Source organism: Anser cygnoides, chromosome 2, assembly GCF_040182565.1.
Source record: "Anser cygnoides isolate HZ-2024a breed goose chromosome 2, Taihu_goose_T2T_genome, whole genome shotgun sequence".
Classification (NCBI taxonomy): domain Eukaryota; kingdom Metazoa; phylum Chordata; class Aves; order Anseriformes; family Anatidae; genus Anser; species Anser cygnoides.
The window spans coordinates 33737960-33981752 of record NC_089874.1 but is presented as its reverse complement, the minus strand read 5'-3'; the positions used below and the strand labels follow the sequence as shown (position 1 = coordinate 33981752).

Genomic DNA, 243793 nt, shown 5'->3' with positions numbered 1-243793 from the left:
AAAACCTCATTTCTAAAAGAGCAACGTAAAGAGCAACAGCTGGCACAAAGGGCTTGAAAATGCTGGGAAGGAGAATGGTTGTGAAAGTATAAAATGAAGCGGAAAGTTAACAGAAAAAGAGAAACAAAGCACCAAATTGCATAAAATAGCACACGATATTACCAGGTGGTTCATAATGTATTTGTAACAGCATAATGGCTGCACATCTCTATTGTAATGGAATGCAATTTTATTCACTCTAGTTTAGCGTGGGACAGTCAACGCAATCATTTCAAACCTGTTGTTCACAACCCAAGATAGCATCTTGACAGCTTTTAACAAATGAAGTGCTTCATAATGTAGACTGCTGAGGACAAGCAAAAGAACCAAACCCAGGGTCAGCAATCAAATACATAAACCACACATCTTTCAGGAATGTGTGAGCTCCACATTGCACAAGAGATTTTTATTCTTTCATAATTTAAAAAGTCTTCATTTTGGTTTTGCTGATATTATACATAATTCCCACATTTCGTCTGCTACTAACTCCCTCCTCCCCACCTTATCCACAAAGCTTCTTATTTCTGCAGTCTGAGTGACAACTGCAGGTGCCTCTATAGTGGATATTGCAATGCAAACCAGTATTTAAATGGCCTGCTTTGGCTAAACGGTTCTTTGTTTGCATGTAACTACTTTCCTCACATTCATTTCTAACAAATACTCTCCACATGGCCTGAATATAAAGGCTTGGAAGAACTTCAGTGGGTAGTCCACCTTGGGAATCCATTAGTGGGTGTTATACCGAGGATCAGATATTATATTGCACAGAGGCAAATGTGGCAGCTCTTCCTTCACACTTTAGAGTGGTTTACAGAGAACGGCAGAAAAAGATCATTTCTCATCTGTCCTTCGCTTTCCCACAAGACAATTACTTTTCTGTGACTTTTATTGTAAGTCAATATTTACAGAACAGTATTTAAAATACATAGTCAGGACCGGGAACCCATGATAGTAGGCAAACTGCACAATGCATTTTGAAGCTCTCCCCTAAATTAAAATGTTATATATAAAACATATAATTCTATGATATTCAGAAAATATTAAAATAGTCAAAACAACTGAATTTATTTTTAGTGTGGTAATCCACCACTGGGTTTGAAGGCAAGCCATGGAGGAACACAGTCAGTTCATATGATTTGTTTTTATCAATGCAAAACCTCTAAGATAGAAGTAAGCGTAATCATAGGCTAATCATAGGCTTACTTCAGCTAGATTAGAGGGCAGATGAATGCCTCACTTTCCTAGTCCAAATATCCAGACCCGTGGCCTTGTGGAAGCACACCCCCATGCTGCTAGACAGAAACTTGTGTGTGGAACATGCCCCCAGACCTTATCCTGACATCCCCTGGTTTACACATAGCCATTGAGTCTTCTTCTATCTTCTCAAATCTCAGGGAGAGAACAGTTAAGACATGCATTTCATGGCACTGCAGACACTGAAGGTACTTCCCTGCTGACCCTGAGAGGGCTCTTTACCTATCAGCCGCCTGCGGACGCCATCTTGGTGAGATGGTTGAGGAGCAGCTGGCTTCAGCCCCAGCAGAGGAGGTGTGTGTGCCTGCAATACTGTCAAGATGAACTACACTCCTCAGGGTCACCACGGGAGAAACGTTCAGATGCAAGAATGGGAAAAGTGAGGGGGACATTCAAAAGCGTGCCCTAAATATAAGAACAAAGTTAGTTACAGCCACACTGGAAATTGCACCATCAGAAATTGCAGGATAAAGATAAAGGATTTGGGGATGCTGACTGATGCTCCCCTGAACATGAGCTGGCAGTGTGCCCAGGTGAAAAAGAAGGCCAATGGCACCCTGGTTTGTGTCAGGAATAGCGTAGCCAGGAGGACCAGGGAGGTGATCGTCCCCTGTACTCAGCTCTCGTGAGGCCGCACCTTGAGTACTGTGTTCAGTTTTGGGACCCTCAGTACAAGGACATTGAGGCCCTGGAGCATGTCCAGGGAAGGGCTATGAAAGGGTGAAGGGCCTGGAACACAAGTCCTGTGAGGAGCAGCTGAGGGAACTGGGGTTGTTTAGTCTGGGGAAGAGGCTCAGGGGAGACCTTATTGTTCTCTACAACTACCTGAAAGGAAGGTGTGGGGAGCTGGGGGTCGGCCTCTTCTCACAGGTAACTAGTGATAGGACTAGAGGGAATGGCCTCAAGTTGTGCTAGGGGAGGTTCAGGTTGGAAATGAGGAGACATTTCTTCTCAGAAAGAGCAGTCAGGCACTGGAACGGGTTGCCCAGGGAGGTGGTGGAGTCACCGTCCCTGGGGGTGTTCAAGGAAAGGTTGGACCTGGCTCTTAGGGACACGGTTTAGTGGGTAACATTGGTGGTAGGGGGATGGTTAGACCAGATGATCTTGGAGGTCTTTTCCAACCTTAATGATTCTATGATCTATGATCTCAGCAGGCTTCCTCTGGGCCTGTTTCACACTGCCTTGAGCACCCCAAGACTCACAGCATCCATGGGACAGCGTGAAGGGGTGCACTGACCTCCACCCCACTGCCCAGGGCATGCAGCTGGGACCAGCAAAGGGCTGTTTCTCTTACTGAATTACTGGGCAACCATCGGATAAAGTGCCTAACCTAGTAGCAACCCTTTGGATTAATACACGTATACGTGAAATACTCCAAGTTTCTATAAAAACCGAACCGCTTAGCTGAGGAGTAGAGAAGGTTATTCAAAGAAAAGTAGTTTCCACGTCTTTGTGTTCATTTTTCTTCCTGCTAGATGAACACCAGAAGAATACAGTAAAATGGGAAAATGCTTGGAGAAAAGATGTTTTAAAAATTAGCGTGTTCCCATTCCATTTTTAATAATTTGATTTCCATCCCACCATTTGTGGCATTATGGAATCTGAACTCTTGACTTGCTGCTGAAGAACAGCGCTGCCTCACATTGGTTTCATCTTCACATTTCACTGGCATGATAACTGTAAGTTAAAGGACTTGGGAGGTTTGGGAACGCTCAACATTTGGAAGTGACATCTCCTTTTATAGCGCTTTCCAAAGGCTAACACCTCACGCGTGTAGCACAGAAATAAACATTTTAAATTAAGGGAGGCCCCGAGCCAGGCAAGACCGCAGCTTTGGCCTCACGGGGCGCGTACGAGCCAAAGGAAGGGGCTGAGGGGCTGCGCCCCGAGCCCATCCCTCCCCACACCACGGGAGCCCCCTGACGGGCTGCGGACCGCCCCGGACCCCGCTCCCCGCCGCCTCCCCGGTCCCTCCCCGCAGCCCCTCAGCGGCCGCCCCTCAGCGCCGGGCCCACCCCCGCCTTTCCCGCCGCCGCCGGCCGGCTCCTCCCCGCCGCCGCCTCGCCCGCCTCCCGCTGCCCGCGCAGCCGGCGGCGGCGGCGCCCCCCGCGCTCCTCCCTTCCCTCTCCTTCCCTCCCTCCTTCCTCCGGCGGCTCCCGGCGCGATGGGGCGGCGGCGGCGGCGGCGGCGGGGGCCGGCCGGCCGGGGGGCGGCGGCGGCGGCGGCGGCGGCGGGCCCGGTGAGGCTGGCGGCGGCGGGCCGCGGCAAGGTGAGGCGGCCTTTGTCCGCCGGGGCGGCCGCGAGGGGCCCGGGGCGCCACGACCCGCCCGGGCCCTCCACGTGGCGCGGCCCCGGCCCCGGTGCAAGGGGAGCTCGGGCGCCGCGGTGCTGTGGGGTTGCCCAAAAACCCGCGCTGCGGGCCGGGGAGGGGCTTCCTGGGGGCTGGGAGCGGGAGTTTCAGGAATAATGGGTGTTGGGTTGGTGGTGCCCTCGCGTGTTGTCCGCGGGGGGTGGTGTCGTGGTGCCGCAGGGCTGCATCGCGGGGTGCGGGCGGGTGGTTGGGGGGGCCCCCAGCGTGCCCCCAAGTGGGGTTTGGCCTCAGCGTGGATGCGCCAGGCTGCTTGTATGGCCCGGGTCTCGGGAGGCAACAAGCATCAGGGCTCGCCGAGGCGGTGGGAGGCAGGCAGGATAACCAGATTTAATTATCAGCACGCTAATCGGCTTTTGCTGAAACAGCAGGTAAGGGGGCTGCGTGCCTGGCTGCGCAGCAGAAGGATACGGGAGTGTTGTGGAGATGCCTGTCGGTACCTCTGTGGTACCTCTGACCTCCCAGGGACTCGGTGACCCTCCCAGCTGTGCACAGCCCCACGTTCTCCAGTGCAGAGCGGGCGCAACAGCATCGCATGCCAGTCTGGGGAGCTCTTAGGGAGCCCTGATCGATGGCACACTGGATGCATCTGGCACTTCTCACCTCCGATCCTATAGCGATCCTTCCTGCTATACTTAAAAGCTGTTGCATCACGCTTCCTTAAGGCCCAGCAAAGGGAAGAGAAGTGCAATCTGTTGTCAGTGCTCTCACGTTTCTTGTGGGGGCTTGTTTTGGGCTGTGGTCTTCTGCTGGCTCTCGCTGTTCCTTGCAGCTCACTGGTAAGCAAGCGGTGGGTGTCACTCGGGCTTGAGCCAGAAGGACTTGGCAGCCAAGGCTTCCTTGTCTCTCTGAAGCGATGTGGCATCTGCTGACTAGTAAATTAGTAAGTAAATTTGTAAGTAAACACATGTCCCTGTTGCAAAGAACTGCCAAGTCAGTGGTACAGAATTGGTTTGAATCGCGAGACCTGCGGCTGGATCTGGTCCCTGTCCCAGGGGCTGATTTGAAAGGTTCTGGCACCACCGCTTCAGTTCTTGGGGTTTGTTTAAGGGGCACTGATGGACTAAGCCTTGGCACCCAAAGGGCCTGGGCACTGGCTGCCTGGACACAAAGAGGGGATGCATTGCATGCTTGAATTCCCATGAAGCGGCATGGTTTTACAGACTCTCTTGAACCACTGTGCCTGCTTCTGCGTGTGCTGTCAAAATGTGGGTGGTGGCCAAGTCTTTGTGGCAGTGGCGTCATACAAAAGTGCTTTGCTTGGAACACCAGGACCTGGAAAACAATTAGACACCACAGATAAAAAGGAATGATCTTGAATTATGCAAAATTAATTTAGAAATAATTGTTGCTATGGTTTGGTTCGGCGAGTTTCTCCCTTTCTCTGAACACGTGCTTGCCTTTCATCATGCTACCTTGTGCCAGGTATACGTCACTGTCCAGGTTCCAGGCTTTTGTGCCCTGATGCTTTTGAGAAATTGCTGTGATCGTCTGGTATCATCTTTGTCTTCCGATATTTCGTTGGGGTGAGCGTTGTTCCTCTCTCTGTCTCAGGCTGGTCAGATGGTGGTCACAGTCCTTTTGACCATGTGTGTAGTTGGGTGATCCTTCTGCACAGCAATACGTGACCTGGCTTCCCTCCGCCTTCCGTTTCTTTGTCATGTTTGTAGGATGTTTAAAATTAAGCATTCATACAATGCTGTTCACCATTATGGTTCCAGTGGAAAGACTGGGATCTTGACTTGTGAATAGTTCTGGGGTTTTGGTTTGGCACCTATCAGCGTTCTGGCTGGGGCCCTCTATTCTTGCAATGCTGGTGATAATTGTCAGCCTGGGAGCACTTCTCCGCTCAATTGTTTTTGGGGATGCGCGCCAAGTGCAGCGCCTGTAGCCCTGGGTGGCGTTCCTTGGGCTCGCCTGCCTGCTGAGCCTGGAACAAGTCGAGAGGTTTTCCAGCACGAGATGGAGGTGCAGGTTTGCACAAGTTTAGGTTGTGTGAATATTCATTTGATATTAAACTGGGATTACTTCGGTTGGACTAAAATGAATAAACAAAGTTTGAACATTGCTGAAATTACCCGTCCTCTGCTTCACAGAGGATTGTCAATGCATTGTATACATTTCAATGAGGGGAAGACACCTGAAATATTTCTTTTTTTAGTGGTAGAAGCAAAAATAGTGGGTTACATCATTCTGTGCTCTCTCACCCATGACATTCTCCTGATATGTTGTTACAGAAGAAAGTGCTGGTGTGGGTCAATTGTCAACAAAACCAATATTTTAAACTGTTAAGGGGTATTTGTGCATACAGCTGACAGTGGCGTTCAAACAATGTTGAAGACTCCTACCAGAAGCCAGGGTGTGTACACAGGCAGCCCTCTTCTTGGCTTAGCAGGGCACTGGCTTGCAGGAGGGGAAGTTGCTTGGCTTTGGTGTCAGTAAAGCTGAGTTTTAAATTGAGACGCCAGAATTCTTCCTGTTGATGCGGAAAGTAAAATGTCTGACCTCGGGCTCTTCTTTTTCTCCTTGCCTAACGAGACAGGTGGAATTTGTGGGGACGGCGGTGAGAGAAGTCGTGTTGTGACTGGTGGAGACCTCAGGTGCATTACTTTCTGTCAGTCATGTGCTGAGTGCCAGAGCATCGTGGAAACAGGTCTGACATCCCTCTCAGCCTTGTTTTCCCTCTCCGTCATGCTTTGCCTCTGCTGACAGGTCTGTCAGCCTGCATGGACACAAATGAGCTTAAATGCTCCCAGTTCCCAGTAATTCTCACTGCAGGCTGCCAGATTTGAGGGCAGCCTTGATTGTACTGGCAATATTTCTTCAGAGAGAAGAAATGACAACGGGAATATAATGAACTTTGATCTTCTGCTGAAGAAACATACTTAGGTGTGGTTATTCTGGAAGTTGTTGGATTGTGTGCTGTTTGTAGAAGGGAGTGTTTTCTTCTGCTTTTGAAAAGTGCCTTCTGGGTGTTATAACCAAGTAACTGTAACTTTATTTGCAAAAATAACTGAACTTGATAGGCATACGATTTCTTACCGGGAATGATATTTAGACTTTCTCTGCAGCTGTGAATTATTTCCAGTTTTCACTAGACTTTCAGTGCTTTTTGTAGCTGTTATCTTCAAAAGACAACATTTCTCAAATTGCAACATTACAGCAGACTTGCATTTTCTCTGAACCCGTGGGTTTTCTCATGTTGAAATATTTTCCCTGTGCAAGCTTGAAATGTTCATCACCTCTCTGCCTTTCTGTCACATTTTTTAGAGGCTTAGCAGCAAAAAGACCCTGTCTTGAAGTGCCTGCATCTTTCAAGTGCTTAGAACAGATTAATATTTTAACATCTCTCTTCAAGCATGTGTGTATTTTATTCCTTGGTGTATGCTACTTTGTTGACAGAGTTGCAATGATGGGCTTGGTTGCTGATTATAAATCAGTTTCTGAATGTGCTTTAATTGAAAATTAACAATGAAAAAGCCTGGGGCTTCCAGGACTGCACTGTGAGTAATGGAGGATCCATTGTGGCAGAGGTTTCCAGTGCAAGTCGCTGTTTGAGATCTGGCTGCTGATGGCAGTGGGCTGATGTTGGGAATGACCTCGATTTGTGATTTCAGATGCAAGATATTGTTAATGAGCTTGGTCATGAGGAAGATGCAGAGGTGTGTGTGATGAGTTGGTGTGTGTGCCGTGCTGGTGTGGGTGAGCAAACCCGCAGTCTAGAGTTTCAGGATCAGCAAAGTCCTGTTTAGAAGATCAGAGGCACAGCTTTTTTACAGCAAATAAGAACTGTCTAAAGCCTTCACCCCTGTATAAGAGCAGAATAGTTCAGTAACTCACATCCTGTTACCTTCTGAGAGCTGTTTGAAATAAGACTTGTGTTAAGCACGTTTCTGACGTTGCAGACAGACATGGTGCTGTAGGAATACAAGTCTTAATTAATCTTATGTAAATTAGCGGTTGGCACCTTCAAGAGTTCTGCTTTAAAACTACCAATATTTGTAGAGATAACTGAGATTTTGGTCAAGCACTCTAATTTGGTATCACCCTTTTGTCCATATTCTAAGCTCTCATTTTCCTATGTTTATTTAAAAAAAATGAATAAAAACTTGCTATTTCTTTGGTTTTTAGATACTATAAGGTCAAACTGGAAGACTAACTGCACAGCTAAGCATTGTATCTGTTCTTCACGGTAGTCAGTAAATCATGAATAAACTGAATAAACAGGTCAAAATATTTTAAAGCGTATATTCTAAAGCAGGCAAAGAAGAAAATGACAGCTCTTGGTGCTAAGAACACAGTTTTTAATGTGGGTTGCCAGGGTACTCTTTTCAAACTCTTGCAGTATGTCCACCTTATGTGTGTTGGTGTGTGTTCCTTGCTATTAAATTGAGCCATTTCGGTGAAATGAGGGCTCGCCAATGATTTAATGGGATTCTTGTAGTCAGAGTGTGGGGATTAAGTCGCAACCTAAAACTCTTCGAAGTTCTGCAGTAAGTTACTTAAATCAGTACCTTAGTATTTGAGAATGCATAAAGATCAAAAAAGGTCTAATACTGGGAAAGCATTTTTTTTCTTTGTTCAAAATCAGTAATTACACCCCCATAATGGCTCCTCTGGTGCAGATGCAGAAGTAATAGACGAAGAAGAAGGAGTTAGTTAGGCATACAGTAATCACAGCAGTGGCTAACTCGCTGTACAATAGCGCGAGAGCTAATGCAGTGGCTCCTGGAAGCAATTTATTCATAGCAAGGAGGCTCACAGCTCCTTGTGTGTTTTGCCATTAAAATGCATAATGCTTCGTTTTTCAGGCTGCTCTGTATTGAGAGAATTCCATCACAGCAATGGGGCTGGACTCTGGCTGTTCATTTTAAGAGACGGGGATAAGGAAATATCCAAAAGCTTTCGAACACAGACAGCAGGACTTCTGCAGCAGAGCACTGTGTCGTGCCGTTACATGCCTGCAAGGGTCAGTTGCATAGAGGTGGATTCTGCTCTTGCTCAAGGAGTGGTAAATCAGTTTTGAATCAGACTACATTGGTTTTGTAAAAGCAAAGCAAGACTAAAATTAGCTGTAGCTTATTTGAGGGAGCAAAGTCTTGGTCGAGATGTTGCTTGATCTTCTAACAGAAGTGGTATCTCATAAGCAGTGTTACTTTTGGAGAATGATCTGCCTTTGGGCAGTTACCTTGGCACAAAACAATGCCTTCTGCCTCTTTTTCTTTCTCTCTCTCTCTCGCTCATCCTATCCTTCCACACACCAAATCCTAAAATGGCCTAGGTGAGACCTGGCTGAAGGCTCCTTACTAGCCTGTTACATAGAGAGGCCTGCCAGAAGTGGCTGATGGAGTACCTGACAGTGGGAAATGTTCAGCTCTGGTGACATGGGTCTCCTTTGGAGCTGGGGCTGAACTTGGCGAACTCTTACGTGGTGAACTTGGTCACCTCCAAAAGTGCCACAGCCTGCCTTTGGCAGTGCCTCCTGATGGCTCGATCTGGAGCTTCTGGCAAACAAGAGATGTTCTCGATCAGTGTGGGTTTTCACTTTCTTACTGAGTATCTCAGAAAGAACCCCGGATAAGCACTGATGAAAGAGGAGTTGCATTGGTTTTATTTTTGGAATTAGCTAAGTGTTTGCTAAAATAAGTAACGGTACTGTTACCAGATGCAATGGTAAGATTTCTCTGTACTTGTTCATCATTTCGTTGTGTCTGAATGCGTGATCCTCAGTTCTGAGCCGTCATGGCTCAGTGAGATGAGGAGTAGTGATAGTGAGATGGGTTTCGCTGCAGAGAAAGCTGCCGTGATCATGCACTTGCAAGGGTGCACACACGTTTTTGTGCCTGAGAAGTGCTGTTGTGTGGAGTTAACAGCCTGCATATTGCATCCCCTCCCTGGTCCCAAGTCTGGCATCTGCGTTAAGGGATTAAAACAGTCTGCACCAAATATCCTGGAGTTTAGCTAAATGAGACGCAGTTCTGCTAAGCGTGACGTGTTTTATAATACATACTTGCGCTTGAATAGGAGCATAAAAATAAAAGTTGTGCTGTTGCCAGTTTGTTTTCCTGTGAAGTTGGTGTCTCTGACTTGTGTCTTCTGTCTTGATTTGAATCGGAGACAGATACCCAAAGAAGTGGCTGACGTTTTTAATGCCTCAGGCGACAAGGAAGATTTTCTGGGGTTCCAAGAGGATGCTTCCAGACAGAGGTTGTTGTCAGAGGACAGCTATGGTAGTTTTGATACCCAAGAGTCAGGAATAATTCCAGGAAGGGATTGCCATAGCCTGGCTGTGCTCTCCTGGTGCAGTTGTACTCTGAGCCTGCGTCCAGGCTGCACAAGCCATAAATTCACAGCAAAACCAGGAATCTGCAGTCCTCATATTAAAAAATACATTTATACAAACTGTCTGTTCTTTCTTATATCGATGATTGCTTTTTAAAACTGTTTCATAATATGAAAAGGAAAATGGGTTTCAGTGGAAGGGAAGCCTAGGTGGAATAGGTAGGTGTCACAAATAGGAGAGAGAAAATGGCCATCCTGGGGTAGCGTGCACTGGATAAACAGGACAGCGGAAAGGCATGAAAATAGATGGGTTTTGTGAGTATCCCAGCAAACTTCAAAGTATTTCTTTCAGAAATTAATATCCCTCTGTTGCTGTTTCTTCACTGAAATTGCTGTTTTAGCGGTGGTGGCCCCAGAGGCCGTCTCTGTGAGATTTGCTGGTTCTCTGGTGTCTTAGTGGTGAGATAGCGTGGATTATCATAAAAAAATGATATTTTGCAATCTTTTTCATTTGTTAACTGGAAGTATCAGCTGAATCCCCAAGCAAGGAGAACTGATGTGCTGTGTTGGCTGCCAGGAAGTTCTGTTTTCAGCCTTTTAGGAGCTTATAATTACATACTTAATGTGGTCCAGTGTGCTAAAAGATACCTTTGTTGGCTACGTCATAGCCAAGGTCCTTCCATTGCCGTAATAACAAAACTGAGAATGTCTGTGTTATGTTTTTAGCCCATCAGGTTAAAAGTTGCTGAAGTCAATGGCTAGCATTAGCAAAGGGAACAAGCAGAACGAGGCTTGTTCAAGGACGTCCTACTTCTGAGCCTTCAGAAGGGAACGCTGTCAGGAGAGGTTTGTACAAAGCGTGGAAGTGGATTCGGAGTAGAGCTGCAGCCTGTGCTATAGGGATAGACGGTGACTAAACCCAAGTGAAATATACCGGGCTCTAAGTCACTTTGCGACCTTGTTGCTCAGTGGCAGTGCCAGGGAACTGGGGACAACCCGGAGGTGGCTTGCTCGTGTGCAAGAGCCTTGTGCGGCAGCCTGCGCTTCTGCTGCCTGCTTGGTGACTGCAGGCGCCTTGCATTGCTTCTCTCTGCCTTGGTTTCCTAACGTGTAAAAAGGAGATTATGGTAACGATCTGAGCCGTGAAGCGTTTTAAAATCCTCTGATGGAAAATGTTGTGCAGGAACTAGGTACTATTAACGTGTGTTGCTGCGAATCCTATAATATTCCTTGCCCCAAGTGAGACTTGTTCAGGATTTACGGCTGGCGGTGTAGCCTCTCTCACCATTTCTTTTTGCCTTGGGCTAATGATTATTTTAAATCACTGAGAGCTTAATTCCTTTGCTACTAAATGTTACTCTAAAAAAAAATCTTCATTTTTTTTTCCCTCCTGGGTTCCATCCATTTATGATGCCAGACAGCACTGTTTCTGTGAAGGACCACGGGTACTTTATCTGCAAGAAACAATAAGGTTTTGGTGTAAAGAGCAAAATGATGAGAAGTTCAGAAAAAGCGGTGATGGTTAGGAGGAGGCGAGGCAGCTGCCTTGCAGGGGTGATGAGTGGGATGTTTGTGTGTTGGGTGTTCCCTTGGGCGTCGATGCACAAATACATTCATAAGTATTGACCTGTGTGTGTCTGTTTTTTCTCCTCCAGGCTTTCTGCAGTCCTACTGCAGAAATCTCTGTGCTTTGCTGAGTTTCAGCAGTTTCTGCTATAGGTATCCCTGATGCTTATTTCACCATGCATAGGCCATTATTCATAGGTGTAACACAGCTTAGCTCTAGGTGTGCTATTTTCAGTCACTTTAGCGAACAAACAGGTTAAGATTTTCCCCACCCCCCACCCCTTAACCTTCATTGTGGAATTTCAGGAAAACAGAACACATACAAACTTCAGTTTCCCTCCGAGAAATGCAATTTAACTTTAAAGTAACTTCCCTATTGTGTTTGTTCCTTTCTCAAGCAGCTGCACTGCAGCTATCAACAAAGGAATAAAGTAATTTTGCTCAGAGAAAACTCATTCCAATTACCCCTAATAATTTCTAGATGTTTAAGCGTAAAGAAACAACACATGCAGTAGCTCCCCCTCCCATTCTCCTGTAAGTTTTTCCACTCAATGTATTGTATCTGTTTTTCGCCAGATATTATCTTAATGTAAAGAAGTGTGTAATTAAAGTCGGGGAAGGGAGGGAATTGAAAGGAAGAATAAAGATATTTAGCAGTTGAATCATATGAAAGGTCATTTTTGTATCTTGCGTGGGAGGAAGAAATAGCAGAGGAAAATTGGGGAAACAAACTGAAGTGAATGTTGCAGGCTCTCAAAAAGCAGGTGTGGTGTGAACATGCCTACTATGAACACTTCTTTCAGGGGACTTACAGGGACGAGTTGTCAGATGGCCTTCTGCTGATATTGATTAGAAGTGTGGAAATATATTTCCGATTTAGTAAATGTGTTCAGAGATGTCAAAACCAAACACTGGATTTATCCCTTATTTGGCATGTGTGTGTATATCGTGGGAAGTGTTCTAGTAAGACTTACTTTTTTTCATGGACTGACGTTTCACTTCCTAGTCTGTAGACAGAAGTTTGGGATCTGTCTAGGCTGGAACACGTCTGAATGATAAAATAGAAAGTTGAGAAGTGGGAAGGTGGAGGGATAGTAGTGAGACTGTTGAAGGCTTTTTGCTTTTGTGTTGGTATCTGCTGCTTCAGTAATGATGTTAGTAGTGTGAGAAGGAGCAGCAAACGCTCCAGCAGCAAACCCAAAGGAGATTTTATTTCTACTGTTAAGTGAAAAGGGAGGGTTCTTTCTTACTATGTTTGTGTCTTGTTGTAGTTTTCTTTTTTTTTTCTTTAAGGCCTGCTGCTTTTTTTTTTTTTTAAATCCAGAAGAAACAAGCACAACAACCTGGCAATTCAAAAATAAGAGAAAAGAATAATTTATTTTTATTGAGTAGTAGTGAAGAGGAGGAGGAGGAAGAAGTGAAGAAGAAAGTTTCTACCATGAGATGCAGCTCAATTTGTCCTGTGCTCAAAATGAAGGAAAAAAAATCCTAAAAAGTTAAAATAACTCAGTGCTGAAACTCTGAATGTTGTCTTCTGCTTTTTTTTTTTTTCTTATTTTGACGAGTGTTGTCTGCAAAGTGTTCTCACAGTACATGCAATCTAGCTGGTACCTCCTTAAGCCTTAGAACCTGTTGATTTTGACTGGGTGACTACTTTGTGTATGACTGTTTCTCATACCTGCTGGCTGGTATTTTTACAGGGTGTTCAATATCAGCCCAGATACCTTACAGAAGAACTGCAGAAGATTTTCACTGAAGACACTGACTCTGAAACTGAAGCGTTTGAAGGCTTTGCTTCAAGTGAAGTGGATGTGAAGAAAAAAGGAGTTTTGGTAAAGGCAGTATGTACATATTATTATTTTTTTTCTGTTTCTTCCATGTAAACTTCATGTTCCAGTAAGCAGGTTTCTGATAGACTGTGATGTTCATTATTCATACCGAAGAAAAATATATATTACATTGAAAAAGTAAAAAGACCTTTATTTAATGCAATATAACATCAGAAATGAGAACTTCTCCCCCTGCTTGCAGACTGACTGTGATAGGCAATGCTGTTCCTCTGAAGACAGCCTTGTTGGTATACCAAACAACATTGACGTGAAGATTTTGTGTTGGGAGAGCTTGCATACTAGTAGCTCTTTAAAATCTGTTGATTTAGGTGAATTTATAACAGCGTTTTAGGTGGAGAGGCTGCTGCTTAAAATTAGTGATTAAAAAATGCCCTTTTGTGCGTCACAGCAGCAAAATGTAACATAGATTCATTCTTGCTTCCTGTAGGAGATGGAGTCAGATGTGAGCGATGAAGAACGTGATAATTTATTGGGTACTGAGGAAGAAGAGGAGGAAGAGTCAAAGAAGAAAGTTTCCCCCAAGAGAAGAAGCTTTGGTCTTCGTGTTGCTTTTCAGTTTCCAACCAGAAAGTCTTCTGAGAAAAAAGTGCCTGAACAGGATTTTTCTAAGTTACCTATAAAGGACAGTAAATCCCCCACTGCTCTTTCAAAAGAAAGAAATTGCAAGCGATGGGACAAACTAGACGGCTCTGCTTCAGAATCTGAAGAAGACATTAAAGAAACACAGGAAGAAAGTTCCAGTGCTCTGCTTAAAAGAGCTATGAATATTAAAGAAAATAAAGCCATGGTAAGACTTGTGAACAGTTCTTTGTTCTCAGACATCGGCAACTGAGCACTTGAATTTGGCACACTTGAATTTTAGGGTCCTTTCTGGTGATGTGTGGGGACTCTGGGAAAATCTCATGGTGGTTTGAGGTAGATTTTTTTTTTTTTTTTTAAATCAGGGAGGACTCTGGAGAACCATCAGCACTCAGACATTTCCTGCTAGAATAGTCTCAAGTAAGACTAGTCAACTCAAGTTTAAAAGCAATGTCGAACCAAACATTTTGTATGTGGATGTGAACACAGTTAGATATCCAGGTCACAGCCATATTCAGAACCTGTCAGAAAACCAGCTGGTCCTTTCAGGTGGTTCGGTGTTGTTTGTGCAATAGAGTTTCTACTTTCCATTTGTGTCTGAGAGATCTTCTGCAGTTACTGATTGGAAAGCCAACCCAAAACCACTGAGGATTATGAACGTTTCAGTTGTGTGGGATGTGATGCTTACAGTTATACTTTGCTATATAACTACTGAAAGTGTGTGTTTATGTGCATACAGATAAGGGAGAAGTGAGACTCTGATCACTCCTGAACATTTTTTTGTTCTGTTGTCTAAAATTCTACTAGGCCTCTTAATTATTACAATATTGTGCAAATCTGTATTCATTTTGTGTCCTCTGTGACTCCTTCAGTGTTACTGTACTCCAGGCTATGTTGCAGCCTCCAGGCAGTCTTCTGTACACCTCTTGGGTGTGTGGGCCTGCAGCTCCCAACTAAAACTTTGATTTAATTTGTATCTGTTTCTAATCTTACCTTCTTTCTTCACTGCTGTTGTGTTCTTGCTGCTGTTCCTTCTTACCTCCCAGCCTTCCTTCTCGTTTCAATTCAACCACTGTAAAATTCAGTAGTGTCCTAGCTGAGGACACTCATAATAAACACCACAGTGAAGCATTTATTGAGAAGTGCTGCTAATCTCGTGATTGCTCTGGCTGTGTCAGAGACAACTAGTAGCATGGCTAAACCAGGAGCTAGTGGCTAGTAGCCTGGCTAACCCTTTCTGTTGCTGGCTTTTTGGTAAGTAGCCTCATTCTGGCCTTCCAGAACAAGGCCGAATTGTTTTGGACCTGTCAGCCACCACTTCTGTTGAAGTGCACATCTGGGACATCTCCCACATGGTGCAGCAAGCTCTTCCTGCTGAAGTACTTCTGATACTGCACACACCATGGTTAGGGAAAGGACTAGAGGGCCTAGTTGCTTTATAGCTTTGCAAATGAATGTGCACGCCTGTTGCTGGGTGTGTGCAAAGCGATTGGTATTTAACGTTACTGTCTGGAGCTCTGAATTTAGTTTTGTATGCAAAATTTTTTTCACTTGGGGATAAATGAGCTCCACCTGCATTCACTGCACAAAACCATACTGTAGGCACTTCAACTTACTGTGTTCAGATGTAATTCAGAGTGTATACAAAAAGAGGGGATGATGTGTCAAATATGTGCAAGTTCAGAATGACTTCAATATGGTATCACTGTTGCTTTCAGCTTGCCCAGTTATTAGCAGAACTGAATTCTGTACCTGACCTGTTCCCAGTGAAGACACCTGCCTCGACTCCTTCGGTAAGTCTTCGTGCACTGGCTAGAGATGAAAGACATTTGTGCTAGACTTGTGATTAATGCTTTTCTTCATGAAACGCTTTCACCAAGGTGTAGCAATACTTTGTCTGTATTTGCTGTTGGTCGGTATGCAAGTGCCGAAGGTTATGTGAGGAAATGGACTTTGAAAAGATAATGTGTGAACAAATAAAAAGACTAAGACAAGGTTCTATTTTGTCATTTTTTGCCCTGTAAGTTCTTTTGGGATGCTAGACAAATGCCTGTGTATGTGCTGATTAGAAAGAGTAGTTGCTGTCCTTTTTGTTTAGATCCTTTACATGCTTAGATCCTTAGGTATGTTTAGATTGTGGGAAAATCCGAACCTTTAGCGCTGAAGAATAGCGAGAACTAGCTTCTATCTTAATATGCCGTCTATAGATTTTTTTTTTTCTTTTTCTAGAAACAGAGGAAAATCCCAAGGAGGGCGTTTTCCGAAGGCCAGATAACACGTCGCATGAACCCAACCAGAAATGCTCGTCCACCAGAGAAATTTGCCTTGGAAAAATTTACTGTGTCGGCCATCAGATTTGCAGAACAGTTCCATAGTTACAAACAACAAAACCTCTTAAAGAAAAGACTGAGCATGGTATTTGGCAGACTTTGATATTTCTGCTAGTCAGGGATTAGGAAACATTCATATAGATTATTGGCCAGCACTTAGAGTAGACATCATATCCTACAGCAAGTTAGTTGATGAGAACCTTTCGTTTGGAATTAGCAAGAGGAAGTTGCCTTCAGGCCTTCCTGCCCCGTCTTTCATCCATTAGTGGGGCTCTGCTTGTGACTTGTCTTGTCCAAGCATAACAAGGCAGTTTACTTATTCTAGTGTTTATTATCTGAAAATAGTGGGAGTAGAAATAACAAGGATAGAATGATGGGAAAGAAGAACATAGAATAAATAGTATATGGAGTAGAGAGAGGATTAGGGAGGAGAGGGAGAGAAGAGAGTTGGGGGGGTGGGTTGGATGGAAACCCAGCTCTATTCCCTGTTCTTCCAGTGGTCCACAAACATGTAGTCTACCCCCTTTAGGCTGCATATGCATTATAAATGAAAGAATTTGTCACCAAGTGTGGTGACAGAGTCTTCATGCCACAGAGGTGTTGAGATGAGTTTGTTTAGCAGGGGAATTGTGGCGTGCGCAAACGGAGGAGATCATCAAAGTATTCATCTTACCGTCCAGTAGAGGATATTACTGATGAGGACTTGGACAACATTGCAATCACTGTTAAAGACAAAATCTATGACAAAGTTCTAGTAAGTAGCTGCTGTTTTTTTTCTGGGATCTATTGTCTTCTAATAGTTCATCTGGCGCTTGCTAAAAGGTGTACTTTCCGGAAGTTTTGGAGAGGGCAGCTACGAGCACAAGCACAGCTTGAAAGCTTTGCCAGACTTCTGTGGGCTTGCCTATGCTGGTTAATACACCTCAACAATTTTTGCCTCTGGAAAGTGCTTCCTTGCCATAGAATTAAGTGGAAGTTGTTACAGCTATGACTCATCAGTGATAAGAGTTGAAATCCCACTTATCTTTTATTCTTGCTTAATTTATTTTTTGCTGTTGTGGTGGCTGTACACTTAAATGTTAGTGATCTCTACTCCTTATACCCCCTAGAAACTACGTTTCTGCGGGGGTTGGCTAGTTTTCAAAGCATTTGTTGGAGCTCCTCTTCCATTCTTTCACCTTATTTTGCTATTATTAATGGTCATCAAGAGCTAGATGATCATCTTACTATGTTTTATGCATCACTGTATTTGCAGAGCTGAGTCACAAGGTCATTATCTGCGTATACCATAAGCATACATAAGCTTTTTGCCAGATTGGGGAAGGAGGAGTGATCAGAACTGCAGCAATAAGGTTCAGATAGTCTGAGACTCCAAAGCAAGTGAGGACAGGCACTGTCACTGTAAAATCTGTATTGTTTTATGAAATACTATATAATTGATTATAATGACAGAACTTACAGTTCTTACTAAGATTCTCATTGCTGGACTTGACTTTGGTTTGAAGTCTGTGCTTTGCTCATAGCAGACGTATTAGGAAAGTTTGGCAACAGGCATTTAAGGTCCTTCAAGCATACTTATTTCTCCTCTCCAACTTCTTTAGGGTAGTACTTGCCACCAGTGTCGTCAAAAGACAATTGATACAAAGACCATCTGCCGCAGCCAGGGCTGTGGAGGTGTAAGGGGGCAGTTTTGTGGACCGTGTCTTCGAAATAGATATGGGGAAGATGTGAAATCAGCACTGCTTGATCCAGTAAGTATCATTTCTTGGATTTGGAAAGAAAATATTATGAATACGGATTTGCTAGTTGTGATGAGTGTATGCTTATGGTAACATGGTGTTTGAAGCTTTTTGGCATAAGAAGGTCTGTAGTACCATCATGACTGACATGGATCTTGTTGGAATGCAACTTTTCTCCCCGCAAGGTGCTGAACAAGGAGCATGCGCAGTGTGTTCTCATACGGTCTTTCCCTCACATCTGCTTTAGAGACAGTCTTACGATCCATTCTGAAAGACTAAGAACTAAGGTCTCCAGTGTGCTGGCACAGATGCGCTGTAATGCAGGCTGTTAGCACCTGAACCTCCGTGTTCGGTTGTTGAGCAGCTGCGAGATGCCTGACTTTGTGTACGTTCTGGTTAGTTTGGTCTCAAGAATCATGCTGTGCAGCAGGCAGATCTAATGGAACTTTTAACAGTGGGTACCCATCTCTTTCTGGGAAGCTCACTAGGGTCAGCCTGGCACAGGATGATTATCATTAGGCAGTATTACAGCTGCTTTTAGTCTATTTTGAATAAATATTGAGAAATTCATCCAGGGACTCCGAGTCTTAAGAGTAAAATGTATTCAAGCAAAGAGAGTAGTACTTGATGGTATCTTTAATTCTGCAGAATTTGGAAACTGTAACAAGTGTGGTTGGCTTCTGATTCAGACTTCTAAAATCTCACCCTGAATAATTATGTGATAAGGAAGCCATATTCTTGTCTGGTAGAGCAATGCAAAGGAGAATATAACCTTACTTTTTGCTTGCCTTTAACTCCCCCCACTCCTCCTTGCAGGACTGGATCTGCCCTCCTTGTCGTGGGGTGTGTAACTGCAGTTACTGCCGCAGGCGCGATGGTCGCTGTGCCACAGGGATGCTCATCCACCTGGCAAAGTTCTATGGCTACAACAATGTGAAAGAATACCTGGAAAGGTGAGGGTTGTGCCCAGTGGGCATCCTGTGAGCTCAGGTATTACTCCAAGACTGCTGCCTAGGCTTGAGCTGAGCTCTTTTGAAACGTGTCTTCATTACAGACATAGTTGGTTACAAGTGTCTCTGACTCTGTCACTCCAAAATAGCTTTACATGTCCTTATTACTATCTGACCTTACACTTAGCTTGAGGATTAGTCTCTGGGAGAACAAGTAAGTGTACAGAGTATTTCTTTATTTTGGAGTCTTACTGGAAACTTAATCGTGGGTGGTTTTGCTTTAATAACAATTTTTTACTTTCTAGGCTTTAAACCAAGATGAAAGTCATATTAGTTCCTTTTTTAAAATGTTGAAGCCCTTTAACACTTGACTTCTGTGGCCTGGGGCAGATCCTGTACCTTTACAAAAAAAGTCTCTTCAGATTTCTCCTAGGCTGAAATCAGCTTTGTTGGAGTGGGTCATATCCCTGTGCAAACAACTAACTTGCTATAGAAATTGAAATGCTTTTCCCTATTTTGAAATCAGTATAGGCTGCTTCTAGTATATAGCAATGTTGTTGCGGAAATTGTCATTTTCAAAAGTGGAAAACGCCTGTTCATGGGGAATCTGAGTTTCCTAAAAACTACTAACACTGTTTTCTCATATGTATTCTAGTTTACAAAAACAACTGGCGGATGGCAATTGAGAACACTGAACTCAAGCTGTGCCTGCAAAATATCTTCACAAGTTTTTACTTCAAAAGGTTGTTACTATGTTTTATATAAGATAGAATTTTAGAGTATAGTATATACATTTCTATGTGTGGAACTTTTTGATTAATGTGGTCTTATGCAAAAGATCTCTCAGGAAAATGTTTGGTAGAGAAATCTACGTGCACAGACCTATACGTTAAGTGGAATGGCACTCTTGAACCTTGGAGTGGTTAATTTCTAATAGGGCTACTGCACAACTACATGATGGAAAACTTTGGTGATTTGAGCAATATTTTTATTTATGTAATTGTGTGAATTTGCAAAAAGGGTGTTTAACAACTACTTATAAAGCCTACCTTGTTTAAAAAACAAAAACAAAACAACACAACACCCCAAAACTCCTTCTGTTCCAATTTGACCACAAAGACTCGATTTTCCAATCCTTGCTTTCTGAACCTATTCTTCCACTTGTAATATTTAGAACTTATCTCTGCAAAGAGAAGGGTACTTTTCATCTGATTGCCATTATATTCCAGCCAAAGCTGATGTAACCTACCAGTGGGAGGATGAATTTTTTTTTAACCCAAAGTGCAATTAACCACTGAAACATGAAAGTGGAAGTGTTTTGTAAAAAAATAAAAAAATAAAGAAAAATTTTAAAAAAAATCTTATGATATACCTGCTGCCTGAACCAGCACAGCAATCATAACTAGTTAATTGGTTTAAACCACAATGTTCACAATGTTTTTTTTGAAATACAATTCATAGTTAGATCTTTTTTTCATTTGTGCAACTAAGCTTTCAAACAAGTTTAAGCAATATGTTTGTATTGCAGTATGATTATGTTAAAATTTATGTAAGATACATATTTCATTTTATGTAGAGACAATAAAGAATAATCAAGAGGAACATTTTATAAGTGAAACTGCACTCAGCTGATACAATGTTTTGCATTTGCTTTCCCATAACTGGTGTAATGAAGGAATGTTTGTAGATCAATAATAATTATATAGAAAAGCATAGAAACACAACACTTGAAGGATTAGGAAATATAGCACCTAACTGTCATACTGAGGAAGGTTTTTTTGTGAGGCAAATGTGCTCTAGCTGACTGTGAAAAATGTTTTTCTCCTTTTGCTTTAACTACAAGGCAGATTGAGAAAGCAGCATGTACTAAGCGTGGACTAAGCAGGACTAAGCATGAAAGCTTAGTCCTAAAAAGCCAAGAGTAAAGCTACACCCGTCAGAACCTATTTAGCTGGCTTCTCTTTGCTTCTCAGTTTAAAAGTCCAAATGTTTTTGCTTTTATAAATTGGACGTTCATAAACATCCTTAGTTTCCCTTTGATCCAGGGGCATAGTTCTTACAAAAATGACTGGCATTGCTGGATTCGATTCCCTGAGCAGGATTTCAGCTACGGTCTCCAGTTGGATGTCCCACCTGGCACCTGCAGTAAACATAGGCACAGAGATTACCAGAAACATTTAAATCTAAACAGTTGCTTATTGCTAAATATTTAAAACTACACTTGAACATACAAATTTAATGTGGAATGTTGTAACATGGCCTCTTGCTTCATCTGTTGTATGAACGTGAAGATGAATATGAGGTTTGGACTGGACTTCTGTTTTTATCTGTGCCCTTTTGTTGAAAGCAGAAACTGAAAAATGCCTACAGTTGGGACTTCGATGCACATACTGGGTCACAGGCATACACAGCCGAATGCTCAGATTTTCTCCTAGCTCTTCACTAGTATGTGGTCAAGTATTCCCAAAATTGGAGAACTACACTGAAGTGTAACTAGAATGTTTGATAGTGAGACATTAACTGTGCTTCAGCGTAATTATGACAGATCAGTGCTGTACTGCTGAAGGGCTATGCACTTTCTGAATGGTACTAGGTTTTACTGTTTGTTCTAATATAAACCTGCATAGAAAGTGTTGCTTGTAGGGGATTTTAGGAGTTTAGGTAGGAAAGATTATGTTTGCAAATACCAACACAAGCACAGAGACTGCAGCCTCACACAGTGCCTCATAGCTGGAGGCGGAATTAATAGTATTGCCCTTTGAGTAACCATGTTACCTTTTCAAATCACTAGTTGAATTACATGCTCATCATCACCACAATCCCCCACCCTGGGTTTCCCCTTGTGTTTTATCTCCTGAAGAAGCAACTCCCTTTCAGAAGAGTTGCTTTCCTTTGATTACATTCAGGCCCAGTGAAGAGGGTGAGTAATAGTTATGTTTCTCTAATTGCCTCTTGGAGTCATGCGCCTTTCTTCTAATTAGCTGTAACTTAGTTGACAGCCTTTCTACGTTAAAATTAAAACCACGTTTTGACTGCTGGCCTTACTTGTCATTCCTAAACTAGATACTTCAGTATCACGAAGAATAAAGTTCCAAAAGTGCAAGCTACAGTGTTTATCCTCTGCAAGTTGTTAAAACATGGCTCTACAGCTGAACATGGTTTCCAAAAGTTCAGGGACATCCTCAAACTATGTTCTAGCTCCTGCACTAATTGACTCCTTAGAAACCCAGGTGAAAGCGCTATGCTTGTTGTACATACGCATCACCCGTCTGGGTGTGTCATACCTCATGCTAATACAGGATTCTCAATTATTTCCTTGTTTCCTGGTATGTTTCCCCAACAACCTGTAAGTACTATAATCTGGCAAATGAAAAGGGTTAGATCAGCTTTGTTGAGTGATAACTTTGTGCCCAGGGGGAAGAAAAAAAGAGGATCTTGTGAATAGTTTAAAAAAAAAAGGCGGGGCTGTGCAGGTGGTTTGATCCGGGTTACCAACATCTGGTAAGACTAAGAGCTGCAGAAAATAGGTCACCAGTATCAGAGACTGAAGTTTAAAATCTCTGGACTTTAGGCTTCTAATCCTCAATTAGATCAGAGCTGCTGCTTTTCTACAGTGCAGACTATGTTTAGTCTCAGTTAACAGTAATTTAAGTGCATGAACTCCGGACAGTGACAAGGACACCAAGCTGGTATGAAATTTAAAGTCACAATGGACCAATGCTGACAATCCACCATCATTCCTAAACATCATCAGTGCTGTTCATAGGATCACAGCACTTGAGTCCAGCTCCTGATGAACTTACTTGAAGGGAGCTGCAGTCCCTGTAATAGCGTACTGAGATCAAGAAATTGAAATTTATTTCTTACTTTCTATGAAAAGCTGGCAAATACAGGCTTCTTCCCTGTGGCCTTAATCTTCTTTGGTCTTTTTGGTAACATCTCCCGTCAAGCAGACCTTATCCAAAGTCAAGTTGTTCTTGGATGCCATGCTCTGCTAAACAGCTTTAAAAATAATAATCACAATAATTCAGTATCTGGACAATAATATTGATGCCAGAACTGTAAACATGTCCTTCTCAGGCCTGTTGTGCACAAGAATGAGAATGACTGTTTTTGTCTTTTTTTGTGTGTGTGTGTGTGTGTGCTTTTTTTTTTTTTTCCCCTTTGGCCATTAATTGAAATAAGGCAAAAAAGCAGTATGAATGCAATTATTTTGAAACAAGTTCTGCACAGTATAGAACAAACCAACCTCCCAGCTTGCTGGCAAGAGAGCAAGATTGCTTTGCGATCCACAATCAGGCTTCTCTCTAGCTGTGTCCCTGTTCAGAACAAGCCATTGTTAAAATATATTGTAGCCTTCTTATTGTCCTTACATCCCCCCATCCCTTAACAGGAAAAAGAGCCCTGAACAGAAAGTTTGGAGACAGATGGTAAGAGGAATGAAAAATACCCTGGGGTTTCTTTATGCCTGTGGCACTAAGTGAGCACTATTTGGGGACCTCAGCACAGAGCAGCAGCTGCTGTCAGCCCTCAAGCTCCTTCCCTCTTCTGCCTCCATGTACAGGGGGAGATGTTTCAGTAGCTGGGCTGCAAATGTGGCCTGGACCCCCACTGCCCATCTTCTTCAGGGAACCACGGCAGCCTGGACAAAGTGTCCTGTAAGCTCCTGGACCCCTTTTGGCTAGGCTAGCAAAGGATTATCTAAGTATACATGGAATAATACGTGGCCACATGGGATTTGATATGTGCTGTTATCAGTACACTGCTGGAAATTTTTCATTCCCTACTGTAGCAACAACTGCACAAAGAGGATGTGCAGACTGCTTGGCTTTCCCTACTTAGTCTGGTAACTGTCAGTTAATACTAACAAATAAAACAGAATGGTACTATAGCATGCACACTGAAGTGGTTAAATGATTCTGGCAGGAAAACTTGCACTGAACCTTTTTAAACTATGAAATTGAGCATTTATTTCCTTAGCAGCTTTGTCTTCTCGCTTCTATGCAGGACTGAAGGATAGTTCGAATGGGTACCCCCTGCTTTTAAGAGATTATTATTCTGATAACAAAGTCTACAGGAGAAGAACTTGGACTATAGGATTTTAAAAATGGGACAACTCTCTGCTAGGGGTCCCTGATAAAAAGGAGTCTCTCTTTAAAGAGAGACTTACTAAAGAAGAAAAAAAAAGCTGTTAATTTATAGCACATGATTACAACCAAGGCATTTCAGTCTTAGTTTTCCTGCCATTTTTGTCATTTCTTAACTTTTCTATTCAGCTTAAATATTTGGCTCATTTTTAATATATATATTTTTTTCATTTAAACTGCACTTAACTCTCCAAACAGCAGCACAAACACAGCTAACACCAAAGGTAAAAAAAAAAAAATAAAAAATCAGTGTCTGGCAGTGAAACAACATACCTGGTTCCTTATAAACATCACTGCTTACCTGTCAGAAAGGACCGAGGATTGAACAAGCCAGAAAGCCACACCACTGCTGGCAGCACAAGGTCCTGTGTCCAGACATCAAGTTTTCCATACCACAGAAGATCAGTCACCCTAACAGAGAAGCAGCAAAAGCTTCTGCCTTAAACTGTTTGTACTGTGATTTTTTTTTTAGACAAAATAAATTACAAACTTCCAGTGCAAGAGTCATTATTCCTTTGTCTATGGAGAAGATACATGGCTGAAGTAAGCAGAAGGTATATGCTTACATAAGCATAAGGTCACAGTTTTAGCTATTTCCCTGTTGTCTTCATGTCTGAAAGTCTGAAATCAATTGTAGAAGGTGATCAGCATGAGTAAAGTTGCTGACTGTAGCATATGTGAGCGTGCTCAGTTGTGTAATGTTTGTCTCGGGGAGAAACCTGAGCATCACCATTAGTCACATTAGCACACGCTCAGAAACTGCCTGAAATTGGTAACAACAGTTGATAGATTCTTAAATGCAAATTGTCTGGTACCATCTTCAGTGGTGCACTTAAAACCTCAAGATAAGCCAGGACAAATACAAATCAAGAGCACGAGAGGGTCTGACAGACGGCATAACAGCTTAGTGCAGCACACATTGCTGAGAGATGTCAAAGGAATTTCCAAAAACAGAGTAAAAACACTGCCTGTTTTTCTCCATGTCATTCTGCCTGCAAGTAAATACTGCTGCTGGCAAGGGGAAAAGGAATTTTGCAAGATGCTGAACAACCCTACCACTACTGACAACAGGAGGTGACAAAGCCTTGCTTTAGCAAAGTGCTTAGCGCTTCTGCAAAACTCACTTCAAAGTAAAACTGATTCCATTAAGACAAGTGTTAGACAAAAATGAAACAAACAGCACTTCCCTGGAATAACTGCGTACTAGCTAGCTAAACACAGTTTGCTGTTGGCAGATAGGGCAGTGTACTTACCAGTGGGCAAGGCTGTATGCAGATGGGTGCTAGCTTAGTCCATGTGTCTGGCACAGCATCATAGAAGAGTGCAGACTGCAGCTCTTCCATGTGAGGAGAAAACAACAGCTCTCCCTTTGTCTGGAGAACAATAACAAGCATACTGGCATCATAAAGAACAGCTATTCTTTCACTTCAAAACCAAGCAACAAAAAGTCCCAAAACTCATACAAGAGCAACAATACCGTTAATAATAAAGTCACTTGCCTTGAGTCCAGCTCTTAAGAGACTTTCAGATGTCTGACGGGGGGAGGTTCATCCTTTCACACTCCTGAAGGCAAACAAGGGTACAGGGGCTCCTGGCAGTACTGTTCTGCATGATTTCTGCTACGTTAAACTCCTCAGGAAGCATCTCCAGAATATCACCCAGCACATTTCCTAACATTTCCAGGCCAATACAAAGAGACCCATTAGCAATCACTGCTGTGAGGAACTCTTCAACTCCTTTTTGAAAGTCTCATTTATTCTACAGGAGTGAGCAAACATCCCACTTTCCTAAGCAGATAAAAAACAGAAGTGCTCTCCCACCTTTGCTGACTCTTCAGCAACCAATTGACACTTAACCTCGATTTACCTCTTAAGTTTCCAAGTAATGTTACTACCAAGTCCTGCCAATGTGTCCCTGGCCTTGGGATGACCATTGCTATAGTGATGTACCCTGAGATCATGTTGCAAGCATGATGATTTGTATTTCTGTAGTGCCTAGTAGCTTCCATCGCTTCCCACCTTCCCCCCGGTCCTTGGTATCTCAGGCATTAGGCAGAATACAGCGCAGGCACGCACACGCACGTCTCAACCCAAAAAGAGCCTCTCTCCCCTGCAGGCTTGCTCTGGAATCGAGTCAGAACACAAATGAAAAACAATTCCTAACAGCACTAATGACCAAGAACTGAAACCAAAACAGTAATGCAGCTCCATTTCAGCCCTTGGCTTTAGCAGAATTAATGATGAATGCCATAAATAATTTTCCACGCTCTGAACAGGAACCAAAAAATGCACAGTGCAAGCTCCCCTGGAAAATGTGAGACTGAAGCACGTTTTTGCTGCTTGTATCCAGAGCTGTTGCATTCGCAGCTGCAAAACCTCTGTGACCTAATGGTGAAAATAGGTGCCCAGAGGAATATGAGGGAGGAAGGCAAGGGTTGGAGAATTACAGAGCAAGAATGGCAGTCACAGCGGAACTGCATTAACTGGTGAGGATGAGGAAAACGAGGAGCTGAAGGCTGTCTCATGTCACGCCAGCTTTTGGGGTATCTGAGCATTGTGTCTCTGTGCTACATTCAGAAAGGAAGGTACAGAAGACAGCAGGGCCTGAGAACAGAGCTAGCAGAGATTGCTAACTACAATTTCTTTTCCTGCTCATCCATTTTCATTTAATCTATTAAGTGCAGTAGTAGCGCTGTTCCACGCTTAAAACCCAGTCTTTCACATGTTTCCACAGTCATTTTGGCTGCAGTAGGGTATCTGGGTATGTGAGATATCAGTACCCATACCCTTCAACACAGCATCCAACGGCTTGCAGGTATTGATGGTACTGTTCTGCTAAACTCCACGTGTTATAAGGGAGGCACTGAGGCTGAGAAGTAATCAAACAGCCTCCTTGCTCAGATTTCTCCCCTTCAGACTATCAGAAAACTACAAATCCCAGAAAGCTTCCTCCTTCTCTACCACAGCTTTCCAGGGAAGCCCCCCCCCCCCCCCCCCCAAGGCTCAGAGCAAGGGCCAAGGCTGGGACTGGTGGGAGCGTGCTCTGCCCTGGCTGCTCCTCCCAGCATGGAGGCCTGACTCGTCCTGGCCAGGCCGGGCGTTGGATCATAGAATCATTAAGGTTGAAAAAGACCTCCAAGATCATCCGGTCCAACCATCCCCCTACCACCACTGTCACCCACTAAACCAAGTCCCTAAGCACCACGTCCAACCTTTCCTTGAACACCCCCAGGGTTGGTGACTCCACCACCTCCTGGGGCAACCCTTTCCAATGCCTGACTGCTCCTTCTGCGAAGAAATGTCTCCTCATTTCCAGCCTGAACCTCCCCTGGTGCAACTTGAGGCCATTCCCTCTAGTCCTATCACTAGTTACCTGTGAGAAGAGAAGTGGATGTGGAGACAATGCAGGAGTACAGGCTGGGCTCAGCACAGGAGGGTTTGTCATGCAGCAGTGGGAACATAGCACTGGGGTGAAGGCTAGGCTCACCAGCTCAGCCACCCTTAACATATTTTTACCGAGTTACTATTGCCACGTTTGTTTTTAAAAACACACAAAAATGCAAGATAGATACATCTTTTGTTTCACACCCCATGTTAAATTCAAAGCTAAAAAGAAACAGTCTCCATAATGAGCTAAGTGTTCCTCTGATCCAAACTCCTCTGGTCCAAATTCCTCCCTAGTGCAGTCCATCACACAGGTTGGCACGTTGTCACCACTACTGTTAATATTCAACTCATCTTTGCCATTCTTTTTTCATTCTTCTTCATCTAAAAAGTTTCAGAAATATGTCTGGAGTCTATTATGGCACCTATACATTCCGCCAGAGTGGAATAGGGTTATCAAACTATTTTAAGATGGTTGCTATTTGCACACTTTTATGACATTCCCATTTTCTGTAGTATTGAAGGACTGATACCGCTTCCTCTTCCTTTATGAGGATGCTCTGAGTTTATTTTAAGGACTGCCCCTACTGAGGCGAGTGTTATTTTTAGTACTGAATTTCTGCATCCCCTCAGAAGATGAGCAAGGATTATTATGCCATTTTTGCAGATGAGGGCCTGAGACGCACCGGTAAAAGCCACACGGGACACCTGTGGGAGAGGCAGGACAAGAGCCTCAATCCACCTGAACCCAATACATGAGTCACAGCTTTAATTCTGCTCAGTGTGCAGCTAATTAGGGGTGTTGCACAAACACACACTGTGCTCACAACTACCCTCCAACTGATGACAGAGCAGAATAAGAGCTGTAGCAGTCATATTTGTTTTCTAGTCTCCCAGCTCTTATGCGGTAAGGACTTCACTGGATTCAAAATGTTTCTCTGAACTAGCCTAGTCTAGCCCAGACTAGACCAGTCTGGGATTTAGGCTGGACTTGCAAGTTGTTTTTGCTGCAACCTATTTCTGGCTATAAGTGGTGCTTTTCACAGGAGCTATTTCTTCCTAATGCAGGGTCCACTCCACAAAATCACAATAAAATTTAAAGGCTTTTGGCATTTAGAACAGTCAACAACAAGCTGCTGCTCCCACTAATACCAGTAAGCACTTATTTCTGAAGTCATTTTGGTTCTGCAACCAGCTATTTACCTGCACCGGAGCCGCTAACCTCACCCACAATAAGCTGTGCCTTAAGACCCCACTTTGAAGCAGTGCCTGGGTGTTGAAAAAAGCCCTGCTAATCACCTCGAGTGAAAGATCAATTCCATCAGACAGTCAGTCGGCACTTACTGCTCTCTGTGCTGGCATTTAGGATGTGCTGTGCTGTATTCCTGGGAGCCACACCTGCAATGGGAGGCTGGGGGCTACTGAAGCTCCTACCAGGAACTCGCCACCCTTGTGTCCCTACGACGGATCCCACGTGAGGTACTGTGTGGTTTATTCTAACATACCTTCTGGTTGGGTTCGCAGCTAAAAGAATTGCTCAGCAACACAAGTAGGTAAAACAGGCAATCTGTCCAGCCAACGCACAACACCAGCACTGATGAGATGCACGTCCAACCTGTTTGCATTCATTTGGCCACCAGTCAATGCACGGGTTTCTGTTTTTGCCAGTAATTTGGTGCTGTAACAATTCCAATTAAGGCAAAACGCTTGGAAAGATATCATCTCGCTGTTTGAAATACCAGCAGATCCCCGCTCGGGGTTGGGTCCCTAAACTTTCCAAAGGCCATACAAATAGCAGTGATTCTCCTCAGGTTTCACCACCTATACTTATTTTACAATTATTTGAATGAAAGTTCAGGCTTGTGAAGGTTAATGGACTGCCTAAACTGGAAGCAGTAATTCTTTACTCATCCACGGGCTAGATGCAGAGAAGGGACCGCCAGAACGAGCTTCCCAGCGCGCCCCCGCAACCCCAGCTGTCATTTGGAGAAATCAGCCTCGGCGGAGGTCACAAGTACAGTGGAGGTCTGCCTCCCCATCTCCATGGCAACTCTTGCTTGGGCCTCTTCTTCGGAGCAGTTACTTCCAATTGCGTTAATCTGCACGTGGCTCTTTGACATCGGAAAACCCACTCGGTACAGGTGGGGGAGACACGAACAAACTCATCTCGCCCGGAGCCTTAAGGCAGGCTTCAGCAGCGTGGCTGAGGGTGAAAAGCGCGCTTTGCCTAAGCTAGCAAGCCGCAACAAATGGCCTGCTCAAACATAACGTGCTTTTTTTTTCCCCCTTTCTTTTTTTTTTTTTCTTTATTTTTTTATTTTTCTTACAAATAAGCCTTTTACCTATGGACAAAGAAAAATAACAAGTCTGGAAAGCTCTTGAGAAAGCTCTCGGCTGATTTTAGCAAATTGTGCAGTAAATTCTCTGAAGTGACTAGTTAGCAGCTTAGGAGAATCAGCCAGGTTTGTTTTGTTTTGTTTTCCTTTTATACATATATCTATATATATGATATAAATCTATCTATATGTATGTACACATGAAAACAGATTAAAGTATTTACCATGCGAAGCTTCTAGAACAAAAAGTAACATTTTCTTTTGGTACCCTTCAAAGTTCTGACACTTCTTTCCGGCTAGGAGCAGCTTTGGCAGTCTTGCACCTTAGACTCACGGATGCTCCACATGCACTGCTGTCCAGGACCAAATCTCAAAGACGAAATTCAAGTCATGCAGTATGCGTCAGCTGGCGATGATCTGACAAAACTGCAGCTACAGAAACAGATGTGTGAGAGGGAAATGAAAAATGATGTGTAGTCTTACAAGCTGTTTTTCCTATTTTGGGAACAGGAAAACACCCAAGGAAATGCATAATGTATTCAGAGAAGATGGCATGCAAACAGTTAAAGGCAAGTTTTGAGGATTGTGCCATTCTGGACTGCTGTAACTGGTGAATCTATCAATTCCATTGGTTAAAGCACAGTTTTATAAAAGACACCTCCTTATGCCTGCCCAGACATTTCTAAACAGCAACTCCTTTAAGTAATTATATTAATTTATTAATAAAGAGAGTAATTAAACTAGGAAAATGAAAACCTAAATGCACTGAACCCTAATGTCATAAGGCTGGCTATACAAGCCGTGTTACAAAACACTGAGCTGAAGGTGCCAAGTAAGCGCCTGCAGAAGTGTTTAAACAAGCCATGTGCCAAGTCACAAACCCTTGCAGACAAAATCTGCACATGAAGAGTCATGGTACTCATTACAAGTTGGGTCATTTATTCCACGACAGCTAGACAAGACCTTGGTATGGGTGGGACCGCAAAGACAAGAAAGCTCGCGTGCTTCCCAAAAGGCTCCATTTCTGAAAGATGAATTTCTCTCAGGGATAACAAAGTATATACTCATTCAAGAGCTCTAGCTATATATATGAAAGATATTATCACAGATGAGGCCTTGACTTCTTGCAGATATATACAGCAGAGACTGCGGTCCCAGGCATCAGTGATGTGGCCACCATACAAAATTTCACCAAAGAGAAAACACAAGTCTATGACCCATGGTAACAACATTAAATAAAACAACAGAAGCTTTGAAAAGAACAAACCTAAGCTGCTCAGAATAAACACCGTTATGAGAAACAAAGAAAATCAAATCCTTCCACAAAGCTTCATGGCTATGTATTCTTGTTGCTGTTTTTTATTGCTGTTGTTTAGAAAATAACTACTTTGAAACAGTATTATTTCTTCCTTCCCCTCCCCCCTTTTTTTATTTTTATTTTTTATTTTTTTTTCCAATTCAGTGAGAGGTATCTATAAATACCTGAGTAAAAATATCAAGTTTATGACTAAAATTGTCTAATGGCATAAAGCAGTATCATCGGAGCCTTATGTTGTTATTTTCTACCTTATCCCTTATAAAAAGATTTTAAGAGAATAGTACATTTTCAAAACACTGCATGATATACGAGAACATAACTCATTAACAAGTGCATGTATTTTCCTATACAGATCTTTAAAAACATAATCCTCATGAGTGACAGGAAGGTAACCTACTGTGCCTTTCTTAGAGGAGAAATAAAAAACTTGTATCTGATTGCAGCCTTTTATATCTCCTCACTAGGAAACACCAAGTAACTGAAATTCTACATTATTTGAATTTGGGATGTATTCAAAAAGTTCAGTAAAAATTGAATTAATATTAATCCCATTACTACCACATCATGTAAGCACTATGTTTATTGTAGAGCTGTAGCCATAATGCTGCTTTTATAGCTTGTGATTAGCAGTGGTAACACATTTTATTCCACGAACTACTGTCTTTCTGTTTTATTTGGCTTCACAGAGTTTGAAGCTTCTTTTTGCTACCCTTTGGTTTGCAAAATATGCCAGTTTGTGATGAAGCCTTTCCAGACGGGAACCTTTACGCCCTTGGGGGCAGCATTTGCCTCCCAACAGTTCAAGTAAAAACTTAATTACAGGCTTTAAATATTGCATGATGTGACAGAACAGAACATGTAAAATAGCTGCAGCTATTCCGGTGTGTTTGTTACAAGTTTATTTCAGTTTGAATATGTGAAACTCTAATCCATCTTTCTTTTAAATAGGGTTGAAGACAATGGAGAAAAAAAAAAGGAAGAAGAAAAAAAAAAAAAGGCCACCAGGATATAATGGACAATGCTGCAAGCTGGTGATGAGAAGCCCAGACAGAGAATCCCTGTAAAAAATGTCAACTTCGGTTTAAAATAATATGTTCGTTCAGTAAGAAGAAACTTGCTTCTCTATTTGTTGGCAATAGAAACACATTTAATATTTTTCTCATTTCATATATATTTATCTCTATAAATGGTTGTTTGCCTTCGTCTTTTAGAAGACAATATTCTATTATTACAAGCTCATTCAGCTGCATACCTTTGGGGACATTGATAACACAAGAATAATCAAAGCTTGCAATAGAAGTGGGACATTTTTACTAATGTGAGAAAACTGAGGGTTTTGCATTAGAAATCTTTTAGGCTGTCAGGTTTGCATAACTGCTGTTATTGTAATCCAGGGGAAAATGGTCTGTTTGAACTCAAAAAACCCTTGACACGTAGCTTGTTGGATGGACACAGAGAGGCCGGAGTCCACATTCCCCTCAACACTGAACAACGACTCCATGAACATGCGTATGGGGACAAGAAAGTGGAGGGAAAGAGTGGGACAATGAGGTAGGATCATGCATCCTGCACTTCACCTGAAAAGACCTTAGCTATCAGAGGTGACAACAGTGGAGTTCATCTTAGCAATAGGAAAATAGGTTAAATCAAACTGAGGTGCAAGGAGGTTAAATATTCACAAGGAAAGAGCAAAACTGGTACCAATGATGATGGAGTTAAGACACTCCACTAGCTGATGGGCTAGCTAAAGTTTTCCAGTTTATGTTTTCTGGTCATTCCCTACCTGTATTAAATGAATTTGTCCACAAAAGGTACCAAATGAGAGCTATAGCTGTAGCAATATATGTATGTGTGTGTGTGTTTTATACACATATGCACATGTGTATATACATACAAAGTTGCATCTTGAAAATCTGTTCTCTCTCTTCTCTCTACAATATCTATGTTTAAAATGCTTATAAAGCCACAATGTAATGAATCGCTAACCAATACAATGAGAAGGGCCAATAAGCAGTATTACCAACAGGAGAGCTGAAGTGTTTCTTGCTCTTACAGACCTTTCTAGCCCTTCCTGCCATCAGAACCCTCCCTCTCATTAATTAGCAGAATTAATTATCAAGCTTATGAATTGTGGTTTGAAAAGAACCAAGCTTAAAGAGCAGCAAGATTTATTAGCAAAGAAAACTAAGGGTTGGAATAAGCTGATTTTATAGACTTGTTTTCTAAATGGGAAGCATTATTAAATCATCACTATAAAATTAAGCAATTATTTCAATGTGACACGAAGTACCACAGAAAGGAAAACCAGTTTCAAGTTCTATTAGCTTAAAAAAAAAAAAAAAAGAAAAAAAGAAAAAGAAAAAAAAGGTCAGTAGGGGAAAAAGAAAAAAGGAAAATTAATTTCTAAGACTAATTACAAGTTGGAAGATACAGAGAAAAGCATATCACCAAGGGGTAACATTTCTCTCTCTCTCTTTTTTTTTTTTTCCCTTTAAAGCTATAAATATCTTTTAGATTTTTTTAAATTATGAACATAGGAGGACTTATTCAGTACTACCTACATTATTCAGTAATAAATAACTATTGTAATTATTTAGACATTGCATTTGCAGAACTTACATAAATGACCTCAACCGAGTATTTAAACTATACAAGTGTAAAACATGCTGTAGCTCAGAAATAAAATCACTCATCTACCCTTAACTTCGACTCAAGGGGAACATTACTGAGAAAGTCACAACAAGGTGGCATCCTTAATACATAATAATGACACATGCAGGAAATGCACCATTATTTATACATGTGACGTGCTGTAAATTGCTTCCATCATCAGAACTAATTGTAGTGATTATTAATGCAGTGTTATGAACTGTCAAAATTGCTGTATGTAATTACATTTGTGCAAATGCTTCATTACCTGCCTAATGAATTTGGCATATATGCACATGTAAACCACTGTTTTTGTTAACATAATGAAGGGCATTTTTTTCCCCCCTTAGCTACTGATGTGGAACTGGTTTGACCTATATTATAAAGTTCAAACATCCCCCACCAGGAAAATAAAGAAAAAAATAATAATAAAAAAACCCCACCTTTGATCTGGTTTATTTTCATACTCAGCAACAGAATCACATAATGCCAGATATTTAAATAACAGCTTCAGAGAAAAATTGTGTCCCCCTTATTCAGTATAAACAGTTGAGTTGAAATAACTTTGGTGTGTGGGTTACTTGACCACATCTTACCTCTGTATGAGTCTCCAAATAATTGCAGAGGACGTTGAGGCAAACAGTGAGGTCTCTAGTACTGAACAGGTATCTTTGATTCCAGCCTGGAGGGCCAAACCTGAGTCTACTAGCAATGCAAGTGTGAAAATAGCAAAGAGAGAAAAGGATGCTTTTAAATTCCTGTTCTCTGCTACGCAGTTTAAGGGTATCCTGCCAAAATAAAAAAGGAATACATTTATCCACTTAACAACTGGCAATGTAATTGATAGCTGTTCCCACCTCAGCTGCTGAAATGGAGCACTCACAAGCCTGAGGTCTGAAGAAGAGTGAGATACTGTGATAAGCGACTATTAGGCAGTATTTTTGGCAGTATTTCCCAGAAACAAAATTGTTGATTTTTATTTACCTTTTTATTTACAAACGTCCCTTAGGAAAGAGACCTGTTGTGCGACTGAAACTAACGAAAGTAGAGCTCTATAAATATCACTCAGATAAGCACTATAGTTTCTTAGCAGAAAACTCCATAGGCTTTATTTATTCCAAGTAGAATATTTACCAGTTTAACATTTATTGAAAAGCACACTGTTCCTTCAGATTTTACGCTGTTTCCCAAAAAGTCATGTTTGAAAGTTAAGTTTAATCACTTTTCTTTTGCTTTTGTAGTGTTGGCAAAAAGTCTTGAGGGTCTTGAGACCCTCAAGAGTCTTGAATCCAAGAGCATTGTCCAAACCCTCCTTGAACTCCAGCAGGCTTTGTGTTGTGAGGACTTCCCTGGGGAGCCTGAATATATTACTAAATGGCTAAAGTAAAAAATTCTGCTTACCTTTACCATGGTATGCTTTGCTGGCATGAGTAAGCTTGCTACTGCAGCACCTCCACAGCCGACCTGCACCAGATTTGGAGATCTCTCTACAAGTTCCTCAGAGCAGGGATAACCAGGGACTAGGAGGGATGCAGGCTGAGCCCATCCAGGGACACTCCTGTTTTCCCCATTTTTACCTCTTCCTTCACCTGCTTCTTCCTCTCACCAAGCAACTATTGCACAGAAAAAGAGCAATAGACAACAACAAACAGTGCATAACCCTTGCTCATAATTTTCCTTCTTTATGCCTAACCACAGGAATTCATACATAGGGTAGTGAGGCATTGCTTGAACATCTGGATGCATAAATCTACACTGTGGGAGAATGGATGTGGTTTAACCTACCAAAAATTAAGAGCTTCACAAAGTTAGCAAGTACCATTGAATAAAATAACTTTTTTTTTTTTTTTTTTTTTCATAAGACTGCACCACTGGGTAAAGCTCATGTAATAAATGCACCTTTTTCTATCTTTCTAAACATAGTTATTCATGTCTATACCAAGATATTTAATAATATGCATGCAGGTACTATTGTCACACCTTTCTTCCCAACATTGACAGAAAACATGGAGGCAGCACAGGACACAGGCAACACCCTGTAGCTGCCATTTAGTTTGGAAACACAAAAATCCCAAAGTTCTGGCCTGCTACACAACAGTCATGAACACCATCAATTCTCCCCACAGAGGAAGGAATATTTAAAACAATCTAATGAAAAAAAAGTCCATCTTGCTTTTACCTGGTCAAAACTGTGGAGTGTAATGTGTAGATTAGCTAGCATCCCCATAGGAGGTTCACTAGTTATTTTAACAGAGTTTTCTAGTATTCCATGAGGAATGATGTGCTCTTCTGGGGTTGGAGCTGGTTCAGCACTAATGCAGATGTGGAAGTCAGAGTGACTTTCTTCACTGTATTGCTCAAGGAGTTTTTCCAAGGTTACTAGCCACTTGGCTACAGATGAATATTCTGTTGGAAAACAGACACTGTTTATGGTAAGATAACAGATACATTTGTTATCTTAAGACATAATTATTGTGGGTTTATAATGAAAAACAGTTATTTAATTCAAAGCATCATTTTATTATTAAATAAATTGATAATGTAAAGAACAGCCTTAAATAAGAGCTTGACCTCGTGGAGGTAATAAATTTCCTACCTGCTTCAAGGGCATATGCCTGAAGCCAACACAATTTTATTTATTCATTTATTTTTAAAGTATTTCCCAGAAGTGATGCCAGGTTAGTCAGAAAAGCAAAAAGTTTTTTTGTGTATAATTATACAACACAATCCATAGTAAAAAGCTTCACCTTTTTGCTCATGTAGTTCTCTTTAACATAAAGGTGGAGGCTATAGGTATTTGAATCAAAACCCAGAAGACTAAAGCTTGAGAATTACTTTGTACATCCAAATCCCATTGGCTGCAGTTGGCCTACCACCACTCGGGATTTAGTTCAAAATCTTTATTTAGTCTTCTTTTGGACTTTCCCCAACCTTTCACTACCAAAAATCTTCACAGCAGAATTGTCACCTCCTTCCTCCCTTAGGAGCACGGCTTATGTAACAGACTAGAAAATGGAGAAGTTCTGCAATACCAGAAGCCTCTTGCTTGTTCCCCTTTATTCCTGTGACCTCACACATGCCATGAAGCTGATTTAAGGTCCCTGCCATCTTCCATTTTCTCATTCAGTCCCCAGAGCAGCTAGGAACTCTGAAATACATCTGAAAACCATCTCTCTTCTTTCCTTTACAGCAACACTTCTATGCTCACTACAGGAAAAGCCAGGCTATTTTCAGATCAGTGCAACTAGCTTACTCCTGTGAAACCTGGTTAAAGATTTCTTTCAGCTGAAATGTGGATGAAGCGGTCAGTTTGCATGTCTGCACAGTGCTTGGCATGTTAAGACCCCTCAGTGACATTATTTCAGTCGGCAGACAACCCTAAGTCCAGCCTGTCTCCTCATTTGTTGTGGGCAACCTGGTTGACAGCCAAATGTGTGTTGCTGAGGTTAAAACCAGAGGAGGCGGCGATCACCGGCAATAACCTCCTAAATATCAAGATCTGGAACATGCATTTTTCCTAGGTTTCTGGACAAAGGGATTGTTACAAATATCTCCTAGCTATTTAGCATGAAAGAGTGGGAGGGAAGCACCTTCTTTCAGTAGCACTGACAGTTGTAGTGTCTCTGTCAACACCATCATTAAGGCAGGAGTCAGGGTTTGCTAGGGCATTGCACAGGTCTTTTTGTCTGCTGCAGAGTGGGTTCTCAATCCATACAATGCTGGCCAAAGGTGTTGCTCCTATCTCGGGAGAGCAGCACTCCAGCGGTAATTATACAGTTTCCAAGAGCAAGTCAGGCCCGTTTTATTAAAGTCTCCATCATGGCCCACTGAACGGACCAGGAGTTCTTAATTATGCGGGGGAAATGTATTCCTGGAGATGGTTCTCCCTAGGCACATGTGTGTAATCTTTCCTGCTCCTCCTGGGAGGATGAGGATAGTGTTAAGCAAAATCTGACAACATATAAATATAATGTTTATCCTTTTACAAATTCAAGCTAAAAAGAAGAAGATTATTAGCCATTTAACACTTCTTCTGTAACCCGCTGTATATTTTGTGTGTAATCTGGGAACATCCCTCCAACTGAGCAGACACCCACCATCAGAGAGGCCATTGAACACTCACTTGGAGAAGAACCCAGTGGCCATGTGTGGCATTGATTGCCTCCTCTGCAACTATCTCCTGCTCTTGTCTTAAAGAGATGTTACGAAATCTTCCAGAGTCTATAGTGAAACCAAGCTTTTCGCCTGTAAAAGAAGTAATTGGGGGAGAGTGAGTGACAGAGGGGGAGGAGATAGGAAAATTAGCAGAGCAGAAAGGAAAAAGAATGATAATGCCCCCATTAATTTCACTATCACTTGTGCAATACATATTACTTCTTCTGAAGCACTTCACTAAACCCTTACAATTTCAACAAGCAAAATTGCGAGCTCTCAACAGTGGCCTTATTGCTGGTATTAGAAAAAGCCTGCAGAAATCTGTTCCCTTGGTTTTAAGATAATGAACCTTTTGACATTTTGATAGATGCTCGGCATTGTTACTGAGCTTTAGAAACTCTTACAGGGGGTACAGAGCAATTCCGTTATGAAAAAGGGAGCAACATGTGGTAGATACCACATCAGTTTTTTAACTGATTGGTTCAGTGGGTAAATGCACAAGCCTCTCACCTTGTGAGGCCTGAGTTTAAATTGAGCACAGTGAGGTCACAGCTGTATTAACCTGGTATTCTCACCATTGTCTGCAGGGAATAGCAATCCTAAGTATAAAGCGACAGAGCCCTATACAATTGAATATAGTTTGTATAATGACCATTATTTAGTCACAGGGGGCACAAGATTACATGAGCATGGAGAAAATTGCCCTCTGGCCCTCATCTAGTCAAAAGGTAGAAAACAGTACAAAGGAAACCTGCATTATGCCAAGCACAGGAATGCTCAGTCTAAGAATTTCTTACTGTAACACTTATGGCCTTACACTTTTCATCCACCCAATTTACCGTGAATATGGTGGGGGTGGAAGAAACTTTAGAAATCGAATCTTCTGCTGAAAATAAACCCTGCCCAACTTTCCCATATTAACGTGTACTCCATTTTAATGAGAGATGATTCCAGAAGGCTTTGTTCTGTTTAGTAAAAATACACTCATACACACACGTGCTTATAGGCACATACATACAAACATATACATAGATATCATATATTGATATATCTACATATATGACACTGTATGCTCCATTTCAATTGGGAGCTGAATTTTTCTTATTTAGTTGGAGCACAGCTGAGTGATCCTTGCACCAGAAGCAAATAAGAAGCTTACCTAGTGTCTCCATGTCTTCAAGTGGATTCACTCCTGGAGACAAGAAAAAACTCAGGAGTGGTTGGACTGCTCTCTTCGTATGATTTTGCTAAGTCCATCCTCATGCCTTCCACATATTTTGAGCCAAGCTTTTCCTCCACAAAGTTCTTACATGTATAGAAAACGTGCTAAAGATCAGAAATGATTTCTGCTACAGGTTTCTAGCCTGCACTATTCTTAGACCGGAGCTGCTGACAGCGATGGTCTAAGTGGTTTCATTAAAGACGGCGTCAGGGAATTGAACTGAAGGCAAAAAGGGGAGCCAGATGGTGAAGTGAGACAGAGGACAATCAGTTTGTTTTTTCTATGGGATAGAGACCACATGACAGAAACTAGCTACTTTTGAATGAGAAAGGACCTTTTCATTAACTGAATCCAAAAAGTCGTTATATGCAGGCAATGCTGCCATGTAAAGCTATGGTAGCTGGGCAAAAAAAACACCCAGAACAAAGAAACTGCTTTTGCAGAAGGCATCTAAATAGGTAAGAACAGTAATGGCGTGGTGTGGAGGATCAGGTCTATGAGACCATCACTTGGGATCAAAAGATTAAAACAGCGCTACAGAACAACTGAGATGAGATCATGTAAGTATCCACAACTGAATCTTTGTTGTAGAACAGAATTTTAAAAATGGGAGACCCCCAAAATTTCATCCCATGGGGTTAGTTAACAGTCCTGATATGATAATGAAAACTAACACTTTCAGCTATTAATGACATAACTTACTCTATTTTTGTTTATTAATGAGCACTCTCCTCAGGGTACTATATGCAATCTAAAAGAAATCACAAACACAGCTCTCCAAATATGCCACAACTTGTGTCTCACTACACCATCTCTACATAAATTCATCACGAGCAAAACATTGTCTGGGAATGGCCACAGTCACTGATTCCAAATTCCGGTTGACCACTCAGTTTTAGAAGTTATTTGCCTGCTTCTTAAGATCTCTGTCTTCTCCACACTGATAACACAGAAGCCACCCTCTCACATACTCACCCTGGCAGATGTACTGTCAGGTTTCTTACCTGAGAGCATACGTCATTCTGTCCGGATGGAGCACCCTCAGTATGATTAGTTTCTCTAGAAAGCCTTTGTTTTTCCGTATCTGGACATTCTGAGTCCACCTACTTCTTCTTCTACCTCTTGGTGGATAATTCAATATCTTTATCTACCTCCTTGAGCACATCCATCACTGCCATAGCCTGGAAACATACCAAAGATATAAATGCAGAGGACGTACCTTCTCTGTGAAGGCTGAAAGAGGAAGATAAATATTGTTACTATTGGGATATGTCAAAAAGTCTCATTTAACCAATTACAGGGGACTCAGGACTTACTTTGAAATACTAAATTACATATATATGGTATTTATAACTATATAATACTATTTTACTATATAATAGTATTTATAAGAGTTTATTTTGGTCAGTATTACCATACTGTCTGCTTACTGTTAAATAACAAGATATGACAAACTGGAAACCTTGTAAGGGACATTTACTATAGTAAGAAACAGTATGAAGATCAATATTATATTTCTAGGCAACTGGACAAATTATAGTATAACAGGATTTCCTCATAAACCACAACACACAATGCCTAAGGAAAAATATATTCAAAATCAAAGACAACTCTTTGAAAGCATCACTATTTCTACTACAAATTCCTGTGGAATGTATTACTTTATCTGAGATTGTCTAGTTGTAGCTTGCCTCCAGAAATAACATCAAAAAGGATTTAGAACTAAAAAGCAATTTTCACAACCTGCCCTAATGGCACTCCATGACTGAGTAGTTAAGAAGTCAACAGGACTCTTGTAAGTGCATTCAACTCTGAATCGAAGAAGGAAATCCAATTCAAGTGCTTCTATCTCTTTACTTCTTAGAAGAATCTTGACAATGTACAAAATTGAAAAAGGTCATCAGACTTGGTTCAGAGGCACTTCTGCCTTGAAGTATTCACCACTCAAAGTCTCATCGAGTAGGGAGCTCAAAGCCACAAGAATTCCTATTGCTGCATTTTCTGAATCTCTGATATAAGAATTAACATCTTGTTTTAAGATTGCTTTAAAACACTGATTTGAAATCTATTGCAAATAGAGTAATCTTATATATCTGCCTTTAAAGGTTGTGACAGATTTTCCCAAAACCATTCCTTCACACACACACAGCTGAATTTATCTTTACTGTTAAAGACACCTTGAAAATCAAATTCAATGTGACAGTCAAAGCTTTTTGCAGAAAATGTAATTACTGTAAAAATGTAATTTCATTTATGTACTGAATGCCAAATTCACACAAGTTTTAAAATAAGCTAAACAATATCAGCATTTTTTTCCTTTAGCTTGTGGGAACATAAACAAACAAAAACATAAGTCTTGCACACTGAAGTTAACCTTACGCAAACTTAGCTACAAATTATTTTACTACTGAAAAAGTAAATACTTCTGAATTCCATCTAATTATCTCCATGTGTCCTTTTTATGGCTCAAAAGATGGAGAGAAGGGCAAATAGTGCACTCCTGTCTCCATCTTCATTCTAGGCCCTCTGTATACTGCAAGCACTCACAAAGCTTTGGGAAAATTGCAAATCTTGAGTTGATTTTTTTGATGATGATTGTGGTAGTTTTTTTTTTTTTTTTTTTTTTTTTAAATATTGTTGGAGGGATAGATCCAGTATTCTTTTGATGGCAATTTAGACTTTGTAGAAGTAGGCTGCAGAACTATAGCAACTGAATGAATCAGTTCTGGTACATGAACTGAATGCATACCAAAAAAAGGATCCTCAGTTTCTAGTAGGGTTTCTTCTAGCTGTTTTATCTCTTTAATCACATATATTGAAGAAAGAAGTGACACCTTTGCCATGGCACTCTATAATCTCTCTGCTTCCTGACATAAATACATCTTTTTCCCTTTGTTAATAGCCCCTTCTCTTTCCATCTAAAAATGTATTTAAAAAATCAGAAATTTATTGTGCCCCATATTCTGGCTTCTGTCTACACTATAATTATGGCAGAGCTTATTTTTCAGTTCTTGTATAGATTTCCAGTGTTCTTGATCCATCCCAGTACCACGGCTATAAAAAAGTCAGAGTTAAGCATCACAGTGCTACAAGCCTGGGTGATACAAAGAAATCCATCTGTACTATGATGCAGAGAAATCACCAGTTTTCTCTCCCCTTGCCCTTCTCTCTTCTTTCTCTTCCAAATATTTGTCTGCTTGTTACTTCCATTTATATACTCTGTAGAGTGATTCCCTTTTTCCTATCACCCTCCCCCCCCAAAGTGGATTCCCCAATTTATAACTTTTTACTTCCTTCATGAATGGTTATCTTCTAATTTAATCCCCACCTTTGTTACTGATCAGCTCTGTGATACAACATCTTTGGAGCAAGCTCTTCAGGGCAAAATCTACCACAAAGAAAAGTAATCCCTGATCTTTTTCCAGGATTTACAGATTATAAAATTAAAAGGAAAAATAGCAGCCTGAATGTGATATGTGTATTATTAAGAGAATTCTTATTTTACTATACCACATCAATTCCAATATTAACTATATAACCACAAGCAGTTAAATCATGTCATCTATCCTCAATGTAGCTTCATAAAGTCACTGCAGTATTTTAAATAAATAGAGTTGGATAAAAGCGTCTTTGGAATTTCTGCAATTCTGATTTATATTGAAGCAGAAATCACACTGTGTGAGAAACTGCACAGCCATCATGCAAAAAGATAACTTGCTTAGGCAGAGGCATCACCTTCTACAGTAAGAAACAGAAACCAATAATATCAGCAACATCAATCAGAAAAATTTTCCTCACCTGAGAAGCAGTTTGGGCCAGGAGATGAGCTTATCCTTTTCAAAAAGTCCTTGGCTCATAAAAACAAATGTTGAGTATGTGACAGCTTCTGTCAGACTGGAGATACACTACTGAATGTCTTCAGCCTGCTTAATTGCTTTGTGGAAGACTGCTTTGAAGGCCTGTAAATAAAGAAAATTATTTTAATTTATTTAATTCCAGAATTCTGTTTGTTTTCCTGCATGCAAGATAACCAATCAGTTTCTGACTGTAGGCTTCTAGAAAGAGATGTCCTTAGCAGTCTAAAATGCAAGGCACTAGGGGTTGAACCATTTCTGACAAGAAGCTTTGAGGAAACTCAGCAATCCAGGAATGAAGGCTGCAAACTGCAATACTCTTCTTCTTCCTTATTTAACTCGGCAGGAATATCCCTCTCACTCAAGAAAGATGATAATTTTGCAGCGGGTTATCTTCCTTCCTTATAGCATCAAATAATTTGGATGATTTGCCACAGCAGGTTGTTTATAGAGAACCCCTGACAACTCTTGCTACCTGACCCCACAGGACAGCTGCACAAAAGGCAGGCAAACTTCAGAAGCACGGTCAGAAAACACCATCAGAACAGAGGCAGCCAACAACGAGAGACCAGTGGGGAGGTACTGTGCTAGGAATCAGCAGGAAATCACAGTACTCTCCTTTCTCAGACATGCAGCCTTGCTACCGTAATGTCGTACCACCTCTGCTACAAATAATAACCAACACATTGGGCATCACTGCTGGGGGTAGGATTTTGCTCCTTGCACTGCAAAACTAAATCAACAAGATAACTGTTTACCTTCAGTGAGTACCAGTAGACAGGGTTGATGCTGCCCAGGCTATTACTAACGAATTAAAGAGACGCTCTTATGGCTGTTGGTCTGTAAAGCTGTCTCATCACATTACTTTGAACTTCATTTTCTTTGGCTTCAGCTATCTATAGGATGACAGTTGCCTCACTTATTTTTTAATCCATCATGATTATACCACACAATTACCAAAACATTCCTATCAGTACAAGAAAAAAATATGGATACACTCTACCAAACTGACTATTTCAGACAGCAGCAAATATTTAAGGTAAGCAAGCTTCTGCTTGGACAAACATTAGGGAATAACTTCTCCACAGCAATGTGCCTGTTCACTAGTAAAAACATGGAGATCACATATAAATATATTTATTCACATTTCATGCTGGTATTTCTCTTACAAGTACTAACTCAAGCACATAAATCAAAAGGAAAATAAAATAATTGTGCGGCAGCTACATACCATAAATACGAAACTGTGAATACGTGGGTGGACAGCACTTGCTGGACAGACAGGAGTTTGACAGTTTCTAGTTCATAGACCTATTTCACTAAAAATAATTAATAATACACATTTTACAAGTGACTTCAAGCTGTTAAAACCAGTTCAAACATTATTATGTTGCACTGTATTTCTGTTGCAGCTGACTTTGCTGATTAGAGTTTTTCTACAAGTTTACTGTCATCTAAGAAACTTTCCTGGCAGCTGACAGACTGAGCAGCATGTCCTTCTCCAGCTGCTTGAGCTCAATCTTGAAGCAGTTCTACTGCTTGACCAGCACTGACTAGCAGAGAGAATGAAAACTCTGTACTCAAACAAAAAAAAATAGCAGTAAAAATGCTGGTTTTTAGCGTTTGTGAGCTATTTTTATGTAATCGCACCAGATGATTTAATTTAATTTCTGAAGGAGGTAGTTCATCTTCTGTCCCAGTACATTAGAATTAAAGTTCCGGGACACCCAAAGCAAGAATGTCAAGATCACGGTCAAGGAGGAGACCACACTCACCATGGACTAGAACTTCAGTTCTCTCCTAACTTCCTTCCTCCTCAGACTACACAAAAGGATTGGGATCTTGCCAGAGAAGGTGAGTGGTAATCTACGTGGCAGTTGAGAAACCAAGAATAGCATGAAGCTGGAGAACGCCACTAGGGGAGCAAGCAGGGTGGGGAAGTATGGTCAGTCTGCTCTGCTGGACTGGCCCTCTGACACTGCAAGAGTTTAACCAGTCTTGTTGGGAGTTCTCCATCAGAATCTGACCCTTACACTAAAAAAACCTACATGATGTAGGTGTTGGAAGTGTACAACCACATGTGGAGCAATGTGCAGATGCAGAAGAAAATGGAAAGTTGTTTTCACACGGTGTTCCCAAGTATACTGCTTTCATTCTTCAAGGGGTAATTAAGCTCTCTGACCCAGCCTGCCCTTGCATAAAGCAGAAGTACCTCAAAGAGACGCAGCTAATCTTTGCCGATGAAGTTTGTGAAGTGTAAGAGCTAACTGGACAGAGAAATAGGAAGAATTCTTACTACTCATTTCATACCCTTAAGATACCCTTAAGCACTTTTTCCATTTTTTAGACTAGTCTGCTCAAGGTCCTCTTTATAATCATATATAAAAGTATTTCTGTTTATAAAGTACCATACATTGGCTATGACTGCAAGAACCACAGAACTGCACCTCTGTAGGAATAAATTATAGTTCATTAACCAAGTACCCCAGGTCCTAACCAAATGCCATCATATCCTCTTATGGACTGGCATGAAGTTTTATTTGCACTTATTGGCTGAATATCACTAAAGCACAAAGCACTGTACAAGGCTTTAATACTGTACTGTAAAATAATTGCAATGCACAGAGCAAACTGAGCAGTAGAAAGAAGTGTGGGAACAAGATCACAATACATTTAATTTCTAGGAAAGCTTTAGGTCTAGCACAGCCCTCTTGGAGCACCAATTTGAGCAAATCTATAGAAACACTTTCTACACTTTGCGGTATCTGACCCTTAAAATCTTTCTAATATGTGGGTTACTAGCAATTACTGTACAGCAGATTCAAACAGGCATATTAAAGTTAGCCTTACAATCTCAAAAGGAGCAACGGACAGATCAAAAGATAGTCTTTACCTTACGATTTTCCAAGTCTGGCCTTTCAGCACCAAGCAACACAGCCAGCTACTGTTCTTCCAGCCCATCCCTGGTGATAGTGAGATTAATGAGAGTGGTCTGAGCCTGCAGTTCTGGCTTGTATGAGAGTTAGCCAACTTAGTGTGAAAGATGAGACAGAAATTCCTGTAGAATTCACATTCTTTTTCTTCAATTTGGTTATATCTGAGAAAGAATAAAATGCACAAGAATGGGAAAAAATCACAAATATCCTAATTACAAAAAGATGAGCATTGTGTGATCTTGACAGCACAAGAAGTGGATACAAACCAAACTTTATGTGCCTGAACCTTAAGGAACAAAATGATGATGACTGAGCACACCAAAACTATATGAAAAATACATACAGCGTTTCCTAGTTGGCATAGCTTCCTTTCCACATACAGTAGACACTGGTAGATTATTCACTGCTGTGCTGAAGAGTCTGTGGCTTAGGGGTAAACTTCTATCTTTATTGCTTATGACAAGCTTAAGAGAGTTTTCAAACAATTCTTCATCAAATAGCTGTTAGTTCTTACAGTTGTTTCTTTAAATACAGTTTTATTTATTTATTTATTTATTCTGTACAGCGATGGCTGCTTTGAATATTTTCTTCCAAGAAAGGAGTTCCAAATATCTTTTTTTTTTTTTTATAGAAGTCTGTAGAGCGTTTATGCAATAGAATGCAAGTAGATGGAAACTAATTTCATAAAACTCAAGTTCACATTAAGCCCAATCAATTTTTAAAGTGATTGCAGTACTACAGATACTTAATATTAAAACACAACTCATGAAAGTCACATCAGTACATGAATAAAGCAATTCTCTGTTCAAACTTACACATTGCTTACTTTTTAGGATATCACAGTGCACTGCCAGAGTCAGGGGCATATATTTCAACTGTCAACATTCTTGCCTGCCTCTGACATCCCCTTAGCCAGAAGACATAGGCTAAATAAAATGGTGTGCTGAAAGCACTTCTGCATTTCACCAAGGACCAGGATGGAAAGGCAGTCACTTATGATACACTGCAAGTGAATTCCTAAGAATAACTTAATGCGACTGGTCCTAGGAAACCCATGACTCTACAAGACAACATTGGATGTGTGCACACTGTATACTAATTCAATGCAAACTACTGGAGATGAGCATTCCTGTCTTGTGCTTGCATAGTAGCCACATTCAGCTAGATACATTCAGCCAAATGGTTTTGTCCTTCAGGTAATTCAGCCTTCCTTAGATAGAGCTGAATTCACCGTTCAGTTCTGCAACTTGGATTTCAATTCCAACACTGTGGTCCCTTCATACCGTTGTAAATTGGCTACAGCTGTAGAGAATGATGCACTAGAGCTTGACACAGAGCAATTTTGCTGTACCTTCAACACACACATACACAAAGGCAAAAGACAGAAGCAGAGATCTGACAAAAGGTGACTTTCAGTTTGCTTTGCTAGTGGAAACACTTTACTAAGACAGTCACATTACATTCCAGAAGGTCTATGTAGTGATATAATAAGCTTTCAAGTTCTGGATTCGAGTACTTACTTTATGGGTTCTCAGTTCACAGGACCAATAAATTACCAAGTTCTTTGATTATCATCTATGAAAGGCAAAAACTACATAATGACTCAGTTGGTTTTATTACTGCTGCTATTCTAGGTTTTCTGTTAATTACAGATCTGGGAAAAATAAATGTTTTGTTATTGTTCTCACACGGTTCAAGGAGTATAAGCAACAACTATTTAGACAACTGCTTCATTTTTTTAAATGAAATGCACCCATTTAAAGGTTGACTCTGGTTTCTGAAGAAATGCAGCAGGTATAGGCACTATTTATGGAAGCCCTTGATAGAAGACATAGCAAAAAATTTACTCCAAAGAAATAACCCAAAGTAGATTTTGTCTTTAGTAAATTTTTCTTCTTAATCTCCTATTCCACCAGCAGAGGCTGCTAGAATGGACTGAATTAATGTACCATTCTAGTTAGGAAAAAAAAAAAGTATCTCTCTGTTATTTAAGAACATGCAAAGTAAATTAAAGAGAAATTCTTATCTGCTAGTGTTTTCCTGCCAAAATACTCATAGATCTTGAAAAAATGGATTAAGAGATTTGAAAGGGGTTTCCAAAGCACTTTTAAAATCCTGTGTAAATTTTAAGGAATAACTGAGTTTTAGCAAAAGCAAATATTTAGAATGAATATATTGCAGAAGCTTACACATGCAGCAAACTCTCATCTGTGAGAAGTCTAGGAATGAGTCTGCCAAAATCTGAGTTACCAGCACAAAGAACTGCTTTTCCCTTGTCACATACTGCCTAAGGAAACAATGCCTAGGACTTTCAAAAAGAGCATCTGATGAAGATGAAAAAAATCTTCAGCATTCAAACATGACCTCTTATCATGAAATGGCTTGAGTTTATGCAAACACTTTTCTGAGCAAACATTTTCATGCACTCAAAATTAAAAAGAGTACCTTTCAGGGTGGATGTTCTCCAAAACATGCTGTGACTCTAAATGGCAAAAACTAGGATAGCTTCCTATAAATAAATGTTTTGTATCAGCTCAGCGAGAATGAAAAGAAGTGATAAATTCTTGGACAGAAAAGGAAAGGGAAACAATATTTTTCTGTTTGAAGAAAGAGGGATAAACACATTTTCCAAAGGAGCCTTCTTTCACTTCCTGCTGCTTAAAATTAAAAGCTTCTGGAAAAGACTTTCAAACTCCAACAAGTAACGTAGAGAAAGCAGTTGAATAAATCAGGTGAAAACAAGTGCAGAATGGAGCTGTTACTAGGCAATCTCAGTAGGCAAACTGTGTAAGTTGGTCAAACTAGTTCAGTTGGAAAATGCTGCCTTAAAGTTGCACAGCTGGCGAGACGTTCAAGGCAAGGAAAGCTATCCCTGTGGAGAAACCAAAGGAATTGTCTTGCTGTGTGTGTGCATGAATAATAGTCATGCCTCATAAGAATGGAAACTTGTTAATACAAGCTACATTTGCACACAAATCAAATTTCAATACATCTTAAATAACCCTGAATAACCTAATCTTTCAACTGAAGAAACATGACTACCACTTTGTGAAGGTGCAGAGTAGATGAGTGGGTATAACAGTTCATATGGTGCATGCAGGGTCTTATGAACAACAAATTTATTCCTCTACCATCTCCCATATGAGTCAAAATGATATTGATCTGTACAGTTAAATGCCTACATCCAGTTATCTCCAAAACAGTGGTTCTGGGGAGATGGCATAGGAATTGCAGAGATAAATTACAGTGATAAAACTCTTTGGTCTGTCCAGACCAAACCTATTCAATGGCACCACTTCTCTTTCTGAACTAGCAGGTTAGTGCCAAAAAATCTGTACAGAATTGGCACCTGTTTACTTCCATGCCTTGATTTATCTGCTCCACTAGATCTCAGTACGTGCATTCTGAATCACTTTTGGATACCTTGCTATTAAGACCTAATTTCTCCCCCCTCCTGCCCCCGGTTATGCCTTTCATGGTTACATACAAACATGTACCACAACAGATAGTTTTTGAAATTATTTTATTCACTTTTGTCCTTTCTCCATCCTCTCAGAAAATATACTAAATTATTTTAATAATCATCTTAGCAATTTTTAGCCATTGTCAACATCAGGTCACAGCCTAATATATATTAAGACCCACTGAGCAGGTTTGCAGGTCCAGAAACCTGAACTAAACTAAAATACTCAAGCTTCAACACCTAAAGCTTCTTAGGCTTCTAACTCTTAACTAAAGCACTCAAGTAAAAAGTCTGATTTGCAGAGATAACAAGTAACTGTAGTTCACACTATAATCACCCAACTTTTGAGAAAAATGTAAATTCATACATATATCTGAAGTTCTCTGAAGCTCAGAATCTCTTTTGCAGGTTTCATTCAAAAACAATACCAGAAGCTGATGTTACAGAACATCAAGGAGTCTGACACAAGAACGATCTTGGTAAACAATGTGGGGAGGAATATAATTTTATGAAGTTGCTTCACAGATCAGCAAGTTCTCTAATATGCAGGCTAGTAAATTTGCTTTGGAAGGAGTACAAGTTGATAAATCTCCCTAGCTATGCTTTCTGTCGATTAATATGATAAGATATATTTTACTTAAAATTAGGATTGTCTGAAGCTCAGTGGATTTAATTATTTGTAATTATCCAGTTGTTGTCAGTATGTGGCCATTTTATGACAGTGGTATCTACTGTGTGGGTCAGGTTCAACTGTATATCTTTTCAAACACAGAATTAATGTACTATTGATGAAACCATTACTAGAACCAAATTAAAGTCTGGGCTGATGTATTGGTCCACGGGGTGCTGTCAGACATGAAAGGAGTAATTAGTATTCATTACTTCATACTCTGCAACATTCCAATTATTAATGAACTTCAACTGCTGGACTGCACCATATCTATCACAAATACCTTTCTAGTCTTTCTTTATTAGGAAGAAAAAAAAAAATCCAAAGTGCCTGACACAACTACTAAGATAAACAAATAACAGAAATTAATCCAGAATGAGGAAAACTCTGTTTATTTGGTAATAAAGGGGTGTATATATTACTATTGCCCCACAGAGGAGACCTGCTACATCTTCAGTGAGCAATGGAACATTAGGTCACGTAATGTTGCTAAAATATTCACACAAAGAACTTATATTTGTATCACAATAGCTTCATGCTTGTGTGAGTGTGTACTGGTCTGCTGTGCTACATGGAAACCTCTGCTGAGTAAATGCAGATTTCTATTGCTGGGCCCCCCGTCCTCTTCAGTCCAACTTTTTTTCTACTGTTTTACATCCCTCTGTCTTGTGCCTTAAGCCTTGTTATACCTTGCAATCTGACTCTCATCTCTCTTTTAGACCAGTATAATTCTAATTTTCAGTAGAATGTCTTCACTGGAGATTCTGAAAATGAACCTATATGGTCTTACATTGAAGTACTTCAAATACTATTGCCATTACATAGAAAGGCAACAATAAAGAATCATTTCAAGAGGACATACTGCAGGGTAAGAGTGTATCGTCGAGGAGCTTCAAGTATTCACAGAGATGTGAGCTGTTACTTAAATTTACTGTGTGAACATCAAAGCCTCAAATTCTGGAGGGAGGAGGAAGGAGAAAATCTTGAGTAATCTCTCCAAAACTAGAAATCAGTTTTTATTTAATATATCTTTCATATTTTCTCTTTGAAAAATCACAGTCTGTGCAAGTAGTCTAAATGCTCTTCGAGTAACATTTGAGAATGATCCAGGAGTGCTTCAGGGGTACCTCTGATTTTTTATTAGAATAAGCATCATATTCTCAAACTTGAAAGATCTAGTTCATGAATATGTTATTTGAAAACAGGAATAGAGCAGAAGAATACTTTAAGTCTTAAAAATAAATCCACATTTGAGTGGAGAAAATAACACAGCATTTCAGTTCACCGGATGAGGTATTTAATGAGGTTTATCAGGTTTACTCTCACGCTACCAAAAATCAACATTATTCTTTAGGCTGACAGCTGCATTGGAGACTCAACACTGGAAGCTTTCACGAAAAGTGATGGAAGAGAGTACAGACTAAAATGCTCTTGCACCAAGTGCTTGAGTACAAACTCAATTACTTCTCCTATTATCATCCCTGAAAATGTATCTAGAGGTACCTTAACTAGATCACAGGAAATATTTTTGATGATGTGTTCTAAACATTTTGACAACAGATGGGATTTGCAGCCAGCCCCTGAAAAGGACAGAATACTATGTCTGACTGCTTATCTGGTACCATCTACACTCCTGCCATAGCAATTTCAGAGAGGGAAGACGCAATAAACTCAGTTGTGTGTTACCTGGTTCGAACATGTATCTTCCACTTGAATACCCACCTCCAGACCTCTGGGCTGGAGCTCACAGGGCTGTGTTGCTGCCATCAGGAGTGAGAGTTTGGGACAGGCTCTGTCCTCAGACACTGCATAAGAAATGGGGCATGTGACTTTTGTTGACAACAGACTAGGTTTCTAGGTAAAGCTGAAGAGACATTAACACCACCACTATGTCTGCCTCAAAGGATTTGAGGACACTGTCAACTGGATTGGTTTGACACTCAGGGCACTGGCAATCATAGCAACCAAAAACTGGCTGCTCATCTCTGCCCCATGTTGTAGCACATCAGTTTTGCCTCATCAGCCTTTTATTTTATTTATTTATTTTTAAACCAGTTCCTTGATTTATTTCATGGGTTGGCCCAAAAAACAGCTATGGCAACACACTGCAAAGTGGAGGTATGGTTTCCTTAAGCCGATATTCCAGCTTGAAAATCCTATATATTGTTAAATCCAAATCTAGCCTGTCATTTCCAATACTTTCCCATTTTCTATAGATGCCTAAAATGGAAGTCAAGAAACATTTATTATATTTTGGCTTGGAAGAAACGAAAATACCTTTATACTCAAAAAAAAAAAAAGTTAACATTTTCAATGTGGTTTGAGAAAACTCTTATGCATGTCTATATTGTATTTCGAGTCCAATTTGAGAATTGAGAAAATAATTTTGTTATCTAATCAGATGCAGATACTAACATTTTAATATTTACTTATCAACAGTTTTAAAGCATAGCATTTTAAAAAGGAATAAATAACTTCATGAAGTGTTATGAAACAGTAAGCAAAAAGTAGAAAATCAAAGCATTGTAGATCCAGTCATCATGGAAAAATTCTGATTACTCAAGCTATACTTACCTTCCCTTTTTAACTGTATGCCTTCCAATCAGGAGATCAGGCATGGGATCAATAAAATCACCATGGTTTTGATTAGTATAATCTCTCCACAAGACAAAGGTCTTCAGAAAACTTACCATGAAAAAAAATATATCAAATATTAGATAAATGATCCTTATAGAAAGACAACTATAATAGAATTGAAGAAGCTTTTCTGAAAGAGCTTGGTTAAACCATACAAAACTGTTTGGACTTTCTCAGTTGTTAAGAGTTCTATATCTTTGAGTTCGATACATTTATGTCATTTCAAATGAAAAATGTACTGTTTCAAATAGAAAATGGTATTATGGATAAATAAGCTGCAGTGCTGTAATATCTCAAGTCTTCAAGTAAACACATTCCAAGACGCATCAATCCCTTACAAAACTTAGAGGAACTTCAGGGTAGTGAATGCAAAAGACGATCCTTCAGCACGCACATACCCTTTCTGTCCTACATGTATGACTTTAAGGTCAGCTCTGTATTTAGTCTTTATCTATTTAATTCCCTGTTGCTGGGGATCTATCATAAAAAAACAGCACTTGCAGTGTGTTAGAATGGTGGCATTTTCTGCTGACATCCGATCAGCAGGCAGTCCCTTGTTACTCCATGTTGTAGTCGTAGCATCATCCGTCAATGTGGCAATTGGGTCCAGGCCCTCCATCATAGGAACAGGAACCTTTGAAGCTGAGTGAAATATAATAAACCAGTCAGGTTACCAAGCAGCAAGGCATGACTCAGTGCAACACACAAGATAGAGCTAGGCTGATATAAATTAATATTTTCTAGGCAGGAAAGTAAGGAGGACCTCCGTAAACTATCAGATGCAAAATAACATACTAGGAAATGTGATGAGAATCAGTTTATTTTATTTATCTTGGGTTTTAAAAGATGTGTTTTCATTTAAGACATTTAATTCATAAAATATATTTGATAAAGTAAACCCATACATTATAAATTTCAGTGTATCTAGATTCTGATATTGCAAATTTCATGCTCAAGTATGCTCTTGAGCAGGTATTTCTGGTATATAAATATGTATTTAATAGCACAAAAATTACAAAGAGGATTCCCCTGGGATCTTATTAATACAGCTCAGCTATGTGTTAACGAGGTCACCTTCAAAACTTATAAGAGAGGGCAGAGGCAGCCCTGTGTAGCACCAGCAGCAGCCCTCATGTGAGTGCCTGCTCACTGAGAAGGAAGCTGTGAGCTCCATGCACACTAAAGCAGTCATCAGACAGCCCCCCTTGCTGGATACCAACATATTACTGGTTTTTACTGGTAGCCCCTAATTTTTCCATACTGAGATAAAGGAAAAACTCTCACCAATTCCTTCACCACATTATCCCAGGCTTCCCTATTTCTCATTTCTGGATTGAATTCTAAAAACATAAATTAAAGGAAATAATAGCGTAATCCATATTTGTCTATCTTCAGCACCATTCAGAGGTGTTTTAAATACTCCTGTAAAAAATTTCCTCCTCATTACACATGTATAGTCCTTAGTACTGGCTTGTAGATTTGAGATTATCTTAAAAGTGCACCCTAAAATCAAAAAACATGCAAATGTGATGGTTATTTAATAAAGAAAATTATTTCTTCTATTTAAATTGAGCCAAATTTTCACATTAGCATTAATAATAATAGAACAATATATCCAGTGCAGTTTCTGTGGCACAAACGTCATAGTTAGCATACTAGGAAAACAATTGGCTAAACCCTGATTCTAATCACAGAGTCCAAAATAAACTTAACGTTTGATGAACTTGCTGAAAATCCAAGCACAAAAGCACTAGACAGACATCCCTGCAAATATTTGACATATTAATTCCCTGCATATAATAATTTATTTATATGTACCAAAAGACTGACAATGTTCTTTCTTTTATTCCTGCACTGCAAGGAAAGCACTACGTTCAGCTCCATGAGCTGAAATACTTCCTTGTGGAAAAACCTAGCATCGGAGTGTTATTAGAATTTCTAATACACATTTTGACACAATGCAAGAAATGTATTTTAGTATACTGATACATCTACTGTCCTTACATATGCACAAAATGGATACTTTGTGACACAGAACTAGTTGGTATTCTTTCTAAAAATTACTATTAATGATCATCTATTTTTAACATCACTTCCTACATGCTTTTCTCTCTTCCTTTACCACTCTTCTCCACCTTTAGGAAAACAATCAAATCTGAAAGGAATTACTTTATTTCAATACTTTTCAGTGAAAGCATCTTAAAAAATACGAAGAGTATGAACTATTTTTATTTATAAAGGTGTTCCATCCATGTGAGGAGATTCTTAAGAGAGTAAAGAATGATGTTTGTTTCCAAGGCCCCACTAGTGAAAACAAATAAAGAGAGGACATTTTTCCTCACACAAATTGTTAAACTCTTGCAAAACAAACAAACAAAAAACAAACAAAAAAAAAAAACTGCAAAGAGATGTCATTGACTGCTGAACTTGTGAAGCTTGGATTTGGCTTTAAATATGTATTTCTAGAGCGTCCTCAGGCAGATCAACTCATTTGTGTGCCTTAACTTTGCGATTTGAAATAGGGGAAAGCATTCCACCCTTTACATGTTTGAGAGAATCCACTGCATTGATTGTGATACAATACTGTGATTTGTGGCACATGTAAAATATGAAGCAAGCCAGTCAGGAGCACTTAGAGTAGTGAGGAGGAAAGGAACATGTCCAGAGCTTCATGAAGAAGGATTAGCGAGGAAGACACAGTGACAGAGCTGTGAAGATGGTGACATGAGGACATCCTAGTACAGAGTGTACAGAAACAGAAGCATTTGAAGAAATTTCAGGCTACTCATACCACATTATGCTATAGCCATACTATATGAGCAACGTTAAGAGAGATGAAGCAGCAGCAGCTGGTGAAATAAGGTACAAGGCATATATTTAAGAGGCCAAGGAGTGAGAAAGATGTGCAGAGACAACTCTAAGAGTTAGAGCCGGTCTGTATTTATTGAATACTGTCATGGTTTCCTCCACGTATGGAGAAAGGAGCATTATGCAATACATGCACTGCTTGGAGCTGAAAAGCTAAACAGAATAGGTATCTCTACATTGCTATCAGTATTCACAGCATTTGCTATTACGCAGGTGTCACAAAGAGCAGAATTTCACATGGAGAATTGGAAAGGGAAGGAACTTACTTTTTCTTACCCCTCTCTCTTCCATTCCCTTCAAAATAACGAGCAAAATATATATGTACTAGAAAACAAACAGACTGCAATAGGTATTTTATAGACACTTTTAAATATGGTCAATAATCAATAAAAATATTTCACATTTGTGAAAAACAGTGACTTTAGGAAACCAGACCCTTCACTGGAGACTTACATTTTGTACATTTATTTATTTATTTATTTATTTACCACTTGTGGCTTTAGAAAGGGAATTCAGAAATGTTCCATCAATTCCTGGAGAGATGGTTTTGTGAAGGGTCCAAAGTAAGACACACATGCTGCTGCTAACATGACACCACCACATAAAGTTTTCTTTTGTGCTTTGAGGTTTTCAACAAATTGGCTCCAATGCACATTTTCAAACTGCAAAGCCAAATTAGAAAATGACAGCTCCTGAACAACTTAGAAGTGACAGAACATTTAATCTCCATGTTACACAAACAAAAGCACCATAGGAAATGTACTTTGCCAGTGAGGGATAAACTTCCTAAGGCCATAAGGCTGAAAACAATCTGTGCTTTCTGGTGGCAATTTGAACCCTTTGAATCTGAAAAATTAGAATGGAGCTCTTCATCAAAAGCATTTTATGTCATTTCCCCCCCCCCCCCCCCCCCCCCAGCTAATTGGTGCTTTTGTTTAGGGCAGGTACAGTACAGCAGACATACTGCAATATTGGCAGCATCTGGTATGCTGCTGGCAGCTACAGCATGGCAGTGGGGCTTTGTGCAATGTGCAATCATTTCCAGCCAGATTCAGAAGTCAGCATAAGGAAAGAAGACTACTAGGAAAAAAAAAAATAATGATTAAAAAAAAAAGTTTAAAGCTGTTTCAACATCAACAAAGATGTGGCTTATACTTTTATTTATTTATTTTTTATTTTTTATTTATTTATTTCCCAAGAATGGGGCAGAGAAAAAGAGTTTCTATATTTTTTCCTCTTATTTGTCTCGCTTGTTTTACCTATGAGTTCCAGAAACTTTACTGAGCTAAGAGCTGTAATGATCTGGAATTCACAAACTTTACCTTCTTTCTGATACTTGCACCTATACCAATTATACTTGTGAGAGAAAAAATGAATGATTGTCAAATACTTAAAAGAAATACATAGGAAGAACAGGCCACCTTTAAGCATAAATGAGACTGACTCTTATTTCATGGAACATTCATTTTTCAGAGTGATGACTAATCAAAATGTATTTTTCCAGTCCTTTATATGATCTAATCAAAATCAGTGAAAACCATGGAATAGAAAGCATCCCCCATAGTTTCTTTCATTAAAAAAAATAAATTTCTATGTGTACAACAACAGAACAACTGTTAAACTTGATATTTATTCCATCTATGTTTTTCAGAAAATCAGAAATATTTACTAAAATGGTTAACCAGAAGATTCAAGCTCTTCTAGTATAAAGTGGGAATATAAAATATCCACTAAAGAAATTGAATTATCTTTAAAATTCAGTGCTTAAGAGTTAGCATTTAAACTTTTCACAGTAAAAATGCAGGAACTCAGTATGTGAAGGCTTCCTAAACCCCAGTTATGTCCAAAAGAGATACCCAGCAAATGACAAGTAAAGGGCTACTCCTATTGAAAGCTCTAACAACAATCTTTGTAAGGTAGCGGTTTTGTTTTAAAGTATTTTAGACATCCATTTTTCCTACAGAAGTCATTGGATTCTTCTTTAAATCATTAAATGAATGCAACAAGACAATAAATCCATTAATTTACAAGAAGGCTTTTGATTTATCCATTCTCTCTTCTTGTTGTCACTGACTGGTAAGTCATAAACAATAAAGAGCACCCACCTCATTCTCCAAAATAGCTTTGAAATTTGAAGATTTACTAAACATAGAATGATCGTCTATTTAAATCTTCAGTAATTTTACCATACCGTCCAAGCACCATAAATCACTAGTGACATTGGCTAACAAGGGTTTAAGAGTTGGAACATGCAGTGTAATAAATTTCCAGACAGTTAAAAATCACTGTAATTTTATTCTAATGCATTATAGATTGCCTGTAATGTCATCCTGGCCGGGGTGACCCATTTCTAATTTTGAACAGCTGTTCAGCTCGGGAGTTAGTTAATGATTAAATATAAATTGCCTGATTTATTAGTCTGAATGGTTGAGCTTCCAGGTCAATGCTATATAGACAAAATCATCAGTCTTGATGCTTTTCAGAAGTTAACTGTCTCCTGTTCTAGTCAAAAAGAATTTATTCTCAGCAGAAAAGATGTGACATTCTCAATTAATCCTTTTAAATATTTTCCCCTTAACTTACACAATAAGATTGCTAATAAAACCTCATCTTGGAGAAAAACTTTTAACCACGCATAAACATTCAAAACCCAAGACTCAGAGACTACCTATAGGCAAGAGCCATTGGCTTCCACAGGGTGTCCAAAGGCTTTGAGGGTCTGCAGGGTCAGGCCAACAGTGACTGATTAAGGCATCTTGAGACAAACAGAAATTCTCATATGCACAAAACAACACTACACATCACTGACTTCACTGCTGTTTCTATCAAAACAAAGATTATTCACATGCTTTAAATTTCTAACTATACTTATTTTAGAATCACGTATAAAAAATGGATGTCTTTTTATATTATTATTATTATTATTAGTTCTATATTCCTACAATGCTTTTCTTCTAAACTGATTTAATCTTTTTAATTGCTAAATTCTGCTGAGAGATTTGCAGAAACAAAAATGTGCTTTCTAAGATCACAGAATGAAAAGTCACAGGAATCTTATGAAATCCAAGTTAAAACATTTAAGAAAAAATTATTCAGACTGCTGTGGAAACTCATGTAGTAGTGTAGTTATTCTTTGTAATTTTAATTTAGTGTTATTTATATTTATCCATCAAAAAAGGATTGTTAAAATTCTAGATGATGAATCAAGACAGCACGATTTCTGTAAAGACTTTGGAGAGGATGCACAGCAATGCTGTGGCTGACTTGAATGGTTAGTGACCATTAAATAGGCACGTGTTAGCTTTAATGATGTTTGTCTACAAATAAAGGTAATAACCACATTGAAATATGTATAATTTTAACACAAATGCATTTCATTCTTATTTAAAAATGAATAGTTTCTGCAAAAGGAAAAAAAAAAAAAAGCAAACAGCAAGTATTTGATTGGTGCCTTCTACTTATTTACAATCTAAAGTGCAGTTGGGGGCAGACGCAGGGCAACTCCATCCTGACCTAGAGGATTATTCAGTCTTTCTGCTCGTTAACTAGAGGCTGCCCAGACTGTCACAATGTGTTCTCAGTTGTATATAAATGTGGTGACTTAGTTATCGAGATTTCTCCTTAGCAATCTCGCCAATATCAGCCATTCAGTAATACCTGTGGGTTTTTGTTTTTAACAGGAAATGCAGAGTAGTATTTCTCAGGTGTGGTGCAGCACATTTTATTCCTCAGAATTTTATTTTTATTATTTTTTTATTTTTCCTTCCATTTAAATTATTTCTAAGGAGGGTCATCTTGTTGCCTGTCACCCCAGATTTTTTTCCATGCTCTATCCTCAAAATTTAACTTCATGTTTAACAAAACACTTCAGATATTTCAAAACTCACACTACGTAGAACATTCAGAAAATCTTCTTACCTCAAGGCCCTTGACCAACACTTCAGCCAGCTCAATAGTTTTGGTTGGTTGGTTGACATCATCTTGACATTGGACTTTCTCTGCAACTGCTTTCTCAAATGATGAAGCTGTGAGTTTACACAGATTGCCACCCAGGATCTATTTTGAAAAAGGATGGGTAAAGTATTATAGCTTAAGGTTGCTTTTTGTTTTTGTTGTTTTGTTTTTGTTTCAAATAACATATGAATGACAATACTAGTAGATAGCACCTTTAAGTCTGAAGGATACAAACTTCTGAGGAAAGGTTTATTGCACTTTGTTCTTTCTACAACTCCTGGCACAAGATAAATAAAAACAATGGAGAACAAAACCATAATTAAAATCCCTTAAGAAATATTTATTTAAATGATGTAGATTAGGTGTTTGGAGATGATTTTAAGAAGGGAAATATTTCTGCTAGATGACAATGATCTGTATTATTGCAGAATCTGGAGATCCCAGACAGAACTGCAAGTTTATTGTGCTAGATACAGTACAAGTGTCCTAGGACATTGTAACTATGCTCTGTGCATTCTGTGTCATTTAAAATTGTACCAGTGAGAAAAAAAAATGCAAGAAGACACATTATTATTATTATTATTATTATTATTATTATTATTATTATTTTATGGAGCCTGATGGCATAAGGAGATCCAGCAGTTTGCTAGTGGGCAGACAGGATGGCTTTACTAGTGGTAGGAAAGAAGGCAGATGTCCTGGATGACGATCCACACTTGAACCACGGCCTTATGCACTCTGCTCAAAAGACAGCAACGTGCCATCCCTCTGCTTTCAGAGATTTCCTACCAAATGCACCTGAACTCAGTATCAGCCACAGCTGCCATATAACAAGGCTGCAGAATTTAACTAGATTTGCTTAACTGAGCACATAGGATGACATGGTATTGTTAGATAAAACATCTAATATAAATATATTTTTCTGTTAGCACCTCTATAACTATGTCAAAAGACACTTAGAACAGGAGCTATCTTTTTATTGTTGCTGAAGTTTCAAGAACCTGTCCACCTGAAGAAGTCTAAGAAATATGGTAATAATCAGTCAAGAGTAGTCAACAGGAGAGGGAAAAAGAAAAAAAAAGCAGAAGTTTCTTCTGGTTGTAAAAAATAAAAACGACAAACTGTTGCTTTTGTTCATAAAAAGAATAAACAAGAGGAAAAGCATGGCCACTGTATTTATTTGTTTTTCTGTCATCAGAAGGTAAACATTTCCATTGTTTCCTACTCAGAATTAAAAAGAGACTCCTTTCCAGCTCAGCAAACTGCTTTGTTTCTCTAGAGGAACTACAGAACTAAGGATGGTAATTTCCACTTTAGAAGAAAAAAATTGCATCTCAGGTTTAATGGAAGAATAGCAGCCAGAGCAAGGAGCGCATAGCTCCATGAAGCTTTCCCACAGCTTTCTATTTTATTTTATTTTTTTTTTAAACACAGGTACTATTACTTACAGCATTCCAAGTTTGCCTGCACAACAACACAGACCTGACCATAGTTAAGATGCACTCATCCAAAGACTCCAGGCTCAGGTGGTAAATAGCAGGATAGATGGCAAGAACCTCCTACAGTGAGCAAAACAGCAAGGTCTGTTGCAATTTTTTTGGGCCATAATATTCTCCTATATCAGAGCACTTTCTATATCACGACCTCTGGATGGGCAAGGTGTTACAACAAAACACACCAATCCTGTTTGTCACTCTTTCATAGGATGTAACATAAATAAAATTTAAGGGTGTCCTGGTTCCAGTTAGGACAGAGTTAATTCTCCTCCTAGTAGCTGGTAGGGTGCTATGTTTTGGATTAGGATGAGAAGAGCGCTGATAACATGCTGATGTTTTAATTGTTGCAGAGCAGTGCTTACACCAGGCCAAGGACTTTTCGGCTTCTCGCTCTGTCCTGCCAGCGAGCAGGCTAGGGGTGCAGCAGGAGCTGGGAGGGGACAGACCCAGGACAGCTGACCCAAACTGGCCAAAGGGGTATTCCATACCATCTGACGTCATGCTAAACAATATATAGGGGTGGCTGGCCGGGGTGGGGGGCCGGCTGCTCGCAGATAGGCTGGGCATCGGTCAGCGGGTGGTGAGTAATTGCATTGTGCATCACTTGTTTTCATACACACTATTAGTAATAATACTATTATCATTATCACTATTATTATTATTATTGTTATTATTATATTCCTGTCTTAATAAACTGTCTTTATCTCAACTCACCGGCTTCACTTTCCCGTTTCTCTCCCCCATCCCAGAGAGGGAGGGGGGAGGGTGAGCGAACGGCTGTGTGGTGTTTAGCTGCCGGCCGGGTTAAACCACAACAAAGGGTAACAACAGCAGAATTACATACTGCATTTTATATCCCAGTAATCTTTGGGATAATTCACATTTTAAAATCAGTTGTTACTGAGAAAGTTATTGCTGGGATCTATGCTCTCCATCTCAGAGCAGAGAGCCATTCCTCTCCATACTGATCCTGCTTGGATTGTGCCCTTGCACAATTCTTTTCAGGCACAGAATATTTCACAGTATTCACGTGTCCACATGTAAAAATAGCGGTGGTAAAGTACAAATTACACAATCTTTCTGCAAAAGGGTTAACTTGGCCAAATGTTTTTTAGCCTTAACTCTAATAAGCATACTACTTCATCTTCTCTTTTATTTTTGCATGCAAGTCGTACTTCTTATATGTGAATGCAAAATCATAGTTTTCACAAATATTTTTAGTAGAAAACTACAGTCTCTAAAGATGGAAATCTGATTTCATTTCACTCAATATGCTTACAAACTAATTGTTCATGAAAAAAACTTTTTTTCTTTTCTATTTCCTAACCTGTTTTTCTTTCCATTTAGTGTAAATACATAGCAATTGTTCAACGGGATGGACAAATGTATGTGTTAGCATGTTTAAGTTTTAATATAAAATAAAGGATGTGTAGGCATCACCATCATCCTCAGAGTTATTTTCAGTCATCTTTAACACATTCTAAATATTTAAAAAACATACTGTATTAATATTAGTACTAGTTTGTGTATGTTTGACATTAAAAAAATGCTGTGACAATATTTATTACAATATTGCCCAAGTTTGATAAGAATTTAATTTGTCATTTAAAGATATATTCTGGAAGCCATGCAAAGTGAAAGGAGGTTAGTTTACTGTGCTGTCTAGGCTGAAGATGTATTATTGATTACTAACAGCTGCACCAATCATCATTACTGAAAATTGCTGCCCACAAAAACTTCCATATGAAAAATATGTATAACTCTCCTCTCTCTCCCTGCTAGAAGAAAGAAGCTGAGTTATGAGTCAGGGAGCACAGCACATCCGTGAATGCAGGAACAGACACTAACATCACTAACAACTGATACTCTGCCTTCAAAGTCTATTCTTTAGAAAATCAGAGAGAGGAAGGTGGGAAAGAGACAGCTAAATAAATGACCAGAAGGAAAAGGGCAGGGAATGAATTGAAGGATAGGGGGCAACTGAATGTATGGATTGATGTCTGGATACTGATAAGAAAAACTTTAATGCCACTTTAATGTGATGAATTGAAAGAGACAAGATAGAGGAGTAACTGGTTCATCACTCTTACTGAATTTGTTTAGCTCGAGAATGGAGAGGACTACTGGAAGGCTAGCATCAATAAACGACAAACAAAATCTCTATCTTTGCCGTACTGCTTGATTTGATGCAGATGCAAATGGATTTACACTGGTGGAGTACCTTCTTCCTGTGAGCTCTGCATACTGGCCTTGTACAAGCTTAAAAGAAATTTGGCTCCTCAGTGGACGGCTGATAGGTCAGCACAGCATGTCTGCTTCTGAAGAAGTAGCGTTGAGATGTAAACTTCCTGCAGATCAGATCCAGCCAGCAGGCAGCTCAGATAGAGAGAAATATATAAGAATGCCTGCACAGCACTTGTGACCTTCCTTCAGCATTAGAGGACTTTTTGTTTTTACAGGCTATGGACGCATACAACTGAAGTAAGGAACAGGAGCTTTCTACAGGCTAATGGTGCACATAGGGTTATCAGCAGCTAAGGTAAACAAAATCTAGGCACTGAGAAATGCCTGCATTGTACATTGTTTTTCAGAATAAATACAAGTTTGCCTTCTCTGTATGCTCATTTCACAGACTCTCTTATATAGTGAGTTAAGATGCCTGATATGAGCCACTTGGAACTGTTTGCACAGGACAGAGGTGCATATTACAAAATACTGAATCAAAATATTAAATGAAAAAGATCAAGAAGTTACCATGGTTGGAAAAATGGAGCTGATGAAAGTTTGCTAGATGTAAGTCCCTCTGAGAAAGAGGAAGACATTGGTGAATATTTATACAGCATGCTAACTCTAAAAATGGAAACCAGCAGAAAGTCAAAGTTTCATTCTGAACTTGTATCTTTTCATCAGCTAATCAAGGTTAATGCTGCTGCTGTACATAACAGACCTCACCTTGGGAAATTGTATTGAACATCATGTCCTTTAGCTTTGGGATTAATACAAGTTTCCAGCTGAGGAACTCAAGCTGATTTTAAATGTAAGGCTGGACACTACAGTTCCTCAATCACATATAGGATATTTAGTAGGAATGAAAAACTGCAGACTAAATTATTCCTTGTTGACCATGTTTTCTGTATGTTTAGATGGAGAAAAAAACTAAACCCTGAAAGCTACATGGAGGCTCTATGAAATGCCAGCTGTAACTATGGTTAAAACTAAACCAAGACTATTGTTGGATTTCATGGAATTAATGAATGTGAATTCTGTTAAAAAGCAGAACTGCAAAGGCAGGAAAGGACCCTGCTCTGTACCTACCAATCTGCAGGGTTCAATCCACCTACTGAACTTTATTAATGTTTCAGCCTGTCATTATCCTCAATCCTCTAGGTAGAAAACTGGGCACTAAAGACCGGATGTCAGTGGAAATGCATCTGTCAGCCATACAATTTTATTTTTTTTATATTTGAAACTTATTGGATTAACATTTTGTAAAGCGGGTGACACAGCCCCAGCTTCTTATAATTCCAGATGCTTAAACTTCCTGTTAAGATTTCTAGTTTTTTTTTTTTTTTAAAAAAAGCTCTGTTGCATGCTAATTTACAACTTTGTTTTCATGTTTTCATCTACTTGCCAGTCCTGGGGAGAAAAAAAAAAAAAAAAAGGCTTTTATACACATCTTCATGATACGTACTATGCTTTTATAGCCACGTTGCTCATTTCCAGTCTGGCACACAGCTATCAGATAGGGCATAATTTAAACATGTAATTAAAACTAAGTTACTGCAATCACTTTCAAGTCTTTTCTTTAAATGACATTTTAAAATCTCTCAACGAACAAGAAATTACACTCTTTCTATCAGTACAATAGATATATAAATCATCATTAGTCCAAGTACGCATAAGATTATGCACGGTATGCCCTATTTGGATACAGACTATGTATAGGTAAGTAGTTTGTAACTAATAAGCAACTTCAGTCACTACTTCAATCAGTACAGAAAGCAGCATGACAAACAAGTTGAGAACCCTATTGCCAGCTGGACTATTTGCAATACATTTGAATGATCATTTTGCATTGGTCTGTGCAAAGAATTGTGCTGTAATTGAAGCTTTTGAAGTAAAATATTTGGAGATTACACGGCAAAATATTACAAAATGAAGGACGTACATTTTTCTTGAGAGATGAGATATAACATGTGGACTGTGAGAAGCAAACAGACTTTTCTGGATAGGAATAATATACCTTCAAACCAAGATTTTACCAATATCCTCAGTAGTTAGATGGTAGATTAAAATCTGAATTATGGAAGTATATATATATATTTTTAAGTTCCTTCACGTATAAAAATTGAATCCTATTTTGCTATCTTCAGATTTCTGGACTCAGTCACAAAGCAAGTTTCTCTGAGTAAAATGTGTGCAGCGTTTTTTCACTATACCAAAACACCATTCTCTTACCTTTCTCTCTTGTTACAAATACATTTTAGCATACATTATTTACAAACTGCATAGACAAATATTTCTTTTTTATTCTTTTACTGAAACTCATCTTTTTTTTTTTTTTTTATTTTTACAAAATATTATCAGATGAACCCCTGGAGGTTAGTGAACCAAAGTTCCAGCTCAAACCAAGCCTTCAAACTTGCATCTGGTTGAACTTGACTTTTCAACCTCATTGACTGATGAGGTTAAAAATGACGAAGAATAATGAATGAACAATAATCAAGACGTATTCACAAACAGCTCATTTTTTTTTTCCTTCCAATATACACTATTTTACATTTATCAACAGTGAATTTCACCAGCTCGGGCAGATAATGGTAGGACAAGGGGGAAAGCTTTTAAACGAAAAGAGGAGTAATTTAGATTAGATGTTAGGAGCAAATTCTTCACTCAGAGGGGGGTGAGGCACAGGAACAGGTTGCCCAGAGAAGCTGTGGATGCCCCATCCCTGTAGGTGTTCAATGTCAGCTTGGATAGGGCACTAGGCAACCCAGTCTAGAGTGTGGCATGCCAGGGGGGTTAGAACTAGATGGTTTTCAAGGCCCCTTCCAACCCAAACCATTCTATGATTCTATAGTACTCTCCATTCAATAGACTTGTGAGCTCAGGAGTTCATACTGTTATGAGTAATAGCTATTGGAGAATCACAAGTTATAGCTACTGCTCCCTAAAAATGTTCATCAAGTTGATCAGCTATTGTATGAATCAGTTATAAAAATAATACTTTTAACTGGAACCTCCCACCTTGTAAAAGGAAGCCTGTCTGAACTTGCACTATGGGTTGTATAAAGTAGTTAGGAAAAATACTCATATTAAATGACAATGTGTCAACTGCTAGCCTAACACAGGAAACAGATAACTGCAGAGGGAACTGCAGCTTTGTCTGTGGTGCAGAATTCTTCCCAGTAGGAACTCAGCACAGCTAAAAAAAAAACTGCTGCTAACCATCTCCAGCAAAATTTATGAAGAGATGAAAGGAGAAGTAAATAAATATGAAAAGACAGGACTAGACTCTAAGTTGGAAGCTTACTGAACAGCAAGATTCCTTAAAAAAGAGAAGGTGCTTTGAGATACGGCCAGGCAAGGAAAAAAATAAGACTCCATGAGTTTTAGCGGTGACTGATGTGTATTAAAATTAACAATAAAAAAAATATAAGAAAACATTAATGGCATTTTTGTCCAAAAACTATTTGCACTTAATAGACATACATTGCTATAGATGTGTGAAATAATAAAAATGATTTTTCAGTCAAGCTATTTTTTAGTGTAGATACAAGCTTCATTAGTGCGGATGCGCTTTGAACTGAATAGGCAACTTCAAGGTTACAAGGCTGTATAACATGTTGTACAAAATACATGTTGTACCAGAAGAGGAAAAGAAATGAATGCTATCTTTGCTTAACCATTCAATCTGAATCTCCTTCCGAACAAGAAAAACTGGGTACTATGATAGCAGGAGAAATAACAGGGAATTGTTGAAAGAAAGAATGAAACTTTCAGATAGGATTGCCCAAAGATTTCTAAGTCTTTCAGTAAAAGAAAATCTCACTCATTCTCTTAAATTGATACTTTAAGAGAAAACAGTGAGAATAATCCCCTCATTACAAAATTTTTCAGCCTTCATTTATTGCTTGGTAGCTAAAACTGTAGGATTTCATATCTAAATATTACAAAAAAAAAAAAGTCTTCAGGCAAGTCAAAGTCTTCTAAAGCCTATTAATGCCATGTCTTTTGAACAATTTAAAGCCTTGTTTGCTAAGTCAGGGTAATTATCTGCAGTAGAGGAACTCCTTCCACCTACCATCTCTCAAGATACCACAACATGTCTTTGTCTGTTTCAAGAGTGCTTTGTGTTGCAGCTACTCCATTAAATGAATAATTAATAAACAACAAATTATCCCTCTGAAAAATTCAATGTATACTTGGCAATAAACCTAGTCTGTTCAGATAACAGCTAAAACTTTCATCAGTAGAAGTCTATAGTCAAAGTTTCCACTTCTTATGAGTGTGGAGATGTGTGTATGTGTATGGAGGTCGTTCAAAAAATCAGAGGAGATTTGATGACATTTTTATGACATGATTAGTGACAAGCATAAACACAGACAAACATGAGGTACCAAACCCTTTCTGGAAGTTATTCCTATAGTTCAATAGGTCCTAACTCATATATAACACTTGGCTTATATACCTAGTAAAAATCATAGCCAACTAGTTATATCAATTCTCATTTTGGTTTATTAATGTATTGGGTATAATGTGCCTATATGGCTTTGAGGAAATTCAGTGAATTTCTTATGAACAATTTTGTGTACTACTGCCAAAACCATTGCAAATTTTTCAGTAGGTTTGCAGGAAAAAATAGTGACAATGCTTAATGTGAAGGTATCCTTAATACTTGAAACTAGGAAGTAATAAAATCAATAAAAAACAACTAAATTAAACAACAACAACAAATCAATAAAATTAAATGGTCTCAAGATATTAGAGAAGAATGCTTATTAATAAAGCAGTACTTAAAAGAAGCTTTTTCCCAATCATTTCTAGTTTTTCTGTAGCTACTGCAAACTGAGCATTTGCCTGGACCAATGCACAGCGCTTCAACTCTACCTCGCCATACAGCTTGAGAAGGCATGCAATATAAGTACATTAGACAAAAATTTGGTCTCACATTCATTATTGAAATTGCAAATAACTCCTGATGAAAGTCTTTCATATAATCCTGCTAGTCTCTTATTATATATACTTGCTTTAGAGTCATCCTTCTACACATTAGTGAAGCATGCAGAGATTTCTTTCAATATTTACCTAAAGACTACAGGAGGTTTAATTATAGTTTATGTAAGTATATCTTAAGCAGAACTGAGTACATCCCTAAGGTGGGTCTACTCTCAAGCTAAAATAAATTTATATGCAACACTTTCATGGTTTTAGAATACAGGTGGAATTCAGGCATTAAGTTTAAGTAGATATCTAAATTGAGTAGCTGCTTACTATTTTGTAATTGCATATCATGATGTATAATACATGCTATCATATGAGGTATGTGTATGCTATCAAACTAGGATGAATGGAGGAATCCTGCTACCACATGCTCAGGGGAATCACTGCTGATGAACTCCATGTCTTACATTCTAGACAGCCAGACTCAGATGGACATTATCAAGTGAAACGTACATCTGGAGATGAATATTTCCCAACTGTTGTGTCATAATGACAATTGAAAAGACTGGGACAGCCACACATCTTTTACAGCCTTCTACAAGAAATAAACACATGCGTACATGTTGTTAAGCACTGAATACCTCCCTCTCTATCTGTGGTTGCTGTTGCATTCCCCCCAGAACACTAAGCTTACTAAGATAATAAAGACCTTTAAAAAGAGAAATTCTCCCATCAATGTTAGTAAAGAAAGGAACTGACAATACATATACCTCATTGAATTTTACTACATTGATAACCCAGGCACAGAGAGCAGCTGCTGCAAAGGATTTTGTATGAAAATAATTTGGGTTGAAATCTGGATCTTTCAAGAAATGTTCCTTGATGACTTTCAGACAATTCTCAGGAATGCCTCCTTATCATGGCTGATTAAAGTTTGCAAGAAGTCATCAGCCTGAGAGAAGTTCCAGTACATTAACCCTTTTCCATTTCAGATAACCAGACGCTTTCTCCTACTTTCACCACAAACGCAAAACTGGAATCCTGCACTAGGTTATTGTTTTGGAAATGTTGTGCAAAACAAAAATATAATTTCCCCAAAAAGCTGGACATATTAACCCTCACAAACATATTTTGTGATTTTTGACTCACTTAAGAAAATTTTAGAGATCAGATAAATATCATGAAATTCTCTCCCTTTGACTTTTCTTCTATTTTTCCTGTTAATAAATTGCAATGGAGCCCAGGCTGGCTTAAGATTGTCACCAAGCCCACATAAAAGAGGACAATGCAGTGTCAGATCTTATCCCCATAGACTCAAACTGTGAGAAAACAAAGATGTGATTTAGTCTATCCATCTCTGGCTCAGATTTTTAACTATTTTTTTCCCCTCTCTCATCTCAGATACTATGATGTCTCACTGATCGTTACCTTTCCTATAAAGACTTCTGCAGCGTTCCTGCTTTGGTCTTTGAGCACATCCCTTTATGTGCCAGTAAAATCATTACTGCAGCAATAACATTGGTGGGTTGATGAAGGCTTTCAATACTGTAAAATTAACCTGAAAAAAGAAGATCTGAGAAACAGTTGTAGGAGTGTGCAACAGCAATGTTGTTCTGCAGAAGCTTTCTGATTACCAGCAATTTGAAGACTACCATTAATTATATTTTGAGGTGAAAATACTCATGATCACAGCCCTTTCCTTGCTCTATAATCCTATGTGCAACTTGACAAAGTAGGCTGACGCAAAGTGTAAAGCCAGGTCAGGTACCTGTTGCTGCCCAGAGATGATGGAAGTTTGATCATGCTGGGCAACTTGACACTGGAATGACCTTTTAGCTTTGAACAGCGAACAAATTGTTTTCGGACATCAAACTGTGAAATCTTTACCTTATTAAGCATGTCTAAGGCTGCTGTAGCACCAATAAGAAGCAGCTCGGCTTGCATCTGGTCATCCTCACATTTTTTCTGTTTCTGATGTACTTCTCCTTGGATTGCTCTCACCTATTAAAACAATGAATCTTAAGATTTATATTGAAAACTAAGACAGTAAATCAAATTAGAGCTGCTGAAGCACTCACAGTTGCATTGCAATGTCTGTATATGCAAAGAGATTTTAGAACAGATTATTTTATTTTATATGAAACAAACCAGACAAAGAACAACAACAACAAAACAAAAGACATCTACAACTGACAGTTATGCAGGTTTGTGCCTGGCTCTAGACTCCATATGTTCTGCATTGTGAGAATGAACATCTCCTGTTTGTGCCATCATATGACAGAAGAGCTGGGGGAATAGAGCCTCAATTACAGCTGAGTTCTGTAGTACCAGAAGTTCCATCAGGCACTGCTTGTGTCAGTAAATCTCTAAGTTAGTTGACCCATGCAGCTGCTCAGGAGGGAAGCCTTCTGGGGATAAGGTAATGAAGAGCTGGAGATAGTGTCATGTGCTCGCAAATCAGCCATCTACAATCGCTAGAAGTCAACAGGTTTCTGAACTACTTATCACATTGTATTGTATCTGCTATTTCTACCAAAACAGTATTTTAACCTCTGGGTAGCTAGATCACATTTATTCTCATTGAGCCAGAGAGAAAATTTGGTATATGAAGTTCCTTTCCTCCCTGCTGCTTTGAATCATGAAGCATCTCTGCATGTTGCTCTGCCCTTGAGGACAACAGCATGAGATGGAAACCTGCTGACTCCCCCTTTTTTTGGAGAAAATACAGACTGAGTATGAAAGAGATGAATACATAAACTAAGGAGGTAGGAAACAAATAGCTTTAGATAGGTATACCTGAAATAACTTTTGTTTGTATTTATGGACAACTGCCTGTATCATCAAAGACTCTTTATCTGGGTTCTTATAATAACAGAGTATTCACCATCATCCTTCACAGCTCAGTTTTGCAAATAGAAAATCAAGAAACTTTAGCTGCTTTACCTGCTAAAAATGGTCTATATCTGAAATACTTATTTTTCAAATTCTCTTTTTCATAGGATGCTCTGATTCCAGCCTCTGAACTTTGTCTTATTCTTACTCTTATATTAGATGTACGTGTAGTTAACCTGATGAATGTTTCACCATTGTTGTACTCAAGAAAATACAGCACTTCAGCACAATTCTGGTAGCACTCTCTAGATCAAAGCAGAAAGGAAGACAGCTGTCTCAAAGTCCTGTTTGGTGTTTGTAAGACTAAGCCTCCCGGTTTGGTTAACCAACTGCTGCTTAGCGTAGCCTTCAGGATAAGGAAGTACAACATGCTATCATACCATTGTCATGGGAGGACTAAGCGTCAGCTTTCTATAATTTCTATTCATTTCAGTGAGACCATAATAAACTGTATACGTTTTTCAAATGGGTACTGAATTAACAGATTATGTGTGATGCCCAGTTTCGTTCTTGCTTAGAAAGTTATGACTCAAAATATCGCCAGTAATGCATTATTTGCCATCTTGATATCTAAGGACATAAAAAAGGTACAGCTGTGAGAAAGGTAATATATATTTACAAGACCAATTGACATATCCTGTTCCCCTCCCTACCCCAGATAAGCCTTTAACAGCTCTTGCTGAAAAATAAATAGTATGAAGACTGTCCTTCTGGTAGATGTAGCTGTAAACCTCACTTTTCAATATGGAAGTTGATCACTGAAGGCTGAAATGAGAAGACCAAGCATGTCCATATGGATGTGGAATACCACCTATTTATATAGATTACTTGGAAAAAGGACCCTGAAAACTTCTGAAGACACATCAGATAGTGAATGGTCCAGGTTTACAACAGGAACCTGGAGATCACTGTGTGAGATACAAAAATTGAGAAGTACTCCTGGTCAGGACTCTATACAACAGTGTAGGATGCAAAGGTATCAAAGGATTGCAAAGGATGCAAAGGACTTAGTAATGAAGAACTAGAGACCAGATAAGGTATGTGAAATACAAAGTTGGAGAATATTAGGGCAGCATGTTACTTTTGAGGAGATACCAAACACATAGGAGAACTCGCCAGCTTACGCCATTTCAACAGGTAAGCTGAAAGCATTTAAAGGTATATGTTGAAATGCAGCAGCTGGAGATAAACAAGAAATGGGAAGGTGAAGTGAAGACTTTTCAACAGATTATGAGATTTTGAGATCCATCACATTTTTTCCCCTCACTCCCCCATTTTTCATCTCTAAAAGGGTTTTCCTTTTAGAAAATCTGAGAAAATACCATGGATCCAACAGTAAATTCAGGTGATGCAATGTGGTTTTCCCTAACCAATAGAACACTGACTGCATTTTTTAGGTCTAGGTAAATGTATCGGATTCATCAAAAACAGCCTCCATCTTTTGGTAAATTTGACTTTTTCTTTTAATTCTTCAGTGCTCTATCTGAAACCATAGGCCTCAAAGAAGGAATGGAACAGAAGAAAAGGAAATATCCCGTATGAAAACAGTATTTGCTTAATTTCAGGTTTGGAAATTAAGCAGATACCAATCTAAGCATATTTGTCAAAACTCTTATTTTGGCTTAGCAGTGGCTTAGATCAGTGACTTTACATCAGTTAGCATCAGTTTTAAGTGAAATCTGAGTGCTTCCACAACTTTGTGCACTGATTTAATTATCTGTTTAAAAGCTGATTATGATTTCATTGGTGCAAATCTATCTGGTAGAGTAACCCTGGAGGGCATTCTGTATAATCTGCAGTTGCATATTTGGGAGATTACCGTGCACACTTCTAAGGATACATTGCCTAAGGCTGAAGTTCATCTTTATCCTTCTACTTCATGCTCATCTCACAGGCACATTTCCTGTTAGGTCTTGCTTAAATAAAGTCTAATTATAGAGAAAAAAGATATTACAATGATCACTATGTTAACATTTGGATCAAGCATTATGCATTGGTAGTAACAAGCCCCTGTAAGACTTTGATATCCTTACAAAACTTGGCCGTACAATTATCAGGGGAACTTTCCATGTATACATTTATTACAAGGGACACACACAGACATTATAGCCGCGGAAACAATAAAAAATTAAAATTAATATTACATTACAAATGTTAGTAATAACGTTGAATCCTTTTCCTGTCTCTTATGAAAGAAAAGTGATGAACAGAACTGGTGTACTTTTTAGGATGAAATTCCCTATGTTTATTGGTTTGCATCTTATCCAAAACATATTTTCAAAATTAAATAGTGCATATACAGTTACAGCTTTGGATCTGTTTATATGGTTTCTAACATGGTTTGACACCCATGTAATTGAAATTAATTTAAAGGAAGAAGTTTAAAACTTAGCTAAGATGCTCGTTTGGTCAAGCTCATTAAAGATCTAGCCAGATGAACAAGTACTACACTTATTTTTCTTAGAGGAGGAAAAAGTAAACAGGGTAGGTTGCAGTTAAGGCTTAGAAAAGTATTTCTCAAATCTACTTCCCCTCACAAAGAGATGAAGGAGTTTTTCATTATTTCTCAAGAAGTTTAGTCCCCTTCACATCAATAATTTCAGCAGTATAGAGCTCTTAAATGACAGCTAAACTGTTAGAAAAGCTGGAAGCAGTGTGCCCCTTGTGTGTGCCCTTAGCAATCAGACCATGAGTAGAGTGGCTCAAACACACCATGTAAATAAAGAGTGTACTTCAGCTGAGGGAGTTAAATCAAAAATGCTGGTCAGTCTGGATTGATCTTTATTCCTAATCCTCTGCTAATGTCACTGTCCCCCATCCTAACTACACTGTGCTCTGCTTGTTTTTTTTCTCTGAAGGGGTAGGGCCCATTTTAAAAAGTAATGGCACATGCATCATCATCTGTAAATGTCTCTGGCTGGCATCATTCACAGCGCATAAACAGTCTGAAAAGTGACAGCAGCATTACTGCTCACTATTTTAAACCTCAGCAGCATGACGTTCATAATCAGACCCTTGTTGATTACTGTATGGATATGTAGCCCTACCATGTTTATGAGGTATCCAGAGTGACCCCACTTTTCCTGATTAGTCTGATCTAAAGTGACTTCCATTCTTCATCTTTTCTTAGGTAATGCTTAACTCTAAGACACTATCTCTAGGACATTTAGTGGCTTAAATGCTGTAAAACTCAACAAACAAACAAGCAAAAAAAACAAACACAAAACAAAACAAAAACAAACCACCACCTTAATAAGCTTCAGTTTGAAACCTACAGAAAAGATAAACCAAGATAATTTTTAAAAGGGTGGCAGATTTAATCAATTATGAATATTATTCACATATTACTTACCCAGAAGATGAATTTTCATTTGCTGATACACTTTTTTTTTGGTAACAAAAATTATAGGAGAAGATTAATATTTAGAAACCATCATCAACCTTATAAAATAGTTTTAGATTAATGTAGCACAAAATGACGCTTCTGTTCCAATGGAAACATTTCAGAAATGCAATAAAGCAATGAACAGAGGAGTACAGTAATCATTTGTGTCATGTGCTGAACCTCGTCCCTGAAACAAAGTTGCCCAAAGGTGTGATTTTCCCACAATAATCACTCTGTGTTTCATCTAGTTGCTTAATGAAGTAATTTGAATTGTTAAGGGTGTTTTTTTGATCATTCTAAATGCATCAGCAGCATATGGAACCAATACGGGAAAAGCATCACTGAAAAGTGGTTGGTAGGACATTGAGCTTTCTGATTCAGTTTGTGCAAGCTTAATTAATTGCACTATTTTGACTTTAAATTTCATTGCAATTTTTTAAACCCTATAGAAGACACGGACCAGTGAAAGGCTGAAGTCCGTAATCAACATAAACCCAAGAAACGTAAAGGTCCTGACCTAGTCTTCACTTATATCAGTGGCAAAAATCACTTTTCTTTCAATAAAATTAAGATGAGACATAAGGTCATTACTGAAAGCACTAAATAACACCTAACAACAAATTTTAAGGAAGCAAAACAGAAGAGAATGAAAGACGGTTTTAATTGCTTCCAAACAGTATAGTTTTCCCTGTTCACCAGCATCTGAAGACTGTTTACAAAGGTTTTGGCAACTTGAAGCTTCCATAGCTCAAAATCAGGTGTTAAGTGCTATTGTGAGTTGTTTAAAATTTCCTCTTTGCAGTATTGATAAATGGCACAATGGACATTAGGTTTTGTAGCAAAGTGACAGAGTTGAGTGAGCCCTTCAGATTTTAACATAGAGGAACTTCAGTTCATAGCATTCAATACCACGACTTTTTTTTTTTCAAAAATGGTGCCTTTAAAATTAGATTAAAATTTTAGAATTGCGATGGGACATTTCTATCTATTTTGTGGTGAGTGCTAATAGACATAAACCTCTCTGTTTCCAATATGGAAGTTGATAACTAATGTTAGTAGGCTTAACTGAGAGGAAAAGGAGGAAGATTCAACACTGAAGACACATACTATTAGAAATGCTATTATAAGCTTAAAATTCAAGGTTTGCACCTTGCAACATTGCAATGTACTGGAATGGACTTTTGTATCAATTGAGTTGTTCAATTCACCTAGAGCCTTAAAGCCTTTAGAAATCTGAAGTGCTCAGAGATGACTCTCTGACCTTTACTGTATTACAAATAGGTCTGATTCTCAAGATCCACATCCATTAAATGCTTGAATGAGCTCAGTATTTATTGTTCTTTCATCTCATTAAAACAGCTAAAAGGTTGGGAAAAGGCATAATGTAAAGAAAGGTCAAGTGGTAATCATGGTGTGAAATGCTGTTACATGTGTAAGTATAATAATTCTTTAGACTTTATGCTCCCTGGAGAGGAAGTTGTTCAAAACTGTTCACCTAAAAAGGTTTATTTTGTGCTAAATATAGCTCAACAGCACTAAATGGGGGAATTAGGCTGACCTTTTGCTCCTCTTCATCAGCAATGGCCTTTTCTTGGCTCACTTTCTCAGCCTGAAACCCTATCTTAGCAATCAAAACTTCAGCATCTTGATTTCTCAGTTGCAGTTCTGCGTCTTCAGAAGCAAGTTTGGATTTTAGACCTTCTACCTACAGGGCAAAAGGTAATGCATTATTTGGGAGTGAGGGCCATTAGGTATCACTCTTGAGAGATTCTACCACATATGCCCCAAAAAGCTGAAAATGAAAATAAGATTCACATACGTTTCATGGGTCTTAGTACGGAAAGTGTCACCTTTTCCTCTTTTATTTCCATACGACAGCTCCACATTTTAGCTCACACAGGATTTTGATGACTTGGAGAACTGAATAAGAACAGTCTAACTGCACCCACCAGGGACTCCACAGCTCCCTCAGGGTGCTCAAATGTCTGTCCAGTTGCTGGTTTTGTAACCAGGTGTCTCAGCAGTGCAACCAGACTCTGCTGCAGGACTGAGCAAAGGTACAAATGAAAAAGCAAGAGGACATTCTGGAAAATGCTTAGTAATCACTCTGAGCAGACAATTCAAGCAGAGGTTTGCTGAAAGGTTAAGACAGACTCAGAGATTGATTAACAAAGACTACTTGTTAGTTTGATGAAAGAACAACTTACCTTACAGCCTGCCAGGCTAGAAACCTGTATAAATATATCCAAGCGACACAATCTTTCCACATGTAATGCAAATGTTTTAAATACCTGCTTTTTAGTTTTTCCATGTCTCTCCAAGCATTTTATCTTACAGCTCTTCGTGATAAAAAGCTAAATCTTAATCAGAAGGGACTCTCGTTGACCTGATCTGGATAGAGGTGATAAAGACGACAAATATTAGAGGCCTTAAACTTTTGTCACACTGAAATTCTTGAGCATTGTTCATCTTTGGTGGACTCCTGAATTCTATTACAAAACCTAAAAAATTCATATTTCCAAAATTTGTCCATCTTGAAGTGAGCAGACAAAGCTGTAAAAGTGAATTTGTCAAAACAGATGACTGTAGAGATCCCAAACCTCTCCACTCACTTTATTTTTTTAATGATTTAACTTTATGTGTAGTTCTTTCTGAAAATCTAAACAGTGCTGCATTTGATATTCTCCTCTAGAGCTCCAGAGTACAGGGACAGAAATGCTTTAGTGTTCAGGTAGCTGGCTAGATAGGAGCATTCTGCACTTGAAGTTGTCAAATTACCATTCAGTCATCATCACATTAGAATTCAGAGGAAAAAATGTTTTAATCATTTACTTAAAATATCTTATTAAAAATAGACTATAAAAGAGCAGTCATCCTTTTCCACTGACCATTTATTTTTGCGGAGCTCCAGCTTGAAACGTGGGAATAAGCCAGTCAGCTCCCATTGTTAACCGCACTGCAGCAGCGCAAAGCTACAATGCCATGCAAGGATGTAACCAAGCATTTCATTTGCAATCTTCACGTAAAACACAGACTTTCTACTTGGAATAAAGAAATTCCATGACTATGGCTTGTCACGAGCAGCTGCACAAAAGACTAAGGAACAGGTTGTGTGGTGGGGAAAGGCTTCAAAAGCAGTCTCCACCCCTTCTGTCTTTTGGACCAACTAGCTACAAATGAGCCACAGGCAGAACCACCACCACCACACCCTCTACTCCCCCCCAGCCCTCCCACCCCCCAACCCCCCACGTCTGTCCAGACTTTGTCCTTGCTCAAATGGATAAACCCCTCCTTCTACAGCCAGCTACAAAGCTGAAACAGCTTCCATGTGAAGAAAAAAGTTTCCAAAATCATGTAATTTCAATGAAACACAAAGGTGCCATCCTGCAACTAATTGGTCTAATTAAAAGGTACAGTCTCAACTATGTTTTATTAGCAATAAAATCCAGATTATTTATAAAGAATGAAAGAAAAAGTTGTGACTTTCACAAGATTACCTGAGAAGCTGTTGCCTTCAACTTTTGTATACCATTCACCAAGTGCTCCATGTGCTCTGACATCCTCTCATGTTTTTTCCCCAGTAGGCTCTAAAACAGTCCGATTTACTCCAGGAAACTCATCAGAGTGGTGCAATTGTATCGCCTCTTATTCTGATTGTATTTGGCAATCGGCGTCTTCACACTGGTGTGGGCATAAGCCATGAAATCGCAGATGGAGTCCTGGACGAGTGGCTGCACATACCCAAGGAACAAGAACAAATGAAAAACAGAAGCAAAGAAATGTTTCAAAAATGTCAGAAAAGGTTATGTTAAAGATGGCTCATTCACAAAAACATTCATCAGAGTCTACCCAAAACATAATTCTGTCAGCATGTAAAAACTATTAAAACCTAAGTGACTCTCCCCACAACTTTTTTGCATACAAGTTAGTTAATTCTGTGGTGGCATTCGTAAAGTCTTCAGATCCATAGGAGCTAAGTGCTTCACCACGCTTACATTTTCTGAATAAATACCCCTAAAAGCTAAAACCAGAGATGATGTCAGTCTCTATGCTGCCATATGCAGAGTTAAAACTATATTGATTTTCCATTTCACCTCTGGAAATCCTGCCTAAAAAAAATAATAAAAAAATCCTGTATAGGTTAAAAAAAATAAATGCAGTTGTTACTGTAATCACACTGATCTCTACATTCCTTGTATATCATCAAATTCCTATTCAGAGGGAAATGGATTTTTTATGCCATTAACTTTGGATTGAACAGCACTGGAGTTGGTATTTTTCCCTTCCCCAGATGCTACCCATGCATCAGCCCAAGAAGCACGCCTCCAGCTCAGAGCAGAAGCTGGCAGCACCTTGCAGAAGGGCCCCAGGGCAACCCTGTGGGAGTGGAGGAGGGCGCAGGTCGGAAGCTCAGTCAGCTGCAGGGGCTGTACTGGATACCGCACAGAATCATGTGAGCTTTCCTTTTCATCGCAGGAAGGAAAATGCAGCAGTGGGACTGGAAAACTCTTTTCATAGACTATATGGTAATCAAAACGGGCTATGTGTATTTAAAATGGCTCCAGGTGGTCATTTAGCTGCATGGTCCTGAGCAGAGGTAAAATCCCTGTCTTTAGAAGGGGAAGGCATGGCTGAGAGCTGAAGCTCAATGGTTCTTTTCCTAAATTTTTGGAAAACTAAACTAGCAAATACAAGATGCTACTACATTGCTTTGAATTACAGTATACTTTCCTTGGATAAAGGCGTAGTAAGAAACACCCAAAATTAATTTTTGTTTGTTTTAAAGGATTCTATCTACCTGTACTATTAGAATATATCCATTTACATGTCTAAACAGGAATACTGTATGCGAAATTAACAGAGAAATATTAAGAAAGCCTATTTAACTCCATCATTGTAACTAAATTTCATTTTGTCCTCTATGACTTCTAGCATACTTAACTTTATAATTTGTGGAGTCACATCTCCCTCATTTTAATGATTATTTATTGCATTCTGTTCAAGATGAACCCAGTTCAATTAATCAAGGGAAGCCTAAAAATCAATTAATATGAATTAAATGAGCTACACCAACTCTTAGGAAAGTCACACATAATTTACCAAAGCATTGTCAATAATGCTTAGAGAACTTTGGGAAAATTGCTCATGAGTAGTTGTTGATGCAGTTAAATGTTTTAAGCCTACATCATTAATATTACAATCAGGCTGGTGCAGAAAGGCTTGCCCTTTTTCTCAGTAAGAAACCTCACTATTTTCTTTTGACTTTAAAAGGCTAGTTTGAAAGAATACGTATTTCACCTGTGATTACTACAACAGAAATTAAAGCAAGGACTAAACAAAGAATGATCTGCATTTGGGGAAAGCAGAAATAAATTGCTTTACAAGTTAAAAAAAATAGTTGAAGCAAAACCAGCATAAATTCATCTAATACACACACTTCCAAAAAAAGCTGTTTCTAAATGCAAGAGTGGTCAGTAGGATTGGACATTTTATGCAGATTTGACCAGCACTTGGCTTCACACTTAAATCTCTTACAGCCTTTCTCTCCTTTCCCCATTGTTTATGATATGCATACCCTGCCATACAGATCTTCCTAAGAGAGACAACCTTCTCACACATGATCCTTATGAGAGGTCTCTACTCAGCAACCCTGAAAAGCCCTCAAACAACAGTTTCATTTGTAAATCAGCGAGGGAAGAAGTGGGTTTTGGTAGAGCTGGAAGTGGCCCGAGACAACTTGTCTCAATGGGGCAAAATAACTATTGTTATCGAGCTTAACAAAATGGCACAGCATGGGAGACATGCCGAGCCAGAGAGCAGCTGGTTGTAATTCACACTGTTTTTCAGAAAACACTAATCGTTCCCGAACAGACCTCTTTGATGATTGGTCTTTCCTGCATTTCCAATTTGTCACTTTCTCTTATGATAAGGTCAGCAGTGACAGCACTTCCTGACATTAACAGCTGTGGCTTTTAAAAGGGTCATTGTGGAACTACTAATTGCAGTAATTTCATTAGCATAAATTATTTATTCTGCCATTCATTTATCTCTCTCTTTTTTTTTTTTTTCCCCTAATACTACATTGTATTTTTCAATATATGCCCATTCAGGGTTGTAGGCAAAGGAAATTATTATTGCTAATTTAGCCTTATTACAAAAAATCAAACAAAAAAAGAATTGATACAGTAACAAAATCTGATTTAACTGCAGTTCACTAGAAATTATACCGTAGCTTGAAGCCAATAATGAAGAATAGAGTTCTGAATCAAATTCGATAGTTCCCCAAACTACTGAGCAATAAAGCTATATAAAATCTGAAAGAAACTATAAGGGTGATGCCTGTTCATTCATATACAATCTCTCTATTCTAGGCCTTGCCTGACTGACAGGTGCAAAAGTGAAAATTTGAAGTTTCTAAGAGAGCTTAGACAGGAGTTTTGCCTGCATCCTCCTCCATTTTTTCCTAAAGATGTAAATCTGTCCTTACCAAATCAAATCATGATAAATCAAGAAAGAGCAGCGTCCCTGAACTTGAATGCATCCTGCAGGCCATTATCAAGCCTGGGAGTAACACCAATGCAGCTTCAAAAAGATGAGAAAACTGGGAAGTATATGTGTGTATGGGGAAAAGTATACAAGGGGAGAAGGGAAAAAGTTGTTTTAGACTTCTTTCCCATATCACATGTTGTAAAACACTTTGGAGTATGTTACACTAAGAACATAATTAATTTATCCTTGGTATGCTTAATAGTATGTGATGTTTAGTGCTGAAACACGAAGAAGCAGCACGCAAGACAGCAGCAGCAAAATATATATTCAGAGCATATAGCAGAGATGTACACCAAATTTATTTTAAAAGGGATTGATTAAATAATTCTGGTTCTTTTATTCTGTACTCAGTGCTGATATGTGAAAGTAGCTGAATAAGGAAGACTATGTCACGTTGAATACAGAGATGAAATATTTATGTTAAAATACATTAGATCATGTTTTATACCAAATGAGGTATGTAAGTTCATTAAGCTCAGTATATGTATTTCAGTATTGCTGCAGTGTTCTTTGCTTGTGCTCTTTTTACATGTAAGTTCAGCAATTTGAGTACTGAAACAGAAGAGGGCTCTTTTCCTTTATTTTCTCTGAAGGAAACTGAAGACATCCAAATCAATTAAATTTTTGATACTCTCCATTTCCCTCCGACCATCTCTGAACTGACTACCTCTTAACCCACAATTTGGCCAGTGTCCTGAGTGAAAAGGAGAGCACGGGACCTATGTTCTGGGAAGCTTCAGCTGGCACCAGAACTAGGTAGGATCACCATTCTTTCTGTCCAGATACTTTCATGCAAGGCAGACAGGACTTTCACACCATCCTTCAGAGCAGCTCACCATCTCCCTGCTAAGCTCAGTCTGCAGCCTCCTTCCCCAGATAGTCTGTATCTTCCAGAAAAGTACCTGGACTTGATTTGAAAATACAGAGATGGAGAATCCAAGACTTCCTTCCCAATTCTCACAATCACCTTGATTTTTTCCCGGTTTTCCCTTAGCGTTTAAACCCAGATATTTCCCACACCCTCATCAGGTAGTGACATATCTGTACAGAACATTTAGGAGGAAAAAAAATCATTAGCTTAACATCAAGATACCTTAATTAAAAATAATATGAAATATAATTATACAGTAAAAAAAAAAAATCTAACAATTACTATTTTTTTTTTTTTAATACTGAAACAGGATAATTAAGAGCTAAGTGTCAATTATGCCAAGATAATTACTGATCTTGCACTGCTCTTCATGACAGGCAGCACAGTTATAGTATGTTTCAGGCACACATGAGTTGTTGCTAACAATTTTTATACTAGGAACAAACAAAATTCCTGAGATATCTGAAATGGAGCAAGAGAAACTGTATCAACACAGCAGCACCAGGCCCCAGAAAAGGAGGCCGCCTGCTATAAATCTCTGACAGACCAGGGATGGCAGTCTGCAGCCAATATTCCCTGTACTTTGGGGTGGTCCTTTGCCATCCTGCTCCTCTTACTCTGATAGCCTAATACCTCTGCAATGCTCCTGAACCTGCTCCCTTTACTACCTACCTTTCTGTGACCATTCTCCCTTCACTTCCCATTTATTCATCTGCTGTACACCTCTCTCACCTTCCTAGTTCAGTTTTGATCCTCTTCTCCTCCAGTTGAGCCCCCTTCCTCTTCTCTTATAGCACTGTCATAGTGTCTCTTATTTCCACACCTCCTTATGACCTCTGTGCTCTGGGTTCACTTTTTCCATCACTTTCCAATTCTTCCTGTCTCCTCCTAATACTTTTTTACATTCTGCTCTCTTTGTTGCTTTTCTGTTTGGCTGCACACGCAGGCATGACTCAGGCACCACGTACTGCACCACGTATGTTGACGACACAGATATCTTCACTCACGAGCAATACAGCATCATGTTGTTTCATTACCTGCCATTTATTTCACTTGCTGGGAACTGAACAGGAAAGATATCTACTGGGAACAATTAGCACCTATGTGCAAAAGAGGCTCACAAATGGTTGCTGACATCAATGAATTCTTTCCTAAAGAACTGGAATTATATAGAAATATAGTCCTTAACTATTAAAAAAAAAAGTTTCAGTATTAAAGGCCTAAATTCTGATCACCAGATGTATTTTCAAAGGAGCAAAATATAATTAGTTAAGGATCAGAAAATAAAATTAAAAAAAAGCAAATTTCTATTTTCTTTTTTTTTTTTTTTCCATATTGTCTTTGCAGTTTCTTTAAAAATAAATGGGAAGATGCAGATTGGTATCATATTAAAAAAAAAAAAAAAGACAAAAACCCCACATAGCGCACCGGACAGCAAATAGCTCTTCTACTCACACTTCAAATTTTCTGTAAGCTGCTAAAATAAAGCAGGAGGTGCTGGTGGAAAACACAAGCGAGGAGGCTTAGCACAGCCCTCTGCTTCCCTTGCAGTCCTATAGGAGGCACCAGCACGCCGCGGAGCAGCCTCTGCCCCTGGCCCGCAGCACTTGCGTGCCCAGACACCTGCAGGCTTTTTATTATTATCATTATTTTAATCCGCCCCCCCCCCCCCCCCCACAAAAAGTCACACTCCAGACTGATCAGGAGCAACGAGGGAGTAAGTACCCAGATATTAAAGCTCTAAATGCATTTGTCGTGTGGTTCCAGGGGAAATTTTCACCTGCTTGGTTGCTGAACTGAAGGAAAACTTGCAGCTTTGCTTTAGGTAGCCTGGACTGTGCATTGCAAAATTGGAGCCTCATTGGTACAGCACTAGTATATATATTTTACTATGTTGGGAAGGGTTAAATATATTCTCAACCTATGAAGATCCTAAACATTCTAGAACTAAAGGATTCTGCAAAGACGAGTGTGCTATAAATTACAATGCCCTTTTCTTTTTCCACTCACTTTTTTGCCTGTGAGACCTCTCTAAATTCCTCTGAAGGACCGGGGCAGTGACATGCCCCAAAAATGCAGCTTCCAGCAGGGTGAGCTTGGACAAAATTGAGGACAACAAGTATGCAAGAAGGGGTGAAAAAAAAGCATTGTGGTTTTTTTTTCCTTCCAGCGTATTCAGTTATCGATCTTTCAGTGATCTCTGTTGCTTTCTTACAAGGCTGACAAGCTGGAGGCTCTGTACCTTGACCCCTCAGTTCCTCAATGAGCCTCCTGCGGATAGAGCGGAGGGCCTCCTGCAGCCACGGCCGAAGCCAGTCAATAGCCAGGCAGCTCACGATGGCTGGGAACTTCCGAGCTGGAGCTCTCAGCATGCATCCGCCGGGGAGAAACACAGAATGATCTGCAGGGAGGAGGGAGGAAGAGAGGGAGAAAGGAATTACACGGCGAGTGGAGGCCTTCAAAGAAAGGCATGCAGTGAACCGTAGCCCCGCGCCCGTGCAAGCCAGCTCGCAGCTGAGGCTCCGAACAAATTTGGCAGCTAATAAATTCAGTCAGCTAGCATTTTACCTTGGGCAAATAGGTATTTACTCCTTTTCCACTGTACGTACACTGCATACTTACCGTTTCTGCCCCGTCTCTCCACCTGGGGATAGTGGCTCACTTTGATGTCTGTCAGTAGGAATGCAGTCACACGCTTGCACTGGCACGCAGACAGCCAGAAGGCACGCATTCAGATAGTCCCTCTGACGCAAAGCCAGCTCTTGGGTTCCTAAACCTATTCAAGCCACTTCCAGCCATTCTAACACACACTGCAACTCCATTAAAAGAATGTAAAGGAAATGAGATTAGGATCTTGGTTTCTATGTGCATGTTTAGGAGCCATTTTTTTTACAAAAGGGGAAAGGGATGCCCAAATGAGGCTAAAATAGTCAGAGAAGACTAAATCTGTATTCGGCTTACCCAAGGCAATTCACATTTAAGAAGGATTATTCCAGTCTCTTAGTTGTTATCTGTGGATCTACTTACTGCAGTTAGCACATGTTTTGGCCACTGTGTTTGTTTTTGGTTAATTAGCAAAATGACAGACATCAAGCTGTTAAGATGGGTCTGGACTGTTCTGTCTTAACACTGAAGTGTATAGGACTAATGTCTTATACACTGAATACCATGAAATGAGTTCTTTTTTTTTGTTCTTTCTGTACAGGACTTCTCAAATCAAATCATACAGCATTGATATTGTTCATTTCAACACAAAATATCCAAATGGTATCAGAACAGATTATCACTACCCCAACAACCACAAGAGGCAGGACAGTCTTGTTGGGCACACTAAGGAAGTGTTTGTTGTTTTTTTTTTCCACCTCTGGAGTAATCTGTAAGTGACATTACGTGTTAAGAGAAAACTATCTGGAAGAAAGCTAAGCCAGATGAAAAAGACAGAAGTGCAGAGAGTTGAAAGAAAAGAAGGAAAAAAGGAGGAGGTTGACCTGAGACAATATCTCAACGGGTTTTAAAGCAGTCAGAGAGAAAAAGTGGTGAGTATAGAGTAACAGTGGAAAAAGCTTCTATGCATTCTTGAAAGAAAATGGAAAAGATTTGCTACTATCTTGTAGTTTTTAAAATGCATCTCTGCACTAGAAGACACCAGATAATTTCTGCAATTAAGTTTTAGCTATGAGCAAAGATGATTAAGTTTCAGTAGAGCTGAGTCAAAACAAGAAAATCTTTTACCATTGTTCAGAAACCCCCTCAGACAGAAAAATGTTTCCTAGGGTATGTATAACTTTGCAAGGCTTGGATTTTATGCTGTACCATAGGCAATATGCATTTTTATTTCCACTTGTTTTAGAAAAATCAATTAAGAAGTGGCCTTTGGTCACAAGCACTGGTCAGTATGTATCTCAGAGAAACTTTCTTTCTCATAGCAGCATAAAATGAGTGGGATTTTGAGATTATTGGAAGCTTCAGATCAATGGCACCATTTTCAGAAGCATAACAGCAAGAAAAACAGAAATGGTCCATTTCTGTTGGGAATCACAGTGGAAGCAGGAAAGGCAGAAGCGAGAAACAATCATAAGAGAAAGAAGAGATAGAAAGCTGAAAAAGGGTATGAGGAAGAAGCAAGAAAGGCAAAGAGAAGTAATGATGGACTTCCATGTTGTGGCAGACTGGAAGAGAAATGATACAGATGAAAATTATATGTGGCATAAAATAAAGAATTCACTGAAATCTTTACTGATGGGTGAACCATAAGCATTAAATAAGTTATAGCCCCACTGCACTGTGAGCTAACTGCATGTTCCACTTTTTAAATCCATTTAATTCTTTATGTTTCTAAATGGAGGGTATTCACTAGTCTATTTTCAACATGCTTACCAGCTTCCCATAGCTACATCATTTCACAGTACATTTTTAATCTGTCTCATAAAACCGGATGTGGAAGAATATTTCAAGTTAAAACAGACTTTTGAATCCCCCTACTGATCTAGTTTATTGTCAGAGAAAAAATACCTCTCTCAGGTGAGCCTAAAATTCTAACCACAGGTGATTTGCCTAGAACATATTTAAGAGTGTGTCAGCAAGAGAAACCAATGGTTTAAAATCAATTGTGGCCTTTGACAAGAATTACAAGCATCAATGCACATTCTCACATTTGAAAGAAGAATGTCCAATGCTGTCTCCTAGAGTCTTGGCAGAAATATAACCATTGGTCTATGCTCATGCAAAAAGAAAATGGAGTCTGGGTTGTCCAGGGACAATACAAAGACCAGCCACCCGATCAGTAAAGTGGTCAGAGGTACAGAGAAGATTTCATCTACTTTGAATGTATTCAAGAGAAGCAAATGGCAGAAATATCCACACAGAAGTCCATTCTAGCAGAGTAATGAAATCTGTGATAGAATTTTAGAAAGACCACAGAAAGATCTTGGAACTTACAGCAAGATCTTATCATGCTGATCAGAGAGAGGAACAAACAAGGAAGAAGTAATCAAAAAGATGCAAGAATAAATTGTCTCCACCCCAAAACTCTGAGTTAGAGAAGTAATATAGATGAAGAATCTTCTAGGTCTGTTTCAGGATTCTCAAATACACTAGAAGTATCTTTGAACTTTCTGGATTTTCTTCTTTGTTACACCATAAACCCTTTGATTAGACATTCTCATTCATGTCACCTCAATTTCTGATAAAATTCTAAATTCAGTTATGTTATCAGAAACACAGTGAAAAATGTTCCTGTTTGGGGCACCTCGTTTTCTCCTCTCATTCCTCTAGCAGCCACCTTCTCAGATCTGCATACCACCCTTGATACAGTAGCAACAGTAGTGGAGAGCCTAGAGATATCTGTCCACCCTTTAATGTTCTTCTTACAAGTGCCCTTGCTGTAGCAGCGGTGCCAAACAATCTATCACACCTTCAAAGCTGCAAAACACACACAGACATGCTGGAAGTTATCTTTTCCACCCTCCTACACTGCTCACATTGCTCATATTTGGACTTAACCCTCTGAGTATTGGGCTGCAAGAAGAGTCCAAATCAAAGTTTGGGGCTGTTTGCCAAACAGCAATCAGTATTTAGCATTTTCCTTAATTTTGTGCTTTATGTAACATTTTATGCTTCCTAAATATTAAACACAATTGTTTGTATGAATGATTATTATTCCTGGTCTATTTACATCAGTCTTACGTTGAGCTTTAGGGAAGAAGGTACTTTCTCTAATGTCATTTGATGGGAATGATTTAAAAGATCTAGTATCTATAAGGAGCTGCATTAAGTTATATACACTGCAGATCCTTGAGAAGATAATAGTGGCATTTCAGGATTGCTTACTAACTTTCTGCTAGTCTCTAAATGTCAGATTTAGTAAATCATACCCAGAATCCATCTGTTTGCTCCTTGATCTTGTCCACCCCACCAAAAAAAAATCTGAGTTTTAGAGTACATTATAGTAGTATGTTCTAATCTTTATTCTAATCTCATGCTTATCTAGCACTAGAGCTCATGTGGATTACCACAGGCTCTCAACACTTCCATAACAAACAAGTAAGGAACAGGGTGTAAACAGACTGATGAGTGAAGGCAGACAGGAGAAAAATGGATGAAGTATCTAGCAAAAGCTGGTAAACATAACAAGTGAATCATTTTCATGCAGGCGACCAAGATATAAAAATTACAGTGAGAGTATCTCATACAGTAATAGAAAGGCTTATGAAGTTCTCCAAGGTAAATCCATTCCTTTCTTTGAAAGAAACATGGATTGAAAGGTACAACACAAGTCTTTCATATGACATTTTTAAGATTTAAATTGGCACAATTGTATAACAAAGACAATCAGTGTGGATGGAGTACTACAGATGTCACTATGTTGCTTGTCAGCTCAGCCTCCTCCTGTTGTTCTCAGATATGTGAGCTCTCTAGGTTCACTTAGTGCTTCAAACAAAGCAGAACAGATCTTAATACTTATACAGTATCTTAATACTAACGAACTAAAGAGAGCCACAGCACAGGCTTGACCATTGATCTGATAGAGCCCATCCCATTTAAGTGTCAGCACACTCACTTGCATGGTTTTGTTCCCTGGGAAACCACGTGGTGCTGTGGCAGGAGTAAAGAGCTGTATAGACCAGGAATCACCCCTAGCTGGCTCTGCAATGACGCTGCCATTTTGTGAGCAGAGGAAGGGAAAAGCTATGTCACGTGGATGCCAGCCATGTCATGACACTAGTCTTCAGCATCACAAAATGGACTTCAAATTTACTAACATAGAAATATCCTTAAAAATCAGTTCTCCACAGCACTCAAGATGTAAAGGCTGACATCCAAATAAATAAATAAAGCTTGGAACTTTTCATGGAGAAACAGGAACTTCATAAGAGCTTGCCAATTACAGGAGAAGCTGTTTTTTGTGCTACAGAACTTATGAACTCTGAATAGGTTCTCAGCTGTCTAAGAGCATAACTGAGCCTTCATTTGCTGGGGAAGCAGTAGCTGCATCTGCCTCTCCCTGGTCCACCTGCCTCCGTGGTGGCAACTGGTTCGTAACTTCAGAAATTGTCTGGGAGGTGGGATCGGTCTCTTCCCATCACACACCATCTCTTGTACGCTTACTTCCCATGAATCAGTCAAAAATAATCTTGTCTGGGCTAATATTAGTCTAACACAGAACCAGAATCCCTAAAAACGTGTATCTCTGGTTAGAATTAAAGCATTCAACTTGATAGGCATTTATCCCCTTGAAGAAACAACTGTAACAGCTGGCCAAAAGCCAGGCCATGCTGGAGCTGCACAAGTACCTCTCTGCTTCACAGATGAAAGATGTTGTCAGTTGCGAAACAGACCACAAGAAAAAGCTAACATACCCTGATGAAAGAGGATTTGGAAATGAAGATAATGATTTGAAAGAAAGGTATTAGTAATAACATTACTAATTACACCACAAGATTACCTGTGGTGATGCGATGCAGGGCACCTGCCTATGTTTTATATTAATTCTGGCTGAAGCATGAAAATGCTGGACTGCTGAGTCCCTTAGAAAATATGGACCCAGCTAAATACTAAGAGGACTGTGCAAGGAGGAGAACATGATAAGGATGTGATGGCTAAAGTAGTTCAGTCCAGTTTGAGTATTGGAAAGGCACTGGAGAAATGCCATTCCCCCCAAACAGGAGAATAATTAGTTCTTATTGCTGGGACTTCACAGCAGCCAGAATTGAGAGACCATAAACTTCGAAAAGTGAGAAAAACAGTCAATGAGGAAACCTGTTCAAGAAAGGGGAGAAAACATTTGTAGCAGAGATCAGCAGCTCATGAAGAAAACTGGCTACACAGAGATTGAATAACTGAGACTCAGTTAGAAAAAAAAGCCACATAATATGTAAGGCTTTATAATATATAATAAGTTTAAGAGCACTGAGGAAACCAAGAGAACTATTAAGAAATGTAGAACTCAGAAAAGTAAAGACCTGAAGAAGCAACTATTTCTCAAGGGCATGGATATGAGGCAAGAACAGCTAATCCTTGCTGTCCTTTGAACTCCATCTGATTTTGTAATTCGTTTGTTTTTGGCAACCTTTCAACTTTTTCCCCAAACTGGGACCAGGCCTAAACACCTTGGAGCTCACATGGCCTATAGAAACATACTTCTTAAATGTAAACTTTATGGTAAGTATACTCTTTCAAGCATTTCATCCTTGCCTTTCTTTCTAAGAAATTATAGTAACTTGCAGAGTATTCGAGAGTGGTTACTGCACAGAGATGTGGCATATTAAAAAAAGTGGACCTCCAGCAAACTGTGAGCCTTAGAAACCTGTTAGCCTATGTAATGGCATACCTTAAGCTCTGTCAGTACATTACCATTTACAGTGTTTAGCCATCAGTAGTGTTTGCCTAAGGAGTATTCTTATTTTTAATTTATTTCATCATTCATCACCAAAGCTTTTGAAATCCTCAGGTGCATATACATCCCTGCACACACTTCAGCTGTGAACCCATGTTTTCTAATGGTGCAATGTACTGTCTTCAGCTGACGTGCTTCCAATTTACACTGATGTAAATTTACACCTACAAAAATGGCACGTTCTCAGTATGTTAATAGCAGAATTGATTGTAACTTCTAGACTGAAAACAATGAAACAAAAACAACACAAAACCAAAGAGGTATGGTGGTCCAAAGAATGGCATTGTATAGCATTGTATAGTTTGGATTCTTGAGCTGGGTTCTGTGTGGATTAGCACAGGATCCTGATTTTTTTTTTTTTTAAATGAAATGGGAAAATGAGACTATATCACTTCACTAAGGTTCAACATTCTGAAACTAAATTCTCCCATTTTGTTCCCTTTCATGTTTTACTGGTCTTTTATTCTTCAAACCCAGGGAAAGTAGGAGGCAGGAGGTCACCCAGCACTAACTAAAAGTCCATACAGATATCTGCCAGTGTGTTAACTCATGAAATTTATGTCTCCTTTAGTACTATAATGTGTCTACTTTGCTTCCTTGCAATATGAATAGATATCTCCTGTTCTTGCCTCCAGAAGTGCTAATTTGCACAGTGGGTGGACTGGTGAAATGGTTGCAAGGTAAAAGGCATTTGAAAGCTGGCTTTCAAAAGCTCTTAAAAAGAAAAAAAAAAGAGAAAAAATGAAGGGGGGGGGGTTAAGGAAAACACAAAGGGAAAGAAATGGGGAAGAAGAAAATGAAGAGATATTAGACACCATATTTTTCCAGTCCTTTCTTTAAAAATGTACACATATGCAATGGTCATGAAACATAGACAAATAGTACTGACTAGAAACAGATATACTTAGGGTAAGCACTGCTATTGATCTTGTCACTGAAGTCCAGAAAAGTAAAAACAGTATGAATAAGTCAGACAGAATATGTCACACAAGACAATTCGCCACTGGCTTTTAAGGTCTATAACTTAAAATAAATTTGTGGAGGGACAGAGGTGATGGGAACAAAATTAGACACAAGAGGGAACATCAGCAAAACTGAAGCAAGAAAGAAAAAAGGAGAAGATGAGCAGGAGAAAAAAAAAAGCGGGAGAAAGTGGTATATTATAACCACTTTAACCTCACAATAACCGCTTTAACCTACTGAAGTTCAACAAGAAGTACCCGAGAAGTACCTCCAGCAGTTTTCTTTGGTGTCTGTCAATCCCATGTCTGGGATTTCTTTTCGGACTCCTGCAATTATGCCCTCCACATCTTCATCACTGAACAGATCTGGAACCTCTCCTGTGAAAAGACAAAGGGGAAGTTAGGAGAAGCCTTACACAATACACCCAGAGAAATAATCTACATGGTATTTAGCTTGAAGGGGTTGCGACACATACCTAGAGATATGTTATGATAATAGATCAAGTAACAAAACAGTTTCCCTCCTGTTCCCTTACCTTTTCACCTAAAGAGAACAAATCTTTTTCAAGGGAGAAGAAATAGCATTGCTTCAAAAAGGCAAAAATACTTGCCGATAGGAAATTCACCTGCTAATGGTGTAACCCACAGAATAGTGGTTCCTTTTTTCCCCCCCCCCCCCCTTCAGGCTGTTTGAAAAATGTTTTCCAGTTTGCTTGCAAAAAAAAATAAATAGCAGTTAAAACCCTTCAAGATGGTCTTCAACTGTATAGCATTTTTTCTTCCTTTCTCCACATCCTCACATTCAGAATCCAGATTCTCTTATTTTCAAAAGATGGGTGAAACTGCGTTACTGTCTGTTATACCCATACAGTCACAAGGAAATTGCTTGAAGTCAGTGAAATCATACCAAAGAAAACATGATATTAAGTGAAAGAGATTCCCATCTCCCCCAAATCAATGCACTTATGCGTGGTAAGCCTTAGCAATTTGTCTCTTCAGCGGGCTATGTTTTCTTAGGCAGGTTAGACTCAATGCTCAAGTTGGCTGGGTTGATATGGCTTCTCTAAAGGCTTCTCTTACAAATACCTGAAAGAAATAATCCCTTCAAAGTTCAGTGAAACCACAGATCATTTGTCTTTGGAGAAGATCTTTCAAGAAATGTGTTGGTCTAATCACCTGATGCCAACAAATCATTAATCAGCACAAGAAAGCGTTCATCTGGAACCTGGGCATCTGTCAGCAAAAACACTGTGGGCATGTTCTTGGCACCAGTCTTGATGTACAAACTGGCAAGATCTACCTGTAAGGAAAGGAGGCAATCATTCATGTTCTGTTAAAACGATACAGAGAAAGCATGAAATGCATGTTAGTGAATGGCAACGCATTGCTGACTTCTTCCTTTTTTCAGTTTGTTTACATATTGGTAATTTGCTGCATAACATCCAAAGTGAAAGGCATCTTGCCTCTGTCCTTGTATCTACTAACAAGCATTGAGGTTTTGACATGACCAAGTGTTGAAGATAAGAACAGGCCACTAATGAAGGAAATCCTCCCATGAATATTCTAAAAAGGTATATTGCAGCCCTACTGTCATGAGTCTTTTTTTTTTTTTTTTTTTTTTTAAATGAGAAAGCTCTCCTAAATAAATTTACTTAAAGGCTGAGCAGTGAGCTGCTACTTTTTCTGTCAAAACACAGTGGTGCTCCAGAGAGGGACATGGGACCATTGTGGTAGCAACTGTACAAACATATCATCAAAGGCTGGAAAAGATCTCCATGGTCATCTGGTCCAACTGTCCCCCTACCACCAATATCACCCACTTAACCATGTCCCTAAGCACCACGTCCAACCTTTCCTTAAAAACCCCAGGGATGGTGACGCCACCACTTCCTTGGGCAACCCGGTCCAATGCCTGACTACTCCTTCTGAGAAGAAATGTCTCCTAATTTCCAACCTAAACCTCCCCTGGCGCAACTTGAGGCCATTCCCTCTAGTCCTGTCACTGGTTACGTGTGAGAAGAGGCCGACCCCCAGCTCCCCACACCTTCCTTTCAGGTAGTTAGAGAACAATAAGGTCTCCCCTGAGCCTCCTCTTCTCCAGACTAAACAACCCCAGTTCCCTCAGCCGCTCCTCACAGGACTTGTGCTCCAGGTCCTTCACCAGCTTTGTAGCCCTTCTCTGGACATGCTCCAGGGCCTTGATGTCTTTCTTGAAGTGAGGGGCCCAAAACTGAACACAGTACTCAAGGTGCGGCCTCACCAGAGCAGAGTACAGGCAGACAATCACCTCCCTGGTCCTGCTGGCTACACTATTCCTGACACAAGCCAGGATGCTGCTGGCCTTCTTGGCCACCTGGGCACACTGCTGGCTGATGTTCAGCTGAGCATCAGTCAGCACCCCAAGATCCTTTTCCTCTGCACAGCTTTCCAGCCACTCTGCTCCAAGCCTGTAGTGCTGCATGGGGTTGTTGTGGTCAAAGTGCAGGACCCAGCACTTAGCCATGTTGAATCTCATCCTGTTGGCCTCTGCCCATCGACCCAACCTGTCCAGGTCCTTCTGCAGGGCCTTCCTACCCTCCAGCAGATTGACACTTCCCCCCAACTTGGTGTCATCTACAAACTTACTGAGGGTGCACTCAATTCCCTCATCCAAGTCATCAATAAAGATATTAAAGAGGATGGGCCCCAACTCCGACCCCTGGGGAACACCACAGGTGACTGATCACCAGCTGGATTTCACTCCATTCACCACTGCTCTCTAGGCCTGGCCATCCAGATAGTTTTTAACCCAGCAATGAGTGCACCTATCCAAGCCATGGGCTGCCAGCTTCTCCAGGAGAATACTGTGGGAGACCATGACAAAGGCTTGGCTGAAGTCTAGGTAGACTACATCAACAGCCTTTTCCTCATCCAGCAGGTCGGTTACCTGGTCATAGAAGGAAATGAGGTTGGTCAGGCAGGATTTGCTTTTCATGAGCCCATGCTGGGCCCGCCAGCAGCTGTGATGGAGTGTAATTACATTTGAAATAAAGAATAAGGTCAATGCTGACTGATATGAACATATTGCCACATGACCTAGCAGACAGCAAATCCTTGTTGTTTGTTTTTTTTTTTTTTTTTTTTTTTAGCAGAGTATTGTAAGTTTCCCACTCAGAAACAGCACAGGGGAGTGATGACTTGTGCCTACACCTTGCACTGCATATCATTTGCCCTGGGAAGGAGGGCACACTTGAGAGACCATGTAAGATACTGAAGAATAGTCACCACTTTGCCAAAACAGAACAGTGCGTTCCTCCCCTCTCTGAAAGCTGATGTCTCAGGCTGCAAGGCTAACATATAGCATCTGGGGAGACTGCCATGCACAAAATTTAGCGGTAATCATATCCTCATTCAGCCTCATCTGAGATTTAGAAGCATTGATTGTTGTACACTTTGAGTGAAGAGGAAGAAAACATTTTGCTCCTTCCATCTTTGCTCACATAGATAAGGCTCAGCCTTGCAAAGCCTTGAGGCCTATAAGCCTGATAAAGCACCTCATTCTACTAACCTTCCTTATCTTTGCATGAGCAGTTTCACTGATTAAACGATTCACATGCAACAAGGACAAAATTTTGCCCTGTGTTCACCTGTAGCAGTTTTATTCACTAAATCAATACATGTGCAAAAATTTGTAGCAAGCAGTTAATTTTAACTACCAAAATTTCAAACACATCTTGGTAGCGTGTGATATATCTGTCTTGGAGGAAGTGAAGAAACTACCAAATTTCTGTGAAACACATAAACAGACACCAAGATATCCTTTGACCACCCCATTTTTCAGAGATAAAGAAAATAAGAGGTACAGCTGAAAACCACGTGAACCACAGGGTTTGTTACTGTGAACTATACTGCCTCGCCTGTGATTTTATCAAGCATGCGCAATAACAAAGCAACACATTCCTGAAGTAGTTAACTTTCAACAGACTCAAATAATATCTATTAGTTTACCCTCAGGTCCTGGATCTCATAGTCTTTCTTCAGTGTGATTTGGAAAATCTCCATGGAGTAGATGTATGCTGCCAGCCTTGACAGGCTTTGTTTACCACTACCACCTACTCCAACTGGAAGTACGTAACCCAGGGACTTCCAGAATATGACCAGCCTGGCAGCTGGTGACAAAAAGTAGTAACATAACGTAGACTTCAGCAACCCTAGCTGCAAACTTTCTCAACTTCTTTTTAGCACATTGAACTTAACGTGTTCACTTTTGTGCCACTGTGCTCCTGACACCCAAAGGTACATTATGTTCATGTCAGCATCCAGTTTCTTTCCAATATGCGAGCAAACGGAAAGAGATGCTTTCCTTGGTCAAATGTTGAAGGTAACTGTAGTGGTTTACAATGACCAGAGCTGTCTGGCAGCTCATTCTTTACACTGAGCTGCTCTAAAGCATCATTCCAAGATCCTGACAGATGCTGACTTGCTTCAGGATAAAAAACTAGTTATCTTCAGAATAAAAACCTAGTTAACTTGAAGGGTTGGTTAGCTGGGTCCTAGGAACGCATGAGAATTCCATTGGGGGGGTTGGGGGGAGATATGGGGAAGGGGGGTGGATATCAACCTCCTCATTCTCTTAATATCTCATGCCCTGAAAAAAATAATTCTGCCCTCCCCCCCCCCTCCCCCCCCCCCCCAAAAAAAAAGAGAAAATTTGTAAATAAACAAATACAAAGACAATGTACCTAATTTTGATGAACCTAATAGGGAGGTAGAAACCTGTTCAACCCAAATATTACTGGAAGCCAATCCTCTCTGACCTCATGGTAGAATCTTGTCAGCCTTACTCATTATTTCAAAATGGAACCATGAAAATAAATGATAAAAGGTGGGCGAAAAAAAAACACCACAACTTTACAGGATTTAATTTCACATTTACTCTTCAGGGACTGCCAAACTGTAAAGCTAATGTACCGTGCCACTTCATTTGCCAAACTGGGATATTACCGTCGGTCACTAGACTTCAGAGAAGAAGATAATGGCTTACCAACATTTGCAAGCAAAACTGGTGATACCTGAGAAGGCTTCTGTCTGAAATGCTGATGATTATCACATCAACCTCTAAATCGGCAGAACAAGATCTACAGTCCCTATGAAAGATCCATACGATTATCTTTGTAATTTAATCTCTTTTTTAATCCTCTTGGATAGAAACTACTACAATAGACTGCTTTGTCAAGAGCGCCTTCTCTTATATGGTTTCCGCCTGAATATGTGCAAAGAGAAAACAACAATGACATTGAAATTCTAGTCCAACTCAATAAGAAAAGCTTCCATGTTAAATGATTTGTCACTGCAAATAATAGAAAATGCTTTAACAAAACTAAGCTCTGCCAGCATGGGCCTCTCTCTCTCTTTCTGGAAATCATTGATAATACATATAACTAGAAAGACTGAATATGTTGAAGAAGGTTTATAAATAATGACAAGGAGCAACAATGATGTCTGTGACTCATCGATTCAGCAAAATCTTCACTTCATCTCCTGAAAATAGGCTGTTTTTCTTCAGCACAGGAAAACAAAGCAAATGTACTTTTGAACTTTTCAGAAACAGAAACTGCTATTTTGGGCCATGGTGACATTAAGAAATTACACAACATGAGAAAAAGTACATTAAATTGAGATAAGGTAAGAATGCATATGAAAAAATCTACAGGTGAAAAAAAAATATGATCACACTTAGAAGTTTGGGCTGGATTAGATCTAAAACACACAAGGCTAGGCAACTTAAGGCCTGCCATGCAGTGGTATCATTCAATATCTATATGCTTAAGGTATTTTCTTACTTGTTCTTATTTTGAATTAATCTAATTTTAAAAGCATTTTCCCTTTCTTGGACATAAAAGATAAATATTACTTTTCTTATAAAGGCCAATTACTTCATTAACTAATAAAGCAGACTACAGAATTATTGATTGTCTTTTCAAACTTGGAGAGTAAGTGTTGTTAATATCTGTGCAGCACAAAAAAAGGTTGAATCTCTGCTTAAATAAACAAAACGGAGCTTAGCTTTAACCACAGAGCCACAATCTACTTTTCCATAGCAGCACCAATATACTATGTTTAGCAGAAGTATTGCTGCATGATGTCCTCCCATAACCCTTGCATTAAGAGTGTTATGAGTCAGCACTGCAATCATCTCTAAAGAGCAGATGCAATGATTTCATGCAAACATTAGTAGAATCATCATTAATTACTTGCTCCCCACAGGAAATTTTATAGATACTCTACTTACACATGCTGCATGCTACCCTCAAATAAGTCTAGGTTCATCAAAGCATGCATTTCATTGTAGCTTTCTAGGAACTCCTTAAGTACATTCCTTAGTACTTCCCATCCCTTCACTGGTTTGTAGCAAGGGGCTGCTCTGCTGTTTGCAAAATGGCAATAGATGAGCAGAAATTGCAGCAGCACTTGGTCTTCCACATTCTACCAGAAAGTGAGAGGAAAAAAAAAAAAAGAGTTAAAAATTGCCCAAAACATAGCACAAAAATGTTTTCTGAAAGAGTAGTCCAGTAATGTAGTGATTGACATAACCATGCACTATCGGTGCACTCACACAGTGCCTCCAAACAGCCAGGCTTCAAGCAACTGTTAGCATAGCTGTCTATGCCTTTAACTGTTCATGTCTAAACTATTTAAAACTAAGGAACAATAATTTGTTTGTGACAGGAAGTCACTGCTCAATCTAGGTCCACAGACTACCAAATATTTTAATTTGTCTATTTTGATGTCATTTATATACTTATTCTCTCTCTCTCACTCCTTTTTCACTGGCAAATGGAAAATAGAAAGGAAGAAAAAAGTGTCAGTAAACAAAGATGATGTTTTCAGTTTCCCTTTTTATTGAATAAATTCAAATATTGCCCTCCCCCCCTTATTCCAAACTGTCAAGAAAACTTTTGTGTTTTTTTTTTAAGTCAAACATACGTGAATTCAATATGTTTATTTTAGTTCATGTTTCTGCTGCTTTGTCTGGTGCAAAATGAGCATGCTTTCAAGTGAAAAGTTTTTGAAGGGCGTGTAGAAACAGTAACATGGTCCTCACTTGGTATTGGCACCAACATGCACTAGTTCCAGAAGAAACTATATATGCCATAACTACTGTATAATACGTGACACTATTTTGTCTTCCTTCTGCCATGTCTGATAAAATGAACAATACTGAGAAGTACTATATTTCGTTATGTATGACAAGTTAAGGAAAAAAGGTATACATTACAAGGCTTAACTGAGAACATCAAGACAAAGAAACATACTTGTATCCCAGCTTAAATCTGCAGTGTTTCCATTCTGAAAACCAGATAGTTGTATTATGCCTCATCCACATAGAGCAGAAATACCAAAATGAAACCTGTATACCTATTTTATGTATGTCTTGAAATTTACAGTGCATTCTCTCTTATAGTTTAATTCTAAATACAGATACTTTTTTTTGGATTACCAGCAATGCTCACAGTTCAAAAAGCACATGCATTTTACTGACGTACTCTGATGCCCAAAGGAGAATGTAGTTTAAAATTAATTGAAAAATAACTTAATTCCTTTTATATATATATGTATACACATATACACACATACGCATACAGTTAACACTCAGGTTAAACTATTCAAGGAAGGAAAAATAAAACAGAAGGAACAATTAGTCAGGAAAAACAGAAGTATATTCTTGTGGTTGGAAGTACAGAATTTGGAAACTGAGAAAACAAAGACTACAATTTGTTTCTCCATACACAATGAAGGACATGAAGAGTCATGTCCACAGACATGTTGCTACATCCCCATCCTAGCAAAGGCTCAGGTGTTTGCTTTAAGTTACTAAAAACACTGCAACAGAGGTATTTGACATTACAGTCAAGGGAAGAAATTACCACCTCTGTAAAGACTAAAACCAATCTTCTCAAGGGGAAAGCTTCCTTGGTTTCTCCTTATCACTTTCTCTGACACCTGCTTTTCCTTGGTAAAGAAGATGCTTACAGTGGGGGCCGAGAATGAAAAGGTAGTATGCTACTGCTACTTACAGTTTCAGTAAATAAGAGCTTTCTCTACCCAGTTTTCGATTCATTGGCATTAGGCAAAATATTTTCAGGCTACTCACACATACCTCAAAATGCCTGTGCGTAGCGTCCATCGTCATTTTATGAAGTAAGTTATAGTCTTTGTTTTCCACCAGTTTAGATATCAGTCAGATTCTTTCCTTAAAGACATTAACCCTACCGATTAGATATCTAACACGTGTTAACGCTTGAAACTACACAGCCTTTAAAATGAACCAGAACATCTCTGTAAATTAGCAAGTTCTTCAGCCAGCTGAGTCTGCAAAAGTATAGTTAAAACAAATGCCTGCTCTCCATGGTCTGGCACATGAGGTCAGTCACGGTCTGACAACCTGGTGCAGTACAGGACACATACTGCCAGGATCTTATGGATCTTATGTGTTCACTAGCCCCATTTTGCAATACCCCCCCCCAAACAAACAAACAAAACACGGTTCTTAGTGAAAAAATTAGCACTTTCAAAACCATTAAACCATTACCCAGAATTCTTTCCTTAACAAATCCCATGCCAGTATGGGTTCAGGTATGACGGAGATGCCCTAGCCCCTCATGCAAACCGAGATTGTGTTATACAGGGCAATGGGCAATGTTATCAGGAAACCTGACAAATCCATGCCTCCTTGTTCACTCTGTCCATGGGGTGGGCAGACAAGGGAACTGTTCTGGGGGAGTCTAGTCTCCAGAAAGTTGCTCTTCCCTTGGAACAGATTTTGACGTTCTCATGTCAAAATAATAACTAAGCATAACAAAATTTGCAAACCATTACTCTATTTTCATTAAATATCTTTTCTATCTTAGTTTTCTATCTACTTGAACATAATCACTTCAGGGCATGGACTATCATTGTACAAAGAACATCCGTTCTTCAGATTGGTCCACAGGGATTTATCTCATTAAATTATAAAGAACAGCAATAATAGAATGTCTTCAAGTAAAAAAAATAACCCATGATACAGACCCGTAAGACATTGGAGAGGTCTCTCAGGTTAAAGACATAGTGAAATTTAACAGCAGTTGGTGAGAAGTTTTGAATCACTGCCTTGTGAAGCCGTGTGGCTGCTTGTGTGATGGCTGGAATATTCTTCAGTACTGGTGGACTGAAAGCATGGTGTTGGAAGTGGAAAAAAACTAGCTTGCTATAGATGGTAGTCAGGGAATCTGAGGAAAGGAAGTTCAAAGCAAATACCACAAAATGTCATTGAAAATGAAAAGGGAAAAAGACAGAAAGATTCCTTATCACAAGACAGCAGATAAGAGTCAATAAAGTGTTAAATGACAATACAGCCTGGTGAAAACGCAGTTACCTGTGTGTCACAGGAAATACTTTATTTCTAGCCTCATCCTTGGTGCAGTTCCACAGCAGTTGCATGTCTGGCTCAGAGCCCCAAGGGCACATCTGCCAGGTGAATTTCATGAGCCTGCAATTGCTATAAAATTCAGTGGATTCTCAGTATCGTCATACACATGGCTTCTCTCTCTCTTTCTGTTTAGCTATAGGAAGAGCAGGATTTGAAACCTGTGCTAAACTACAGATATGTTTTCTCCTATCCCCATTAGTTTCCTACCTATTACAGTGATAGGGTAAATGATAATTATCTCATGTATTAAATAATAAATGCAGAATTGTTATGACACTTAAAATCATACCTGGAGCTTAGGGTGGATTGTGAAGCTCCCAGTAGTTGGATTCATACAGGCAATATATCGACAATTACAAACTTCTTTAATAGTTAGCTTCTGCCTATCATGTCTGAGAGAAAATGTAGCTCGATTAATGTTAGAGCCAAAATACTGTACATTTTTCAGGCTTACCCTCAGTAGAAGAACCAACATTACTGCCCTACGGGAAACTCTGGAATACAAATGGCCATGGAAGTATCAAATTAGGATGGTCATTTAAAAACTTTAAAAACAAAACCAAACAAGAAACTCCCCTTGCTCCCTCCCCCCCAGCTGCTAATGCAAAATATGGAAGTTCAAATCAGTTTGAGAGTGCAGCCATGGTAGATAACAATAGATAAAATTAACAGATTTCACTATGAAAAAAATGGCAGAGATCATCTTCACGTGAATGAAGAAAGTCTCTTAAAGCTGTGTAAAACAATTGGAATCAAGCACATTTCAGAGAAACCATTATACATTAAAAAAGGTAGGTTAAAAGATCATTCCTGTTCTGCTGTATAATACAATAAATACTATTTCTGGCTCTCCAAATGATACTGCATAGATCTAAGTAAATTTTAAAAATAAAAGTTGCCTACTTTTAAAATGGGTTTTCAGTATCAGGCAATTTTGAGTTCCAATTGCCCAAATCTGTTGACAGCCTTGTTTCTTTAGAAATCAGCATACAACTGAAGGAGGCCAAGCAGCTCGAACAAAAACAAGCAAACAACAACAACAAAAACAAACAAAAAACAATAAACAAACAAACAAAAAAAAAACCAAAACCCTACAGTAAGAGGAAAATTTGTAAGTAATGCAGGCTTTCCCTACTAAATCAATAAATCCTTCCCACAATTCCATATTTAAATGCATCTCTTTCTCAAAGAACTGCATTTTTTTTTTCCTGTATGTGTACAACAAAACTCAATTAAATTCTGCTATATTTTAGAATTGTCAAATGGTTATGTCTAAAATTCTTAAGTGGCGAAGTCAACTCTTCCTCTAATTTGAATTGCTTTATAAAATATAGATTTTTAATTTTATGTTTCGTTTCAAAAGAAACAACTCAAAACAGGGAAGCATGAATAGTTTTAGCAGGTAACCATTGAGAATAAAAGTTTGAAATTTTTTTGAGAAAAGAAAAAGATTACAGGCTCTAATAGCATATAACTCTGGCAAGAAAACAGAAAGGCACTACAACACACAAGCTTTGCACAGCACTAAATTAGACCCAGTTCATATCACTGAGCTGGAGATGCTTTAGATTTGAGCAGTTGCTTCCTTTTTTCTCTTTATGCCTTGTTCCGTAATAAAATATTCAGCTGAAACCTGTTATTGTTCTTTCACGAGATGAAATATTGCCTAATAAAATGCTTATACAATTCAATCGAACACACATTAAAAGATCAAGAACTGTATGGAAGCTATTGGTCGCAGTTGGTCACAACCCTACTGAGATCACAGAATCACAAAATCATTAAAGTTGGAAAAGACCTCCAAGATCATCTGGTCCAACCATCCTCCTTACAGGACCTGTGACAGTGAAAAGAGTGCTCTATGAAACAAAAATGTATGGGTATTTTAAGGATGGTGTATATGTGTGTGTGAGACCAACCTGAACATGTCAAAGAACAACACAGAGCAGATACACTCAGCCTCGTAATACTGAAGTATCGTTGTTTGTAAGCATATAGCCTGCCCCTCTGTCCACCTCCTTTTGACATTACACTGACATATCTGTATGTAACTCTTTTTTTTTTATTGTTGATCACTTCTGTCCTTTACTCAACAGACAACATTTTCTTTACATGTGGCATGAAGAAAACATAGAACATAAGTGACATGCTTGTACAGTAAAAAGAAGAAGCCAATTGTATTTATAACAGCAACTGTAAATATTTATATGACACAGATCCTGTATCAGAACAAAATCAAAAATTAATTGGTTGATTTTAAATTGAAAACTTCCTCTTATCACAGTATCTGGGAACAGGTTACTAATATATTAATATATTTTAATTTCCAAATGATTTTGTTTTGGCAGTTGTTGGTTTGCTTTTTTTTTTTTTTTTTGATAGTGGGGGGAGTAGCCTTAATTGTCCAAATCAACTTCAGCATGCTTTTTTTGTGTATGTTTTTCTTCTCATTACAGAGAAAGAGCAATTGTTCCTTTGAACCAGTACTGTAAAGTTTCTGCAGATTTTGCCTGCTGTCTTTACAGGGTGATGAAGAGATAGATGGTATTATAAGATGAGCATTTGTCAACCTGTAGTTTAGGGAATCAGGTTCTATACCTCAAAGATGCATGTTCTCATCACATCCATCCACGGGATGCTCCACCAAAGCTGAAGAATACTTTCCTTCCAAGATTATCTACAGCCTCTCCACTTTCTGCTTCTCTTTTCTAAAACTGTTTAAAACTCCAGGGAGAGTATGCTTTTTGTTGTTGTTTTTGAAGTAATTCTTCAAGTTTTTCATTTCTATGTGGTTTAGGGAGCCTATCATGGACCACAATATTGAAAGTTATCCTATAATTTTTGTAAGAAGTAAATGCTCTCCAGTGTTCATAATCTATATGCTGCTGAATCAATACATGAGGTATAGACCATATCTATCCACTTTAGGCATATTCAAATCATCCATAAAATAGATAAGTTTATTTCCTACTGGGCCACAGTTACAACCGGATTTTTCCTACATTTTTTTTTTCAAGCATCTCTGAAAGATCACGCAGCATACATAAAAATGATTACCATATTAAGCAATGATGAAACTAAACAAACCAAGAAATCAAAATCATTCTAGCTAAGATTTATGAAATATTTCCACCACCTATGAGGGTTTTCAAACTATCAAAGTCCTTAGGAATCAATGATATTCACAAAATGCCTTTAAAAATATCAGACTATTCTTCTGAATTCCAGAAAATTCTTGTTTGATTTAGTTTGACTACTTCATGGCTTTTGAAAAGCTCACCACATATCTGTATCCTTTGGAACTGAGATGTTTTTGCATGTAAAATCCCCAGGGATTTGACATTCAACAATTTTATCACTGAAGTAGTTTATTTTCTTCTTCTCCTGAGAAGGATTAATGAGAACTTTAATATACCTAAAGGTATAAAAATACAAATGATAACTATCATTTAATCACTAAGGAATATTAAGCTGATTATATAAAATTTCAGCCTGTTCCCCAGAGGTGCTTACATAAGGTTGAATGCAGACCATCAGATAAACTTACTACAACAGTGAGCAAATTAATTCAAATAATTTCACGTATTCGTTACACCTGTAAAATCCTATGACATGAATTTGAGGCTTATACAGATTTTAGCCAGCTGCATGTCTTTCCTTACAGACATAAGAGGAAGAATAACTAGAGAAAGCTGATAAGATATCTTGAAAATATAAGAGAAAACTACTTTTATTAGGCATTATTAAAATATTGAATTTTAGTACAATGTGATCCTCATTTTTTGTCACTTAGTGAAGTATTCCACAGGATTCAACCTTCATGTAAATATGACTTCCAACCACACAAGCAAATCTTGCTTTTATTTTGTGCATGGAAATAGGATCCTGTGGAAATCACTAGGAATTTATTAGAACAGGGCTGGAATCAAAACATCTCATTTCCCTTCTTATGTCATTAATTTTTGTTATTTAAATGATCATATAAATGTTCTGCAGAAAATGAAATCACAGGAATAGGTGGACTTCAAGGTAAACTTCTCAGCATGTTCTAGTGAAAATGGCTAATGTATTTGGTTAGCAGCCTAATTTTGGAACCATTCTTGGTTTCATTCTTAGCAGGGATTTGAAGCAAAGGTGTTTATGAAACTTTAATGAAGAATTATTTCCATGTATACTAAGTAGAATAGATTATGCATTTAAATAGATTATGCATTCAGTATATCCTAACATTGTGGACAACAGACTTTTTTTTTTTTTTTTTTTTTTAAACGCATTATAGTAGGTTATATGTTAAAATCTTTTTGGCTAGATAGGAAAAGTGAAAAGTAAACATATATTTTTAAGCTTGTCTTGATTATTTTCTTAACAACAGGGCAATGCAATCAAGAGATCTTGTAGGAAATGAAAGCAGCACTTGTGTAGTGACATATAAATGCTTTATGTCATAACTCTACTGTAGTTCTGACTTGTCACAGACTTTTTCATTTCATGGCAAAGCAGTATGAACAAACATATCACTGCAAACAGCTTCCATTAGAACAAAAGGGGCATTGTGTTGTCATCTCAGATTCTTTAAACAGTGATATAAATTCTTTGCATACCTCAACAGTGAGTTTGTCATGCCACTTCAAGAAAGGTAGCAAATGCTTTCAAATACATTTCTGTCTAGCCGCAGTCAGCTAAAAGAATGGTTACTGACTGTGGAGAACAAAAGCAAGCATATGAAGAGTGAAGGTGCACTGGAGGACAAGACAAAAATGAAGAATCTTAGTGTATTTGCAGCTGGATGATCAAATTTGGGGAAAAAAATAAGCTGTATGTACTTATCCTAATTTTCTACCACAAAAGGGGAAAAAATGCAGAAACTATGTGCATATGAAAGGTCTAAAGTATCTTAATTGCCTTAATATCTTAGGAAAAAAGATTATTTTATTCATTTAGAAGAGGTACATATATACCTGTACTTTTAAACCCATAATTAGGAACACTTCTTCTTGATCCTTAAACTTTCTCAAATTTTAGTGTCCACAATTGTAACCTATTGATCCCATTATATTTTTTCAAATACTGTATTATTACAGTACAATAAGGAAATATATTTCACTAAACCCCATTGTACTTAAATGTTTATGCAAATTTCCCTGTGGCACCGTTCCAGACTTTAGTACTACTGACGATCCCAAACTTAATGTACCGATATTAGTTTGCATTAGAAACTGCCATCATCAAGTAACATTTTGAAATTTTCTGATTTTCTAGAGGGAGAGCGGATGAGTCATATGCCTTGGGGAATGCTAAATAAAACCCGGCACTTCATGCTAATCTCACCCACTCTAGCAGATAGCTCAAAAGAAGTTAAGCAGATAGAGATAAGATGGGAGCTAGAAGAAAATACTGCAAATTAAAAGTGATATGATATGTAAGAAAAATCTTTTAAACTCTAAACTCTGGAAGGAACATGGCAATGTGAAGAATAGCTGTACTTCAACAAGTTCAGCTTTTAAGTTCTTGTTTTTGAGCTGAGACTTAATTGCTCATTTGTGTAATTTGATGTGGATGCCTCTTCCCATTTAAACAACAACCTGATTGTTCCAAACAATTTCTTGGAGAGGTAGCCAAAAATATATAAGGCAGGCTTCAAAATATATCACTTGAATTCATTGTATGGGAAGAAGCATTGGTATCCACAAACACAAAAATAACATAAGAGGCAGTCATTCTGAGCGATACATGACAGTACAAAATTATATTGTTACAACTCACCAGAAGGATGTTGTAAACACAATGGAAAGCAAACACAATATATTTGGTCTGCATTGTCATGCAGTTCTTCACCCACAGCTAGGAACTTGCTCAGACTTGCTAGAAGAGCACTTGAAAAGAGGGACTTGGCTGAAGAACAGTGGAGAGAAAGAAAAGCTGCAGATAGAGTCCATTTCTTTGTTAGTCTGTTAAACGGAGCAGCAGATGTTTTACAGTATCAACTTAAAATCCGAAGGAATAATACTAACATTTCATAGCAAATCCTTAAGCCTTCATAAACTCCCAAGTTTTAGCCCATAGTACAGTTAGTGGGTGCTGCTATACACTTGCATAGAAAGCCCCTGTGATGCTGCATTCACCTATTTGGTTTATTTAAGAAATTTCCTGCACAAAGAATATATAGCCTTTGGCATCAATTGCCAATTTTTTAATCAGCTTCCTTTTGCAATGGGAAGTGTTATGCCCTTGTGCTCTAGTGCCTTGGCCATGGTTGCTGCCGGAATGGCAATCATTAGCTAAACAATCCTTACCAAAACAGGAATATCTGAAAACTTTCTAAGGCTGTTTCTCCATTAAAGAAGTTTTGACAGTTTATATTCACTTATGATCTCTCTCTGAGGCACATCAGATTTCTTCAGATCTCTCCATTTTGGGGGTAGAAAGGTTATTAAGTTGTGTTAATGTAGGATTACAATTTAGTATGAACTTGGAAACGCTTCAAAGAATGAACTAAGTTACAAAGTAAACTGAAAGCAGTGTTTGCTTATCCAACCTGAATATAGAAGTAATCAACAGAAGGCAGGAATGAAAAAGCAGGGTAAAAAGTTATTCAGTAGACATTTGTGGATTTAATACTTTTTAAGCCTAGTGACAATCTGATTCACTAGCAGTAATGCATGAAAGAGACAGGAACTGAGAAATTTTCAACTGGGTATACAGGTAGGAAGGCCATGGCCATTCAATTCTTTGCTGCCCTCTGCAATCCACCATCCTGAAAAACAGCTGTATTCAATAATAACAACTCTACAAAACTTTTCACCTTTGAGGGAAGATAAGATTCTTGCATCTGCATGGAACTTACTTTGTAGCATTGCTGATGGTGTATAGCAGTTGAGAGGAATGTTAGCCTTGCTGATCTCTCCAAAGACTATTGCCTACAAACAGTTTGTCCTACTCCAGGATTTCCAACAAGCAGGACTGGTTTGCCTGTTAAAAGTACATCAATAAAACATTTGAGAGGTGCCACCTCAGCTGTGAGAACAAAAATTAGCTGAAATTGAAAAGGAAAAAAGAAAAACACTTGCGCAACGCAGTTTAGTTTTAAAAGCCAACTTTGATTTCTGTTTTTCTCCATATATGCCTAGGACTGAACTCTAAAAGCAATGAAATGGGATACACTGTTCTTTCATTTGAAAACATAATTGCTGGAACAGAATGTTCTACTGGATTATTTCTTTTGTTCATAGTATTTCTACCTGAAAATTTGTACTCAATTTTTTGTAGTAGGAAAATTTTGAAATCAGGTTTTAACTGAAATGTGTCAATTCCTTCTCAACTTTTATGGAGTTCTGGTGTCTCAAAAACTGGTAAGAGAAACAAAAGGTTGGTGCAACAGGCATTTTGTTTAATTTTTCAATTAATATTTCATTTACTTTTAGGTCTGGCATTCAGCATACCTAAAACTCTTTCAGCAAGCAATCGGCAACAGTTTAACTTTACTTACTTACTCTGAGCACCTAAAACCTTCACTGCCTTATACAGCTTTCTTTTCCAAGCTCTATATTTTCCTACCAAATATTATACTACAACAAAAAATCTTATTTCAGGATAGCTGATAATGCATAACATCTGATCAGCAGCTCTGTTTCTATATCCATCAACTTTTAATCCCCCCAAGGAAAATTCCTACTTATCTAAGCATTTAAAAAGACCTAAAAAATAATGTAATCAAAACACTGTAAAGCACTTGAGAATACTGTATGTGAATCATACTGAAAAAAGAGCAAAACTAACTAAATGCCCCCATGAGGCAATTAAATGTTTACTAATAGTTCATGCTTTCTAATTCTCCACTCACAAGTATGTGCCATACTTCAGTACTGAGTCTCTAAGCTTCACCTCACATACCTATCGTATTTATAGTAATTTTAAATAATAATAATAAATATATAAATAAAGGTTTATTTTATTCTGCATAGGGCCACGTGCTCAATGGATGTTTCAAAAATACTGTTTTCAGAAATGGATGTTTTCAGAAATATTGTTCCTTAAAAAATAAATAGCTTTAATCCTAATGCCTACATGTACCATAATATTTTCAGGAATACGAGCAACAGTTTTAGAGTTTGTTTTGAGTTGTTCCAAGTAAGGAGGCACATATTTACCAAAGAGAACAGTCCTGTTAGCCTTTTTGGATTGGTGTATCCTTTATTCTATCCAGCTGGCAACATACTTTCAAAACAAACAAACAAACAAAAGGTTGTTTTCCAATTTAATGAGGGAGAATTTGAAAAACAAAATTTCTTCCCTCTGGATTTGAAATGTAAATTGATTTGTTGAATTTTGAAAACTGTATGTAACCACCTTTAACTGAATGCACACCCAGTGCAGTACTTTGTGACACATAGGTGTCACCAGTCTTACAATATTTTTATTTGTTCATGTGAATGTCATCGTCCTACTGTATTTCTGAGAGCTGCTTTGACAGCTGAGTATACTGACATATAGTTATACCCATTTTCCTTGACTATATCCTTTATTCTAGGGAGGGCAGGGAGAAGGAACCAGATGATGGTTTGCTCCTGCTTTCAGAGGGCCAGACAACAAAAAGCAGGTGGGACCAAGGATTCCATATTTTTTTCTGTGGTTTTAGAAAAAAATGCTTAAAATACCAGTGTGTAAGTAGTACCCAAGACCAATGATTATGTGACACCCAAATTCAACGTGACTGGCACTGCAGACATCTACAGTTGTATGTATAAAACCCAGGCTATCTGAAAAGTCTGGCTGAGTACAGTTGAAGACAATTATAATAAAAATGTAACTCTTCTCATCTGCTAGTTCCTATCACAACCAAAGGCCTAAAAGTCCTTTTCGTTATGCTAACTATAACATATGTTTCGGGTTAGCAGCCACATGCCTTACTGTCTCTATTCGAAAGGATTAGGCAATTTTATCCCCTACTTGTGCTCACAAAGTGTTAGTCAAACACTGCCTAAACCAATTATTTACTCATTCACAGCTATTCTGCTTGAACAGTTTGCTGCCTACTGTTTCCATCTCTACATTCCTGTTTGCTGTGAGAGATCATATTGCCTCTCCATGTCCATACTAGTCTTCTGATCCTGACCCCCTAGGTGGGCAGCTTGAAGCAACTCAAGCTGTTTAATTAAATTCTCCTACTGACAAGACTTCTCTGGGAAACATGTGCACTGAAGGCTTTTCCAGTTGTCCTGACACACTACTCTAAGAATGGATAGCTAGAACTAAAATTGATGATACGTTGATGACGTATTGGAGTGCTGAAAAATCAATTTTTGTCATGAAACTGCAGTAATGCTGCTTGAAAATAAAAACACTGATTGAAAATATTCAACTCCCTTTTTACTAAAATTTGTACAACTGTTTTGGTTTAGCTCAACAAAAGACAAAAGGAAAAGATCACACTGTACTGCTTAAATTAATGTATTGTGTTTTTAGCAACTAAATTCCCTTTTATACATGGAGACCCATGTTCTTTAAAAAAATTGTTGTTGTGATTAATTTGAATAAAACACACACATAAAATGTCAAAAGAGGAGTACTGCAATCAAAAGGGGTAGGAGGTAAAGAAAACCAAGCTGATGTAAACCATAATGTCCTTAACAGTATCAAAGATTGCAACTATTATTAAAAGGGACAGGAAACACTAGCCAATTTATTTACTTATTGAGCACTCTGGATAAGAGGGAAAAATAAAACACTTAACTTATGCTGAAATCTTCCAAACTGTATTTAACAATTTACATAACCCTTCAACTAATTCATCCCCCTATTATCATAGTAAAATAATAATGTCTACTCCTATTAATCTTCAGGATGTATCTTAAAAATGTTAACTAATGTCATCAGATACTCATGGATTCCAGCTCAGGTCCTGTGTGTTCAGACAGAGGAGGCCAGCTCTGGATCCTGTAGCTGTGGCTGCAGCTTTTAAATGGTGCACCTCAAACAGTAGCTACATTGATGGAGTCACCAGCACACGTTCTTTGCTTGTAAGGGTCAGAACCTGGAAAGAATCAGTACATCTCAAATGCAGCTAAATAAAGTTTGTTCAAACATGGCTATGGTTTTTGCTTCAGAAACACAGAGGAGGACAAGTTCAAAAGGTTTTACTTGATCTTGTGTTTTTCCACAGTTTAATCCATTCAAAAGAAGATTAGCCTGCTTCACCAATGAGGGTACTCCTGAAGGCCGCTAAAAGCAGGAGAAGCTAAATCTTTCTCAATGTCAATAGAAAGAAACAGAAAATGATTGAGAGGAGGAGCCTAAATTTGGGTGCTCCAAAACTTCCCTTGGGAATGACACTTTCTGTTCATTAGCTAAAGTCAGGCTATGCAGATAGCCCCAGACAGGCACCTTTCAGAGTAACCTGAGAAGGTCACCACACGGAGATGGGCTTAAGTTCTTAAAAGAGGAAAACTTAATAGAATGGACCAAACTACAATCATCATTCGAAAGTTACATTTAGATTTTAGATTTGGATTTAATTACATTGCAGCATTTTGACCATACAACAAAATTGGTTTCACTGTGTAATTAATGAGAAGAGAATAAAAAGTCTAGATACTACTGTTAGTTCTTAAACTGACTTAGATTTCCTAATGCTAGCCTTCCTTGCTACAATGGTGTGAGGACTTAATCCATGAAATCTTCCATCTGTTTTACTGGAAGGTTTCCCAAATGCTGGTTTCAATAATCTTATGATTGACAACTTGAATTACATCAATTTATACACTAGGAGGCACAATGAGCCTTACAGTATATGTAGGAAACTTGAAGACTTTTTGTTGTACATAGAGGCAAGCAATGTATTACTCAGATGCCAAAGCATCACTTAGTAACAGTGAAAACCAAAAGAAATGAAAGGAATGGAAAAAAAAACTGTCTTCAGAAAAATAAAGAAAGGGGAAAACAGATAGAGAAGAATCTAGTGCACTTGCTTCCCAATTGCTCACCTTGTTATCATCTATAACAGTATTGAGTGACTCAATCCCCATGGAATTAACATCCCTATCCAAAACTAACCATTTTGACCCCTCATGGTTAATATTAGTTTGCTCTCTCAGAAGAAAAGACAGCAGAATATAATTTCCACTGTAAATTGTATTTCAACAAAATCTCATCACTTTAGTGCTTGAATAATAGCTCCGTACAGCAATTAGAACTTCAGGATTCCTAATGCATCACTGAAACAAGAAGTTTATGTAGCATAAGAAAACCATGCTTTGCTTAGTAAATGGTTATTCATAGTAAAATAAAAAATATTTTCAGTGAACTCTTGATACAGCAGAATAACTGCATTTTTGTTGTGGTTTAACCCAGCCAGCAGCTAAACACCACACAGCCATTCGCTCACCCTCCCCCCTCCCTCTCTGGGATGGGGGAGAGAAATGGGAAAGTGAAGCCGGTGAGTTGAGATAAAGACAGTTTATTAAGACAGGAAAATAATAATAATGATAATAGTTCTACTACTAATAATGTGTACGAAACAAGTGATGCACAATGCAATTGCTCACCACCCGCTGACCAATGCCCAGCCTATCTGCGAGCAGCCGGCCCCCCACCCCGGCCAGCCACCCCTATATATTGTTTAGCATGACGTCAGATGGTATGGAATACCCCTTTGGCCAGTTTGGGTCAGCTGTCCTGGGTCTGCCGCCTCCCAGCTCCTGCTGCACCCCCAGCCTGCCCGCTGGCAGGACAGAGCGAGAAGCTGAAAAGTCCTTGGCTTAGCGTAAGCACTGCTCTGCAACAATTAAAACATCAGGGTGTTATTAACACTCTTCTCATCCTGATCCAAAACATAGCACCCTACCAGCTACTAGGAGGAAAATTAACTCTATCCTAACTGAAACCAGGACAATTTTATATAATAAGGACCTATCTCTGTTTTGGCTACAGAAGAGTATGTCATTAGTCTTAACAATATTGGTGAGATACAGAAGGCTTCATGGGTCTGGAGAGAAAATAACCCGCCCTCTTTGGCAGCTGAATCAGCATCATTCAGTTTAGTACTTTTCTGTCTACTAGCATCCTGTCCTGCCTCCAGTCTTTCCACAATTACCAGTGCTCTGCATTCACATCATATTGCATTAAAACACAGAAAAAAAGCCAACACAATAATTCAGTCTCTAACACCTTCTTGAATTCTGGCATTGCCTATTTTTGATAGAGAACTATGTTTCTAGGAACAGGTCCTAATAAGAAGGACATGTGCCATTTGCCCAGGGAGGTTGTGGAGTCTCCTTCTCTGGAGATATTCAAGGCCTGTTTGGACACCTATCTGGGCAGCCTGCTCTAAGGAACCTGCTTTGGCAGCGGGGTTGGACCCGATGATCTTTCGAGGTCCCTTCCAACCCCTTCAATTCTGCGATCTTTTTGCTCTTGTGTTGCACTGTGTATAAAACCAAACAGTTCATCAGTTGTCAGAGCTTTTGGGTTGAGGCCATTCCAAATGGACTTTTGTTGCATATTCAAGTAGGTGTAATGCAGTTTTCAGCACCTAAAGGGGATGGAGAGGCTGTGCATTAGTGTCAATTTTGGCACAGTAGGAATTTTTGCATTCCTTTCTAAACTGGGTATCTGATTGCAAATGCCTACACTCAGTCAACTGTTCACCTTCATTTACTCATGCCTCTGTGCTAGTTTAGCCCCAAATTTCTATTAAGCCTAATGACATTAAACCTAATTTCCATTAAGTCTAAACATGTAGATGTAGAACTTAGTAGCATGGTTTAGTGGTGGACTTGTCAGTACTAGATTAAAAGGTTGAACCAGGTGATTTCAGAAGTCTTTTCCAACCAGAATGATTCTGTGATTCCATGACTGCAAGGGAGAATCCCATTCTGATACAGCTGCACTCCACAGTCTCTCCTCTAACAGAAAATGTTGAAAAGGAAAGAAAACCTCATACCGGCCAAAATTTTGTAACAGGAATAGGCATTATAAGAAATAGGCGTTATAGAATAGGCGTTATAAGAAATAGGCACTATAAGAAATACTCGTCTAGTGTTTTGGGAAAATATTCCACTATTTCTGTCTAGAAGTCTAATTAAATCATCTTGCTTCTCCTTCCAGAACAATGTATTACTTAGTCTATCTGTCAAATATCATGCTCATTACTTGCTGCCACAATTAATTTTCCTTTGGTATTTGCAAACAACATATAAAATGTTACGAGCAAATTGTACATTTGAGTTTTGGCATTGCACACCACGTGGCTGACTGGATGGCCTGAACAGCATGTTACCATACAACAGCCTAAAACAAAGATCATCATCCTGCAGAATGTTTTCTGCAAGAACCAAGGCAATTTCTTTGCAATGTGAAATCAAAAACCCACTGTGTAGGTCGGCAGGTACCTTGCTCTTTCCAGTCCCTGCATTTCCAGCAGCAAACATGGAGTGACACACTGCCAGTTGCTCTTCCAGTTGAACAGCCTACCACACAGGAGGGATACATAGTGAGACCCTTTGCTCTCCTGTTGTCCTCTTAACAAAGGGAGGGAAGTGTGCACAAAAGTTCTCTCTCCTCTCCTTCCTATTCCCTTTAACAGGAAATAGGAACTTAGACCTTCTCAGCACTTATCTCTGCTGTAGCGATGTTGCATCAAGCAACAACATTTGCCTTCCACAAAATGGGAAGAGAGCTGGCTTTTTTTTTTTTCTTTTTTTTTTAATAAACGTAGTTACTTCAATGAGTGAGAACAAATCTTATCATTTTGCTATACACCTATACACTCCAATATTGTGCCAAACCAGGGATACAGAAGAGTTACCACAAATTTGCCGTCACTTTAGAGGATCACTTCAGCAGAGTGCATTCCAAAGTTAGAACAGTTGTGCACGTATAGTTTGGTAAAATATAATATTAGCCCACTAAAGTAATATTTCTTCCAAAGAATTAGTTCTGTGAGAAGCAGAATGGAAAGAGTCTGGCTGCTTATAAATTTCTGTCTTAGTGAAAAGCATCCACACTGACTTTCTGAAGTATAATAGGAGTGAGTTCATGTTCCTCATTGGTTATCTGATTCGCACAGTTAGCAGAAATCAGAACACCCTAAAGAAGACTGATTGGAAAGTTCACAATACTCCAAGGTATAGCTTATTGTCTTTTGTCCCTGTTGTCAGGATAAAGGAACAATATAGACTGGAGCAGAAAGTCCCTTATAAATCCTGAGGACAGTCACATTTAACCTGCTTGGTTATTACAGTTTCCAAAAAAGCCTAATAAAGGATAGCTGTGTGTTATTGTGTACCTCAGATGTAGATGGTGTTTGAAGGACAGTGGGAAAGTATTTCCTTAGTAGTCCAAATAACCACAGTTTATTTGGTCCGTACCAAAACGGTGTTTCAATATCTCTAAGTTTCACCTTTTCAACCTGTCTGTAATTTAAATTAAAATTAGTGTTTCAGTTTAGCTTATAGATGAGTAATACTTATGAGTATAAAATCACATGTATGTTTTCAGTAAGCATAGAGTTCTTACTCTTAATTATGCATTGTATTATACAGAAATAGCAGAACACACAGGAAAAAAACACAGGTAATCACACATTCCAAATCTATATCTTCATATTTATATGTTTTGTTTTCTTTTTCCTTCTTCCCCCCCTATAAATAGTCACCAACATTTGCTAAGCTACTGTGTAGAAGAACTTGGTGCAGTAAACAAACATGCTTGTCAGTGGAGACAGCCTTTTTGAAAAGATATATTTTCCTTATGGATATATTTATCATACTGAGTTCCTGTACTGCCATGACAAAATGCCTTTGAAATACCGAGAATTTGAGGATGCCTTATCAATAGTGTAACATACTCAAAAATAACCTTCATGTCTAATACAACCCATTTGCAATTATTTTGATTGAAACTCTTAAGGGGAATAATTAAAGGCAATGAATTCTTTTACTTGGAGAATAAAGCTCTTTTCAGGCTACAAGTCAAGCTCCAGGGTAAATTGTTTAACCATCTGTTCAAATTACAGGTTCCTTATCCCTGGAACATCCAGAGCTGGAAACAGGTCACTGATCAGGCCCATGAAAACTGAGATATCATCTGTCACTATTTTAAGCAAAATGAAGTCTCTTAAGGCTCACATAAGCACCTGGAAAAGGATGGGAAGCCACAGATCACAAGAGCATTAAACCCTTCTCTTTTTAGGATTCTGGTTTTATTCAAAGAGAGAACACCAGGAACAGCTCCTACTCCTGTACACTTTTAAATGAAGGTTGTACCTGATCCTCAGGTCTGTTCTTGTTTCTCCATTTCAGTAAGCCAGCAGTTACCAGAACTGACTTGATAGCATGAAGTCCCCAGTCACAGTGGTCCTGGAAAAATATTTTAATGAATTTTGTTAGTACAGGAAAATAAACCAAGTGTTAATATATAAGAAAACACTAAGTTTAAAGTGACACCTTTTTGGTCCCTGTTTATGCTGTAGCCTTGCAGTGTTTTTATGCCAGTGTTGGAAGTCTAGCAAAGTAAAAGCATAAAAGGGTGAAATATGTATATCTATCAAATTGCTAATATCCCATCTATCTTTACATGGCACCAGATTTGCACCAGAAGTAAAATGTCCAGGATGATACTTTGAGAATGTGATGTCATGAACTTTTGGATGCATTTCCACCTTGATTCCTCCAGTGACAATCTCACACTAATAGACACCATTTACAGCCACAAGGAGCTGACTCCTCTGGAGGGATGGATTTCAGAAGGAGGCGACACACTGTTCTTCCAGCGCAGATGCAATATGTCTCCTTCCTCTTCTCGCAGATTGAGCATTTACTTGGCTCAAGTTTAAGATGTCAGGGTGCACTCTAAAAAACTCAATAACTTATTAATCCTTAGGTTCAGGTCACTTCGATGTCTGTTATTTTTCTATCACAGGGGTAAGCTGTGGGTAGGAACTACGAAGAAATGATGTCAAATACCAAGTTTTCTTGGGAAGCTGTCCTTTATATTAGTCATTCGCAGCACTTACTCACAGGCTGTATTTAACTACATCCTCATATATCTTCCACTATATTTTAAAGTATTGTATTCAATAGTACTATGCCTCCATGATGAAACAAGGAAAGCAGAAAAATTGCTGCCAAACATCTAATTTGACCTGATGTTAACAGTACTTTTCTGTTTCCAAAAGAGAAGACTGGGTAGACTAGCAACATATTTTACATCAAACACCAAAATTAAAGGACGAGAGACACAGGTAGCTATTCAGCCTAAAAACAGCTTAGAAACATATGGTGAGGGAAGGGCTTAAAAAAAAAATGTAGATTTTTAGGATAGCTATTCTGAATATAAATTCTTCCTAGGGTAATAATTACTTAGCACTGCTTTATTTTCTTTTCTTTTTTTCTTTTTCTTTTTCTTTTTTTTTTTAAACAATCCTCCACTGTATTCACTGGCAAAAGTTTAAACAAACATTCACCCAAACAGAATAAATTAATTGTTATTCATAATAATTCCTACCCTGCTTTAAAGTTTTTCTCTTCTCCAAGAGGTAGTTTTTTTTTTTTTTTTCTAATACAAAAACAACAACACAATTTAGTTCAGCCATCCCAGGTACTAGGCAGCAATTTACAATTTTTTAAACATGAAATTAATGCATTACAAATGTACCAAGATCAGAGAAAAGGGCACTTTATTCTAAATTCATATCTAATGATAAAGTAGGGATGGGTATGTGATTTAAAGTGTCTTAAAAATAAAAAGACCATATAATTAAAATAAAATAAAATAAAATAAAATAAAATAAACCGCACAACAATTATTATACAATGTCCAGCTACACTGTTTCCAAGTGAATACGTGTTAATTAACACATAGCAAACCCAGAAGCCCAAAGAGACCCTCACCTGTTTAGAGAACAGTTCCCTGCAGAGAGTATACAAGGTGCTAAACTTGCTGGCTAACAAGCACACATCAATAAACCCTTCAACAACCAACAAAATTTCACAGATCAGTTCAATGTCAGGGACAACCATGGCACAGGGTCTAAGGAAGAAAACAAACCCCGTAATCCAGATACACAGATTAGTACTTAAACATGGTAAGAATAAGTCACTTAAATCAAATGACTGATGTGTGCAAACATTTTTAAAAACAGAGCTCAAGAGAGTCACAATTAAGAGTGTCAGTCAAAGCTAACAAGGACCTTACTTCAAAGCAAAAGGAGCTAATTAGGAACCGTTGATTGTTAGCATTCAGTAACATTGCTGTACACAAAGGAGGCAGCTGAGAAATGCAGGGCTTGCAAGACAGGTACTAGGGATACTTCAAGCAGGCAGTCTGCTGCAGTATCACTTGCCGTGAAGGACCAAAAGATATTGCCAGGAGCTGTGCAGGGTCTGGAAGTCAGGTGCTACACCCTGCCATTGCTGAAATGGCCATATTTTTTTTTTTTTTTTAAAAGGACTTGGATTTTGGGGGTTGTTTAATGCTCTTATACAAGGTTGTGTTTGCCTTTGCAGGTTCCAGTGTTTGTTTGTTTCTTCCTTTTTTATTTTTTTATTTTTTCTCCCCTTAATTTAACCATTAGTTCAAACTTCTGGAACAAAAATACAACTCTAATGATATAATTCACTAAAAGCACTTGTGGGGAAAGATATTGTCCCTCCAATTTTTGCTAAGACCCAACTTAAGGGTCTTATAAGACCGGTTTACAACTGGCCTTACTCAGAATGCTGTAGCAACGCTTCATGCTAGCTGCATCCTTCAGAGCTCAGCTACTGCTACATCTATGTTGCTGTGTCTCGCACCCTATTACAGCTGGGGAAAGATCCCCCAAGGTTCACGACATTAAGGTCATCTGGATTAGGAGGATTTCACCTCAGAAAATGAGTACAGAGCATTTGAAGAAAAAGCAATCCTTTTGCTAGGAGCAGAGCTTTGCCCCACCTTGCTTGGGATAAAGAGAGGACTGATGGAAACCTCTCTAGTGACAGTCTTTGCAGAGGCAGATGAATTCAAATCCTAACCTCCTCCTTATAAGCAGATGTTGCTTCCTGCTTGTTATAAATTTAGGTCCAAAGAACAAGAAAGCTAATTGCTGCTGCCGCCCAGCCCTGCCATCTGAAGCAGGATGTTTGGTTGGTGAGAGGAGATGTGCCTGAGCAAACAGCTTTCCAACTTTAGCAGACTTCTGTGTCTTTCTGCTGTGAAAGCACGAAGGAGTATGGTGTCATAGGTAAAGCAAAAATAATACAAATACCAAAATGTTGGTCTATTTTAATAGATAAGAAAGTAGCGTCCATTTCAGCTTGCTCACAGAAACACTAATGTGAGGCCCAGTTCTGCCCTAGGTTTCTATCTTTTAAAAATCAAAGGGGTTTACTGCTCAGAAAAGCAATCCCAGATATCACGTCTATACTCATGCCTCTCCAGACAGCCTGACAATGCCTTGCAGCTTGCCCTATTGAACTTCAATATGTTGAGAAATCAATTCAGTGAATCAAATTGTTCTCAAGTCTTGGTTAAATCAGTGAAAAGCAAGGCAAGAGCATAGATTTCAAGTAACAAGGCAAGTCACAACTTCTTTTTAAGCAAGCTCTGCACTGTTTAAGTCAAAGACCATCATCACATAGTTTAAAGCACAGCTCCAACACTTTGTTGGAATAAATTGGCATCATTAATTCAGTCCCAGAACACCATTTTGATATTAACTCACTGAGTGCAACTTGCAAAACATAGTCAGATCTTTTAAAATCTAAACTTTTTTCCTTGAGAGACTGGTGTTAAGATATAAGGCATAAATATGTACTTTAAGAAAGAGATAACAGGCTGTCCTGCAGTGTCCAAAAGCATATGAAATTGTTTGCTGTGTACCATACTTTTCACAGCTTCTCACCAATCACACATTCAGTAGCTTACTAGGAAAGCATACGGCTTCACTTGGAACTGGTAGTCACAAAACATCTGTGTAGGCATACCTATGCTCATGGCAGAATGTGATAGCTAGGCACTTACACAAGTAGTTAATTTACTAGGTTAAACCAGCTGTAAGGATTCCCATCTATGGAATCTATCCCTACCACTAGACAGCAAACATTCTTGTGTGTGTATGTACATTTTAGTGCTCACAGGTATATGCATATCCTGGGTTCATAGTGATAAATGTTCTAACTGATGATTTCAGTGTAATGGTTTGCCTAAGGAATATCTTTGTTACCTTTACATATATATATACACACACATATATTTACTGTTGGATTAGATGTAAACAAGTGCATAATACAAAACCAGTCATCAGATGACAAAGGTTCATCTTTCCCAAGATCATGTCTCACAAGGGCCAAAACTGCAACTTCAACTGCATGAAGTTCAACAAGGCCAAGTGCCGGGTCCTGCACCTGGGCTGCAACAACCCCAAGCAGAGCTACAGGCTGGGAGATGAGTGGCTGGAAAGCTGCCTGGCCGAGAAGGACCTGGGAGTATTGGTGGATAGTCGGCTGAATATGAGCCAGCAGTGTGCTCAGGTGGCCAAGAGGGCCAACGGCATCCTGGCCTGTATAAGAAGCAGTGTGGCCAGCAGGTCGAGGGAAGTGATTGTGCCCCTGTACTCGGCTCTGGTGAGGCCGCACCTCGAGTACTGTGTTCAGTTTTGGGCCCCTTGCTACAGGAAGGACATGGACGTGCTCGAGCGAGTCCAGAGAAGGGCGACCAAGCTTGTGAGGGGTCTGGAGAACAAGTCTTACGAGGAGCGGCTGAGGGAGCTGGGCTTGTTCAGCCTGGAGAAGAGGAGGCTCAGGGGCGACCTCATCGCTCTCTACAGTTACCTGAAAGGAGGCTGTAGAGAGGTGGGGGTTGGTCTATTCTTCCACGTGCCTAGTGACAGGACGAGGGGGAATGGGCGAAAGTTGCGACAGGGGAGTTTTAGGTTGGATGTTAGGAAGTACTTCTTTACCGAAAGGGTTATTAAGCATTGGAACGGGCTGCCCAGGGAGGTGGTGGAGTCACCATCCCTGGAGGTCTTTAAAAGACGTTTAGATGTAGAGCTTAGGGATATGGTTTAGTGGAGTACTTAGTGTTAGGTCGGAGGTTGGACTCGATGATCTTGAGGTCTCTTCCAACCTAGAGAAATCTGTGAATCTGTGAATCTGTAAAAGCAAACGCTTAGGAAAGTTTATGATAGCAGAGGAAACATAGTGGGAATTCTCTGGTGGGCACCGGCTTTTAGTAACCTGTCTTTCTACTGTCCAGCATATAATTTGGATAGAAAAGTTTGTACAGTTAGAGCAACAAAGAGTGCCTACAGCTGAAATACGTATATAGAAGGAACTAACTTTTTAAACATGCATTATAAATGCAAAGAACAAGAGTAAAAAAGGAAAATTCTGATGGTTGCTTCTCTGAGGAAAATATAATGAGGTCAGTTCTTCACATGGTACAGGACAGAGGTACACTCACTCAGTAGAGCCAAGGCAGCTGCCAGAACTGAAGATGAAAGCAAGTGTAGAGCACAAGTCCATAAACTCTCTGAGCCTGCCAATAAAACAGGACTGAGACTGGCAGGGATGAGGTGGTCTTGAAAAGGCCAGGAGACAGCACTGCAGAAAAGAAGCAGAGGAAGGAGAATGATGTGGTACAGTGGAAACAAAAGGCCTGTCTCAAAAACACTGGGAAACCCTGGAACCTGAGACTTCTTGAAAAAATGAACCCCAGCAAATTTCTGGCCCATACTGTGCAATGATTTTACATGGCAGGACTTGAACAAGACCAGAATTTCAACAGCAAAGCTTTAATTGCATTCCTGTAGGGCCAGGAGGTTACTCACATTTATTACTACATCTTGAAGAGGAAGTTATGTTGACGTAGTATATTACACGGGTGATTTAATGTTATTCTCTACTCCCTTATTGCATTTACAAAAGACTTCAGACGAAATTTGCAAGATTTTACTGATTCAGTATTCATGGTCTGTAAAGGACAAAAGAAAAAAAGCAATGAAAAAATACTTCTTTTTCTTGTCCCTAATTACATTCTGAATCATCTTTACTTGTACTGCCACCACCAACAGAAGTTCTGCTGAGATGCAATTGAATTCAAAGTATCCCCAAGCTCCTATCAGGACCAAGTTACAGAAAATTAGTTACTTAAGAATCCTAGTCTAAATCCTAAAAGATTTTGAAAATGCTTACAAAAATAAAACCAGCAGATAATTTCATTGGGCTTCTTATTTTTCTGTATCATATCATGATGGAAGTACCAATGCAATTATAAAGGATACATCAGTAGCGACACTTGGAATGAAACTGTCTACTATCCCAAAAGGTATCTGTTTTTTGTTTGTTTGTTTTAAACACACCAGAGCTCCATTTCTTTATGGCAGGAAGATGTCATCTGCAGAGGTCCAGATTATCATTCCTTGCCCACCTTTTTTAAAGCAGAACAAGTCCTAAAGTCCCCAGCACTGACTACGTCCAGTCAGGAAGCAGAGACAATGCGAGACAGTGCTGTGCTCTGCTTGAAGTCACAGAACCAGCAGCAACCACAGAAACATAGCCTTGCTGCATCACACAAAGGTTCATTGTGGATCACCCTTTGTCTTTCATAGAAGCTAGCAGAAATTATTTTTAAAAAGAAGCATAAAAAAAGCAAGCCCAGGAGATGGATATCCTGGGAATATATGCCATATATTTCCCCCCCCCACACAGACACATCAGACAGGATTTACTAAAACAAAACAACAACAAAAACAAAATAAACACATACAAAAACAAACAAAAACTGTCCAAACTCAAACCAGTGGAAAAAAAACACACCCCACAAACCACTCTACCAATTTTATCATCATATTTAATAGCCATGAACTGAACTGAAATATGACTAACCCTTTATTTGACCTTTTTTTATACTTGTGTCATTCTGTAGCCAACTGTTCTGTATTTTAAACTGCACACTGTGTGAAGGTGTTTCTTTTTTTTTAAAAAAAAAAAAAAAACTCTGCTGCCTAATAGTTTCAGGTAGTGCCTATTTACATTTATATTAGAGACACTGAACAAAAGATGAATCTTTGTCCATCTCCGCTATTATTGGGATAATTTTAGATACCTCTATCAGATTTTCCTCTCCTTACAGGTGTCTTTCCGATTTGTATTTCCAATGTGGCAGATTTTCTAAGTTGGTAAAGAAAACCAGACTACTTAAGTATTCAAAGGAAGCAGAGGTAAGCAAAGGTGAAACAAAATTCAAACAGCAGAAGCTACTCTTCTGAAGCGGGACTAAAATAAATAATATTACAAGTAAACTCTTTGGTTTGATTCAAAGAAAAACAACAGTTTCTGCTTCCTTAAACAAATACATGGGTTTAATATTTATATCTATACTGCTTTCATACTTTGTTCTTGCTACACTAACATGGATGAACTCTGGTAGTCTTTGCTTTTACCTTTCATCTCAGTTCAGAATGGTCCCATGGAAAACCCAGCAACAAAGATGTACTCAAAAGGCCCATGAGATAACAAAAACTGAAGCAAAAGGCCTATTTCTTTTTCTTTTTTTTTTTTTTTTCCTTCCCGTAATGCTAGTAGCAGTTAATTTACTATAAGATTAAAATTATTAAATATGCCACTAATATCTTTTTATGAGACCATTTTCACACTGTGTTAATTTTCCCTGAATTAAGCAAAAAGAAGATATCAATAACTATTTCTTGTGGTAATCCTTCAGAGCTGATTCCAAACCCTCTTCCAGCCTAGTGAATGCCATTTCTACATCTCAAACCCACCAGATTTTTGAACAGGTAAGTGCAACCTAGCCTGAGTAGTCAAGAAGTTCTCTCTGCTTTTCTTCATGGGCCACTATCACCTTACTGATGAAGAGACGCACTGTTTTTGCATACAGTTTCACCAAGGTGTTGCAACCAAGACTCTATCTTTGGAAAAAAAAAAAAAAAGCATAAATCTACTCACATAGCATAAATGCTATGTTTTATATTAACAAAATAGGAAGCTCATCTTTTTAATCCTTACAAAAGATTTTCTTCGTATCAACATTTTTTACAAGCTTGAACTGAGAGTTTTTCTGTTTGTTTGCTTTTCTTCTTTTTTTCCCCATTTTCTCTTTCCACACTGCTTCTTCAGTAGGATTTAATTCTGAGGAGCCTTTCCCAATTACTGGGATACCAGATATTGTTTTGCTTTACATATCCATTTGACTGAAGCACACAGACCTACTGTCTTAGAGCTCCAAATATAAAAGCCTGAAGTTTTTCTGTTCTGCAGAGACAGAGTAAACACAGACAATACAGTCTTTCCTATGTCTCCAGGCACTCAAACGTAGCTGTGTCTTGGAGAAACTATCTCTAAGAGGCAAGCTGCATATATTTGCCCATTCAATCTCTGGCTTCCCTGCTGAGACAATCAATCATTAGAACTACATGCAACATCAATTTTATGCAATGTGAATGCTTATCCATTCAGCACTGTTGTGAGAACAATAAGTTATTGTCTCAAAAGCTGCTGATCTGTTCTTTCTGACCTACCACTACCCAGTTAGTATGCATACTGGCTGGCCAATTAGCAAACATGAGGCTCAAAAACAGCTAAACCCATGTTCAGCTGATAGGGGACATGGGAGAGAGCTTGAGGTCTGGAGAGGTGTGCCTTAAAGGATTAGAGAGGAGGAGAACTGAAATTGTTATGGAAATGCAGAAGAGAGAAGTATGAGGAACATAACATTTAACTATAGGGTTCATTAGTACGAACTATTAGTATGGGTTCAACGTTCTGTGGCTTTCAGCACAATTTTTCTTTTTTGATTGCTCCTAAACACTTAACTCTCTACACTTCTTTATAAGCTTCCACACAAAGGGCAACTAGATTATTTATTAAGTTAGTAGTTTATTAAGCAGCTCTGAGCAATGTAATAATGATAACAATATTTTGAAATTTGGAAAAGATATTTGTAATTTTTTATTATGATTTTTTTTAAAGTTTCCATTTTAAAAAGTGACATTTTATGCCAGTCTAAGTGTCTATTTAATCTACACCCCAAAGAAGGGAAAATTCATGAACTAAAATTCATATAACTCAATGTACCTGACCACTGCAACCACACTCTTCGCGGAAAGGAACATGCCCCTTTTCTCTGCTGTACATTCCAAAGGCAGTATTTGTAGATTCCTCTACATGCTCTTGAAAATGTTTCTTCACATTCAATTGATTGTAGCAAGTAAAATGCACCAAATAGTGGGGTGATTAACGGCACTTCAATTGTAATTTTTAAAAACAATATATTTTTTTTTAAATGGTATTTTGATAACATTAGAACACTTATGGCAATGAAAAAAAGAAGAAGAATATTTCTGATTCCTCTGGTGGCACAGCCTGACACGGCAACACTGACTGTTGCATGATTACTACATAAGAGGTTTTTATGGGAAAAGCTGGGTGGAAACGCTCACAGAGCAAGTAGTGAATAGAGTTAATGACACTATTGTCAGTTGTCAAAGAGACTGAAGGTCTAAGCTCAATATGAAACAGATGTCTTGAAATTGTTATTAATTATGGTTAGTGATTATTTCACAAAAAAAACACGTTGATTTAGGTCTAAATGCCTTGTGTAACAACACACCTCTCCAAAGACCATAGATTTTGAAGATCACTGTCTACACACTGGCATGGTCTATTCCTGACAAGTAGAACAGAAGATTGTCCAGCTGCTCTTGTTATATATAAAATAGAGCAATTAATGGATGAAACAAGTCACTAAGATTTAGTTGTGTAAAGTAGATGGGAGAATCTACGATCATGTCCAAAAAGGCTCAACATTCAGGCCTATCAAATAATTCATCCTCTGGGAAAATATCAGTTCTTCTGTTACATGTCTCATCCCTCCTAAAACAACTTTGCCTGAGACACACCAATAGCTCTAGTACTCAGAGAATTAATGGCCATAGCTGGATCATCACTGAGGCCAGGAATATCATCTGGCATGTACATATATCTGGCATGTAGAGTATAGAGCTTCTGAAATGAAAAATGCCTGTGTTTTAATACAAACTGGTCTCAAAATGTCACAAAATCTAAAAAATTATTGTTGAAGGAGAGAAAACAAGGATAGCTACAAAAACATTGCTGACATTAATGGTCAGCAGTAAAGCCATTAACAACGTTACAAAGACCATGGATCCCTCAGTCTTACTTATCACCACTACACATAATATTTCTGAAATTTGATCAGTCAGCACCAGAAGCAGAATTGATTTGATGATCTTATTGGCCTTTTCCATTTCTAATTCCTGCAAAGTTATGATCCATACAAATTCAAATCATACACAGCTAAATTTTCAGTAAGAGACAGCACAAGATTTCTAATATCTCAGAATGATGGTTTAATCTCTCCTTGATGAAGACCTTGTACCTTGTACCTCGTAAAATAAAGGTGAGGTACTATGATACTATCTTCTCACATCATTACCTGGAAATATATCCTTCTATAGACAACATGAAGTACAAAAATGTGCAAAGAATTTTACCTGTTCCAGCTGTGTTCCTATTGGAAGAATAGCTAGCAAGTCTGTTGAAGAAACAAAATAGAAGTGAGGAAACGCTATGTGCTTGGTTTCTAAATATTCACCCAGAGCTTTTTCCCAAAGAGGAAGTCTGAAAGAAAACAGAAATTTTAATGATACTTGACTTCAACCACCCTAAAACCAAGAATTCTCTTCCAGTTAAGGAGGAAATCAGACGAAAGAGTAAAACAGAACAATGCAGTCTACTTTTAATTTTAAGTACCAACAATAGATCCAGCTGTAAGAAACAGCTGGAAAGTGGCAAACTTTACATATTTTCAAAACAGCTCTTTTCACTCCTTCAGACCAAGAAGTCTATGAGAACGGAAAGTTACCGGAGAATTCTCCGAGAAAGTACATTTGGCTACATGGAAACTCCTCTTCAACTCTTCCAAAGAGTCCAGCCTTAGGAAACAAGGGTCAAGAAGATTTCTTTTTGACAGGGCAGATATTTATAGATAAAATAAATTTTTGAAAATGCAAAACCCAATGAACCACTGTATTGAGAGTGTGAAGTGACTCCTAAGATACATTTTCATGTGTGAATAATAACAAACACAAAAATAAATGCTGGTTTTGACACTAGAAGTATTAAGCTTCAAAATGCTCAATTACATGCCTATCTGCAGGGGAAGTAAGACAAACACCACATTTATTTGTGCATAACATATCTGCTGAAAGTGGGAAATAAAGACTCTCAGCTACAAGTTTGTGTGTAGGGAGAAAATAAATTTGATAAAAACTGAAAATATTTTTAAGACATTTGAAAAAGTTTACATCATGCAATTCATAAATAACAAAATAATACCTCAAATGTAATTAATCATACAAAAAACTGTACAAGTCCAGTACCTCAAATAGCAATGAATGACAAAAATATATCATATAATTTCAAAACTGTACAAAAAGCAAGCATGACTTGACACCCCTCATTTCCTGACTATTCCAGAACTGTATTTCCAACTCATGGTCATACTGGAAATTTTACCTGTGCTGCAAATCTTCAATTTTTCATACATCTATGGCTTGGTGGTAACTTCTATCACATTTTTGTTTTTGTTGTGTCATTCCTGTACAGAATTGTGAGAAAATTAGTTACAACAGGTGGAATTCCCCTCACATTTTTTCCAATTCATACCATTTAGTACAATGGGACAAAGAAAGCACAGGGAAAAGGAAGTGGAAGAAGGAACCTCACCAGCTTAAGATTCTGTGTTTTTTTTTTTTTTTTTTTTTAATGACAAAAGAAGAAAATCCACAACCATTTATTTTCACAATGTTTACACTGAACATGAAGAAAATGAAAAAGGAACTCAGGCAACTGAGTTCTTCTTTGAACAGCCATTGAAGAAAAACAAACACTGCTTTGATTATACTATTAGATCTCTTCTAACAAAATGACAGATTACACCAAAAACATTAACTTGTATGACAATTCTGCTTATATGTGAAAGACCCATGCCTTCTTCAATATGCATCATGAAGAAAAGCATGCATGTTAAATGCCATGACTAATTTCATCATTCTTAACGAGGTTTTCAACTAATGCAAAGGTGTGAATGTAGGGTTTTTTTGTGTGTATAGTTAGACATGTTGCAGCCCATATTGCTTATGCTGCAGATTTAAACAATTAGAAATTTATTTGAAGTTTTAAATGTAGAACCTATGAAATGATCATTATAATAACTTAGCTTTTCAGAAACACATCTAGTGAAAAGTGAGACCTCAGAATTTTCCCTGACATATGTAGACTGAATTATAGGTATGTTCATAATGCAAGTTACTCTCTTTACTCAACAAGGGTTCAGTGACTTTTTTTGTTTGGTCAGAATGAACAATTAAGACGTGATATTTTGTGTAAGTGAAAATGCTTAGGCTGATCTGCTGTCATTTTTGGTCATTAATAAACAGTATATCATAACCTTATATTTCACCTATCACTGTCATAAATTATATGAAGTTTCACAGAAAGGATTTCCTTAACTGAGAAGTATCATATCTCTGTGCAACTCCGGGAGATTAAAAAGCTAAAAAAGAGTAACTAAAAGAAGATATTAAAGTCACGTGAAGGAACCATCCACAGAACTTTTTCCACTACTGAGGTCTGTGATAATGTGCCAATCTGCATGCCAGTCCATGTGAAAGGAAAACAAGGTAAATAAATACTTTAATTTTAATAATAAAGAACGCAGACTACACCTAAGTATACTTTCTGCAATAACATTAACTCAATGGGTTAGAAACAAACCTATCAAAGAAATTCTCAAACTAAACTGTCAACATGGTATTGTTTAAAAATATCTGCTTAATTGCTCACTCTATATAATTCAAATACAAGACATAAATTAACATAACACACTCACTCTACTTACTCTGAAGCCTGTATTGATTTCATTAAGTCTATGTACATCTTCAGGCAAATGGCTTCTGATATCATCAGAGACAATGAAAATACTTCCTAGATGAGCCCATGTGTATTGAACTTCCATCCAAATGGAAATGACAGAATCTGCCACATTTCATTTATTTTGTCAACCTTTCATTTGTTCAGTGAAATACACCACGTATTTACTTTTCAGTATTGTTTGTAGCTGAACCTAGAAAGACAAAAAAAAAACTTCAAAAAATGCACTAATCAAAATAATTTATCAGAGGAAATAGGGCTAAGGTGAGTTCAATAAATTCTCTTGTTATTACTGTATATCATAACAGAACACATCTTTAAATGCTGCTCATGGACAGCATATTATCGAATGATAAAAAAATCTAAGAAAACATAAGTTTAGAAAGCTGTAATTTCATTAACTCCTACATCAAGACAGGACTTTTCTTAGAATATGTACAGTTACATAGCATGCATATAATTTCACAGGACTAACATCTGGAGAAAATGTAACTCACAAAGATTCATGAAAAAAGTTTTTAACTAACCAAGCATATCAAAGGAACAACTAATAATGATATACTAATAGTATTTCTATTAAGCTTTTACTTGTTTTTTTTTTTTTTTTTTTTTATCTAGAGTTTCAAGCAGCTGTTCAATTGACTTTATTAAAGGAGCTCTGTTGCTGTGATGTTCTCCATAAGAAAATTCCAAGGCAGCCAACATATGGCTGATTTTTGCAAAAATCTGGAAACAACAACAGTAATTATAACCTCTGTCAACAGTCTCCCTACAAACTAATTCCTAAAGAATTTACTAGTAGGCTGATGCTTCAGGTGGCTTATTTATTTCCTTTCTTTCCATTTTTACTTTGCCCCTCATTTCCTCTGGTCATTATCAAGAAACCTTCTCTTTGCTATCCAGGAAAGTTTCTAGCCACATTGCTTGCTTTTCTTCTAAATATTTAATATGAATTATTACTTGTAAGTATTTCCTGTCTCAGACAAAACAGAGAACTCTTTATGCTTAGTGCTGCTCTTAAACTCAGCAGGGAGAGAAACACCTACTGAACAAACCTCTAATTTAGCAAGCGAGGTATGCCCCCAGGGAGTGCCCCCAGGGAGTGCCCCCAGGGGGTCGGGTCCTTTTGTCTGAGCAGAGACCACAGATTCTCTTCTCAGTACTTGAGATGGCTCTGTCTAAACCCTGAATCACTGTTCCAGTTCCACATTGAATGGTTGGCAGCAGCAGCACTACCACATGCCTGAGTGTACTTTTGCATTGATATGTAGACTATGAAAGACCATTACTGGGGTCTCTTTAACTGAATACTTACTCCCATCACTTTCTTGACCTGGTATCATGTCTCTCTGACTGCAGAATTTTGCTTCTCCAATATTCCTCTCAAGGATGATATCAGATTCTTCACCTTTAACTCCAAGCCTCTACATGCATCCCAGACACAAACCTTATTATCCAAAGAATATATTTCCTATGGAATAGGATAAAAATAGCTACAATAATTACTTGTTATTAACAGCCACCTTAGAATAAACTAGTTGAAAGATCACATAGTATAACTGCCCGACCACGACTAACCAAAAGTTAAACCATGTTATTGAGGGCATTGTCCAAATGTCTCTTGAACACTGACAGGCCTGGGGCATCAACCACCTCTCTAGGGAGCCTGTTCCTCTGTTTGGCCACTCTCAAGGCAAAGAGATTTTTGTTTCTACCGTTGATTACTAAGAAAACTACCTTGTTGATAACTAAGAAAAAATGATGAGATTTGTCAGAAAGCTCTATTTTCCTGTTTCACATGCAGATGTTTGGGACAGCACAAGTCTGTGGAAGATTTTATTGGGGTCAGTAGATAAAGTAAAAGCTCTGAAAATTTACTTTTCAGTATGATACTTTAAATAATAAATAACAACTATTAACACAATGATTTTATAATTCCAGTTGGATCAGAGCCATTTATTCCATTGCAGCTCCAACGACTTAAACGATGTTCTTATTATATCACTGCAGATAAAAGTATCCATAAATTCAATAACCCTCTGTGAATAGGAGTTCTGGATATAAGGGAGAGTTCTGTGTACACCTGAGTGTGATGAACATGACACAAGCGATCAGCCGACGACCAGCAGTGGCAGTGATCAGCATCTTCCCTATTCCATGATCTGGCATATATGCCATAGTGAATGATGTGAAAGCAGAAGGTCAACACAGTGATCTCAGTCTTGTCCTTGCTTTTATTACCCCTACCACAGCACATTATTCCTGGTATCATGTAATGAAACCTATTTATTTCTGAGTGAAATACATACATGAATAAGGAGAAATATACCCATTAGGTTCAAGACTTTCTTAATTCAGTACTCAAGTTTAATATTGTCTGTGAATTACAGCTACTCCTTTAGTGTCCTCCAAATCATCTGGGGTGCTTCTGTTCTTATTTTTATTTCATTCTTCCTCTGTCCCATTGAAACTCTCTTCTGTAAGACTACTACCAACAACACATTGCAAATACTTCAAACAAAGTACCTTCCCTTTAAAAAAATGAGTGTCTTTGCTGAAGCTATGAAGCTAATCCAACTACTCTGGAGCTATGTCTAAGAGTAGAGCAGATAAACCTCTGCAAATTCAATTTGTCTCTAAAAATAATGACTTTCATCTGGTCATTTATTATTCTTTCATTATTTGTTCACACACCTCCACTATTCAGAAAAGTGACAGCATGGTTTTACCATGTTCCTCCGCATGGATTGGAAACTCAGCCAGAAGAATAAAGTTTTAAAGGGAAGCCCCAAACCAAAACATGTTCCAGAACATTCAGTTTGGACATGAGCAACAAATCCACTGAAATATCAAAGTGGGTGGGAAGAGTGAGGAAGGGGTGGCACCAAGAGAGATAAATTGTACAAGCAGACAGCTATGGAACCTGCCTTGGCAAACCTTCTGAGCTCTACATCCATCTGTTCCCCATTAATCTGTCTCCACTGGGTTTTAGTCCAATCATCAGTGATGCTCTGAAACAGAAAGTACAGATAAAAGTGTCAACAACATTTGGTACAAACAAGCTTCTGCTATATATATCTGCTATAACAGATAGATAGATGCAGGGGGAAGGCCTAGCATGCAGAAATACCTTCTGGACCTTATTACTTGTTTCCATCCCTATACCACCACTACCTAGAAAGCACGCAAAATAATCCATCTTCTCAAAATCCAAGCCAAAAGCTAAGCATTTAAACTATTTCATACTTCAGTTTCTGATAGTGCCATAAAGGTACACATATGAATACTTATTAAACACACCCATACGAGGCAGCTGGGAGATGTGAGGGAATGTGCCCCATTCTCTCTTCATGGCAATACAAATATTACACACACACGCATACACACACAAAAAAAGTAGTATATATATTTTCTAATCTTGCCCATGAAAACCAACATCTTGATGTAAATAGAACTTCAAATGGCTGATTTCCCATACAACCTTTTTCTGGATTCAGAATCTGAGATATAACCATTGGTGAATTGGCTTTGCTTGTAGCCTTTTACATTTTTCTCAGTTCTGAAGTGGAACTTCCTGAAGTTTTACTCACTGATTTTAATTATTCCAGCAAACTATCGGTATTAAATAAGCTTAAAGTAAAACTGCAAAAGTTGTTTTTCTTTGGGATTATCTTGAAATTTGTTAACCTGAGAATAGAAATATTTTTAATCTGGTTTTCCTAAAACATAGCAGCTATAATTTCAAAAACGAAAAGAATATGAAATTATTCAATATTAAAAACTTAAAAAAAATAAATCAATACTATAAGCACTTCTAGGATCAAATGAAGAACATAACATTCAGAATATATTTTAACCTTTCCTTTTTCTTTTAATACCTTTCCAAAAACAAATTTACATTAATATAACCATTCATATCCCACACTTTCTTGAGCAACTGTATTTCTTTTCAACACTGAAGCACTTATTCCAGACTACAAGTAAAAGAAACAAAATTTTGGAGATTCTTGCATTAATAACAATTCTTTATTCAGAGAGTGGTGTGGCACTGGAACAGGCTGCCCAGAAAAGCTGTGGATGTCCCATCCCTGGAAGTGTTCAAGGCCAGGTTGGATCGGGCTTTGGGCAACCTGCTCTAGTGGGAGCTGTCCCTGCCCATGGCAGGGGGTTGGAAGTAGATGGTCTTTAAGGTCCCTGCCAACTCAAGACATTCAATGATTCTACATATCTTTTTCAAGTTACTCAAAGCTAAATGGGCTATACATGATTCTGGTTATCAGTCTAGTGGATATTCCCCTACTCATCTTCCTAAGATATTAATGTGCAGGTTACGGAATTCAGTATGACATCCGAGATAGAAACTCAAAGCACAGACACAGAGAGAGAAATATTCAGCAAATTTAAATCAGGCTTGCATAAAAAGGACAACTTCATTCTGCTGCTCACAGTTGCAGAAGTGTGTGAAAGCATGAGTAATCCTTTGGAAATTAGTGGGACTACGCTTCTATAAACTGTGCAACTGAGAAAACACATGAGGCTCAGGATTTCAAGACGTTATTAAATGAGTTTGTAACTAAAAATAAACTTCTTGCCATTTACAATTAATTGGATTCAAGCATAAGAGAAGAAACTGAACCTGATAATATTCTATTTTCAGGTGGTCTGCTAACCTTTTCATTTGGGCAGACATTCAGAAAATATCACCCAGGAGTTCGTCAAAGGTCATAAAAGCCATCACCAGCCTCTTTATCTAGAGAAGATTTAAATAGAATATCTGTGGCATTGAGGATCATTTGTGCTTGAGAAACTGGAACTGGCTTCAAACTTTCTTCTGTGTTCTCCAAAAAGAAGTCTGAAGACTGCATTAGAGTGTTATATAAGCCATCAATCATAATGTCATCCATGTAACTCTTCCTAGAGACTGAGGAAGAATCTACTTTGAAGAGCTTTAAATTTCCCTGAATAAGGAAACAAACAAGCCTTCTCACAATTAAAAAAGCATTTTATTTTATGGTTGTGTTAATGTATGCCTTCATTCAGCAAGCTTCCTTGTTTTTATACTATTTTATAAAGTTGATGTATAGTACAAAACAACAGTAATAGTTCTTGTATCTGTAGTGTAGAAGACTCTTGAACCTCCTTGTAATCACATTTACACTAGCAAAACTGTACAAGGGTTAAGTATCTCTTGCACTGAGGTTGGTAAAAAGCTGGTACAAAGCTGTCATACAATACAGCAGCTTTGATATTACACATTCTATAAGAATACCTCTGCACATTTGTACTGCATTCCAGTACTAACCTTTGTTATATTTAACTAAGCATTAAAAAGAAACCCTTATTTTGATTTCCTTCTTAAATAAATATCAATAGTATAAATAAAGGCAATAATACAAAATAAGATCTGAATCTGAACTAAAGCATATTCTTTAGATACTAAGATTAATGTTGATAACAAACAAAAAATTATTGCAATAGAAACAAAAGCAGGTCCCTCAAGAAAATTTTGCAAAAAAGGGGCAAGGAGTCAAAAATCCTGCTTCTGCATTCACATCTCTTTCAAGTTCTTTGATTCAGGTTTACTGTATCACTAGTAGTTACGTAGCACAGAAGCCATTGTTTAAGGATATTATAATTGGACATAGCATTTATAAATAAATTTTATGTATATTTTTAATTAATCACATATATATATATTATAATCATATAAGCAAGCAATAGTGAAATTTCAAATCAAGATTATTTTACAATATATTCAGTACAAAAAAAGTGTTTCTGGATGACTTCTCCAGATGCAGAAATGATTTTTATCTATGGGGATCATGGGAACAACATACCTAGGGGCACAAATAGGACAGCAGCAGTACCATGATCTCAGCTTGCCAGTCATTCCCAATCTACCAACTTAAAATGCACTTTTCAATTAATGCACTTTTCAAATTTTGCTAAAATTCTTCCCTTCTTCATATTTGTCTTCAAATGTGAGTCTTAATGAACTTTTACATAGATTGTGTAATTACACAGATAACTGAATAAAAACATAGAAATGATAAGAGTAGTAGTAGTCAAATATTTAACACCCAAATCAAAGTACTGCTCACTTGGCCATTACCTCTACAAGACAGGTAGTAGATATTAGTAGAAGCATATATTAGTAGATGCCATTTAACAGCATTTTGTATATTTTAGCAATTCTTTCTCCTTTGCCATCCAGGTATAGTAGAGCTGCTTTTTTTTTTTTTTTTTTTTTTTTTACCATTCCTGAAGAAGAGTACATGCTCCATTCAAGCATTCATAACCAGGTGGATTAGTTCTAGTGTTGTCCTTTGGCTGTTGAACTCTCTGCAAATCACACCCTAATGTTTTCACATTAGATACATTCCTAGCAGGTTTCCACCTGCTATGTGCACATTCTGCTTCTTTCAGCTGGTCATCAATAGTTCCCAGCTCTGTTTCAATCAGGGGATATTCTACCTCCAAAGCAGTCCGCATTAGTCTATTGTACAGCTGAGCAACAGGTTCAAGGTTTCCAACAAACTGTTCACAGGAGAGACATGCACAGGATGAAATCCCTTGAATGTCTCACACATAACATTATGCGCTTTGCTTAGCAAGACAGCTATTTGAGAGAGGTCCTTTCACACTTGAACAGTACCAAAGTGAAACTATGGCCCCTGAATTCGCCGACACAGAACAGGAGGCTGGGTGCAGTGCAAGCTAGAGGAAGACAAGTGGATCCGCAGCCTGAAAGAACCAGGCTGGCAGTGCCCCCAGGTACTTCACACTCATCTGTGGCCAGTATTGTAAACTGAAAGGTAAGCTGCAGATAGGATTCTGTTTGGCGAGGATGTGGTATTTCCTTTGAACAAGCAAAACAGTGGGATAGTTAGAGCTGTGCATGTGCTCACACACACATGCAAGTTGCAACAGGGCAAGGAGGGTGGGGAGCAGAAAAAAACAAAAATACATCCCACATTGCTAACATATCACCCAGTCATAAACCTTTGCAAAAGTGTTCCTTTCTTTCCCTCATATGGAGCTAAAGTAGAATCTGGAATATTGGGTTGCTTCAACATCTGAGGTATTTCACTTCTCTCAATACAGCCACTAGCTGGAAGAAGCAAATAAACTGTTAATCTCACATTTATCCTGTCAGAAGTCTCAACACAAAGACATTTTGTTTACTTTGTATTTAATCTCAGATACGAAGTCATTAAAATACTCTGCTCATCAGCAGGTGGAATGGTTATTACCCAATTTAATTCAGGTGGGTCTAACTCTCCTACAGGAGCTGTTCATCCTTTGCGCTCCAACCTAAAATCATGTTTGGTGAAGGATCAGGAAAGGAAAGAGAGGCAGGACACAATTTTCAAGTAACTTGGATATCTAGCTCCCAGACAAGTATCTTTGAAAGCATTAACACAATAATACTGTTTACGTGGCATATAGTAGTGTTGTCCTGGGACAGAGAAATTCCTGGGTTTGCTAGTTATCGACTCATCCAAACAATGATCAGGGAAATCTCTTACAGATGTTAACAAGTAATTCTGAGAGTGCTGCAGAAACAGAATATACTAATAAACTTGAGCTGTACACATGCACAACATGAGTGTATAAATGCACTTGTGTAAGAGGGCCATACTGTGCAGATCACACTTTTTCAGTAATTAATGATGTTATATGATTATTTAAAAGCTATTAACTTTCCACTAAATCAGTGATTATGAACACTTACCGGTGAGACGTGGATGAGAAGTAGGACCAAGATGTCTCTATTCATTCCTTTAGTTGTACAGACCATTCAAATTTTCCTTAAGCAATTGACATATTTTTGTTAATTATTTCATCTCTTTCTTCCACATGTTTATTCATAGAACAGAAATGAAACCATTATGAATTAACAAGAAAATCAGCTTTTATTTTTTCATTTTGCATACCTTTTTAATGTGTTCATCACATAAATATTTGCAATTATCCATTTTATTTTATTTTTTTTTATTTATTTGGAAAGCTTCCAAAGAAGGTTAAAATCTTAAAAGAAAATAAAGAAGAAAAGAAAAAGCAAGCATTAGAGAGTTCTCTCTGCAATACTCTTCTCCCACCTTGAAGTCCCATTCAAAATGCTTTTCAAGTACAAGGATTGGAATTGTACCAAGCTCAGTATCAGTACGTATCAAGTGATGAGAAACAGACCACATATTTCAAAATTTCCTCTTAAATTTCGCTATGCAGATGAATTCTAGAATTCATCTAAAGTATGATAGTTTAATTTAGATCCTAGAATGTATGGAACTAGGTTTTCCAGATCCAGGCATGGACTCTGTACTGTAGATGTTTTCTAAATACCACATTGCATGTTTCTAAATTGTTTATTTTCTTCCTTCTTTCCAGATATATTCTTTCAGATGTCATTAGTTTCTTCATGCAGTCTCATGCAAATTCAAAGTCTTAATTTTATTTCAATGCCTTTTCTTTTTTTTTGGAAGAAGTCTATTGCTGTAAATAAATTACCAAGAGGCAAGCAGAAGTGAATTTTCTGAGGATAAGTCATTTTCCATTCTCCTTGCAATGTTTAAAGCTAGGAGAAGTTATCTGCCTTTTGAAAGAGCTTTGATACTGTTTGTATTATCTGAATCCAGTGAGGAAGTTTGGAAAGAAACAGAAGAAATGCCAGTGTTTAATGCAAGATACTCATTTAATTGCCAAGAATGCCAAAGTGACAACCTAAGGAAAATTCATTTAATCAAAGCTATTAGTTAAGTATTAATTATTAATGTCTTATGCTTAATATATTAACTAATTTGCAATAATTTGAAACAGTTTGAGTGTTATGTATAAAATGTCATAGATGTGCACGTCTAAAAGGGACTTTAAGAGTAATTAAGTCTGTGTTCCTGCTCCAAGACAATGTCTGCTATACCTGTTCCATTTCCAAAAGAAGTTTTTTTAACCCTCCCTGAAAGGTTTTCAGAAATGAAGAGCATGTCACTTCCCCTAGCAATCTAGTGATTCATTATTCTTCCCATAAAGCAGTTTTCTCATTTATTACACTTGAACTTTCTGCACTTTAGATTAAGCTCATTATGTTCTGGATGTAGGGAACAGCCTATTTCCTTCCTGTATGCAGAAATCTTTAATGTCTTCGAAGATTTATGTCTGTTCTCAGCCTTTTCTTCTTTAGCCTCAATAACTATTGAGGGATCATCTTTCTTAAAATGTAATGCTTACACCTGGACACAATACTTTGTTGGAGGCCTTATCACGGGCAGTAATAGATATGTAAGATTTCTCTTTGTGTCTTTCAAAATCACTGCCTGTTTGAACATCTTACATGCTTGCCTTGTTCTTAATAATTTGATATCATTCACTCAGGCTCTGAATATGACAAATCCTAATCTGTATCTTGAAAAACTGTTTCTAATCAACTTTCTCCATCTTACATTTTAATTATTCCTGCTTTAGAATAATATATACCACTACAGAAATATGTTTTAGCTACCCAATTAACTGTACACCACACTGTTGATGGAAGAGCCTGGATGCATCTGATATCCATAAGATTCTCCATGTCTTGTGCAGTCAAGTGCAAATACAGAATGCTGGTGAACAGGAAATCTCTGTTTCTTCAAATTATCAAATATAATATATATATATATATATATATATATTTTTTTTTTACTTCTTAGCTATGGCTCCTGGAAAGAACCTGTGTTCTGAACATCATAAAATGCAAACAGACTTTGAGGACTTAGATTGTGCAGATGAGATACTTCACAAAAATTACATTTATTCCAAAAGAACCATAGTGCCCTTGTAGTTTCCAGCTTCAATTGAAGGCATATTCTTAAAGTTTATGTACACTTGTGATGTACTACCAAAGTACTTAATATTCCAAGGCATTCAATTCACAAATAGCTTACCTAGATAGAAACTGTAATTTAAGCAATACACATTTTTTTTTTTAATAATAAATGAAAAATAGTTTTATCTAAATAAGTACTATCCCTGAACACAGATTCTAAACCTGAGCAGTCATGAAATCCTACACAAAGAATTGAGACGAGACATCTGTCAAGATCCAGGGTTTTGGTTTTACATCCAAAATAATCATCATCTAACTCCTGTAACATTAAAAAACATCTCTCTAAGTGAACACAAGATGACTACAGGAGTACGTTTGGATATATTAGCATAGTCACCATGATTCTTTTCAGGAAGCACATGAATTGTATTTTATATAACATTGGTTATCACTTGTTTCTCTCAGATTGCTAGAAAAATAATGTCATGATAATGTCTTCTTCAAGGGTCATCATGCCCTTAATGGTGCCAAGAAAATAAAATTAGAAATTTACACATATAGATCTGCTATTCCTCTAAAACATAAGAACCAGAGACCACAGATACAGAGCTATTTCCCTCCCTGCTTGCCCAAGGAAAATATTGAGGCAAAAATACTTTTCATTAATCTTTTCCTATTATGACTTGAAAGAAAGGAGGAAGGAAAATACAGAGGCTAGGCTGAGGTATATATTTGAGTTCTTCCCTGAAACAGTGGAATACTTTGTGACGTGAAGATAACATGCTTAATTTGTGGGAGAATGTGAGCATTTAACTCTACCCTGTGAGCTTATCTAGCATTGACCCAGTCTGGAAACTTCACAGGTATCTCCAGAAGGGGCAAGTACTTAAACAAAACACAATTTTTGTGCAACATACAGTATTTTCTTTAAAGATAGGTGATCCCCTTCTTGTGAAGTACATCACCAGAAACCTTACTTCTCTCTGAAAAACCTGAAACTTGAATTGTGAACTTGTGAATATATTAACTTAAATGGCTTACAAGCTAATTTCCTGTTCCTCAGATGAAGTAGATAAAAATAACCGAAAACAGTTTATAAGTAGCTTATTAATGCACACCATGTGTTTCTGAATTGTCTACCACGCGGAATCCTGTAAGTGTTGAAAAATCCCCAGGAATCGTGAAAAATAAAACCACACTAAAGGTGTCCTACCCCTTCATCTGGTAGTTGCACATCAGCAGTTATCAAGATGGCTCACTCATGAGAGACAAGAGGTATCAGATCAATAAAACAACCTGTGAAAGGCCTTACAAAACTATTTTCTTGACTGTATTTGAAAAAAAACAGACACCTTATGTTGTTTCTTGCTCAAAACAAAGTGACCACAACACCTCTGAGAACATTTTCTGTTCCCAATCTCTAAATGATACAGGAGGAGGGCAAAAAAATAGGACAGGCTGTGGACATGAGGGAGTTCCACATGTGGAAATGGTGAGGATGAAGAGAGTCATGGCTCTTCTGTTACTCTGGGGTTTAGAGCAGGACATGGGACCTACAACTCTTTGACCTTCTTTCCTTCCCTATTGTAACCGATGAGCAATGATCAGTTATCTAAGTGATTATTATTTACAGAATCTGAGTTAATAACCGAAACATTTACTTAGCATTTCAGATAATTTTTACCTTACAATGCAAGATCAAGACCTGTGTACCAAGTATATAGATATTCAAGGAAAGAAACTTATTACAATATTTTGTTCAGGAAGCTTGTTAAGAGGAATAGCCAACTATGCCAGTTAATACTCCTCTTTACATTTATGCTGCTACTGTTAACTCTTCTGTTAAACAAAGACCTTCTCAACAAGTTTTAACAAGTCCCAACTATCTCTGCATGTTATCATTAAGCAGGATATTATGAGCATCAAACTTAAGCTACTCAAATACTTTGCCAACTCTCTAAGTAAACAGTATGTTTTGACTCTAAGTCATTGTTACATTTAATTAGATTATCTTAAGAATCTGCATCTACCACATGTTCTAAGCAACAGAACAACAGTCCTTTTCCATATCACAGCTGTACTTTCTTAATACTTAAAGTAATTAACCACATCCACAGATGAGCACTTTTGGAAAAATAATAACAGAGGAGGAAAAAAACAGGAGCATATTAATGCATTCTCATGCCAGCTGTGAAGGGAGAGTTCCAGCACCTTTTGCTAAAGGACACCAAAGCACAAACAGGAACATGTACTAGTAAAGCTATCCTTGTTCTTTTGTTAAACGTGTTAAACGTTGATCACCTCTGAGAAAGTAGTCATATTTTCTTTTCTTTACTGTTTGGCTGCATCTCTTTTTTTGTAAGTCACTTGGGGTGGGGAGATAAGTACCAGTAGCTGAAGTAGACATTTAAATAAAAACCAGCAAATATGGAAGGGCTTATCAAACCAGCTTGTTTGAGTCTTCTACCTTTCTACTAATGTGCTTTAAAAACAAAGAAACAAAACCTCACTGCAGGAAAACCACATGCATATACTCAAAATAGATGGGACTAAACATGGCAGGATGAACTACACGCACTTCTCCATAGCCAGTAGGGAAATTCAATTTTAATTCTGTCACAGGCTGTGATATGCATTTAAAATATGCACTTCAGAAGTCCACTTAAGACAATCAATCTGAGAAGTCCATATTTGTACCCTGAAGGCTGAACTTCCTTTTGTCCTCCTCAGGGTCAAAATCCCCAGTCCCATCACAAACAAAATCATTGCTGTGTTCTGGATTTCAGGCAAGTCTAGCCACATATTAACCAAACATACAGCACATTGCCTATTCAGAAGTATATAAAACTTGTTCTTGGAAATATCTTGACACTATTCAAATATCATACATTGAACAGCGTGAACCTTGAAGCTTCTGACAAACAAATTAACTTCACACTGACAGCTATTGTTTGGAGCAACCCCAGATTAATACTGTAAAACCTAAAGGTAAACACTTTGTGAAGAGACTGAAAAAATATTTTAGCAATGACAGTAAAAACAACACAATTATTGTTGCTTACTGTTGTACTTTTACATCTTCTGTCAACACTCAGCCTGCATAGATGAATAAGAGTGGCTCAGGCTTGAAATCTAACTCTTGTTGGCTATGCTTTACCTGGAAAGTCAACAAGCTCACTGTGCAGAATGATTGCTCAGAAGTGCACTACAAAGGCTGCTTTTGCACCAAGTCAGTCAAGTCACTAAGGAAGGAATCACTGCCTCAAAACCAGATCAACCTCAACCATCTTACAATCTATGTAAATACGATAATTGCCACACTTTAACTAGCAGTTTAAAGCTGTTACTCAAGCATTCTCAGCAACATTTCCATTTATATGCCAAGTATGCAGGGAATCCTTTCCTGAGATAAAGGCAAAACCAGACAAACTGTATACAGCCCTGAGAAAGGGTGACTTGAAACCACAGCTCCCACAGCCAAGGACTCTTCAGAGCATCCTGTGCCCACAGAAGAAAAGAAAAGAAAGAAAGAAAGAAAGAAAAAAAAAAAAAAAGAGGCAGTAGGTCCCTGCTACCATTCACCTCCTTCTGAAGAAGCTTTGTAGCTTTGTGCAAGGATTAGCAGGAATTTAGTGTGAATCATAAGGGATTTTACAAGGAGTGATGACTTTTAGAGGTATGTTATAGTGAATCCTGACTGTGTGAGGACATGGGAAGGTTTGCTTTGGATATTACAGTACTGCATGTATTCTTACCCTAAAAACATTAACAACTTTGCAAGGCTTCTGCATGAATTAAACCTGTGCCATACATTTAATTCAAATCTAGTTTACATCCATTCTTCTGGATCTTTAATTACCTAGATTAAGTCACATATTTGCAAGAAAAATCAACATGCACACACACAGAGGCTTTGTTTCCTACCACATCAAATAGAACAATAAATTTATATACTTCCTAAATAATAATTATTTAAATAATAACAATGCTAAGATTTGGGTCTGTTTCAGAAAATTTGCCTGTAAAAATAACACCTTACCCAAAGTACACACTCCTTGCATTAACTGCACTACCAAAAACAACAGGTCCAAGCTCCCACAAGCCAACAAAGCCACCCACGGGGATGCTGAGCCCATCTCCAAATTGTTTGCACCTCTGCAAACCCAACAAGGCTTGTGGGTACACACAGGTATCAGAACCACAGGTAAATGGCAGGGATACATCTAGGAGAACCAGCTGACCCAAGCATTTTTTTGGAGGGAGTGTGTAAGTGTAGAAATAATAATTGGTCATCCAGTAGCGAATAATAATAATAATCGAATGAAGCTCAGTCAGCAGACAGAATTGAACAAGTGTGTTGTTAAGGTAGCTTGTTTGGGGTGATTAAATCCTGCTTGTGATGGTGCATGTTTGGATCAGTGGCAGAGAAGAGACACCATGAAACCTGCAGCTGGTGTCAGGGCTGCTTCCCTCTTCCACTGCTCACATTGCAGAGCTGGGGCACACACCTGTGTGGGGGCACACCTGGGTTCAGCAACATCCCCACCTCAGGGGGATTTAATCAGCAGCCCCCAGACCCCAGGACAGTGCCCTGCTCTACAGTGCTGCAGATCTGGCTGCTTTTCTGCCAAAAATGCCAGGTGGAGCAGGAACAAGTCTGAGGAAGTGTTCCAGCAGCTGGGACACTCACCTGGAAGTTGGATGGCTCTGTGCTGCTCCTCACTTCTCTGTGGCCGCTGTTTAATGCAGATGCATAAAGCATCCTGTGCGCTGGACCAGAGCCTGTGCTGAAGACAGCTGGGTGCTTGAGCCAGCAGGCAGCTGTGCCAAGCCAAGTAACGTGATAGGGTACCGCTTTGTTTGAATTTATATTAAAAGAAGATTAAATCCTCCAGAACAAACACCCTTTCCCAAGTTTACAGTTATTTATAGCTATGAATTGACACCATAATCTTGAAAACAACAAAAAAGCATCTCTGGAAAGAACAGTAATAAATATTCTGTTCTACCAAATACACGTAAAATGAATGAGTATACTTATAAGGAATTGTTTTAACTATGAGTGTAAGACAACATTATATACCAAACATTTTGAAATGTTTCTATATTTTCAAGTGAAATTAACTGATTAGTTATATACACCAGAACCATACATAATTTACCTCTTAACCCTCAGGAAAAAAAAATAAATGAAAAAAATTACAGAACTAACTGACAGCAAAAATAATTAGTCTTTTTTTTTTTTCTTTTTTTTTTCTTTATTTATTTTTTAAATTTTGGTTGATGTTAGTGGGGGATTTTGTTCCACATTATCCAGATTTTTTCACTCATATTTCCTAGTTCCACAACCTCCAAATTCAGATACTTTAAAATAAATGAGTATATGAAGGCTCAAATGCCCATGTGCAGGGTGCAATTTGACAACGTTATTGTAATCTCAAGGATCGTATGCTCTCTTTGTAAAAACTTCACAGCTTTCCGTAAAATCTTCATCTGCAGATGTTCACTTAGAACTTTCCCCACAATTCCACCAAAGTTCATTTTTTCCATCTTTTGAAATCCCTACATGTTGATGAAAGTTTGCTAGATCAAATGAACAAAAATTAACAAACAGTATGTTTCCACAAAAGAAAAAACACAATAACAATCCTGCTGTTTGAAATATTTTTGCCTCATTTGACTTTCGCTCTTCTGGTTTGGCAGAATGAGAAGTTAAAACCTATCATTTAAATACTTAATATTTAAAAAAAAAATGTGAAAGAGTAACAGGTAATTCCAGCAATGGTTTATCCTGGTCGAGTTACTTATAAGATTAAAACACAAGTAGAAATGAATTGTCCTATAGTACATACAAATTTAATTATATTTTAATTTTATCAGATTAAGTTAAAAAAGTCTGAGCTAAAGTGAGTAAACACTAATAAACATACTTTCAAGCATAAACATGATTTATTAACATAGCCCTTCTCTAAATGCTGCTCTGAAAATTAAACATAAATCTTTCTAAGATGAGTAAAAGTGAACCCACTCTAACCTCTTTTGTAACATGTGCCAAATTAATTTCTATGGTCTCTGATTTCACTTGAATGAAGTAATTGTTTTGTGCCCCAGAGGGATGGAAATAGCTGGTTCCTAGTGTGTTTAGAAATGTGCAACATCTATTCAACAGCAAAACAGTTGCAGGTTCATCAAGCAGACTCCTGGTGGGCCGTGGACACCCAGACTCAGTTGTGACCTACATCACCCAGCTGCCTCCTCACCGTGAAGGGACCTGGCTCCTGCAAGGCAGGTCTCTCTGTTCCACTCAGCCTTCCTCAGGTGCCTCAAGCCTCGATTCAGGTTGACCACAGTAAACTCAGTGTGGCTACCACCTGAATGTCAGGAAACACAACTGCCAGTACCAGTTGGTTTATGTGTAGTGGCTGTATGTGATGCCTCTGACAGCTGCTTTTGCAAAATTGCTGGTGTGGTTTTGTTCCTAAGCATGTTCAACAACCATCCAGCCTGAGCCCACGACCTATCGGTCTGCCAATAGACAGTCAAGAGCCCATGCATTTACCCCAAAATCCTTTCAGAGATTGCCCTGGTAGGCATTGTCAGACACTGTGGGACTACATTTCTTACCCTCTGATAATATTTTAGAGTGGTAGGATGGAGAGGCACACTAGCTAAATAATTGCAGAGCTAAAATGCATCATTTTCCAGCTCAGATCCCTAAAGTGAATCTCCCACTCCTCACAAGGTCACCCTAATCAGCAGGCAGCCCACATTCCTGCTACAACTGCTTCCAGGCTCAGAAAAGCACAAAAAATTCCTGGCAGCAGGAACAAGAACCTATGACTGCTCCTGCTCTACACAAACACCCTAACCACAAGAGTAGAAAACAACATTCTACCTTCCTTGTCTGGCCACAGATTTTTCATCTTTTCTTGCTTGCTGGCACAGACTTAAAAGCAGAGGTGTAGAGTATTTTGTCTCATCCAATCTGTAACCTAAAACACCGCATTTTTTTTTAGCTGTAAGTGGATGACTTCATCTCAGTTCTTGAAAACAAAACAAGACAAAACAAAACACAGACAGATAAAGGTGCTGCACTCAGGAGAAAATCCTAGCTATGAACACATATGAAGTCTTAGCCAAGTATATGAAGAGTAGCACTTCATTCAAGCAACTTTAAAAATCTCAGGAAGGGCCGGATTCAGGAAACATTTTTATTTTTGTTTTCTTCTTCTTGTTAATACCAGCCTGCTCCTTGCACAGCATACAATATTTGCATCCTACTCAACACTGCCTCTGCATTGTAATTCTTCATTCTGGAAATTAGAAACCCAGGTCATGCTGTCTGTATAACTGAAAATAGCCCATATTTCTCAAATAATATTTTTATAATTATTATCCACAAGATAGATTATTAGTAATACCTCAGTGTTCAGTGAGTGGTTGGGAAACATATCAAATCTGGAAAAAAATATCTCAGGTCTGAAATCCCATGGTTTAAATTCCATGACACAGGTGAAGTAATTTTCCGATCTGTTTCTGTGATTGAAGAATGAATCCTTAAAGACTTTTAAGGTATTTTTTGTTGTTTTCACATGTTCCAATATTTCTTCAGTTTCATCTTTGGAAAGATTTTCCAATGAAAGATACAACCTAGACTGGAATGTAAATAAATGGGCAGCAGAAAAAAAAAAAAAGTAATTTTTAAAATAAAAGTATTTTAAAAATTACTGTTCATGACACCACTTAAAGTTATTTTCCACTTCATATATGAGTATATGAAAACAAAAATAATTAGCTTTCTAATTTGTTACCTCAAACTCTTCTAGTTTTTCAATTGTCTCATAAAGCAACTCTCAAATTTGAGGTGCTCCCAATGTTCAACTAGTTGCATATTCCACCAACTAGACTGATCCTAAAGTAGCATATTCTGCAAAGTGAACATTCAGGAAATAACAGAGCTAAGGTACTTTTTCCCACCCTCAAAAAGTGACGCTGGAAATGTATTTGTCTGTTTGCCATAACACCTTCATAATCTTTGAGTAGTAATCCTCAGGTAGCATATGTAGTGCCAGCACATACACAAATACCTACACAAATCCTTCTAGCATTTTCATTTAGTAAATTAGCAGAAGAGGGCTTCTCCCAGATGCAGAGTCAAAGTTAGGATACATGTTTACCTAATGTATAATTCTGGACAGCATCATGAAGAACCTGAGAGGGAAAACCAGGATCCATGGATAACCTTGTTTGCATGCAGTAAGATTTTTTTATTGGGGCTGGGGGAAAGTTTTGTGTGTGTGTGTGTGATTTTTTTGTTTTTTGCTTACCTCATCAGTTTATCTAAAACTGATACAACTGACATTTATTAAAGAATTTACTTCACATATTTGATGTGAATCTGTAAGCTAATGCATTGAAAGTAGAGTCTGCAGGGGAAGAATGTGGGGAAGTAAAACCTTTTTCTGGTCATAGTTCTCATTTTACTTTTTCCCCCACACTCTTCTACTTCATATCGACACCCCTTGTAGTTACTTCTTGTCCCTTTTTCTCCAAGACTTACAAATCAAGGATTATATAAGGTTCCATCCAAACCTTTTGGCACCACTTCAAAACCTGATATTTTGGGCTGAGATCAAAATGAGCAGACTTTGACCTTCATCAGTGCTGGCCTTCTAATGCACAACAATAATTTGTCAGACATTCAGACTAATTTCAGTGACGGCATTATAAATTAGCCCGTTGAAGTCCAGCTAAAATACGTGAGGAAGGAGGTGGTGTAAAGTCAAAGGAGTGGCAAGTGGGGCCTTGTCACACATAACGGATGTTTGACCAAGTGAAAATAAACAGGAGGTCTGATAGCATAGTGAAGCGGGAGACTGATTTCTTCACATAAAGTTTCCCTTCTAAGCAAATCTAATCTAATGCAATTTGCATTCGGTTCCTATCCTGCTGGAGAGGATTCATCCAGTGTAGATGTTCACAGAACATTTATTTCTCCTGAAAAAGAGGTAAGTACCCTCTACTCACTCAACACTCACCACTCCAATACTGCTATAAGCCTGTAAGAGAGAAGATGGAGATTTACTCCTCCAGGTGTTCTCAGAGGGCTCCTGCTCAGAGGCAGACCTGCTAAGCCTCCACCAGTTCTGTAAGCATGAGCTGGGAGCTGTTTCTTCCAGGAGAAAATCAAGTCTCTTATCTCATCCCCTGCTCACAGGTTACTGTGGAAGCTGAGGAGACTGGCTGCCTGCTGGTCCTTGGGGAGGATTTTGGTGACCATCTAGAAAGTACAACAAGCTGTCTTTGAAGGGGATTCTTTTTCTTGACCAACAGAATTGCCTCCAGAACACTGAATCCTACAGAATGGCCTTGCCTGCCCGCATGTGGAAGTTCTCATACTTCACCCCACTAGTGGATTTCAGTAGAAGTATGAGAAAAGTTCATGGATGACAGGACAGAAAACACACTAAGCTGGCTCATTCACAGCTTGTATGCAAACTGCATATTTTCTTATTTGTGTAACTCTTATCAACATTTTGCAGCTCATGAAAGCAAATACCTACTGTGAAACCTGGAAAGAAAAGAGGCAGCAAACTTATGTGAAAGGAGGGGTAAGGAGCAACAACCAACCTGAAGAGGATACATGGCTTGCAAAGAACAGTTTTCTCTCACTAGACAAGAAACATGTTTCATTCTTAAATACACAGTAAGTGAATGGTACAGCTGATGACTCAGCTGATGATTCAGCTCACAATTTAATGATCTAATACTGTCTGAGCATATCAAAAATGTAATTATGTTTTTTATTAGAAAACTAACAAAAAAATAAACTATGTTGTTGGTATGCTGCATAACAGCTAACATTTACTTATTAGATATTTATACATTTTACTACCCTTACTGAAACTACCTGGTCAATGAGCAGATTGCAAAATTCCTGCAGCAGAACTCCTGTTCATGCACACATGCTGTAGGACTTGGAGTGACTCCATATCAGGCAGATGGTGGGATTAAAGGTGGGATTAAGTTATGGATCTTTGGGAACTCCATCTCCTGAAAAAGCCAAATGTATTTTTTTCCAGTGGTCTCAGATACAATACAATATCTACAAATGTTGTAAAATATAAAAGAAAAAAAATGCTACAGCTTAAGAGATGACCATTTCTGAACTAACCTAGCTTCAAAGTTATCCTTTATTTATCCAATGTAGGTTTTATAGTCACATCTTAAGCCAAAGATTGCTTATGAAGCTACACAGACGCTCAGCAAGTGGACAGGCCAAGCCTGTTCACAAGAGGTCAACTGATGATCTGTTATGCTCCTGGCTAATCTCGCACCAAGAGGTAGGTGCACTTGGGTATTCTGGAAAAGGCTATGTGCCCCACCACACCTTCCAGTATTATGTTTAATGGTTTGGCATTTTTTGTCAAAGGGGAAGGACTCCATATTTACTTCAAGATGGGAGTTTAACAGACACCATCAGCTTTTCTCTTTTCATAGGCTGCAGAAGCCTGTGCTATTCTGCCTTTCAGTGAAAGGCACAGCAGGCTTGCTCTGGGCTGCTGCTGTCGTGTGAGGAGCTGGGAAGGATCCAGACTCATACATGCAGTTATGTTTGCCCTCTGTTCAATGTAGATGAAATCTGTGCTTTTACTGCTCAAAACTTTAAAAGAGTGAAAGCTGTAGAGCAATGCCAGCCTACACAGGTGGCCAGGAACTGTTGAATACTGTCTTTCCATTGCCTGGTAGGTACCCCATGCATCTCAGGCCTCACAATTTCAGAAGACATCTGCAAATTTTTGCATTCTGCCATTGTAGATTATTTGCTAAGTAAAGGCACCTTATGAACTATTAAAATTTCAATGCTTTTCTCTAGTCATACATCAAGATAAAAATGGCTTAAATATATTTCAAATCAGTAATACAAAATTATCTTACCCATCGAAATATCAAAATTTTATTACAGGATTTTTTTTATTTTTATTAAAAAAAGAAAAACTTCAAATGTGTCAATAATTTAAGGTTTTATTTCAAAATTCTAGGGGTGATATTTAACCATAAGTACTTGTGAGCATTGTTTGCAGAGCTAGTACCTCCTAAACTGAATAACATTTAGAAGAAGTTGGCATTTTATTACATTCCATTAAAGCTTAATTTTATACACGACAGTATATTAGCCAAATATTTCTTTATTGCTAACTACATTGTTTAATGTCATTTAACATCAGACTTTATCTATCATCAAATTAACTGCGACTGAAGAATCAAAAGAGATGCTGAAAACATGCAAATACTAATTGATTTTGGTACTGCTCTCTCCTCTATTTTATGGTATGAAAAGTATCCACATAAACTTAAAAAAAAAGACATACACACAAAACACAAATAATGAGCCAACTCAGAACACAAAGGAGCTTGATTTATCATATCATACCCTGAAACTCTAATATATCTCAACATCATGACTTATACTTATTTTTAAGACAAATTATAGATTATTCTGTAACATGCATATAAACACAGTTAAAATATACATGTAATTCACCCTACCCATACCATCTTCTATGTCCTTGAAAATGTTCTGAGAAGCAGGATAATAGCTGCTTTATTTGGCTTTTAAGATTTTAATCATTTTTTGAACAACTGGACTTTAAAGCGAGAATTTAACAAAAGAAGAAAAAAATAACCAACACTTAAAGATCATGGTCACCCATCAAAAGAGTAGGAAGATAAGAAGGGAGAATTTGGGATAACTTACAATCTCCCTCAGAGAATTAATTAATAAATGTCTCGAGTCTACCATCAGATAAAGGCTGATCAATGCCAAATGAACCCCCCTGTAAAGGCCCCAGATACTTTCAGTGAACTGGGCTCATTACAATGTTCACTTACCTGACATTGCAACAGTGCTGATTAAGAGCACAGAAAATGCACAGGTTAAAAACAGCTCCCAACGATATTTCATATTTGGAAAGTAAATACCCTTGCATATCTTTCTAAATTAAAAAGAGCTATTTCACTTGTAAATTATAATAATCACAGCTTTTTAACAACAGCATCAGTTTCATAGCCATGTTTGGCACCAATTTCCCCAACAATAAAATTTATTCTAAACCTCATTTTCTCCAGAGGTTTCTGGAGAGAAAAAATAAATCAGAAGAGCAACCATCTGAATCTCTGAACTAGAATTTCCCCACTGAAATCTCCTATGGAAAATAAATGGATGATTATTTAGCTATATTTTAATGCATGTATACCCTGAAAAGCAAACAAACAAACCAAAAACAAAACAAAACAACAAATCCCAACTGAAAACAGCTTCAAATATAGGGTTACAAAATACACTGAATTTCTGAAATATTTTCTAATAGTTTTTCACATAGATTTGGAATGGTTTGACCTATGAAAGCCAAATTTTGTTTTTCTAGATTAGTGAAAGAACTGTCTGTACCTTCCATTTTTTTTGTAGAGCTATTGGGAGCATGAAGAAGGAGAGTTCATAAGGTACATCACAAACAAGAAGTTAAGGAAAGACGGGATGTTACGGAAAAGAAAGATGGAAAACAGAAAAAAAATAAAGTAAAAAAAAATGAAATAAATATTCTAGCTGCAAAGTAAATAGAAAATCAGATAATAACCTGTTACCAGTCCTGTCTCGTTATTCCTTCATCCTGTCCTCAACATCTGCACCCTATTTAAAGTGAGACTATGATCTAGGCAGATGAGGGGAACTGTAGCAAGTCGGAAAAATGCCAGAAGAGTACGGGAAATACAGCAGAGAGACAGGAATTCATAAACATAAATGTTTCTTCTCTCCTGTGTGAACATTTTTAAAATATTTCAACACATCGCTCACTACCAAAACAAGGCAAATTTAAGAATTTGCTACATTTAATTAGAAAGGACTGATCTTCACTGTTGTTACTAATGCTTCTTGGTTTTAACTTTGAAAGCAACATGCAATACAAACTTGCAAAAAATTAGAAAAGATGGACAGGAACAACAGGGTGTGCAGAAGTCCTTATGGCTACATAGTCCTTCATCACTAATTTCACTGTCCATTTTAACTCCATTTTCTTTGGTAACTTATGCAAAGCCTGATGAATTTGGAAAACAACTAAAAGTTATCGTTAAAAATAAAATACTAAAAAGTCATTGTGGTGTCTCACTTTTCAGAAAGTAGGGGGAAAGGCAAACAAAAATAAGTTAGCCTTGAAGTTTAAAATGGCATCTGAAACCATTTACCTGGTTATTTATATACAAAAGGTTGCCTTTTCTTGCTTTCCAAAACTTCAGCTCAGTTTGGAGTTCTGGACAAAGGCCACGAAGAAGAGGTTCAGCACAATTCCCATTCACAGTGCTATGGATCTGATGCGATCCGCTAATAACCACTGTTTCAGTGGCACATAGTACTTAGAATGAACATTTTGCCTGCATAACAGGAAAAAGAACCCCATATTTCGAAGCAAGCACAGTACTGTGATAGTAGAGCGATATCCCTGCATCCCCTTTACATTCAAGAATGGACAACGTTAAAGTTTGGAGTTTAGTTATGATCAGAGGAAAGTTATAACAAAAAATTTGAAGACAGATCTAAAAGTATTGTTTATGAATACAAGGATCACAGCCTCAGGTGTATTTACAAATCAAAACCACGGCCAAGCATCCTCAAATTATTGGCAGCAGATCCTTTGAACAGTTCCTTGCACTTATTCCAGATGCAAATCTGAATTTTTCTGTTTACTTTTCTAATAATTAAGTTACATGCTAATTTGGCGCCTGAATGAGCTCTGAGTTAATATAAATATTGAACGGATTTCATATATTCTTATTACACTTTGCCAGTGTTTACACAAAGAGGAACTAACAATATGTGTCAAGGCACTTTAATAAATATTAATTGAACGGAGTTTACTTTCTCCCTTTTGTACTCTATTTTTCCCTTCAGCCCTTTCATTTAAGCTAATTCGTTTATTCTGCCTCAGTTTGAAGTCCATACTTACACAATTCTGCCTGGCACACCTACTTCCTTGCCATGACATACAATAAGCAGCTGACCCTGACGGGAGCCTTGAGAAGTTATTATTGATAGGATCATAAATCTTTGTTCATCCAGCAACTGATTACCAATAATCTCTGTACACAGACAGCCCCAAACTTTTATCAAGCCTTTGTTCCATTGTTTTACTTAAACTATGAATATTCTGGGACATGGCTCAGATTATTGTTATTCCTATAAACAACAGATGCACATCACAGTTGTTAATGTCATGCTCCTTTTTGATGCCAACCTTTGAGATAGTACTAATCTCACTGAAAACAATAAGATGCCCGTTCACATTAAATGCTCGAGGCAACAGAGGAAAAGTGTAATCTGTCAAAAACATATTGAAAAGGTAATTCAACAAAAACACCTTATTCTGTACTGTGGGGGCATAACTTCCCATAATTCAAAGTTCTGGTGACACTATGACAGCATAAGTCTTAAATTCATGTTTTCATATGACGTAGAAATTACAGCATTTAAAATGTACTATTTACACAGAAAATACTTCTAAAAATTTAATGGTTAGAAAAAAATGAGTGGTGAAAATATTACACTTGGAACACTAAGTGTTTAATTCTTTTCTTGTTAATGTAATTTATTATCAGTTTATACCTGAGACTGGAAACTACCAGAAGGAACTTTTTTTTTTCCCCCTCTTTTTGGCTGTGTTGCATAAGTCACACAGAAGTCTCCTTACTTATTTTCAGCATATACTTGATGCAAATCAGTCTCTGTTGCACCTGTAATGTAGGCAGATGAGTTCTTCCTGACATCGGCTCTTTCATAATTTGTGTTTTGTTTTTCATGATTTCCACATGCTGCTCCATATTTTGGGAAATACAACCTGGCCAGGATCTGTTTTTTTTCTTATTGCTTAGGATAGGCACTAACACCTGCAGACAAAGCAGGAAAAGCAACATTACAAGTTGGTAATAGCAGTAACTTAATTATCAGTGATGTACTACGAACTGTTTCTTTATGTGTGAGAAGAGCAAGCTAAGCCAAGCCACACTTCTCAAACTCATGACTATTTAAATCATAATCAGCTTTATGTTTTCTTTCTTCTGTCAACATAAATACACACTTGAATCTCAGTCAAATAGTTTTGTAGATGGAAATAACTTCTTGGGACAGCACCGCTTATCAGTCCGCTGAAAACGATACGAAGCAGCTTCAGTAACCCAGAACACGTTAACTCCATTTTTCTTATCTCCCTCCTACTTCCCTCCCTCCTCCCTAAAAAGCAAACAGAGCGGTGGGAAACAGGAACCTGCAAAGTCCTATATCCACTAACCCAGTATTTCTAACAGGAGAAACAAGTCCTGAGTGTAGCCCAAACCTTCCTTTCCATGGTTTAACAGCCACTAATATATACACTATCTGAATCTCGCTTGTTTGCAGGCTATGATCTCATATTTAAAATGATCTCTGATAAATAGGTACATGTGTTAAGTCTTTTATAAACATACATTTTCACATGGTGCAAATGCATACCACTAATTATGAAATTTGTTGCAGTTCAAGCATTTATTTTAAATACTTTACCTTCTTTCCCTACAAAAAACATTCCCTAACTTCTCTCCACATTGTTTCTTAAAACATGCCATTACAGAGCTCTGCTCAGAACATCATGTAGAAACTTGATATTACTATTTTTCATGTTTAAAATTAAGCATATGTTCAAATCAAAATATTTCACTGACTCAGGTCCAAGTCATAGACAGATTAATTGTAATTTTGCACCAGCATCCCAGTGGATTTCTTAGAGGAACGTCTTCATCAGTGTATGGGTTCCAGTCACAGTAGTTCCTCATAAGGCTCAAAGTATTTCATTGCCAAATATCAATACTGACAAGTAACTTTTGAATTACAGAATTCAAGGATGTGACTCCCTTCCCATGAACTCAGCCTCAGGATTTAGTAGACCTACAGATATTCTGCTACATCCATACTGTATTCCATTTACTCCTCTGTGTAGGAATAATTTAGAAACAAGAATATGAAAAATAAACGGGAAGAGAAGCAGTAAGGAACAATAAGCAAGTCTGCTCGTGCACAAGCAGTTACAAACTCAGGGTTCACTTTTAGAGTTTAGTTTTGTTTGCTTTGACAGCAAAGACAAGAATTGCTCCAGAGCAGCCTTGTTGTACCTATTGCTTTGCAATTATTGCTTGACTGTGATGGGTAAGCAAGTGGGCAAAATACGAGTTAAAGCAGCTGGAATAAGCAGCATGGTGCTTCCGTTGATCTGTTTTAACCAGCTTCATCCCTTATTTTATGAGGCCCTTACAAAGTACCAATTTCTTCAGCTCACACTCCACCTTCCAAGCCTCCACCTGAGCACTGCCAGATGTTTCAGAGCAGAGGAGCCCTGCTTTTAATATAGCCTTTGTTCTCTCTTGAAAGCCTTCTTAAGATCTGTCATTAGGGCCAGTTCCTGGGCCTGGCCTCCATCCTTCCTCAAGAAGTCCACAGCTCTCCTCCTCAGCTGCTGTTCAGTTCTTGATGGTGTCCTTGGCCACCATCCTATAGACCCTTGACAGAGAAACCCTCCCTGTGGAGAAACCAAATAAAATAAAATCTGTCCTGATATGAGAACTTGGACATGGGAGGCCTCATAAAACACAGGAGCTTTTCTGGCCCCAGATACATTTCAGCCCTTCACAGCCTGGTCTGCTGGGCTTTTCCAAGCACCTTGCTCATACATAGAGCATGCCTTAGACTTGTTTTATACTCCCTATGGACTCTGAGAAGAGACATTGATTTAATGAGTTCATTCGTGGCTTTATTTAGGAAGTTACACTCCCTTCACATAATAAACCCCTTAAACCTCCCTAACTCAATAGACAGAGTTTTGCTTTGCTCCAGTAAGGAAAAGAGAAACTACTAAACCCACTTATTTTTTCCCCACCCTGCTGCTGACCTCCAAAGCCAGAGTATGAGATGTTACTGCAGTTTAGAGACTAGATTTAGATATCAAGGCTAAAATTCTTGTGTATACACTGAGCAAGTACTAAGTTCATGTTAAAACCTAAGATTTTATTTCTCATTTAGTCTCTCTCCAAAACGTTTTAAATATTTGTATGCACTTTTTTTTTTCTCTGAAGCCTTTACATTTCTTTGCAACACAGATGAGCAGCACATGAAGAATGGCAATCATGAGGCATTTAAGAGCTTTGGCAAGGTGCTACTGCTGGAAAATTTTGGCTTCTCTCTGCAGAGTAAGTTATTTAAGAAAACAGACACAACTGCACTATAAATACTGTTTATGACAACCAAATCTTAGATATTTATTTCCATGACATCAAACCAAAGGAGAAATAATCCCATTCACAGTTTAACCAGGAATATCTAAGCCAGATGAATGCCTATATTAGCTTTCAAAAAAAATCAGCTTCCTTAATAAATATAGATAATTTCACAGTTCATTGCTAAATCTAACAACTTCCTCTTTTCTCTTTTCTTTACACTATGCATGGTTTAACTCTCATTCTTTTTCTCTTCCTTCAAAAATCCTTGACCTTTCTAAATTACTCAACAGTGGATTTCAGAGGCATTCAAGTTTCTGTGCTTGAGATCTTTCTCCTTTGAAGCTGATGGGATTTTTGTCATGGGCTTCAATCAGGAAGAGATTTCATTCCCAGCAGGAGAGCTGCGATTCCATCACCACTCCTATTCATAGCCAATGTCTCTCAAGATCAGGAGGGGACCATCACTTCCTCTCAAACTGCTGAGATAATGACTAGCCTAAAATGTGAATGCTGATAACAAGAGTACTAAAAGACAGAAAGGAGACAAATATTTTTTTTTGTCATTGTCATCAGTATTTATACACAGCATTTGTAATACTGTGGCATAAATGGCATACATTTATTCCCTTTTGGAAACGTCATTTTTTCATAGAAATGCAGGAGACACAAGTAAAACAGTTCTGTGAAACCTGTTTGGCTGTCCTGTTCTTAAACGTGGGTTTCCTGCATTTCAACTATGCACAACAAACAACTGAATATCAGTCTCTTCCTCAATTCAAGATTTGATCCTGGATCTGTAATTACAAAAACGTACTCAGAACTAGAGTATTCCCATTTAAAAATATGGTGTGGCTGGTATATTTGTTTGTTTGTTTTTGACAAGCCAACACTTCTCAAAATTTTGACGGGGAAAAAGTAAAAAAAAAAAAAAATCCAGATAATTGAGGTCAGGACCACAGGCATGACTCCAAATCAGGAAAGAACTGCACAATGTTTTCACATCAATGACACTGCCTTTTTGCACTAAATGTAAATTCACTGTCAGTTTAAAACAGAGCTTTGAATGCAATATTAAGATAACTTTTCTTGCACAAGTAGAAGCCTGATTTGAATTACCTCAAATTACCTATTTATTTTTTTCTTGGAAATATTCAAGTAGAGTCAGCTACACTTCAAAATGAAACATTTTTATGTTATTCCAGAACAATTTTTTTTTTATCCAGATCTATTTTTGCATGTCCATTAGACAGCATTGTTAATAAAGCAAGAACTTTTTATGCAACTTTAAGACTAACGTACACTAAAAGAAATTGAACATGAATTGCACAGAATTTCTTGTGTCTTACTCTTTAAGAAAAATCTCATGCCAATACTTGCTTTTATAGCTTCATCCTAGTAACTCTCATATGACAAGTTTAGGAACTGTATAGAAATCTCCTACGGTTTCCATTTCAGAAGCAGCACAATTTGGGGAAATCTGGTATAACACTATTTTCCCTCCTTCTTATTAACTCCTTTCTTATGAGCTTTACTCCTTCATCAGCTGTAAAGGCCTTCAATCATGTGACGACATAAACTGTTTTTACATCACATAGACAGCAGAGAGCTGATTTGTGGTGATGATTCCACAGGCACCTAGCTGCTGGTGTGGTAGCATCGCTATTTCATTGCTCCTGAATGAGCGGCAGTTAGTCATTACTGCCCACCAGGGAAGTGACTCATCACTCATGCTCCACAATGACATGCGCTGGACAAGAAGTACACCACCTATCATTACATCGAGGATAGCTCCAGAGACCTGAGCACAGGAAAGAACGTATATTTCATGCTGTAAACAATTCAGATGACAGCAGTCACATCCATTTTATGAAAAGTCACAGAGAAAATAGGAGTGACATGCTACACAGAACTAAGCCTCCAGCAACAAGCCTTCTCTGATGAGCATCTAAGAGAACAGAGTAGCCACATTTTTACAAGGGTATGTTTTTCCTTTCATAACAGTTATTTTTCATCAGTTCTCTCTGGTGTCTTGTCTTTGCTGCTTTATTACGAGCATGTGGCTATAAATACCTCTTCTATAAAAACTACTGTATGCTCAAGTGGTGTTTGAGACAGCTCCCTGAACTGGAGGTCCTTTCTGCTGCTTTCCATTTCAAGGCATTCTGTGGTCTTCCTCACAGCACAGACAGCTCTGTGTCAGCTCATGGGGCATCTGAAGGAAGTAAGATGCAGGTTATCAGTCTGATAATAGCAGTTGTACTACCACTTAGACAAGAATAAACGAGATGAGGAGAGCCGCAGCTAGCCATCAGAGCTCTTCAACAACTCATCCATCACAGAAGTCAAAGACTCAGCAAGCCTTGTTTGGACTGAGCAGAGAAAGAAAAATAGACAGACTAGTTGTGAGTTCAAAGAATATTTTCCAGAACACCTATACTACATGAGCACTTGTATGTGCTTAGACTTAGGTTGTTCTCTTAAACCTTCTTTTCCAGATTCCTTATAGTTGTGTGCTGGCCTTTTCCAAGCCTCCAAGCTTGAAAATACAACCACGCAAATTGTATTTTGAAAACTATCTGTGGATATTCCATACCACCTTTCACCGTGGACATATTTAATATACATAGCTGCATATAGTCATCTATACCATCCCTGCTCTGCCAAGATGATGTATTGTTCTCATCCTCCAGCTGGAAGCAAGCAAAATCTACCCTGTAGTTAGTAGATATGGAATAATGGGCTCACTTCCAGATACCAGTGAGGTTGCATTTTATTTAGGACATGAGGTAAGACTGCCACAGACTAAATTCTGATCATCTCTATATACACGTGCATATGACTCCTTCTTAAGTCAGTGGGATGCAAGATTTCCAACAGCATAATCTCACCATAAGTTATGAATTCATGTCCAAAAACAAACAAACTCTTAAAAATCTTGTCTGCCAGGATTCTGTATTTATGGCTTGGCAGCTCTGCAAGTTATTGCGAATGCCACAGCTTGCTCAGAACCTGAATATTCATTGAAGCAAAACATTTATAACCTGTCTGAAAAAGTTAAAAATGATAACTGAGAAGTGGCTAATCTGAGCATAACCTGACACCATGCTGACAAGTGGTCATTCACTCCATCACACCAAGTGTGTATAGAATTAAGTGACCCTTCTGCTTAGGTTACAGCCCACAGGATGCTATCACGCAGAGCACTAAGAGGGACTGAGACAGCTCCTTAGCAGAGAAATAATTCGTTCAAGGAAGGCTAACATGCTCCTGGGATAGCTCAGCAACCAGAGGTACAAACACCAGGCGAACTGGCCGTAGCACAAGCATCACTTCATCAGTGGAAGGGAGGGGGAAGAAGGTGAACCACGCACAAAGTTTCCACAGGCTTCCCCAATGGCACTGTCATGAAAACAGCTAATTTGCCACAAAGCCTTTTGAACAGGACACTTCACACAGTTACTATATTTCTGATTTGCAGCACGTACGCTACAGAGGCAGCACAGTGAAGAAGAAATCAATGATCTTTGTCAAAGTAAATGGCACAAAAGGCATTCAGAGACACGTACATTGAGTAGAAGGAGGGAGAGACAGGAGAAGGACTGCCACCGCAAACACAAGCATTTCCACCCCTTCGTTGGTACCACCAAGTTATTCTTAAAACGCGCTCTGCTTATCTGGGAAGAGATGCGGATGCGGTGAGGGTTACACGAAGAACTTATTTCCAAGCTTCCCCCCCTCTCTCCTTCCTTCCAACCGCTCCCTTCAGATCAAAACCAAAACAACAACAAAACCCGTACAAAACCAAAATCACGCTTTTTTTATTGCTTCCTGCTGAAACTAAATTTCGCCGAGGGGCGACATCCTCACCGTGTCCGCTGCCGGTCGCTGAGCCCTCCAGCCTCTCGGGAGAGCAACCCGCTGCTCCCTCACACGGGGGCGATGGAGAAGGGCAAGCAGCATCCTCCGGACCAGGGTTAGAGGTACTGTTAGAGGCACTAGCAGAGGCTGGCAGCGGCCGGCCCCGAGGCTCCCCTGCCTCCTCCGGTCCTCCCCCCGCCACTCCGCCCGCGGCAGCCCCTGGGGCGGGGATGGAGGGCGGGGGGTGCACGGGCGGAGCTGCCGGGCTCGGAGGAATCCGTGCTAATTGACGGCACCTGTAGCTCGGCGCCTATACATAGCACGTTCTCCCCGTCGCTGCCTCCTGGTCCCCTCTCTTAGCCTCCCCGTCCCCCGGCGAAAAGGTTCGCCAAACCGCCCGGTAAGCCCCCGGCGGGTGGGAGGTGGGAGCCTGGCCCACCGCAGCTCCCCGCTTCCCTCCCGGGGCTGCCCCTGAGGAAAGCGGCACTGCTTCCTACTGCAATTTCAAGCCGCTCCTCGGCTGGCATTTTTATTTTTGCAGAAAGAAGGCGGCGGCACCGGTGGTTGCCTTCACAGCTGCTAGAGCTGCCCAGTTAAATACAAACAACATATCCCTGTTTGAAGAATATATGTTTTCAACCCACCGAAAGCAAAAATCTGTTGATGTTTGAGAAAAACATCCATTATGTCAGCCGCAAAGAAAGCCGGCTTTATTTAGTGAGTGACAGTGATTTCTCTCTGAGGTTTGCACTTAGCAGCTGCTCATTCCTCTTTCTGCTTTTAGGATGTTCAGCCAAGCTGCTGGTCAGCCAGGCTGCAGAGAACCTCCTGAGATGGCTTCTCATCGCAGCAAAAGTTGGTTTGCACCATATAACCAAAGCAGCAATAGCCAGAAGACCTCTATGATCATGAAAGGCTTTCAAAAACAGGTATCATCTAGGAAAAAAAAAATAATGAGTAGGAGTTGAGCTCTACTCCCATCACACCCTAGAAAACAGCACCTATGTTTGCATGAGCCAAGATCTGAGTGCCCAGAGCCCTGCTCTGCCACTTGTGAAGTACTCTGGAAAGTTGAGCACAAGTTTTGAGGTAATGCTTCCATTGCATGTCGGGCTGCTGCCCAACAGACCTTTGGAGCTGTCCTTCCTTCTTGCTTTGTACACGAAACTGTAAAGCCCCTGGATGATTTTTTCTCAAATTCTTCTGCAGTACAGGGGACGTTAAATTTCTTCCCTTGGTTTCTTTTCTGTGAAAATAAACTTTTCTTTGTCAGTGCAAAGGGATTGCTGCCCCCTCCGCAGGGGCCAGCACTGTCGCTGGAGCTTGGAGTTGGGCTCTCTCACCCGTTGGTCAACGTTTAGCACATAACTAACTTTTGGAGCACTTTCCATCTCTTTCAAGGAAACAGCAAGAGAAATATTTGCTTTCAACTCCTCTTGCTCTTTGGAGCTATCGATCTGTAGAGTATAGCTCCTCACTGGCAGGCTTGATCTGCTTTTCCTTTCTGGAATCACAGAGTGGCAGAAGAAATAGCTGTCCCGGTATAAGTGCAGAGGTTTTTGCTTCCCTGCAGACAAACCTTTCAGAACAGTCTACAGGCTTAATTGGGCACTAGTGAAAAAGCTTCATCTATCTGTCTTTTGAAGGCAAGTAATTTCCCCATGTCCATGGGAGAAATAAGTGCAGTAAAGAAGATAATTCTACCACTAAACAAGGGATAAAAATCCAAAAGATGGGTCCTAAGTTTCCTGACTTCTTCTGTAACCTCAGTGACTGACAGGAAATTTCCCCAAGTTTTATTCGCCTTATTCTTTGCTGCCAATTCTTTTGTTTCCTTAAATCTTGTCTCAAACAGTTTGGTAAAACTGAAGGTCTTCTTGCCGTGCGATTCGGCAAGTATGGTTGAAAGCTTCAACCTGAGGTAGGTATTGCAGCTGTAGCACGATGAATAGACACATTCAGCAAGGTATGTAGAGAAACATTTGAATCCCCCAGCTGGATAGTCAGAAGGAAAATTAACAGACAATTAACAAATTCAACGGTATTTTGAATTCCTAATCTTAAGTCTTGAGGGACACAAGGTGAGAGTTGACTTGATGTACAGGAAATAGATAATGATCTCAGTGAAGCAGTTGAACAGAGACTTTTGTTCTTTGATACGAAAAAGATTAGTACCTTCATAAAAAGCTATTTCTGAACCTTATAATGAATTCCTTTTTATAGAATCTTTGTGGTGGCTAGTTCAACTAAGAGATTACATGGGACATTCTATGAAGGCATTTAAGTGAAGGGATTCATGCAGATTGTTGTGATACAGGAATTCACATTTTTTTTTTTTCAATATGAGAACAAGGTAATCCCCCCAATTCCTTCTCTGATCTTGTTACAAATTTGAAATCTGTTACCATTTTGCCCAGTAAATTTCACTTCTGTTTTTCGTCAACATATCACTGCTGTTCAATTGGCAGGAGTTGTTTGCAAAAAATATTTGTTTCAGCCATTTTTTTTTTTTCACTGCATGCGTTCCTGTGTATTTGCTAGACATCTTCTCAAGACCAAGAATAACTTTTATTATTTTTTTTTTTTCCCTGCAGGCCACAAACAGAACTTGAAAGACAGGAAGTGGTCAGGTAGAGAGAGGATTACATTTAGCATTTTTGCAGATAATGCCTTTTTATATATTTTCTTGCTACATACTTCAGCGCTCTCCAGAGGACACTTCATATTTGTTCTACTGGATGATCAGTTGGCTACCACTGATTAATTAGAAAACAATCTAGTAAGTACTAGTGTTCTTAGATGAACGGTTAAGTTCTTAAAAAATCTTTTATTCTAATAGCATGGTAACAGAATACTGTGCTAAAACTGAAGATAGAGGCTATAGCACAGTCATAACTAAAGGAAGAACAAAGGTGCAATCAGTCATTATTACTGGCTAGATAGCAATAATACATAGCAATCAGAGTGGTTTCTAGGTGATTCACAATGGCACACTAGTTTTGAATTTGAAGTACAAAAAGACAAAGCTACCCTCAGTATCACTTTCAGAAGAGGTTTCATATCTCTAGTTCAACAGAAGTGAAATTTATAAATGGTAACATGGAAGCATGAATTGTGCTTGACGTGAAAGCCATAATGTCCATAAGACATCTGAATTATACCACTTGAACTTTTTCAGTATGTCGATGTTGGAAGACACTGTATGGACAGTTCTGCCCATATTTAAGAGTGGGATCTTAAATGTATTGCTATTTCACGTCTTAAGCTCTTGCTATTTAAACAAGAGTATTTTTATTCCATTAAGGTTACTGACTTGATTTCTGAGTAGTTGCATGCTGCTACAAAAGAGAAGAAAAAAAAATTTTTTTTTTCTGTTTTATGACAGTCTGTAAAAATTAAGCCTGTCTTAACGTAAACAGATGGTAACAGATCCTGGATGACTGACATTTACTATGCACATGCACAGCTCCCAGAAGACTCTACTTTTAATGTATTCCACTGGAAATCCAGCACTTTTGGGATCCACTTTCCAGTTTTACAGAACTTTTAGTACTGAATCTAAGACTTCTGCTTCTCATCAAGACAGAAAGAAGCTGCCTGTGCCATGTGCATGAGCAGTGTTGTTTCAAAATTCAAAAGCATAAAAAATGTGTATCTGCAAAGGGACAATCCTACACATTTGCCATTTCCTTATAGCTCCAAATGAGATCTGCTACTTTTCCTCCTCCTCTATGATTATTTTATATCCTATTCAGGTTTGTCCCTGTCCTTATCTTTAGTCTCCTGTTTTGTAATGTACTCTTTTACTATCCTTCTGCTAGTTACATATTTTTATCATTCCTCTCATCCCACTCTTGACTCCTTCAGTTAGTCAATTACTTTGATACCTTCTTCCTTTGCCAGTCTGTACTAAACACCTTTAGCAGTAGCGGAAAACGGCAGCAAACTTTAATGATGGCTGCAAATAAAAACCTAAGACTTTAGGGGAAAAAGGTACCTCTAAAGATAACACTACTTTTCCCATGTCTAGCTATGGAAGTTTCCTGTTACAAACTAGTAAAAGAAAGTGACAAAAATGTGGCATGCCTAAGAGGTCAGAGTAAACATGACAAAATATGTGCCTAAAAAAGTTAATTCACTTGGTTTGCTTTTCACTTTCTTGGTTTTGTTCCACTAACCTGTAATTTTATGTATTAGTTCCCTAGGCTTTTAAAACTGTAAGCAGAGGTGTATTTGTAAGACTGAAGTAGAATTGACTAAAACGACTTATAAAGAGGAGACTATTTTTTACACTTGCTGGTGGGCAAACAGAAAAACCACTCATGTAGCTCCTGAAAGATGCACACGCATCACTTACACACATCTTACCCATTAGCAATAGTTGAATTTAGCAAATTGAAAGAATGGCTGTGAAAGTAAATCAATGCCAATGAAATCATAATTTCAATTATATTAAAAAAAAAAAACAAAACACCCTGTATATGCCTAGGTCTACAGAGAGCATGCTTCTCTTAATGCTTGATTTTAGGTGTTTTAAAAATCTTCCAAAATTTTGACAAATGTGTCAACACTAAAAGGTCAACCAACTTTGAAATTGGGTTCTTCCTGGAATTTGTCCCAAGACTTTCCTTTAAAATGTAAAAAAGTGTCATGAAGCTATGTATTGAACTTAAACCAGCTTAAAAAATAACACTTAGCCAGATCAGCAGTACAAACATTTTTTTAGGAACACATCCTGCCCTGCAAATTTATACTCCATTTTAAACTCTACCCTGGAATATGATTCTATAACTTGTGGGGATGACATAAAGACCTTGTTCAACTCATAAATACTTTCCAAAAAAGTTTTCCAGAATGAATATTTAAGATGGACCATTCTTTTGTCAAGTTTATGTGTTTCTATGATGATTTTAGCAAGAAGTAGAAGATTATTAAGATAACAGGCTGTGGCATTTGAGAACACAGCAAGAATGGTGCAATTTGCAAGTTTTTGAGGGAGATTGCTTAGAAGTTCCAATACCTCTGCAAATTTCCTTCCCCCAAGTAAGACATTTTGGCAGGATTTAATGACTTTCTAAAATTCCACATGGCAGAAAGCCTGTAACATATTTCTGTTGTGGCAATGGCATTTTTTTTAATTAACTATAAGACATATCTAAAGGTATATAATGGAAACGTAGGCTAGGACATAACGTACGGTAGAGATGTCAGAGAGAAAGTAAAAAAATCTAGAAAGGCTGTAAGACGTTTTGCTGGTAGAGACAAAAAAAAACTCTGAATATTTATGGTGTCTGCGATACTTCATTTTAGAACTGAATGGGTTTCTTCCTAGGGGAAAGTCTAAAGGTTGACATGATTTCTGTATTTTTTATTTTTTTAAATTAAAAAGTCATGCTAAAAACCATTATTGGAAGACATTATTAATGATGGTTCACAGCTAGACATTTTCCATTGATCAAAGTAGAAACGATAGGCAAAGCTTCTAGTCTAAAAATTACGAAGCTTATTAGATTGAGCACTACTACTTAGTGCTGCACTATGTCAAAGAAATGCTCGTTTCCTGATCTGGCAATTTAGAAGTAGGAACTTTTTTATCCTGGTTTAGAACAAGCCAGGAAACAAACAAGTAAATAAAACATGTACTAACAACAAACCAAAAAGACTTGAAAAATTCCCAAATAGCATAGACTGTTAAAATTCTTTGTGAGTATGCTATACATCTATCCCAAATACTTTCAGAGGACAGATTATTCCATGGCAACATTAGGGATCTTTTGACATTTTTGTTAACATTAAATCACTTCCATTATGGGATAGGCACATGGAGCCGAATCCCAAAGTGCTAGGGGTTACCGATCTAGCTTAGAGGGAGAAAATGCCCTTAGTCACGTTCCCATCAGTGGGTTACACCACCAATCCAGCTGCTGCCAATGACTTTTTTGGGGTTGGAGTTGGATGATAGTTGAGGTCCTTTCCAACCCAAGCCATTCTATGACTCTGACTTCTGGCAGTTCTGCTAGAAAAATGTATCTTGCTGTCCTCTCCCTTGGAAAGTTATCTGAGCAAGGACAGCATATAGCAGCCATTGGTCTCCCCAGCATTTGCAAGGCTCAGGATATTGGGAAATAATGCATGTAGTTTTGGAGAAAGGAAAAAAGGAGGGAAAACAGGGACATGGAAAGCATAAGGAAGTGAAAGTGACAGCAAGAAGCTTAGTATGAATTAAATATGAATTTTACATTTGAAGAGAGTCACCTGAGTATTTGCTACCTAGCTGCATTAATTTATTAATTTCTATTTAATAAAATATAAAAATTATTTCTGAAAGTTACAGTAATGGTATTGAATGTACTTTAAAACTGCAGTATAAACTGCTCTATTTAGCATTATATTCTGTTTCAGAGTAGATCACACTTAAAACACAAAAATGGGTAAAATGAAATATGCATACTCATCCTTAATTTCTTGTATAAGATCAGATGTAACAATTTAACACAACAATAGCTTTGTAAGTGGAAAACTAATTTCTTATAATTAATCTAGGAAATGCTACTTGAAAACAATCCTAAAAAAAAAAAAGTACCACAATATTAAAATCTGGGTAATAAAAGCATTTTAGTTGGTCAGATGAACCTACTTTGAATTACGACATATTTTTTACCTCAGTTAGAAAGTTTGTTTGATAATCATTGCATTCAAATAGATCTTAAATAGGTTGTTCCTCAAACATATAATAAAGATAATTGACTTTAGGTCTGAATTAGAAGAGAGGAAAGATGATTCTGTCCTGCAGTACTAGAAGTCACAAATTTTCAATTCCATCTTCTTTTGGGAGATGGAACAAGCAAGTTGTTTTCCTGGTATTTATTTCTTCCTCTGTGAAATACTACTACTTGTTCTCTGCAGAAGTACTGTACTTTTTGATGGCTTGCCAAAAAAAAACCAAAAACAAACAAACGAAAAAACTGTTAGTATAAAAAAGCCCTAGCATTTAGTATACTTCGATAATTAGCAGTTTGGTATGCGATCAAAGTTATTTAAGTACAAGACAATGCAGGAACCCATTTAACATTTCACTAAGAAAAAAAGCTCAGTATAGTTTATACAAGTTGAAGTAGGTTCATTCAGCTTTCCATTGTTTCATTCTGTTCATTTCCTGTCTGCAAGACAATCGTGACACTTCTATTATTTACTTCTCCCTACAATTTTTAAATTTTGTGTGCACACAGTGGGTGGGTGTTCCTATTCCTTATGTTAGCAAAGTTTTTCCTTCAGTTGCTCCTTCAATATTGTCAGGAATAACTAACTTCCATTCCCAAGAGCTGAGCAAACCCAACCGAATCCATGCTGTCCATGTTGAGCTAGAATCTGCTGTTTTAATTCCCTGCTGGGAGCCTGCCAGTCGGGAAACGCTGACCAGTAAGTGCAGGTCTTAATTACACAAATCCAGAAGCTGCTGCCAACCTTTCCCCATTGAGAAGCGTTTGCTTTCTAGTGTTCTTTGTGATGAACAGATTATCATTCAAACATAATTCATTGCTGCTTTATAAGTAATTAAATGAAGAAACCTTTTAAACTCAAGGGAATTTTAATAGGTTACTTGCAAAATGTTATTGCAGGCAACAACTTGTACATGATTTTAGTTCCAAACCCACCAAAAAAATTATACAAATCAGCATTGTAAAAGTGTCAGATTAGTGCCTTACAGGCTTTGCTGGCAGAATTAAGTTCTAAATTCTAGATGTGGGGAAATGTTACTCATTTTTTTCCTTTTCCGTTTTTTTTTCTTAGAAAAATTTACAAGTGAAATATTACTACAAAACTTTTTATAAGGATTTTTTTTGCAAAACATTTACATTTTTTACCATCAACTATTTTTCTGTTTCAAAATCATTATGTAGATTTAATACCCTATGCTGCACATCAATTCTTGCGGGATGACAATTCAGTGACATGCATAAAAAAACACCACAAGGCATTAAAATGAAGACTTAAATACAAATATTGTTGCAATAAAACAGTTATAAAATTGAAAAATAGGACCTAAACATCATGCTTACCTAACTCTGACAAATTAACTTTTTCTCCTAGATTACACACTTTTATTACTGCTCTCATGAAAGAATGTGATAAATAATGACTTAACACCAATTTCTAATGTAATCGGCAACACATACACAAACCTAACCAAAAAAAGTATATTGTAAGAAAAAAACTAGTCTAACACTGGAGTTCTACCATGGTAAATACACTTTGCACTGATAATTACAATAAAGCAAAATTTTTAACGGTGGCAAAGGGAATGAACAGTGAAATGCCATTAAACAAGATACTACTGCACATCTGTGCCCTATTACTTACAACAGCTATATCCCACTGAGTCAAATAAAGGACATTGAAATTTACGATCCTTTTAAGACAGAAAAGTGGATTCAGAATGGTATGCAGAACAGACTGTCAAAATGCTTCTAATTTCATCAGTAAAATGTGCACCTGCTAACACAAGTTAATGTACTTTAGATGCTAGGAACCCAACCAGATTTAGATTTCGATACATCTACAATAGGGATTCATCATCAATTAAAAATGACTTCAGTTTCCTATCTGCATATGTAAGTATGCATGAACAAATTATATATGAAATGGTTGTGCAGAATGCTCATAACTTCAGTTTACAAAAATTGTTAACTTCTAGGAAACATGGTAATAACATTAGGAAACTTTTTCTTTGCATAAAGAAATTTATAGCACTGATTGTGAAGCATAATGATAAAATATATATTTGACATTTCATTTCCTATATAATAAAATTAACAGTTAATACTACCTAATGTTCATCTGTATTAAATGTAACATCTAATTGAGTCTGATGTTTTAAGTCCAGATACATCAGTTAAGAGTACTTTAAATAAAATATACAAAATAATGTACAAAACCCAACTAAAATTTAAAGACTGTTACAAGTCTACAAAAGCTTTAAGAAACTTGAAATTTATAACCACAGTGTAAAATTGTTTTCTTTAATCTCAAAGCTTTTTTTTTTTTTAAATGTAAACTGAAAGTATAAAATACCTTCAGCTTAATATTTTGCTACAAAGGGCTGGCCTAAAGTGTACACAGTGTAAACAATGATTGGTATTTCTCTTGCTTCAAAAATACGCAAAACACCACAAGATTGATAAAGTATTCAGATGAGAAGTATATGTTTTGTGAGAGAATGCACAAGGTATCCGTTATGCATCTCAAACCAACAGTTACCAAATACATTCTCCCTTTTTTAACTTGCAGGAAAAACAAACAAACAAAAATCTTAACCTTCTTGCACTGTACTTCCTTTTGTTACATGAAAAATATTTTGGTGTATAAATTTTTAAAAATACCGATCATGAGAATTGTTACCAAATGACTATGTGTGTAAAAGGTTACATTTATGACTATGGGAAACAATTCAAAATCCTGAGCATGAAATATTTGGCCATCTTTCCTCCTCTTATGTACTGCAGTTTTCACGTACGAAATGCAGTTTTGTGTTGTTATTGTTGCTTTCCATTTCCTCTATATACCTATTAATCTGACTCATCTGAAAATATAACCAAACCTTTAAAATCAAAAGCCACGTAATAAAAAGATAACCATATTCCTCTTTTCCCATTTCGTTTTGTGGTTGGAGTCTCAATGTAAGATTTGTCAGGTAACAGATATTTATTACCAGCCCACATGTTATCCTTGAAGAGAAAATGAAGACAGTAATATTTAGGGGAAAGGAGAGAAAATGTTTACTTACGATGCCTTTTTTGGTTAAAATGTGGTAATTAATTCTTTTCTTTGGCTATTAAGTCAAAGCATAAAGAACTCAGCACATTAACCACACACAAAAAAATAACTAGTATTTACAGGAAGATGATACAGGAGAATGATCTACAACACTCATGGAGACAATTCTCTGATTGACTTCCATGAATTCTAACAAAATTAAAACATATAAATGTCTAAAATTGAGTTTTTATGATTCATGTTACCTATGAGTTAGAAATGGACTGCTGATGCTTTAAAATATGAAATACCAAAAACTGACCAAAAAGTTGCCATATTCATTCTTTATCCTACATAAAGACACCATTAGTTTTGTAAAATCTTATGTTAATATCTTTCTATGGTTTAATCTTTCCTACTGTACACACTAATTCTACATAACCTTAGCTCTCCAAAGAAAGAGAGGAATTAGAACTCACTGATTGTCATTTATACACACTACTATAATGTAGTGGTCAAAATTAATCTGAGGTCCACCTCAGATCCACTTTGCAGCAAGCACGTATCATCCAGCTGCTGTTTGAGTAATTCCAAAACTTGAGAAAAGACGGCCAAAATAAACTGACATGTTCTGCGGACTGAGCAAAAAACTAAACTATTTCCACTATCATTCAATCTATATTCAGTTTTGCTGTTCCTTATGGGAAAAGATGTTCTCATGAAAATATTACAAATTTATATTAAAAACAAAGTACCTTCATCAAACGATATTAATTCTAGTCACGGTCCACCCTGTTTTACATTGATATTATCTGAATTTACAAACACATTAACATACAATGCCAAAATAGAGGGGAAAAGTTCATTTAAAATCATTACATGATATACAGACATATAACTAAAAAAGTACAGTATGGAAATAATATTCCCCCATCTGTTTATCCAGTACATCAATTTGCGCTGTTTGTATTTTTGAAATTTTCGTCTTGTTGCACCAGTGTACACTTCCCATGCTGACCCTCCAGCCTGGAACAATTACAGAAGTCAAGACTGAAAACATGATTTCCTGCTCTGTAATCCACTTTACCAGCCCACTTTCATATTCTGAAAGGTATGTAAACTTAAGTGCAGCACTAGGCGTCCATATAAATTATCCTTTCAGAATTCTTCCATGTTTGTTGAAACATTAGGGGTTGCTGGGTTTGAATCTTGAGAAATGGCAGCAACAGTGACAATTCTTGGAGAACCAAGAACCTCAGTAACTGAAGAGTCCAGTTCTCCTGAGGTAACTATAGCAAGGGCCGTTCCACCACCCTTCTTGTTCTGATGAGTTTTGACATGTTTCGAGAGATGGTCACTTCGCATAAACCTTTTAGAACATTCAGGACACTCAAATCTCTTTTCACCTTTTTAAAAAGAAGAATGAAACCAAAATGTTAGTGAAAGAGAGCACCAAATGCTTTTTGTTTAATCATTTAAATCTGACACTTTCCTATTTGACATTTGAAGTATCTTTCAACGGATACAATACTTTCGTCTCTACCTGCCTGATTTCCAGGTCTGCTCTTTTCAGTCATAAGTTCTTGGCAATCTACTCTTCACTATTAAAAAGTTCTTAACAAATATTTGCTATGCTGTGATTATTTGGTGAGTAGTTTGAATTTCCGATCACCAGAGAATTTTCCTAAACTTCCATAAACCTGACAGAGTAGCAGAGGTACAAACAGTGAATGAAGCACTTGATAGCATTTAAAAAAAACTTTTATTTAGATTACAAGAATGGAATTTGGACACAAATTTGAATCCCAAAGCTCCATGAATCTGTCTCGTGAGAATATATAAAATCAAACTCAGGAAAAAAAATCACCATACTAAATGTTCTGACACTGTTTAAATATCATTAGACTCCTTTTGAATGTTACCTTCTGCAACTGTAAGTTTGAGGGGGGAGAAAAAAAGAAAGCCTTCTTGGGGCTAGAAATACGAAGACTAATAAAGCTTAGTTTCTAAATGGTCCACCTTTCTAATCTAAACTGTTAGGAGAGCTTGCTTTTTTAGTTCTTACCTGAAACGTCAAGGAATTTCCCAAAACCACCAAATCTGATGAATGGACTAGGTTAAAAAAAAAAATCTTAAGGACTGGGGCTAATCTAAGTGAGGAGAACCAACCCTAATCCATGACCAATCCTACGTGCTCAAGGAAATTTGTCACATTTTGATAAGGCACTATCTAACTTATATCTTCAGTGATGAAAATGACATCTCTTTCTAGGAAAGGTACAGAACAGTTTGAACAGACCTTTATTTATTTGATTTTTCAGTCAGCTTGCATTGATGAAAGCTGAAATCTACTGCTTTCTCTGTCTCAAGTTACTGTATTTACATTTAAAAGTAATTTTCAGAGACCCTAATGAGTGAGATTTTCGATATCACTATTTATTCATGGTCACTATGATTCAGAGTTACTGTATTATGTATAAAGAGAGGGCTGACCAACCTGTGTGGGTTCTTCTATGTCTTTGCAACTCATCGCTCCTTGTAAATCGCTTGCCACAAAAAATCCAGTTGCATACAAATGGTCTTTCACCAGTATGCCAGCGCAGATGTGCCCGAAGATGAGATGTCTTGCCATAAACTTTTCCACATCCTTCAATATGGCAGATATGTTGCTTCTTTTTTCCTGGCTCATTGCTGCTTCTAAAGAGATCAAGTTTAAACAGATAAGTAATTTTATTCTAAAATATTATTAGTTGGCTTAGGAAAAATACTTCATGATAATAGATACAGTTATAATTCACTCTCTGAAAAGAAACATATAATCATACTTCCTAGTGGAAAGCAATAAACAGCATAGACAATAAAAGAAAATCTCAAGTCCAAATGAGGTAAGCTGTGACAAGATACCTAAATATGTATTGATAAAGTTTACACTCACCTTCCTTCTCCCTCTCTACAATTAGGACACGAGCAGGCAACTCTTCTCAGTCTCTTGCCAGGTTGTGCTTCCTGGTCAGAAGCTTGCTGAGCTTGTTGCAGCTGTACTTGTGTTATCTGATCAGGACTAACAGCACCAATCGCTGCATTAGCAATGCCACCTACTGCTACAGTAACAGGAGCTATTGTAGCTTGCTGTACTTTTACTCCGTCCTGACCTTGCTGTTGACCTGTAAAATAAGACAGTGTTTGTACCTTTTCTTGGTCATTTCACAAATAAGTTTTATATATTTTATAGAAAAATAAACTACTTAAAAGGAATCCATAAAACAAATACTAAATCTAGCCATTTTTCTGAAGCACTACCAGAAGATGTACCTGTTAGCTCAGACAGTCCTGCTTAATGTAATTTAATGTTACCAGAACAGTACAAGACTGCAAATGATATTAAGAAATGTGAGCTAGTTTAACAAATGCTACCTCACACCCAAAATGCTGAGATAAATGAGAAGACAATATTTCTGTGTAAGATTTTGTTAAATCTATTGCCATAGAAAACATGAAAGTACACCTACACTCAGAGAACTACAACTAGCTCATTTTGAAAGTTATTTTATGATATACAGAAGTCACTTCTACAATCTGTACTGAATAAACACTAAGCCACAAAGGAACTTTCACAAAAAAAAAGAAGGGTCATAGGACTAGGCTTAAGCTCTGCTTCGCTAGCTCATTGATTTTGTTTTGCAGAAGGGAGTATGTTTTCAAAAAGACTGGAAAAGCAGCTTGATTGAATCAGATAAAATTAAAAGACTGACCTGGTGAATTAAGACTTCAATTTCACTACATAAGTTTATCAATCTCAACAGGAATGGTTCAAAATATCATCAGATATTGCCATTTTCAAAACTTCATACAAATGAAAAATAAGAGGAAACACTGCCTACTTATTGATAGAGTGTAATGACCAACCAGAATTCCCAAGAACAGACAGAATTCCCAAATAGAATATTCCAAGACCTGAAAGTCTGCAGTATTGAAGCACTAATTTGAAACTCTGAAATCCCTTAAAGGTAATATGATTCAGAGATATTCAAATAGGTACTCAAACCTACTTCTCAGACATCTGTAATAGAAATCAACAAGGACAAGACTGAGAAGAACACTCAAGCCTAAATTGCCTAGCTACTAACTGAGTTCATATACAACGGAGTGTGAAATAACAACTACTTTATTCACGTGACTGCTAAGGAGCAATATCTGCCTGGGCAGGATATGTTGTACAGTGCAGCGGTAACATCCATAGACTGAACCTAACAAACACCAACACATACACACAGACAGATTAGGACTGAAGAACCTCCCAAAGTGACTTGACTATCATCCGACAGGCTGTAGTTCACTACAGGAAACAGAAAAAATCTGTGTTGTGCCTGGGTCAGTACCAGGTTATTTTCACCAGAAGCACTGACCAGTAAACTCTCTTGGTTTCATTCTGGAATTTGCACCCGATTCAGCTAGATACAAATAAACACAAATTCCATGTTTTCTTTAGCAGGCCACAAATATCAGCAGATATCGAGTACTTTTGGTTCTCTGAAAAGAACAAGGGCAAACCCAGAAGTGATGATGATTGAAACTCACATGGAATTCATAGGATTTTGGGGATAAGTAGACAGTAATACAAGAAAAACGTTTCTACAAAGAGTCTGGAATTGGAAGCAGAGGAACCATAGAAGAAGAATTAAAACCTTAACCTTGAGTGTAGAGCCTCCATATATCTAGGCTAGAAGAAAGACTTTCTTTCCAGAATAGGAATGTATTAAATAAATTTCTTTCTAGTAACAGGAAAGAAAAGCACTCACAAGAATTCTTGAAGGAGAATATGATAAGTTAAGGAGAACAGTGAGGTATAAAGGCAGATAGATAGTAGTATCTAGCACTTGGGTCTAGCACTGGCAGAACAGGACATGAGCTTCCAAAGTGCTAGTCCATCGGCAATTCCATGTCAGGCCGTTAAGCTGCTGAAGTACTGAGTGCTATGAATAGCTAGAGTCAAAGAAGGCTGATTGCTTTTGTTATATCTAATACTTATCTTAACACATTAATGTGATTGCTTGTGTTAAAAACCAACTGTAGGTTTTAGTTAGACAAAGGTAAATAAGTTAACAGGAAGAACTGGCTCCGCTCGTAGTCTTTTGCAGAGACACAAACTGCTCTCAGTGCGCTAAACAGACCCCAGATGCAAACTCCTTTAATCCACAGGGTGAACACTATAAGTGATGGCAGTCTAGCGACTGTCACTGCAAAACTAAAGATATATCGTGTACTACAGTCACACCTACAGCAGCATCTGCTGCTATTCTCACCAACAGTCAGGTGTGCTTTCAAGCACATTAAGTTATTCTTTGCCATCAGAGTCTGTTAGAGAGATGACTCCATCCATGTCAAAGTCCTATTTGACAAAAAAAAAAAAGTCCCATGACCTAACCATTTTCTCCTAGTTTTCTTTTTCTCCACGATTTTCTTTAACTGATATTAATGCTTCAACACAACTTTTCCCAGGCTGCCAGACTAAAGGCTTTTTCAGTACAATGTGAACTGGGGCACTCAAACCCTGAGCAGGACGACTATTTTTTTACCCCATGACTATTGCTACAGTGATGAATGTCTGACACATAACACTTGCTGGATCTGATCAATACACATTTATGTGGAAGCCTGTTCAGCATTTCTAACACCCCAACATATTGTGCTGATTTGATAAAAAACAACTTTCAGTCCAAGTCATGAGAGAGCCATCCACACAAGGGTCTTCTGATACTTCCTCATAATATCCAGCACCACTGCTTACATATTTTATTGATCCTGCACCTTCCCCCATCTTTGTCATTTGTCCTCCAAGGAATATATGCATGGTCCACATACGCATCTTGGGGGACAGGATACACACTACTGAGTCACAATCTCTATCTATTTATTTAACATGATATAGTGATACATTTCAGCAGAAATTCTTCATAATAACTGTAAAGGTGACAGCAAAAATACAAAAGATAAAATGACAAAAGTAAGGTTGCTCAGGCAAACAGTTACATTCTCCGTATGGTTTCAGTTAAACAGTAATTAAATGACTGCTTTTCAGATAGCATTAATACGGTTATTACATTTCTAATGTGAACTGAAATGTTGATTCTCTTCTTTAAATTAAGCTCAAGGAGTTATTTTAAACGTCCCTTTCCTTGAATTCCACATACTAAGATCAGAACAGAAGGTTCTGAAATTCCCAAAATATCACACAAATAGCTTTATTTAAAGATCCAGGATGCAGTATTCATAAAGTAGAGATTTGCTTATTGAGGTAAAAGAGTGACTGGAAGAAATAGAGATATATGATAATTATGTACATTCCTGAAAAGAGTATTTATCAGAAAACACTGGAAAGTTCAATATTGTAAATCCTGGACTTTTTTTTTGTACTTTTCAAAAAGCATCCCAACAAATCAGCACACTATTAGCATACAAGATAGAAAGATGTGCATCTGTTTTTATTTTTATTTATTTTTTAACTTATAGAATCATAAAGGTTGGAAAAGACCTCCAACATCATCTGGTCCAACTGCCCCCCTACCACCAATATCACCCACTAAACCATGTCCCTAAGCACCACGTCCAACCTTTCCTTAAACACCTCCGGGGATGGTGATGCCACCACCTCCCTGGGCAACCCGGTCCAATGCCTGACTGCTCCTTCTGAGAAGAAATGTCTCCTCATTTCCAACCTAAACCTCCCCTGGCGCAACTTGAGGCCATTCCCTCTAGTCCTATCACTGGTTACCTGTGAGAAGAGGCCGACCCCCAGCTCCCCACACCTTCCTTTCAGGTAGCTGTAGAGAGCCATAAGGTCTCCCCTGAGCCTCCTCTTCTCCAGACTAAACAACCCCAGTTCCCTCAGCTGCTCCTCACAGGACTTGCGTTCCAGGCCTTTCACCAGCTTCGTAGCCCGTCTCTGGACATGCTCCAGTGCCTTGATGTCCTTCTTGTAGTGACGGGCCCAAAACTGAACACAGTACTCAAGGTGGAGCCTCACCAGAGCAGAGTACAGGGGGACGATCGCCTCCCTGCTCCTGCTGGCTACACTATTCCCTATACAAGCCAGGATGCCGTCGCCCTTCTTGGCCACCTGGGCACACTGCTGGCTCATGTTCAGGCAAGTGTCGACCAACACCCCCAACATCCTACACCAAAACCTGCAGCAATGCTAAAACTTAGAGTAGTTTTCTTATCTATATAATGCCCCAACACTGTATCTATTCAGTAAGCAGAGCCTCTGCTGTCCCCCAGAACTTTTAACAGGGCAGTAGAAACTACAACATGCTGCCAGAGCTCATCAGTACTAGTAATCAGATGAGGTGAACTAAAATTTGTCAAATGCACTGTTGTACTTTCTCCTATTATCAAATTAGCTTTCATTAAAAAATAAACAAAAAAAAACCAGTGCTGATTTTAAAACCAACTAGTTGAGATAATGTTACACATACAGGAACAGAAAAGTCTAGCGTCACTTTATAGTGACTTTTAAAAATAATCCATATGGCTTGCTACTAGGGGCATAAAAATATAATTTAAAGCCTTCCAGAAATTCTGCTAAAATCATGATATCACTTAACATTACTTCTTTCTGAGGTACTCCAAACCACAAGACCTAGTATCAGTATACTTCACCATCCATAATCAAGCTTTTTAGTAACAAGAGCTCTCATGTTTCAACACAGATTTCAGAAAGAATTCTAAACAAACCATTACATGAGGAAATAAACAAAGTCACACTTCAGTTCATCTGTGGTGTTACAGATGAGTTGTCAAAGCAGTCACCGCACATTTCTACCTGCCTTTAGAAGACAGTTTTTCTTAAAATTCCCATAATTTCTTTTTAATGCTGATTTTCTGAAATTGTGAAACATTCTTGATCAACAAAATCATCACTGAACTTTACTGTACATGCTGTCAGGTTACAACTTTAAGTTACAACAATGTGCTACTGTACAAAGTAACACTGACACCAATTACTGCATTTGATTTTATTTCTCTCAGGTGTAAGTACTCTTTCTTTTGGATAGTAACCACTGCATGTTGTCCTGCAACAAAAAAAAACCTACAAGGCAATCTGATATAGCATTTATTTTGCAAACCAAGCACTGTAAGCCTCTCACTAGTTAGAATATTGCATATATGATTATGAAGATACAATTGAGAATGTTATAGACATTTTAAACCTTCTCAAATAGAAGGACCTACACGATTTTAGTCACTAATCTTAAACACTTAAGCATTTAATGAATGACTTATCACAAAATACAGGATTGTGCATCCTTTGTTTTTCAGTACCACATTTTCTTCCAATTTTGGAAAGAAACCCACAACCCTATGGCTTAACAGTTACATCGCATATACTTTCTTGTATATATGAGCCTAATGTGTTCATGCAAGAAAACTCAACATTTTCAGGTACTTCCTATAAAGCCGAACATCATGAGGATACATATCAATTTTAGGTTTCAAAGCTAACTTGCAAAATAAGAACTCCTGTAACACAATCCAAATGACAAAGAAAGCTAAGGTATGCTACCTGACGAACACTGTCCTGTAGAGTGACTTTGCTACAGAGTGACCTACAACTGAAAATCATTGTCATTAATTAGGCTTAGCCATCCATCCTAAGTCTAAAGAAGTTTCCTTTTACTACACATTGCGTATGCATTCCTATCACACTGTTCTTGTTCACCTGATGCAGTAAGCATGAAAAACTACTCTTTGAGACAAGTAGGGTGGATAAGGAAAGGGCTGTACTTTGACAATCCACAGAAGTCATTGGAGTCAAGCTTTAGAAAATGGATCTTGTACGGAAGAGAAATTAAGACAAGAAAAGGACACTTCTAGTTTCTATCACTCAGTTCCCCAAAACAATTAACACTGAGTTCCTGTTGCTGTTATGCAGCCAGCATTCTGTAGTCACAGAGATGTCAGCATTAATGAGAGATATCTCCATATTGTGCACCTTACTGCAAAAGCTGAGGAACGCTTTGCAAACTGTACATAGAATGAAAATGGTTAATATTACTAATGTTACAAAAACAAAAAATTGTTTAGCTGTATATTCTAAAAATGAAAGAGAAGGTTGCAACCGACACCCATATCTGTATGTATATTGCTAGAGGACTAAAGTAAAGTTAATGACAAGCCGCAAAGTTTCAAAGTTCTACAAGCGTTGGAGCTGACACACCAACTCACCCATTAAATAACTTACTGATGAAAAAGAATGGGGAAAAAGAGGTCTCAGCTCCTTTCCACTCTCTGCATACTCTAACTGCAGTTAGCTTGCAAACATTCTTTAGTCTAATATTCCGTTTGGAAAATTAGAATTTACTTTAAGATTAGCCAGGATTTTAAAATTTAAAAAACTCCGTGCAATAGTTTATAGTTGGAAAAAACGATTTTTAACATCACCTACTGGAAAGGTTTCATGCTGAAGAATGAGATGAAAATCGTGTCTTAAAATTAAACATAATGTGAAGACAACAGTGAGTTTCAGTATTGACACAGAAGACAATGGTGATTTCAACAGTGATTTGATGCTACTTGAACATTATGCAGACAATACCGACCTCTCGTCAATTTATAAAAGTTTTGATACAGAAATTATATATGTCAGGGGAATTATTTCCCAGAATAGAAACTTCTCAAGGGTTGATGCAAGGGACTCACATTGTTCAGAGAAGAGCAGTTTGGAGTAGAGAAAGGAACTGGATCCAACCGACTACTGTAGGAAATGTGGGTTGTCACCGCACATTGTGTCCAGATGCTACTACAATTTCCAGTACAAACTGCAGCATCAAGTAGATAGATTTCTTTTCTACTGCCTACAGGGACATTGCAGCAAGTTTCTATTTTTCCCTGTTTCTGACTTGAACAATATTCAGAGGAATATATCTTCTCCTCAAGAGACTTTTCTTCCCATGTCAGATGGGATGGTTTGTTCAAAAATTACTAACCAGCATCACAAACTTAGCTTTTGTGAAAAATACCACTAAGAAGCATGAGGATTAAGGCAGAAAAAAAGTTTTAGAGTTTTAAACACCTTAAAAATGTACTGTTTTTCCTTTTGTGCAAGAATCATACAGGCAACACAGAAAAACAAAACATCACCCAAGGAGTTTCATGAAAGTACTTTAATATACTTTAATAACTTTTCAAAAATTTCAGGTTTTTCACATGTGGATTAGGACATCCTGAAGTCACCTCAGTATTTTCAAACAGAAAAGTTTTTTCCAGCTTGTATTACCTTTCAATTAATTGAAAGCCTATTTTCTCTTTATTATTATTAAACTTCGCAAAGAGCTCTCACAAACATAACACAAAAAGACCTGTATGGGAACAATACAGGGAAATAGACATGGACGTACATTTTCACAAAATTTAGCCTTGCACAACCAAGTAGAGGTTTCAGTCAAAGCAAGGCAATAACTAATTGCTCAGGATTGTTGCTGCGATTTTAATAGGCTTCAATTAGAAAGAAAATGTGTTCAGTTTTTAGATATTATAAAGGAGCTGGAATCAGAAAAAAACACCTTGTTGTCTTACTGCTAAGACAAGAGGTCCTTTACAAAAAATTGTTTTTCTCCTGTATTAAAAAGTCAAATAGAAAAGTGCATTTAGGATAAGTGTTCGAGAACACTCCTCTGCAAATGAAAGTTAGTTCCCTGTATATTGAACCTTAGAGCAGATAGATAACTGAAAATCCAACTACTAAGTGTGCTGTCGAATGTTAGGTGCACTGCATGGAACTAGTAGTAGTTATAAGAAATGTAGCTTTTAAAGTTTATTTTTACTGAGCATCTGCCTCTACTCTATCATCCCATCCCAACCCTCAAGTTATTTTACAGGTTATAGCCACAACAGAAGTTGGCTGGGCTCTTTCTTCCATCTCTTCCCCTTTACCTTGAAATAGGGATAGGGCAAGAAAGAACCTTGTTGATTATTAGTCTCTATAGCCTGACTAGAAGAGCTCACTACCTGCCAAACTGTAACAGTAAAGAAGTTACATACACATCCTACACAGTTCTGACATACAGAAATCAAAATACTGCTTTCTGGGATTTCTAGGAAGTCTGTTTTTCAGCACCTCAGTTCAACTTCTGTATATTACCATGGAAATAGCAATTGCCTGATCTTGAAAGAAGGCTGACAGGAGAAAGAAAAAACAAAATAAACAAGAACCCAAACTAAGGTTTCAGTGTTGTCTTTTTGTTTGCTTTTAACTACAGTTTAGATGGTTGACTTTCAAGTCCACACTTGACTAGAAGGTTCATAAATGTCCTTGAAATAAACATTTTGGCTATATGAAATGCTATCTTCGTATTGATCAAGATTAAAATAAATATGATGCTATGCACAGGAGTTTGGAAAATGGAAAATTCTTTCAACAGACAGGAAGTTAGCTGACTTCAAAACTAGGCTAAGTCACTTATCATTTGATAATTTGTTCAGAATTAAGAAATGCTAGCGATGAAGATTAATTTGTTTATTAAAGCTGAAACACCTGGTCCTTGCCTGATAAAGGGTCTAGCAAGATTACAAGAGAGCTACATCTTATAAAGACCATGTAACTCTCTAAGATCAAAACCCTCGGCAGTTCTGCCAGCTATTCTGTAACATCATCACTCCTGTAAAAAGAGTATGCTTGATCTTACCTAATCTTCCTTTCTGGTTCAGAACAAATTGAAAAGCTTGATGTTTTACTCAGAGTAGTTTCCCAATGGCCAAGGAAACAACACAAACAAGGCACATATCTCTTAGAATTCAGAAAAAAAAAAACTTTGAAAAAAGTTCAGAAGAAACTCAAAGCAAGAGTGGTCACATCATCACTTGAAACCATTCTATAATTAAGGAAAGTCAGACTTGTACCTAAGATGTGTGCCAAGTTGCTTTTGGCAGGAAGATATTAACTAGATATTTTCTTTACACAAGAATTATACTAGTCTGCCAATCTAGCAAGACTAATTATGCATGTTGGGATAACATGGTTTAAAGACTGGCTGGGCTGATCAAGGTACGTGACTATTAGCCACTGTCAGTAGTATTAAATACCACAAACTCCATTCATTTCTAAGAATGGATGCATGCAGAAATCTGTATAAATGATACCCCAAACTAACCTAAACAGATGTTGAAATGCTAAGCTTCTCAAGAGATTGCAGATGTCCAGAGTTTTTGTTTTGGTGAAAGTTTAATGACAAGAACAAAATAATCGTTATGAAAATTATATTTTATATGCAGTCCCAACTACTAAGCTACAGCATATGAATAAAACTTTTAATAACTTTTATCCATCAGATTGCTAACCATTTAAAAAGTGGTGTTTCAACAATATTGTTCATACTCAGAATTAACCATTCACCTTGGAACATGATGTCCCATTACGTGAGTTAGATTGTAAGTAATAATCATTAACATCCAGCACTTTTAATACATTAGAACAGTGAGAATTTCTCACTTCTACCACTACCAAAATCACATGAAGCTAAGTACATCATAACATACTGCATGTTACGCTGAGGAAGGTATTAAAAAATGGAGGGAGTGGGGGAAGCACAAGATTCACAATCTTCCTCCTTTCGGGGAGCAAGTAGGTTAGCTTAGCATGGATCCAAGCACTCTTAAAAACAAAAACAATTAAATACTAACAAGGTGATGAAGACGTGCAGCATCACTCATAAACATTTGCTTGCTTGGTACTTTCTGAACAAGAAAGATCTGCCATTTGATTTCCTGCTCTACATATTCTGATTCTTGGCAACAGGGAACTAGAGAAGGGAGGGCAAAAATTGATATTCTTAGAGAGAACCCATAATGCTGAAATGTTTTTGTAAGACCATGTACTCTAACTGGGAAATAGTTTTACTAATGCTCTACTTTGAAGAGCTTAAGAACTTGCATCTAATTCTTGAAATTGATAGCATAGAAATGGCTCATTAAAAACCTGTTTCACCTTGCAATTATGAGCAAAGCTGATACTTGAAATACTTCCCCTTCCTGCTTTCCCTGGAAGTGACAACAGTCATGTCTTGCCACTGCCAGGTAAGGCAAAGGCTTATTTTACTGAGGCATTTTTACCAGGTGATTCTCCCGTTACCTGAATAGGAAGATTGTGTACACCTTACGCATCAAGTTTAGAACAGAATATTGACACTTGATTTTAAAGCTGCCATCACCTAGGCAAGTGTTTGCTGTCTCCAGCACAGTTTGTAGTTAAACTGCTTCCGCCACTATTTTGAAATTCAGTTTAAGAAAACCCCATAAACAAAGCAATTTTGTTGTTGGAAGACTAAATGCTTCTAATTACTCTGAAGCATTTGAAAACAATGTCGCTGCTAGAATATTTAGAACACTGTGGTTCTGCAACAATTCTCAGCTAAAGGCAACCTGAGAAGAGCTGCAAGTGACCTTTCATGACTTTGGAAGAACTACACTAAATTTCTACTTTCTTTCCAACTACAGCCTCAGAATGCCAACTGACAAAAAAAGATGCAAGAAGTAAGCAGAACTCCTGTATTTGTTCTGTTTTTGCAGAAAATAGCTCAGTTCTTTGTACTTATTTTTTCCACTGCAGACTCCATAGCTTTGCAGCTTCTTTCTTCCCAGGTATTTGCCACAACTCACTTGTCAATGAGAATCCACAGAAGCACTGGATGTTGTTCAAAAAACCTCCTCACAGGACCACCACCCTTTAGCTCCTCTGACTTTAACGCCGGTTTGCTTCTATATGCTGTGGCTATTTTAAACCCTTTTCACCTTGTCACCACCTGCAGACATCTCTCCTTGCTTAGCTACTCAACTCATTGAGTTCTGATTCTACATGTACCCACTGTAGCATCAACATGAGCAAGGAGAGCCACCGATTACACTGTAATGAAAATGCTCTTTCTTTCATTTGATGACTTAAGCGCAAAATTCTAAGACTTCAGGCTAAACACCTTCCTTCTCTCAATAACTATCATAATATCAAAAATGGCAGAGATAATAGATGATCATGAGTGGTACAAAGGTGAATCAGTTTAATTTCTCATAATAGAACGGTTTGAGAACATTAAATAAAACGATGTCTTACACAAGAACTGAGACACTGCATTTACTGCAGACAAGTAATGAACATGTCAAAAATTTACACAGACTCAAAAAAAGCAAATTCATGGAAGAAAAGTAATCTAAAGATTACTAAGTACTAAAAAAATAGCACTTCTGACTCATGAAGACCTGAGCTGCTGATCATTGAAGGGTGGGAAGAGTACCTGAGAAAACCCATTACTCTTGCATGTAGTCAGCATCAGACATGGTCAGAAGCTAAATATTTAGTCAGAAACTCCTTTGACTCATAGAATAAATGCATGTAGTTTGGGACTACCATTTTATTCCTGTTTGAAGCATTTTAACAAATTCTTTAAACTCCCTTGCAAAGTCTGAAGCAGAACATTTACATTTTGTTACCAATCTCTTCAGCGTTTGAACAGCAAGTCAGAATTAGTGACTCACACAAGAAGAGTTAATAAAGAAGCAAAGCGAAGAGAAAGTCTGGAAAACAAGCAGAAGATGGATGCTGACAAATTTGAGAAATACATGACAGGAAGAGACCTGGAGGTACTAGCAAATTGTACAACTAGTAACTGGCCAAGGGAAAAAAGACTTAGTAAGTCACATTATATACTAGAGAGTATGAAAGAAAAGGACAATTACATTTTAAAAAGCCCCCTAATGAGAATACTAAGTATTGGACTTCATTGTCATTACCAACTGTTTTATTATCCACGACACATCCCTGCAGAAGACTCTTAAAACTCTCCAGTTGCGGTATTGCCAGGCAGCAAACTGAACACTAGTCATTCTTCCACGTTATTTACGTGGATGAACTCCAGATTCCCTGTAATTCAGGCCATGCCAATACTCATGGGTTAAAATGGCTTGCACTTGAGTTGCAAGGTGGTGGGATCTGGGGACTCTTGCTTAAAGCAACTAACAAAGCTCGGACCAGACACTTGTATAAAATACAAGTAATATTTCTTACTGTTTTTAAAACAAAAACATCCCATGTAAGGAGAGCCAAACACCATTGTCATGTAACAAAATTATTTCAAGAGGTAGACAAGTCTGATCTATTACTATTTTTTCTTCATTAGAAACAGGGAATTGTGAAAAGCCATTGTTTCCACCATGAGGACAGAATCAATATATTCCCACTGTCAACAGAAATGATAAAAAAAATGAAAAAGAAGCTTACTACCTCTTCTGAAGACCCCTGTGTAAGAACAGGGGGCACACAAAAGTCTTACATTGTAATGAAATGCTGTGTATTCATGGTTTGTCTGTAACTTGTCTTAATAAAATTGGATGTTTTATTTCACTCCATATTCATCAGCACCCACAAAAATATTCATAATTTGTGCTGTTTCTAATACAAACACACTTCAAGATCAGTGTGTTGAGGGACAAAAAAGAACTTTAGTCCACCAAAAGGAAATGGTTTCATGAACTCTATTTTTCTTAGAATCATCTTCCACAGACTCACTTTTGTCAATTAACACATCTCAACAATTAAGAGGGCACAAAAATAAGCTTAAAAAAGGTAGAAGCTACCCTATTTTAAGAAGGGAGGGGAATCCTTGATCTTAATTTTATACCTATCACAGCAGAAGCTTTAAAAAAAAGGCAAGAGAACTGTCAAGCACCTGCTTGTCCCCAAGGTTATATGGGGTAAATTTGGGATGTCACCATCTATCTTACATCCAAATGACACCAAAGGTTATTCCATTCCACAGAGAATCATGTATAAAACAACAGCTAATTCATATATTACAGAAAAAAATGCAGTTTACTTTGTACAGAATTATCTTGTTTAAAGTCCACAGCAGGTACTGACCTCATAGCCAGGCAGGTATTTGTAGATCCCTGCATGTTAAAGTAAACACAGCTGCTTTTAGATAGTCTATTGTTTGATTAGCACTTCACTTAGTTTCTTTATCCTCCTGAATTCAGATTCTCTTCATACCCCCCTCCCCTTGCCCCTATATTTTCAATTATTCTTTTGACTGACACTTTGTACATCTCTGCGTAGCTTCACAGAATCACAGGGTGGTGCAGACTGGAAGTAAGCTCTGGAAGTCACCTGGTCCAACCCTCGCTCAAGCAAGGGCACCTAAGCTGGCTGACCCGGACCACAGGCCTTGAGTATCTCCATGGATGGAAACTCCACAACCTCCCCAGGCAACCTGTGCCAGCACTCAGTCACCCTTACAGTAGAAAAAAAATATCTTCCTTCTGCATCACTGATACTGAATGAATTCTTCTGTGGGTCTGAAAACGGAAAGACATGAGGAGAACTCTGCTTTTGCCTTGCTTTTTGACCACGCACAACGTACAGCTGAAAGTGTGGTACCAACATGTTTGAGGTTTTAACTTAAAAATTGAACAGCTACAAAAGAAAAAGCACAAACTTTTTTCATCTTTCTTGGTTTACCGTAGAGCCTACACACCTTAGGCCAGGAAGCAGAATAACAAAGGTTATAAAAAGCAAACCAAAATACATCATTTACTTGAAGATTTAAATATTTTTCTTCCCAATGTGAGATCTGTCTCTATTAGAATTTACAAACTGTTAAGCAAAAAAAAAAAACACAAAACAACAACAAAAAATTCCTAAATAGGCTTTCCCAACATAGTTCTATAGCTTAACATTTCCATAAGAATTTTAAGCCACAAGTTTGCTATTTGCAATTAGAGTTCTACTGCTTTGTTTCATTTATTACTGAAAAACTAATAAAAAGGTACCTAAATTACCCATTTGTAAAAATAAGTGGGGAAAAAACAATGTCCACGAAAAACATATGGCACAAATAAAAGAACAGTTGTTTCAGGCAGCTACTTATTACATTTTTTTTGTCTGAAACTTGGCTGGCTATATCAGTCAGGCTTGCTCAAAGGACAAAAACTTTTTTTTTTGTCCTAACAAGGGTAGAGCACCTGAATCAATGGATGGGTTGCGTCCTTCACTCCATCTCTTCCCTGACGCTTTCTGGACATCCTCTGTACTCCTCATTTCTAACACCTACTTCCACTGCTCATTTGTTGTAAATGATCCACTTCTGGAGAGTTCAATTAATGTGCAAAAAGAGTTCACATTGACAAGCTTAGGTACTGCAGGAAAGCGAATGGAAATATCAGCCTGCAGACGTTAAGGTAACTCAGCAGTTTATTTTTTTCTGGAGACGTCCAGTAACAATAATAGCAAAAATAATTTCAAATAAAACAAACACAACAGTGATAATAGCCCTGAACAAGACAACTTTTTCCTTATAATTGGCAAGTTTAGACTTCTGCATGTTTATAATTTTCCATTTCGTAACCATTTCTTCTTTGAACACTTAGTTTAGCATTAACACAAGGACTGCACATCATGCTCTCTGCTCTCCTTTCCATGTTGCTTTGCTCTGGGAATAGCAATCAGAAGCCTCACAGAAGAGAGAGAGAAATTATAATTTCCTTCTTTTATTTCTCTCTCACATTCTCAAAGTTCTAGCTCCATAACCTTAAATCTTGGGGAACATAAATAGTACATTATACATGGAGGAATGATTGATGTACTCACTGCTGCTAGTATAAAATTAAAAGCCCTACAGAAGCAGCTTACCTGGGCATAGGGGTGGGGAGGAAGGCAGAGGGGAATTCAGTGGTCATACAGTTTAAGTTTAGGTAACATATGAACCCTTTATGAGTAAGGCTTGGCTTCTCCAGAAGCATACTTCTGACTCATTCCCCTTGCTCAGTAAGGAATCTCAATCCCTCTATTCTCCAGAAGACATCACATGCAGTCAGAGGTGCAGACAAGGTAACTGAGCAAGATGATATTCAGAATTTCTTGTCTGAACTGCCACAGTTGTAAGCCATCAGTAAGCAGGGAAGCAGAAGAGAACAGCACATAGTAAGATTTCTCCCACACCCAAATCTCAGCTGCTTCCAAAGCAGGCTTTCCATTCCTTTGGCCCCTTCCAAAGTAGGCACTTTTGTCTAACAGTAGCCAACCTGCACTTTCCCATCAAGGACAATTTTCCAAGACAAATTAGACTGCAAGATATTGTAGCAGCTGGTCAGCTCCAGCGAGCCTACATTTATTTTTGAACCATTACAACCAGACACAAGGTCAAGTTTTTAATTCTGATGACCCTGATTAACATCACTGTAACATTCCTTAAGTAAGACAAGTTTAACTCATCCAACCCAACCCTTAGTATTACCGTGTTCCATCAAGTACTGGAGAGCACTGTAGCAGACAAAATTCTCCCGATAGCAAATTTCTTATTGGCAAAGTACGTTTAGTCTCTTTGGAAGTACTTCTGTTTAGCTGAACAATCCCTTGCCCAGTTAAACATTTCTCATCTTAGCACGATTATAAAAAACAGATTAAAAGTCAATATGATACTAACATTTTTCATGTTGACTGGACAGTAAATGCATTTTTTCTTACAGTTTTGTAAGAAAAACTGTGACTACAGTTGAGTTACTGTCAATACAAGAGTTTTTATTAAAACTAATACAACAGAAGCCTTTTGCTCTTATGGGGTTAAAGCAAACTGTTGTAAGCAGTTATCAAACTGGTGAAGAGAGGCCCTCAAATTTTATCTGTAATACTAAAAGTTTGCAAGTTTTACATACAGAGTTGCCTACAGAGTTGCCCTTGTGGGTCACTGCACTCCTTGCAGTGAATTTACTTTAGAACTAAGTTCTTTATTCCAGCCTAGAACCTTTTAGCAGCTCTTTCCGCAACTAATAGACCAGCATAACCACATGGGCATTTCATAATACACGTCAGAAGTTCATCATCAAGCACTGAGGTGGTTACAAGTGGGTTTGTTTGTTTTCAAATTAAAATAAGTCACAGGAACAACGCTGTGTGTAAGTATACCTTAGTCCACTCAATCTCTCTGCAATATTCAGACTTTTGAGGGAACAACTTTATGAGCTAGTACAGAGTATAATGAAGTTCCATACAAATGCATGTCATGACCCAGGATTTCACAGTTCACATACTGCCACCTTCCTCATCCTATATCCCCCATGCAGAAATAAGGAGTACTACCTGCTTGAAAAAAGCTTTTGTGTTGCTGGCTTTTGTTTATATATATATATATATATATATATATATATATATATATATACACACACACACACATATATACACACACACATAATCATTATATTTCATATTATATATGAAATATATATTTATATATATCTTATATATAAATTATATATCGTTATATTTCATATTATATATATATAGTATGAAATATAACGATATATAATTTATATATAAAATAAACATATCAAAGCTCTACTAGCTCTACTAGGGAGGTTTTAGCTATCTCCCAAAGCCTCAAACTTTTTAATAAGATGGAGAAAAGGGTCACTGAAAGATAGTTTATCAAATACAAGTAGTTCTACTTCAATTGATGAAACTGGTAATATCCACTCAATGTTCAGGAGAAGTGTCAACTATTTTAAAATTTGAATTTCAGTGATAAGGTATTTTCTCACAGTTAAGGGTTTTAAGTTTACTACCAAAGAAAGCCTTGTAGAAGTATTAAAGATGATCTGGTATTCTTGCAATAGTAAATAAATAAATAAAAATAAAATAAAAAATCCCACCACTTTGTCAGACCACTCACCTGCAACACTGGTAATGGTAACTGGAACTCCTTGAACTTGAACACCTGCAGCACCCAGGTTGGCAACACTTACTGTTTGGAGATTAGGTACTGAAGCAAGCTGGGCAGCATTCAGTGTGATTGGGGTACCGGCAACAGCCACTGGTGCAATCTGAGCGATGGTTGTGCCACCGCTTGAAGAAGACACGGGGGTAATGGTTAGTTGTTGGGGTAACCCAGCATTTTGAACTTGAAGGTTTGAAAGGCTTTGCAGATTCTGAACCTGTACAGTTTGCCAACTGATCTGCCCCGATGGTGTTAAAGTTGGAGCCCGGATGAGCACCTGAGTTGGACTTACTGCCTGCAGCTGAACATTCTGCAGAGGCTGCTGCTGGATGGTCTGTATAGTTTGCCCTGACTGGAGCTGAAATGACTGGGGAGGAATGGCCTGAATAATCTGCTGTTGAGGCTGCTGGATCTGTATCTGCTGTAGAATAGGCTGGCCTACTATCTGGACCTGCTGAAGGGAACCAGACTGATCCTGTACGTTCTGTAGTCCATTGGACTGAAGCTGACCAGAGCTCTGGCCTTCAGAGTCCGTCGCAGTGGTTTGAGGTTCTTCAGTTGTCTGCTCCGAACTGCTGCCTGCTGTGCTTGTGTACTGGCCTGCTTCTGCAGAGCTCACTAACGTGTCACTGCTAGTTAGAGATGTTGAAGCAGTGGTTGTAGAAGTGGACGATGAGGAAGGAGATTCTGGCATTGAACTAACAGAGGCAGTAGTGACAGGCGTAGACGCTAGCTGACTTCCATTGGAAACTCCACTCTCTGAAGACTGTCCAACTTGACCCGAGCCTCCTCCTGCTGCCACATTGTTTATCACAGGCAACGCTAGGGTTACCCCACCAATGTTTATAGGTAAAGTTGTTACAACTTGTGCCTGAGTACCAGGAATAGTTTGCAGTTGCAGCGGTATGGAAACACCAGGTCTGATTTGGACCGGGACTGTCTGATTTGCTAAGTTTTGAGCAATAACATTCCCCGAAGCTGTCCTGTTTGAAGCTGTGAGAATAGCTTGATTATTGCCCGCAGGAATAAGCTGAATTTGACCCTGTATATCTTGTATACCAGTAGCATTAGCAGGATTAATTTGAATTTGTTGACTTTCTGTTGTCTGAATCTGTGGGATCACTTGGTATTGGACACTACCGCTTGGATTTTGTACTTGAATGACTTGAAATTGCCCAGGGGTCGTTGCAGAAGAATTGCCCGATTTGGTTTTTGAAGGAGATGCACTTCCATTGTTACTACTGGAGGGACTTGCTGCGCTTGAGGCAGCAGAAGATCCTTGTTGAGCAACATTATTTTCTTTTGAAGCAGGAGGAGCAGCAGCAACAAGCTGCCAAGAGTTCCCAGCAAGCTGAGTTGTTACTAATTCTAACTGTTGCGGCTGATTTTGAAGCTGCACCAAACCTTGATTTGGATCTATAATGATCTGCTGCTGTCCAGTTGCTTGATTCTCACCAGGAGTTCCTATTTTGCTGCAAGTGGCTGCTAGCAAAGCAAGAGGTGAAGGCTGAGAATCCTAGCCATAGGGAGAGAAAACAGAACAGATTCAGGAGAAGAGCACGAGTATTAATTATCAGGAGTAAGCACTAAGATTTGCACAGGAAACAGACCTAAGTGTGTTTCTGCACATAAAGACCAACGATACAATTCTGAATAAGGAAGTGCATGTTTCTTTAAATAATCTTTAAGTATAGGCCAGCAGTTATCAATGAGTATGTGACAACCAGGACCTCAACCACTTCCTCAATCCAGTCTTTTTCTCCCCTATAATAAGGGCAAATTAAAAAAAAAAAAAGACCTCAGTTACATGGGAAGCATCTGATCACTGTCAAACGCGATCAAAAAACATGTCCAGGCAGTAAAAATATTGCACCCAAAGAACTACGTTTCATCCAGCCCAAAGAAAGATGCCCTGAACAGGAAACGCTGTCAGCTGAACATTTCATTTTAAATGCTAATAGTTTGGGCACTTCCCTATTCGGGTGTGTGCGTGTGCTTTACCTGCGAGCCTCCAGTTTTCCCTTTTTTATTATTATTGTTGTTATTCTCTGCCTCGGGAGATTTCTCTCCCTCTGTGGGCATAGTTTCCTCCTTCTTTTGATCTGCAAAAAAAAAAAAAAAAATCAAGCGTAACAGGTTAATTATTCACCTCCATTCCTACAACAACAAACCCTAGGAGCACATCCTTTTCGGTTCCCAGCCTCTCGCCCGCACCTCCCCGGGGAAACAACGGCGCAAGCCATCGTTACAAAAGAGCGAGTCCTGAGAAACGTGGTTTGAAACCCAACCCATGGGGGCTGGAGAGTTAACACCCAGAAAGGGGAGGTTTGGTTTCCTTCTCCCGGAGACAGCGGGAGAAAACCACCCACAACCCTCCTCCTCCTCCTGCCCCCTGAAGCATCGACGGCCACTGAGTGGCCGTCGATGCTTCAGGGGGCAGGAGGAGGGCTGTGCATGGGAGGGAAAGAGGGAGGAAAGGAGGAATGAAGGAGGGAGGGATGCGCACGGGAGGGACGGAGGGAGGGAGGGAGGGCTGCCGAAGAAAGGGGGCACGCAGGAGGACGAGAAGAAAGGGGGCGCGGGGGGCGACGCCGGGGGAGCGAGGCCGGGGTAAGAGGGGTGGTGGTGGGGGGCAGAATAAAAAGGGGGGGCCCGCGGGAGGGCGGGCTGGGGGGGGCCGAAGGGCGGAGGGAGGAGCGGAGGGAGGGCGGGAGGGAGGGGGTTACATACCGCTCATCCCGCATTAATGCCCCGCCGAGGCGCCGCTCTAGGGGGGAGGAGAAGAAGGAGGAGGAGGAGGAGGAGGAGGAGGAGGCGGCGGAGGGCGGGGTGGGGGGTAGCGGGGAGAAGGCCGGTCGCAGCCGGAGCGGGGAGGAGCGGCCCGGCCTATTTTTCCACGAATGGCCGCCGCCGGGGCTGTGGCGTAGCCGCCCGCCTCTCCGCCGCCGGCCTCGGCCCGCCGCCGTGAGTGACAGCCGCGGGCCGGGCGGCCGGGGGAGGGAGGGAGGAGGGAGGAGGGAGCGCGGCGCCGGGGGCGGGGCCCGCCTGGCCCAACCGCCGCCCCCCGCCCCGGCTCCTCCCCCTCCCCTGCTGCCAGCCGCGGCCCGGCTCCCGCGCTCGGCACACGCGCTGCTGACAGCCGGGCTCGGCGTGCTGATTGACGTCCCGCCGGGGGGCGGGGCCTCCGCGCCGCGCCGGCCAATCGGGTGGCAGCTGCCCGCCTAACTGACAGCGCGCGGGAAGTGAGGGGAGCGCACATCCCCCCTCAGGCCCCCCTCCCGTCCCGTCCCGGGCTGGGCCCTCGTGGCCTCCCCGCGGTCCCGGGGGGTTCCTTTACACCTGCCCCTGGATATTCCCTGCAGGCGTCCAGCCCGCTCATTGGCTCGGCCGCTGCGCGCGGGGCACGCCGGGAAATGTAGTTCTCGAGGGAGGCGGCGCATGCGCGGGGCGGGGGGCGGCCGGGCTGAGGCGGCGGCCTAGGAGGGGGCGACGGGGGGGCGATGATGTTGGGGTGCTGCGGTCACCCCGCGGCTGGGCTGGGCAGGGCTGGGCAGCAGCGCGTTAAAGGCAGAGAAATGAGGGTTGTGCCTCTGGTTTCCTCCGCAGGGTTTCCTCCGGCCCTCGTGCTGCCCGTTGGCCGCCATGCCGTGGTGGCTCTGGAGGAGCGCTGGTTGAGGCAGGGCTCGCCGTGGTGTGGCGTGGTGAAAGAAGTGGAGGGTTTGTGGGGCTGGCAGCGGCCAAGCCTGCTAGCGCCGTTTTGATCTGGGAGAGAACATTGGTGGTACTGCGCACGTGTGGATGACAAAGCTTTTGATCGATCTTCAATTCAGGCCTCTGGAATAAGGGAAATATGGAAATACCAAGCCTTTTCATCGAAGACAAATAAAACAATATGAAATATAAATGGCCTGGGCTGTTAATAGGTGTTGTATGTGCCATGAGTATGCAGGTCACATGTTGATGCATCAGGAAATGGCCTTATAAACGCTGGCTTATCTGTGTTCAGATGAGCAAGTAGTAATATCTCACAGCCTACAGCTCAGCCCAATCTTAGTGCCTTCTCCTAGACAGTGTCAGGGAGCAGAAAGAGCGGGTCTTCCCCAGGAGGGAGCCGAGGGCCAAGGTGATGACCCCAGTTCTTGTGGGGTGGTGCCCCCCCATTTGGGTGCAGTCCCCCATGTCTGAGCAAAGCCAGGGTGGTGACAGAATCTGCTGATGTCCAGTGGTCATCACACAGCACAAGCTGACAGAATCAGGTAGTAACCAGAGAGTGGAAGCAGGGCCTTCTCTGCCATAGACGTGGGGCTGAGGTCACTGGCAGTGCGCATCTGGCTCTTCTGGGCCCCTCAAGCTGGTGAGGAGGACAGCAGGGAGAGGGCTGGGCACAGCCCCTTGGCAGTGTAGCTCCAGCAGGCTAAGGGGCATAGGGCTATAGAGATGAACTCCTGGCCCATGGAGGATGGTCATGGCATCACGCAGGACCCTGAGGACCCCAAATGCCAAGCACCTCATGAAATGAGAGGTTGCATGAAGATTGGGCACATACAAATAGCAAGGCTATTTTTTTTTTTTAATAGTGAGGGACAGGTGTTTTAAGTCCTACTGAAGCTTTTAAACTTTCACTGGATTCCCATTTTCATGTGTAAGTACAGTCCTTTTGAAAATCTGGCCCTAGGGTGCAAAGAGTGCAAGCTGTCTCAACTATGTGTGATAGAAATGACAGATATAAGATATTGGTGGTGTAGGTGGTTTCAGCAGGGGCATCATGGTTTTTATATATCTTTGCCATCTACAGTTCCACTCCTGTACCACCTACTGTTTCCCAAATTTCAAATGTCACTCCAGCTGAGATTCTTTCTACCAGCTTAAGTGTTCTGAGCATGTCACTTTCAGCATTGTTCCCGCATGAACCACTGCTTACCCTGCACACCCTCATACTGGTTGCTCTCTGCAGACTCTCACAGAAGTCAGCAGAAGTCACCTATTGGTTTTAACAGAAGATTAGATCCAATGATGTATATCCGTTGACACAGGCGTCCCATCTGCTGTTGGGATAGGTGAAAGAAAACTATCAGAAACAGGGAAAAATTAATCAAAAAGTGTTCATCACAACCTTCTTTAAGGATTAAAACTTTATATGTTGACACCCAGAAACAAATCACAGCTTGGAAACTCATGGATCAGCAGAGACCCACTGAAGGGTGAGGTTTCTGGCAAGACTTAGCTCAGACGTAATATCAGATGAGGGGGCTAGTTTGCATTAGGGCCCAAACTAATAAAGTTCATTTGGTGCTTGGCATCTTTTAGTGTGTTTTATTTAATCAGTAAAGGTTTATTTATCTCTTTGTTTTAATATTTTCAATTATGCCTTCTCTGTGTTCATATGTGCTGTTTTCTATCTCTTCTGTTTATCAATTTTAAATTTTGTTTCTATTCTTCTAACCTGTTGATGACTTTCCTTAGTACCCTGATTTCATTTTCTTCACTTTGTCCAACTTTTTCCTCTTTATACTTACTTCCCCAAATCTTGCTTTTACCATTATTTTTTTCTCCTTCCTTTTTTTTTCTTTTTTCTTTCCTTTCTTTTTTTTTTTTTTATCCCAAATTATATCTTCTTTTATGTCACTTTTGGCTTGCTCTCTCAGCTATACTTTAGTGTCCATTGATTTTTTTACCTAGCACACTGACTTAGATTTTAAAATGTTATTAGGCATTTCTGTACTGAACACAGCAAGGCTTGTAATGCTGAACAGAGTAACACCTAAATATCTTTGCAAAGAAAAAAAAAAAGAGGGGGGCGTGAAGGGGGAGGGAGAGACAGCTGGCTGCATGCTCCAGTTTCATTGGTTAACCTCTCTACTATCTGCCAGCACTTACATAGGTTGCATTTGGACGGACAGTGGCTGTAAACAGTGGAGAGAGTAATGAGACGATGGCTTCACAAAACTGTAAATCAGGTGGTAGTGCAGCTGGTGTTAGATTAATAATGCTATACCCCTTAGACACAAGATGCTGGACTAGTATAAAACCACTCTATTTGATTTAAGGTGGGTGTTGGTGGTGAGAATGTATAAATAAAAGAGGGAATAATTTTAATCTGGCAGGATTGTGCAAGATCAGGTGTCAGATATCTGCATTTCTGAATGAACCTTCTTCGGACAGCCCGAAGGCTCTTTTGCCAATTCCTTCATGCTCCCTTTCTCCTCTTGATGCTGTTCTGTTAGAGAAGCCAAATGTTTCCAGGAAATTACTTTTCTTGTGTATATGCAGGTTTGGGTGCATATTTTTCCTCTTTTATTTGGGCCTTTCCTGGAATCCAGTGTTTTGTTGTAAGCTGTCTTGGCTCCAACAACAGCAGCTTCGAAGAATTCAGTGACGACATAGTGTTACTGATCAGACAGAGCCTGGACCGGAGCCACAGTGGAAATCATGTGCTTGGCAAGCATACTCCCTAGGCTTTGCTCCATGTGATCCCAAGTGGACCAACTCAGAGCTATTTGACCTGCTTGGAGTCTGTGGAAAACTTGTATCAAAAACACCGTGGGAAGTCAAGGAATGAATTCTTCTGTTGTGTCACGTCTTTGCAAATGTATCAGCCTGAGGGACCTCAAGCAGCACAGCACTGGGTTAAGAATCCTGCCTCCAGGAAACCCAGTGGTAAAAATGAATGCTCCAGTTCTGACTGCCGTGGCCCTAACACATCCAAGCTTGAAACATGAGGCGCTCCTTCCTTCTACCACATCTGTACCCATTGCACCTTATTCTTACCTGATGTTTGCCTAGGATTTTGTCATGTCATAATGATGTGGTGGTAATTATGAGAAAATAATTCAGTCTGAGAATCTGAATCAATCCTTTATTTATTCTAAAAAGAAATTATGCAATAATGTCAATCTAGACAGAGCCCATGCACTCTCCACCCTTCTGACATGTCAGCCCTGGCCATTGAGTGGCATTGTGTCACACGTTGTACAAATGAACTTGAGGTTTGGATAGAAAAGTGGAATCCACCTGACGTTACTCAAGACATCGAACTTCATTCCTTGTCACAGCAACAGGTCACAGCTGCTATGCAGAAAATCCAAGGAGACGACATGCACATTAGTTTCGGGACAGCCACTTATGGGCTTCCCCTGGCTTAGTCAAAGACGTGCTTTTTCACTACCCAGAAACACATTATCCAGCACAAAAGTGACATGCATACTTTAAGAGGGTGATCACTTTCTGCTGTGCACTTTTGTATGCTGAGCTATTGCAAGTTTGAAAACTGAAACAAAGCCTTACTCAAAGTCTGTTTGAGCTTGGTGAGCTATGGGCCCTACTCATCGTTATTATTGAGAGTCCTCGGCTTGTCATCTCCTGTCCCTAACTTCTGACAGATGTAATCTCGGCAGACATCTTTTTTCTTCCAAGCCAGAGAGCCCCTGTTGCTGTGTATGTGACCTACCATCATCAGTGCTAAATTACATAGGAAGGAGAATCCCTGGGATGTACATCCTCACAATTTTGAGACAGTTACTTGTCCAACCAGGGAGAATTTTTACTGTTAATTAAAAATAAATAAAATAAAAATGTCATGGGGAAGCAGTGGTTAGAATGAAGTCTGACAGAAGACCGTGACTTTTCTTTGAGCTGGACAAGCACACATCCAACTACCGTTTGACAGCAGCTGAGGCAGTAATAGAAAAGGCCTCAGTGGAGATTGCCAATGAATGAGCTGAAGAGCTGGGATGTTGGGTTACAGGCGCAGTCACCAGTGGCTCTTGACGGTCTGTTGATCTCAGTGTGCTGCGAATGTGGGGAATGGCAGCCTGCTTCAGTTGGCATGGCCAGGAGAGAGCTGTGGGACACCCAGGCATCACACACTTTGCTAAACCACCCAACACCGGTTTTGTCTTCCACAGTTAACTACAACAGTTTGCACCACCGTTACTCTTTCCTTTTGATCCAGAGCATGGAGAGCTGAATATACAGAGTATATTTTTTTCCCTTCAGTGACCCTGAGTAGTTGAGAAAGCTGTTGAGAAAGTATCCAAGAGAAGTCTGCTGTCACTTATCAAAATGATTGTTTTCATTTCCAAAATAATCCTGCTTGCTGTTGATTTTCCAATCCCAACATGCTGCCAGAGCACTAGTGCTGTGGAAGTATGCCCTGGGTTGCCACGTGACTAAGTCACCCTCCTCTACATGTTCAACAAGACACTTATACTAGTCATTACGTCACCGAATAAGGGCTGAATTTGTCACAAATCTACCATTAATATTGTACTTCCCATTCTAAAAATCTCATTTCAGTGCTGAACCACCCCACCTACGTTTGCAGAACTCTTCTCACAGAGCCAGACATGACACTCAGAGGGATCTTGTCCTTGTCATCAGTGACAATATCTGACTCTACAGAGGGTTGTACCTGATGTAACTCTGACTTTGCTGTCTAGTTTTTTGTGGTGTGTTGTGTGCAGGAAACAACGCTTCTGGCTCAGGAAGTCTGCGTGCATCTGAACTGCCACTGAAGCACCACTGCCGTGCCCAGACACATGCTTCCTGCTCAGTTGCTTGCAAAGACTACAAAAATGCAGAGGCTGTGGTGATGGGTGTGGTGATAGTTCTGTAGTGTTTTATATGAACTTTTTAAAGCTGTTAAGTACTTCAAAGACAATAGGATACTCCTTCTCCCATATTCCCTGCAGTGAAACAGGGCTGGCAGCTTACAAGGTACTGGAGGATGAGAAACTGGGATGCAGTTCAATCTAGGATAGTAGTTAACATGCCTATAATACACATAAGAGTAAAGAGGATAGCCTGTGCTATGCATAAATTGTAGTTCATGCTTACATGTGATCCAGATGTTGTATATGCTACCAGTGACCCTGTTGTGCACAATCTGGTATTAATAAGTGTGGAAAATGCTGCACGAGCAAAGTGTCAATAACTGTACTGGTTCTTGTTTGACAAAATCAATTAATATGCCTAGTCCACAAGTACAGTAGGTGTATGGGAGAAATGTGAGATGGAGCTTCCACTCCTGACCTTTAATAGAAAACAAAATGAAAAAAGCAAATTCTGTATTCTCAAATATATATATATATTAATTGTGACTCCTCGATATGATACAGTTTTGCTTTAATGAAATTTCTTAGATGAGAAAACTGAGAACATGAGACACAGACTGCATTTTTATCTGGATGTAAGTCTCAGTACATTTGGTGGTAGAAGACTGACCCCTGTAAAAGAAGAAGTGCACAAAAAAAGGATGCAAATGGAAGTAAGCTAGTAGTAATAGATTATTTCATCTACCCAGGATTAGTGGCTCAAATGTCACAGAAGGATGTAGCTAAGAGAACCAAATTCGTGTTACCACAAATGACTGCTTTAAGCAGTAGGTAGCTTTGCTGGTGCACTACAGATTTAGTCTTAAGTAACAAATGAGATCTGTTTTAAGAAGTAATTACAGCTGAATCCCACTGTCACAGTAGCTGGAAGATAGTGAAGATTAGTATAGTGATCCAAACTGTAGTGTGTCCAAAGACATAAAAACACAAAACCAAATGTAAAGTACTTAAGAAAACAAGATCCTTAAAATGAACTTAGTATCTATTTAAGTTTATGCCCCAGTAGACTGGTAAAACCATCAAAGATGTTGCATTAGATAATTTATTCACGTAATAAATAAGTCTACCAAGAGTTACAGGCAGCCAGTGATACCAGCAGGAAGTGTCGTGAACAACGGCAACTGAATTCTGTAGCTGACATGTATTAGAGGGGCTTTGTGGGGAAACCTCAGATGCATGTGGCCAGAAATAAATCCAAATAAAGATAAATATTTGGAATCAAAGACCCATAGGCATCAAGAGACTTGTTAAGCTGTCTTGAGAGACTAGATCAAAGTCAGCATCAGATCTAACTTCTCTGCAGATGTTACTGCTTACAAGGAGCAAGCCACCAGGGCATGAATTTATTTTTGCAGATAAGAAAGCTCAGTCATTGTCAGAAATTGATATGAAAACATTTGATATCAAGCTAAAAGAGGTCATTTAAGTTAAGAGCTTCTGTTTCTTTGATACTATAACAACAGTAACTAGAATGAAAAAAATGCAGGAACCCATACTGTTTGTCTCTTGCTCCAAGGAACAGACAATCTCTGATGTGTTTTTCTAACTTATTTGTTAAAACCTGAATGATGGAGATTATACCACATCTTTAGTGATCTATTTCTTTCCATCCTTAGAAGTTTTTCCAGTTTTATCCTAAACCTTTCCTTCCGCAATTGAAGCCAGTTAGTGTTTGTCGTGTTCTCAGCGTCATGAAGAACAGTCAGTTGCATCCCTGTTTACGAGAACCTTCTACATGTTGGAAGTCTGTTATCATATCACCACCGCACCTGCCATCAGCCTTTACTTTTTAGAGCAAATATATCCTTTCCCTTTTTCAATTAGTCTCTATCTTTTAAATATCAATTTGTAACCTCTTTTTGTGCTAGCCTATTAAACTATACCAAACTAAGACTTCTGAGAGATGAGTTAAGAAAAACAATTACCACTCCTGTCTTGCATATGACACATCTGTTAAAATGTCCCAGGATGAGTTTTTCTGGTTTTGCATCAGCATCTTATTGTTGACTCATATTCAATATGTGGTTTACAGTAACACCCAGGTCTCTTTCTATGATGTTGTTATTATTCTCAATTTTATATTTATGCATTTGACTTTTTCTGGCCTCAGTATAGTACTTTGTACTTGTCTTTATTGAATTTCACCTTATTGATTACAGACCACTTCTCCCATTTATAAAAACCATTTTGAATTCTAATCCTTCAGCTCCCTTGCAGCCCCTTATACTTTGGCATCATGAGCAAATTTTGTAAGCGTGCTCTCCATTCAGTCACCCAAGTCATGAATTAAAATGTTGCATTGTATCTGATCTTGGCTAGACCCAGCATAATTCTATATCATATAAACTTTTTACTTGAAAATGCAGTATTGATAAGTCTTGGAGTATTTTTTCAAGCAGCTCAGCATCCACTCTGTAGTAATTTTTCCCAGAAAAAAATATCTCTGACACTGTCTATGAGAACGTCTTGTAAGATGGTACCCAAGGACTCCCTGATGTCCGTATACATCACTCCTGTCTCTTTCACTGCAGGCAGATATTCTGCTAAAGAAAGAAAATACATCAGTTTAACAAACTTTTGTTTGCAACAAATCTTTGCTGTCTCTTTCTTTTTCATTGTGCCCTCCAGGTGCTTTTAATGTAACTGTTTAATAATTTATTGGAGTATTTTTCTTGATATCAAAATTATGGTGTATGCCTGATTCCTCCTTTGTTTCTGAATATCGTATTATTTCTCCTCTATTCATATTCACCTGTCTTCCATGAATTCTTGAAGTCAGGGATGGCAATGAGATGTTATGAATGTATTAATTCTAGAACCAGTACACAGAAAATTTCTGAGGTAAATATTTAGATAGTGAGGGAATGTAGAAATGAAGATTGTGTATCTAAATTTACAAGACAGAAAAGAATATAGTAGAATAACGTATCAGAAGGAAAATTGTATAACCAGTGTATTAGTATTCTATGTAACTTTTACAGGCTTGTCCTTCTGAATATTGCTATATTGTTATAAGAAGTTATGATTAGAGACTGGACTCTCATGCACTAGAAAGTAGTTAACTAAGGAACGGAAATATATATGAACTTTTAATGTGTAGACAAAGGCATTTTTTGGAATATTTTTTAATGTTCTTTACCAAAACTGCATCTTAATAAAGTGCTGGTTACCAAGTTGCATACTTGAAACTTGTCATTCAGTGAGCAAAATGAGTTTAAAAAGCATGCAGAATGTTAGGATATAAATAGTGAGGTATGGAAATACAGAAAATATTTTTTTTCTTATGTCAGTTCATGAATGAATGAGACTCACTCAAATTGTGTGTTCATTTGGTTAACCTTGTTCAGGAAAATTCAAAACAAAAGTCAACACCAGTCAGGTATAAAATATAGAGAAAATTTAACTAAAAGTGTGCATTTAATTTCAGAAATTAAATAATTGAAGAAATATATCCCCTGTTTTGGGATGTTTTGCTATTGAACTCATAGAAAGGGCCTGAAGAGCGTTATACTGAATGAAAGGTAAGGAATGTTGCCCACTGGAAGGCAGCCAAGAAGGGTAAGCTACAAAATCATAGAATCACAGAACGGTTTGGGTTGAAAGGGACCTTAAAGACCATCTAGTTCCAATCCCCTGCCATGGGCAGGGACACCTCCCACCAGATCAGGTTGCCCAAAGCCCCATCCAGCCTGGCCTTGGACACCTCCAGGGATGGGGCATCCACAGCTTCTCTGGGCAGCCTGTGCCAGTACTTCACCACCCTCAGAGTAAAGAATTCCTTCCTTATATCTAATCTAATCCTACCCTCTTTTAGTTTAAAAAAGAGGGTAGGATCTCCTACCCTCCTACACTCCCTGACAAAGAGTCCCTCCCCAGCTTTCCTGTAGGCCCCCTTTAGGTACTAGAAGGCCTCTATAAGGTCTCCTTGAAGCCTCCTCTTCTCCAGGCTGAACAACTCCAAATCCCTCAGCCTGTCTTCATAGGAGAGGTGCTCCAGCCCTTTAACCATCTGTGTGGCCCTCCCCTGGACTCGTTCTAATAGGCCCACATCGTTCTTGTGCTGGAGAACTGAACCCAGTGCTCCAGGCGGAGTCTCAAGAGAGCAGAGAGGGAGGACCACCTCCATCACCCTGCTAGCCATGCTACTTTTGATGCAACCCAGGATAGGGTTGGCTTTTTGGGCTGCAAGCACACATTGCCTTCTCATGTTGAGCTTTTTGGCAACAAACACTCCCAGGCCCTTCTCCTCAGGGCTTTGATGATAAGGGAAATGATAAGGAAAATGATAAGGAAAATATATCGTGCCAGCTCCAACTGCCCAAGAGAGGTGAGGCTGCTACAAGAGGTACTGTCTCCAAGCACATGAGCACAAAGCACACCTGTGTACCCACATAGACCTCAGAATCACAGAAATATGGAATGGTTGGCAGGGACCACTGCAGGCCATCTGGCCCACCCCCTGCTCAAGCAGGAACACCTAGAGGAGGTTGCCCAGGACAATGTCCAGGCCGATGCTCAGAGCACCCACATGAACACAGACACTACCAGCGGCCTCATGATGCTCCCCTTTCTGGCTGGACAGGACAAAAGTCCATTAGTGGGAGTATGCATATGCATATACACAATGTGGATCCTTCCAGCACCCAGGCTTGGACCTTCAGTCTGCCTAGTAGCTCCCACTGAATCCCAGTCACCCCAGCTGGCATGTGGACAGTTCTGAGGCTGCAGCCCTGCTCCAGATGCTTTTACAGACCATCACACCCACACAGCTGGCCAGGACTTTCCAGGTCCCATAGGACTCCAGAGAGCTGCTCCCGACGCCTCATCATGATGGCTTTGTCACCTGGACACTGGGGCTGATAGCTCTGCTGGGGCAGGCCTGGGGAGGCCTGGACAAGGTGTTCGTTCTTTAGGACTCCTTGATTCGGGTTCCTGCTTGCCATTGTGTGTCCCTGTTTTCCTTTGCACTCCTAGAGACAAACTTTTGTTGGGATGGTGGCTCCTGTGATGGGCTTGGCTGTAGCCTGGCAGGATATTATTTCTGCTTCACCACCTGCCATTGACTCTCTGAGCTCAGTTAAGGGTGTGCAGATGAGCTTTATCACACAGCCTAACACAGAATAGCTCTTCTGCCATAGGTCAGACTCTGGATACATACACAAAAAAATTCTAAAATACAATCGGAAAGTTTCATATGCAACTTTTGTTTGTTTGTTTGTTTGTTTGTTTTGTTTTGTTTTGTTTTTGAGATTAAACCTCTCAGGAAAACACCCATATAACATATGGCACCATATGGTTCTTGTAAGCAAGCTACCCCCATTTGATGTTAGGTGTTGTGGAAGGTCCAATGATTACCTGAATCTGTTCTTTTTTCTCTTTTAAGGAAAAAATGTCAGTAAATCAAGGAAGAAAATGACTATGTCACTTTACCTGTGTCATATTTTGTTTTGGATTTTGTTTTGTTTTTGTGTTTAATTTTGATGGAAACATAAAAAGTGCTTTCCATTTTATGAAGAGGTTTGTGCAGATTGCTGAGATTCACCTCCAAAGTGTTAGAAGTTGCATTCTAAATCATAATGAAAGTCTTCTCTTTTCATCAAGTTTTAGTTATTATGTGAAAGAGAAAGGAAATTGCTTTCTGATACCCCTTGGAATTATGTGATGCTATAAGATGCTGTTGCTGAGAAATAAGAGAGTTCAACCTTTTCTGCTTGGCAAAAGAATGTGGCCATGAACAACTCTCCATCTGACTAAGAAGAGCACCTTAATTTATAGCTGTATTTTTAAATTTTTATTTTAGAGCACAGGCACAGCTGCCTGACATCAAAGGCAGCTTTTCTGGGCTGCAAATTTATTGCACTTTGCTGGTCTTGGTAGCTGCATGTAGCAACAAGCAGTACACAGAATTGGACAGGACTAATTTGACACTATGCAACCCATTAATGTTAGTCTTTGGATTGAGAAAAACTAAAGAGTTTTAATGTCAGAGTTGTGTCTCCTGTAAGGGTAGATAACAACTCTGAACTAGCTAGACACTTCAATAGCCTTCTGCTACTCTGTGAGGTGAACAGGAAATCTAATTTGTCTCATGCGGTTTCCTGCTGAAATACGTATTTGCAGTGACAAATGTATGAGCACTGCAAAATTCAGTTACCAGATAGTGAAAGATATCTTTTGTATTTTGATTTTTTTTTTTTCTACAGTGGAACACTAACCTTGCCAGAAAAGTGACTAGGAAGACATAAAATATAATATGGAAATTGTTTCTCTCTTTACCTAGTTGAAAAATAATAACTTAAAGGTCATTAAAAGATATAAGCCCACCATTTTAAGATGTGTAGTTTAGATATTAAAAAATGGAAGACGTTCTTACTGGAGTAAAGTCAGCTCCAGGCTTCACAAGGGCACCTCACAGCTCTGGAATAAGCACTGCCCTGCTGCATAGCTGAGATGACTAAAAAGCATTCATGGAGAGCCAAACTCTTTGGGTGCCATCAAGCCTCACTCTGTGGGAATGCACATGTTTAATTACTACGGAGAGGTGAGGGCAGAAAACAGCAGGGAAGTGGCTGCTGTAATCACACAGTGGTGCAGACTGAAGATTTGATAGCAAGTGGCTAAACTATTTTGTCAGTTTGACAGTAAATTATACCACAGCTAGAATTCCCTGGTCCCCATCCTCAGCCTGACACTACCTATTTTTCCTGCTTCAAACAGTGTGAGAAGGGGAACATCAGGGAGGGCCAGAGCCAAACCTTACGTTTCATATCAGCTTATGATTTTTGCAGACTTCTTGTCGACTCTCTCCATAAAGCTGACATGACCAGCTATGAACACATCAAAGCAGGAAACATCTCCAGAACAAGAAACTCAGCACAGTGGAGCTTTTGCCAGTTTTTTTCCTGTCTGCTATCCTGTATCAGAGGACATTATTGGGATTGCTTAGTTTCAACTCTTGTTTAAAAATTATTCGTTTTGCCAAAGTTAATAATCTCCTATTGTTATATAAAACAAGAGAGTCTTCAGAAACATTTAACATTTATGCTTTCTCTCAGTTTGCTGGTGCCTGACAATACTCTGCTCATAGTCAGAAAAGCCGTGGTCTGGAAAATCGCTGTGATCTATGTCAACCTCAGCGGCCATGCCCATGCTAGTTGTTAGCAGCTGCAGCGCTACATTAACAACAGTCTAATTAACATCTGCTGGGCTCTTCATTTAGTTTTATGTGCTGATTCACTTGCAGCCATGTACTTACCTATGCTGGGTTCGTTTGCAGCCTTGTGGTTTCACAACTATCTTCAGCCAGCTTGAGAAGGTGCTCTTCCAAAAAGAGCAATTCTTCTCCCCCTGGTGCACGTTACCACTGACACCCCTGTGGTAGTGCTGGCGCTTGTGTGGCTACACAGGGACTCAGAGAAGCTCGCTTAACCCAGCTGGGAAAAACAGTCACAAAAAATGTATTTTTTCACCTAGGTCAACAAGCTTTTACAGCTGACTGTGCTGACAAAGCAGCATGGCATCAACACAAAGGAAAGGTGAGGAGACGTAGCCAGGCGGAGGGAGGAATTGCACCTTTCAGCAGCAGTGGAGGTCACTTACCACAGGAATGAAACCACTCCTCTGTGGGGTTAGCAGAATACATCTGCACTGATTTTCCTTGTTATCATGAGGTCTTGTTTCCCTCCTTCATAATAGGCTCAGTCCTGCTGTGAAACTGCTTGTAGTACAGCTAAAAAGAGATGCACACTGTGTTCGGACCCTTCAGCCACCTCTGCTGGCAGCATGGCCTGCCAGTACCTTCTAGCTGTTATTTCAGCTCAGGTGTCAAGCCAAAACTCCGCATTTGTCCACACAGGTTTTTACTTCAGTTTGTGTGTTAGCACAAGTGGACTGACGTGCTAGAAGGGGAAACTCAAGTGTGGACGGGAGAAGTTGGTCTGACTGACTCTTCACAGGCCACATGGGGCAGAGCTGGCTTAAGTTATGCATAATGGAGAATTAAGCCTAGAAGTAGGATACATCAAAAGAACTCTGCTTGAGACATGGTATACAAGAAGTTTCAAGAGATGAGATGGCGTCATATGGATTTTAAAGGTATAATTTGAATTTCATACCAACTGCGGGTCAGCCTAAAAAAAAAAAAAGCAATAGAGGTGACACAATTACCTCTACTTCTGGAAACATTTCTGAAAGTTGTTCCCCTGTCTACCATGCCACTGCTACAGATATTTACAAGGAGAGGTCAATGCTGCTTTAACAAATACAGCACAGCAACATTCCCTGGAGAGCTACTATGGCATGTGAGAATAGCCGGTCGGATAGCTCCTTGGCCTTGCTCCCAGCTCTTTCTTTTATGCCAGAAGCTGAATTGAGTGAACCAGCTATTCTGCTAGTTTTACAGTTCTCAGAGTATTCCATGATTTACAGAAGATCCTTGGCTGGACACTTCATATTATTTAAGACCTTTAGATATGAAATTTGTCAGCTTTTTTATTACAGACATTTTCTAATTTCTTTTCAAGGGAAAACAATTCCTGATCAGCCTAGTACCTCCCAGCCACACACACAAGTTAAGGATTATCATTGCTACATCCTGGTGTTTGGCTTCTGGCAGAGGATACCTGTGCCATTAGCTGTGCCTGCATTTTGAAGACAACTTGTCAAGGTTGCTGTTAGCCCAAATGTCTAGTTTTGTACTGCACTGAAAGAAGACCCCAAAATCTGAAGATTGTGTCTGGGATACAACTCACCAGCAAATACTGAGCATACTCCAGAGAAGAACAACCAAAAGTATCACCTTAGCAGGAACAAACCTGTACTGTTCCTTTTTAGCCTGTACTCGGGTTAGTGAAGTAACACACTAAAAGACAAGAGTCAGCAGTGAGTGACCGTGATCTCAGTTGCCAAGAAAGCCTTATTCCCCAGCTCCTTGCTCCTCCTTTTCCTCACCCAGGTGTTCCTGCTCCTTCAACCCCTCTTCCTTCCTTGTTCCAGCTCTGACCATCAGCAGGCTTTTTTGTAAGTTGATCTAACTCACCCAGCAACGGGAAATGATCCCTTTTTGCTCTTTCAGTGAATGAATCTGGCTACTAGAAATATTTCATTAGCTCTGGAGCTGGCATGCTGTAAGCAGCCAGAGTGGCTAGTGCTGGGGCAGAAAGGTGAGAGGGTAGGGTTGGGAGCAGTGCATGTGTCAGCAGTGTTAGGGTGTTAATTCAGCTCAACCGGGGCGTGGAACAGTCACTTGGAGTCAACAGCCTGTCTTCCAAGCAAAGGCAGTGAAAGTACCTACCAATAAGGTTCTATAAACAGTGGTTAAACATATTACTACAGTAAGTAATGGGGACAAAAGCTAGAAGGGAATGTTATCCAAGACCCAGGTCTTCATTCTCTGCAAATGCACCACTGCTAATAGAATAATGCACAATCAAAACATAACTGGAACATTGAGGGCAGCTTGAATTATTTATAGTATTTTATGATGAATTTAATAATAAAAACTGTGTGGGTTGTAGTATTCATTTTTCTATTTAATTTATTTTAATTATTACTTCTATTAATTATTTATTTAATAGCTAATTTTGCATGGCACCTTTCTTGTATGATTCCTAATTTGCATTAGAATTTACTGAGGCTTTTTCTGTTGTTAATAGAAGGGCATACATACACACTTGCTGAGCTTTTGCTTGAGACTATAATGATGTAATCCATCAGAATCCCACAAGACTCAGAAAGGGTATCTTATCCCTAAGTCCTTATGCCAAGAGTGTTTGCAACACCTCTAATTTTTAACATTTGTATGCTCACAACCCTCTGGTAAAATTAGGAAGCTTTTTTGCTACCATTACTGTTGGGATATCAAAGCGCAGAGGTGCTAAAGTCCATATTCACGAAAGATATTTTAGTGCATAGATCTGACTAGCTGACTTGCCTGAGGTAGTAAGAAAAACCCTCATGAAACAGGCACTGAACTTCAACCTGCCATACCCAAGAGTTCCTTCTTTACTACTGGCCTTGTCTTTGTTGTCTCACTATGCTTACAACAAATTGTTCATTTAAGGCTGGGTTTAGACTACTTTGGTGTGGAAAAATTTTCATATGAGGGGAATTTTGAATGGAGGTCATGGATGTGGGAAGGATATAAAATAGCTGCTGATGCGTAAAGTTTTGAGAACTCATATCATGACATCAAAACCGAGCTTAAATTAAGGAATACCAAGTTATGTTGAAGCCCTGAGACCGTGAAGTCAGGAGAGTGGAAGAATTCCTCTGAAGAAAAAAAAAGAAAAAAGCAACACAAGAAGGTATTCTGTATATTGACGATATCTATTAGATAGGTATATCTATTAGATAGATATATCTATTAGATAGATATTAGATAGATATGACAATATCTATTGATTTAGAACAAGATGTTCCTCAGAAAGCTGGTCTGGTGACATCCTGTGCACCTATTTGGAATGCACAGCATGTAAAAGAAAAGGAATCAGTTTTAAGACTAAGTCTAAACTGTTAATACACAGGGTGCTGTTTTCTTTGTGTTGCAGGCTTGCTTTGCTATATTAACATGAAAACACTTCTTAGTATTTCAGATCATTTATGAATATAATCATGTCTCTAAATTTTGTAGCCTTATTTTATATAAATCAATTTTGTGAGAAATTTAGAGGGGTTTTGCATGTATTTTTTACAGCTAAAAAAAGAAATTTTAAAAGAAAGTATACATGAACCATGGAACAACTATTTTCCAAAGGAGTTTTCCCTGACATGAAAGGAATTTTTGATAGTACCTCTAATTTCCTATGCTGCCTATAGGATACCTGCCTATAGGAACAAAAAAGTTGAATTTCTAACAGGTGATGTACAAAAACTAGGCTATGCTTTATTCTGACATGCCTTGTTCTGGGAGTTTAAAATACCACTGGTAACAGAATAGGACTTTGGAGCAGTGTGTGAGTTTCCCGAGACCTGTATGTGGTGTGCAGATATATGCATGGATACGTCTACATTGCCTCTTGAGAATGGTTCTAAGGTTGACTTCAGGGTCTACTGTCAAGATGTTCTTAGCCCACAGAAGTCATCAGGCTTCATGTGAACAAACTTCGTATATGGAAAGGTAGCAGAAGGTGAATGCTACATTTATGGCCTGCTGGAAGCTGTCTTCAGACAGGTATGTAGGTAGTTGCCCTGTGGATCTTCATAATCATGTAATTATTTGTTGCTATTTTTATCTCAGTGTTAAGGGTATTAATCAGACAAAATAGACAGCACACTAGTCTTACTTTACAGGATAAATTTCTGCTCAATAAATCTGTTTATATTTTTATACCATAATAATTAGCTTTTTACTTTCATTATATTTTTGTTTTATTTTTTATTGATAAAACTTTCTGTGAAATGCAGGCTGTATTGAAAATCAGTATTTAAATGTTATTTTAGCTATCCCATGGGTAATATGTTTTATATTCAAAATATTTTTTTTATTTAGTGCTGCAATAAAAAAAACTTCTCTTCAGGGCATTAAGTGTATTTAATAAAGGAAAATTGGATTTAAATGCAAGAATTTAAGACAGATGCTATTGAGTAGCCTTGAAACAATGACAACAACAATTGAACACATGAAACTTGTCAGAAAGCAGCACTATACTAAAAACAAAGAAAAGAAATACGTATGCTAAACATATGCACTGCTTGTTTTGTCATTAGATTTGTCCAGTTCAATAACCTTCTGGTGATTTTACAAATGCATTCTGTTCTCACTGTATTTCATCTTTTTTCCTTTCCCTTAGTATTATTCCTGGCAATACTCACACAATCAAACACTGACATATTTAAGAAAGATAAAAAAAGAATGTTTTCCAGGATGTGTTTCCATAAGCACCCCTGGGCTTTTCTAGTAGCTCACTGCCACCTGAGAAGGGGATCTCTTGCTCCTCCTGTGCTCCAAGGATCTCTTTACAAGTCTCTCTTCTGCACGCTCTCTCTGCTACCAGACAGCCCTTTACTGTATCCTTCTCTTCTTGCTCTAATACTCGTCAGCCCCCTTGTCCCCTCCCTGAGACAAAAGAACTCACTATTCAAGCAGGACATGTCCTTTTTTTTTTTTTTTTTTTTCCTTTTTTTTTCTGTGCTTGTGTCCAGAAGGAGGTATCCTCCAAGTGAGTTGCAAAGTAAAAAAAAAAAAAAAAAAAAAAAAAAAAGAATAAAAATTAAAAAAAAAAGAAAAAAAAAGAAAAAAGGTCTTTTTGTATTAAGTCGGTTAGGGTGAGGACAAAGGGGGAGCTGCTTGTGGGAATGTACCCTGGGTGACTCACAGCAGAACCTGACCCTGATTAGATAATCATGAGCATCTTACGCTGATATAACTTTTAATATTGTACTGAATTAACCAGTATGAAATTTCAGAAATTGTTTGATAAACTTTGTTCTAAAATGATATAGCTGGAGACAACTGCAATGAAGAATTTTTACAACAAGCAATGTCCTTTTAATTATATTTATCTATTTATTTATGTTTAATGGGGCTCTATTGTATTTGCTAACACTTTTTCACTAACACTTTTTGCTAACACTTTTACTTCTCAGATTCTGTTAACGTCTACACTGACAGGATTAGCTCTTCCCAGCAGCTGAACAAAGTGTTGAGGACTAAGCCAACCTCCTCCCGTTAGTGTCCCTAACTGCTGGGGATGAGGCTCAAAGCACAGTGAGCTGGACTACTCGTGGCACCCATCAGGCTGTATCTCTAAGTCGCTAGAGATCATGGAGGTTATTATATTGCTGCCGTTCAGAGCAACTGGAAAAGTGAAATTATAAGAAAGACATCAAGCAGAGATATTTTTCAGTTTCTCTAGCTTCTTTTCCACAGCTTATTTCTTCCATGTGTATGCTAGGAACTGCAGATCCTAGACCTCCTCCTGAACCAGCCTGTCATCTCTCAGGCTGAAAGACTTGATGCTGTAGGCAGGGATGAAGGTCAGGCATAAGTCAGGGGAGGTGTGCAAACAGTTAAAGCAGAGATAAAGCATTTGGAGTGGCTGATCATCCAGTGGGGATACCATTGCACAACTGGCTGTGTACAGTGAACCTGTGCAGGTCAGCCTGTTGACCCCTTCCAGCTGGCTCCCCTGCCTCCCCCAGCTCCAGAGAAGGTGCAGGAAAGGGCTGGGTTTATAGATCGACAACTCAAGTACTGTTAAAAAATGGGCAGTTTCCTCTTTTAAAGGAATGTAAGAACAGTTATTTAAAAGGATATAAAAGCTATGCGTGAGCTTCAAGAGACTGTAAGTAATGTCACTTGTGGTTGTCAGATGCTTTAAATATGTGTGATTAGGCTTGAAGGGGAGGAATAACAAGCATCGCCTTTTTAAATTAAAGAAGCTATTGGCTTTTCTTTTCAGCACTGAAAAGACAGGATCCAGTACTTTGGCATTTAACAGGAATTATTTTTCTGTGTGCCTGGTTGAACAGAAGAGTGAATGAAGAAAAGAATGACAAGCTTAGGACCCAGATGCTTCTGTTAGCTTAGTGAGGTGGAAAACAGAAGAAGAGTTATTATGAAGAAGAGACAAGTTGCAAGTGTATAACATTGCAAACAACACAAAAGATGATTTCACTAATGATAAATTAGTGAAAAATCCAATTTATCAATGTTGTCTGGAAACATTACGTTTTCATTTTATGAGGCAGATGCTTCCAGTGAATACCATAAACACTCTCAGTTATTTTTTTGGTTGCTATAAAACAAACGTCTAATTATTGACAGATTGACCTAACTACGTTAAAAAAGGGCAGGCCCCAATTCCTTGAGCTGCATTCAGTTTCAGATTGCAGTATTTGTGCAAGGCAAATATGAAGACTTCTTAATTATTTTAAAGTAATTCTTAATGTTACATTTTTGTTAATGCTTTGCTTTACTCAAGCTCAAACATACTTCCCAAAGTAGCCTAGGATTAGAATAACAATGAGGTGTGATTAAAGGAAGGAAATGCACACTGCAGTCCCAAATTCTGATCACAGCACAGATATTGGCATAGGCTCAGGTTTGCCGCAGAAGTAAAAATCTGTTGAGAGTCAGTAGGAGTGTACAGCTTTCTTGTGGCTTCCTCTTGCAACCTGTCTATACCAGTTAGGCAAAATGCAAATCAGTAACCAAAGCCCTAGTCATTTGGAGTAATGGTAGGCTTGAATGGGGACATGAGGATGATGGAAGCTGAAGGATGAGGAAATGTTCAGGAGAGAATGAGGCACAGATGTGGCCTTGGGAAACTCCCTCTGGTGCAAACTTACCAGCTGACTCTTTAGTAACCACATTTTGCTCTTGTGCTCTCCAGCTATCTGTCAGCAAGGAGGTCTAGTCACCGTGCTTTATTAGTCACTAGTGCAAGGAAAGGAAACCTAAACCTACCACATGAAGTACCCAGCACCAGGAAAGACATCTCCTTGGAAGGCTCTAACTTTTCTGCCTATTTCAGAGTGAAAACTTTTATCTCCTGCAGTTCTTGAACTCCCAGGTTGACATGGAAAAGAGTCTGAAGACAATTAGATAAACAATGGGTTATTCTCTTTTAACCTGGTGGTAACACAGAAATATCAGAAACTATATGGTATTTCCATGGTCCCAGGCATTATGTGACCACAGATGAAAATAACTTCTCTCTAACAAATTTTGTAACAACATTGACTCAACTGAAAAAGGAGCTAATAATATGATGGCAACACATGAATCATTTGGTCTACGTATATACATCATGGTAGTATGGTTGCATCTTGGAAAAGTGCGTCACAAGCAGATGATGTTTATATGAAAGTTGATGGAAAATACTACTGCAAACATTTGTTCCTCAGCAGAACCTGACATATCTTTTTCTATATATTTTTATGTGTGTCAGCAGCATATTGCAAGAGTTTTGTTCCAAAACTATAGTCAAATTATTGTTATTAAGCATCTCAGTTTGCATGATATCTTACATTTGATAGTCCACCACAGGCAACTGATACATTAACCTTTGCGTAAACTTCACTAGGTCTTATAATATTTTTTTTTGCTACTTTTACCCATCTATAAAAAATAAAATTTCCATTTATTAAGCTGAGAAAAAGATTCTTTTATTTTTTAAGGAGTGAAACAGTTGTCCCCACTGTTTCCATCTAAATAGAGCTATAACTTGATTAACAAAATATATAAAGAGGGTGCTTTCTGTCATCCTCAGGCCTTGTACTTACTCTTTACTCATCACAACCATATATAAAGTATCTAAATCAATGTATAAAAATAGATTTAGATACTTAGGCCATTTATTGCTATTAATATGTAATAAATATTTGGTATAAGATCCTAACTAGTATGTGAGAAGATTGATGTACAAAGAGGCTGACTATAGAAATGTGATTGATTTGAATTACAAACATGCTTTTAAAAAATTTAGTAGCAAATGGATTCATTTCTGTAGGAAGTTTGTAAGGAAATGAAAGATTTCTTTTTTGTCTTAAAGTTGCTGCATGTTATCTGATGTTTGCAATCAAATCTATGAGATACTTTATAAATTTGTAATGTCATCTTCAAAGAGTTACTGTCTTCTAGTAGCCTGGATCAAGGATTCTACATTTGACTGTAAAACTGGGACAAGCAGTCACCAAAACTCACATACATATCCTTTCCTTTGCTGAAAAATAATCTACTCAGTTTGCTATTATGTTCTTTTGCTGACAAACTGAATTATATTTGAAAGATATTTTACTTCAAAATAGAAACATTGATACATTACCTAAAATAGACCACAGTTTTAGATTCAATCCTCCTTCCCATTTTAATTTCATAGTTTATTATTGGTACTAGCGGTTTTAAATAAGTTGGGTTTGTGGCAGAATTCCATATGCACGTGATTTCTGTCAAAAATAGCTCTTGGCAAAAAAATTTGAAAAATGGAGACTGGCCTAAAGCTAGAGTGAAAATATCTTCTGCGTACAGACACTAAGTACAGAGTGAGTCAGTCTGGAGAGAGAAATTTAGGCAGGGAGAAAAGAAGGCAGTTTTGCAAAAAGATAACATTGTAATCTCCAGAAATCATTTTTTAGCACATCTGCGGCAGTGACTCAGTGGAGTAGAATGAGCAGTAACAATCACTTATGGCTTCTGGACTTTCCTCCTAACCTTGGCTCTGGAAATAGATTATCCTTGCTCTAACACGTACCCACCAGCAGCCATTCCACCTCCTGAAGACAGGCACAGCAGATCATCTTGCCAGCACAAATACCAAGAAGGCTATATCATACCCATTTAGGCAAAATCCCCCAATTGTCTACTAAAAGCAATTATGTTCATTCACTGTCTGGTTCTCCAAGTTTGAATTACTGTTCTAGTTACAGAAATAAAAGTATGTGTGGTTATTATGATGTACCTGTGGTGATGATGTGAATACTTTTTAAGCATTTATTTTCTCAAATTTTCTTGACTGGTCTTTACAGAGGTTGCATTAAGCCAATTAACCAGTTCTGCGTCAGAATTTGGACAGTAAGATCATGACGCAGTTCAACCACACATGCTGGACTGGTAATTGTGGAATGTCAGTATTGAATTCAGTGTTACAGATTGTAAGAAGCAGACAGAAGCTATTGGTTTCTTTACTGATTTGCACGCTTTTTCCTTTTTCTGCAGCTTACCAGTCACTATCAAGCTCTGAAGGCAAATGGAGGAGCCAGATTCTTTCAGACTCTAACAGGAGAGAATGACAGCTCTTGCCAATAACCAGCCCTCATAGTTTTAGAGGTCACGTTACTGATTAACAGCCCATATGTATTAACTTTAGTCATCTGAATTATTCTGGGTCTTTAGCATGCATCTTAAAAACTTTACTGTAATCACCTAATTTAATGTTATTAAAGCATTTGTCTCCAATATCAATGTAAACTTCATCTTGCTGAAAAATTGTCAGCTAATGCCAAGGTGACTTGTGAACCCCTGACCACATAGAGCAACAGAAAAGAGGTAGAAGAATAAATTAAGGCTGAGAAACCATAAAAAGTCCATGCAAAGATAGAGGTTTGAAATGGATATGTTACAAATCTGTCATTTTATTCTTGCCAGAAAATTCACGGCATGTGTGAAAAATAGGACATTTCTGAGGACTAGAACCATCCTTTGCAGCCTGCAAGGTGAATTCTGTGTAGAAACAAGGAGTTAGTCAATGCTGCCCATGTTACCTGATCTGTCATTCCAACAAAGCAAGGAGCAGCAGAAGAGATGAGATTTACTGAAAGCATGTGTTACCTCAGCTTTCCGAAAAAAAGCATGAAGTGCATGTGTCCCTTAAAGTTAATAATCACTATGTTGTAACATAATGTTCATATAATCTTTAATACCTAATAAAACGGCAAATATGTCCTTTTGAAAGAACATTGATGTCTTCTTTCCCTAAATGGTGATAGTCCTAGAAGTGTTATTTGACAGCCTAGGAGAAAAAAAGGTGCTATTAATATGCCTTTAAAAGAAAGGTATACAGAAAGAGCTTTCATGCACTTTGCCGTCAGAAAATTTACTTGATGTGTACCTTCATGAGTTACATATGTCGAATACTTAATTATGATGACTTTAAGAACCAAGACATATTAGTATGTAAATGAAAATTACGTATGCTTTCTTTTTGCAATTAATCTCTGGCATAAATATGCAATGAAATCCATAGCAATTTCAATACAAAACCCTGAAATATAAGATTAATAACCTGGAATTGTGTAGTGCTATTGAATTGTAGGTAGAAATCTTGTATCTTTAAATGTAATTAATTTCATTTAAATTCTGCACACATGAAAGATGGATGTGCTGCAGGACAGTATTAAGAAAAAATAAATAGATTAACAGGTACTGCAGATTTTGGCAAACAATACTAGTGTTGCTGTAATAAACTTAGATGTAGAAGGATTCTAACAAAAAAGTTTGGATTTTTCTTTAAAAAGAAATCATCCCATTCTATAAGTTTTGACTTTTTTTTTTTTATTCTTGTAAAAAGTGAAATCTCTACTTTAGAGCATCTCTAATTAATTTACCTCTTTGGCTATCTTTTATTAATTGCTTTCTGAATAATGAAAACATTGGATAGTGAAAGCACTTGTCAGAAGGAAGAAGTGGAAGTGTTTCTCTTGCCAGCTGATGATATTTCCATGATTTAAAAATCCTAAATGACCAGGAACCACAGCACAGCCTGTATTAACACTTCCAAGTGTTATTTGTTTGAAATGTCTGTCAGTGCTGAAGGAACAGGTGATTTTTGTTCCTTATGCTGTTATTGCAATTAAAATAAACCTATAGAAACAGTCATGGCCAACCAAATGTAGTATTGATTAATAGATAAAGAACTAGAGGCAGTGCTATAGAAGGATATTTTGGCATCCGAGGCAGGATGTCAGTTTGCTACACCCAGCCTGTCTTCACAGAATAAAGAGGAAAGAGAAGATGCTTCTCTCTTTTATTACAGTGTTGCTGTGATAAATGGCTCTTTAGAAACACTTGGATTTCTTGCATTCAGTCTGCTTGTTCCGGTTTGGTGCTGTTTCTGAAGTGGCATGGGGGGTGTGGGGGGGTGGGGGGGTGGGGTTGAGGATGCTGACAGGGGTTGGTTTCTACTCTTCTGCTGTCTTTCGTGTTGTTTCAGCCACAAGTGATGGTCATTGTGATGATCTATTTTGACTTCACAGTCCTCAGGTCTCTTCAAATGGTTCCCTTTGTCTCTCAATATTTCTCTGAAACTTACTGTCTTGGCAGATATTGATATTGATTGGGAAGAGTTAAGGGAAATCTTCAGGATTCCTTTCGCAGGTTTCTCATAACCTCACTCAAATGGAAGTGAAATGAGAATGAAGTGGTAGGTAGAAGAGGCTGGAGAAGACATTTTTTGGAAAAAAAAAAAATATATATATATATATATTTGAGGAAAGAGTGGCCTTTGTACCTTTGCTAATTTATGGCCTCAGGAAATTAAATCCCAGAGAAAAGATGAATTTGGGCTCTATGCAGTGTGCAGCCTTTAGCTGGCCGTACTAATAAAGAAATTTACCTTACAAAACATAAGTCAGCCTTCACCAATTCACAAAATCTAATCAAACATTTTAGATATGGATCTCCTCGAAAATTGGCTCAGGATTGTACATAAGTGCCTTTTTATCTCTAAAAGAGTATGACTGCTTAATTTGGATTTCCCCTGGATGCATCTTTGTAGCCTCTTATATGATGCCTTTATAGGATAGGTGGCTTATATGATAAGTTCTTATAGATGCCTTTATAGCATCTTTTTGATTTGTTTTGTTTTCTATTTAGTTTATATTTTGGCATTTTTAATAATATTTACCTTGCCGTTCTTAATAGTATTAACATTGAAATTGAGTTGGCTGGCTGAAAACAACGTTTTGGCTGTTTTTTTTTTTTCCTTTTTTTTTTTTTCTGGAGAAAAAATCTTATTTTACAATGTGCTTTAGATTGGTCCATACTGAGAAAGTCTGCTGAACTTGTGTTTGTTGTTGTTGTTGCTGTTTTTAAGGTTTAGTATAAGACTCATTTTTGATTGCTATTTCATAAAATAGAAGATCACCACTGAATTAGAGGGGGTACCAGCAATCTTACTTTCCTGATCTGGATCTGCACCTTCCTGGCAAGCAGTGTCCTGTGATGGAGAAGAATGCAGGCTATTAATATATAGACTCACAAAGGTCTATTACTTGATAAATATGTTTTGTTAATGTCTGATAACTTTAAAATACAGAAACGCAATATAATAAGACTAGAAGGGAGTTCTGCAGTAATCTCATCTGTCTCAACACCTGTTCCTGAGGAACCAAAGTGCCACGCTGCTGTTTGTATGAGCTATTTCATGGTTAGTCAGAGAGAGCTGAACAGAGGAAGGCTTTTATCTAGAAATGCAAAGGCTTTCTTCTTGCAGCTTTTGGAAGAGGAACTTCTCATAGGACATCTGGAAAATAAGTAGTTACACAAGATGGCAGGGAGCTGAGCAAATGGATCTGAAGGCAAAGTGGAGACAAGGATATTAGCAGAATATGATCAGCCTGGGAATGTCACTTGGGTCAGGATCATGAGACAACGGTGAGGGCAGAGCATCAAAACAGTAGCAGTGAACAGGATGGAAATGTATGAGAATGCTGAACCAGCACATGCCAGGAATGAAGAAAGGGTCAAATGTCCCTTTGTTGTGCATATGTCAGGCTACAGTTTCAAATGGACATAACCTACACTCTAGTCTGGTTGAAAGAGCTTCATCAAAAGTTTTGACCTTTAGAGACTAATATAATGAACATATTCATTTAAAAGTTTTTATTTTAAGCATGGAGAGGAAAGAAGAGATCTAATTCCCACGTGTGATCGTACCAGCAATTTTGTTGAAATGTTGTTGATAAATAAAGGTAGTGCTTATTTTCTGATCTACATTAGGAATCTACAGGATTAAAAATCTGAAAGTCTCCACAGTAACAGGTGGCAACTATAAGTCAGCATGTGAGGTGACTGAATAATGGGTTGTGTATATATGGAGAGAGGAAATGCAGGAATAATGTTTTAATTGTTTTTGGTAGCCAGCACAGTGTGTTAGCCACAGAACAATCTTTCCTTGTTATGACATTTGGTAAACCATTTTTCAGAAAACCATTTCTACTGGAGGCTGTGGCCTGTATTTTATTCACATGAAAAGGTTAAAATTCTGTTTCAGCCTAGTAGATGGTAGATAATAACTGTAAGAATAAAGTTGATGTTCAAGATGCCGTGTCAGCAAGCTGGTATCTATGTGGAAATGTTATGGGCTGTTGATAAAATGTGTTCTTCTGGCTAAGTACCCACCAAGTTACCCACTGAGAAAGAAGTTTTAATTGGTGACAAGAGAATTACTTCAATTATACCCCACAGTGAGGGAACATACATGAAGAAAATGACTATACTATGGAGTTTCAGAGAAAAAAAAAAAAAAAAAAAAGGATATTTACAGGGAGAGTGCTGGAGAAGAAGTAAACTAGAATGCAGAAGAAAAGGAAAACAATTTTTGAAGCTCTCTAGCAAAGACTAGTCTTCATGCTTGTGTTGAATCTAGTTCAAAGTACGATTTTTTATTTTTTTTTTGCCTCTTACAGTCCCAAGGTAAAGTGACATTTTGAAGCATTCAGGAGGATTCCCACAGTTTGTCGCTCTCTGCTCTTCACAGGCAGGAAAGCCAGTATTTGTGGAGAACCAGATGCTTAGAATGGGAAGTCCTTCCTGTGGTTTTGTTTGCAAAGCAGAGAGACAAATTGTGCCTGCACATGTTTGCGTGTGCACATGTATATACTGAAAGCTGCAAACCTGTCCGGTACTGTACATTGGCAACAGGTGTTGTTTTTCTCAGATGCATGACTATGATACCAAAATATTTAAAAAGAAAAGTGGGAGATACTGTAGACAGTACTGACAACTTGCAAATACTGTTTGCTCAGAATGAAATGGAAACACAAAGAAGTGCCTAGTAAGAAAGTTTACATCTGCTAAGTAGAAAAATGGTTATATTTTAAATATAAGTCTTAGTTCAACAAAGGAGAGTCAGATTGATTTTAATAGGAGAATTTATATTAAAAAACTAAGAGAGAGAGAAAAAATAGGAATTAAATATATTACTTACTATCAAGCAACTGTTTCCAGAATCTGAGGGCTCTTGAAAGTAGCACAAAAGCAGAATAACTACAAAGATAAGTAGAAGTATGCATCTGTTCACCATATACAAAAATTCTGAAGAATAACAAACTGCATATTTTCCTATCATGTTTCAGCTGTCCCAGAACAGATATTTCATTGACAGTCTGAACAAGTCCTGGTGTTAACCAGTATTCAGGAATAGAGAGAAAGAGAAAAAAGATTTGCAGGTTCATTTTCATTTTTAGAAGCTTTAGTCCTCTGTTAGCTACATGGCTACTGAGTCCAAGGCATTGTCATATTGACTTATACAGATGTATTTACTCCCTGAAATCAGCAACATTTTATGCAGCTTTTAATATATAATATTATTGTTTTCTGGGACAGCTGACTCAAAAAGGATGTTTTGGGGGATGATCCTATATAGAATAGAGATAAATATAAATCGCCAGAAGTCAAAGGAGTCCCAACAAAAGGGGGGTTGGTGGGCTGCTTGCTCAGAATTATGCATGAAAATACCAAATAAGTAAAGCTGAGTCAAAAACTCAGAAAAAGAAAGATTATTTATGAATGTATATGTTAAATCAAGCCTCTGTAGGATGGAAAAAAGGGAGGTCCTTTGTGCTCTCTCTTCTATGTAGACTGCCTTTACAGGGGAAAAAATAGATCTATGCCTTCTCTCTGAACTGAGTAAATGCCCTCTGCATCAGTTATCAAAGAGGGAGAGGACTTCTTTACAGTCATCTTACTAAGGGAATTACAGAGCTCTTCGAGGAGGTGACATGCTTTCGGGTACTGTAACACCCACATCAATAATATTAAATAGCATTTGGTATTAAAGGGAATCCTGTTACGCATGAATTTCTGGTATAAAACTCAGATTCCACCTAATCTTTTAGTTAGTTTCACCCCTTTGAGACAGCCTTGAATAGAAGCATTAGGTTTGCTCAAGCTGTATAGTATTTCTTTAATGCCAGCAACTACAAAGACCTTTCTGCTCAAAACCTTATAAAAAGATCTGGAATTTCAGGTGTTCTTTTAGAACTTTTTCAGATCTCTTTTTTTTTTTTTTTTTTTTTTTTACTATGAAATGTTCTCTTTTTTTTTTGTCTGAAAAAATAAAAAAATCTTTTCTGCAGCTGCCCTTAGAGTCCAGTTTTACACTTTCTCTTTCAAATCACTAAAAGCCTGCAATTAAATGCCTGTCATGTCCTATCCTTATTTGAGAAGAGTGTTTTATGCATGGACGTGTCCACTCTCATATACAGAGAATCACAGAGGAGGAATGTCCTGAGGGAACTGGTAGATGGAGGTGCTAAGCTACTATCTTTGAGAAGCTATGGCAGACTGGTGAAGTTCCTACCAACAGGATAAGCCAGCAATGTTAGCTTGCAGCCCAGAAAGCCAACTGTATCGTGGGATGGATCAAAGGAAGCATGTCCAGCTCTGGGGGCACAAGAAGGACATGAAAATATGAGTCCAGAGGAGGACCACAAGGATGACCAAAGGGCTGGAACACCTCTCCTAAAAAGACAGGCTGAGGGAATGGGGGTTGTTCTGTCTGGAGAAGACAGGCTCTGGGGAGAAGGCTCTGGGGAGACCTAGCGGCCTTCCAGTACCTAAAGGGGACCTACAGGAAAGCTTGAGGACTCTTTGTCAGGGGGTGTGGGGATAGGACAAGGTGTAATGGCTTTAAACTAAAATAAAGTAGGTATATTAGATATTAGGAAGAAATTATTTACTCTGAGGGTGGTGAGGCACAGGGAAGTGGACACCCCATCCCTGGAAGTGTTTAAGGCCGGATTGGATGAGGCTTTGAGCAACCTCATCCAGTGGGAGGTGTCCCTGCCCATGGCAGGGGGTTGGAACTAGATGATCTTTAAGGTCCTTTCCAACCCAAAGCATTCTATGATTATATGATTTTGTAATGGTTGAACAGATGTAAAGTGATCATCTCATCCAGCCTCCACCCACATAACAATTGATTTATATATTATGTTTTCAAATGTATTTTTATATGTTAGACACACACAAGGAGATTTTTTTTTTCAAATTTGCTATTTTTTTTCAGTTACACTTTTGCTTGTTACATTTTTTCAGAATTAGTATTTTCCCTGTGTCTCAATAGTCAACCATTTGACACCTAACTAGTAAATTGATTATATTCTGCTCAAAGTGCTTTTTCTTCAAGAATCTTATCTGCTGGAATTGTCTGGCATGTATGAGATAAAAAGCCAACTAAGTATTCAAGAAACTTGGCAGTTAAAGAAGACATCAGCTCTTGAACTTGTCTCCCCTTACCTCATGTTTCTCTTTATAACTACAATCTCTTTTGTGAGAATGTATTGAAAAGAATCACATTGTGCATTGGCTCTGTACAGGTTATTCTCATAAGCCACTGAAAAGCAGGCACTTAAGCTCTCAGAGCTAATCTTCATATTGGGTCAGTGAGATGTAAAGTGATCTGAAATATATTTTTCAACTTAAAATTGTACATTGTTGAACATGCATGTTAACATACACTCGTGCTGTTTGTAGGACTCTATCATGTCATTTCAGTATAGAGATTTTTGCAACTAGTTACAAAAACCACTATCAGGAAAATTGTTTGGGAAAAGTACCTCCCAAAATGGAATAGAATTGAGAGTCATATATTTAATTTTTTATACATAAAAATACATTTTTTTTTTTACTACTCATAAGTTTTTAAACAAAAGTTTTCATGCTGGGATCTACAGAGTTGCTAAGGCTCTTAAGAGAGGCCTGCCCAATGTAGCTGCCACATAACATTACACTTTCTGCAAAATTGTGTCCATGTGTGCAATCACTGCTGTTGCTACATGAAACAAGAGAGATGTAAGCAATACAAAAAAAGGTAAATGGCTGGCAAGGTGTTTCTATGCAGTTATCAGTGTGAGGAAAGGGGGACTCAGGGTTATTTTTCTGCTATCAAAAGATTTAAAAGTCCTATTTCAGGATACCACTTCAAAAAATCCATAAAAATTGACATGTCCATCAAAATCTCAAGCAAATTGTTTTTCATTGCAGACAAAGAACAACAGACAAGAAGTATGGAGTGTATACAGAACCGGAAAAATAAAACATTTCCTTGAGGGGAATTTCACTCATAAATCACTTGCACATACATCTAGTCTTCAGCTTAACAAGATGGATAAACATACACATGCACATGCATGTACACATTACACATACATATACACATAAACATACACCCATACCTATGACTTTTTCTTTGCAAATACATATTTACTTGAAATGCTTTCTGCCACGTGCAGGGACTGGAGGGATGCCCCTCAGGGCTAATGGAAGCACTCTCCATGGTCCTGGAAAGAAAGCACCTACCACTCTAATTACTGAATTAGGATTACAGGAAAAGACCATTGCTTTGACTTGAAGCAGAAACTAAAGCAGAAACAAAGATGCTTTCATGCAAAGCAAGATCACCACTATTTCTGCTTTTCTACTTAATAAGCACAATTAGTAATTTAGGGGAACATATGGCTCATTTCTCATTGGTTGTACATAGGCTCTGTTGTTTAGTTTCTCTCCCCCCAGAAATGCTTCATAAGATATGAATTGCACATAAGGAAAACTAGTCAAAAAAGCAATTAGAAATGAAAACAGAGAAAGTGTGGATCTGTTCTGCAAGTGCATGAAATGAGAGTTTAAAGTACAATTGGATAATTAAGCAGAGAAAACAGGGTAACACTCCCTCTGATATTGCAAGCAAGAGAGATCTGGGCAGTAATGTAATTATTTTCTCCCTGCACCCCCTATTGGAGACTGTTACTGCACTTATTTTTAAACCAACAAACAAGATATCTAGAAGAACTGATACGTAGCATATCCCCAAATATGTAAGCTCTTTCTCACATGACTGGCAGCTGTGTATGTAAAATTGAGTTGTGTCAGTGCTGACCATGTGGAGTACTTCTTTGCTGCTCCTCTGAAAATGAGCTGGAACCTGCAAAAAAGATGAACCCATTTAGGAAAATAGCTAGCAAAATGATACCAGGAAAAAGAGGAGTGATGAAATATTCTCTTTCTTGTACAGCTCAATTGTGTCTCACGTTAGTCACCAAATGCAGTCTGTTTTTCTTCATTTTCTGAATATAAATTCTGGTCCGTAATTCTGTGTCTGTTCTCCTTTGCTAATCTCTGCTGCCATCAGCTTTGCCTAAATTGACCCTCCTTCTCATCGTAAGCAAACAGAAAATTTAAATAGTAAGAATGTCACAGGCTCTTGGGATCTCACAGACTGAGATCTGGGATGAATATTTCTGTATATAATTCTGGAATGAACTTACTACCTCTTTTTGAGTATACATGGTGAGTATGCTTCCTATTCTAAGAACACTAAACTGTTCAAAATAACAGGAATTCATGTTAAAGTATGCATTAAATCTCTGCTTGAAAGAACCCCAGAAACTCTGTCTATCTCCTCAAATTGAGACCAGCTTATCTTATAGTTTCTTTCAGAAAGAATATATAGCTATGTTTGTGGTAGAAAGATGAGATGAAATACCTGAAAACATTTTATTTTTTTTTTTTTTTTAGCTTTGGACATGTGAAAAAATTCTACTCCACTGAATTTTGAACATGGAATCCATTTTTCTCCTCTCCTATGTCCTGGTTCCAGTTAGGACAGAGTTAATTTTCCTCCTAGTAGCTGGTAGGGTGCTATGTTTTGGATTAGGATGAGAAGAGCGCTGATAACATGCTGATGTTTTAATTGTTGCAGAGCAGTGTTTACACCAGGCCAAGGACTTTTCAGCTTCTCGCTCTGTCCTGCCAGCGAGCAGGCTGGGGGTGCAGCAGGAGCTGGGAGGGGACAGACCCAGGACAGCTGACCCAAACTGGCCAAAGGGGTATTCCATACCATCTGACGTCAACCTAAACAATATATAGGGGTGGCTGGCCGGGGTGGGGGGGCCGGCTGCTCGGGGATAGGCTGGGCATCGGTCAGCGGGTGGTGAGCAATTGCATTGTGCATCACTTGTTTCATACACACTAGTAGTAATATTATTATTATTACTATTGTTATTATTGTTATTATTATTTTCCTGTCTTAATAAACTGTCTTTATCTCAACTCACCGGCTTCACTTTCCCATTTCTCTCCCCCATCCCAGAGAGGGAGGGGGGAGGGTGAGCGAACGGCTGTGTGGTGTTTAGCTGCCAGCCGGGTTAAACCACAACATCCTACTAGTTGTTCTTTGAAATTTCCTCCTCAGTATTGGTGCAAGTCTTAGAAAGAGAACTGGAGAAAATAGAGCATGAATTAACCCTTTGTTTGCATGGTGATAGGTGTGGTCCCTGACCTTTCTCACTGATTATCTCACATTACTTGCTTGAGCCCACTGACTGATAATTTGTTCTGGTGAACACTTGATTCTGTGGGCCTCAGAAACAATTTTCCCCCCAAAACCTGAACTGGTCAAGTTCACCAAATAAATGACTCATATAGCTATTGTTAAGTATTATGAAAGCGTGTATATGAAGTGTTTTGTAGAGAAAAATGTGCAATAACAATTTGTATGGTCTAAACTGTCATGAATTTTAAGTGCTGATGCACCTTGCATTGTAAAAGCTTTTTTTTTTTTTTTTTTTAATAATTATTTAATATAATTAACTGCTCAGGAAATAAAAATCAAGCAATCAGTATTTCATAAAAGAGTAAGAACATATAAAAGTTACTTGCCAGCACAGCTGGAAAGCTAGAAGGGAGGGTATGAAATAGTTTACTTCTGCGTATGTTTTTATAGAACATACTGCACCAATATTGGCCAATCATGGTAATTCACAACATCAGTAGTGAATCACATCTATTGTAACATGTCACACATACCAGATTAAAGAGAAGTCCTGTTTTCATTCCAATTGCAGTTTAAAATTATCATTAGCAGCTGTGAAGCAGCTATGATCCATTACTGGGAAACTACTGTCAAATGATATAATAAATCAATAAGGTAGAAGTACTCAGTACTCTGCATGTATGTAGCGCTTACACTTTTTATAAATGTTCTTTAGTATGCTGTATCACTTCTAGATAGAGACAGATGTGTCTTTTTATGGAGTCCATTGTCTAGTAACTCACTCTTTCCTAGTCTTTTATCACTAAAATCTTTCAGCTTTTGGCCTGTTTGCATGGTCTCCTTCCAACACAATGTCCTGGTTCCCTAAAAAAAATCATATCCCAGGGCCTGCATTAGGAAGGTGATTAGATGAAATTTCTTTCTGGCAATAGAGTACCTGGCAGTAGGACTGCAGAATGTCTACCACAACATGAGTAATCCAGAATGCTCTCCAAATGCACATCTGAACAGGACCACTCCAGAAACAAAATGAGGAAAACCTGCATGAAGAATAGTCATGGTTTGAATAGAAAATGCTGATTCTGCATATTTTTAATATGATTCTTCCAAATGAGACAAAACCCACAGAAATTAAACTTGTTCTTTCCACATACAGCATGCTGGTTATTTTTTTCTATACAGAAAGAATCCTCTTATACCAGCTAGGTGGTTTAGGCCTCAGATGAGTGTATGTCAATTACAGGGAAAAAAAAAGAGGACTCAGACAGGTACTTCTGTGATGTGTAAGCACTTCATCCAAAGGCCAGCAGAATCCAGCAAGAACACATAAGGATGCCACTCACCTGATTATTGGCTATGTGCAGTTTCAGTATAATTCATCTCTGTTGCACCAAAGTGGGGAGGCAACTTGTCCTCTTGCACTCAGCCAGCAGCTGCTCCATTTTGTAAGCTGTCAACAGGCACTGTGTGCTTGAAAGTGATGTAGGAGTTTATGGAACTGGAGTATGTGTCATATAGGGATAAATGAACCTCTGTGATTAAAAATGGAATAGAGGAGACAGTCTGTGAGGGAAAGCCAAACCAAAATACATATTGCCTGTGTGTTATAGTAAGTAGAACCACATAATGAGTTTCTCTGGTCTTCCAAGGCTTCATGACCCTATATGAAGGTGAGGGACTCATTTTCAGTTTACAAGAGATTCCTTGATGAATAAGTATGTTGGGCAAGATTGATAAAATAACCTGCGTCAACTGGCAGCATGGACAAAACAGTTCAAATTCTCAGTTATTTTCATGATGGTTCATCAAATAAATAGTTGCTAATAAATGAGAATGGGAAGGAGAGGAGTTTATTTAAGTTCTCTTTCTCTCTCCCCCCCACTTCCCCAGTCAGTATGCATCCATATCCGATAGTTTATTTTATCACCTCTGGTACATTACGCAAATGTTAAGAAAATTTCCATATCATCTGATGAAAAATATTATATAGGACTTTCCTTCAAAGTATCTGTTCTCTTCAATCATAAACATATAATAAAGTTAACATTCAGAAAATTTTAGAAATAAAAATGAGGTCTGTACTGCCTGAGCAGCCTGGAATCCTACATTTTCACTGTTCTAGGGTATTTGCTTTTGTCCTTGCAGGTTGCAGAACAGAAACATTGAGAAATAGCTACACTGGGGCATTCTTATAACATTTCACATTCTGTTGTGATCATTTTTCCTCCCTTAAAGGTCTGTACAGTTGAATTTATGATACTAGGCTGGACAGGTGGAAGAAAGAATATGAAAAAGAGAACTTCACTTTTTTTTTTTTTTTTTTTTTTTACTTTAGGACATTTACTAACATATTACTTCTTATGAAATGTGAGCTAAACATAACTTGTGATGACGTGCTCTGGGATTAAGAACTTTTTTGTTCTGGATTTCTGTTGTTCCAGGACTCTTTTGTGACTTTGCAGTTCATGTGAATCGCAGCTATTCATGTCTCTGTGTGTATACCTATATAAAATTTCCTTTACAATAAAATAAATACATCTTTTAAAAAACAACAGCATAACTGAATTCTTCTTCCAAGATAAACATACCCTTCAGTGCAAAGGTGTGACAGTGGTGACACTGCAGGTCAGAGTATGTAAAGTAATGCTCATTATTCTATATTTTTTCCCCAAAGACTATGACCTTCAGTGAAAATAAATAACATTTTGAAGGCAAAGGTAATGCAATTATTCATAGACTGTTTTGGATTAGTTGTCAGAAAAGCAAATATTTCAGTTTCAGCGTGAAAATCAAGCCATTATTTAACTTTCAATGTGCAGTTCCTATAGTAAATTCATTTTTAATGGGATGGTGTACCTGGTTTGTGCTTGGTAATTCAGCTATAAGAAATCTGAGCTGTGCCCCATAAATCAATCTGAATGGTATGCCATAAGACTGCAATAAATTTATGAGCTGCCTTAAAAAAAACAGAGCATGTATTAAGTATTTTATGTGTTGTACAGATCACAAGTCATATTTTTGACTTTAGAAATATAACTGTGGGAGGCTTTAAAATCATAAAATCTCTGCTGGATCACCTGGAATCCTTTCCATTTAGTACATTCCCAGCTCGAAATTGAACTTTGAGATCCCTTTCAGATTCGCTGCAAGATTTGTCTCTGAGTCAGTTCAAGTAGCTTTGCTGATGTGCCTCAGAGATAATGTACATTTGTGCTACTGGAGAAGCTTTGCTAATGGGAGAGCATAGCTGTGTATGTGACAACACCGTTTATCTGTGCAGGTAATTAATTTCATGGATGACATTGGGGTCCCAGAGTTTTATGACACTAGCCCCTCACAGAGGCTTTTTCTTCTGTATTTTAATGATTAATATGTTATGCACATGGCAGCCAGAAGGGTGAGAGAGGTGTAGAAGCTTAAATAGAGGTATAATGACTTGTTAGCACTGTCTGTAGAGGTATTGTAAATTAAATTTGATACAACCAGGCTTCCAAACTCTAAGAAATACTGGGAGGTTAGGAGACTCCAGATAGTGGTATAGAGGCCCCTTATGAGACTGCTCATGGCAGCTTACATTCAGTATGACCAACATAAACACATATACTTACCAAGACCTAGCACAACTGCTGCAGAGCTGCTCAGCACCTCCACGCTCTTGTGGCACAGTTATTAACTGAGGGTCAGCAGTGGCTCTAGGAGTGTGCTTGCAATATTGCATCCAATTAATGTTTCAGCCAGGCTCCTTAATGCCTGCTGTGTGGAGGTGTTTGGGCTGACCCTGCCTTTGGCTGGCCAGAGGCTGCAGGTGCAAGTGGCTCAGCCTCTCGCCAGCCCCAGCGTGCCGTGCCGGAGCATGCAGGGATGATGAGCAGTGGCGTGGTCAAGGTGGGAAACCTGCTCTTCGAAGCCTGGCTGGAGTCCTTCTCAATGGTCTCTTTATCCATGCCACAATTTACCCACAAGGGAGATAGGCTGCCTCTGGGTAGCTGACAGCAGCGTATGTTTAGTGCTAGGGTTTCTAAATAGTGTGAAGCACAGAACTTGTAATGGCACTGAGTGAGTGCATGGAGCCGCGGCTTTGCTGAGATGCCAACCTGGGCTTAGTCACCAGCAGACTGTCCTGTGGAAACAGAGGGAATATTGTACTCGATCAATTTAATGAGTGATTCATGCAAAGCTGAAATCTGACAGACTGTGCAGTAATAATGTCCTTATCCTCTTTCTACCTACAGAAAGTAAAAAAAGTGTGGAATTTACTAATTCTAAAATCTTAAAGAGCATGCTGAAAAATGAACTCCCTTTAATCAATTACATAATGTTTGGTTTGATAAGTCAGAGAACAATATGCTATGTTGTACTGAACTTTTCCACTCCTCCTTTTATATATGCATTCCTTAAGTTAACTGTGCAAAGGCTTTGTCTGTGCTTATTTTAATATGAAATCTAACTTTAATCCAAACATATTCGGTCCAAACCACAGCGAAAAAATGTGTCATTGCCTTTTCTGTAAAACATTAAAGATGTAAAAACTAGGAATATGAACTAACGTTTGTCAGATATAGGACAATTTAAATAAATATTAATGCATATACATTGTCTGTATTGTATACAAAAGAATCATTCTGTAAGGGAAACAATTAACAATCCCCTCAAACTGAAATCCATTGTTGACTTTGCATGTTCTTGACAGCTAATATCATAAGCAACACTGGTGGTGTAAGTGACTTTTATATGATTCAAATTATTCAGGTTAACATATTTGGGCTAGACCTAAAGGGGGAAAATATGAACTGAAGTCTTGGATGTAAGACAGTGAATGACTCAAACCTCATTATTTGTATTTCTAAGTAGCAATTAATGGGTAAATGCTTCAATTTTCAGAATGCAACTGGAAGTCTCTCTTTTTTTTTTTTTTCTTTTCATCTGGATGACAAACTTTACTCAGTGTCAAGGCTACTTGGTATTGGTAAGCATATTTTGTACCTTGTATGTTTGTAACCTTCAGAAGTTTTGCATCTCTTTCTTTCCAGCAAACAAGAATTTAGAGAACAATATAATCTATCATACTTAACTTTTCATGCAAGTTACTGAACATCTGGTTTAAATCATGTAGAATATGTTGACAGGTATTTCAGTGAAATGAAATTTCCCTGTTAAGTGCTATAGTTCATTTAGTTATTTAGCGCACTGACTAAAATAATAAAATACAAAAATCTGAAAATGCACCATTGGTCCTACTGTACACTTGTGCATCATTATTCTCTGCAAATTACATTTCTTCTTATTATTATTTTAATATTGGAAGACCTAAAAAAGATTCTGAAAAAACTCTTTATCTTAGGAACAAGTGATCTAAAAATAGAGAGGAATCTGTTGTATGCTGTACATTGTAGGTACAGTTCTGAGACAAAACAAAGCTATGCAACTTCATTTGCAACATGCAGAGTCTAAATGTAAAATCTTACAGGGTAATCTTGCTTGGAGCTGAGCAAATTTGATTTGGTTTTATTTTGACACAGTCTGATTTTTGGTCAGGTAAGAGAGTAAACAGTGAGAATTTGTGTCTCACATTCAATAAAATATATACCCTCACAGATTTTTTAAATGTTAGCATGGTCTAGTTCCAGAAAAAAAAGATGCCTAAAATGCTGAAAAAAAAAAAATAATAATATTAAAGTCAAATGAGAGTTGCTATAAGCAGGCTATGTTTTCCAGTTGAAACCCAAAGTCTTACATATTTCATGCTAACTTTCCCATGCAGACAGGTCTTAAGCAAGACTGATTGAAATAGTACTAATAAATTTTTTTGATTGATTAATTGATTAAATTTGAAATTGAAATTGATTAAAATGGTGAGACTTGTGTTCTCAGCAGCAATAGTGAGGCACTCAGGAGCCAGACATTGAAATGAGTGTAGTCTGTAATGTCAGCTGTTCTCCCTCCCCATCTGCCTCTGTTCAGACACCTATGTACTTCTGTACATAGGCAAATTAAATTAAAAATAAATAAATAAATAAAACATAATGGTAAGGTAAGCAAAGTCCTCATTCCTCCTTCACTGAGATGAACCCTATGTACAGCTCTGCTCTTCTACTACTGATACACACATACACTGTCTATAAGAAAATGGTGAGTTTGTCTGATCACAGCCATCCTCTACTCACACTAGTATTCCTTCCCCTGCTCTCTCTTCTGTAAATATTTCCTTAACTCCAAGCAAAGGAAATTCTGAAAATATCTAAGTAAAAGACAAACCTTTGTCTGATTCAAACATCAGACAGAGCACATTCACATTGTCTAAGCCCATCTCTTCCACCCTCCACAGTTTCCCTGCAAGGTTGATAAAACCTTGTCTTCTGCAAGTCCTCCTAGAACTTTTGCTACCTTAGAAATGTAAGTAATCAGCTACGCTTCCTGAAGTTCTTCATGGTGATAAAACCTGCAATTAATCAATTTCTTGCTTGACAGAAGGCAGCACTATTTCCTTTTAATCTCTTCATGTCTTCAAAACAGAGTTTTGATAATACCTGCAGATTTCTTGTCCTCTTCATTTCACCTCAAAAACTTTTGCATGTGTGCAAATATCTTTTTCTTTTTCTTTTTTTTTTTTTAAGATATCACTAAAAATGGACTACTTTCCTCATATGATTTGAAAAATAGCCAAAGAAATGTCTCTAACAAGAAACAGTTTTTAACATATTTCTAGTTTTACTTTCCTCAGTAACATAGTATTTTTATTGCAAGTTACTGACCACAAATATCCAGTTCTTCTGAAAAGACATTTCTGAAGCTAAGCAACTTGGATGTTGTGAAGAAGCAGTTTTTATTTGTAAGTTTTTAAAGTTTTTTTTTTTTTTTTTTTTAATGAAGATTTAACATAACAGTGTAGCCCTGATCTGGAAGAAAGAGTAGAAGAAGAAATTAAAATAGCTAAGGAAAATATCTACATAGTTCAAAAACTATCTGGTGCACCAGCAAACTCTCAGACTACTCCTCAGTCTACTTTTCCAGCCTGAACCCCCTCATCTTTTAGGTGGGAAGTCTGTGAGAGAAGGTATCAAAAGGCCTTCCTGCAATTAAGCTTGGACTACATCTACACTCACTTCTCATCCATATAACCAGTCATGTTGTAGAAGAAGACAAGGTTGGTTGGGTGAAATTTGCAGCTGGAAAATCCACCTTGATTATTCCCAATTACCTGCTGGTCCTTCAGGTGCTGGAGATGGAGTCCAAGAGGTTGTGACCTGGGTGCTTCCCGTGAGCAAGGATGGGGACACCCATCTGGCAGGCTTATGCTTTTGGTACAGCTCAGCATCACACTAGGCATTTTCCAGACATTGAAAATCCACACCCAAAAGCCAAAGTAGAGTTCAAACCTCTTAAATCCTAACTCATTATGGCTGAGTTTCTTTTAGATTAAGCACCAAATGAATTTCATAAGATTTTTGATGAGTTTACAATTTCTGCATTTGAAAATAATGGCAATCTCTCCTAGGAGCTCCATAATACCTTATGAACATTTTCTTCAGTTTTAATTGTATAGCATATTTTTGAAATTCTAGAAATTATTGCTTTTACTGTCAAATAGCCCAATTTTATAGAGAATAGAAAGAATAATGAAGTAATCTATTTGAAATAAAATATGTAACTATTAGTTCTCTTTGTTCTCAGGCAACATGACCAAGTTTCATTGCAAGTGGCAATGAAAATACAGTTTTCATAAGTAGGATTAACATACAAAGAATAAGGCCAAAACCCATTTTAATATTGTTAGATGGTGAGATTACACTCTTGTTGCAAATACCACCTCAGTCTTGAAGGTTTGATCTAGACTTGCATGATCCCCACTTAAATAAATTTGTGCATTTTAAAGTGAAATTGCCATGGATTGATTATGGTTGCTGTTTTATTACATGGACCTACAGGACTTTATTCTGAGGTACTCTCACATTCCTCATTCCTTTGCTTATCTCTGGGAGTAGAGAAAATATTCTGTATAGTGTGAGTTAAATCTGATACAGCACTTAGTTAAATTAGATCAACTTTTGTATATTACAATGGTTTCCAACCCTTTTCAGTTTGTTTCTCCATGTCTTCCACTGAAGACATAGATGTGTGCAAAATAAATTTTAATCTCATAGCATTTACTTTGCTTTTGCTATTTAGCCTTTCTAGAAGTCTCAGAAATAGTCTGTCCATGCTCAAACCTCAGACCACAAATGGAAAACTGCAGGTAAAGTCAGTTTAAGCCAGTAATTAATGAAGATACAAAGAACAGAATTCAGTATCTGGAAATGAGATCAGCACAGTAAAGTTATACCTGCACTATTAAACTTAAACTATCTCTAGATATTTATGAATGTCCAAAAGGGACATTAAAATTTCATTTTTGCAGCTTTCATCAAAGCAACGCACCTCAAGTACAGGTCTAACAGTTAAGCTGTATAGCACTGTCTTGGTATTACTTGAAAAATAAGATAGCACTGACTAGGAGAGGAAAGAGCATTTGGTACATGACTGAACAGCCTCTACTGCAGTTGTTGTTTTATCATTTTAAGGGAAGAGAGGGCTATTTGAAAGAGACAAGTGTTTTGATAAAGCTACCTAATCCTCCAACTAAACTAGACATATTCTGCTTAATAGGAGAGCTTGAAAACAAAAACAAAAACAAAACAACAACAGCAACAACAAACAAACATCAAGAATGAAAAACAGATCTTGAGGTAATAGAAATGTAGACACTAGTTTGTTTTTTTCTTTTAAAACAGTATATATATAGACAAGAGATGTTCTTGCACACAGCTGACAAGTGTTTTAAATGAAGAACAATAACTGTTCCAGATAAATTAAATGATTTTTCGATGTGTAAATGTCATAGATCTGTCAAATTATTATTATTATTTTTTTTTTTGCATGTGTGAGGATTGATTGCTGGTAAATTTTGCAAATGGAAAGGAATATTAATTGCAAAATATTCAATTCCTTTCATTATTTTTAGAGGAAATAGGAATATAAAATATTTTTATTTAAACATTGTGATTTCCAGGCACAATAAGAAAAAAGAGGAAAAATGTCTCTTATATTTCACTGACATCAGCAAGGTTACCCAAAAAACTTGCAGTTAAGTGAAATAAAACTCATCATATCAATGTGTTAGGCTTATAATATTATCACTTCCATATTACATCCATGGGAACTACAGAACAGGTCTATCAAGTAGAACATGTAAAAGCCAGAAAAACTAACATCCATTTCAACTTCATAGAATCATTGAATCATAGAATGGTTTGGGCTGGAAGGGACTTTAAAGGCCAATTAATTCCAACCCTCTGCCATGGGGAGGGACACCTCCCACTAGACTCCCACTAAAGAATTTATTTCTAATATCTAATATAAATCTACGCTTTTTTAGTTTAAAGCCATTACTCCTTGTCCTATCCCTACACTCCCTGACAAATGGTCCCTCCCCAGCTTTTCTGTAGGCCCCCTTTAGGCACTGGAAGGCCACTATAAGGTCTCCCGGGAGCCTTCTCTTCTCCAGGCTGAACAACCTCAACTCCCTCAGCCTGTTTTCATGCTTCAGCCCTTTGATCATTTTTGTGGCCCTCCTCTGGACTCATTCTAATACTTCCATCTCCTTCTTATGCTGGAGAACGTAGAGCTGAATGCAGTACTCCAGGTGGGGTCTCACGAGAGCAGAGTAGAGGGGGAGAATCACCTCTCTCACCCTGCTAGCCATGCTGCTTTTGATGCAGCCCAGGATAGGGTTGGCTTTCTGGGCTGCAAGCACACATTGCCAGCTCATGTTGAGCTTTTCATTACCTAACACTCCCAGGTTCTTTTTCTCAGGGCTGTTTTCAATCCATTCTCTGCCCAGCCTGTATTTGTACTTGGGATTGTCCCAGCCCAGATACAGGACCTTGCACTTGGCCTTGTTGAACCTCATGAGGTTTACACAGGCCTACAGTTCAAGCCTGTGCAAGCTTGTCTAGATAGCATCCCTTCTCTCCAGCATGCTGACTGAACCACACAGCTTGGTGTCAAGGGCAAACTTGCTGAGGGTGCATTCAATCCCACTGACCATGTCACTGATGTCAAAGATGTTAAACAACGCCAGTCCCAATAGTGACCCCTGAAGAACACCTCTCATCACTGATCCCCACTTGGACATTGAGCCATTGACCTGAGCTCTTGCGACCATCCAGCCAATTACTTACCCACCAAGTCATCCATCCATCAGATACATGCATCTCCAATTTAGCGACAAGGATATCATGTGGGACAGTGCCAAATGCTTTGCACAAGTCCAGGTACATGATGTCAGTTGCTCTTCCCCTATCCACCAAAGCTGTAACCTCTTTGTAGACATCCACCAGATTTGTCAGGCACAATCTGCCCTTAATGAAGCCATGCTGGTTGTCACCTCCTTATTTTCCATGTGCTTTAGCATAGTTTCCAGGAGGATTTGCTCATGATCTTGCCAGGCACAGAGGTGAGACTGACTGGTCTGTATTTCCCCTGTCATCCTTTTTCCCTTTTTAAAATTGGGGGTTATATTTCCCCGCTTCCAGTCAGTGGGAACTTCACTATACTGCCATGACTTCTCAAATATGTCAGTGGCTTAGCAACTTCATCTGTCAGTTCTCTTAGGATCTGCAGATGCATCTTATCATGTCCAATGGACTTGTGCACCTTCAGGTTCCTTTGATGTCTTGAACCTGATCTTCTGCTACAGTAAGGGGTTCATCATTCTCCCAGTTCTTGTCTTTGCCTTCTGCTGCCTGGGCTGTGTGGCTGGAGCTCTTGCTGGTGAAGACTGAGTCAAACAGGTCATTGAGTACCTCAGCCTTCTCCATATCTTGGATAACCATGTCTCCCATTTCCTTCCAGAGAGGGACTACAATTTCCCTGGCGTTCCTTTTTTCACCAATGTACCTACAGAAGCCTTCTTGTTGCCCTTGACATCCCTGACCAAATTTAATTCTAATAAGGCTTTGGCTTTCCTAACCTGATCCCTGGCCTCTCAGATGATTTCTCTGTATTCCTCCCAGGCTACCTGTCCTTGCTTCCACCCTCTGTAGACCTCCTTCTTCAGTTTAAGTTTGTCCAAGAGCTCCTTGTTCATCAATGCAGGCCTCTTGGTATTTTTGCCCAACTTCTTCTTTGTTGGGATGCATCCCTCTTGAGCTGGGAGGAGGTGATCCTTGCACAACGTCTTGGTGCACTTTACCAACTCTTCTGTCTTTTTCAAATAGTCCTCTCTCCCTTGAGAAAATGAAACAACTCAGCGTTGCATCAAGATTGTCTGCTCCTCTACTAAACTGGGAGTGAAGACACCTGGCATGTCCCAGGTAGCAGCAATCTAGAGGAACATCTTTACCATATAGAAAGAAAATGGCAAGCTATGGAAATGTGCAAATTATACACGTCTTTTCCTTTACAGACTGAAAAATATAGATGGAAATATTCTTGTTGCCACTGAAAGATGCTTTCCAAGCTGTATTGTCGCTCATAAACCTGTAAGGCTTATTTTGTCAAACATCTTTACACACATTATTCTGACATAATACAGCATTCACTTCAACAACTGAGAGCAAGCATGAGATACAAGAGTAGATGTTAGACAATGGTGTGAAACTAGCTGGCAAGTCAGAGAGAGGTCATCAGCTAAAGGAATTAATGACAAAAATTACACAAAACTTTTTCTCAGCTAGATTTATTCGCAATATTGTATGTATCACATAAGAAATACCTGCGTCGTAAATTAGATTGACTAACTTCTGCACGATCCCCTCACTCTTAAGGGGAAAATAAACAGAATAGCAATAGGTGCAGACACTGTCTGGAAGGGCCTGCAGCTCCCCAGGGAGTCTGTGGATTATTTCTAAGAGGTCTGCTAGACATAATTTTAAAATGCAATTATACAATCTGTGACCAGCAGTCTAGCATGCAAGTGTGGCCAGTGTATATCCTTTAAATGTCTGAAATGTAAAAGTATGCAAGTATAGTAGAAAGGACCAAAACATCAAGTGGATACAAGAAGAAAAGCAAACTTGTTTCAGAAATGATGCATGCAGAGTGTAAGTGGACCTACATTTCAAGTGTAGCATTTCAGTGCCCTTGAAGAGGGGAGTTACTGCTGAGCCGTGCAGCAGCCACCAACCTCTGACTGCTGGGAGCCACTACCTAGAACTTGTAGGGCTGGTCCCTTTATGTAGGTAACTAAGTGATAATGTCTCTCATTGCTCACTCCAAAAACTGACACAACTCTTTAATAACTCTCAATAAGGATGTTTCTAAGAGACAAGAGAATAACAAGGTACTTAGAGCAGAGGAATAAGTATCTGACACATCCCATCTGTAACCAGGTGCACTGCTGAGTTCCTGAACATAACACAATGTCTAGATTCACTGTTTTTTCAGAAAGACATTGCCAGGAAGGATCTTCCCTTCTTTCCTATTTAGCCACTTTAGGGCTGATAAACACTGCCTATACTGTCACTGTTGCACCTGCAGATAGTGAAGAGAGATATTCACAACAGCAAGCAATTTAACAGCATGAGCACTCAGAAGCATTATTTATTACTAACGTTCTAAGTAAAAAGTCTGAGGCTGCAAAACAGTAACACATACAAGATCTCATCACTCATCTGTAATTTGCATTTTTCATGAATACAAACCTGGCTGTCTAATTGGGAAGTCATTTGACTTGAGACTTAATATACTTTTACCCTGTGATGGATTCAGCACGAAGAGAATATGGTGTGTTTTCATTACTTAGAACCAGGAGCAATTTTCAACTTTGTAGTTTCTAGTTTCAAGCAGGAGAAGAGATTTGTCTGCCAGAGTAATGGACTGGTCCATCAAATTCAACATACATCTTCTAGCTGTAACCACCAATGCTGTGTTCATTTCCTGATAATTTACCTATTAAAGAATACAAAGTTACACAAAAACATGCAGTGGCAATAGATCTGGTAAAATTACTCTCCAGCCAATGCAGGTGATGAGCTTAGCAATGAAGGAGAGATCAAGCCTCCAGTTGTATGAGCAGGTTGAAGAAAAGGGCCACTTAGTCTTGAATGTGATCCTTCAACAGATCAGATCATCCTCTATTCCCTCTCCAAGCACTGCTTGTCTTTATTTCCAGAGCTGCTCATATTTAAATACACATAAGCAGGTTCTGCTCATTCTCTTTTGTCCGTAACTCAGAGAAAAGTCAGTTTTAAAATGAGAGGAACACAGATACCAGACCTGGACAGCATCTGGCTAACAAAATGTTGCCAACATGAAATACGACCCAACACACAGCTGCTGACTCTCACAGGGAGGTGGAGAGCCTCCATCTCCACAGCTGCTGCCAATGGAGGCGTTGGACTCGTGTCATCTCCTGTCGTGGCTGACTTGCTGGGTGGAGAGTGACCACAAGTAATTACAGAAAAATAGAGAGGAACATCTGGATGAATCTAGTTTCACCCAGCAACCACTGACATGTTTTGACTTTCTAACTGCTTTGATGTTGTAAATATATTTAACCCCCTAAATCTGCCCCAAACCAAATCAAAACCATAATTCATTTTCTCCTCCCCCTCCAGAGGAAAAAAGAATGCCACACTTTATTTTGCCAATTATGTGAAATACTTAACAAAAGTGCTAGCTCGATGCACATCTGCAAGTACTGACAGTAGAGTCAGGAGATGGAGATACTCAAGTGATACCTGCCTGGCCATACAGAGAAAGGTACTTGTTTCTGCACTTAGTTGTATTAAGCATGTCTTGTTGCTTTCATGTATCACTTTGACAAGTACTTAAGAAAAAGAAAATAAAAATCAGTGCAATGCAATCTGCCTCTTTACATTCCAGTTTGAGTGACTGTGCTTTTAATTCTTTCTGACTTATGATTGGGTTGATTGCAGGTATAAAACTAATGTTACTGTAAACGCCTAATTTCTTAGTATCTTTTCCTCCATTCATGCAGTGAATGGGAGGGTGCAACCATTGGGGGAGCTGTAAAAGCATAATACTTGTGCTTCAGTAGTCTATGAACACTTGAGGTCTCCAATAACATTCTAGCAGCACATCAGGGTTGTTGTCAAGTAGAAAACACCCGTTACGTTATGAAATTCATGTATTGATTGGTTATTGTATTCCAAAATCTCTTCCTGCGCCACCAGATCTCCACAGAGGACTATTCTAATATTTTGTGCTAGAAACTCTTGCATGTAGAATCCCATCTGCCTTGTTCAGGCATGTAACCTGAGAGTGAAATTCAAACAATTCGAGGTTAGAAGAGCAATCCCACTAACACCAATGTCTGATCTTTCTCAATCAGTGTGGAGAGAAAAGTGTCTTGAAAGGTCTCCAGAAGGAAAGTTTCCATGTGGAAATCCTACTTACTTTTCTGAGTATCTGAACTGAAGTTTGGCGAAAAGATGGTAAACATCTAAAATATGCAATAGATAAAGTGCAAATATAGAGTGATTGTTACACCTCTTCACAGGTGACACCATATATGAGGACTCAGTAAGGGGCAGAGGCTTGCTTGCGGTTTTGTTAATGATGAAGTATGCACAAAGGACCTCCATATGCAGACAGGCTGTCAAAAGAGAAAGGCTGAAAAGGTGGAAGATATCAGCTTCCCTTCCCTCACTGTGGCACAACTCTCAGGGAGAAACACCTTATTCTGAGAAGAATTGGTGCTTACCAATACAGAGACAAAAAAAGGTCTGCCCTGTGCATTTCCTAGACAGCTTTCTTCTTGAAGAACTTACTTGGGAATCTAGATAGAAGATTAGTCCTGGTCTAATAATATATATACAGCCTAGAATGTTTGAAAAACAAGGCAGCCTTCTGTGTCTAGCTTGGAGATATACATATTAACTTTTGTTAATATTCCTTACTTCTGTACAGCAGAAAGTACTATATATTACAGCAGAATATATATATATATATATATATATAAAGCCTGTTTGGGCTGTTATGTATCACATTTGGAGTAACTATTAGAATAGTCATTTTAGAGGCAGGTACAAAGGGTACACCCCTCAACTAGCTGTTGTCTGTATAGTACTTGGCAGTCAAAGCCTAGCCTGAAAGAAAAAAATTATCTTTTTTTTTTTTTTCTGGAGGTGTGATTACACCCACACCATTTTCCTTTTGTGTAGTCCCTGTTCTAAAGTACTGCAGAAGGTAACACAAATAATATAATATAAATAATATATGTAATACAGTGCATACCTGTCCTGGTTTCAGTTAGGACAGAGTTAATTTTCCTCCTAGTAGTTGGTAGGGTGCTATGTATTTTCTGGTAGCTTGTACAGTGGGGCTTCTTCAGCACGGACCACCATGGAGAAGGGAATTCAGTACCTGAGGGAATTAGCCGTATGGGAAGTGATTTATAAGGACCTAGACGACGGACAAATATCCACAGATCCAGATGAAGTCAAGTGTACACAACCCATGTGGCGGAAGTTTGTATGGAGTGCACCATCATCATATGCCAGCTCATTGGCAATAATGGCCTGGAAAGAGGTTGAGGAACCCACAGTGGATGAAGTGGCTTAACAACTCTAGCAGTACAAAGAAAGTCTCGCCTCTTCCCTACAGGCCTGCATCTCGGCTGTGGAGAAACTTTCTGAAGAGGTCCACCAACTTAAAGAGAGTCTATTTTCCTCCCCACCTGTACAAACCAGTGTCTCAGCTATTAGGGGTAAGCGTTCATCCGTGCAAGGAAGACGATATGGTGAGTACACACCCCGCGCCACCCTGTGGTTTTACCTACGTAACCATGGAGAGGACATGAGAAAATGGGATGGAAAATCTACCGCAACCCTAGAGGCACAGGTACGTGAGTTGCAAAAGAAAACAACCAGGAAAAAGGGGTTCTCTGAAAAGTTTGCTGCTCCAACTTCAGTCCTTTAAACACAGAAATGAAGATTCTGACCAGGACTAGAGGGGCCCTGCCTCCAGCCAGGGGGAGGAAAGGGACAATCGAGTTTATTGGACTGTGTGGATTCGATGGCCTGGCACGTCAGACGCACAGAAGTATAAGGCTTTAGTAGACACCGGTGCACAATGTACTCTAATGCCATCAAGTTATAAAGGGCCAGAACCCATCTGTATTTATGGAGTGACAGGGGGATCCCAGCAGTTAACTGTATTGGAGGCTGAAGTGAGTCTAACCGGGAATGAGTAGCAAAAGCACCATATTGTGACTGGCCCGGATGCTCCGTGCATCCTTGGCATAGACTATCTTAGAAGAGGATATTTCAAGGACCCAGAAGGGTTCTGGTGGGCTTTTAGCATAGCTGCCTTAGAGACAGAGGACATTAAACAGTTGTCTACCTTGCCCGGTCTCTCAGAGGACCCTTCTGTTATGGGGTTGCTGAGGGTTGAAGAACAAGTGCCAATCGCTACCACAACTGTGCACCAGCGGCAATATCGCACCAACCGAGACTCCCTGATTCCCATCCATAAGCTAATTCGTCAACTGGAGAGCCAAGGAGTGATCAGCAAGACTCATTCACCTTTTAATAGTCCCATATGGCCAGTGTGAAAGTCTAATGGTGAGTGGAGACTAACAGTGGACTATTGTGGCCTGAACAAAGTCACGCCACCACTGACTGAGTGCTGCAGTGCCGGACATGCTAGAACTCCAGTATGAACTGGAATCAAAGGCAGACAAGTGGTATGCCACAATTGATATCGCTAATGCATTTTTCTTCATCCCTCTAGCAGCAGAGTGCAGGCCACAGTTTGCTTTCACTTGGAGGGGAATCCAATATACTTGGAATCGGCTGCCCCAGGGGTGGAAACACAGCCCTACCATTTGCCATGGACTGATCCAGTCTGCGCTGGAGCAGGGGGAAGCTCCTGAACACCTGCAGTACATCGATGACATCATTGTGTGGGGTGACACTGCAGAGGAAGTTTTTGAGAAAGGGAAGAAAATAGTCCAAATCCTTCTAAAGGCTGGTTTTGCCATAAAACAAAATAAAGTTAAAGCACCTGCACGAGAGATCCAGTTTTTAGGAATAAAATGGCAAGATGGATGTCATCAAATCCCGATGGATATCATCAAATCCCAATGGATGTGATCAACAAAATAACAGCTATGTCTCCACCAACTAGCAAAAAAGAAACACAAACTTTCCTAGGTGTCGTGGGGTTTTGGAGAATGCATATTCCAAATTACAGTCAGACTGTAAACCCGCTCTACCAAGTAACCTGTAAGAAGAATGCTTTTGAATGGGGCCCTGAGCAACGACAAGCCTTTGAACAAATTAAGCAGGAAATAGTTCATGCAGCCCTTGGGCCAGTCCGAACAGGACCAGATGTAAAGAATGTGCTCTACACTGCAGCCAGGGAGAATGGCCTCACGTGGAGCCTCTGGCAGAAAGAACCTTGGGAAACTCGAGGTCGACCCCTGGGGTTTTGGATTCGGAGATACAGAGGATCTGAGGCCCACTATACTCCAGCCAAAAAGGAGATATTGGCAGCATATGAAGGAGTTAGATCTGCTTCAGAAGTGGTCAGTACTGAAGCACAGCTCCTCCTGGCACCCCGACTGCCGGTACTAGGCTGGATGTTCAAAGGAAGGGTCCCCTCTACACATCATGTAACTGATGCTACATGGAGCAAGTGGGTTGCACTGATTACTCAGCGGGCTCGAATAGGAAACCCCAGTTGCCCAGGAATCTTGGAAGTTATTATGGACTGGCCAGAAGGCAAATACTTTGGGATATCATCAGAGGAGGAGGTGGTCCACGTTGAAGAAGCCCCACTGTACAACAAGCTACCAGAAAATGAGAAGAAATATGCCCTGTTCACTGATGGGTCCTGTCGTATTGTGGGAAAGCATCGGAGATGGAAAGCTGCTGTATGGAGTCCTACACGACAAGTTGCAGAAGCTGCTGAGGGAGAAGGTGAATCGAGTCAGTTTGCAGAAGTGAAAGCCATTCAGCTGGCTTTAGATATTGCTGAATGAGAAAAGTGGCCAGTTCTCTATCTCTATACTGATTCATGGATGGTAGCAAATGCCCTGTGGGGGTGGTTACAGCAATGGAAGCAGAACAACTGGCAGCGCAGGGGCAAGCCCATCTGGGCTGCGGCATTGTGGCAAGATATTGCTGCCCGGGTAGAGAACCTGGTTGTAAAGGTATGCCATGTAGATGCTCATGTGCCCAAGAATCGGGCTACTGAAGAACACCAAAACAACCAGCAGGTGGATCAGGCTGCTAAGATTGAAGTGGCTCAGGTGGACCTGGACTGGCAACATAAAGGTGAATTATTTATAGCCCGATGGGCCCATGACACCTCAGGCCATCAAGGTAGAGATGCAACATATAGATGGGCTCGTGATCGAGGGGTGGACCTGACCATGGACACTATAGCACAGGTTATTCATGATTGTGAAACATGTGCTGCAATCAAGCAAGCCAAACGGTCAAAGCCTCTTTGGTATGGAGGACGATGGCTGAAATATAAATATGGAGAGGCCTGGCAGATTGATTACATCACACTCCCTCAAACCTGCAATGGCAGGCACCACGTACTTACAATGGTGGAAGCAACCACTGGATGGCTGGAAGCATACCCTCTGCCCCATGCCACCGCCCAGAACACTATCCTGGGCCTTGAAAAGCAAGTCTTATGGCAACATGGCACCCCAGAAAGAATTGAGTCAGACAACGGGACTCATTTCCAAAACAACCTTATAGACACTTGGGCCAAAGAACATGGTATTGAGTGGGTGTATTGCATCCCCTATCATGCACCAGCCTCTGGAAAAGTTGAACGATACAATGGACTGTTAAAGACTACACTGAAAGCAATGGGTGCTGGGACATTCAAAAATTGGGATACATATTTGGCAAAGGCCACCTGGTTAGTCAATACTAGGGGATATGCCAACCGAGCTGGACCTGCCAAATCAAACCTGTTATGTACTGTAGAAGGGGATAAAGTTCCTGTAGTGCACATAAAAAACATGCTGGGTAAAACAGTCTGGGCTACTCCTGCCTCAGGAAAAGGCAAACCCATTCTTGGGATTGCTTTTGCTCAGGG

General features: G+C 38.8%; 4 protein-coding genes and 1 long non-coding RNA gene across 32 annotated transcripts; 2 read left to right on the top strand and 3 right to left on the bottom strand.

Annotated features, from left to right (window-relative positions):
- The first annotated feature begins 3383 nt into the window (after positions 1-3383).
- On the top strand, positions 3384-21994 carry CDCA7L (cell division cycle associated 7 like). Of its 3 annotated transcripts, none has more exons than XM_066991803.1 (9): positions 3384-3562; positions 13210-13350; positions 13787-14146; positions 15657-15731; positions 16168-16353; positions 16891-17022; positions 17870-18019; positions 18824-18960; positions 19613-21994. In XM_066991803.1, the coding sequence occupies exons 1-9, from the start codon at positions 3458-3460 to the stop codon at positions 19641-19643; spliced, it is 1317 nt and encodes a 438-aa protein (XP_066847904.1). In that variant the 5' UTR covers positions 3384-3457; the 3' UTR covers positions 19644-21994. The 3 variants fall into 3 exon arrangements, with proteins under 3 accessions (XP_066847904.1, XP_066847905.1, XP_066847903.1); XM_066991804.1 differs by having other exon boundaries at positions 3387-3562; positions 13210-13341; positions 16888-17022; XM_066991802.1 differs by having other exon boundaries at positions 3390-3562; positions 16888-17022.
- On the bottom strand, positions 20486-101210 carry DNAH11 (dynein axonemal heavy chain 11). 15 transcript variants are annotated; one of them, XM_066991805.1, is made up of 27 exons: positions 101169-101210; positions 100315-100514; positions 99404-99496; positions 97535-97728; positions 92440-92563; positions 91533-91641; positions 84149-84307; positions 81938-82076; positions 76045-78217; positions 70097-70210; positions 59514-59651; positions 55862-55919; positions 52665-53369; positions 51777-51895; positions 45915-46118; positions 44253-44340; positions 42966-43126; positions 40172-40400; positions 37914-38035; positions 35970-36196; positions 35192-35403; positions 34387-34495; positions 30048-30255; positions 25604-25774; positions 25358-25477; positions 24406-24515; positions 20486-22959 (listed from the first exon to the last, which is right to left on the bottom strand). In XM_066991805.1, exons 10-13 carry the CDS (start codon positions 70151-70153, stop codon positions 53179-53181), a joined length of 444 nt encoding a protein of 147 aa, XP_066847906.1. In that variant the 5' UTR covers positions 70154-70210; positions 76045-78217; positions 81938-82076; positions 84149-84307; positions 91533-91641; positions 92440-92563; positions 97535-97728; positions 99404-99496; positions 100315-100514; positions 101169-101210; the 3' UTR covers positions 20486-22959; positions 24406-24515; positions 25358-25477; positions 25604-25774; positions 30048-30255; positions 34387-34495; positions 35192-35403; positions 35970-36196; positions 37914-38035; positions 40172-40400; positions 42966-43126; positions 44253-44340; positions 45915-46118; positions 51777-51895; positions 52665-53178. The 15 variants fall into 15 exon arrangements, with proteins under 15 accessions (XP_066847906.1, XP_066847920.1, XP_066847910.1 ...); XM_066991819.1 differs by lacking the exon at positions 81938-82076 and having other exon boundaries at positions 20486-21097; positions 22825-22959; XM_066991809.1 differs by lacking the exon at positions 81938-82076 and having other exon boundaries at positions 76045-76191; positions 76306-78217.
- Positions 61599-68614, top strand: LOC136790036 (uncharacterized). Its single transcript, XR_010829175.1, has 4 exons — positions 61599-61625; positions 63505-63584; positions 63678-63838; positions 68093-68614. It is a non-coding gene; the product is annotated as an uncharacterized lncRNA (long non-coding RNA).
- LOC125183516 (dynein axonemal heavy chain 11-like) lies at positions 100613-159760 on the bottom strand. Of its 11 annotated transcripts, none has more exons than XR_007165656.2 (13): positions 148374-148544; positions 145885-146118; positions 129977-130132; positions 128630-128854; positions 127246-127327; positions 126222-126348; positions 121518-121660; positions 121151-121290; positions 117601-117739; positions 115975-116067; positions 107559-107683; positions 106478-106606; positions 100613-101106 (listed from the first exon to the last, which is right to left on the bottom strand). XR_007165656.2 is itself a non-coding variant. In XM_066991820.1 (11 exons), the coding sequence occupies exons 8-11, from the start codon at positions 121210-121212 to the stop codon at positions 110694-110696; spliced, it is 345 nt and encodes a 114-aa protein (XP_066847921.1). In that variant the 5' UTR covers positions 121213-121290; positions 121518-121660; positions 126222-126348; positions 127246-127327; positions 128630-128854; positions 129977-130132; positions 145885-146118; positions 148374-148544; the 3' UTR covers positions 110507-110693. The 11 variants fall into 11 exon arrangements, 2 of the variants coding, with proteins under 2 accessions (XP_066847921.1, XP_066847922.1); XR_007165655.2 differs by lacking the exons at positions 100613-101106; positions 106478-106606; positions 107559-107683 and adding exons at positions 110772-113240; positions 114100-114177; positions 114996-115122 and having other exon boundaries at positions 148374-148541; XR_010829168.1 differs by lacking the exons at positions 106478-106606; positions 107559-107683 and adding exons at positions 114100-114177; positions 114996-115122 and having other exon boundaries at positions 115975-117739; positions 148374-148561.
- A 7428-nt stretch (positions 159761-167188) lies between these two features.
- Positions 167189-192087, bottom strand: SP4 (Sp4 transcription factor). Of its 2 annotated transcripts, none has more exons than XM_066991801.1 (6): positions 191854-192087; positions 191125-191225; positions 189079-190639; positions 172308-172536; positions 171870-172069; positions 167189-170778 (listed from the first exon to the last, which is right to left on the bottom strand). In XM_066991801.1, the coding sequence occupies exons 1-6, from the start codon at positions 191858-191860 to the stop codon at positions 170531-170533; spliced, it is 2346 nt and encodes a 781-aa protein (XP_066847902.1). In that variant the 5' UTR covers positions 191861-192087; the 3' UTR covers positions 167189-170530. The 2 variants fall into 2 exon arrangements, with proteins under 2 accessions (XP_066847902.1, XP_013027278.2); XM_013171824.3 differs by lacking the exon at positions 191854-192087 and adding an exon at positions 191338-191490.
- Between the last annotated feature and the right edge of the window lie 51706 nt (positions 192088-243793).

Bases quoted from the DNA above. Each gene is read 5' to 3' on its own strand.
- CDCA7L (XM_066991802.1), top strand. From the start codon at position 3,458: ATGGGGCGGCGGCGGCGGCGGCGGCGGGGGCCGGCCGGCCGGGGGGCG. The intron at 14,147-15,656 runs GTAAGACTTGTG...TGTTGCTTTCAG, and splicing joins TTAAAGAAAATAAAGCCATG to CTTGCCCAGTTATTAGCAGA. The intron at 17,023-17,869 runs GTAAGTAGCTGC...CAACTTCTTTAG, and splicing joins AAATCTATGACAAAGTTCTA to GGTAGTACTTGCCACCAGTG.
- DNAH11 (XM_066991810.1), bottom strand. From the start codon at position 70,153: ATGCAAGCCGAGCTGCTTCTTATTGGTGCTACAGCAGCCTTAGACATG. The intron at 59,652-70,096 runs GTAAAGATTTCA...TTTTCAAAATAG, and splicing joins CCTTAGACATGCTTAATAAG to ATCCTGGGTGGCAATCTGTG. The intron at 53,370-55,861 runs GTAAGTTCCTTC...TATTTCACTCAG, and splicing joins AGAGAGAGGGGTAAGAAAAA to CTTCAAAGGTTCCTGTTCCT.
- LOC125183516 (XM_066991820.1), bottom strand. From the start codon at position 121,212: ATGGACTTGTGCTCTACACTTGCTTTCATCTTCAGTTCTGGCAGCTGC. The intron at 116,068-117,600 runs GTGAGGGTCTCT...ATATTTTTCCAG, and splicing joins GGGAACTGTTCTCTAAACAG to GACCACTGTGACTGGGGACT. The intron at 110,745-115,974 runs GTACAACCTTCA...GATTCTTTCCAG, and splicing joins AGAACAGACCTGAGGATCAG to GTTCTGACCCTTACAAGCAA.
- SP4 (XM_066991801.1), bottom strand. The intron at 172,537-189,078 runs GTGAGTGGTCTG...CTTATTTTACAG, and splicing joins TACCATTACCAGTGTTGCAG to GTCAACAGCAAGGTCAGGAC. The intron at 170,779-171,869 runs GTTGGTCAGCCC...CTTTTTAAAAAG, and splicing joins ACATAGAAGAACCCACACAG to GTGAAAAGAGATTTGAGTGT.